This window comes from Phascolarctos cinereus, unplaced genomic scaffold (assembly GCF_003287225.1).
Source record: "Phascolarctos cinereus isolate Bilbo 61053 unplaced genomic scaffold, phaCin_HiC Scaffold_2;HRSCAF=192, whole genome shotgun sequence".
NCBI lineage: Eukaryota > Metazoa > Chordata > Mammalia > Diprotodontia > Phascolarctidae > Phascolarctos > Phascolarctos cinereus.
Window position 1 is genome coordinate 341,230,388 of NW_027555625.1, and position 288,358 is coordinate 341,518,745.

Genomic DNA, 288,358 nt, shown 5'->3' on the forward strand with positions numbered 1-288,358 from the left:
CAGCTCCTATGCAGAGACAGGAGACAACATATACCAAGCAAGTCAAACCACCTCCATCACCTCAACCACCATCTCCCCTCAGACCCCGATGGAGTCAGCCCACGGCCCTAAACCTGGGGAATGGCAATGCTTCCAGCCTGGTGTCTGTGGCCATCATTTCTGGGAAGCAGCGTTTGTAGAGATGCTGCCTGGCAATTACTCTTGCCACACTTCCCAAAGACCAGAGAAGTTCTTGCCACCAAAGTCCTTGGCACCATCAAGTGGTTCAACATTCTAAACTGATACAGTTTTATTAGTAAGTTATATTAAATAAGAGGCATCCCTATTTACTTTGCTATTGTGCTCTAAGGACCATGGGATATTTCCACCTGACCTACAGCTGAAACTTGCCACATGTGTTATCTCCTCCACTAGAACATGAGCTCCTTGAGAGCCCCCAGGGGCTGTCTGGCTTTTGAGTCCCCAGCATTTAATACAGTGATTTGCATATAGTGTGTCCTTAAAAAATATTTTATTAATTTACTTATTCAACATAGAATATATAAGGAGAGCAACATGAAATGTCTGTAAAGGAAGATTGCAAAGGGCTTTAAGTACCAAATCCTACTCCCTTATTTTACAAATACGAAACCTGAAGTGTGCAGAGGGGAAAGGACTTTTATAAGCTTATAAAGCTAATGAGTGTCAGAGCCAGGACTAGAACCCCAATCTTCTGACTCCCAGTTCAGGGCTCAGCAGCGCAGTGTTGCCTTTCATGTGTTTTTGGCCAGGTGACACCAAAGGCACTGACTTGGCCTAAGCTTGGGACCACATTTGTGCACCATGGCAGGTGCTAAAGCTTATTGCTAGATCAATAAGGGACCATCTGTTCCAAGGGGCCAAATCCAGGAGACTGAATCACCAGCAGTAGAAGCTAAAGGAAGTTTGGGATCTGGAAAATAAGAAGAGGAAAATGGAGATATCAGCTCTATTGCAGGACGAACCCAAGTATGGTGTGATCTCCCACACCTCAATACCACAAGCCCATGTGAGTGAGTGCTGAAGGAGCCTTTGCTGAAAAAAAAAAAGCCAAGAATTCCTCTCAGAACAGAGGTCAGGGAGATTTCTCTTGTGGTGGGAGGTGGTGGCATGGCTGGACCAGAATATTATGGTTCCTTTCCTGGAAGGTAGGACACAGACATGGCTCCTGCCCCATAAAGCTCAGTCTCAGACCACCACTCACAGAGTTTACATCTCAAATCATTTCAACCAACATTAAGTGTGATGGCATCAGCAAGAATAGGGGAATTAAATGTTCCTCAGTTTGGTTCTAGGATAGGGGAGTCATATGACTTAACTGGACTGCAAACTCCACAAAGGCAGGAACCACATTTGGCATAATGTTCACACAGCAGGGGCTTCATAAGTGTTTGCTGAATGAAATAAATAAATAAATAGTCTGTTTTGGCTAGAACGTGAAGAGTATTATAAGGTAAAGCTGGAAAAGTTGTTTAAAACCAGATAATGGAATATTACTCTAGATTCTTACTACCACCACTCCCTCCTTCTAGCAAAAGGACGTTTAGGGGGCTTAATAAGTAGGCAGTGTCAGGATTCTGTGTCTAAGGAACTACTCAAAACATCTTTGAAATCATCCAGGCAGGCTTCCTGGAAGAGTAGGATTTAGATGTTGAATGGGAGAAGAGAGGTGTCTTTGGTGGCTACAAGTTACCTAGCTGGAAGTCACTTCCTGATCTCCTAGGTCAGGGATGGTGAACCTGTGGCCTTCTAGGTCCTTGGATATAGCCTTTTGACTGAGTCCAAATTTTACAGAAATCCCCTTTTATTAGGAAATTTATTCTGTGAAGTTTGGATTCAATCAAAGGGCTGTAGTTGAGGACCTACAGGGCCAAATGTGGCCTCGAGGCTGCAGGTTCCCCACTCCTGTCCTAGGTGGCTCATGACTCCTTTGCCCCTTGGAGACCATTTAGTTCATCCCTCTGGCTCAATGCAGAATTTCTCACAGAATGGATGTACCCTGTGTATGGGGATTTAGAAGAGAAATAGATCATTCCTGGCTGAAGAGACATGAAAAGCCTTCATAGAGGAGGGAGCAGTTGAGTTGAACCTCAAAAAAAAAAGATGGGCAGAATTTAAAGGAGGAGAGAGGGGATGAACACATTCTGGTGTTAAGGAACACTTTTGAACAAACACAGGGATGTAAAACAGTGCAGAACACGTTCAGAGAATTCAGAGGTTATGGGGTTCTAGACAGAGGAATGGGGCATACTTGAATGCCAAGCTAAATTTATATTAGACAATGGGAAACCAATGAAGGTTTTTGAGCAAAATTTTCAGATCTGGCAGTAGGAAGATTACTTTGGCAGCTTTGTGAAGGATGGATTAGAGAGGGGAGAAAGAGAGGCAGACAGACAAGATTAGGACATGAGGGGTAATGAGGGCCTGAGTTAAGTGATGGCATTTGAAATAGAAAGAAGGGAATGATTCAAGAAGTTGTTGTGCATCCTTTGTTTGCGAAGAGGGCCAGTGCCATCACAGGGGAACGTCTTGACTCGTGTGTGAATTGGATTGAAGTAAAGCAGAGTTGCACAAAGTCATCAGCCTCACTTTCTCTTCCAGTCATTGAATTCCAGGGGCAAGACAAAAGTCAAGATGACTGGCAATGGCCTAGAATGAAGTTGATGACCTTGGTGTCTTTGAACTTTGATCATGCTCTAAGTGCTACTCAGAGCCTGCTTCAGCCACCTTCATGGCCATTAGAACAAATTGTTCTCATCTGCTTATTCCACCAGGAAAAGTCTTCATATGCTTGGAGTAGACATCCCCCTAACTCACCAATGGGTTGGTTAAGAAGTATTAGGGAAGAAGAATCACAGGACTTATCAAGTGATTTGATATGGAGGGGTGAAGAAGAGAAGGGTCAAAAATGACTCTGAGGCATCACACCTCCATGACCAGGAATGTTCTGGGACCATCAACAGAAAGAGGGGAACCAAATTTTGTGGTTGGGGTGGTAGTGGAGGCAGGAAGATGGGTTCAGTTTTAGGACATGTTGAGTCTACTTCTGGCAGGATATCCAAGTGGAAATATGGGCTGGAGATAATGATTTGAGAGTCAAAAGTCTAGTGGTGTTAATTGAAGACATATGAGTAGATGAGATGCCTAGAGGAAAGAGTATAGAGAAGATGAATACTGAAAATAAAGCCTTGGTGAATTATGTTTCTACCCAGGGCTGTGACCTTCTTAACTAAGGTCAGAGACTGAGTTAATTTCTCTCAGACAGGGAGCTCCAAAAAGATATGGCCCAGAACTATTTTTCCTCCATTGCTTCCCTACCCTGGGACACGTGATAAGTAAAAAAGCTTTTGGAAAATGCTAGTTTATTGGTTTATATTGAATTTTCCATTCATCCTCTTCTCTCTTCTCACATAGCCCCTACCCTACTTCCATCCTTCATCACTTCTTGCCTGGACTATTATAATAACCTCCAACTGGTCTCTCCCTGCCTCCAGTCTTTCCTTTTTCCAATCTGTATTCCACACTGGCACCAAAGTAATCTTGCTAAAGCACAAATCTGACCATGTTACTCCCTTACTCAATAAATTCCGGTGACTCTGTTACCTCTGGATTTCTAGAATTCACAAGATTTCTCCCGAGATTGGAGATGTCCACCATTGAGGATGATGTTTGATTACCTACTCAACAGAAAAGGCAGCCAGGAGCCCAAGTGTAAACTTGTCTGCTTAAGTCTATGCTACATATGGGAGCAGAAGAGGTAGGAGGTAAAAAAAGAACAATTCATCCCTCAGCTCTTTTATAGGGAATCTAGAGACTGACTGTACTGCTGTCTACATGGAAAAATCAGAGCAAAGAGACTGAGCTGTCTTTCACTTTAGGTGTACTAAGTCCTTGGTGCCTTCCTTTCAGCAGCCAATGAGGGGATCACTGTATCATTTCAAAGAAACCATGTCCATCAACGCAGATCCACTGCATGGCTTTAAACATCAAGGGAGTTAGTCATTTCTGACACACCCAAATTCTGAGTCACCCTGGAAGCTTCCAGGGAACACACTCCCTGGAACAGCCAATACAACTTCCTCTACACCAGTGTAGGAGACTGTTTGTACAAATGCACAGAGATGACAGATGTAACGTCCTGCATGGGGAAAAGTAAGTAAGATAGTCTGGCTAGAGCTTAGAGTGAGTGAAGAGAAGTTATTCTAGCCAGCCTAGCAAAGCAGACAGGAGCCAGGGAGGTTATATTTCATTTCAGAGGCAACGGGAAATCGTTGAAGCATCTTGAGGAGAGTGATATAGTCCTACCTTCATTTTAGGAATATCAATTTGGCAGCTGTATGGAGGATAGATGGGGGAGAGGGGAGTTGTATATAGAAATACCCCCCAAAAAAGGAGGAGACCAAGATGTAACAGTATGGCATAGTGGGAAAAGTTCTTGATCCAGAATCAAGAGAGACTTAGATTTGAAGCTCCAACTGTGGACATGTCATAGAACAAAGGATCATAGCTGCAAGGGACCTTACAGATCATCTAGTCCATCACCAAATTTTATAAATGAGGAAACTGAGGCCCAGAGAGACCGAATCACTTGCCCAGGGGCAGATAGGTACTGATAGAAGAACAGCAGTTTGAATTTAGGGACCCTAATTCAAAATCCAGTGCACTTCCCGGTATAGCACATTTGCTTCTGACTTGATTTCTCTGAGACTCAGTTTCCTCCTCTGTAAAATAGACATAATAATACCTGTAGGTTCTAGGAGTAAGGAGAGAAGGAAGAAGAGAATGAAAGAAAAGGCAAAATGGGAGGGAAGGGCACAGTGCAAAAGGCTGCTTGTTTAAATAACAAATCAGCTTTTCAGAAGAAGGCTGAGATGGTGTTATAAGTGTCTCTTAGACTTCAGGGATGTTACAGCCCTGAAGCACATGGCACGTCACTGAGCATTCAGTAAGACATGTATGCATATGTGAATGTGTGTGTATAAATGTTCATGTGTAAATATGGTGTTTTCATCAATAGAAATATATGTGTGTGTGTATAAGTATGTCTAAGTGTGTTTTGGTGCTTACATCTGTGTGCATGTTTAAAAAAATGTGTTCACCTCGATCAGCCTCTGAGTATTTATGCATCTTTCTACCTGTACTTCCCCAAGTCTGTGTCTGAGTGTGTCAGATTATATGTATCGGTTTGTATCATCATCTATGTGTGTCTGCAGCTGTGTCTGCCTAAGCCTATGTGCCTTGGTGTGTCTGCCTAAGTGTGTTTGTATCTTTATATTTATATATGCCTATATGTATGCAATATACATTTGCGCTCCCCTGTGTGTCTCTGTTTATCCATGTTTTCCTGTTTGTGTCCCAGTTGATGATATGTACTTGTGTGTTTTCACGTTCCTCTATATGCCTATGTCTGTCTGTCTTGTTGCACTGTGTGTGGTACATGGTGTGTGTCCATCCCTGTGTATGTGATCTGAACTTGGCTTGCCAGCAGAAGGCTGGCTTGTTTCCAGGTGGGGGGTGGGGGAGGGGGACTGCAGAATGTCTGTCTGTCAGACAGTTATGGTTATGGGGGCACTGGGGACTCAGGATCCATAAAGTTCCTAACCCTGCCCATATAAGGCCTTGGGGAGGGTTGACCCTGGCTTTAACATGTTCCAGTGAGGGGGGGGAGCTCCAGAACGGCTGAATCCTCTAAAACAAACAGCAGTGGTTTTGTTATATGATTCTTCTGGGGAGGAGAGGGAAGGGTGGGTTGGGCTGATGTCCTAAAGAGCTTTCATATGGGGCAACTGGAGGGCCCTTGGGGGCTGAGGACTGAGACCAAGACCAAGCTCTGCAGAAACCTTGCCTATTGTCATACCTTTGGTCTGTAGCCAAACTACTGCCAATCATAGCTGGCTCCTTCTTGCTCAGGCTTTATCTCCATTCAATTTGACAAGCACTTATTAAGAACTTACTATGTTCAGGAAACAGTGCTTGGTACTAAGAATATTGGATGAAAACATCACATAGTTCTTGGAATGGCAGGTAGGCAAATAAGCATATTAGAAAGAAAAGTGAAATAAAGTCAAAAAAGAGATGCAGGCAAAATTGTCTAGAAAAAATTAATAATGAAAAGACAAAACATGTGAATAATTAGCATAGGAGGGGTTATAAAAAGACTGGCATACTAATGCATTATTGGTGGAACTGTGAATTGGTCCAACCATCCTAGGTAGTGATCTGAAATTATGAGAAGAAAGTGACTAAAATATTCATACTTTTGGTCCAGAGATTCCTCTGCTAGGCATATGCTACAAGGAGGTCAACGTCAAGATGAAACTCTCACATACACCAACATGTTTCTCATAGCATGTTTTCTGGTAGCAAAGAATTGGAATCAAAGTATTTATTGAAATCACACTATTGACTGAGGAATGGCTAAATGAATTGCATAGGTATCATGGAAATATTACTGCGCTATAAGAAATTATGAATATGATAAATATAGAGAAACATGGGAACATTTATAAAAACTACTGCAAAGTGAAATAAGTAGAACTAAGAAAACAACACACACACACACACACACACACATACACACAGTGACTACAATAATGTAAATGAAAAGAACAACCACCAGACCATTGAAAACTGGATGTTGCAAATTCAGAATGACAATCTTGGCTCCAAGAAGAGTTTGAAAAACCAACTGCCCCTATTTCTTTGCAGAGGTGGAGGACCATGGGTTTGTAAGTACATATAATGTCAGACTTTTTTGATATGTCAGTTAGTTTTGCTGAACTTAATTTTTTTTCTTTATTACACTCCTTTTTTTTTTATTCTTTATTATAAGGAATGGCTCTCTGGGAAAGAGAGAGAAAGGAATACATTAGGAGCATGGGTGATAAAAAATAAAGCAAAATAGATTAATAACAAATTATTGACAGAAACAGAACAAGTTTGAAATCATAGAGCACAAGCCATCTTGATACGGCCTCACTCTATCCATGGGCATCTTACCATACATTGGCGTACAACTAAATAGCCCCAAGGGACATGGCCCATGGGGAATGGAACTGGCGCATGTCAGAGAACCAAAGACAGTCATGGCTCACCATTACCAGTTGTGGAATGTGTACCCTTGTGGCTATCATTGAACAAAAATGAAACCCAGGACAAGTATATTTGTGTTTTATTTGTAGTCTAAAACTGCTAGATCTAAAATTGGCTAACCCACTTGAAAAGTGTAAGAGAAACTGGGAACAGAGCTTGTTAATTTGCCCTGGTACAGAAAATCAAGTTCTTGCCACCTCAAAACACCTTGTAATTCGTGATAAAAAGGAGGAAAAAAACCTGGGAATAGTTAGATAGGTGCTTTAGATTTGAGGAGAGACGATTTTAAAGGGTTGAGGGGAAAGATAACTAATATCCCATGGAATAGAGTTCTATAGAAGTCAGCCCAGGAGGCATGGGAAGTTCTCAGTGAAATTTTGAACATAAAAAGGAAAACAATTCTGAAGGGGGTGTCGGGTGGGAAGGAAGCTGTCTAAACAGGCCAAGGCACAGCAACTCACCAAACAACTTCAGTTTTTTAAAGACATGTACAGAAAATGGAAGAGCAAGTGACTAAGACTCAATGCAAAAGCACAGCAGAGTCCTCTAAAAATAGTGTTGGGAGTACTAAAGCTCAGTCTAAACAAGCTTGAGTGAGGAAACTGAAGCATGACAAATGAAAGAAAAACTCAATACTTTGGCATAAGAGAATTGTCAGAAACAAACGTATTAATTATCTGAATCCAAGCATCTGCTTAGAGAGAAGTCCAAAGACACAGAGATATAGCTTGACCCAAGCTATTTTTCAAATATAACTTACAAGGCAAAATTACACAGTGAAAATGAAATAAGAGCTCAAAGTTTAGGTTAGAGCAGGGGTTCTTAATCTTTTTTGTTTCGTGAGCCCCTTTGGAATTCTGGTGAAATCAATGGACCAGAACAATGTTTTTAAATGCATTAAACAAAATACACAGCATTATAAAGGGAATCAGCATTAAATACAATTATCAATATTTTTAAAAGTTCACGGATCCCTATGAACTGTTTTAGAATTTTTGATTTACCAGACAGAATAATTGTAATTCAAATGTAGTGCACCCTTGAGAATCCTCTTCCTTAAGCCATTCAATCTGACCCAGAGCAGAAAGGAAGATGAACTGTTCTTAGGGGTATTAATCCAAGTGGCTCCTGCTGTTGTCTAGTCACCACCCTCATTCTGTCGTCAGGAAGACCAGAATTCCTCCTGGAGCTTTGACTTAGTTTCTTCTTAGAAAATGTTTTTGCCTTTGATAAGTTTGTTACAAAAATATTTCAGCCTAAGACATTGACATACTATCCTATCTTAACATTGTATGACACAGCAGTGCTCTGTGTGAAGATGCTTGCACATAGCCTTCCTTTGTGGGATCCCAGATTTATTTCAAGCACAGTCTGTGTCCACAAATTGCCAGATTTCTTTTGCGCTTGATTTTCCTGGGTTTTAGGGTACATGTGATCAGTAGCAAGACACATCACTCTGGTTAAGGTCATTGTAAATATGGTGCTCTCTGCATTTCATTTTAATATAGTAAATAAAACAAAATAAAAAGATAAAGAACTAGTCCACATGTAAAAACATTATATAAAATGTCATGACAGAGTTGGGTGTTGTCTTGACTATGTGGCAGGTTATATTGAGAGGGGTACACAAAGAGGCTGTGTGATAAGTAAAAATACAGGTATGTTTTCCCCAGTTGTACATATTCGGTAAAACATAAATTTGAATATCCAGTTTTTTAATCTCTTGGTTACCAACTGAAAGTTTATTAACTTCAGCAAATCAGTTTGGGATTGGTTGGTCTAATTAAAGTGTATTTTGAAATTAATGATAACATTTTTCAGGTCAGCTGGCCAGCAGATGGTAATTATAAAATGGATATCCTGAGTTTTAATATTTATTTCTTCAATATATCTATCATTGGGCTGAAATAATTTTCCTCCTAGTCAAGGTACTTTTTACTCTGAAGTCATTCCAACAAATCTTATCATGTATTACAAGTAGATCTCCCATTTCCAGTTTTTGTACACAGTTCAGCTGGGCTGTTTGTAAAGACCAGAAAGTCCATTGATTTCTCATTCCATACCAAATATCTGGTATTATTTCAGGAGAACTCACTATGAACTAACTGGGCTCCTCTTGGGGCTTGAGCACATATCATCACATCATGGTGAACAAATTTATCTCACATGCATCCATCCCAGTGTTTTGGCAACACCATGAAAGTTGGTGCCTAGACTTCCTCAACAGGACCATAGGTATGGAAGATATATTATAAGTTGCTATATTATCAGCCTGAGAACTTCCATGGATAACCATAGGTTAGTTGGGATTGCTGAAACATTGTTCAAACTATTAGACCATTATTGATGAGTAAGGCCAGTTGATCATTCAAAATATCCTGAATTTCAGAGCACACTCTGTCCCACTGAAGTGCCTTGGCCTCTTAGACAACTCACCCATTAAGGAGGACAGGAGTGTTCTCAAGTGGTTGCCTCATGAAGAAATGATGTGGAACTTTCCCAAGCCCACATAGAGTGGATTCAAAAAACCAGATTGTAGAGAGTAGCACAGTCCATCAGAAGCTTTTGTCATTGCCCCTATGGATGGCACCTATGAATGCTCTTAACACAGTTCATCCATGTCCAACCACAATTCACTATAACATTATCAGTCAAGTTAAGAGAAGAAGAAATAAGGGGACAGACTGCTAGAGTTCCCATGGATCTTTCCATGAGTTCTTCATATAGGTTAATGCTAGTTTTCCTATCTTTAAGGTAGATCTCAAGTTCATAATGGTCATTCAGATCAGTTTTTAGCACATATCTTCAATAGTTTATTTTTTAGGATGTGCCTCTACTAGAATATGCTATAAAAAACCATGTTTCTCTACTACTCATAATGACTGAGGATCATAAGGACAGTGGAATGCTATTGAATTTTAGGGCTTTACAAACCTCCTGTGAAATGAGTCCTTTGATCACTATTGATGGACAGTGGTAACAAATCACAGTACAAGGTCTCTCAACAATCTTCTTGAAACAGTCAAAGAATCTATTTTAACAGGATAAGTTTCAATTCATTGAGAAAAATATACACACAATAACAAGAACATATTCTTAATTATACCATTTAGCTATTTGAATAAAATCAATTTGAATGGTAATAAAAGGTCCCCGGGGAAGGGGCTATGCTGCTCTCCATGTTTGGACTGGCTGTTCAACATTATATTCCATGCACATAGGACACATATGGCAATACTGCTGGATTACTGAAGGCAAATTTGGAGCATACCAATCATCTTCAGCAGTAACAACCAATTTTTCTTTGCTCACACGTGCTACCCCATGGAACATGTGAGTAAGGTGAGGGAAATCCACCTTATGTGCAACCACATCACAGATAATCTGGATGCAAAAGGCCTCTTGTCAGCTTCCAGGTCTCTCTCTCTCTTTTTTTTTTTTCCAGTTCTGGGGCTAATGTTGCCCTTGCAAGATCTTGTAGGCTGCATAGTGTATGCTGGGAAGTAGTAAAGGGAGGTGACAACTGGGCAGCCTGAGGAGTCTGCCAGGGCATTTTCAGGAGTAACTTTATCACGGACACTTTAGTGAGCAGCACACTTAGCTGTACTAGGAAAAAGATGAGATTGAAAGGGATTGGACCCCTGCTCTGAGTGGATGAGATGATAATCATAGATACCAGAGAGAAAGTATATAGCTGTTCAACTTACTTTATGTTTTTCCTCTGTCAAGGATCTTTAGAATGCAGAAGACATAACAAAAATAGCTATTGGGAAATTGATACCCAAGATAAGTAAGGAGATAGTAAAACCATATCTAGTTTCCCTTGATGAGTTCAGGGCACTTGCCCCCCAATCATCTACATCTTTAGTTCCTAAAAGAATTTGTAGATGTGTTTGCTAAGTCATTGTCATTAATTTTTGTTGGGAGAGGCAATTGGGGTTAAATGACTTGCCCAGAGTCACACAGTTAGTGAGTGTTATGTGTCTGATGAAGGATTTGAATTCAGGTCTTCCTGACTCCAGGGCCAGTGCTCTATCCATTGTGCCACCTAGCTGCCCCAATTGTCATTAATTTTTAAACAATTGTGGAGAATGGGAAAGGTATTACGCTCAACAATTATTTATTAAGTGTCTATTACATTCAGACACTGCGCTGACACTGAGTCCTTAACTAAACTTGGAGAAATGAAAATGCTGTACCAATTTTCAAAAAAGGTAAGAGAATGGAGTTAGCAAGCTATTAGCCAGTGAATATGAGTTTGACTATTGGCAAAATTCTAGAATGTAAAGAGATATTTAGCAAACATATAGAAAAAGAAGCAGTGATTACAAAGAACCAGCATGGCTTCATCAAGAACAGGTCTTATAGGATTTACCTTACTTTCTTTTTCATCAGCATGGACTAAGGGAATACTGTGGTTATAATTTACTTTTGTAAACTATGTAGACTATATGTATAGTTTCTTAGTTGAATTATTCTTATGGGAAAAAAAAGATGTAAAGATACGGACTTCTGTTGTTGTTATGGTTTGTCCTTTGTTCTTGAAGAGGGCCATGACATCAGGGAGATGACAACATGACTCGCAACTGAATTTGATTTGAGTGAGGGAGGGCTATGCAAAGTCACCAGACTCACTTTCTCCTCCAGAGCCATCTGGGTCCAGTGGCCAGATATGGGCTAGATGATAACACAGTAAGGTAGATTCTGAACTGGCTGAATGACCTCACCCAAAAAGTAGTAGGGGGATGGAGAAGAACTAATCATTTATACAGCACCTTCTATGTGCCAGGTATTGTGCTTTAAAAAAAAAATTATCTCATTTGATCCTCATAACAATCCATCAAGGTGGGTTCTATTAATATCCACATAAGAATCTGAGTATCCTCTGAGTTACCAGCTGCCTCTTATAATGTGTGATGGTTCTGTCAGCTTAGAAGAAAGTCTCTATGGAGTGCCCTAGAGGTCTGACCTTGGCCCTGTGCTTTTTAATATTTTTAGCAATGACTTGGATAAGTCATAAATGGCATGTTTATCAAATTTATAGGCAACACAAATCTGAGAAGGATATCTAAGTGGATGATAGAGCTAGGATCCAAAAATGTCTTGACAGAGTAGCTTATGGGACTGAATTTAACAAAATGAAACTTAATATGGATAAACATTTTATACTTATTCTCAAAAATTCAGCATTGGAAGTACAAGATGGAAGAGGCTCGTCAGTAATTCATCTAAAAAAAGACCTTTCAGTCTAAAAAAGGTCTTGTTGTGGACTGCAAGCTCCATATAAGTCAACAGTGTAATATATTGACTGAGAAAGCTTCTTTAAGAGAAACAGCATCTAAAAACAAAGAGATGATGGGCCCAATGTACTGCGCTATGGTCAGCTCACATTGGTAGAATTGTGTTAATTCTATGTGCCAAATTTTAGAAAGGGCATTGACAAATTGGAAGGTACTTACAAGAAGGCACCAAGGATGGGACAGCATCTCAAATTGATGAGGGAACTGGAGATGGTTAGCCTAGAGAAGAGAAAGCTTGGAAGTGCATGATAGTTACTTTCAAGTATTTAAGAGGCTGCCATGTAAAAGAGGAATTATATAAACTTCTTCATATAAGTCCAGAGGAAAATAGCTAGAAATTGCAGAAAGGTAAATTTAGGACTAATTTCAGAAAAACCTTCCTAACAATTACAACTGATCCAAAATGGAATAGCCAGCTTAAGAACTAGTAGGTTCCTCCTGATTTTACCTTCAAAAGAAACCTAGCCATTTATTCAGAACGTTGTGCAATTCCCTTTTCCAGCTGGACTAAATGGCCTCGGAGGCCCCATCAGTTCTGAAATGTTATTATTGTGCTATTAGATGCTGGAGATCAATGCTGCTATAGTGCAGTGGAAAGAAGACCAGCTTGGGAGTCAGGGGATTTGTATTCCCATCTCTGATATGCTGCTAATTATCTGAGCGAGATTGGGCAAGCCCCATCCCTTTCCTGTACCTTTGAGTTCCTTTCTGTAAAATGGAGGAATGAGATCTGTGATGATCCCTCTAGCCCATTCCAACTCTGAAATTCTGTCATTTCTAAGGTCCTCTTCATTGTGACAGTCTAGTCTATTTTATTCCAAAGTCAGTTCTCAGAAGAATCCCCACATCCTCTCTGGGACCAGTAGCAGAGCCAGAGATGGAGAGGGCACAACTATCAATGGTTCCAGTCTCCAATGGCTGCAGTCTCTGAGGACCCTATTTCAGTGCTGTTTTCTTTCTAACAAATTATAACTTCATTACTAGTTGAGGAAACTGGGATACTGGGTAAGGGAACTTGGAACTAGAAGACCTTGCCTCTGCCTCTCCTTCCTGCCCAGTCAAGTCTCAGGCTGATATGAACATCAAAACTAAAGTGGTGATGACCAGTGCACGTGTGTTTTCAGGGGAGGGAGCAAGAGTTTTGATAAGCGATAAGATAAGCGAAAGCTGCACATAAACCCTATATTTGGGCTGACAACTTAAACATTCACTTAACTGCAATCTTTGCTTAGAATCACTGGCTAAAAATCATTAGTCTGGCATTCGAGGCCTGCCACAATCTGATCCCAAACTCGCACTACTATCCTCTACTCTATGCTTAGACCAAATTGTATAATCCATCCTTCCTTTTTGCTTACCCTATATAGATTGATATAATGGAAAGAGCATTGAATTAGGAGTCAGAAGGCCTTGGCTTGGATCCCAGATTTCATTTGCTAGGTTTTCATTTGCTACCTGTGTGACTCAAGTCACAAATTCTCTAGGGCTCAGCTCCTTGTCTGTAAAATAAGGGGGCTGAACTGAAAACTTTTAAGGTTCCTTCCAGCCATAAATCTATGATACTATGATCTCCATCCACTCACTTCTGTTCATAAAAATCCTCCCCCTCCATCCAGCAAGGCCTCCTGGGTCCTCCTGGGTCAAATTTTTCTGTGATTCTTGGAGTGTTGTGTTATCTATAAGGATTATCTAGGTCACAAAAAGAGGTACTTGACCCAATTCAACTAAATTCAACAAACATTTCTGGTCTCTACTGTGTAATGCCAACTTGCACATGACCCACGAGGAAAGGAAAAACATAATGAATAAAAGCAGGCTGCAGTATGTAATCAATAATACATACACGTAAAGACACCATTGAGAATGTGTACAACCAGAAAGGGAGGTGGGGGTATTCAGGCAGAGAGGAAAAGTAACAAATGGATAGCCTGAGTGCTACGTTGGCCAGATGTATTAAAATAACTAAAAGAAGACCACCAACACACTGGAGATACCTTATATGGAGGATTTATAGAAAGATGTGGACCACAACCACTTAGGGTGAAAGGATATGGATGAATTGCAATCTATACCAGCGGAGGGAAAACCCATACCTGTGAGAAAGCAAATTTATCAAAGTTTGTGTAAAGTTCTCTGTTGGATGCTGGCAGAGATGCAAAGAAAGATACATGTGATATATGTCCTTATAAAAGAATGGTGTTGGGAGGAGAAGGTCTTTCTCTTTCAAGGAATGATAATATACCTTGCATACCTGGGACTCTAATCAAGAAGGCTAATTTAAAAGAATAATTGTGATACAATAAAGTTGACCACAATCACCAACTGAGTCAGTAAAAAGGCCCAGACTAGAAACCAATTTTCTAACTCCCAGATAAGGTTTCTGCTTCCATGCTGACCATGTGCTCTGGTCAAAGGTTTGACTGAACAAAACTGCTGTTGGCATCTATGGTCCTTCCTCGGCTAGGCTTTATGCCCACAGGACATGAAAAAACTCCTTTAAAACTCTGCCATAAACATTGGCTTTATTATTTGGGGGTATTCAGAGAACGAGGATTTGGAATATGGGGCCCCAAATTCTGTGGTGTGGGAAAAGTTATCCCTGTACTATCAAATGGGAGACCTCAGTTCCAGCCCTGGCTCTGTTATTGACCGAATGAGTGACCCTACCTTTATTTGGGACTTAGTATCTCCAGCTATTAAATGAGGAAACTGGAGGCTCGGAAGGGCCTTTTTTTCCACTTGCTTAGCGGTAAGACTTTAAGCAAGACATTTCTTTCAGAGCCTTAGTTTCTTCTTCTGCACATAAAGGGCTAATCCATTTAGACTTTAACAAAGTTCAAGTTTGGAAGGGCAAAGATAGAGACACTGAAATGTAAAACAGAACCCCTTTTTTATATAAAGTGAAGGGATCTGAGGCTTGAAAAGCTCAAGTGCACATTAAAAAGCAAACAAAGACAATTAACTTGTCTTAAGGAACAAACTGCCCCTACACCTTTGTCTCCAGCATAAGACCCTAAAGATGTTGCATAAGACCCTAAAAGAAATCTGGAAAATGAAACAGGCTGGTCAACATAAGTAAAGATTGGGCCCTTCACTGACCATACTCATTCTGAACCAAAAATGATCCAATAAGAGAGGTTAGAATTGGTTTACTTTCTGCTTGGAGTTGACAAACCTCAGAATCAGAGTCAAAAAGGAGACCCTTCTGTAAAGCCTAGGTCAGGAGTATGGAATCTGCAGTCTCGAGTCCACATGTGGCCTTATACGTCCTTGGGTACAGCCCTTTGACTCAGTCCAAGTTTTATAGAACAAATCATTTTATTAAGGGGATTTGTTCTATGAAGTTTGGATTCAGTCAAAGGGCTGCACTTGAGGACCTAGAAGGCCACAGGTTCCTTACCCCTCACCTAAATTAAGCCTCACTGCCCTTACTGAAAAAGCACAGTAGGACTCCGGCAGAAAAGAACATTGTAATACTCTAGACAAGCAGAACAGTTCATACTTAGCCAAGTCAGAAGCTGGAGGTATTAAAGACCATAATTACTCTTCAAAGTGAGGACAGGCAGTCCAGCAGGTTGACCTATCTCACAAAGAAACAGTACCCTGTGAAGAGCCCAGGGCCTGAATGATCTGCCTGGCCCAGCCTGAGCAGCAGAAGTCCATCAGGAGAATGACTTTCCTGACTTAGTCCAATAGCAGCATCCCAGTGGCCAAGTAACATACTTGGCCTAGTTTGCAAGTAGCTGGATGGTACCGTGGATAAAATGCTAGTCCTGGAGTCAGGAAGATTCCTGAGCTCAAATCTGGCCTTAGACACTTACTAGCTTTGTGACTGTAGGAAAGTCACTTAACCCAGTTTGCCTTGGTTTTTTGACTGTAAAATGAGCTAGAAAAGGAAATGGTAAACCACTCCAGTATCTCTGCCAACAACACCCCAAATGGGGTCATGAAGAATTGGACATGACTGAAAAACAACTGAAACAGCAACAGCTGCCAGCAGCTAAGCCCAGTGAAGACCCAGCTCAAGGGTGGAGCAACTTGTTTATCCCGGCCCAATAACGGATCAATATCACTCCATGCAGTGGGCTGGGCCAGCCTCACCGTGGGGTGATTTCTTCTTCACTGATGCCAATATCCCACCTCACAATGAACTCCATAAGGCCTCTTCAAAGAAAGAAATGACCTTGAGGTCCTGCTGTCCCAGAGTTGCGAATTGCCTCAGCCCACGTGTATTCCCAGCACGTGTGTCTTGCTACCATTGTGCTTTACATCAGTGCCCTCCCCTTCCCCTACCAACTCCCACACCCAGATTCTGTCATTGTGGAAGAATGATGCAAAGTTTCTGGGAGAAACACTTTGTAACTACTGTATTTGCTGTGTCATTTGAGTAAATGCTTTTTCTAAAAGCCAGATTAGTTCACTGGCTGGTGGTTAAAGTGAAGCACACTGGTGGAAGCATGGGGGCTAAAATATTAGGAGTAGTTACCCTATATCCTGAGGTAGCAGTAGCACTTGTACAAATACCTCTTGCACTCAATGCAAATGCAAGTGTAAAGGAATAACTCGGAAGAAATGCCACATAGACAATAAGGAAGTTGGAGTAGAAATCAGGAATCAATTTGGATTCAGTCCAAGGGGCGCCCTTGAGCACCCAGATGGCCACATGTGGCCTCGAGGCCACAGGTTCCCCACCCCTGGACTAGATGATCTCTTAAATCCCTTAAGTTCCAGGGTTGACATTCTATGATTCTGGTTTTAACACTCTCGGGCCATCAGCTGCAGATCCCTTCCTCAGACTAGAATAACCTGAGGGTCATGAACTCAGCAGGATTGGGCTAAGTAGCTATGAAGCACAGTCATAGGATCATACAACACAAATTTAGAGCTGGAAGGGACCTACAAGGTCATCTAGCCCATCCCCTTTATTTTATAGATGAGGAAACTGAGACCCAGAGAGTTTAAGCAATTTGCCCAAGATCACACAAGTAAATAAGTATCAGAAGGAGAATTTGGATCTAGGCCCTAAGATGGAGGAAGCACTGCTCTTATTTAAGGATAATGGAGAAGGAAAGGAAGAAGAAAAAGATACCTGGACGTATGGCCAGTGTCACTGTCCAGAGTCAGTCAGAGCCTAATGGAAAAGGCATTGATTCATCTCCACTTACTGTAAGGGAGCAGGTGGGCTGAGGAGGGGAAAGTTGTAACCAGAAACTCACACAGGCTCAGGCTGGGCCCAGGCTATATTTAGATTCAGTCCAGACAACTGGTACTTGTCAGTGCCTTCCATGAGCCCCATGTGGTGATTCAGGAACTCTTTAGATAGCGTCAGCCGTGTTGTAAAGTGATCCACACCTATGTACAGAGCTGTACTTTGTTCAGTTCATCCATTCATTCTTACTGAGCCCTTCTGAGTACCCAGTTCTGTGCGCATTCATCTAATGGAGGAAATAAGGGGAATGTGAGGCTCTAGTCCTACCTTCTAGGAGCTCACAGTCTAGGAGAGACAGAGAAGAACCGAATCAGCCCCTTGTCCCGCCCCCCTCATCCCTGCAGTCGGGGAGGTCACAGTCACAGAGAGATGGGAGAAGCAGACCTGAGGTACCAGCTTCTCCTTGGAGCAGATCCAGAGAACGTCCGCTTTTGGTCACAAGACTTTTTCCTTTCACTATTTTTCTAAATTTCCCAGATCCCTGACACCCAATTCAAGGCCACAAGTACCTTGACCTTCTAGGTCCTAGCCTGTGTCCAGGGATGTTCCACATACAATTCCTAATTATGTTTGTCTCTATCCTGTCACACATTCCAGGCCACATTCCAGGCCACATTTTCAGAGTCCCATTTCCTAAGGTTTAATTATGAGGGACATAGAATATACAGATTTTGAAATAATACAGTAATATAATGAACTTAGAAGTTTGAATTAGAGAAAACCACCTAGTTTCAGATTGAGTGGGATATTTTTAGTTTCCTAGCTAGTCTCTCAATCCTTTAGTCCAAGGGTTATATTGAAATAAAGATTTTTTTTCTTCAGCCAAATTCAAGTTAAGAACCTCTGCACTCTCCCATGATGGCCTCCACATCTTCTGGGCTTCACAAGACATAGATTTTTCAATAAGACAAAATATCCAGAGGTCCCAGAAAGAACTGGGCATGGATGTTGTGATTGGAGCAGTATATGGTACCATGTAGGATGGGTTAGTTTCTTCTAAAGCCTTACCATATAGGCCAGGCCAAATTTTCCCTAAAAGTCAGAGAAGCTATACAAAAAAACAACAAAATTAAAATTAAAGTAAATTAAGTATAAATAAATAAATGAAATACAACAGAACATAGATAATGTTAATATGTGGTTTCCTAAGTCAATATGTAGTGCTGGGATCCTCATATATGATTTAGTGGCACTCATTTCTATTTGAGTTTAACACCACTGGGCCTAGAGTATTAAAAATCCAACTCATAAGGAATTCAGTGCTTTTCAGACTTAACAGATATTCCACTAGAATTTCTTACATGCCTACTATATACAAGATACTTTATACCCTGTGATAAAGAGAATACAAATACCATTACCCCTGCTTTTTTTGAACAGATGATGAAATGGAAACTCAGAGTTTAAGTGAGTTGCTCAAGATCACAGTATACCTGGCTTGAACTCAGGTCTTCTGAATGCAAGACCAATTCTTTGCCCTCAAAACTGAGCATCTCTCTTCACAGAGAGGGTTTCATCTATGAGAACTATCGAGGGAAAGGAAAAAAGGAAATTCTAGGAGCAGGGAATGCTATGAAAAGAGGCAGGAACATAGGAGCCAATAGCTTACATTTAGAGGAAAACAAGTTGTCTAGTTTCAGTTGTGATGTCAAATATGGGAGCACTAACTGAAGTCTGGAAACTGATGGAGCAGATAAATGCTACATGTATGTGACAGAGAATGGAGGTTTGGGTCTGTCCTGAAGACAGAGGCCAAAGAGCTTGTGCAGGAATGAGTGGCCAAGAAACTGGTGACCAGGGTGCAGTGGGAAGAGTCCCTGGTCTAGAGTCAGAAGACCTGAGTGGGAAGCCATCTACTTAACTTTCATTAAGAGTGAAATCGTGGCAGGTAGGTGGCACATTGGATATAGCACCAGCTCTAGAGTCAGGAGGACCTGAGTTCAAATGTAGCCTCAGACACTTCACACTTATTTAGCTGTGTGACCTTGGCAAGTCTCTTAACCCCAATTGCATCACACACACAAAAAAGAGTAAAATTAATATTAATTAAGTTTAATTAAGGATGAAATTGTTTCATTAAACTACAAAATCTTGATGGCCCCATTCAGCTTAAAGTCTGTGATCCATCTGTGACCTGCAGCAAATCCTTTCATTTCTCTGGGCCTCAGTGTTCTCTGCTATAAAAAGAGTAGGTTGTGCTAGATTATCTTTAAGACAATCCTGTTCTCCTAGTTATCCTGTGATCTACAGGGCAGTGAGATAGGGAGGAGGGGGTGTACAGATAATGGCCAGGGATGCAAGCTGGGTATTAAGTGGATAGGTGGAGATAGTAGGGGCCATGAATGGGGCTTCAAGCTGAGCTCAAACATTAGCCAGACACTGGGTCAGGCTCCATACTCATAAGCGACCTCCCAGCCTAATAAGGGAACCTGTGGCTGGTTGTTTAAAGACATACAGTTTATATTTTGCCTCAGAGGGTGGGGTTTCCTCTTTGCTACCTTTGTAGCAGCAAGCCTTACCCACTCAGCTGGCTCTGAAACAAGCTCAGTGGGGAGCAGCCAGCCTCCATCTCTGGCTTCAAAATGAGGCAAATTAAGGGGCAGTGCAGATCTAAAGAATATAAAGATAATGATAATAATAACTTTAATAAATATTTTAATAATATGGATAGATAATTACATAATTTAAATATATATAACTACAATGATTATATGTTTTAATTTATATGATAATATAATTAATATAATAAAATTATTAATAATAAAATAGCATTCATAGAGCACTTAGGTTTGAAAAGCATTTAGCATAGATTATCTCATTCAATTCTCACAAAAAAAGGCCTGGTGAAGAAAGTTCTATTATTTCCTTTTTAGAGATGAGGAAACTAAGGTGCGAGGCTCAGTAACTTGTCCAGTGCAACAAAGCTGATAGTGCCTGATGCAGGACAAGAACTTATTATGCCACCTAGCAGAAAGCCCATCACTGGACATCTGAGCTGCCCATTCCACAGGTGCACAACTGTCCTGGGTAGTCTAGGACCAGCTAAGAAGCAGGTGAAGAGTGTAGGGATAAAAAACTTCAGTGAGGAAGCAAAGGGGAAGGTTGCTCCCTGCCCTAGAGCCTTCTTCCATCTTCTCCTCGTCTACAGACCATCTAACCTAAACCCTCTCATTTGATTAATAGGAAAACAGTGGCCCAGAACAGAGAAGAGACTTAATTTTCATATATTCAAACATTTTTGCTCAAAACTGTAGCAAGGTTAAAGATAAAACAATTTACCCTGAGGAGTGTCAACAGGCAATCACAACTTCAAGAGACTTATGTGAAAACCAGGTTTATTTTAAGCAGGGTTTCATTGGTCTCCTGGACAAAACTCAATATGGTACCAGGGAAAAACATTTTCCCAAAGGAGAACATGATAATAAGCAGAATTTCAGGATCTGACCTGAGGTAGGAAGAAGGCCACTCATAAGGCTGAGATATACAGAGAGCTAGGAGGCTATCCATGTATGATATGCCTGGAGTTCATACTGTTCCATCAAAGGGCATATTCTTGTGATTACTTTTTGTTTTAGACTTATATTTTCATTGGTATAGGGAACTCCTGATGAGGAAATACACTCTACCAATGGAGATGAGTAATACTTCTGCTGCTTACAGCCTTAGAGGGTAGCCTGTGGCCAGTTAGAGACTAAGTAACTGGTCTAGGATTACATAGGACAGTATGGCTCAGAGATTAGATTTGAACCCAAGTGTGGTAGAAGTAACATCAAATAGGGTCTAATTATGTCTATGGGGTCTAATGACTCAAGTCATTAACTCAGCTTTTAGGTCACCCAAGATATAAATAGCCTATCCCAGGAGGAGTCAGAGCTCCTCAAGGGAGAGGGGAAAGGGAACAAGAATTTATTTAGCACCTACTATCTGGCAGGCTCTGTGCTAAGTACTTTACAAATATTATTTCATTTAATCTTTATAACAATCCTGTGAGGTAGGTGCTATTATTATTCCCATTTTACAGTTGAGGAAACTGAGGCAAACAGCATTTAAGTGACCTGCTAGGATCTCACAGCTATTAAGTATCTAAGGCTGGATTTGAATTCAGGTCTTCCTGACTCCAGGCACAGAGCTCTATCCACTGTACCACCAAGTTGTCTCAGATTTGATGGATAGCCCACAGCATATGTAGTCAACACACCCTTTTGACTAGACGTATAGATGAAGACGTCTGCCCTTATCAAACTAGTGTCATATCTTTGATGAACATCCTTTCTAAGTAATCTTTTTTTTGGTTTAAATTTAGGTAGTCTGCAAAAATGTCATTTAGTTCTATCCATTCCCTAGCCAGAATCACCAAACCAGCCTGAGTCAGGATTGGCCCACAATACCTGGAGTTAGTTGGCAGAATTGGATAATAATGACCTCACAACTGTACTTGAGGGGGAAAATGGAGCATTCTATAGTTAAATGGCTGGAAATGGCAATCTGCCTTCCTGTGGACACCTTGCATCTTTTCCATATGACAGAGTCCTCTCAATGAAGTAGGTTCTATTTGCTTGCACCATGAGATTAGCCCCCTAAGTACCTGAGGAGATTAATGTAGAGGATAAAGATGCCTCAAGAATGAATATTCCCTGCCTATTGTTAAGGATCCTAGAAAAACTGGAAAATTAAAGTAAAGATTTAACAATTAGAAATGAGAGTTCTTGGTTTTTAAAGATTATGCCCAGAAGGTAGACTTATCTACTGTTTTAGAGCATAAATTAAGGGGCCATGCTAACAGGTATGGGAACTGACAGGCAACAGTGGGGAAGTATGGTTTCTAACCCAGAGGTCTCACTGCAAAATATGTTGAATCCCCCTGATATCAGGGCTGAAAGTGAAGAGAAATAGGAGCCAGAGTAAGAATGAAAACTGGGAACATGCAGCAGTAGTAAGAGTCTCTAAGCTTTCCCTATTAAAACCATCCAGGCTGTGATTTCCTCCACAGAAATGTTGGAAAGTGAGCAGCTTTTCACCACCAGGAAGTTGGTAGGTTTAAACAACCTGAGGACGCACTGGAGCAACAGTCAATCAGGGTGTGATTCGACAGAAGCCCGTTCCAGCCTCAGAATTCTGCCAGCTTGGGTACATTATAGAAGACCTTCTTTTGCAAAGCCAATTAAACCAATTAGAGGCCCTATAGGGACTGTCTCATGTTCATTTTCAGATGGCTCAGAAGGGAAGTTGTACATACATAGTCCAATAAAAATAAAACTCTTCAGACAGTTACCCACTGGGAGACCACAAAGGACTTTGAACATAAACAGAAAAAACAATAGGGAAAACATTAATGGAAAAAAGGAAATATGGCTCCTAGATCTGGTATACCATTTATGAATAAATACTATAAAACAAAGGAAAAAAATGATCCAATGCTTGATGAGATAACCTTGTGAATTTTAAGGAGAACATGGAATGACAACATGCTGTTTCTGAGTGTTTGAACAAGAAATGAGGATTGTGAGAGCAGAATTTATGGCCTGCACAGCAGAAATAAATGGCAGAATAGAAAAATTTGAGGCAAGTCTCATGAAATAAATAAAAGAGAGGGCAACTGATTGGAAATGCAAATACATAGAAATGAAGGACAATCTGTAAGAAGAAAAGCAACACATGAAAAGAAAGCATTCTCCCTATTCAAGCAAAACATATTGATCTTAAAGACAGGATATATAGAGACATAAGGATTATAGCTCTCCCAGAAGAACATGTCAAGTCAAAAAACCTGAACAACATAAGGCAAGAAATAATATAAGAAAACTTCCCAGAACTTCTGAATATAGAAAACTAAATGCCAATTGAAAGAATCTATCTTTAACGATTCCATTGAGAAACAAATTCTGCAAGTAGCTAGGAGAAAGACCTTCAAATTCAAAGGAAAGGAAATTTGAATAGCACAAAACTATGTAATACTCACCAGGAAACACCAGACAAAATGGAATGTGTTCTGAAGAGCAATGGAACTCAAAATGCAGCCCAGGATGATCTACCCTGTAAATCTGACTTTAACCATAAATGAAAAAAGATGGACATTCAATAATAAAATGGTGTTTGGAACATTCTTGGAAAGAAAACCAAATGAGAAGAGATTACTTGCTTTTTGAACAACTCAGGCAACAGAAATTCAGGAGGAGTGAAAAAATGCAATAATAATGACAGTGACAGTAGAAAAATGAGTAAGAGACTTCTTATACTTGTATTTCATACACAGGGAAATGGGGTAAAGATGGAATTCAGGTGGAGGTGATGGTAGAGAGGCAGGCCTGGAGCATTATGGACAGAATTTCATAACATTATGCCTACAGGTAAATCAATGGTTGTTGGGGGGGAGGGGTTGTGAGACTAAATTACAAAATGGGAGAGTTTATGAAAGGAGCCAAGAGAAGATGAGAATAGAAGGGAATCAAATTGATGGCTAACAATGAGGGGAAGGTGACTCCTACAGTCTCTCAGGAGGAGGAGAAGAGCAAGTTAGGAGGCAGAAGCAAGGACTGATAAAAGGGGAGAAGGAGGGGCATTGTGGTGGTGGGAAGGAGGCCACTGACATTCTGTAAAGGGAGATGGGGACCTTGTGTGGGATATTGTCTGTGGGGATTTAGTGCTTGGAAAGACCACTGGAGTTTGGGTGGCATTGGAACTCTTGCTTGCTACTGGTGCCTGGGTTAGTATGATGGCATGAATCCAGGAAAGAGATTTTGAGTCAGATGGTAAAGAGTGGTATAAGTCAGTGGTGGTCTGTAAAATTGGGACTTGGGGGAGAAACTCCTGCCATGGGTCAGTGTCTTCTATGTCTCCTGCAGGAATTGGCTTTTTTCCCCCTAGGAGTTAGGCACAATAGAAGAAGGAGATCTGGAAGGCAAACTCTCTCAGTGGCAAAAACTAGTTAGAAAGTGAGAACTCACAGCGGATACCTCAGAAGTTTTGATTCCATGAGGAATACAGAGAATAAAGAAGGATTAGATGAGTATAGAAGCCACAAACCAGAGAATGCAGGTTCTGGGCACAAATGTAGATTGGATAGTGAAGAGAGTGAAAGAGCTCTTCTCTGAAAAAGGGCACAAAAAATAAAATCTGAAAAATTGATGAATGGGACTAGTAGAAGAGGAGGAAAGGAAGGGGGGCGGGAATCTATTTGACTAACTGACAGGGGGGAAAAGGAAGAATTAAATAACCAATTTAAGTAGAAAAGAAAAATTAGTGAGCAAAACTCAAAGAAAGGGATAAAAAATGGGAGGGGGCTCAAGGGTAAAGAGAAGTAGATCACTGCAAATAAGGTCACCTTTAAAACAATTAAGTTAAAATAATTGAAAAAATTTAGTGTATTTATATCAGAAGAGGGGGGAAATCATAACTTGAAAAAATCAATATTAGAGAAAATTGGAGAAAATACATAAACCTAACTCTTATAATTTTAAATGTAAACGGATTAAACAATCCAATTAAGAAAAGAAGAATGACAGATTGGCTAATACAACAAAACCCTGCAATTTGTTGCTTACAAGAAACACATTTATAAGCAAAAGGCATACACAGAATAAAACAGGGATGGAAAACAATTTATTAGTCACCAAGTGAATCCCCCCCCCAAAAAAAACCAGAAGCTGTAAGCATGCTACCTAACAAAGCAAAAATAAACATTCACAAAGTAAAAAGAGGTAAACAAAGAAATGACTTTATGCTAAAAGGAATAGACAACAAAGATTTTTTAAAAACTAATAAACTTATATTAAAGTTTAATTATGTAATTATGTATTTGGTTATATAAATTAATTTAATATATTATATAAATTATATAAATTTACCATATAAATCTATTCCTTATATATTATATATAATAAAATAATATATATATAATAAAATGGTATTTGAAACATTCTTTTTTTAAACATTCTAATTTTATTATATATACATAATATAAACATACATATTATGTAAATACATTCCCAGTGACCTACTTCTCTTTACCCTTGAGCTTCCTCCCATTTTCTACCCTGTTCTTTGAGTTCTGCTTATTCATTTTTCTTTTCTACTTATATCTGGTTATTTAATTCTTCCTTTTTCTTTTTTCCTCTCAGTTAGTCAAACAGATTCCCCCCCCTTTCCTTTCCTCTTCTTCTACTAGTCCCATTCATCAATTTTTCAAATTTTATATAATTTATATAACATATATGATATATAAATAAATTTAATTATATAAAGTAATAAACTTATATACTCCAAATACCTTAGCATTGAAATTTAAAAAAAGAAACATTACCTGAGCTACATGAATACATAGACTAACACATCAGTAATAGGAGAATTTGATGGCCCTCTCAGTTTTGGATAAATATGACAGAAAAACAAAAGGGAAAATATGGGACTGAACAAATTGCTGGAGAAACTAGAGCTAAAGTCTTATGGCTTCCTCTAAATGTGACAGCAAAAGAACATACATATTTTTAGTACCATATGGATCTTTTACAATAAGTGGTGATTTATTAGGGCACAAAGATATTATAAACAAATGTAAAAAGACAAAAATAGTAAGTATATCCTTTATAGACCATAAATTCATAAAAGTCGTTGGTTCAAGGACCACAAAGAAAAGACATGGACCCAATGAAGACTTATCAATAAAATTCTAAATAATGCATTGGTCAACATACAAATCATAGAAATAATTAATAACTATGTGGAATAAAATGATAATGAAGAAACAGCTAACAAAATTATGAATGTAGTTAAATCAGTTTTCAAGGTGAAAATTATATCAATCAAAAATATACATCAACAAAACAGGAAAAGAAAGGATTAATAAACTGAATATGCATTTAAAAGAATAGAAAGTCAACAAATAAATAAATCTAAAATAAGCACAAAAGGGGAGCTATTTAAAAAGTAGAGAAGAAATAAACTGGAAACAAAAAAACAGAAATGATAAATAAAACTAAATTCTGGTTCTTTGAAAAGACTAATAAAATTTATAAACCTTTAACTAATCTCCTTAAAAAGAGTCAGAACATCATATCAATAAAGTAGCAAATGAACAAAGTGAAATCACAACAAAACCAGAAGAAATAAAAGGACTAATCAGAATATATTATTTTTATATGCTAACAAAACTGGGAACACAAAAGAAATAGAGGAATACCTTCAAAAATACAAAATACCAAAAATTTCAGAAGACCAGATATCCTAAAGAACTCAATCTAAGAAAAAGAAATCGACTGAGCTATAAAGGAACTAACAAGAAAACAAAAACAAAAACAAAAAAACTCCTCCTGGTCCTGATGGGTTCACAGGATAATCCTATCAAATTTTCAAAGGACAATTAGTACCCATACTTTACAAACTATTCTCAAAAATTGAGAAAGAAAACACCCTATCAGAATCCATTTGTGAGATAAATATAGTCATAATTCCTCAACCCAGGAAAGAGAAGCACAGAAAGAAAATTATAGCTCAATAATATTAATGAATATTGACTCAAAAAATGTAAGCAAAATCTTGTCAGACTATAGCGATTTATTCAAAGAAACCATTCATTATGGCCAAGTTATATCAAGGATGCAATATAATTAGTGAAATTAATCATCTTAAAAATCAAAACATCCAAAACTACATGATTATTTTAATAGATGCAGAAAAAACTCACACATGCTAAAAACTACTAAGTATCAGCGTAGAGGGACTTTTTAAAAATATCACAAAAAGCATCTATCTAAAACCCAAAGAAAGCATCATATGCAATGGGAGCACACTAGAACCTTTCCCAATAAATATAGGAGTAAAGCAAGGGTGTCCACTCTTTATATTTATTATTTGATATAATTCTAGAAATGCTAGCAACAGCAATAAGATAAGAGAAAGAAATTAAAGGCATAAAGACAGGTAAAGAAGAAATAAAACTATGTATATTTGCTTATGATATGATTGTCTATTTGGAAAATCCTAAGGAATCAGCAAAGATACTGAGATAGTTAATAGCTTCAGCAAAGTTGCAGGGTACAAAAAGGCTCCCTCAAAAATCAACCACATTTTTATATAATAACAAAATCCAAGAAGCAATAATGGAAGGGAAATTTAATTCAAATAAGATGCTAAAATATCTGGAAATTGGTCTATTAAAGTACACAAAAGACTTGTATAGATTCAATTATAAAGTGATCCTTAAAGAACTAAAGAACAAGGTAAATAGCTAGAGTTTAGTGCTCCTGGCTGTGCTGTGCTGACATAATGAAAATGACAATACTATCAAATTTAATTTATATTTTAATGTTATATTAACCAAATTATTAGTTACCTATTAAACTTTATAGAACTTGATAATATAGTAACAAACTCATTTGGCAAAAAAAAAAATATCTAGAAGGTCAAGGGAAATAATGAAAAGAGGTAGGGACAAAATGGGAATTGCACATCCAGACCTCAAACTATATTATAGAGCAGCAGTCATCCAAACTATCTGTTCTCAGTTACAAAAGAAAGAGAGAGATCAATGCAATAGACTTGACAAGGGAGAATCAGAAATAAGGAAATTCAATAACCCAGTATCTGATAAAAATGGAAAAAAAAAAATAGATTACCTAAGGAAAAAGAATACCTTAAGAAAAAAAAAAACTATGGGCCAAGCACTTAACTCATCAAGAAAAGGAGGATGTTCTAGAGGTCAGTAAATAATAGCTACCAGAATCTGGATGATGGGATAAGTATGAATTGAATAAACTCAAGAGAGAAGTGGTTACTGAATGTTAGTAGTAGAGGGAAAGCCTAGAAGATGCATTAGGGTCAAGGAGTATTACAACTTTTCCATCTCAACTAGTGAGTCAAGGGTATGAGTGAAAGTGCTAAAACGGGTGTGCAGGAAGGTTGTGTTTTTCAGGGGCATCTGGGTCTCAGTGAGTGCAAGAGGATGGCAGGAGTGAGACAGGAAAAGGTTTACAATGAAAGCAAGTTTATTACTTCTGGAGTAGGTATTCCAGAGGGCATAATGAAAGAAGTTGGGGGCTGGATTAGAGAATGGCATTTGAATAATGACATTCAGGGGTTTGAATTACTGGGGAAGGTGTGATGGAATTGGAATTTACAAACCACTGAAGATCATTCAGGCAGACTATCATCATCCCTAGAGGTTTTGTTCCACGCTGTCGGGCAGCAGGGTGAATCCAGAAAAGGCGAGGGAAGGGAGACACAAGTGAGGCAATGGGTGAGGAGGTAGAATTTAGGAAACCCAAGAGGGCGCCTGCAGGGAATGGATGGAATGGCTGGCCCAAGGAGGGCAGGATGCTCCTTTCCTTCCCCAGCAGGCAAAGGCAGGGAGTTAGACTGTGAATGGAGATGAGACTGAGCAGGGATCCAGACCAAGGTGACAGGCATGATGCACTGAGAGTCAGTTCTTGTCCAGTTCACCACACAAGCCCTTCCCCTTTCTTCCTTCTGATCAGAACACAACGAGTCATCTCTATTGCTTACTGTCTCCCATGGTTAACGAAGCTGTGGGAAATCAGAAGTGGTCTTAGGTCTAAATTTCTGTGTCATTACTGAATTGTGTTTATGTGCTTGATACCTGGGTGCAGAATAGAATGATCAGGAAGGGAACTCCTAAAGTGGAAGAAGCTCCAGATTGTGGAGAGATTTTTGGTTTTTTGTTTTTTATTTTTGCCGGTAATCTGCAGCCTGGGGGGCTCAAAATTCAAAGACAGAGAAAGGGGGGCTTTGTTGGATTATTCTAATAGCATGTCAGAAGAGAGAGAATGCTATGATGCCTCTGAATTATTAAGTGGGGTGACCTAGCCACCATCATCTAGCCTACTCTTTTGTTACAGTGCTGTTTGAACAGAGACCTGCCTGGAGAGGAGCGGATAAGGGAAGGCAGGAAGGAGAATCACTTCCTGAGAGTGGAACAAATTTTGGGCAGAATCTACCTACAGAAATGAGGTGAGACCTGAGCCCAGCTCTGCTTCCCAAGCACCACCAAAATTTACTAGTGCTACATACATATTAGTATGTATAAATTCAAATTTGGCATTGCAAACTCTTCCCTATTTGGGCCTACCTTTCCAACCTTCTTACATATATATCCTTCCATACACTGTATGGTCCTGCTATACTGGCCTACTTGCCCTTTTTCACTTAGGGAACTCCATCTTCTGGGAAGAGGGGAAATCATATATGTATGTATGTATGTATGTATGTATGTATGTATGTATACATATGCCTACACAAAGCAACTGCTCATGATCCTCCAGTTTTCTCTGAATTTCTCAAACAGCAAGAATCAATCATGTGACATCAGAGTAATATAAAGTAGAATGCAAGATAACACGAAATTAAAATATGCAGCAGACATTCCTAGCACATATCCCCAAACTGGTTACCGCCTCCTATGCATCTTCTGGGAGCACTAGTCGACTCTCAGTTAAACATTCTTTTCCCCCAGTCAGCATCATGTACTGTATCAGCATGGCTCCTGTGCTGACTTAAAAAGAGGTTAGTCTCTACAAACAGTTGCACTGGATTATTTCCAGACTCACGCACTGATCTATTAAAGAAGTTAGCATTTAAAAATGCAACTGTTGGATCAGCTCCAGTCTCCAAGGTGATGAGCACTAATTGCCATAAAACAGTAGCCTCTGTCCTGGGCCCTGTAGAAGTGGTCAGCATGTTTACTGTAGTGCCACACCTTGCAGTTTAGGCTACATTGCCTAAACAGCTCACCTTTGTCTTGGCATAGCAGGTAGAGAATGCTATCTGCCTTGGATCAAATGCACTTGCTTGGCACTCTGTTGCTTATGCCCACATCCTAAGTATAGATTACATACTTCCACTATCCCTTCTGAGCTCTCCTATTTCCTGTTACTGTTCCCAGCTTTGCATGTAACTTGCCTTCTAAGTGTAACACTTATTAAAACCCATCATGGGCAGAGATCTCCACACTGCATATTCATGCGTAGCTTCCTTGGACATGTATACAATTCAGTACCTTCTTTTAATGAATAAGTCTATGGTTCCTAAGTGTTGTGGTGTCATGTCAGTCCTTTGAAGAATCATTATCCCAGCTTGAAAAAAAATGGAAGTCTTTGCAAATTATAATAGGTATATAAGTACAACTATAAATATACATTATAAACCTTCATCAGCTAGTAAATGTCACAAGGAATTGTCCTGAGCACACAGGAGATACGCAGGTACCTTGCCACATCGCTCATCTTAGAATTGTATTCAGCAAATTGGGAAACATAGCATACAGCATATATAGTAAATCAAAAGCAAATACAGCAGGTTTTATACAGTAGACCAAATACAAGGATTACACACAGAAACATGCATAACATCTATATCGAAGTCACATAAAAGATAAAAACGCCTAGATTATATCAAATACATTATGCTTGGATGATTATATATCAACTTTGTCACTAGATGGACAGTAGTGCCACTTCTACAATGACCTGTTGTCAGTTCAATTCCAAAACTCATGGCTAACATGCTGACATGTCCCAATGAGCTGAGCTCTCTACACATAGCCTCTGATAACTTTGACACTACTAGAGAAAGATATGGCTCCTAGATTTGAGTCTCATCTGTCTCAGTGGAGGTCTTCCTTGGGCCCAGGATGTTTAACTTTACTTAATCTCAGGTGGACACAAAAATTTCATCTTCACCTTTATATATGAGCTCAGGAACTTGGCTATGATATTCCTGGAAGTTTTCATTTTGGGATCTCTTTCAAGAGGTGTTTATGGTTTTTTTTTTTCAATTTCTATTTTACTCACTGGATCTAAGATATCAGGGCAATTTTCCTTGATAACTTTTTGAAATATGATGTCTAGGTTCTTTCTTTGATTATGACTTTCAGGTAATCCAATAGTTTTAAAATTATCTTTCCTCAATCTATTTCCAGATCTATTGTTTTTCTGATAAGATAATTCACATTTTCTTGTATTTTTTTACTCTTTTGACTTTGTCTTATTGTTTCTTGATGTCTTATGGAGGCATTAGCTTCTACTTGCCCAGTTCTAATTTTTTAAAGAATTATTTTCTTCAGTGAGCTTTTGTGGCTCATTTTTATTTGGCTAATTCTAGTTTTTAAGGAGTTCTTTTCTTCAGTGCATTTTTGTACCTCCTTTTCCATTTGGCTAATTTTGCTTTTTAAGGAGTTCTCTTCAGTGGATTTTTATGTCTCCTTTATCATTTGGCGAATTCTAGTTTATAACGTGGTATTTTCTTAAGTATTTTTGTGCTTCTTTTACCAAGCTACTAATTCTCTCTTCATAATTTTCTTGAATCTCTCTCATTTCTTTTCCCAATTTCTCTTCCACCATACTTATCTCTTTCTGTAACTCTTCTAGGAATTCTTGTTGGGTCCGGGTGCAATTAACTTTTTTCTTTAAAAATTTTTGTAGTTGTTTTCATATTGTTCTCTTCTGAGTTTGTCTTGCTCTTTTCTGCCACCATAGTAGTTTTTTATGGTCAAATTCTTTTTTTTTTTTTTTGCTGCTTTTTTTTTGCTCATTTTTCCAGTCTTTTTTTTTTTTTTTTACTTTGAACTTTATGTTAAAATCAGGCTCTGCTCACCTTGGGGGACTGTACCAAGCTTCAGGCTTTTTTGTGTTGCTGTTTTAAGAAATAGTTTGGCGGGAGAGGTTTGCAAGTTTTTGGTTGTGTGACCTTGGGAGATATATGGTCACTGCTGTCTTGGTCTGTGCTCTAGTCTTTACCCAAGAAGGGCCCCTAAAGCCACAACCACTAGTGCTCTTCTTTGCTTTGGAATTATGACATGGCCCCTGATCCCTTGTGCTCCTCTTTGCCCTGGGAGCACCAACAGTGCTCCTCTCTGCCCTGGAAGTGTGACCCAGAACAGTGTGTGAGCAATGGAGCTGCCAATCAGTGCCAGTTATATCCAGTGACAGTAAAGGGTCCCCTATAATCTCTTTCTGACCAACTGTCATACCCCTTTACCTCCTCTGAGTTAAGAGCTCCTGAAGCTGCTATTACTGTGGCTGCTGTTGCCAGGCCTCCAACTCCAGTGCCACAAACTTCTCCTGCCAACCTCTTAAGTTTTATTAGGCTGGAAAAATGTCTCCTTCTAACCTTTTTTTGGCTCTGCCACTCCAAAATTTTACTTGAGGCATTATTTTAAAGTTGTTTGGAGGGGAATATTGGGAAAGTTCAGTTGGGTGGCTTCTGTTAATCTGTCCTCTTGGCTTCACCTGCTTAGTCCAGTGATTCTTATATTATCTCTCCTTGATCTATTTTCCAGGTCAATTAATTTTGCTATGAGTTATCTTGATTTTCTTCTATTTTCTCAGCCTTTTGGACTTTGTTTTTAAAATTTCTCGAATTTATCAAGGATAGCTAGGTACTCACTTACTATTGCCTTGTATAGCTTGAATATCAGTTTTCTATTAACTATTTTTGTTGACTTTTCTAGTACAAAAGTCATTCTCCCTGACAAAGAAAACAAAAGCAAAATAAGTAAGTTAATATATGCTCTGGGGCATCCTCATCCCAATTTTCACTCTTCTAGATAAATCAGGTTTCCAAAGATAGGCTGGATCTATCTCTCCATCAGCAGGGAGAAGATGCAGGTGGTACAATAAGTCTCTTTGGTGGGCTTCTTGTAGAGAAACAAGTCTAGCCTGTTCTTGGCTCCTGATGATGCAGAAATCATTACCAGCTGATCCAGGGGTTCCACTTAGGACACTGATGGCAAAAAGGGAAAGCCCAACATGCTCTTGTCCATGGAGTCATTGGCTTCTATTTGGTCAATTCTAGTTTTCAGGGAATTTATTTTCTTACATGAGGTTTTATGCCTTTGTTCCAAGCTGTTATTTATCTTTTCCTATGTTTCCACCATAGCTTTCATTTATTTTCCCTTTTTTTTTCTTTACCATACACATTTATGGGGGTTTTTTTCATTCATTTATTCTTTAAGTGGAAGAGAATAGAACTGATCTTTCTCAGGATGTTGGAAAGTGGGAAAGTGGAAAAGTGTTATACAAATTACAAAGGAAAGGAAAAAGGATGGCAATATGATTAAAATTCTAAAACATATTTTAAACTCTTCCTGAAGAAGAAGGGATCTAGATGCTCTGAGGAGGAAAAGGAGTTTTTTCCTCCAAAGAATGGTATGGTAAAGCCACAGAAATTGTCAATTAAGAAATCATTCAGTAAGGAGAAGAGAAGAGTAGTTGGTAGCTGGTGATTTTCTCCTCAGAGGTACTAAAAAAGCTCATTGTCAACCTGATAGCTATAATCAGGAGATGTGCTGTCTTCCAAATGATGCTCAATTCACTTATCACCCCATAATGTCATTGGTTCTCTTCAAAAATAAAAGATGAATAACAACTACAACAACAAATAGCATGCTTATAAAATTGACAGAGGATAAGTCACTCACAGGTTTCCAGTTAAGATGGCAACGTCTTCCTCAAACTCTCTTATAAAGTCCTAAAATATATTAAAAAGAACAATGATAAAGAAAACCAATAGAGAAGACTATCAGAAGTCTGAGGACCTCTAGGTGGATATGAGATAAGGGTGGTGAAAGCTCAGAAGGTGTCCTCCTCAGCCACAGAGAAAACAGGACCAGTACATCTATTGAGGCAGTGTATCCACCTGGCCGGCCTCATAGAGCATTTGGATCAGCAAAATATCTCTGGATTTGAAAGACACAGAACACTAGCACTATTGACAATATCTAGGGGTCTGTCAGTGACACAGCAAGGAACTGACCCAAATCCTAGTTGGGGACTGTCTGAGGAAAACAAGACAAAGAAGGGGATAAGACTAAAACCTAATCAAGACTGAGACAGAAATCAAGAATTCCTGCAGGGGTAAGGGAGCAGTAAAGGAAAGGAAGATTAGGTACCATATCCAGAATGAAGAAGCAGTAGTATCCAGGCTATAGAAGGGGCATTATCAAGCAGAAACTAATCACTCTTTCCAAGGACATGAGAAAGAGTGGAATTAAAGTTGAGCACAAAGTCCCAGTCCAGAAACTGAGATTGCTTATATGATTAAATAGGAGAAAATGTGAAATAAATAAATATTATGGTTGAGAAGCCCATGAGGTAAACCCAGAAGAAAGGAGTAATTCTATAACAAGTTCAAACAGAGTTTAGGAGAAAAGAATGGCTTGGCCACAAGGACTCCAAGAGTACTTGGAAGAAATGAGGCAAGATATAAAAAATGGAATAAGAGCTTTGGAGCTCTTGAAAGAGAACAAAAACCACATAAAAGTAGCAGACACAAGAAAAACAGAATGAACCAGTCAAAACTCAATAACTCCATGAGAATAGAAGAAATATTAGAATAAAGTGAAAAGATTCAAAGGACAGAAGAAAAGATATCTACTATAAAAATAATTGGCATTGAAAACAGGTCAAAGAGAGATAATTTAAGAATCATCAAATTTAAGAGACTGTGGGAAGATGGGGGCAGGAAAAGACTCAGAAGGGCCCAGAACCCCTATAAACACCCCAGTAAAACTCTTTTTAAAAGTGCCAAAAGGAACAATGATAAAAATAATTATATGGTAACCAATGATAAAAAAGCTATAAACTCTTTTATACTGCCCAGTTCTGCATATTATTATTACTATTAAAAATTAAGTATCATGGAAAAGAGGAAAAGGGCAGAGTCCAGATGGCAGAGGGGAGCAGCATTTTTACCTAGCTCTCCCAACATACCTTTTCCATAACCTAGAAAATGCACCAGACTGAATTATAATCAGGAAAGCCGAGAAAAAGTGATAGATAATAATGTTCCAGTCCAAGTAGTTTAGGAAGACAGACAGATACGTCTGCAGACACTGGGCTGGGGTCCACCCAGGAGTGCACTGTGGATGTAGTGGCAGCAACTGCTGAGAGTCTGGAACAATCAGCAGGCAGAAAGAGTACTTAAGGGATCCCTGAACTAGTGCTCAGAGCAGGAATGGATGCCACATGGTAGCCCAATCACCCAAAAGACAAGTTACAAGACACAGATCCAGGGTGGAGAGGATTGACAAAGCACAGGACCCTGACTGAGTATTAAGCACAAAACAAATTCTTAGTTGTGTGGCTCTAAGCACAGGGGCAGCTGTGACTAAGCCTCTAGGTTTTACCCCTTCACATACTCCTATAAAAGAATGGCCAGGACAGGAGACCAACACCAAAGAGGAGCCAGTAGTTCAGTTGTTCTAAACCTGCAGAACTTCCCAGTGGGATAACAGTGACTAAGTCCAGCAATGGTCTACTGAAATTCAGCTATACACAAATCAACAGACCTAAACTGGGTCAGGGATTTGCAGGCCACAAACCAGGAGGTCAGTAAATAAACATTTCCCTGAATTTCATCACTTTGGAAGCACCGAAAACTTATAGGTCTCCATACTAACCTGTGAAAGCAGCAGAACATAAAAGAGAGAAGCACATGCTAGATATCCCCTGTGCCTCCCAGGTAAGCAGAACTCAATATAACAAAAAGTCCAAAGTCAAGAAGCAGGCTAGAAAAAAGAGCAAACGACAAAACAAACAAACAAACAAACAACAAAAAGCTATAATGGTGACACAGAAGTTCAAGTCACAAACACAGAAGAAGACAATGAGTTGAAAACACCCACAAGTGAAGCTTCAAAGGAAAAATGCACATTGGACACAAGCCCAACAAGAATTCCTAGAAGTATTAACTAAAAGATTTTTTTTAAATAGCAAAAAAAAAAAATTTTAAATAAAATAAGATTGGTAGAGGACAAATTAAGAAAATAAATGAGAGCAATTCAAGAAAATTATGAAAAGAATTAATAGCTTGGTAAAAGTTCTTTTAAAAAACTGAAGAAAATAACTTTAAAAACTAGAATTGGCCATATGGAAGCTAATCACTCAATGAGACATCAAAAAAAAAAAACACCAATAAAGCAAAGTCAAGAGACTAAAAAAATAGAAATGTGAAATATCTCCTAGAAAAACAACTGACGTGGAAAAAAATTTAACTAAATTAATTTATTTTTGTTACAAGTATTTATAATCTATGCCTCTCACTTCATACCCCCCAACTCAATCCAATTCAACAAATGAGAAATTTAATTCTCCTTAAGAAATTAATAGTTCACAGGCAGTTCTCAGATGAACAAATTAAAGCCATCTATAGTCATATGAGAAAATGCTCTAAATCATTATTGATTAGAGAAATGCAAATCAAAACAACTCTGAGGTACCACATCACACCTATCAGATTGGCCAACATGACAAAACAGGAAAATGATAAATCTTGGAGAGGATGTGGGAAAATTGGAATGCTAATACATTGTTGGTGGAGTTGTGAAATGATCCAACCATTTTGGAGAACAATTTGGAACTATGCCCAAAGGGCTACAAAAATGTGCATACCCTTTGATCCAGCAGTCGCACTTCTAGGGCTATATCCAAAAGAGATCAAACAAATGGGAAAAGGACCCACATGTACAAAAATATTCATAGCAGCTCTTTTTGTGGTGGCAAAGAACTGGAGATTGAGAGGATGCCCATCAATTGGGGAATGGCTGAGCAAGTTGTGGTATATGAATGTAATGGAATACTATTGTGCTATAAAGAAATGATGAACAGGCTGACTTCAGAAAAACCTGGGAAGACTTATATGGTCTGATGCTGAGTGAAGTGAGCAGAACCAAGAGGACTTTGTATACAATAGCAGCCACGTTATGCAATGACTAAGAATGTTAAACTGAACCCTTCTCAGCATTATGAGGATCTAAGACATCTCCAGAGGCCTCGGGATGGAAAATGCTGTCCACATCCAAAGAAAGAACTATGGAAGTCAAATCACTCTCACTTATTTTTACCTTCTGTTGAGTTTTGTTTCATCTTTCTGATAGTTCCTCCTATTGGGTTTAATTTTTACTTACAACTTCATGAATGTGAAAATATGTTTAATGGGTATGTAAATGTAAAGCTTATGTCAGATTGTGCGCCATCTTGGGGAGGGTGGGGGGGGAGAAAAAGGGAGAAAAACATTTTCAACTCAAAAGCATATGGAAAAAAAAATTTAAATTTAAATTTAAATTAAAAAAAAAGAAAGAAATTAATAGTTCACAAAACAAATTCCTCCACTGGCCATATCTAAAAAGTATGTCTCTTTCTTATTTTTTAAATTTAATTCCTCTTTTTGGTTACATTTCTAGCCCCAAACTATCTCTCTCCCTTCCTCCCCACCCCACACTAGAGAAGGCAACCATTTCACACACATACACACATACATATGTAAAACGATACCCTGATACTTCTATCTATCAGTTCTTTCTTTATACGTGAATAGCATCCTCCTTCATAGGTCCTTTGTAGTTGATTTGAGTATTTATAATACTCAAAATAACTTAGTCATTCACAGTTATCCTTTGAACAAAACTCATGTTACTATATTCAGCTTTCTCTTAGTTCTGCTCATTTCTCATTATATCATGCAAGACTTTCTATGTTTTTCCAAAATCAACATGCTCATCATTTTTTACAGCATAGTAGTATTTCATCACAATCATATGCCATAACTTATTCAGTCATTCCCCAATTGGTGAGAATTCACTCAATTTCCAGTTCTTGCCACCATAAAAAGAGCTGCTATAAATATTTTAGAACATATAATTCTTTTCCTTTTTCTCTGATCATCTTGGGAAACAGACCTAATAGTGGTATTGCTGACACAAATGGTAACACAATTTTGTAACACTTTGGGCATAATTCCAGATTGCTCTCCAAAATATATGAATCATTTCACAGTTCAATAGTGTATTAGTGTTCCACTTTTTCTACATCTCCTCACTCTAACATTTGTTATTTTCTCTTTCTATCATTTCAGCCAGTCTGATAGGTGTAAGATAATAGATTGCTTTAATTTTCGTTTTTCTAATCAACAATGATTTAGAGCATTTTTTCATATGACTATATATAATTTTGATTTCTTCATTGAAAAACTGCCCGTTCACATCCTTTGACCATTCATGAACTGGGAATGCTTGTATTCTTATAAATCTGACAAAGTTCTCCATGTATTTGATACGTGAATCCTTTATCTGAGAAACTGTCTATGAAAATTTTCCCCAGTTTTCTGCTTTCCTTCTAATTTTGGCTACATTGGCTTTATTTGTACAAAACATTTCAATTTAATGTAAATAAAATTACCCATTTTATATCTTACAATTCTATCTTTTGTTTATTCATAAATTCTTCTATCCATAAGTCTGATACATAATATGTTCCATGTTCTTCTAATTTTCTTATGATCTCTCCCTTCATATCTAGATCATGTATCCATTTTGACCTTATCTTAGTAAATAGTGTTAGGTCTACACCCAGTTTCTGCCAGACTGCTTTCCATCTTTCCCAGCAATTTTTACCAAATAGCGAATTCTTATCCCACAATCGTTAAATTTGTCAAACAGAAGGTTAATAATAATTGTATGTCTACTTTGTTTCACTGATCCACCTTTCTATTTCTTAGCCAGTACCAAATAGTTTTAATAATTACCACCTTATAATACAGTTTAAGATCTGATACTGCTAAATGTCCTTCTCTTACATTTTTTTCATTAATTGTTATTATTGACCTTTTGTTCTTCCAAATGAATTTTGTAATTGTTTTTTCTAGCTCAATAAAAGGTGGGGTTTTTTGTAATTTAATTAGGATGGCATTGAGTAAGTAGATTAGTTTAGGTAGAATCATCATTTTTATTTTATTGGCTCTGCCCATTCATGTATAATTACAATATCTCCAATTATTTAAATCTGACTTTATTTGTATAAAAAGTGTGTTATGATTATATTCATATAGTTTCTGGGTTTTCTTGGCAGATATACTCCCAGGTATTTTATGCTGTTTATGGTTATTTTAAGTGAAGTATCTTTTAATATCTCTTCTTGTAGGGTTTTGTTGGTGATACATAGAAATGCTGATGTTTTATGCGGGTTTATCTTATATGTTGCAGCTGTGCTAAAATTATTAATTGTTTTAACTAGCTTCTTATTTAGGATTTTCCAACCATATCATCATATTGTCTGCAAGAGAAATAGTTTTGTTACTTTGTTGCACATTGTAATTTCTTCAATTTTCTTTCCTTCTCTTATTGCTAGCATTTCTAATATTGAATAATATTGATGATGGGGGGAAATCCTTATTTCACTCTTGATCTCATTGGGAAGGCTTCTAGCTTATCCCCATTACTAATAATGCTTGCTGATAGCTTTAGGTAGATGCTTCTTATCATTTTAAGAAAAAAATTCATTTATACCTATGCTTTTAAGTGTGTTTTTTAAAAGGAATGAGTGTTGTATTTTGTTAAAAGCTTTTTCTGAATCTATTGGTGTATAAGCATATGCTTTTCTTGTTTTTGTTACTGATATAATCAATTATGTTAATAGTTTTTCTTATGTTAAAACATCTATGAATTCCTGGTATAAATCTTACTTGGTCACAATGTATAATCTTTGTGATATATTGTTGTAGACTCCTAGTTAGTATTTTATTTAGGATTTTTGCATTGATTAGTAAAATTGGTCTATAATTTTCTTTCTCTATTTTTGCTCTTCCTGGTTTAGATGTCAGCGCCATATTTACTTCATAAAAGGGGTTTGGTAGAACTCCTTTGCCTATTATTCCAAATAATTTATTTAGTATTGGAATTATTTGATTTTTAAATGTTTAGTAGAATTCACTTGTAAGTCCATTTGGTCTTGAGGCCTTTCTCTCAGGAAACTCATTTATGGCCTGCTAAATTTCTTTTTCCAAAATAGGTTTATTTAGATTTTCTATTTCCTCTTTTGTTAATCTAGACAGTTTATATCTTTGTAAGTATTCTTCCATTCCTCTTAAATTATTAAATTTATTGGGATGCTATTGGGCAAAATGACTCCTAATAATTGCTTTGATTTCATCCTCATTAGTGGTAAATTCACCCTATTCGTTTTTGATACTAGTGATTTGATTTACTTCTCTTTTTTTATCATGTTAACCAATGATTTATCTATCTTATTGTTTTTTTCATAAAACCAACTCTGAGCTTTATTTATTAATTCAATGGTTTTCTTACATTTAGTTTTATTAATCTCACCTTTGATTTTTAGGATTTCCAATTCAGTATTTATTTGGGAATTTATATTTATTCTTTTTCTAGTTTTTTTAATTGCATATCCAATTCATTGGTCTGCTCTTTTTATATCTTATTGATGTAAACATTTAAAGATATAGATTTCCTCTAATTACTGCTTTTGGTACACCCCATAGGTTTTGGTATGTTGTCTCCTTATCATCATTCTCTTTAACGAAATCATTTATTGCTTCTATGACTTGCTCTGTAACCTACCCATTCTTTAATATGAGGCTATTTAGTCTCAATTGATTTTTAATCTGTGTTTCCATGCTCCTTTATTAAATATAATTTTATTGGATTACCATCTGAAAAGGATGCATTTAATATCTATAATTTTCTGCATTTAACTATAAAGTTTTATGCCCTAATATATGGTCAATTGGTCCTTCAGTCTTTTAATGTAGAAGCTGCTAAATCTTGTGTTTATCCTGAGTATAGTTCCACAGTATTTAAAATTGTTTCTTTCTAGCTCTTTGTAGCAGTTTCTCGATCTAAGAGCTTCAAAATGTAGCTATAATATTCCTGTGAGTCCTGGCAATCTTTTTCAGGTGGTGATTGGTAGATATACACACACACAGTTAGGTACAGAAATTAATCTTACCATCCAGGGAAGTAGTATGGAAAGGGTTTAAGAGAAAGGTGGGAGTGGTGATGGAGATTAAAGGGATAGTAGATTAAAGAAAGTAATGATCAGAAGCAAAACAGACTTTTAAGGAGAGGACAAGGAAAAAAAAGATAGAGATAAGTATAAGATAATAAAATGAAGGAAAATAGCAATTATAACTATGAATGTAAATAGTATAAACTTACCCATAAATGGAAAAGGACAGCAAAATAGATTAGAAAACAGAATCTAATAATAAGTTGTTTACAAGAAACACCCTTGAAACAGAACAAAATATGCAGAATTAAAATACGGGGGTGGAACAGAATACATTATGCTTCTGTTGAAGTAAAAATAAAAGGCAGGGTAGCATTTGTGACCTCAGACAAGGCAAAGCAAAAACAGAGTTAATTAAAAGAGATAATCAGGGAAAATACATTTTGCTAAAAGTTAACATAGACAACGGAATATATCAATAGTGAACATGTAAGGACCAAGTGGCATAGCATCCAAATTCTTGAAGGAAAGGTTAAACCAGTTATAAGAAGATGTAGAGATAATACTGGGGAACCTCAATTTTTCCCTCTCAGAACTAGATAAATCTAACCAAGAAAGAAGTTAAGCAAATGAATATAATTTTTCAAAAGTTACATATGATAGATCTCTTCAAAACACTGAATAGGAATGGAAAGTACCACCACAGAAATCAGTCATATATTAGGGCATTAAAAGGCTCACAAACAACTGCAGAAAAGAAGAAATGTCAAATGCATCTTTTTTTCTGACCTTTATACAATGAAATTACATTCATTTGCCTTTAAAGCATAGATTAAAAATTCATTGGAAATTAAAAAAACCTAATTCTAAAGACTGAGTGAGTCAAAGAATAAACCATAGGAACAATCAATAATTTCATTAAAGATAATGATAACAATAAGACAATAAACCAAAATCAATAGGATGACACTAAAGCAGTATTTATAAAAAAATTTTATATTTCTAAATGCTTACATCAATACAAAAGAATTGGGCATGCAATTAAAAAAAACTAGAAAAAGAAAAAACCCCAATTAAACACCAAAATAAAAATCTGAAAATCAAAGGGGAAATTAATAAAATTGAAAGTAACAAAATACAAAACACTGAACCAAAACAAAAACTAGAAGCTGATTTTTTAAAGCAAAAAAAAAAAATAGATAAACCATTGGCTAATTTGATTTTTTAAATATTTTAAGGAGACAATCAAATTACCAGTATCAAAACTGAAAGGAGTAAATTCATAACCAATGAAATTAAAATTAAAGCAATTATTAAAAAATATTTTGCCCAATGACATACAATAATTATAATAAATAAAACTGACAATCTAAATGAAATGAATATCTATAAAAACATAAATTTCCCAGACAACAGAACAAGAAATACAATGCTTAAGTAATCGTGTGTTAGAAAAAGACACTGTATATGACATAAGTTATCTGCTTAAGAAAAAACCTAAAGACCAGATGGATTTACAAATGAATTCTACCAAACATTAAAGAACAACTAACTCCAATACTACATAAACTGTTGGAAAAAATAGGCGAAGAAGGAATCCTACCAAATTCCTTCCATGACATGAATATGGTCTTAATAGCCGAACCATTAAGAGCCAAAACAGAAGGGAAAAAAGTGGAAAGTAAAGCAACCTAGCAGTACCAGATCTCAAATTATACTACAAAGTTTTAATCATCAGAACAGTTTGTTACTGGGTAAGAGAGTTTTATCAATGGAATAGATTTGGTATGCAATATATAGAACTAAATTAACAGAGTAACCTAGTGTTTGATAAACCCAATGATTCCAGCTACTAGGGCAAGAACTAACTATTTGACAAAAATGGGTGGGAAAAGTGGAAAGCAGTCTGTCAGAAATTAGGCATAGAACAACATCTCATATCACATACCAAGGTAAGCTCAAAATTGGTATGTGATTTAAACATAAAGGATGATAGCATATGCAAATTAATGGAGTATAGAAGAAATTACCTGTCAGATCTCACAATAGACCAAACAAGAAATATAGAGGTTCACAAGAAGTAAAATAAAAATTTTAATTACATAAAATTAAAAAGCTTCTGCACAAATAAGACCAATAGAGCTAAAATTAAAAGAAAAACAGGAAACCAGGTTTAAAAAAATCTTTGCAGCAAATTTGTCTGATAAAGACCTCATTTCTCAAATATGTAGGGAACAGACAATGAGAATAAGAGCTATTATAAATGGTGAAGGGATATGAACAAGTAGTTTTCATAAGAAGAAATCAAAGCTATCAATAGTCACATGAAAAAATGCTCTATATGACTAATAATTAAAGAAATGCAAATCAAGATAACTCTGAAGTACCAACTCACATCTATCAGACTGACTAAGATAACAGAAAAGGAAAATGACAAATGCTAATAGCGAATACGTGAAAATAGGTATACTATCACCCTGTTGGTGGAGATTTGAATTAGTCCAACCATTCCGGAAAGCAGGAACTATGCCCCAAAAGCTGTTAAATTGTGCACACCCTTTGACTTAGCAATACTACTACTAGGTCTATACTCCAAAGAAATGAAAGGAAAAGGAAAAGGACTCATATGAACAAAAATATTTATAGTTCTCTTTTTATAGCAGCTCTTTTTTGTGGTATCAAAGAATTGGAAACTGAGGGGATGCCCATCAATTAGGGAAATGCTGAACAAATTATAGTATATGAATGTGCTGTAGTATATTATGCTATAAGAAATGATGAAGGAGTGGTTTCGAAAGAATACTTATGTGAACCGATGCAAAGTGAAGTATGCAGAACCTTGACAACAATGTACAAAGTAACAGCAATCTTATAAAGATAATGAACTGTGAAAGACTTAGTAACTCTGATTAATACAATGATCCACCACAATTCCAAAGGACTTATGATGAAAAATGCTATCCACCTTCAGAAAGAGAACTGATGGACTCAGAGAGCAGACAAGTATATTTTCTTTCTTTTTTTTTCTTTTTCAGAACATGGCTAATGTGGAATTTTGTTTTGCATGACTTCATATTTGTAATGGGTTTTGTGTTTCTTACTTTCTCAATGGGTAAGAGAAGTAATGGAGAAAGAAAGAGGATATGGAATTGAAAATGCAACTGATTTTTTAAAATAATTGGTAGGTCAAAGAACAAGTCATGAAACAACAGAAAAATTAATCAAAGAAAATAACAATGAGACAACACCTCAAAACTTTTGGAATACAACTAAAACAGCTTAGAGAGAGATTTATATCACTAAATGCATTCATCAATAAAAGAAATGAAGAGCAGGTCAACAAATTACAGATGCAATAATGACAATGACAAAAATTAGAAAAGTAACAAATCAAGAATCTCAACTAAACACTACAATAGAATCCTAAAAAATAAAAAAGGCATTAACAATACTTGAAGCCAAAAAGGAAAAAAAAAGTAACTATTGAATTGATAATTAAAAGTTGAAGCTGGTTTTTGGAAAGAAAGAAAAAAACCCTAATAGACTCTAAGTGAGTCAGATTTTTAAAAGAGAGAAAAAATAAAGTGTATTAATTTTTTTTAAGGAGAACAAGATCAATGACTAGATGGCTATCTCCAATCCTCATGACCTCTCAAACCTTTCTAAAATAGGGATTATACACAAGAGATAAGAAATTTCAGCTGTCTTCATGGCCTAAGGCACCAAGAATCCTACTGAGATAATAACTTGATAAACTAATCATAGAAAAGGTCAATCCCTAACTGTGCTCATTCAACACCCTCTGCTCCATTGACCTCTGCAATCATCCAGGGCTGCACAATCCAATTCAATTTTGTTCTCATCTCCCTGCAAACTTCAAAAGCCAGAAGCTTGTTCTAGCCAGGCCTGTAGCATGGCAGCACAGGGCATCACACTGTGACAGTGTTCAGCCAGATAACAGATGGACAGAGGGACTCTACTATGTGTGTGTGGCTCTACAAGCCTAATGAAAGGGGAACTGGTGTCCAGCTAAGGTCAATTCTGTCCCCCTAAAAGTCACTTGGAGCAGAGACATAGGCTGGTGAAATGTGAATTCCCCAGCATTAGGGAAAGCCAAGACAGATTTCAGGTACAGCCTCTGAGGAACCTGTCATCAACGGGAAAGGAATAAAAAAGTGAGTGATAGTGGAATATGAAGGGGGAAAGACCAATATTGCAAAATATCTCAGGAAGATGACAACTCAGTCAAAGAGGCTGAGCACAAGCAGATGAACTAACAGGGAAGATCTTAATACAAAAGAGAATGTGGCCTAAAGATCATGTAAACAAGTTCACATATATATGAATAAATATTTGAAGACAAAGGAAAATCAATTAATACACGACAAGGCAGGGGAATTTGTGTATTCACAAGAGAGCATGGAAAAATAGCAGGATGTTCCCAAATGGCTTATGAGAGAAATAAGAATCATGAAAGCAGAAACAATCAGCAGGACAGTGCTACAGTGGCAAATTGCACCAAAGCCTTCAGCGAATCTGATGGAAAAGAAGAGGAAAGAAAATAAAATGAATAAAATAGAAAATGAACAAGGTGAAATCTCAAGAAAACTAGGAGAAATAAAAAGAATCATTAGTACTTACTATGTAGCTATAGGGCAGCTAGGTGGCACGGTGGATAGACAGAAGAACCTGGAGTCAGGAAGACCTGAGTTCAAATCCAGCCTCAGATACTTACTAGCTATATGACCCTGGGCAAGTCACTTAATTCTGTTTGCCTCAGTTTCTTCATATGTATAATGAGCTGGAGAAGGAGATGGCAAACCACTCCAGTATCTTTGTCAAGAAAATTCCAAATAGGGTCATGAAGAATTGGACATGACTGACACAACTAAACAAAACATTAAAAAAAAACAGTTATATGTTAACATAATTGAGAAAACAAAAGAAATAGAAAAATACCACCAAAAATATAAAACACCCAGACTAACAGAAGACTAAACAGAAATACTGCATAATCAATCTGGGGTAAAGAAATACAGCCATAAAGGAACTACCAAAACACAAGCTCCTGCATTTCTGTATAATAACAAAACCAAAGAAGCAATAATAGAAAGGGAAATCTCATTACAAATAACTACAAAATATTTCAAGTAAGTGAAGATCAGTCCTCCAAAGTACACAAAATGCTTGTGCAGATTCAATTACAAAGTACTCCTTAAAGCAATAAAGAACAACTTAAATAGCTAGAGGAATATTAGTTGCTCATTCTGGGCAATGCTAAAATTATAAAAAGTATAATATCACCAAAGTGAATTTACAGTTTTAATGCTATACAAATCAAATTATTAAAGGGATATGTCATAAGAACTTTTAAAAATAATAACAAAATTCATTTAGGAAAATAAAAGATCTAGAATATCAAGCAAAATAATGAAAAGAGGTAGGGATAAAGGGAGATAACACTTCCAAATCTCAATCATATTATAAAGTAGCAGCTATCAAATAAAGATTAATTCACAAAATCAAAGATGAAATAAAAGAAATTGTCCAAAATATTTTTCTCTCTTATGTGCCAATAAAACTAATAACTTAAATGAAATTGGATTCTTACAAAAATAAAAATCTAGATTAAAATAACAAGTTTATTCTATATTATAATACATAATATTACTCTATGTTGTAATAGTTTAAAAGCCAATATCATACAAGAATTTGAACAAACCATAAATGAACTCCCAAAGGAAAAACTATGTCAGAACTAGTTTGAATTTACCAGTGGAATCTATCAAACATTCAAATAATTACTACCTGTATTATGTAAGTTGCAAAAAATATAGAAATCCAGGATTCCCCCTAAACTCTTTCTATGATCCAAATATAGCATTGATACCTGAAACAAAGCAGGAAAGACCAACAGCCCTATAGAACACTGAGGCAAAAATATTTAATAAAATATAAGCAAGAAGGCTAAAACAACATATTTAAAGGATTCTAGATTATGAACAGTTTGGTTTATACCAGCAATGCAGATGTAGTTCAATATAAGGAAAAACTATGTAGCATGGGATATCACATGTGGCTCTCTCCAGTAGCTCTTCACACAGCCCCACTTTTCAAAAAAGACAATTTGATTCCTGCCAGGAGGAGAAGCAAGAGATTGTGGCCAGAGGCTGGCTACTCTGCTCTCATCAGAGAGAAGGACTTCTGGGTTATAATTATATCTACCAGCTCCCTTAAATACCAGGGTAAGTAATTTTTAGGTTCAAGCTAAATTTCTGATTGCTATTTCTCAATGGGAAAAAGAGAGTCCAAAATTTTATATCTAACACAATTCCCCCTTCCTAACAGATGCCAGTTCTACAATGAATACACATAGCAAATAGCAAATAAATCCATTTATCCAAATTATTAGCAAAATAGAAATAAGAGAAAGTAGGAATATGAAAATACATACCAGACAATAGAGAATGAATGAGCTCTCCCGTTGTGAGTGAGATAACTCAGCTCAACCAAGAGACAGAGTCCCAGATCTTATCCAAGGGGAAATTTCCAAAGCCTCTAGTGTAGCAAGTTTGGGATAGGGATATGCCACCTCTTTTCACAGCTTCTTTCTCTTGCTTCAGCAACCTGAAGAGAGGTTGGCCTAGTGAATCATCATCATCATCATCATCATCATCATCATCATCATCATCATCATCGTCATCATCATCATCATCATCTCTGTCTGTATCTGTGTCTGTCTCTCTCCCTCTCTTTCTCCCTCATTCAACCCTCCCCTCCTGAAGACACTAGATCTCTTCTCTCTCATTCTCAACAACTTTGCCCATCACTCCCTATCTTGACCAATAAGGAAGGAGTCCCATACAAATGGCTCTTTCAGTCAGGGGTAATACCTATAAATATAATAGAACACATTAATACTTGTAATGTCCCCTTAGGGCTCACTCATCCAAATCTGTCAGTGGTGCTGGTAGGTTGGGTCCCAAAAGGGATGGCTGATACCATTTTTATTGTTCTAGGGACAATTCTATACATGGTTATCTTTTTAAACATTACCTAGTGAAACTCTAGCAATCTGTTTTCCCATAACAGTTAGCCTCAGTTAGCTCTTTAGCAAAGCCATTTATTCAAATAGCAAGAATAGCAACTATAAAACATTTTTCGTAAAAACCATGGATATACTCTCCCACAAATAAACCCAGAATGATGGTGAGGAGGATAGACATAAAGTGTGGTGGAAGTAAGGCACATGTATAGGGGATACACATGGCCAAGACAATTCAGAGCAGCTTTTTGTTGTCCTATTCAATCATTCAGTTGTGTCCAATTCTTCATGACCCCATAGACCACAGCAAGCCAGTACTGTCCATGGGTTCTTCTTGGCAAGGATACTGGAGTGGTTTTCCATTTTCCTCTCCAGTGGATTAAGAACAAGAGAGGTTAAGTGACTTGCCCAGGGTCACACAGCTAGTAAGAGACTGAAGCTGGATTTGAACTCAGGTCTTCCTGACTCCAGGCCCAGAACTCTATCTACTGAGCCATCTAGCTGCCTTCTCCAGAGCAGTAGGGTTTCTATATTTTTTCTTTTTCCAGACAATTATCAAAACATTTACTACTACAGGGTACAGTGTCCATGACAGAGGAGTCATGCTGCTGTTCAGCTGGGGTAGGTTTTGATAAATCATGGTGTCTTCATGGGACTGGAAGCTCAGATGGGCTTGTTCCTATTAGGCTGGTTGTCATCCTTCGTTTTTGAAGAGGACCAAAATGACATCGCTATGCTAGAGCCAAGTTTGAGTGTGTCCACCTGTGGCTGATCAGACCAGTACGAGCTCAGAATGCTCTGCCACAGGTAGAACAAATAGTCTGTGTGAACCTTTGGAGTGGATTCTCTTGAGCTGTTTCAATTCTACTTTGCTCATAGAGTGCAGCACCTTTTCTGATGTGGGCATGCCAAGCTGAGCGGTCCTGTGCCAGGGTCTCCCGTGTCACACAATCAATTCCAAAGCTCTTAAGGGAGACTTCGAGAGTGTCCTCATATCGCTTCTTCTGACCACCATGTGAACGCTTCCTTTGTGTGAGTTCGCCATAAAATAGGGAAGCATACGTTCTGCAGTTGAACAACATGGCCAGCCAATCAGAGTTGTGTTCTCTGAAGCAGAGTTTGAATGCTTGTCAGTTTAGTTCGAGAAAGGACCTCAGTGTCTGGTATCTTATCCTGCCAGGTGATCTTCAGAATCTTCCTAAGATGATTCAAATGGAAGTGATTCAATTTCTGGGCATGATGCTGGTATACTGTCTAGGTTTCACAGGCATACAACAGTGAAGTCAGCACAGTGCTCTGTAGACCTTCAGTTTGGTAGTCAGTCTAACACCTCTTCTCTCCTATACTTTCTTTTGGAGGCTTCTAAACACTGAACTAGTTCTGGCAATGAGTGTATCAATCTCCTTATCAATGTGTACATCCCTGGAAAGTAACTACCAAGATAAGTGAACTTATCCACAGCATTCAAAACTTCTCCATTTGCTGTAACCAATAGTTCCAAACGTGGATGGTGTGGTGGTGGCTGATGGAGCACGTGTATTTTCTTGGTGTTAACTGTTAGGCCAAAATTAGCACAAGCAGCAGAGAATTGATCCATACTTTGTTGTATCTAAGCTTCAGAGGCTTCATGAAGTGCACAATCATCAGCAAACAGAAAATCATGCATCAACGCCCCCTCCACTTTGGTCTTGGCTTGTAGTCTTTTCAAGTTGAAGAATTTACCATCACTGTGTTAGCTGACCATAATGCCATGATCATCCTCATTGAAAGCATTTGACAACATGGCTGAAAACATCATTCTAAAAAGCATGGGAGCAAGCACACAGCCTTGTTTTACCCCATTGGTGACTGGGAAAGCACGAGAGCATTGTACATCATCCAGAACCCAGGCAATGCATGCCGTCATGGAATTGATATGCAATGCTGATGAACTTCTCTGGACAACCAAATTGTGACATAATTTTCCATAAGCCCTCATGACTGACAGTATCAAAGGCCTTGGTCAGACCTACAAACATTGTGTACAGACCTCTGTTCTACTCCTGGCATTTCTCCTAGAGTTGTTGGGCAGCAAACACCATATCAACCGTTCCTTGGCCCTTTCTGAAGCCACACTGGTTCTCAGGTAGATGACCATCTTCCAGGTGAAGGATCAGCCTATTAAGGAAGATTCTTGCCAGCAATGACTAAGAGAAAGACCCCTCTGTGATTGTCACAGGACAATCTATTTCCTTTACCTTTATAGAGATGGACAATGGAGGCATCCTCAAACTCCTGGGGATAACCTTCTCTTGCCACATAACCTGGAAAATTTCAGTCAGCTTTTGTATGAGCAATGGACCCCCTACCTTGTAAATCTTGGATGGAACAGAATCAGCATCAGGTGCTTTGCCACACGAAAGAAGTCTAATGGCATTCAAAACCTCTTCTTCACTTGGAATTTCAGCTAGGGAAGGACTGACTTCAATCTGAGGTAAACAGTCAGTGGCTTCAGCATTGATTGATGATGGTCTATTGAGAACATTATGGAAGTGTTCAGCCCATCTCTCTAGGATCATGCCCTTATCACTAATCAATGTGGCTCCATCAGCATTGAGTAGTCGAAATGCACCGTAGGTCTTTGGCCCATAAATAGCCAAAGGGCATCATAAAAGTGCTTTGGATTGTTACTATCAGCATAAAACTGAATTTCACCTTCCTTCTTACTGAGCCAAGAATCCTGCATCTCTCTAAGCTTTGCTTGTACTTTACTTTTGATGGAATTAAAATGCTACCTTCTTAGAGATGGATGAACTATCTTTCTGGTAAACCCTGTGGAGTTCTCATTTATCGTTTATCAGCTTCTGAATTTCCCCATCATTTTCATCAAACTAGTCTTGATGTTTGTGAGTGTTCTGACCCAGATAAGCAAATGCAGCGCTACACTCCAAATCTCTAAAAGTTGCCCACTCCTTTTCTGCTCCACTGTTACCAACTGTGTGTTGGCTCAACTTTCCCTCCAAGTTAACAACAAACTGTTCCTGCTTGGAGAAGAGCTCTAATCCATTGACATTAATTCTTCTGGTAGTCATTTTGCCCTTGGGGATGCCACTTTTGTTGAATGTGAATATTTAGCTTGGAGAGGATAAAGTCTACGATCAGTCCAGCACTCTGCACCACACATTGCCTTTGTCACTCTCACATCCTGTCTCTTCTCCTTACAATCACATAGCCCATTAAATGCCAATGTTTGCTGTGAAGCGAAGTTTTATTGCATTTAGGTAAATGGAAGACAGTGTTGGTGATGAGAAGGTCATGAAATGCACAAGTCTTCAGAAGTAAGTGACCATTGCTGTTGCTATTCCCAACTCCATTGCTCCCTGCCAAGTCTGGTAGTCTGAGCCTACTCTAGCATTAAAGTCACCTAGAATTAGAAGCTTGTCCTCTTTCGACACATTAATGATAAGGGTCTCCAGGTCTTCGTAAAATTTGTCTTTAACCTCATCAGGGTTCATCATGGTGGGAGCATAGGTACTGATGATGGCAGCATGATGTTCTTCTGCAAGTGGCAACTGCATTGTCGTGAGTCTGTCATTCACTCCTTTTGGTAGGCATACAAGCTTGTTGACTAGATGAGTTTTGATTGCAAGACCTACACAAGCTTCACAGCACTCTTCTTCCCTTCAGCCACTCCAAGAAAACACATATCCAGCTCCAATTTCAGTAAGCTGACCTTCATTGCCAGCCTTGTTTCACTCACAGCCGCTATTTGGATGCAATACCTGCTGAGTTCTCTTGCACAAGAGCTGTTCATCTTGCAGATCTACTGGATAAGTGTGTGCACATTCCATGTGCTGATGGTGAGTGGAATCATCTTTGCAGATGTTTTTGTACATTTTTTTTTGTTTTGACCATAGAGTGGGATTCCCTGCCTGCCGCAGTAATCAGGCCAGGGTTGGGTAATCAGACAATTTTTAGGGCACCTTTTCTAGCCCCTTCCTCATACCAGGAGGTGAGCAGTATGATCCTTAAAAGGCCGTTCAGACACACAGGGAGCTGCCGAATCCCACTGCTACTTCCAGTGAGAAATGACCCTTTGGCCTGGGCTGCTTGTGTGCAGGATTGTGACTACAACTCCCAGTGTATCTGCATCTCCTGCTTCATTACTTGCCTGTTGCCACAAGACTTTAAGATACACAAAATGGTATGGGTGATGTCCCTTGATTTTTGTGTAAATTGGATTTAAGTGAGACAGAGTCGCACAAAGTCATTGGCCTCACTCTCTCCTCCAGAGAGCTCAGTGGCAGGACTGAGTCAAGATGACTGGTCAAGATGCAGTGGGTGACTTGCTGTCTTCAATGTCTAACCAAGCTCTAAGTGCTCCACAGTGTCCGCTTCAGCTCCCTAATGCCATTGGAACAAATTGTTCTCATCTGCCCATTTCACCAGGGGAAGTCTTCACATGCTTGGGGTAGACACCCCCCTAACTCACTGTCTGTTTGAGATCCCTTGGTTACCCTCGACCTGGCTTAGCCTGTCTGCCTAAATGGTTTACCGGGATGTGACTGCTGTGCATGCTATAGCTTCTTGGAGCCATAGGTAAGAAGAGTTAGGTGGAATAGGTAGACAGCATGGGTAAAAAGCAGCCCTGAAAAGGTCCATACACCCTGTTAGGCTACAGTGCACAGACTGGTGTGGTCTGCTGGACTGGACAAACTATAATGTCCCTGGACCAGGCACATTGCTTGGCTGCTAAGCACTTCTCAGAGCACAGTCTCTGCTGGACAGATCCATGAGCTGGCCTGGGTTTGCTCTTAAACAGGCAGCTGTAGTCTTTTCTAGCCAGCAAATGATTTATGATTACAGACTGAACTAAGAACAGTTTTTATATTTTAAAATGAAGTTTTGAATTTGGCCCAAGGGCTACAGTTTGTAGACCCCCTCACTCACTCCTTCAGCTAGCACAATGACACAAAGCAGGATCAGCACAAGCCTCTTACTTTTGACTCCCTCAGAGTCTGAAGCTGTCACACTTTGATGGCTCCCGGGTAGAAAAGGCAAGCCTCTCCTTTGGAAAAGTCCTTCTGGTTCAAAAGCCTGTTCTTCAGGCAGTCACTGAGGGAGCCTTAGAATGATCATTTTCAAGTCAGTCAGTTTCACTTCCCAGACTCCTTTTGGAAGCTTGTTAAAGAAGTGGTTAGGGCCAAAGGTATGAAGGCATTGTTTACCCTGAAGAAAAGTTGTCTTCTTGGATTGTTCACATGCAGTTGAACTACTCAAGCCCCAGACCGTTTCTTTTCTTTTTCCTTTTTTTTTTTTTAGGCAATTGGGGTTAAGTGACTTGCCCAGGGTCACATAGCTAGCCCCAGACCATTTCTAAGGTAGGAAATGTCTATTTTGTATCTGAAGGCTCTCCTCTTTACTCCCCTGTCCTCATTAACTGGTATAGACCTTTATCTTTTTTTCTGAAATTTCAGTAGAATGACTCCCTCTTACATAGCAAAAGTAATCAAAACTATATGATTATATCAATAGATGCTGAAAAAAGTTCTTGACAAAATCTAATACCAATTTATGCTTAAAATACTAAAAAATAAGAATGGACTTTCCTTAATATGGGTGGAATAGTGATGGATGGAATAAGCATTTATTAAGCATCTACTATGTGCCTGACACTGTGCTAAGCACTTTATAAATATTACCTCATTTGATAATATTATAAGTAATACAGTTAGCAGTATCTACCCAAAACAAAAAGCCAATATTATACGTAACTGGGAAAGACTCAAGGCCTTTTCAAAAAATAAAAGGTAAAGCAGGGATGTCCATTATCACCACTGTTACTTGATATGGTTTTAGAAATTCTAGAAAATCATGGTAAGAAAAAAGAAATCATGGAACTAAGCATGAGAAAATAAGGAGGAAACGATCACTTTTAGCAGATGACATGATGAATCCAAAAGAATAAACTAAAAATTAATTGAAAAAATAATTTCAGCAAAGTTTCAGGACATAATTCCATGTAAATCATTAGTATTTCTACATATTATCAATGAAACCTACATATGTATATACCTATACATATTCCATTGGAAATAATTATATAATATTTGGGAATCTCTCTTCCAAGACACATATAGGAACTATCTGAATACAACTACAAAACTCTATCAAAATAAAAGTAGGCCTAAATAACTAGAGAAACAGATGTGTGTATCTAGTTAGTACAAGAGGAGAGATTTGAATTCAGGTCTTCTTGACTTGAAGCCCAGTACTTCATCTAGTTGCCTCACCTAACTATTTTTAATCCAAACCATGGTTCTATAATAGCTACATTGGGGAAGGGGGTACGGGGAAGATAGACATCACACTGGTCTGTCACAGCTTTCTCAGAGACACGATACCAGAACAGCCAGATTCAAGGTACTTTCTCCTGTTCCCCTCATGGTAGGAACTGCACTTTCCTTTAGAAAGGGTATACAAGCCTCCATAGATACCTATCAATGCCTTCTATAAGTAGCACTTAGACAATTCAAATGAACATAATTAGCTGAAACAGGAAAAATATCTCATATTTATAAGAAGAGCAATTACTCAATAGTTAAATAATCTAAGTATATGGATGGTTGGTTGTAGTCTTTTGTTCTTGAAGAGGACCAAAATGACATCACTAAGCCAGAATCAAGTTTTATTGTGTGCAACTGTGACCGATCAGACCAGAGATCAGAATGCTCTACCACAGGTCAAGCACAAATAGCCCATGTGAACATTTGGGATGGTCTCTCTAAATTTGCACATCCTGCATTTCCTTTGAGCTGTTTCAATTCTGCTTTGCTCATAGAGCACAGCACTGTCTCTGATGAAGGCACATCATACAGGACAATCCTGTGCCAGCGTCACACAATCAATTCCAAAGTTCTTAAGACAGACCTTGAAAGTATCCTTGCATCACTTCTTCGGACCACAATGTGAACGCTTGACCTGTGTGAGTTCTCCATAAAATAGTCTTTTTGGCAAGCGTGCATTTTGTATTCGAAAGACGTGGCCTATATGGATAGTCATTTTTCAAAGGAAGAAATCCAATCTAGCAACAACCATATGAAAAAAGCTCCAAATCACTAGTAATTACAGAAATGCAAATTAAAACAACTCTGAGATTTTACCTCACATGTATCAGGTTAGCAAAGATGAGAAAAAACAAAAATAACAATTGTTAGAGGGGCTGTAGGAAGACAGGAACACTGATACAGTGTTGATGGATCTGTGAGGGGGTCTGACTATTCTGGAAAGCAACTTGAAACTATACCTCCCCCAAATCACTAAAATGTGTATATCCGTTAACTCCATGATAACCAATAGTCAGCCTAGACTCCAAAGACATAAAAGAATGAGGAAATGGGGGGGGGGGAGCCAAAATGGTAGAGTAAAAGCAGTGACTTGCTTGAGCTCTCCCCCAAACCCCTCCAAATACCTATAAAAAATGGTTCTAAAATTCTAAAGCAGCAGAACCCACAAAAAGACAGAGTGAAACAAATTTCCAGCCCAAGACAACCTGGATGGTTGATCAGAAAGGTATATCTCTCTGGGCTGGGAGAGGAATGCAGTTCAGTGTAGGCACACAGGCCACAGTGGACCTGGAGGACTGAATCAGGCAGCTGTGGTGGTTTCCAGACTTCTTAACCCATGAACCGCGAAAGATAACTTAGAGGGTCAGTAAGAAAAGTCTGTGTCTGTGGTGAGAGAGAAGCACAGTGGGGCTTCAGACCCATTCCCTCAGCTCAGCCCCGGCTTGGCGGCTGCCTCCTGATCTTCCTGCACACAGATTGAGGGGGAATCGAGTGGCTGATCAGAGAGGGATTTCTGGTGCAGGATTCTCTTGCTTTGCCCATGCTTGAATCTGGGTCACAGTTCTGGGTGGCAGTCCTGGAGCTAGGAGGAGTGCTGGTGTGGTGGAGCTTGTAGTGGCTGTGAAGAGAAAATCCTCACAGTTTCAAGACAGAAAAGAGTGCATGTGGTCACTCATAGACCAGAGTACAGGACAGGAAAGGAGTAAACACCTCACCCTTGATCACAGCACCTTGGAAGAACTGAAAATTTACAGGTCCCTAGAAGTATCTCTGAAAACAGCTGCACAAAACCCCTGAAGCTTGGGACAGTATATCCTCCACACTGGAAACAGACCCCTACTTTAACAAAGAGTTTATAACTCAAGTAACTGGCCAGGATTATGAGCAAGCAGCACAAAAAGAGTCAGACTATATTATCTTACTTTGGTGACAAAGAAGATCAAAACATACAACCAGAAGAAGACAATGAAGCCAAAACTCTTACAGCCAAAGCCTCCAAGAAAAATATGAACTGGTCCCAGGCCATGGAAGAGCTCAAAAAGGATTTTGAGATGCAAGTAAGAGAAGTAGAAGAAAAACTGAGAGTGATACTAAAGGAGACCCAAAAAAAACTGAAGAAAATAACACCTTAAAAATAGCCTAACCCAAATGGCAAAAGAGGTCAAAAAGCCAATGAGGAGAAGAATGCCCTAAAAAGCAAAATTGGCCAAATGGAAAAGTCCAAAAGCTTACTGAAGAAAATATTTTCCTTAAAAATTAGAATGGAGAAATTGGAAGCTAGTGACAATTTAAGAAATCAAGGCATTGTAACACTAATCCAAAAGAAAAAAAATAGAAGAGAATGTGAAATATCTCATTGGAAAAACAACTGACCTAGAAAATAGATCCAGGAGAGAGAACTTAAAAATTATTGGACCATCTGAAAGCCATGATCAAAAAAAAAAGAGTCTAGACATCATCTTCCAAGAAATTATCAAGGAAAACTGCCCTGATATTTTAGAACCAGAGGGCAAAATAGAAATTGAAAGAATCCACCGATCACCTCCTAAAAGAGATCCCCAAAGGAAAACTCCTAGGAATATTGTAGCCAAATTCCAGAATTCCCAGGTCAAGGAGAAAATATTGCAAGCAGCCAGAAAGAAACAATTCAAATATTGTGGAAACATAATTAGGACAGCACAAGATTTAGCAGCTTCTACATTAAGGGTACGGAGGGCATGGATTATGATATTCTGGAGGGCAAAGAAGATAGGACTACAACCAAGAATCACCTACCTAGCAAAACTGAGTATAATCCTTCAGGGTAAAAAATGGTCATTCAATGAAATAAGGGACTTTCAAGCATTCTTGAGGAAAAGACCAGAGCTGAATGTAAAATTTGACTTTCAAATACAAGACTCAAGTGAAACATGGAAGAGGTAAACAGGAAAGAGAAATCATAAGAGACTTATTAAGGTTGAACTGTTTATACATTCCTGCATGGAAAGATGATATTTGTAACTCATGAGTCCTTTGTCAGTATTAGGGTAGTGGGAGGGAAAAAATTGTATGTATGTATAGATAGATAGATAGAGGGCACAGGGTGAGTTGAAGATGAAGGTGTGATATCTGGAAAATAAAATCAAGGGGTGAGAGGATTATACTGGGAGAAGGAGAAAGGGAGAGGTAGAATGGGGTAAATTATCTCACATGAAACAGACAAGAAAAGGCTTTTACAGTGGAGGGGAAATGGGGAAAGGTGAGAGGGAATGAGTGAATCTTATCTCACAGGATTTGGCTTAAGGAGGGAATAACATACACAATGGGGTATAGAAATCTATCTTACCCTACAGGAAAATAAGGGGGGAAGGGTATAAGAGAGCAGGGGGATGATAGAGGGGAGGGCAGATTCGGGGAGGAGATATTCAAAAGCAAACACTTCTGAGGAAGGACAGGGTCAAAAGAGAGAATAGAATAAATCGGGGGTAGGATAGGATGAAAGGAAATATACTTAGTTTTTCACAACAGGATTACTATGGAAGTGTTTTGCATGACTACATATCTATAATTTGTATCAAGATGCTTGCCTTTTCAATGAGGGTGGGTGAGGAGTGGGGAAGGGAGAAAATTTGCAACCCAAAGTTTTAAAAGCACATATGGTGTGGGGGCTTGCTGAGCCCTTTTCAGGGACTGCTCATCCACCTTTGGTGCCCACCTTCACCCAATTCTCACCTGCGGCCCCCAAGAAGCTATAACATATGCAGTAGCAATACCTTGTTAAAACCATCTTTGCAGGTGGCCTAAACCAGGTTGAGGATAACTGACAGGCCTCAAACCCATTGGTGAGTTAAGACTATGTCTACACCAAGGATGTGAAGACTTCTCCCTGGTGGAATGAGTGGATGAGAACAATTTGTTCCAATGGCCACGAACAGTCAGACGTTAAAGACTCCAAGGTCACCCACTGTTTCTAGGCCCATTGCAGTCATCCTGACTTTTGTCCTACCACTGGACTCGGATGACTCTGGAAGACAGAATGAGGCTGATGCCTCAATTAATTCATCTGCCCTCAAGGAATTCACATTCTCCTGGGAATAACATACAAACAACTATATATAAACAAAATGCATACAGTACAAATGGAAGGTAATCTCAGGGAGAAGGCAGTAATAGTGGGAGAGGAGAGGCCTGGAAAAGGAAGCAGAAGGTAGGATTTTGGCTGAGTCTTGAAGGAGGTCAGGGAAGCCAGGAAGTGGATGTAAGAAGGGAGAGCATCCCATGCATAGGGAACAGACCCTGAAAAGAGAATATGGAGATAAAGTGGGACATGACACAAACATCAAGGAAGCAAGTGAAATTTAAGTCCAATTCACCCCATAATGTCACTGGTATTCTCTGAAACAAAGGACAAACAGCTATAGCAACACGACAAAAAACAGAAATTGAAGGAATAAGCTTAGCCAAAGAAGAAACAAAATTTCTATACTAAATGCTTTCATTTCCTCTCTTTTCACTCATATCTAAATCTTCTACAATCTGACTTTCAACTTTGTCATTCAGCTGAAATTTCTCTCGTCAATAATTTCTTAGTTGCAAAATAATGACCTTTTTTCAATTCTCATTCTTCATGACTTCTCCGTAACTTTCAACATTGAGGACCTTCTGGATGTTTTCTCCTGGTTATCCTACCTATCTTCCCCCTCTTTCTCAATCTCCTTTTCTGAATTTTTATGCAGTTCATAGCTACTCACTATGGGTATCACCCAAGTGTGTGTCCTGAGCCTTTTCCTGTTTTCCTGCCATACACTCTTGCTTGGTGATCTCAGTCCCATGGGTTCAATTTTCATCTCTATCCAGATGATTAAGAGATCTGTATATCCAGCCCTAACCACTCTCCTGAGCTCCAGTCTTAAATCACCATTTGCTTCTTAGACATCTGGAAATGGATGCCCAGTGGGCATCTTAAACTTAATATATCCAAAACCGAATTCACTATCTTTCACCCAACCCCTCTCCTCTTCTACACTTACTATTACTTCCTATTACTGTTAAGGGCACGACCATCCTCCCAGGTAACCAGGCTCACAACTTCATTGTTACAGTCAACTACTCATTCACATTAACCCCCACATAGCCAACCAGTGGCCAAGTCTTATACTATTCTACCTTCACAATATCTCTTATATATATGCCCTTCTCTCCACTCATATAGCCACTACCCTGGTGTAGGCCCTCCTCACTTCATGTTTGGGCTATTGCAATGGCCTTCTCATTGGTCTCCCTCCTTAAAATGTCTCCTTACTCTAATTTATGCTTCATTCAGCTGCCATTCATCTTCCTAAAATTTCACTCTCCTACTCCATAAACTCCAGTGGCTCCCTATTACCCCCAAGATCAAATAGAAAATGCTTTGTTAGGCATTTAAAGCCCTTCACAACCTGGCCCCTTCCTGCATTCAAGTCTTCTTAAACTTTATTTCCATCTACGTACTCTACAATACCATTTCACTTGCTTCCTTGATGTTTGTGTCATGACCCACTTTATCTCCATATTCTCTTTTCAGGGTCTGTTCCCTATGCATGGGATGCTCTCCCTTCTTACATCCACTTCCTGGCTTCCCTGACCTCCTTCAAGACTCAGCCAAAATCCTACCTTCTGCTTCCTTTTCCAGGCCTCTCCTCTCCCACTATTACTGCCTTCTCCCTGAGATTACCTTCCATTTGTACTGTATGCATTTTGTTTATATATAGTTGTTTGTATGTTATTCCCAGGAGAATGTGAATTCCTTGAGGGCAGATGAAGTGTTTTTGCCCTTTTTTTGTATCCCCAGGGCTTAGCAGAGTGCCTAGCACATAGCATATTTGCTGACTGACTTGACCAAAAACTTGAAAGGCTATTCACATGTGTAATCAAACCCCATCAAACTCCAAATGGTGCCAGAAGGTTCAGAAAAGATTGCCAAATCTCTCAACCATTAGTTTCCTGTTCTTATCAGTCTTATACCCATGAATGAAACTGTTGAGATCCTTAACAATGATAGCAAAGGGTTTTTTTGCTAATTTTTTATAGTAGCCAACAAAGTCCTTGAAATACTTTTAGTAGAACTCAAAGCAACAATTTTGTTACTTGTTTTCAGCAAGCAGAAAGAAAGGCACCTTCAAATTCACTTAAAACTCATGATGTGAAAATAATATGTAACAGGAGAGTTCTGCTGGCCTGAGCTATCCACACTATCCACTATTGAGCTAGGCAAGTGTGCTCTAAGGGTAAATGTCTGGTTTAGTGATAAAAGTACCTGAGCTTTGGAACAATACAGCAATCTCATGTGAACCTGTGTTTTGGAATGGCAAAGTTGATCCCAGGCAGCATAAATGGGGATGGACCCATGTTCCAACTCCTTGTTAAAAGACATTCATGGGTTGGTCCTTCACTCCTTGTGATTGAGGTTGAAGCTGTGTCAGAAGATTTTGTGGTTATTTGGATATTTCAGTCATGTCTAACTCTTCGTGACCCCATTTGGGGTTTTCTTGGCAAAGAGACTGGAGTGGTTTGCCATTTCCTTCTCCAGCTCATTTTACAGATGAGGAACTGAGGCAAACAGGGTCAAATGACTTGCCCAGGATCACACAGCTGGTAAGTGTCTGAGGCTGGATTTGAACTAAGGTCCTCCTGACACTGTGCCACCTAGCTGCCTAGAAGATTAGCAAGTGAGTAAAGAAAAGCTGCCCATTTATTCATATTTAAAAGGAGAGAAGAAAATATCTGCCTCTCTTTATTCTCTTCTTTTGAGAATATTGGAACTCTGCCAGTTCTCTCTTGGATTTCTAGTGATTGAGGGGAAGGAAACTTCCTTTCTCTTCCCCCTTCTTTAGCAGCAGCTAGAGCAACCACAAACACTTGGCAGAAAGCACATGTGCTTGTCAGAGACTGAATCTCAAATTTCTAGCTGACTCTTCTGCTTTATGTTTCTCTGTGCATAGGTGATTGAACAGAAATTTCGAGAGATGGATGTTTCCAGCTGTGGTAGCTACTTTATGTCCTTGAGTGATCTGGACTAACTTTGATGTATAGAAGAGCCGATCTCAGTGGAAAATGCTTATTTGCAACTATATCTCTCTCTGAGGAAATCACTACCAGTAGGATGATGAGTCATGTATGCCAAGCTGGTCAGAAAATATGGACTTTGGGCATGTTGCTGCCCAGGTAGCACAGAATAACATGATTTGTAGAACTGGCACCTTCAGATCAGATCCTCTAATCAGCCTCAACTTTAAGTTATTCTCTAGTCCATCCTCTACTTCAGCAGGAATATCCAGCCTTTAATTGAAATGGGGAAATTATTGCTTTTCAGGATAGCCCATTCTATCCTTGGAAAGTTTTAATTATTGGGCAGTTTTTCCTTATATTAAGGCTAAATCTGCTTCTTTGAAATGTCTTGATTGGGGAGGGTGGTCAGGCCGGTGCTTTCATAAGACTATTAAGCTCCGAACTTGAAGGCTGGATAGAAGATAAGGAGAGACCAGAAGTAGAGAGACCAATTCTAAGGCTATTGTAATAGTCCAGGTGAAAGGTGACTCTGACCTGTATACTAGGATGGTGGCTGTATGGGTGGAGCAAAGGGGAAAGACTTGGGAGATGTACACATAAAATCTATAACACTTGACGATTCAGTGTGGGGAGTAGATGAGAAGAAGGAGTCAAAGATGATTCTAAGGTTTTCAACTTCTGTTATTGAAAAGATGGTGGTACTCACAACACAATTTTAGATGTTTGGAGAAAGAGCAGGTTTAGGGAGTTCCTTTTTTGGAAATATCACTTTTGAGATACCAGCATAACATCCATGTGGAGGACATGTAGAATATTCAGCAGGCGGTTGGAGATGTGTGACTAGAGCTCAGGAGAGACGTTAGAGTTTGATATTCTAAAGTTTCCATTGCAGAGATGAGGAAATTGAGGTCCAGAAAGAGGGATTGATTCCAGGGTACCAGGAATTAATGTAAAAACTAGGATTCAAATCCAGTTTCTTGACTTCCCATTCAGGGCTCCTTCCACCATGCTGCTCAGCCTTAGTTATTGTTGATCCCATAGATAGACCTCTCCCAGTGCCGGCTCAGGAGTTGGATCTGATTACTAAGGAACATGAATCTGGAGGTTGGTTCTTCATTCTACAGGAAAAGAACTGGGGTCAAAAGCATGGTAATCCCAGGCCCTAGGCTTGAAACTCCAGCATCTTCTTTGATGTGTTCCTCTCTCTCTTCCCCAAATCCAACCAGTACCAAAATCCTCTTGACTAAGAAACACTATGATATAATAGACCACTGGATTTGAAGTCAGAGAACTAGCTCTGCTAGTATACCACTGAATCCCCTTTTAGACCATAGGCTTCCCCTCTGTAAAATGGACAAGATGGTTTCATCCATCCTCTCCATCTCTACAGCCCACGTCCTAGTTCAAGAGTTCATTACCTCTCACACCTGGACTGTTTTAGGAAGCTTCTAATTATCCTCTCTGTTACAAGTATCTCTCTTTTCCAAATAATTTTGCACACAGTTACAAAAGTTGTCTTCCTAATGTGCAAATTTCCTCAAAAACCTTTACTGCAGGGATTTTAAATTTGAGGTCCATGAACTTGTTTTAAAACTCTTTTGATACTTGTCTTTCTTTTTCTTTTTTTGGCTAGGCAATGAGATTAAGTGACTTGCCCAGGGTCACACAGCTAGTAAGTGTCAAGTGTAATACTTGTCTTTCAATATAATGTTTCCTTTGTAATTATTCTGAGAAAGGATGCAGACTGACAAAAGGATCCATGCCACAAAAAGGTTAAGAACTCCTGCTCTAAGGACTCCCCATTCAATTCAAATTTTTAAAAACCCATTTATTAGGCATCTACTACATTCAGATCCTGTGCTGGGTACTGAAAGGAAAGATAAAGGTTGATAAATGGAGTCCCTGAATTTATGAAACTCACAGTTTGTTAGGTGGATACGACACAAACACAAATACCTAGCGTACAGGATATTTAACTTCAACAAAGTTATCTACACTCCTCAGTCTAGCATTGAAGGACCAATATGGTCCCTCTTGACTTCTCTGTTCTTCCCTTTCATGTGTCATCATCCTCAACCAGCCAAGTTTCTTAACTTTCTTTAGAATCTTAACTTGTGGTTTTCAGCTACACTTGTACATTTCTGTCTTTGCTAGGAGTCCCTTCTCTCTACTTTCTGCTTCATCCATTCCTGCCTGTTCTTCTATCCTGGTGTAAGTGTATGATTTGAGTTGAGAAGGGGACAACATTAGAAACTGGAGTGAGCGTGGAGTTTTAGCTGAACCCTTTGAAACACACCTGCTGGGGACAAAGGTAGATAAGAGAAGGCTCAGGTTTGGCTCAGTCAGGTCCCCGAATATCCTCACCCCTAAACTCTGCTTTTCACCAAAGAAGTACCTTGCCAGCCTTGAAGACTCCAGAAGATGTTGGGCCTCAGTGTTCTAGTAACTGTACATCTTGGACAGCAGTGGCTTCATCTTCCCGTTGGTGTCCTAAACAATATCTCTAAATCAGCTGGTAGCAGGGTCTGCATCACTAGGAGCCTAGGACAGACTGGATTCAAGGCTCTACAAGGAGTTCTACCACATCATGTCTAAGGTGAAAGATCTTCTTGAGCACCCCAGGAATAGAAATGGATTTTCTTTTACTTGTTGTGTTCTATGAGTTTGAGCCTAGTGTGTATAAGACCTTGTGTGTACCGAAGAGAAAGTGTTATGGACTTGGAGGGATGTTTTATGCCAACTGTTCCTACACTAGCTTAGCAAATATCCCTTTCTTAAACAAACACAAGCATAAACACACAAGGCTAGCTAGCTAAACGATTCTCCACTGGCAGGGGATTAAAGCAATGGCTTTAGAGAATCATATCTGACCCCTAGAACTCTGAAGGGGAAATATAGCCAGCTTAGTTCTGGGAATCTGACTTATCAGTGGGAATGACATTACATCCTCAGAGCCTACATAGGCTTTACTGGTTCAGTTATTGACTAGCTGTGTGTCCCTTTGCCTAAGTATCAGTTTTCTTATTTATCATATAGGGATATTATTTTTACTATCTACCTCAAAGTATAATAGCCCCCTAACCTTAAACACTGACAAAACAGACCAAGTTAGATCTTGGGGACAAGATGGACCAAACTGAATCCTGGAGGTCTTTACCCAGTAATAATCTTGATGGCTACCCCTGCAATCTGGGACTCCCCTGGTAACATAAGAATCTAGCTTGTGTCTCTCAAAGGACCTTTAGCTCCCCTTCTAACATTAGACTAAAAAAGACCTTATCCCTACCACCTCCTGGATCAAACGCAAAATCTTGTGTTTGCTGTTCAAAGATCCTCATAACCTAGTGCCACCCCTCACCCCTTTCCAGTCTTCATAACTCCCATGTACCCTTTGATCCAATAACACCCGCCTCCTTGAGGTTTCCCAGACAAGATACTCCATCTCTTAGCATTAGGTATTTTCAGTGGTCGTGTCCCTAAGCTTGGAATGCTCTCCCTGTTCATGTCTGTCTACTTCAGTGCCTGGCACATAGTAGGTGCTTAATAAATACTTACTGACCGACTAAGAATGTGTTGATTTAAGACTTCAAAGAACAGAGGAACGACTCATATTTGAGCAAGAGACAGAGTGTTTAGGAAAATCTCTCCTTGAACAATTTCTATCCCCAGACTTTCAGCTCATAGTCCAAGTTAACTTGAAGCACCGATTAGTAAAGTCTTTTACTGGACTTGAGGCTGGTTGAAGCTTTTTTTTTTTTCTTCAAGGCAGTTGGGGTTAAGTGATTTGCTTAGAGTCACACAGCTAGTAAGGATCAAGTGTCTGAGGTCAAATTTGAACTCAGGTCTTCCTGACTCCAGAGCCGGTGCTCTATCCACTGCGCCACCTAGCTGCCCTTGGTTGAAGCATTCTTAACTGGTTTCTCTTCTCAGCCTTAGGTACATTTGTGTAACTAGTGTTTAGCATCAGTTTCCTCACTGTGGTGTCTGAGCATAGCAGCAAAATTTAGGTACGCCTTCTTTGCTCTACCCTGTTCTAGGTCTTAGTCCCACATTTCTTTGGTATAGCTCTGGGAATCTCTACCTAGTCCACGTCTTTCTTTCATTTTGAGCGCTTAGCCACTCATCTCTTTTCTGTACATGTTGCATGATGTAGGATGTAGGTTGTGAGATGTAAGACTAGGGCTGTGGTTCATGGATGATCAGAATCCGTGAGGCTGTGCACAGGTGAGGGACTCTAAGCCACTCCTATTCCTAGAAAAGTCAGAAGAATCACAGTTTAAAGTCAGAAGAAATCTTAGAGATCTAGTATATTAATTTCATAATAAAGTGAGGATGAACATTTGGTTTTTTCCCCCCAATGTCACAGAATTAATAAGTAGCAATAGAGGCACAGTGTCCATGACAAGAGAGATATTAGTCCTGCTACCTTTTGCCCTAGCCAGACCACATCGGGCACTCAAATATGGCACTGGAAACTCAGTTCAAGTGCTAGCCTCAACATGAGGACATTCCTAATCCTTCCAGTTTCTGTCTCCTATACTTTGACTTTGCACGTTCCATATTTACTCATACGCATATATGTTGTTTCCCTCCAGTGAAATATAAGCTCCTTAAGGACAAAAACTCTTTCTTTTGTATCCCTAGTACCTGAAGCATAGTAGGTGCTTAATAAATATTTATTGATTAATTAATTAAGGGTATTTGGGTTCCTGTTCTGTGAGGTCAAGAAGGACAACCACAGTCTCCACCAAACTGCTGTTTGGGGCCCATCTAAGCCAAGATCTTGGACTGGAATACCTGTGAGGAGTGACATGTGTGCGTGCTAATTCTTTTTAAAATAAAAATTGATTTAAAAAAAATCCTTGTGGAGAATCCTGATGGGGGAGCATTTATTTACCCAAAGAAGGGGGCCAACAGAATTAAACAAATAGCTGTCTCTGTCTGGACAGCCCTACTGACCTCCCAGGGCTGGCTACTGCCCCTACCCCAACTCACACTATCAATTGAACATTTCTAATGTTGAGGAAACAAGATTAAATATGACAAATCTATATTAAGTACACGAGGCAGCATGGCATAGTAAACAGAAAGCTAGCCTCAGAACCAGGAAAACCTAGGCTCAAGGCTGTGTAACCCTGAACAAGTAAATTATTTAACTTTTTATGGCTCTAGGCAATTCTCTATGACTACTGGTAAAGGGAATTTCCCCATGCAAGAGTTCCTCACCCCAGTAGAATCACAAGTCTAGTCTCTATCCTCTCTGGCAAAGCTTAGTTAAGACTGTAATAATCCTTACTGGAGCACACAGTCTAGTGGGGTTTGGGTAGGTAATCAACGTTACATTAGGGGTAATGGTACATTATAGGGTAAATGTATACTAATGTAGTCCTTGAAATAGGCAAGCACTCTTGGTGACGCTTATTGATGTTGGTGGAGGTAATGATAGGGATGATATTGAAATAATGATTATTACTATAGCAATGACAGGGGAGGGGGTGCTAGTGATGCCAGTGGCATTGATGGTGATGAAACTGATGGATTTGATGGGAGGCTGGGAATGATGATGATTATAGTGGTGGTGGTAGTAGTCGTGATTGGAAAGGTGATTATGAAATCGAGAATGGAGAGAATGGTTACATGATCTAAATCTGTGATGGTGATGACCAAGAACTCAAAAGGACTTCCTCAGTTTCCATTCTCTAATGCTTTGCAAAGTACTTTAAATATCTCCTTTTATCCTCGCAATAGTTAGGTACTGTTATTATACCCATTTTACAGATGAGGAAACTGAGGTGGCCAGGGGTTAAATGACTTGCCTAGGGTCACACAACCAGTTAAGTGTCCAGGGTTGGGTTTGAAATCAGGTCTTCTTGGCCTTGTACAACACTGTCCACTACGCTATCCTTTCCTTTCAAAGACTGGGAGAGGGTGGATCCGCTATAAAGTTTTGTTCGCATCCTAGCCCTGGGCTTGTCTTACCCCAACCGCCTTTCCCATCTCTCTCCTCCAAGACCCCTTCAACCCTACATAGTCTTCAACCAAGGCTCCAACAACCCACAGCCTGAAGACAGCTCAGGCTGGGCTGGGCTCGGCCTCAGCGCTGTGCAGCTGAGAAGACAGATCCGAGCAGCTCCTGGAACCTCTGCCATCTCATCCGAGGCTGCAGATAGGCTGTGCCGCTTTGCAGCTCTTTAAAGGGAAGCCTGGAGCCCCCCAGCCCAGCCCCTAGCTCACTCCCGCCCGCCCGCCCACCTGCTGCCCAAGCTTAAGGCCCCACCCTCTCATGAATATGCAGGTATCAGGCCGCTGCGTGGAATGGGTGAGCGAGCTGTCAGTCTGGGCTCCCGAACTTGTAGGGTGTCAGTGAAGGGGGAGTAAGGGCGCACAGGGAGAGGCTAGAAGCTATCTGCTGCAGCTAAGCAGCCAGTGTGCACCGGGAGCTAGAGCCTGAGCAGGGAACCAGAACAGCGACGGCGGCTAATGCTCCCTGCTGCGCTCGGGGAGGCGTCGGGCAGCGACCCGCACGGACCAGCACAGCGGGTTATAACGCCTAGAGCCCTGCCCACCGCCTGCTCGCTGCTGGGGAGCAGCAGCTGCAGTACAGAAGCAGAGGTTGCATGGCCCTGAGCTCCGCGCCTGCTCCCGATTGAAAGTGCGGCTCAGGTTCGGCGGGCGGCTCCTGTTCAGGCGGCAGCAGTGGCTGCGGCTGCAGTAGCAGCAGCAATAGCAACAGCCACAGCAACAGCAGAGAAGGCGGGCGCCCAGAGTGGCTGAGAAGGAGGAGGCTAAGGTGGCGGCTGCAATGCTGGAGCAAAGCCGGCGGATGGCGGCAACTCGCCTGGCGCTGCTTTTCCTCACCATTTGGGTTCAGGTGAGGGGCCCGGAGGACTTCTTGGGAGAAGGATCCCCCGCAGCCCCCTGCATTGCAGTGCAGCGGGAGGGGAGGGGGCAGGGGCGACTGCCAACCCCAGGGAACTGAGGCGTCTTCTCCCCTGCAGCCTTAAGCGTTTCCTGGCCCTTCACAGGGAGGGGCCCAAGGTGGGGGGGCACGAATGGGACGCGAAGTTAGGGGTCCCAGTGGAAGGGGCGCCTTTTGCACTTTACCTTTCTCCAGCCCCTGGGCAGGGGTGTGGGCGGTCAAGAATGACCAGGCTTTTTGCCTTGTTATTTTTCCCAGTGACTTCAAAAACAAAAACAGAACCACCCTTGCTATTTGTTTGCAAAGCCCTGGAGCGTGCGGGGCAGCCCGCCTGACGCCGTTTTGGGGCACCGGGGATGGCGGGCGCGGCTCCGCAGGGGCTCAGGGGCAACCTCACAGTTCGGTATTGCGGACTTGAAGTCTGGGCTGCGTCCCTGGCTTGTTTGCTCCGGGGCCGGTTACGCGCGCGTGTGCTCTCCCCAAATCAGGGCGCTGGTTTGCAGACTCCGGGGAGGGGGGGGGACCGAGCCCCGAACTGCGCGTTACCTCCTCCCGCAGCGGCGGCCGTGGCTTCCTCGGGCGGCTGCAGTCCCTCCCCCGCCGCGAGCCTGCTCTCCCCACTCCCGGCTTCTTTCACTACTCCCCCGCCCTAACGCCCCTCTCCTCGAAGGCCACCTGCAAAGGCCCGGCGCGGCGCAAGCTCCCCAGATGCCGCAAGGGCTGGGGCTGGGGCTGGGTGCTGCCCCTAGCGAACCTCGGACGCCCTCTGGCCCCAGCCCCCACCGTTTGGTCTCCCTTCTCCTCCCCTCTTTGTGTCTTATTTTTAGGCGTCGCAGCCCATGGGATATTTCGAGCTGCAGCTGAGCTCGGTGAAGAACGTGAACGGGGAGCTCCTGAACGGCGACTGCTGCGATAGCAACCGGACTGCACGGCCCACCGGGTCGAGCTGGAGCTGCGGCCGAGATGAGTGTGACACCTACGTTCGTGTCTGCCTCAAGGAATATCAGACCAAAGTAACCCCGACGGGGCCCTGCAGCTACGGCCAGGGAGCCACGCCCGTGCTCGGTGGGAATACTTTTTCCTTGGGCGGTGGTAGCAGCAGCGGCAGGAGCAGCCACCAGGGCCGGGGCAGCAGAGACAAGGGTCGGGTGGTTATCCCCTTCCAGTTTGCGTGGCCGGTAAGTGTCCTCTCTCTCGGTGGGAGACAGAAGCGAGCTCAGGCAGTCTCCCAGCCCTCTGGGGCTGCAGCAGGGCCAGCACCTATGGGAGGGGAGAACACTTGCATCTGGGTGGGGGCGCTGTGCTCTGCAAGAGGGAGGGCTCTGCCCGGGAAATAGCCGCTAAGGCATCCCCTTCCCTCGAACAGTTAGGAATGGAAGTGGCTTGTAGGTGGGGCCGCACTCAAGCGTGTGTGCTCGCCCGAAGTGGGGGGTGGAGAGAGAGTGCTTGCCTGTGTGTGCGTGTTCGAGTGTGTATGTATGGAGAGGGAAGGGGGGGTAGGTATATCCCTGGCACCCGGGCTCTTGTAGAGGTGGTATAGAGGGGTGGTGGTAATATAAGTCAATCCCACTTGGCTCCCAGGGCTGACTTAGGAATCTGTGCCAGGGCAGGAGGGCCAATTACTTTATAATCGTTGATGTAGCTTTTATGGCATGGTGGTAGAAACTGCTTTCCAGGCCCTGGCTAGTTCACTGCGTTCTTGGATGGTCTCTTACTTTATATAATCCTCAAAGCCAAGGCCTACCACGGAGTCCTACATACAGTAGGTGCTTAATAAATATTCAATAAAGTTTACAACTTATGTGTTTAATGAAGTGGCTTTAGGAAGAATGGCGTGGTACATTTTGGGGAAACCTCAAGAGGGGAGCAGAGATTGTGGTTCTGTTGTTTTTAGGCCCTGATAGGGAGGACACTAGAGAAATTCTATGGTTTTAGTCCAGACTAGAAAAATTCTATTCTTACCGGCCTACCCTGGCCTATTGTGTACCCAGATCAGATTTAGTATTTTATTTATAGGAGAAGGATAAGTGGGCTCACCTGGTCTGAAATTGAAGGAGCTTTTGATTTCCCTAAAGCTTCTCTCTCCTTCTACTCCTAGTGCCTATGAGATCACAGTTAAGGCTAATTAGCTTCATCCTCGGCCTTCAAGAGCAGGAAGGCATGGGGGCTGTCCTCATCCCAAGAGGCAACTGCAGTGTAGTGGAAAGAGCACCTAGATTTAGAGTCAAAGGACCTGGCCAGGTTTAAATCTAGGCTGTCTCCTTAAACCTATGTGACTTTGGGCACTAAGTCCATTTTATTCTTTGGACCTAATTTTCCTGTCTGTAAAATTAAGAGGATTGAACTGGATCTTTAAGATTCTCTTTCTCTAGATCTATGAAAGCAGTTTGCATATGTGCTAGCATAAGGGATATATCCATAAGGGGGCAGAACTGTGTGTGATAGGAAATATTTTTATGTTCCTGTGTGTATGTTCTGGGCTTTTAGTCATGGGAAGTCTAGGGATGAGCAGAGACTTGGATGGAGGGAATGGATGCTAAGTGATGTAGGGGGAAATACAACACACCAAGATTTAAGTTGGATACCAAGATACTTAATGGTAGTGGGACTTTTCAGAGGCTGGAACATGTTTTCAAGAGAAGCAGCATAGATGTTTAAGACCAGGTAGACCCCTTTGCCTGCTGTGTTCTGCCTAAAGGCAGAGGGATGACAAGCCTTATTGAATAAATCCAAGGCAATTTTTGTGAAATTCATTCAACATTTGAATAAGACATAACCCCTGCCTTTGAAGCACCTAAGGATTTAGTTATGGAAGTTGGGACTTGCAGGACTGAAACAGAGAATAAAGGACATGTCTTAAAGACTACGGGTGTTCTAGAAAAATGCAGGAGCTGCTCAGAGAAGGGAAAAGTCATTTTGGATGGGGTGGGAAGGAAAACTTTCCTAGCAGGTGGTCCCTTCCTTAAACTGGACCTTGAAAAAAATGGATAGGATTTGGGTACATAGTAAGAAAAAGAATGAATAACATGGGGAAATATGTAGAGAGGATGGAATGAAGGACTCTTTCTGGGGATAGCCAAGAGCACTGCCTGGCAGAAACAGAAATGGTATGTGTAGGCAAAGAAGCAGTTGGAGAAGGTGGGTAGCAGCCTGTCTGTGGAGAGCCTAGAATACCAGAGGAGTTTTTGGTCTTTAGCTTGGAGGCAATAAGAAGACATCACATTTCTGAAAAGGGAAATGATGTGGGGGGATGTGTTAAGGATAGTTTCTGTAGGGATAGATTGTTCATGTATGGGTTGGACTGGCTGATATCTGAGGTGTCTTATGATTCTTTGATTTTTCTTTTTTTGATGAAGACCTTTTGAGCCTCAATGCCAGTCATGAATCTGCTGTCTTGTACCTTCCATAAAGGAAAGCGGGTAGGCTAGGGTTTTGAAAGGTTCTGCCCTGACTTCAGGAGTCCTGAAGAGATTGAGGAGTGTGTATGGTGGAAGAAGAAGAGACAGGGACTTGTTTTTCCTTTTACCCCTTATAAATTCTTAGGAGGCCACAGACAGAAGGGGCTTCAGGAATAGCTTAGCTTGCATATTTGTTTGGCTCTGGATTCTCCCTAAGTTCAGTTTCACCTTTGGAGCCCAGAACATGTCCTTATAAAAAAAAAAAGCCAGCTCTGATCTGCCTGCTTGTGACTTTTCCTCTGATGTCCTCTAATCTCATAGGTAGGATGTGATTGCCTTTCAGATACTTGAAGGCATTTGTCATGGAGAAGACATATTCTGGTTTTGTCCCCAGATGGCAGAACCAGGAATAATGAGGGGAAATTCCAAAGAGGTAGATGTCAGCTCCGTGTTCTGAAACAAAGTGGGCTGCCTTGGGAAGTGATAATGAAAATCCTAATTTTCCATTCTTGTAGTGGTCTAAGTTTTATAAAGCATTTCCCCCAGGACAACCCTGTGTTTAGTGCAAAGATCATCAGCTCCATTTTGCAGATAAGGAAAATGAAGCTCTGAGATGTTAAATGCCTTGCCCAGGGTCATGTGATGAGTAGACTGTGGTTAGAACTTGGGTCTTCTGATGCCAATTTATTTTTGTGATACAGGATGGAATTGGAGGAGACTCAAAGATGATATACAAAAACCCCTTATTGGACGAACAGGATGCCTAAGGCCCAGAGAACTGAAGTTACATGGTTAAGGACAAAGACAGTCAGGATTTGAACCTAGGTCTTCTGATTCAGTACTTGTTTCAGGGCTCTATACTGTCCTCTGCTCCACCTTTTACCCTCACCAAAAAGAGAGGGCAAAAGAGTGAATCAGAATTTTCTTCTGATTCTGTTTTTCACTAGGATATTTCCCCTTTCCAGAACATTTGTTCCCTAGCTGGAGTGTATAATCTGAGAGAGAGAGAGAAAGAAAGAGAAAGAAAGAAAAAGAGTTAGTTTAGTTAAAGTTTAGCTCAGATCTCAGCCAAACCAGGTGCAAACAGCAACCCTTGTCCTCCCAGGTGTTCCTCAATCCCCAGCCCTCCTAGCACCTGCCTGCCTAGTTCAGGGACACAGATGGATTCTGTTCTACTTCCCAGCAGTGGGATGCCCTGCATTCAGAAATTCAGTGACTTGGGGCTGCAAAATAGAGGTTGCAATGGAAGCAGTTCTTGGCTCTCCACATAAGGGATTCTTGAGGAACACGAGTTACGACATGAGAAGGAGAACTGTAAGTTCCCTCCTGTCAGCAGAGACAGTCCAGGCGTGGGCCATACCATGCTGCTTCTGAGTGAAAAAGGAAGAAGGTGTAGATTCAGGGCAGAGCCTGCATAGTTTGTGTTTAGATGGCATGGGCAGGTTGGGTACATGTCCCCACTTCAATAGGGTACCCCCCATGCTGTAAGAGCCAAAGCTCTCCAAGGCCTACTGGTGATCGTGGCTCACACTGGAGTCCAGGCTGCTCCAAAGATTTGTGGTTTTTGTGACCCTCTACCGAGAAGGAAAACATTCTGTCCACATCTCTAATCCACATTCCAGAAAAATCATGAAGTCATGGTATCATAACATTTAGGAATGGAAAGAACCATGTGGCTGACCTAGTCCTCAGAGAAGGGAAATGACTGATCCACTGGCCCACAGCTAGGGAACAACACAGCCTGTATTTAGCCCTTCAGTCTCAAATCATGTAATTTCCATTTCACCAAGCTCCTGAGGGAGCTTGGTTAGTGGGTTAGGGACCTGCCCCCTCACTCCCCCTTAGGGAAAAGTAATGCCTTAGCAGTTGGGATGGGCTTTAGATGGATAACTTGAACTTTTCCCACTCTTTCCAAGTTAGAGTTTGGGGCAAAGCAGAGTGCTGCCCCAGGGAGAATTGCATCTCAGGAACTGAAGGACTTGAGAGCCACCTGTGAAATGAATGTTAGTAAGATGGGCACCTCCCCCACTTCAAAGATAGTTACCGTAAACAGGGCAGTTAAAAAAAAAACAAAACAAAATCCTTGCACTGAATATCCCAACAGGCCCGTTCAGACTTGCATTGTGAGCCTGTCATCTGTACTTGCATGATGCATTTGGGTTGAAGCCAAAAATGTTTTAAAATCACTACCTTAGGATGTGTTTTTTGCCTGAAGTTGGCAGAGGTGGAGGGAAGGGAGCAGCCAGAGGAATGTGGCTGGCGGACTTTTTTTTTTTTCTCCTCTGTTTCTCCCCACCCCCATGGACCTCACCCCATGGTTCTTCAGTGACCCCAGACCATGGGATTTACCTGGCAAGGAGCTGGTGTTTAAGTAGAAAGTTAATCAGGGTGTCTTGGCTCCCCATGGCTTCTGCCAGGTGAGATGGGCGGGCAGTAGAGAGTTGGACGGGTCATGAAATGCTGGTGGATGGAGCCCTAGCATCTTTGTATCATCTGAGAATTGAGTGAAGGGGGCTGTATATTTGGAGGGGAATGTCATAATTTTCGAAGCTGGTTAACATAAGACAGGAACATTGTATAGGGGAAAGAAACAAGATTTGGGATCAGAACATCTGGGTTGGATCCTATTTCTGATATTTGCTAGCTATGTAGCCTTGGTCAATCCCTTCCTTTTTCTAGGCCTCAGTTTTCTCTTCTGTAAAATTAGGTGGTTGACTAGACAAGTCTCTTCTATTTCCAAATTCTATGATCTTATAAAAATAATTTTTATGAAAAAAATAAAATTTGTTTAAAAATTTATATAAAATATATTTTTTAAAATATATTAAAAAATTTATAAAATTCTATGACCTTATAAATTTATTTTTATAATTGGTTTTAGGAAAAAAATTTTGCCAAATAGAGGGAATAGCCAGGTCCAGTCTAGGAGAGAGTAGAGGATGCTGGACCTGATAGGTATTGGCTTTTTTCTATCTGCTTCTTTGCACTTCAACAGAAGCTATAGGCCTTGAATGCCGCATTGATGAGACTGGGGACCTTTTATCCTCCTAAAATTTGTATGGGCAAATTGGGCCAAACTACTACTTTCTCAGTGTCATGCTGACTTTGGTTAGAAAACAAATCTAGTTTCAGGGTGTCTGTACTTTCCCAGTTCTGTTACACGCTAGTGGTTTGACCTGGAGCAAGTCTCTTTCCCTCTCATGGCCTGCATTCACCCATTTGTAAAGTAAGGAAGATGGACGAGGGTAATGTGAGTTCACTTAGCTTTCAGCCCATGGTAAGCCTTGGGTGTAACCCTCCTTCCTCAGCTTTCTGTGTTGGATACTTTTTAGTCTGTTTGGTATGTGTGGGTGGGCCTCAGGTATACCGTGTCACCCCTCTTCCCTCCTTCCCCTTCAGCAGTTCTCTCCCTCCCCCCAGCATAGTGAGTCTCTGTCTCTCCTAACTTATTAGCCAGGAGCATGATGATATTTGCCTCCTGTTGCCCTGACTTGCTCCCCAACCCCTCAGCATCTTGGAACTTGGGGCTGGAACTTAGAGCTTCAGGGCCTCAGCTCCTCCCTAGGAGCATTGCTTTTATTTCCATCTCTGAAAGTGCCCTGTTGGAGGTGAGATCAAGCATTTTTGCCTTTATTTTATAACACTTTTATAGCACTTCTTTATGGCTGCAACACAAGATAGAATGAAATTTGTGTGTGCATCTGATTTTCCCTACTCTGATAGATTAAAAGTTACCTAAAGCAAGGGACCATATCTAATTTCAGTATGCTGCAGAGGAGATGGGAGGAGGAAACTGATCCCATTCCTGCCCTTGAGGAGTTTAAAGAATGGGGTGAGGAACAGGGGACAGAAAAGAAGCGGGCCTAGTCCCAGTGATCAGGCATCTTGGGAGGCAAAAGAGAAGTGAGTCTTAAGGCATTCATAGGCTGGGGAGAAGTGATTCACGAAACATGATTAGAAGATGTCTCAGCTTGAGATTGAGGAGTGGATTAAGTGTAAAACACTTAAAAACCTATGTAGTGTGTATGTGTGTGTGTGTGTGTTTATATATATGTGTATATATATACATATATGTGTGTGTGTATATATATATGTGTGTGTGTATATATGTGTATATATATATGTGTGTGTGTGTATATATTTTTTTTTTCTAAAAGTCTCCTGGAGTTATACAAAGAAGAGGTCATTGTTGGCTGGATTTTATATAGGAAGCCTTCCTGGAGGAAGTAGACTTTATGAGCTGTAGCTTTTTGGTATAAAATGTTCCACAATGCAAGTATATTTTAGGGAAAAAGTCCTTTGCCTTCTGGCCCTAAAACCACACTGCCATTTAACTCTTAGTTTTCCAGGTTCTACTTGGACCCCTCCAGTACTACCAGACATACCTTTATTTTTGTGCCCTGGGATTCATTCCCTTTGCTACCCTTAAGCTCTGCCTTTCCTTTTTCCCCATCTTCCCTCTTTTTATGTGCATGGCTCCACCTGTCTTGTTCCTTGTGGCCCTGAAAACATGAGGCAGGAAGATGGAGCTCCGGTTTTTGTTGACAATTCCTGTCACTCCCTTCTGTGTTAAAATTGCTATTTATAACCTTTATATGTATCTGTTTAAGTGGGTAGAAGGGCTTTCTCTCTCCTCCTGGTGTCTGACTCTGCCCTGGCTGGGGTTAGTAGTTGTCTTCACAGAACTTTGCTGTTCGTTATCCTCTTCCTGACCCATGTATTTCCCCAAGGGTCCATTCTCAGACAGCTTCTTGGGTTTGTTTTTTTTTTACACTCTTTCCCTTGGTAATCTCATTTACTTCCATGAACTTAACTACCACTTCTACACAGATGAGCTCTAGCTCTGACTTCTCTTCTAGCTTTCATATGATACCTTCACCTTCCTCTAAGACGCTTCCATATGCACCTCAAACTTAGCTTATCATTCCCTTTAATTTTGTTCTTCCTTCTGCCCACTATTTCGTTTAGTGTTGCCGCCATTTTCCTGGTCTTCCATATTCTATGCAAAACTAGCAAGATGGGCTACTTACGCTTTTCATCTTGTGCTCTCCTTCGTTTGTACTTGTACTCACATGTTCCTTGGCCTGGAATACATTCCCTTTCTCTCTTTGCCTTTTGAATTGCTGCCCATCTTTTAAAGTCTAATTCAAATGCCACCTCCTTCAAGAAAGAGATTAAACATCCCCGTTTCTTTCAACAAAGCCTCAGATGGTCTCCTCTCCAGTTTTTCCTTAGTGTTGGAAATGATGACCCCCTCTGATCTCATAAAGCACTTACCTGGGACTTCTGTAAAGCACTTCGCTCATATTGTGTTTTGTCTGTGACCATTGACATCATAAGTGAAAGTACTGTGTCTTATCTAAACTTGGGTTCTCCCTAGCTCTGGACATAGTCCTCTGCATATGTTTAATACAGTCCTTATGAATATGCCTCCTGAATGAATGAAGAAGAGTGGGGCAGCCTCTGCTTAGAATAAGGGGTGGTGGTGTTAGAAATGAGAACAGACTGTTCTGTTTCATTCTGTAAACCCCTGGGCTAGGTCTGGAGGTCCTACTGAGGGACAGTATGTGTGTGTGTGTGTGTGTGTGTGTGTGTGTGTGTGTGTGAGTATACTAATATATGTAATATGTGGGAGGTAAAGGGGGGAGAAGGGAGACAACTGAGAATCTGTCTGGGAAGACTTCCTGGAGGAGGTGGAGTTGGGCTTTGAAGAATGGGGAAAATTTGGCTTGGAATGGGTGTCTCATTTAGGTTAACAGTCTGAGCAAAGTCATGGAGTTAAGAGCAGCTGGGGACAATTTGCCCCACAAGACTGTGTCCTGGCATGTAATGGCAAGCCCAGAATTGAGATCTGTTTGGAAATCTGCACAAAAGGCTACTTGTGACCTTGTGGCAAGGTGCTATGGCCTTGGAGCATGATCAGAGAAGCTGAAAACAAGTGTGGTGGAGTGAAAAGAGCAATTGATTTAGAGGATAGATGACTTGAATTTGAATACTGGCTGTGTATGACTTTGGACAAATACTTGCCCTGGGCTTTATTTTCTTCTTTAAAATGAATGAGTTGTTCTGTGTGGTCTCTGGGATCCTTCCCAGCAGAAATATTCTGTATGGACTTCTTGTAGAAATAGACTTTTCCTTGTGTACACACTGCCTTCCATGTCTAATCTCTCTCCCTGTCTCTCTCTCTCTCTGTCTGTCTGTCTCTCTCTGTCTCCCTCTCCTCTCCTCTTCTCTGTGTGTGTGTGTGTGTGTGTGTTGTGTGTGTGTTGTGTGTGTAGAGACCTGGAATACAGAGAGTAAATAGGATCACTTGGAGCATGCCCAAAGAAAGATAGTTAAGATAGAGATATTGAGATCAGGCAACCTAAGGATATGTTATTGGAGATGTTTTGACTGAGGAGGTAATGACTTGAGGAGTGAAGCACAATTGAGGAGAGCCTTCATTAAAAAAAAAAACTGTTTTGGGAGAACAATGATTAGACTTGTTCTGCTTGAACCTAGAAAGCAAAACTAGAAAAAATTGGGGGTGAGGGTGGGGTAGGGTTTATAGAGAAGCAGATTTTAGTTCCAGTAGATGAAAGAACTTTCTAACCCCAAGAGCTGTCCAATAACAGAGTGAGAATAGGTGTGTCCCCACACAGAAATATTCAGGCACTTGATTGAGGCCTCTTCCAGCTTTGAGAATTTATAATCTATGACCCTGTGTAGAGAAAGCTAAATTCTGAATTTCTGGATTCTGTGCATCATTCTTTTGGGGAGTCGTCTCATAATCGTCAGAAAAACAGTTCACTTATGGTTCACAAAATGCTCTTCTGAGTTTTGTCATTTGCTTTCAGTGACAGCCTGGTGGACAGGAGAGTGGGCTTTTTTTTCCTGCAGAGGTGTGGGCCCAGGCCCCATCACTGTGTTGGGTCAAGGTATAGTGTGGCTGATCAGACCAATCTGAGTTAGGAGGGCTGTACCATAGGTCAGGCACAAATAGTCCATATGAACATTTGGAGTGGAGGGGTCTCTAAATTCGGGCTTTTGAACTACTGCAATTCTGCTTTGCTCATAGAGCATATCTTTGATGGGGGCATGCCATGCTGGGCATTCCTATCCCAGTATCTTGCATGCCTCACAACTGATTGCAGAATTCTTCTGAGAGATCTTGAGAGTGTCCTTATATCACTTCTTCTGACCTTCAAGTGAGTGCTTGGCTAATGTGAATTCTCTGTAAAAATAGTCTTTTAGGCAAAAGTATGTTTAGCATTCAAATGTGGCCAGCCCATTGGAATTGTACTCTCTGCCGTAGAGTTTGAATGTTAGGCAGTTCAGCTCTAGAAAACCTCAGTGTCCAGTACCTCATCTTGCCAGGTGATTTTCGGAATCTTCCTAAGACAATTCAAGTGGAAGCAATTCAGTTTCTTGGCATGGCACTGGTACACTATCCAGGTTTCACAGGCATACAGTCATGAGGTCAGCACAACAGCTCTCCAGACCTTCAGATTAGTAGGCAGCTTAATACCTCTTCTCTCTCACGCTTTCCTTTGGAGCCACCCAAATACTGAGCTAACTCTAGCAATTTGTGCTTCGGCCATCTTGGAAAGTATACTGCCAAAGCAAGTGAACTTATCCATAGCAAAATCTCTCAATTTGCTGTAACTGATGGTTCCACATATGGCTGGTGTGGTGCTGGCTGGTGGAGAACTTGTGTTTTCTTGTTGTTAATTGTTAAGCCAAAATTAGCACATATGGTAGAGAATCTATCCATACTCTGCTGCATCTCAGCCTTAGAGGCTGCATTGAGTGTACTGAGAACAAAAAGTTGAGCACTAACTCTCCCTCCACTTTAGTCTTGGCTTGTAGCCTTTTCAAGTTAAATAATTTACTACCAGTGTGAGAGCTGACCTTGTTGCCATATTTGTCCTCATTGAAGGAGTCTAACAACATTGCTGAAAACATCATGCTGGAAATCATGGGAGCAAGCACACAGTTCTGTTTCACTCCATTGGTGACTGGGAAAGCGTTGAGAGCATCATCTGTTATCCAGAATCCATGCAAGTATGGCATTGTGGACCTCTGGTACAATACTGATGAACTTCTCCAGGCAATCAAATTTTGCCATGATCTTCCAAAGGGTCTCTAGTAGTAGGTTTGCCTTTTGCCTTGCAGGAACTATCCTGGCTGTAGTGTTTCACTCATTAGCTGCCAGGGGTGCGTTTGGAGTAGAGAGGCCTTGAAGGCAGGTTAGAGTGTTAAGTATGGATTTGACTTGGATTCCCTGGCAGCTTGGGGATTAGACCCTAAAGACAGGTTGTTTTGGCAACGCTCTGGGAAATCTTGTTTTTGAAACAATTCCCAGCTTCAGAATGGGGAAGGGGAAACTTCATCTTGACCTTTCCCTCCCCATCTCTCCATGATACTTAGTTGGCCCATCAGAGTTGGGCCAACTGAGTTGTAAGAACTGATAAATATACTGTACATTTTGAGAATTGAAAAAATTAAGAATTGAGGCCAGACTGTAAGGTCACAGAGATAGGAAGTGGAGTAAAATTCAAACCTAGGTCTTGTTTACTGGCTGTGAGTGTAAGGTAGGGTGAAAGATTGTGGTTGAGCTCTTCCACATCTTCCTAGCTAGACATTTCAGTGGCTTAGCCTTGGCATGAATCTCTGTGTGCAACCTTTGGATGATGGGTGTAACCTATAAGTCTTCTGGAAGTTGAATATAAGAACTGATAGAAATGGGGGAGGTGTTACGCAGGGCAAGTAGTGTGGGTTGTGGGTGAGAGGTTACTTCTTACTCACTGTGGGATGAGAGATGGTGTGGTGTGTTGGACAGAGTCTTATACTGGGGTACAGACCTGGGTACTGACTCATGCGCTGCCACTGACTTCCTTTGTAACCTTGGGTAAGTGAGGGCTCCTCTTTGAGCTTCCCATCTGAATAATGAAGTAGTTGGATTTAAATGGGCCCTTTTAACTCTGTGTGATTCTAGATTGTTTGAAGAATTCAAGCAATTCAGGTCACTGTGCATTTTGAGCCTGCCAGGTGACCAGTTCTGTCACTTCATTCTTGGCTTGCAGCCCTGGGCAGATTTCCCTTTGGAGTTAACTCAGACTTTGAGAGGTAATCTCAACAAACATTGAGAGACAGCATGCTGTGTGATAGTAAGTGGCTTGGAATCAGGAGACTGACCTGGGTTTGAATCCCAGGTTTTACCAGCTGTTTGATCCTGGCACAATCACTCTTCAGCTCACAGTCAGTCAATAAAGACTTATTAAGTGCCTACTATGTGCCAGTCACTGTGCTAAGCACTGAAAATACAAGAAGAGGTGCAAGGCAGTCCCTGGTCTTAAGAAGCTCACAATCAAACTAGCAAAATCAAAATACAAACAAGCTATATACGGGATAAATATGAAATAATTAAGAGATGGAAGGCACTAGAATTGAGGGTAGAAGATGACATTTTAGTTGGGACTGAAAGAAAACCAGGGGGCAGGATGAAGAAGAAGAATAATCTAGGTATTGGGAAACTGCCAGAGAAAATGCCCAGCCCTGAGAGATGTGTCTTGTTCGTGGAACAGCCAGGAGGCCACTGTTGCTGGACTGGAGAGTAAGGTATAAGAAGACTGAAAGGTAAGAGGGAAGTAGGCTATGGAGGATCTTGAATGCTAAACAGAGCATTTTATATTTGATCCTGGAGGCAATAGGGAGCCATTGGAGTTTATTGAGTAGAGGGGTGATATGATTGAACTTTCGCTTAATCACCTTAGCGGCTGGATGGAGGATGGATGGGCAGACCCATAAGCAGGCTATTGTAATAATCCAGGCTTAAGGTGATAAAGGACCTGCACCAGAGTGGTGGCAGTATCAGAGGAGGGAAAGGGAGTTTATAGAAGAGATGTTGGCAAAAGTGAAATTGACAAGCCTTGGCAACAGATTGGATGTGAGGGGTGAGAGAGGATGTTACTTCCTCATCTCTAAAATTCTAAAATGGTTCGTGCAATTCAGAGCTAGAAATGACATTAAGACATCAGCCTGTGTTCTTTATTTTTACAGATGAGGAATCTGAACCCTAAGAGTCAACACAATAAATAAAGTTCTGAAGCCAGCTACAGCCAAATAGGTGGTATCAGAGCATCACTTTTCTAGAAATGAACTGAATACAGGTCCAGGAAGAGATTCCAAGCTTAACTGGCTGTCTCAGTAAACGCAGACTCTGGGAGTTGCTCAAAGATTTCCGAGAGAATGACTTAGTAAGCTGGGCCTTCTGGGAATTCTCATTCTTTCTCGTGGTGTGCGTTTTTTGACTCCCTTACAGTAATCCACTATTTTCTGTATTCCTGGGAGAAAGGATTTCCTCTGCTGGGGTCTGACAGACAGCCTCTTCAACATTTTGACCATTCTAGAAGTTTTTCCTTTCTATCTGGGGTTCTTGACCTGGAGTCTATGAACTTGTTTTTTAAAAAATGTTTGGTAGTTATATTCAATAAAATTGCTTTCTTTTGTAGCCCTGTGTATTTTTTAATGTGTTAATTTAAAAACTTTATTCTGGGAAAATGTCCATAGACTTCACTAGAATGCCAAAGGGATCCCAACAAAAAAGGTTTAAGAACCCCTGCTTTATATTGATCCCACAGCTCCTTATCTGTAATGTCTACTCACTTGCCAAGAAAAACAGGTCTCGTCCTACTCTTATATTCTTATATTTTATATTCTTATATTCAAATACTGAAGTTAGCTATCATATTCCCCTTTCTTTCCTTCTCCAGTCTTAACATCCTATTTCTTTCAACTTATTCTGATATAATGTGTCTTCAGCCTGGTTAAACTCTTCTGAACGCCCTCCAAATTAAAAGTGCCTTCCCAGTGCCACCCTGGTCCTGCTTAGCTTATTAGCTTAGAATTACATTGACTTTTGGGCTGTTCTGTCACATTATTGAAGTTGAGGCTGTAGTCCTTCAAAGTTTTTCAGGTTTAAAAAAAAAATCTAAGCTGTCTTCTTAGTCCTACAATCTGATTTTTTCCTTACATTCTAGATTATTAAACTGGAAGTATAGAACTTGAAATTTAATTAGAATAAATCTTGCCATATGAGATTAGTTCCAGCATTTCTAGCCTGAAGAAATCTTCTGGGACCACAATTTGGTTATCTAATGTGTTACTACCACTTCTCTTAGCTTCATCTTCATAAATTTGATAATTATTTCATCATCTAAGTCATTGAGAAAAATGTTAAACAGCTGATCAGCAGAGGGCCAAGGACAGAACTCCCCCCACCCCCAATAATTCTCTCCATATTTTCTTCCAGATTGATATCAATCTGTTAATCTTTTCTGATTATTCAACTAGACCTTAATCAGAGGAAAGAAAACAGATTAAAAGTAGGCCACATTGTATATTTTTATTTGAATATAGTTTGAGCTAAGTGGTTGTTCAGGTCCCTTCCAGCTATTAAATTCTATAATTCCAGTAGTGCTATTGTCATAGTGTGTGTTTTTTATTTCCTTATAGGAATCCACTATTTTCTGTGTCCCTAGGAGAACCTGGAGTCCATCACAAATCTCTTCATTCCCCCTCCAAAAAAAAAAAATCATGAGGAACTTAATCAAATGTTTTCCTGAAATCTACCTACATACTGTCTACAACATTCTAAGCTATCATATCAGTCTAGTCATGTTGTCATCAAAGGAAAGGAGGTTAGGCTGACATGACTTGTTCTTAATGAAACCGCACTGACTCCTTGTGATCACCACTTTCCTTTCTCGGTGCTCATAAACCATCCCTTTAATAATATGGTCTAGAATTTTGTTGGAAACCAAATGTTCTTGGCCTAAGGGAAGAAGAATTCACTTTCTCCTTCTGAAAGTCAGGACATTTTCACATCTCTAGCTTAGAGAAGCTTTCTGTTTTCCATTGTTTTTGTTTTAAAGATCTCTGATAGCTAGCCAGAAATCACATCTATTGGGTCTTTTTCAGTACCCTGGCATGTAGTTTGTCTGGGGCTGATACCTCTCTGTGAGGTGCTATTGCCTTTTCACTTACTGGAGGCTTTACACCCTGTCAGTCAGTTTTGTCTTGGCCTTCCCAGAACCCAAGGTGACTTCCATGCCATGTCAAGATATTAAAGTAATAATAATAATAACAACATATAGTACACTAAGGTTTTGAAAAACAGTTTGCATACAACTCATTTGAGTTTACCAATGTGAGGAAACTGAGGCATAGAATAGTTTTTAGTGATTTGCCCAGGGTTGCATAGCTAGTAAATGTCTGAGGCAAGAGTTGAACTCAGGTCTTCCTAGATTCAAGTCCAGTGTCATATTTAGTGTGCCACCTAGCTGCTTCTGAGGTAAGAAGGCAATTAGAGGCCAGGGGGAACGGGATAGGCTCATTTGAAATGAAACTTAGGATTCTTTGAAGTGGAGGTAAAGAGACAGTATATTTTAGGAATGGGAAACAGCTTAAGCAAATGCAAGGAAATGGAAAAGGAAATGTCATGAACATATGAAGACCTGTTTGGTTTGGGCTATAGTGTATGTGAAGGGGAATAATATATAATGCTGGAAAAGTAGTCTGGGGTGAAGTTCTAAAGGCTTTACCTGCAGAAACTATATTTTATATTTAATTCTTGAAGCAGGAAGTCGCAGGAGTTTACTGAGCACCTGATCAGACTTATGCTTTAGGAAAATCACGCTGACACCTTTGAATGGGTGTCAGCTGTGTCAAGGACAGACTGGAGCTGAAAGACACCTGGGACAGGGAGGTTAATGAGGAGGCTATTGAAGTAGTCTGAGCAAGGATAAGATAAAGATTTGAGCTAGAGTAGTGACTATTTGAGCAAAGACGAGGGTCCAGTTATTGTGGAGGTACAACCAATGAGATTTGGCAAATGATTGGAATGAGGAGCCTAGGATGACATAGAGATTGTGAACCTGGAAGACTTGAAGAATGGTGTTGCTTTCAGCAGAAATAGGGAAGTTTGGAAGAGGGGTGAATTTTGGAGGAAAAAGCCTTTGTTTTAGCGATGTTGAGTTTGAGATTCTTGTAATAGTAATACTAGTAACAATACTACTGCTACTAATAATAATAATTAGCATTTATAGAATGTTTTAAGATTTGGCAAGTACTTTACATATATTATCTCATTTAATCCTGACAACAGATGTTGTGAGGTAGATGCCATTTTACAGATGAGGTAAAGCTGAGGGAATAACTTGCCTGTAGACATACAGGTGGAATTTGAACTCAAGTCCTCCTGACTTCATGTACAACACTTTTATCTACTGTGCACCTATAGCGATTTGGAAATGTCTAATAACCATTTTGTGGCATGGGATTTTGTGGCATTTTATGGCATGGGATTACAGCTCAGGATCCATAGATCTGAGGGTCATCAGAGAGATGATAATTAAACTCCTGGGAGCTGATGGGGCCAATGAGAAAGAAAGTATATATAGAGCAGAGATGAACAAGGATTTTACGTTGAACTAGGAATTTACCAAGGACTGATGTCAAGTGTCCTACAGTATCCTCTTGCTACATCCTTTTTGAAAATCGGTCCATTTGTCTGTAGCCCAATGGCATCTTTCTCATTCTCCATGATTTTTCACAAATGCATCCATAAATTCCTTCAGTACCCTGGGTATAGATTACTGGGAACTAGTCCAATAGCCGATAAGTGGACCTGCTGGAAGAGCTCAATTATATCATTCTTGACCTTCTTGCTACAAAGAAAACCAGGAGAAGGAAGTTACAGCTAAGTGAAAGGATGGCACACAGATATTCCTTGGAGAGACAAAGAAAAGTTGACAGAGTTGGTTGCATGCCCCAAAGCAATAACAACAGCTACAAAAGTCGTTAATGTTAGTTCATGGTACATTACCAATATGGCTGCTCTCCCATTTATAAAAAAAAAAAATCTTTGAGTCTTCTTTCTATACATGAAATGAGACCATTCTTGATGAGAAAAAAGATTTTGCTTTTTGTTTTTTTTTAAATTTATTTATTCTTAGTTTTCAACATTTACTTCCACAAGATTTTGAGTTTCAAATTTTCACCCCATCTCGCCCCTCCCCCCACCCCAAGGTGGCATGCATTCTGAATATCCTTTCCCCTAGTCTACCCTCCTTTCTCCCCCCCCTTCTCTTATCCCTTTCCCTTTCTACTTTCCTGTAGGGCAGGATAGACTTCTGTACCCCATTTCCTGTATTTCTTATTTCCCAGTTGCATGTGAAAACATTTTTTAAAACGTGTCTTTTAAAACTTTGGGTTCCAAATTGAGAAAAAAAGATTTTGATAAGTGATAACCGATAATAGATCATATCTTTACTGGTTTAAAAATTGACTGAAAGATGTGGAGACTATGTCTCAATCGAATGGACAACAGATAGGGTTTTCTTATCCATAGATATATCTGTAACAAACAATATGGATGGATACAAGTTGGGCCTAGAATTGAAAAAGAGCATTAGAAGAAATGAACTGGATGGACTTTGGAAAATTGCCAAGCTTTTTTAGTGATCCCCAAGTTTCCCATGAAAATAAAAGCCCATCTTTTCGATGCTGTCATTCTATTGGTGTTGCTAGATGGCAGTGAAAGAGGATGGAAAGTCTCTGAAGAATTAAAAATAAAAGTCACACAGAAGACAATGAAAAGACTGCAACAAATAAGTGAGGAATTTGGACAACAGGAGTAAAAGATGTCTTCAGGGAAATGTATAATAACAATAAAAGATGGCATGAGATGTCAGGTGGACAGCCAGAGTACTTGGCTGGTACCCTCTCACTGTCAGGAAAAATCAAGGAAGGTCTCCAGAATGTTGGATGGATTCCCTGTAGTGTAGGTAAATATGGAAGAACAAAAATGCATGGAATGGGCAGGCATGGGAGGGTTGCAGTATACATTGTTGAGGGAAACCATCAGATCAGTGAGATTCAAAGATCCATTTAAGTGTGGGAGTATTCATCTTCTATTAGCTGCCTTCTTTACACATCTTTTAAAAATTTCTATGTGCAGCGCTCTCTCTCTCTCTAATTTCTATGTGCAGCGCTCTCTCTCTCTCTCTCTCTCTCTCTGTTTGCTTATTGGAATTCTGTTTCTGTCTGCAGAATTTCCTTTCTGATAGCTTCCCTTCCTTCTTGGACTGACTGACATATTCTGTAGAATTTTAGGCTATGGGATCAGTCAGGAATATATTACATGCCTACCAATTACACTAGTGCTGGGAATACAAAGGTAAAAAGCAAATTGATTTTAAAGAGCTTTCTAATGAGAGAGAAAATATGCAAATCAAACACAATGTAATCTTGTAGGGGAAGGTCCAAGCATGGAGGGGGGAGGGGTTACTTACTTTTTGTAGTAGGTAGGACTTAAATTAAATCTTGGAGGAAACTGGGGATTCCTGGAGGCAAAAGTATACAGTGAGATCATTTTTGGCGTGACAGACAGCCAGTGCAAAGACATGTAGATAAGAAATGAAATGTCATGAGGGCTAACAGCAAGGAGGCCAGTATGGCTAGGATATAGAGTATATCATAAGAAGTAACTTGTAAGATCACTGAAAAGGTAGGAAGGGGCTGGGTTGTGATGAGATTTAAATGACAAAAGAAGGAACTTATATCTGATCCTGAAGACTAAGTTTAGGAGGAATAAGATTATGATTCACTAAAAGAACTGAGTACTTATGGGTAATGGCATGATGGAGGGTGTGACCATCCCTGTGTTTAGTGGCAGGTCCTCAGAGTTGAGGAGGTTGAAGAATTGGAAAAATGGTGTGTTTGAGGAACACCAGCATGTAGGTTGTAAAGTCTCCTAGTATGAGGGCAGGAGTTGTGGCAGTGAGGGAGATTGTGAGCCAAGCACTGAACTCCTTGAGGAAGGAGGAAGGATGTGTTGATATCAGTAGAAAACAGCCACCAGGATCTGGAAAATTTGGATAGTGTGAACTTAAGAAGAGGAGATGTTGCTGAGTAGTGGAGGTGGAGGTAGAGGTACAGTCTGGAAGCGGCAGTGGAGAAGACAGACCATTCTGACTTCCCTGTAGGACCACTGAGCTGGGGCTATGAGTGAAGGTTTGGAAAAAATAGGGATCCTTCAGCCTCTTATAGAGAGGGTCAAGGGAAACCAGGTCTGGGTGAGTGCCTATTTTTTTGATTAACTGTGAAATCTGCTTTCCTAAAATCTAGGATACATGTCAAATTCTGCCTGGTTTTCTTTTTTTCTTTATCATGAACTTACATTTTGCATGCAAGATTCCCTTTTTATTTAAACTTTTTAAAATTTTGAACTGTTTTTACACCAAAAAAAGAACATTTCTGTACATACAGCAGAACGTAAAAAGATTTTATGTGAAACCATGAATTAGCCTACTACTTGATTTTTAAAGTATATAATTGTGTACATAACTTTTAAAACCTTTTTTCTGTGCTTCCTTCTCAACTCCCTTCTACTCTCCTCTATGCATGTAAGAAATGTTTCAATAGCCCTCTTTTTTGATGACACCCCCCATTAAAAATGGAAAGAAGAAATTAAAAAAAATGAAAAATCTTGTAGCAAATGAGTAAGTCAAGAAAAATGAAACCATACAGCAGCCACGTCTAAATACATATGTCTTTTTTTGAACCTTGTATCCATTGCCTGTGTATCAGGATTTGCTTCGTCAGAAGTTCTCTGGTAACATGGTTGGTCATGGCATTGATCAGAATTCTTAAGTCGTACTTGCTAGCTGTGTGACCCTGGGTAAGTCACTTAACCTCAATTGCCTAAAAAGAAAAAAAGAATTCTTAAGTCTTTCAAAATTTTGTTGTTTTTTTTTTAACCAGTGTTGCCATCCCTATATAAATTGTTTACCTGGTTGTACTTACTTCTCTCTGGGTCTGTTCATACTACCCAGAATGCTCTAAAATTATCTTTTTTGAGATAGCTAGATGGTACAGTGGGTAGAATGCTGGGCCTGGAGTCAGGAAGACCTGAATTCAAACCTAGCCTCAGACATTTGCATGACCCTGGGTGAGCCACTTAACCTTTATCAACCTCAGTTTCCCCAGTTGTAAAATGGGGATAATAATTCTGTATACTTCCCAGGGTTGTTGTGAGGATCAAATGAGATTATACTTATAAAGCGCTTGGTACAGAATACATAGTAGGTGCTAAATATATGCTTATTTTCTTCCATTGCAATTTTTTTCAATGCAGTAATAGTCCATTAGATTCACATACGTGTTCAGCCATTCCCCATTTGGTGCTCATCTCATTAATTTCCTTCCATTTCTTTGTGGTTATCTGTTTTTCCTCTTTTAATCCCATCTTTAGGATAAGGAAATATGTTTTGCTTGGGACATCCTTCTTAGATGTTATCTTCCCACTTAAACACCTCAACCCTTCCAACCACTAGGTCTTCTGACTGACCTCTTGGGTAGTCCTGAGGTGGCAAAATTTACTTACTGTAGTTTCTCATTGGATTTATTGATCATTAGTTGCTGTGGTGAGAACTTTAGGGTTTTGCTAGCCTGAGTATGTAGAATTCTGGTTCAGGCAGCTATCTAGGGTGGAAGGGTTCTCTTCATTTCTTCTTGAGCAGCCAGGGCAAGGATTGGTGTCAGAAGTTTTTCCTTATGGCTTTTCCCTCATCTTGAAGGATGAAGTTACTATCAAGGTAAGCCAAGAAAGGAATAGCTATTCTGTTCTTGGTAGAGAGCTCCAGCAGATATTTGAATAATTGAAATTTCTCATCACTACTATGTTAGACCCAAGTGCCAGTCTTGTGATTCATTTCCTGGGAGGTCAGAATATTCCCACAGCAATAAAGCATGTGTTTATGCTTCCACTGATCTTCATTCAGATGTACTTCACCCTGTTTCCTTCCCCTGACTCTTGGATTTTTTCATAGGTATTCGTCGGCAATGTACGGTGTTATACATTCCCACCTCTGAAGCCTCCATTGCAGACTATGAATTACTAGATGTTTCTACCACCATTTTCCCAGGTTGCAGCTATTCTCCGGTATTGTGTGTGTGTGTGTGTGTGAGAGAGAGAGAGAGAGAGAGAGAGAGAGAGAGAGAGAGAGAGAGAGTGTTAGATGCTCAGTGAATAGATCAATGGGCCTGGAGTCAGGAAGACCTAAGTTCAAATTCAGCCTCAGACACTTAATTTGCTGTGTGACCCTGGCCAAGTCACTTAATCTCTGTTTGCCTTAATCCATTGGAGAAGGACATGGCAAACCTCTCCAGTATCTGTGCCGAGAAAATCCCATGGATGGTATTGGCAAGCTATGGTCCACAGGATCATGAAGAGTTGGACACAACTGAACAACAAAAGCATGTGTGTATTTGTGTCTGTTTGTGTGGCTTTTTATATGTGTATAACACAAACACACACATATAAAAATTTTTTAACTGGCCCTTGGTAGGTATATTTCTGGACAAGAGCCCATCATTGCTATATTCTAAATTGTGATTCGGCTCTTAACCAGCTCTTCCTTCTCAGATCTGGCTCTGTTCTTCCCATAAAGGTTTTGGTTTCTTATTAAAGATTTGTCATTTATCTTCATGTGTATCCTTAGACCTGGGTGATAGTCATCAGTTTGACAGGTCTTGGGAGAGTCCTTGTCCCATCTCAGGGAGGTGGAAGACCTCTCTGTTGTCAAGTTGACCTTGAAAATAATAATGCCTAAAAATCACATAGCACTGTAAGGTTTGCAAGCACAAGCCTCATTTGATGCTTACAACAGCACTGTGAAGTAGGTACCTTTATTATCACCTTTATTGTTACAGTTGAAACTCAAGGTGAGGAAGGTTAAGTGATTTTTTGGAGTGACACAGTTAGTAAGACTGAGGCAGCTGGGATTCAGAACTGGATCTTGCAGACTACAAGGCCAGTGCTCTCCATCTACTATACCAGGCTTCTTCCACAGCCCCTCCTTTAGGGCTACCTTCTCAGCAGGGAGTCCCAGCCATTGCTGCTCCTTTCTTCTTCATCTGACCCAGATAGAATGATCTCTCTCCTGGTGACAGAATGGAGTACCAGAAGCTGCTTCCTGCACAGAGGTTCCAGATCTCTTCTCTGTGGAAAGATTATGATGCCCATTTTTTAGCTCCAACCATCAGTGATCCTTTTTCCTTTTCTTCTCCCACATTCTTTTACCTTCCAACTTCACAAAGTAGATCAAGATTCCTTCTTCAGATCCTCTTTCTCTTTTGATTTTAAGTTGAGGGCCCCATACCTTTTTTTCAAGGAACATTGTTTTCTCCTGATAATTATAATATTTGTAATATATTATGGAGAGGCAGCCTTGAAGCCAGGAAGACCTGTATTCAACTCCCACCTCTGAGACCTACTTGCTCTATGATCCTGATCTAGTCATGTAACTCTCCCATGTTCCAAGTAACTTTCCAAGACTTATGTTGCAGAGGTCTGCACTGGTGGAAGCAATTTCCTCATCTGGTTCCTTAACTATTAAAATTGTGGGGATTTCATATCTCTTTCCCTATCCTTAAAAACTCATATTATGCTTTAATGTTTGCAAAATCCCTTCCTCACAACTCTCTGAGGTAGATATAGCAAATATCCATTTGACAGTTGAGAAAATTAAAACTTAGAGTTTGAGTGACTTGCCCATAATTGGGCAGCTAGTGAATGTCTGGGGCAGGATTTGAAATCAAGTCTCCTAACTGCAGGGCCGAGAGTCTTTCCACTACATCCTTTCCATCTTCTTTAGCTTCATTGAGATCACTAAACCCTTGACCCCATAATTCTTTTTCAGAGCTCTGTTCCTGACTTCCCTTTCCTCTCATTTCAGCCTAATAGCTATCTCTCAATACTAAGCTGTTCTCTTGAATCGCTCACTCATTTGTCCTCTTGCCACTTATCTCTTGCCAAACTTCAGCCTTGGGTTACTGCCTTCATCCTCCGTTGGAGCTGTAGGAAGTCACACAACTGTATTGACTGGGTACATTATAAATTCATGTTAATTCAGCTTCAACTGCAGCAAGCCAATCCTATTCGTCCTTCCTAATTGATTCCCTGTCTTACTCCCTATAAAACCTTTTTTCAGAATTTCTCCCAAATCTTCCACCCCACCCCTGTCTGTCTTTCTCAGCTGAGCATTTCACCTCATTTTACTGAGAAAATTGATGCCACTCTTCTCCTTAAGCTCCCTCTTCTCCCCTTTTCTTCATCTCAAAATCTCTTGGCGTGAGCACCCATTTTCTCCTCATTTACCCCAGTCTCTGACAGTCTGGTGGCCCTTCTTCTAGCCAAGCCCAATCTCTTCATCTGCCCTTGATCCCATCCCCTCCTGTTTTCCACTGCGATTTCAACCGCAGTCATCCTGTCTCTCTCTAATCTGAAGCCTCGTTCCATCTACTAGATTCTTCCTTACTCCCCTCAAACCTGCCAGTGTTGTCTCTGTCCTTAGACAGTCTTCACTAGACTCTACAGTACCCTCCAGCTGTTATCCCCTATCTTGCCTCTTTCTCAGACACACTCCTAGAAACAGCTATCAATACTTTCTCTCCTTTTAGTCACCTCTCAGCACCTTGTAATAGACTGTCAGACTCATCACACAGCGGAAACTCCTTTCTCCAAAGTTACTGATGATTTCTTAAACTTTATCATTTTGTCCTCATCTTTTTCTGTTTCTCTGTTGAATTTACCACTGTTGACTATTGTGATCTATCCTCTCTGGATTTTGATTCTCTTCCTATCTGTCTAACCACTCCTTAGTCTCTTTTGCTAGTTCATCCACCATGTACATATAGGATGACTTATGGTATCCTAGGCCCAAAGCTTGGTCCTGGGGCCCCTATTTTTTTTTCTTTTTGTATTCTTTCTCAGTGACCTCATCAGCTCCCATGAGTTAACTTGTTTCTATGCAGATGACTTGTGGATTTATTTATTTGGCCCCATTCTCTCTCCTGAGCCTCAGTTCTACATCATGAATTATTTCAAATTGAGCATCTTGGAGACATCTCAAACTCAAATGTCTAAAACTAAAACTCCCTTTTCTTTCATTCCCCAAAACCTCTTCCAAGCTAACTTCTTTCTAGGGAAAGCTCACCCTTTTTCAGCCTTCTAGGTTTGCAACCTGGAAATTGTTGACTCTTCACTTTCCCTTATCACACATACTCATTCAGTTGCCATATTTTACTATGTCTCCCTCCACACCAAGGCTTGCATCTGACCCTTTCTCTCCAGTCAAACAACTACCACCTTCATTCAGGACCTGTTCACCTCTTCATCGTTGCAACTGTCTCCTAATTGGACTCACCTCAAATCAGTCCATTCTCCGCTTTGCTACTAAAGTGATTTTCCTCACTCATAGATGTGACCATTTCATCCTATATCAGTAAACTGTAGTTTCTCTATTGTCTCTAAAATAAAATATCACATTTTGTGTTTCGCTTTTAAAACCCTTCACAGCCTGATGCCCAGTTTACCTCTGTACACTCTGCAGTCCAACCAAACCAGCCTTCTGTCTGTTCCTCACACAGAATACTCCATCTCTCATTTTGGGCCTTTGCATTGGCTGTCCCTGTGGCTGGAATGCAATGTTCTCTTGCTTCAAGGTAGCTCCAGTATCACCTTCTATACGAAACCTTTCCTGAACCTTTTGTCCAAGAATGCCCTCCTTTCCAAACTACGTTGTAGTTACAAAACTTTGTATTTATTTGTTCTCTCTGGGATTTACTTGGGATGTACTTGTTCCTGTAGATGTCTCCATCTTCAGAATATAAGCCCTTGTGTGTAGAGATTCTTCCATTCTCTGTATTCATATCTCCAATGCCCAGAACATGCTAGGTACTGATCTGAGCATGAAGTCTGTAGAATGGAGAAATATTCTTTGAAACCCTGTGCCTCCCCTTCTAGCAGGGAGACCTCGTACTTTGATGGAAGTTACTTGGCTTTTATAGACAAATATCTCACATTTTGTGCAGGTCCCTGCAAGATCCTTCTTGTTCTCCTTACTTGTTGGGCCCGGGGATAGTAATGCCTGCATGATATACTTCATAGACTTGTTGTAAAGAAGGTCCTTTAAGGCTTACAAAGCATGCTGTAAAGTGAGAATGTCATTATTAATTTTGTTTAACATAGATAATGATAGGGTGGTTAAAGTAGGGAATTGAAATATTTCTTTTTATAAAGCAGAGAGAAAGAATGCTTCTTCTGAATTATCCAGACTACTTGAGGCAGGCGTTTGTGTTACAGTTTGTAAGCTCATTGTAATGATGGAAGCCACAGCAAGGAATGATACTACATTGCCATGAGATCGAAAAAGTGCTACAACTGAAGGTAGATGACCTGGGTTCAGAGCTGAGCTCTGCCACTTCTGGTGTTGGGGAATGTCCTGTTGTCCTGGGTCCTTTAAAACAAATCTTTCAACTCTTTGACCCCATCCAATTACCATTCCATCTTTTTTTTTCTTTTCTTTGCCAAACTAGAAAAAGGTGGCTAAACTTCCTGCCTCCCACTTTTTCATTAACCCCTTTTTCCTCAGCTACTTATAGTTAGGCTTCTGTCCCCACAACTCCGATGGGGAGGGAGGCAGGTCTCCCTAGCTTTTTGGCCACTTCTCTAGCAACTACATCATACTGCCTCTCACTTGCTGGGTTATCGTCGGGAATATCGTAGTTGATATGAGTTACTCTAAGACTGTAAGTTCAGAATAGTTGCCCATCTGCTTTGGGTTTCCTCATTGACTGGTCTCTACACAAGTAAAATCACTGGTTTTGTCTGGACCAAAACAAAGAAGAATAGTAACTTGCATTTAGATAGCTCTGAGTGGTTTACAGTTTTTCTCCCAGTAGTCATGTGAAGTAGATAATGGTAGTATTTTTAATTCTGCATTTACCAAATAAAACAAAAGAAAAAGGAGTTTTCTAAGTGATTAAGTGAGTTGATGGCTATACAGCCAGAAATTGGTAGAACTGCATTTCAAACCCAAGTTTGCAAATCTAGTTAATACGATAATCTTTTTTTTTTGTAGAGTGAGTGGTGTGTGTGTGTATGTGTGTGTGTATATGTATGTATGTGTGTGTGTTTGTTGTTTGTGAGGAAGCCAGGTGGTGTGGCAGGGTGTATGTATAGGACAGTTGAAGTAGTTTTGGAGCCTCTGCTAGCATATGGAGAGCTCCTTGTAAAAGTTCCTGGAATTTCTGCATGAGGAATCACTAGGTTCTAGCTGATGGGGACCCCAAATCAATATCATTGCTTTCTCTTTGATTTCACAAACTGCATACAAGTTCAGTTGGCTGATAAGGTAGCCCTTCATGGAGGATAGAGGCAAAATAAACTAGAAGGACAACTGGCATTCCTTTCAGCCCCTCTGAGAACTCTGAGATTAGGACATGAGGATGGGAGGATGTTAGCAAGCAGTTGGATTAGTGGATAATATTTGGGGGTTGCCCTTTAATGGTCTCTCTTCATGTTACCCAAGAGCAGAGTCTGGGCCTGCCCCTCACCCTGGGGACCTGGAGAAGATGAGTAAATATGTGTGCAGGAGTAGCAACAAGATATGTACAGTGGCTGTGTGGTCAAACCTACAGTTTATGAAAATCATTTTGGCTGCTGCATGAAGAATGAACTAGATTGGGGAGAAATGGGAAGCAGAAGCACTAGTAGGAAAACATTTCAATAGGTGAAAGATGACAGGGGCTTTAACTAGGGTGATAGGTGAGTGGAGTGAAGGGGACATATGTAAGAGATTTTATAGGGACAAAAATGAAATTTAACAATCTATTGGACATGTGCAGTGAGAAAGAAGAGCCAAGAATGAAACTAAAGTTAAGAAATTGGGTAACGGTAAAGATGGTCAGCCCGTCAATAGTAATAAGTTTATTAAAAGCTTGAATTTGAGGTGGGGAGGGGAGACATAATGAGTACTGTTTGTACATGTTAAGCTTGAAATGTCTACAGGAGAGCTAATTCAAAATGCAAAATAAAGAACAGTTGATGCAGAAATTCAAAAGAAAAATTTGAGCATTTTCCAGTCAGGTTTGAGGACTTCATGTCTGTGACATCCATACCATGAACAGGAAGCTTGCTCTCTGGCACAGTATAAGGATCCATTAGGATTGTGTTGGAGAGCTAGGAATGGAAAACCATGTCTATCCATCTTCCTTTCCCCCACATCCTCTGGGATAACAACAGTGGAAGAAAGGCAGAGCCACCAGATTCTAGACTATCTCAGGTTTCAGGAAATCCATGAATGCATAGAACGTCTCCAGATTCACTCTGGGAGGGGAAGAGAAATTTGGGGAGGGTGGGGAAGCAAATTGAAGGGAGGGTCCTGTCACAAGGAACACAAGGAGATTGGTGTTATTTTTTTCCAGACTCTCTCCCAGTTCAATGAAGGAAATTCATGGATTAAAAACATAACAGGATGGCATTAATAGATGTCAGGCAGCAGTCCAAAGGAGAAATTCATCTGGCTCAAGATATACTCTGTGAAGGAAGTGACCTGTAGGCTCACTGAATGTCTGTAGTACAGCTAATGTCCTGTGGCAGCCAGGACATCAGTGATTATGTGTTTTCATGTGGTGCTTCCTGCTGTTATGATGACAGTCCTCTATTTATCTCACAAGGCTGTTGTGAAGAAAGCTCTTTGTAAATGTTGAAGAGTTATGAAATGTGCTTATTGGATTTTTGAATCTCTCTGTCTCTGACCCATGCTACTTTCAAACTACCTAAGGAAATGTACTAATTTGTGGCAGTGCTCACCTCACACCCACACCTGAATCTAACTCCCCATGTATTCCAAGCTCCTGCCCTGGGATGGAACATTTAGTGTCTTTGTCCTCTTAAAGAGGGATTGTTGTATAGGAGGCTACTGTTGCTACTTGGCAAGGAGCTTGGATTTGAAGATAAGGTACTGGTGACTTTTCTTATTCCCATACTCTGCCTGGGACTGGAATGTGAGGCCTGAGTGTCTGGGGTCTTCATTCCACATGAAATAGCCTGGGTGGGTGATGATGATGATGATAGCAACAACTAGCATTTATGTAGTGTTTTAAGGTTTGTAAAGCACTTTCCAAACATCTCAGGTTATCCTAACAATAACCGTAGAAGATGGGTGTAATTATTATTTCTGCTTTACAGATGAGGAAACTGAGACAAATAGGCTAACTGACTTGCCCAGGGTCATATAACTTAATAAGTATCTGAGCCCAGTATTTGAACTTGGTTCTTGACTCTAGACCCTGTACTCTGTCCAATGCCTCAGAGGTGTCAGACATGTGGTCCACAACACAAGTGTTGTGATTAACTAGATTCAAATGTAATTGGGAAATATTTAACAACATAAATAAAAATTCAGTGAAACATAGATAATAGTAATATGTGGTTTTTAAGTCGATGTGTAGCCCAAAGGGATCGTTTTTGTGGGTTAGTGGCCTTTGTTTCTATTTGAGGTTTTTTAAAAAGTTTTTATTGATATTTTCTGTTTATTACATCACCATAGTTATCCCTCTCCCTCCCAGAAATCTATCCCATATGGCAAATAATATTTTTTTAGAAAGGGAGGGGAAAGTCAGCATAACTGATCAGTACATCAAAAGAGTCCAAAAAACGTACAATGTGTAACACTTGTGGACCTCCCACCTCCATGGGGAAGGGAGGAAGGGGTTGTCTTTTCACAACTCTTCATTTGAGTCCCATTTAAATCTTTAGAATTTAGTTACATTTTCTTTTGATTTTTTTTTTGTGGTTACTGTGTATGTTGTTTTCTTGCCTCTGCTTACTTCAATCTGCATCAATTCATATAAATCATTTCATGCTTCTCTGTGCTCATTGCGCACATATTTCTCACAGCGCAGTAATATTCCATTACATTCATGTGCCACAATTGGTTTAGCTGTTCCCCAGTTGATAGGTATCTACTTAATTTCCAATTCTTAGCTATCACAAAAAGTGCTGCTATAAATATTTTGGAGTATACAAGGACTCCTTTATTTCTCATCAGTGTCTTCAGTGTGGTATAAGCCCAGTAATGGAGTCTCTGCTTCAAAGGATGTGGACATTTTAGTTACTTTATTTGTATATTCTGTATTATTTCCGAACTTCACCAACACTGTATTGGTGTGCCTTTCTTCCCACAAACATTCCAACATTGACTATTTCCATTTTTTTAAATTTTTTAGTAATTTGCAGGATGTGAGGTGAAACTTCAGGGTTATTTTTATTTGCATTTCTCATATTATTAGTGCTTTGGAACAATTTTTGTTGTGAATACTTTGCAGTTCTTTTGAAAACTGTTCGTTTAACCATTTATGTATTGGGGAATGGCTTTTAATCATATAATATATATAACATATATGTTATACGATGTAAATTTGCTGTCAGACACAGGAAAAGGAGGAAGGCAGGAAGGGGCTAGCACATAGTTTAAGGACACAAGACTAGGGACAGAGAAGCAGGGGCAGGAGAGGGACGTGTAAGGCTGGGGCCAGACATGGGAGCCTGACTGAACTGAGAAGAAGAACATAAAGGGGGCAGACATGCAGGTGAGTGAGAAGAGCAAGCAAAGATCTCCTCTGTCAGTATGGGAGGACTCAAGCCAAGACCCTCATCAGCATTGGTGTCTCTCAGGGCATCCATTCTTCTTTCACTTGAAGAGTTTTCTGTTGTTGTGGGGGTGGGAGGCTGTGGAGCTCAGAATAGAAGAGTGGGAGCAGAGAAAGTACAGAATTCTTTATGTAAAGCCAAATTTGCATAATACAGATGTACATCAAACAGTCTGTCTCTCCCTCCATATATATGTATATAAATTATATGTATATACATATAAATATGTTTATTGTTTTTATATTTTGGATACCAAACCCTTATCAGAGGAATTTGATACAAAGAATTTTTCCCTTTTGAACACTTTTCTTCTTATCCCTGCTGTTTTAATGTTATCTTGTGCAGAAGCTTTTCAGTTTCAAGTAATCAAAGCTCTCTATTTTATCTTTTGTAATTGCCTCTATGTTTTATTTGGTTAAGAATACACTTCCTGCCTATAACTGTGAAAAGTATTTCTCTTCAAATTTTCTTAGAAAAAAATTTTCCTTTCTCTGTTTTATTTTGTGTATGCCTCTGTGTTTTAAATATGTTTCTTGTAAACAACAGATTATAGAGTTTTGTTTTCTAATCCAGCCTGTCACTTTTTCATTTTATTGGCTTGTTTATTCCATTTACATTTAAAGTTATGAGTTAAGTTTATATTTTCCTCCATCTGTCTCTGAAATTGGGGTTTTTAAGTTACGATTTTTTCCCTTTTCTCCTGCGATCATATTATTGTGTTTCTTCAGTTTTTTTATTTAAGGAAGCCCTGTTCCCTAAGAGGAGGCTCTCTTTCCTCCATCCGTTTTTCAATCTCCTTTGTTACTTCTTTCTTTTTAGGGTTTTGTTTATACCTTTTGCTCTCTTGTTTTTATCTGGTTATATATTTCTTCCCCTTCTTTACTGTTATCAGTAGATTCCCTTCTTTGCCTCCCCCTTCAGCTAGTCATGTCCATGAGTTTTAAAAATTTCATTTTTTTGCTCCCCTTTCCAAAAAGTATTTCTCTCACTCTCCTCATTATCCATTCTCTCTGTCTACTCTAGACCCTGAATCTCTGATTTATGATCACTGTAATTATTTAATCTCTTTCCTCTCTATTCTTCATTTAGTCAAAGCTTCCAAGGTATCCATTCTGGGCTCTTTCATCTAGGCTCTTTCTGCCACTGCAGGGTAGAACTTGCCCTTTTTCCATTGTGCTTCACTCTCAGAACAATGCCAATTATTGCAGGTATCAGAGTTGACACTCACCCATACTAAGGCCCCTCCCCGACCAGGTATTCAATCATGCAGTCCACCACTTATCTGTACCCTCCCATTTACCTTTTTTTCTCCAGACATTTACCTGGAAGTCTCCCTGAATCCATTCTTTCCCACTTCTTGACCCCTGGGATTCCAATCCCACCCTACCTCGCTAGGTGTAGGGCAAGACTTTTTTTTTTATTTTAAGTAGGAAATCTCCTGGGCTTCATCCAATCTGAGGTCCTCATATGCCTTCACCGACCATCTCTCTTCACCCATAGGAGTATTCATCAGTGGTACCCCCTCCTACCTCCAAAGTAAAGCCTCCTTCCCCCTTTCTCCTTTTTCAATCTTTCCTGTTTCTCCTTATCCATTCCACTGTGGGCTTTTCTCTTTTTGAGACCACAGAGGTCACCTTCCCCTTACTGCTAGCCTTTGTATCACGCAGTATCTTCCTGCTCTCCTCTCTTCCCATCCTTTCATGTATCCTCTCACATTATAATGTAGTCCCACCCAAAAAAAGCATTGATTAACCTGTAGGTAGGGTGTCACCAGGCTCTGTCCGTAAAGCTTCTGTCTGGCTCTTCACTCTTACTTCTATCAGATTTCCACCTTTACCCATCTCCTTGTGTATGTTTAGAAAGAAGTCTCTTAGTGATCTCTCTGCTGTCACTTTACCTGCTGAATTTATTCACTGTTCCTATATTTCTCTTGTTTGGGACGTTAGAGAAGGAAATATTCTTTTCAGTTCTGGTTTTCTTTCTAAAAATGTTTCAAACTCTATTATTGAACATCTATTTTTTTCCCCTATGATTGTTAAAATTTGCAGAGTAGGTCACTTTGGGCTGCATCTTGAGCTCTATTGATCTTTGGAACACATTATTTCATTCCCTCCTACGTTTTCTAGTGGATGTAAAATAGTCTTGTATTATTTGAATACCCTTTGCTTTGTGTTTGAAGGTCTTTCTTCTGATGGCTTGCAGAACTTAAGTGTCTCTGAATTGAATTGTCAGATTTAATTATATTTTGTCTTGGAGCTTGCAACCTTATTTTATTTTATTTTATTTTCTGGAGGAGATCTGTGAATTCTTTCAACTGGAATTTTTTTCTGTGTTCAGAAGTTCTAGAAAGTTGTCTTCTATTATTTCCTGTATTATGGTGTTAAGGTTTTTTGTGCTGTTGTGTTCTTCTGGGAGACCTATGATCCTTAGGTTGTTTATCCACATCTGTTGTCAAGATCAGTGTGTTTTGTTTGCATAGTGAGCATATTTTCTATTAATTACTTTTTACTTCTCTTATTCTAAATTGTACTTTGCTTCTGTATATTTCCATTTCCATTCTATTGTGCTCTCTCTTTCGCTCTTTCTCTCTTTTTCTTTGGGGAGGCTGGTCATCGCAAATACCAGTTTTTCTGTACTACTCTTCATTTTTGTTGTTTAGGTCAAAAATTCTGCTCATGATTTTTGTTTCTCTTTGGAACAGATCAGATTCAATCTGTTGTGATTCCATGGGGTCCTCCATCTCATCAAATGTTGGATCATTTTCTTTTGTTTTACAGTATTTATTCATAAATGCCTGAACTTGTTTATTAGATCTAGAGACCTTATTTCCTTCTTTGTTACTGTTTTTCGTGTTGATTAATGTGTTTATGTGCAAGGTCTTTGAATTTTTATTCTTCCTGAAGGCTTTCATAATTTTAATCTTTTTTTCCTGTCTTATTTCCCCTACCACTCACTTTGTAACTCTCTTCCCTCTGGTAGTGGCTCCTTTGGGGAGTTGGATCTCAAAGCATCTTAGCTTCCTCCTGCTCTGGGCAATTCATGATTCACCAACCTAGGACTCTGCCCCAAGTGACTTTTGTTTGATTGGAACTGACCCCATCTGCATGCTCTGCTCTTTTCTTCATGCTTGGTAAAGTGCTACAAATCTATATTTCCTCTTCCCCCCCCCCCTTAAAAAGCTGTGTTCCATTCCCTCTATTCCTCAGTTCTCTGGCAGTCTGGAGCTTTGCAGCACTGTTTGCCCCAGTACTTGGCAGTCTAGAGCTTTGCCGTGCTCCCTAGCACCAACACTTTGGAGCTTTGCAATGTTGGTTCTGTAGGGTTGCAACTCCCTGGCAGGCTTTTGCTCTTTTAGGGCTGTGGTCAAGCTGGCTGTTGCAGGCAGTACAAACTTCCACAGCCTGGAGATGGAGTCTCCAAGGCACTGGAAAGAGGGAGGGGAGGTTAGGGTATACCAGTTGTAAGTCTGTGCCATGTCCTTGAGCCTGCTAATGCAGACTTATGGGGGCAGGGGGAAGGGTGCTACTAAGTAACAGTAAGTGTCAGCTCATGGGCTTTTGATTATAGTTCTTTTTAACCATCTTTTGGATTCTAGGTGTCATAGACATATAAGACAGTTAAAAGTTTTATCTTTGGTATATAACTTCTATTTTGGAGAGGTTTGAGAGGTTGTAAGGATCAGAGAAAAATGTCTAGTTCTCTGTCTTGTTGCTTATGTGACCTGGAATGTCCTCTGTTTGAGTTTGACACTACTGTACTTTACTATCCATCTTCCTCTAAAATGAAATGTGTCATAGAACACCAAATTTGAATCTCATCTCTTACCTATAACCTGTATGGCGCAGGTAAGTTTCTTTCCCATTCTAGATTTCAGTTTTCCTGTGGGTAAAATGAGGGAAGCTCTTCAAGCTGTAAATTAAATGATCCAAGAGGTTTTTTTTTTAATTATCTATGGGTATTAATTAAACAAGCTTTCACTAACTGTCTACCAGCCCCCTCCTCTGCTCCCAGCACACACATATTAATCTGTGTTGAGAAATCTTTAAATCTTTACCAGGTTAGAAATAGAGGAAAAACCACGGAGTATCCTAGGCTCTTTGCTGGCATTTGAATTTAGTGTAGTGGAAAGCCCTGACATCAGATATCTAAGTTGTGTTCCAGGTCTGATTCCTGCTATGTAACCTTGGGCAAATCACTTCCTCTGGCTAAGTCTGTTTCCTCATCTATTAAGTGAGGATAATATTTGCATTACATATCTGCCTTATAGGGATGTTGTGAACCAAGTGCCTTGTCCAGTCAGTAATCTTTTATGAAGCACCTACTATGTGCCAGGCATTTTGCTAAGTACTAGGAGTACAAAGAAAGTCAAATAACAGAACCTGCTCTCAAGTAGTTCACAGTCTAACGGGGGAGACAACATACAAACAATTATGTACAAAAAAGCTCTATACAAGATAAATTGGAGATAGTTTCAGAGGTATTGGGGGTATTAGGAAGATAGGATTTTAGCTAGAACTTGAAGGAAACCAGAGAAGCTGTGAGTAAAGGTGAGGAGGGAGAGAATTCCAGGCATAGAGGATAGCCAGTGTCCCACGTCCAGAGTGGAACGTACGGAGTATTGTGTATGAAGAATAGCTAGAGGAGCAGCTAGGTGGTGCAGTGGATAGAGCTCCGGTCTTGGAAGTCAGGAGAACCTGAGTTCAAATCCAGTCTCAGACACACAACACACAACATGTCCTAGCTGTATGACCCTGGGCAAGTCACTTAACCCCAATTGCCCAGCAAAAAGCAAAAAAACAAAACAAAAACAAACAAAAGAATAGCTAGAAGGCCAGTGTCACTGCATTGCAAAGTACATTGAGGAGGGTATCAGGTGTAACAAGATTGAAGAAGTAGGAAGAGGCTGGGGCGTGATGAGCTTTAAAAGCTGGAGGATTTTATATTTGATCCTGGAGGTAGTACGGAGTCACTGGAGTTTATTGATTAGGGGAGTGACATGATCAGGCCTGAACTTTAAGAAGATTTGTTTGACACCTGAGGGGAGGATGGCCTGGAATGAAGAGAGACGGGACTTGAGGGAGGGAAGCCAGCTTGCAGACTTGTGAACCCTAAAAAGCTATGTAAATGTGAGCCACTTCATACAGCAAGAATGTGGGATTCACTTGGGGCGGATCCTTCTTCCACTAATGTAGATTACAACCCTTTCTTTAACTTAGTAGGTGGTCTTTGGGAATAATTGGGGCCCAAAAATGTACCGCCCTGCAATCAACCTGCCAGTGAGCCTTTCTCAAGCGAGTTCAGGTAGGCTGCTATTTGAATGAACCGTTTTTCACAAGGCCCACACTCAAACTCTTTCCCACTTAGGCGGGACTTGAAGATACAGACGCCATTCGTTGGGGATATACAGGTCAGGGATGTCATGTGGATAGTCGAGAAAAAACCGAGAAGGCTATTTTCAGAGCAGGAAAGTTTGCGGGCACAGCTGAGTATTGTTTGTTGTTGTTGTTTCATCGTTTTTCGGTTATGTCCAACTTTTTGTGACCCCTTTTGGGGCTCTTTTGGTAAAGGTATTGGAGTAGCTTCGAGGCTTATAGGGTTAAATGACTTGCCCAGGGTCACACAGCTGTTAAGTGTCTGATTTGAACTCAGATCCTCCTGATTCCAGGCCTGGCACTATGCCACCTAGCTGCTGACAGAGCTGGATACCATATGTAAATATCGTGCAGATTACATGCAAATAACTTGCAAGACAGCAAATTAAATTGTAAATTATATCCCTATCACACGCAAACATGCAGCTTTACCATCTCCTCTTGGTATAGGAGAAGCTACCTGGAAGGAAAGGAGATCTGGGAAGCCTGCTAGGGAAACTTCCCTGGGGTTTTTGGTAGGGGAGTGTTACAGTGGAAAACCTTGGTGCTAGTCCTTGCTTTCTTGTTAATTCACAGCATGATTGTGGGCAAGGCTCTTGGCCTTCACTTTCCCTTCTGTAAAATGAGTGAGTTGCACAAGATGAACCCCAGGATTCCTTCAAGCTTTGACATCCTATATCCTATAGTCAGGTCAGTGGCCTGGCAGGGTGAGAGGGACGGCTGTTGGGGGGGCCATGGCCAAGACAGATTCAGGAGGGGTCACTTTGCTTTGACAGATTTAGATGTATGATCTGTTGGGAGTAGAGAAGAAAGATGCCTCTCCTCATGGGAGTCATTGTTGGGTCTGCCTCAATGACAGAGGAGACCTATGAATCATGCCCTTCAACCTTTCAGGAACACGTGCAGAAGACAGTGCTTGATCAGGAAGAAAGGTGCTTGATGGTAGAACTTCAGGCACCATAGCAGGCTGGCTGGAGAATTCTCTTTTGGTTGGGAAGCCCTTCCTGGTGTTTCTTAGATCATTCTATGTAGGTGATTATTTTTTTAGTGTGTGTTTCAGGGAGACTCCCATCTGTCAATGCCCCAGGAAAGTTAGAAGAGCTGAGTTTGCCTTATTGCCTGATTTCCACCTGTCTGACCGAGAGTTCTTTTCATCCTAGCATGGGCTGAGGGTGGGGTGGGGAGGGTAAGTACCATCTCTCTTCAGCCTGTACCCCTCCCCACCCTGTTTCTGTCTCTCATCTTAAAGGCTTGGACTGTTCTGGAACCATTGGGCATCTCTAACGAGTCTATAGGTAGAGAAGGCAATTCTCTTTCAGAAGGCTGCAATAATAATGCCCTAGAATCTTCATAGAATCAGAGATGTAGAACTAGAAGATGTCTTAGTGGTTATCTAGTCTTCACTTCATGGATTTGGAAACTGAGGCCTAGAAAAGGGAAAGATCTGACCCAAGGTTACACAGGTAGTGATAGAGGCGACATTTGAACCCAGGTCCTCTAACTCTGAATCCTGTGCTCTTTTTTTATTGTAACAAGATTGCCAGGGACCCATGCAAGGTCATGCCAGACACATTCAGAGTGTATGCAGCATAAAAGTGTCACTTTTCTCAGGAGCCTGCCAAGCGGATGAGTGCTATCTGATACTGGTGGGAGTTGGGAGGGAGAGAGCAGCCTGTAAGCTGGAGCTGGGAGAAGGAGGGAGGGGGGAACAGGGAGGGAAACACCTGCCTCTTCCTAAGTTCCTTGTCTGTTTAGTTTTGAACTAGCCGAGAAATGCCCCATACGGCAGAGTTTTCACTTAGTTTGGGGAAATTTTGAACCTTTCTATGACCAACCTCTTGCTTTAGTGGCAATCTCATCAGACCATATAAGTAGGACTTACTTTGACATCTGTTCATCAATTCAAGAAATCAACAAATTCATCCCCTTCTGTCACCATACAAGGCAGTGGGACACAGGCACTCCCTGGAAAATTAGGAGTGACCTAGATACCAGTCCCTCCTTGTCTGGCCTTCCTTTCTCTGATTAAAGATAGACCAAAGGAACAGAGAGCCATCCTGCAAAAGACTCACAGGGGACATGAGGGCACTCCTTAAGCATCTGAAGGATTGTCATCCAAATTTTATTTGTTTCGCTTTGTTTTTAGCTTGACTCCAGAGAGTGTATCTAGTAGCAATGAATACAAGTTGCAGAGACAGATTTCTGCTTGAGGGAAGACTTCCTAATAGAACTGTCAAAAAGTAGAATGAGCTGCCCCAGAAAGTGTTGTTTTTCTTCTTTCTGGAAGTCTTAAAACAGCCTGTATGATCATTTGTCAGTGATGATATAGAGGCAGATTAGGATACAGGAAGCAGCATGGAGTTAGCAGATAACCTCAAATCCTGACTCTGCCATTTACTACCTGCATGATCTAGGGCAGGATTCTTTTCCCTCTCTGGGCTTCAGTTTCCTTAAGTGTAAAATGAAGGGATTGATTAGGTCTCAGCTTCAAATTGGTGATCTTGTGATCCTCTGAATAATGTCTCTCACACAGCAGGAAATGTTGAGCATCCTGTGAACTTCACCTAGATATGTTTGAGGGGGGACAAGTTTGAAGAGGGATGTTTATTACTTTGAAAAATTTGAGAACTTTGATCAGGTCAGGGACCAACTATGATTCTAGAGAATTGATGAGGAAGAATGTAACATCCCCCCCCCCCCATAGGTGATAGACTCAAATTGCAGAATAAGAGATTTTCAGACACGGCAAATGTGGGCATTTGTTTTGTTGGGTTATGATTTTTTTAAACCTTTGCTTTTTTCTTTTTTTTTCTTTTCTAGGTGTGGGGAAGAGAGGAATAGGGTGACAAGAAAGAAAAGAGGATTGTTGAGATTTCTTTTTTTTAAATTAAGGGAAAAGAACAGAAGGATAGCCAGAAAAAAAACTACAGACAAAGAAAAGCAACCTGTACGTAATTGAGATCTAAAGTTTCATGGACAACTTTCTGTTATGTATATGGAAATGCTCATTTTATTTACTGTTTAATTTTTTAAAAATAATTTTTTTAAAGAGAGATGTGGCTTTCCAGCTGGGGGATATATAGTTTTGTAGAGTTTAGAGCCCTTGATTGTCAGAATTGGAAAGGACATCAGGCAGTATTGAAGCCGGCTCTGTTATTTTAGAGGTGAAGAAAGGAAGGCCAAGAGGGGAAGGGTCTCACAACTGTCATTAAAAGTGCTAGAAATAGAGTCCAAGTCTCCCAGTTTTCCATCCAAGGTCCCTTCTCTGCCTACTATACTAGGTGATTTTTCACTGGAGCCAAAAATGACTTTCTGGAGTGCTTTTATCTTCTTAAATGTATTAATTGTTATCATTCTTTTTCTGCTTGCTCTCTTCCATTAGATCTTCTTTCTTCTGATTTTGAGTAGCAGTATAGCCAGGGCCAGATGCCATCCCAGTGTCTGCTTAGCTGTTAGAGCAGAAGGGCTAATCAAATATTAACATGTAACTTCATCTTAGTCACAAAACTTGCAGTAATTGAGAGTATTTTGTTTTTGTCTGCTCTCCCCCACCCCATACGCCTTCACGCCCCAGCATAGAACTCACTCTGACTTTGTGCAGGTTGTTAGGACCCAGTTACTACTTCAAGGGGCAAAGTGAGAGCATACATACCACTTGCTGCTCAGCCTGTGTTGGCCTGGATAGAGAAGATGTTTTAAGTGTGGCTGGGAATGTTGAACAGAGAATAAGTCAGGACAGCATGTGATCCAGATCTGGTATATGTGGTTTGAAATGTAGCCTGTGCTTTTCTTCTTCCCCACCCTCAGCCCCCTCAACCTGTCTGGGTGCTTGGGGATACAAGGGCAAAAATCACAGTCCTCAGTGACATGAATGCATGGGCTGACCTTTGCAGGTTTATGTGGCCTACAAAATGATCATTACCTTGACTCCAGGGAGCCAGCCTGGTGACAATACAAATGGTTGCCAGATGCTGAGATGTTGGCAGTCAGAGGTGAAATACGCTGGGGGCTGTGGAGTCAGAGTAGCGCTAGGGATATTTGCTGGTCTCTCTTGACAAGCCTGAGAGATTGCTATTCACAGCCAGCCTTTTCCATGTGTAAAAAGGGTGCCTGCCTGCCTATTGCATTTGGTTCAGAGGGTGCTGGGAAAGTCTTCCTGCCCAGTAAATACCACTCTCGTCAACCTATTGTGGTGCTTCAGTCTGCAGTGGAGGCTAGATGGCAGATATTGGATTTAGCTTAGTGGCCTCTCGGTTTGCCCAGGAATAAATGGGAGTCCCCTGGGCATCACCTACTCAGGCAGTGAGTAAGAAGCTGTGCCTGACCCTCTATAGATGTTTAAACCTCACTTTCACAGAACACCCTCTACCCCCAGGAGCTCCTTGATGGTTCTTAACTGGTAGTTGCCTTTGCTTCGGGAGCTGCTTCTTAGCTTGGTATTTGAGGCCCTCCACGTTCTAATTCTACCCTGTTCTTCCTTCCCAGTCTTATATTCTTACATCCCTCTTTTCTGCCTGTAGCCTCTGTTCTCCCACGGTCAGTTCCTTCTCTGTCCCCTACACATTATCACATTTATTCTCATCTTCCTACCTTTCCTCAGACAGTTCTGTCAGCAGGAATTTCTTCTCTCCTTTGTACTTGCTGGAATCTACTCTGTCCTTCGAGTTTCTGACAAAGTTCAATCTCTTTGAGGAATCCATCCCAGATGACTTCAGCCATATTGGTCCTATCACATAACCCTTACCATCTATACCACATCTTGCTCACTCAATTAACATTAATTTTTAGCATTTTGTTGTCTATTTTCTAGCATTCTTTGACTGTCTCATGTGGGTAAATCATGCTTCTCTAGCCATTTTGGTAGTAGTCTCTAGAGGATAAGCCCAGTTCTCCTTGAGAAGGCTATTACTCATAAACCTGTTAGAGCAAAAAGTAGCATTAGATACCCTCCTCCAACAAAGGGCTTGCCACATACGTTAAAACAGCATAAAATTCTTCGATGCAAACATAGAATTAACTTTGTTCAAACGTCTTCTGATTATCAAAATCAAGTGAAGTGTGAAACAGGGAGATGCTTACCAAAGGCGTTTGTTGCTGTCATGGAGAAAAAGCCAAGTATAAAGTTCAGCTGGAAGAGAAACTCTTTATAGATGGTCACATTCTCCATATGTGCCTTTTTTGTGGATGACATACTGATTTCATGATGCCCACAGGGCCTGTTCAATGAAATCCACAGATACTGGTCTGACAGTCTACACTGAAAATACATAAAGAGTGCCTATTGTCCAGATTATTAACATGGAGTTAGTATTTACTATTTAGTAAAGAGTAAATATTTTAGTAAATATTTACCAATTAGTAAATATGTCTTGGAGAGGGCGCTGAGTTGTGTCAGATTTAAACAGAAAGAAGAGCCTAGGCTAATTTATATTTGGGAAAAAATGCAGCACTCTTCCCTTACACACACACATACACACACACACACACTATCTTTTCAACATCATTATTCTTCTGGTGATGCCATGTGGCTGTGAATTATGGAGTACCACAATTTCCAAAGGCTTGAAATTGTAAATGAAGTAAAGGACAGTTGAGGATATTCATAGTGGTCATGAATTGGTTGTAGCTGTTAGCAGTGTTGACCTATAAGTAAGAAGTGGTATTAATTTCATCCAGTAAATGTATGATAGGAAAAGTAGGTGCTCTGGTCATGTAGTACAGTTGAGGGCTAGTAAATGGACAGCCTAAATGCTAACACTAAAACCAACAGAATTTTAGGTCATCTAGAGGAAGGCTTTCTCAGAAAGGAATAATACAAGAAGAAAAGGCATGATTTTTTTTATATTTAATTTAATTTTTTCAGTAAGCAAGCATTTGTTTGCTCTCCCCCCCCCATTGGGAGAAGGAGGAAGAAAAAATATCCCATGTAATAAATATACATAGTCAAGCAAAAAAAAAATTGGCTGTCACATCTGTCTCTCTCTGTCTGTCTTTCTATCAGTCTTATGTATCACCACTGTCAGAAGGCGGATATTGTGTGTAATTGTGGGTGATCTGGAACCCTTGTTGGTCTATGTGTTGATTAGAGTCTTGAGCTTTTCAAAATTTTTTTCTTTACCATGTTATTATCATTGTATGTGTCATTTTTCTGGTTCTCCTGACTGTATTCCACATCAGTTCATATAAATCTTCCCAGATTTCTTGGAAACATAGCACAATAGTATTCCATTACACTCATATACCATAGTTTATTGAGCCATTCTCAAATTGATGAGTACTCCCTTCACTTCTAGTTTTTTGCCACCATAAAAAGTACTACCATAAATTTTTTTTGTACACATGTGGTCTTTTCTTTCATCTCTTTGGGGTATAGGCATAGATATCCTTTTAGCTGGGTCAAAAAGTATGCACAGTTTAGTGATTTTTTGGACATAGTCCTAAGTTGCTTTCTAGAAATGACCAGACCAGTCACAGCTCCAGCCATGGTGCATTAATGTGCCTGTTTTCCTACGATGCTTTTGTGTTATGTTGTCTTTACCAATATGACTAGTGTGAAGTGAAACTTTAGAGTTGTATAATTTGCATTTCTTTAATTATTAGTGATTTGGAACATTTTTTCATGTCTGTTGATAGCTGGGATTTCTTCCTGTGAAAACTGCCTATTTGTAGCCTTTGACCACCTGTCAATTGAGGAATGTCTTTTATTCTTATAAATTTTAATCAGTTTCTCATTTACTTTAGAATTGAGATTCTTATTAGAGAAATTTGTTGCAAAGACTTTTCCCCAGTTATATTTCTGATAATTTTAGCTGTTTTGGTTTTGTTTGTGCAAAAACTTTTTAATTTTATATAATCAAAATTGCCCATTTTATGTTGTGGAATCTTTTCATATACCCTGTTTGGTCATGAATTCTTCCCTTATCCATAAAAGAAAGGTAATTTCCTCCTTGCTCATCTAATGTGTTTATATCACTCTTTGTGTCTAAGTCATGTATCTCTTCAGAGCTTATCTTGGTATTCAGTATGACTTGGTCTTTACCTTGTTTCTGTCAGTTTCAAATTTTAATAAGCAGATTTTGTTGAATTTTGAGTGCTTGCCCCAAGAACTGGGATCTTTGGGGTTTATTAAACACTATGCTACTATGTTCATTTGCTTCTTATATATTCCTCCTTCCTCTGACTGACCTTTCTTTTTAAACCGGTATCAAATCTTTTTGATAATTATTGCTTTGTAGTACAATTCGAGGTAACTGGGTGGTTCAGTGGATAGAGCACTGGGCCTGGAGTCAGGAAGACCTGAGTTTAAATCCAGCTCTAGACACTTACTAGCTTTGTGACCCTGGGCAAGTCATTTAACCTCTTCCTTAATCCACTGGAGAAGGAAATGGCAAACTACTTGTCTTTGCCAAGAAAACCCTATGGACAGTTTTGGCATGCTATGGTCTATGGAGTCATGAAGAGTTGGAAATGATTCAACAGCAAAAGTATCCTCTTCCTTCATACTTTTTTCCCCCATTATTTCCCTTGATATTCTCAACCTTTTGATCTTCATATTAATTTCATTATTTATTCTAGCTCTATTAAACATTCTTTTAGTAATTTGGTATATTACTGAATAAATAAATTAATTTAGGTAGTAGTGGGGGGTTTTTTTGGGGGGGTGTTTTTAGCATTGGCACAACCTACTCATTAGTCTTTAATATTTATCCAGCTCCTTAGATCTGTCTGTATTTTTACTGAGTGTTTTACAATGGATTCATGAATTTCCTGGGCATATTTAAGTATATAAACTCCCAAATATTTTATAATGTCTGTAATTATTTTGAATGAATTTCTCTGTCTAGCTTTTCCTGTTAACTTTAGTTGGTAACATAAAGGAATACTAGTGATTTATGTTGATTTATATACTGCAATTTTGCTGATTTTATTGTTTCAGTTAATTTTTGTTTGATTCTTTAGTATTGTATAAGAAAATATATCATCTGCAGATTTTTTTTTCCTGTTTGCCTATGCGTATTTCCCTCAATTTCTTTTACTTATTGCTATAGCTAGCATTTCTAATATTATGTTAAATAATAGTAGTGATAATATGCATTATAACCTTACTCTTGATCTTATTAAAAAGACCTCTGACTTTCTCCTTTACATGTAATGTTTGCTCTTCTATTTAGATGTTGCTTACTATATTAAGGAGGTCCAGCCTTATGATCTCTGTGGTTTTTAAAAGAAATCAATTGGACTTTGTCAAAAGCCTTTTTTGCAACTTTTGCTAAGTTATATGGTTTTTATTTTTTATATTGTTAACATTTGCAGTCTTCCTTATGTTGAATGAACCCTGTGTGCTGAGAGAAACTCAAAATAGTCTGCGTATAATCTTTCTAATATATATTTTGTGGCTTACTTGCTAATATTTTATTTGTAATTTTTGCATCGTTGTTCATTAGGGGCATTGGTCCCTACTGTACCATAGTTGGGGTTTTTTTTCCCTCTGCTTTTGTCTCTCACTGGTTTAGGTATCAAAATTATATTTGTATCATAGAAGGGTAATGAAAGGGTATCTTCTCTTATTTTTGTAAACAGTATATAGTATTGGACTAATTGCTTTTTGAATGTTTGATAGAATCCACTTGTGAATTCATCTAGTTCTAGAGTTTTTTTCCCTTTGGCAGTTCACTTCTCCAATTTATTTTTCTGATATTGGATTGTTTAAGTATTCTGTTTCTTGGTTAATGTATTTGCTTGTATTGGTTTGTATATTTTAATCATTTTCTCTAATTTATCAATTTTGTTCACATATAATTGGGCCAAATAGTTTCTGATCATTTCTTTTAATTCTTCACTTGTTTTTTTTTATTTCATTTTATATACTAACAACTGGGGGGCATTTGAAATATCTAACTCTCAGTTTTATTTATCAATTAAATTATCTTTTTTCAAAAAATGTATTTTTTACTAATTTCTTCATTAATTTTCAGTGTTTACTATGATGCTGATTTGGGTGTTTATTATAGTTGCATGTCCAATTCGTTGATTTGTTCCTTGTCTCTTTTCTTGATGAAAGCATTTGGAGGTATAGATTTTACCCTCAGAGAACTGATTTAGTTATAAATTTTAATTTATTTTCTCATTCTTGTAATTTTCTTTGAAATTCTCTTTTTGGGGGGGGGGCTTAATGTGGTTAAGTGACTTGCCCAGGGTCACAGAGCTAGTAAGTATCAAGTGTCTGAGGCAGGATTTGAACTCAGGTCCTCCTGACTCCAGGGCTGGTGCTTTATCCACTGTGCCACCTAGCTGCCCCTTTTCCCCTCTTTTTTTGTTGTTGTTTTTGAAACTTCTATTGCTTCTAAAATTTGTTCTTTGACTCAGTGGTTTTTTAGAATTATGTCATTTAGTTTACAATTACTTTTTGATTCTTTAGGGATTCTTTATCAGTAAATAATGTATTATTTCTTTTCTACATTTTTGAAGAGGTCTTTATGTCCCAATACGTGGACAATTTTTCTAAAGGTGCCATGTAAAGCTTAAAAGTATGTTAATTGCCTTCTGTTCCCATTTAGCAATCACCAGAGAAGAATTTCTGTTTTTGAAGTTCATTATTTTTAACATTCATTTTTCAAAAATTTTGAGTTCCAAATCTCTTCCTCTTTCCTGCCCCTTCCCCCATCCATTGAGAAGCTAAGCAATATGAGATCAATAATGTGTGTGTGTGTGTGTGTGTGTGTGTGTGTGTGTGAAATCATTTAAAAGTTATTTCCATGTTAGCAATGGTACATAAAAAAGGTAAGAAAAATAAAATGGAAAAAATTTATACTTCAGTCTGTCTGCACTCAAGAGTTCATCGGTTCTCTCTCTGGAGGTGCATAGCATTTTTCATTGTTAACTCTTTTGGAATTGTCTTGGATCATTATATTGATCAGAGTAGCTAGGACCTTTATAATTAATCATTGTTACAGTATTGGTGTTACTGTGTATAGTGTTATTCTCCTCCTGCTCACTTCATTTTGCATCAGTTCACATAAGTTTTGCCAGGTTTTTCTGAAACCATCCTGCTCATTATTTCTTTCTATGCTGTATTATAGCACAGTATTCCATCTCAGTCATATATATACCACAGCTTGTTTAGCCATTCCCCAATCAATGGGCATCCCCTCAATCTCCAATTCTTTGCCACCACAAAGAGAGCTGCTGTAAATATCTTTGTGTATATATAGGTCATTTTCCTTTTTCTTTGATGGTATCTGTTATTTCTGATTTTCCTAAAGTTCCAGTCAAGTCCTTAACTTCTGTCGTATTTCTCTTTTGGTTAAATTTGTTGAGGTCCCATCACTACACATTTTTATCACCAGTTTGATTAATTTGTTTGGTATTTGGAAGGTTTTTTTGGTTTGCTCATTTCAGAACCCTCAGTACCTAAGTGGAGGTGCCTGTGCATGGGCCAAACTCTGAAGCTGAGTGGTGTTGGCAGCACCTGCTCAGACATACATATGGTCGCCAAAGATTAGGGCACTACTTCCAGGGATTCTAGAAATGCTCTGGTGCCAGGCTCTGCCTGAAGACTCCTTCTTGTTGTAGGAGTGTAGGATTCTCCCTCTGTGTTGGCTCTCTGCGTGTAGTCCTTCCCTCCTGTTGCTAAACCCTTGTTTCTCTGGTTCTGGGCTCCCAACAAGCACTTTGGAGATGTCCCAGACCAACCATTTCTCTGTCATCTGCACTTTGGTGGCCAGTGCCACTCTGGACTCTTAACCTGGAGCTTTCCTATGGACCCTGTCTGGAGCTCCCTGTGTCTTCCTTTTGGACTGGGCTCCTATTGCCAAAAACATCAGGGTCTTTCTCACCTCTAGCTAAAGCTACTGTTTTTGTGCTGGGCCAACCTAAGCTTCCTGGGGCTACCTTGTTCTCTGTTTTTTACTTATCCTGGTTTGTCTGTCTCAGTTCTTTGGATGATCCCATGGAGTCATTCAGTGGGTTCCAGGACTGGGAGAGGAGTCCCCAAATAATTATTTCTTTTTAGATTGCTGCATTTCTAAGCCCAGCAGGGGTATTTGTGAGTGATTCCCTCTACATCCTAACATGCCATTATCTTCCCATAATCCACTCTTTAATTTTTAAAATAGGGGTAAAAGATGAATCCTGGAAACTACAGACTGATAAGTTTAATATTATTCCCTGGCAAAATTCTGGAATGGGCTGTTTTAAAAGAAATTTTGTGAAGTGGTTACCAGGAATAAGAATGGCTTCACTTATTTAAAAAAAAAAACAACCCAAAAACATATGTCGGGCTGGCTACCTTATGGAAAGGATGTTCAGTAATATGTCCAGCAGGCAATTCAAGACTAGAAATTTGCGAGTTAGAGGGTAGGATTGACTCAGGCCAGTCTGATGATTCAAGTTCAGGTTTGGAACAAAGTGGGACAATCACAGAATGTTCAACACTAAACAAAAATAACTTGACTTAACAGTAGTATGGAAGGGATACTAAGCAAGGCTAAGATATTGGTTCATATTGATGAAGATTCTGTTCATCTTTCTACAGAACTGCTTCTGGTCAGTACAACGAGGTGAGTCAAACGGGGGTGATGGCTCACATAGCAGTGGGACATCTATGAAGTCTTGAGGGGGCACAGACTACTAATCATTTTTCATGCTGTAGGTGACCAGAAAGCACTTCAACTGCTTAAGCCTTAGCCCTTGGGATCAGTCAAGCTTCATGGATAGTTTCCTTGCTCAGCTTGTGTGGTAGGGACTTAGACAATCAAGAAGCCATATCAGAGCTCAAGCCTTAGCCTCTGTACTAATGAGATCTCAGGAACAGGTTTTTTTGCTTTTTTAGGTAAAAATAACAAGCCTAACTTACATGAGAAGGACTGTAATAGACATTGTGCCTATCACCTCTTGGTGACAAGATCCTAAAGGTTTTCTAGAGGACCACTTAGGTGAGGCCCTCTTAGGGCCTTTACTGGACAACATGACCAGGAAGGCAAGAAGCCTGGCATAGGCAATCTTGAAGGAGGAGCTTAGAGCAAGTTTAACAAAAACAGGAACAAAGCAAACCATGGGGCGGTCCCTTGAAGGAGTGCAGTATCATGGCGACAGAATATAGAAGGAAACAAAAGACCGGAAACTGCAGGCTTCGCATCCCCCCTTTAGAAGGACCGAGGCACATGTGTTATGTGTGGGTGATGTTGGTAGCAGTTCATGGTGGCTACCTCCATTTAAAGCCATGTAGGTGAATAGGAGCAAGACTAGGGACACTTAGGGCACGGTCATTGGTCCTTATTACAGGTCAAAGTCTTTGGTAGTAAAGTAGCTGAGAGGTTGTTACCCTTTTACGTATACCCTGTCCCACTGCCATGATTAATACTGTGAACTGCCCTCTACTACCACCTATTCAGTATTCCCTAGCCTACCAGCCAGAATATTCCTTTCCTTGGGTGCCCCATCATGGGAGTAACACCAGATCTTTGTCACTTTAGAGCCTTCTGCTGAGTTGCTGTCTCTGTCTTGTGGAGCTGATTAAGGACTCTCACTTTCATCCAGGTACTTAGGATTAGCCACTAAGTCAGCTAGTGAATCTCCTCTTTTCCCCCCTAATTCACCATAGTTATACAGAAACAGTGACACCTCTTTCATATAATTAGAGTGCAAGACACCTCCTAAAAATACCACCTCTTGGCCTCCTAACCCTTTCTGGGAAGAAGTTGTCTAAACCATTCCAGGGGAAAGGATATCTACTAGTTGAGGGGGACCCAGATTGTTTCCCTGTGGAACATGGAAGTCTCTGAAAGGGCCAAGAATCTTAAGACTTGGGTCACTCTGGGTTTGGACAGTCAGCCAAAGCTATGTCGAAAGGCAGTCCTATAGGGTAAAACTTACTAGAGGCTGGATCCGAGAAACTGCTGAACCAAAGATCCCTCCCTTTCCTTGTCAAAGTGGTTAAAACCCAAGAGATCTAAGCAAGTATGATTTTGCATGTACTATTTACATTTAATAAGAATTCTTATTACCATACCCATCATGTTAGAAGGACTACCTCACACATCTAATATAAGACAAATCTGCACTGAAACTTTCTTTCTAAAAGTCTTTCTTAAATTTTCCCTTAATGATTAACAAATTCCCTTCCCTGGTGATACCACCCTCTTCCTCTATCATGTCCCACTCCACCCACCCTTTCCACTGTGCCCCCTGGAATGCCTGAACCAGAGACAATAAATCTGCTTTGATATTAAATCTTTCCCTTTCCCACTCCTTCCATCTTCTGGCAATCACTGAAACCTAGTCCCTTCCTGATGACCCAACTTCCTTGGCTACCACTTCCAGCAATAACTGCATTTTTACTTGTTCTCCCCCAACTTTCTGATCAAGGTAGGGGAGTTAGAATGTTTCTTACTAGAATGTCACTCCTAGGTTCTTCCATGCCACCATTACTCAGTAATCTTTCCTCCTCTTATGTTCATGCAATCCATATTTACTACTCAATGAACATCCTGTTAGCTGTTGTCTGCAAATCTCCAAGATACTCTCCATCCTTCCCTGATGAGTTCAGTACTTGGTCTTCTTTCTCCTCCTCAAATCCTGTCCTCATACTAGGAGAGTGATTGATACTCCGTCAGATACTTTAACCTCCCAGTTCCTCAGTTTACTCATTTCCTATGTCCTACTTCTCCACCCCACCTCAGTTGTACACAAAGATAGTTATATGCTTGATCTTACCACAGATGCAACGCTTCCACATTCACGTATTCTGAATTCTCTCATCTGAGCGTCTCTGTGCCTTCCAAGCCCAAACCCTGTTCTTCATCCTCGCCATGACCTCCAGTCTTTGAACTCTCCCAGGCTGACACCACTCCACTGGTTATACTGTTCTCTTTTCCTTGTCTTGATCTGTGGATGGGCTCAACTCTGCGCTCTCTTCTCTTGAGTACCTTCAGTGCCCCCAGATTTTGTGACCCAAGGGGAGATTAGTTCACTCTCTTCCTCATCTGAGTTCTGCAGATTCCTGACCCAGGTTTGGGTTTATTGGTTTGTCCCTGGTTGGCAGTTTCAGTTGACAGCTGCTGGACTCAGCCACTGTTGGCTTGCTGGTAAGTGCCTGGACTGCCGGTTTCCCTTTGGTCTAGGTCATTGTGCTTGGCATCTGGCCTTGATACTTTCTTTCTTACAACTTGTTTTGTGCTCAGTACCCGGCTAGGGCCCACGCTTATATCTGCTCCTCTCTGCCCTGGAACTGGAAAGTGGGCAACAGAGCTGCCAGGTGGCATCCATTCCTGCACCCTGATCCCCTAGGATCTCCTCCTGTCCAGTGCCTCCTGCTCTCATGCTTGATCTTGGCCTTCTCTTAGTTCCTGGGTGCTTAAATGCTCCCTACTTCCACGTGCTCCTGGCCAGCCCTGTCCCCAGTGTCTGCAGACCTCTCCCTCTGTCTCTGAGTCACCTTAGGCTGAAAAAAAATGACTCGCTTTGACTTCTTGGCTTTCTTGATCAGAGTTTAGTCTGATGCTTTCTTTTTTGAAAGAAGTATAAAGGGCAAGCTGTATTCTAATGCTTCTTCTCATTCTACCATCTTGGCTCTGCATCCTCGCCTCTTTCCAAAGGCTACCTGGTCTCCAACACTATGCTGCTTCCCTTTTGTTTATCTCCAAGAAAAAGTCTTTACTTACACCTGTAGATGGACAGTATAATCTGAGTGTAACATACAGACATAGAATTATATTCACAAATATCTGTATCACAAGTCGGGAGCAGAAAGATGATAGTGATTTGGGAATACTTAAATTAAGATTATGTATGCTGGAGCCCTTTCCCTCCATCTCTTTCTCTCTCCCTCCCCCCCAAAGTAGAGTACCTAATGCATCCTTGTCTTGCCTTAATGAAAATTTTGTTTTTCAAAAAGTAGATAGAGTGATGAAGGGAACTGTGATTTTGGACTTCATATTCACCCGAAAGAGGCATTCATTGCTGAAGTAGAAATGATGGGAACTATGGGGATGGGGGAAGAATGACCACTTCATCATAAAAGGACAGGAAAGCCAGACAGAGTCTTCTGTGTGTGTGATATATATAAAATACACTTGTACACCAACTTAAATTTTTAAAAGATAAACATGGAAGGTTGGAATCAAGGACAAATAACAGGACGTACCCAAAAGAAGTGACATGGTTCTGTAAAAACAGCAGTCAGGACTACTGAAGCTCATAATGAGCCTAGGCTGTAATGGGGTGGAGGTGGAGAGATATCAAGGAAGAAGAAGAGAAGGCAGAACTACTGTATTCTTTACTTCTGTTTTATCTGCCAATGAGAATAATATTTGGGCTGGAAAGAGTAGGGGGAGAAGTGGCTGACAGATTGGAAATCCATTTCTTTATCTCATGAATTCATGTTGCTGTGCCTGGATGAACTATATTTTGGAGTACCAAAGTTGGCATATCACTTCTTAGGTATAAGAAGAGAGTAAAAAGAGAGAGTATTTCCAGAAGGGAAAGCTTGAATTAGATAGGAATGAGATAGGTAGCATTAGTAGGGGAAAGGGTCCTTTGAAGATAGTCATTTTGACAACTAGGTGATACAGTGGATAGAGCACCAGGCCTGGAGTCAGGAAGACCTAAGTTTAAATCTGGCCTCACACACTTACTGGCTGTATGACTCTGGGAAGTCACTTAACTCTGTTTGCCTCAGTTTCCTCATCTGTAAAATGAACTGGAGAAGGGAATGGCAAACCATTCCAGTATCTTTGCCAAGAAATCCCGAAATAGGGTTATGAAGAGTCAGATACAACTGAACAACAATAATCATTTTGAATCCTGGTTATTAGGGGAAGAGAAAGGTGGAAAATGTATTAGTATGCCCACTCTTCAAGGTGCCGTGCTTTCTTCAGATACCAAGGGATATGGAATAGGGTCAGTTTGGAAGGAGCTGGGGTAGTGGTGCCTGACTGAACTCATGCTCTGGACTGTTCTTTGTTCCAGCCCAAGATGGGATGCCACCTTCCCAGAGGGCACCCTGCATGTGGGATGTGCATTTGGCTCTTGACCAGGCGTAGCGTCTGAGGCCTAGAGTATAGGTTTATGATATCTTTATGATTATGGAGGATTAAGGTTATGGGGTTTTTTTTACATGGTTTGGTGAGATACCTTTACCTATGACAGTAGGCCAACCAGATCTCCAAATCTAGTCGCGGAGAGAGGCTTGGGTTGGAATCACACTTAACCTGAGTCAAGTAATGTTGAGGGAGTAGGGTCTGGGGCAGTGAACTAGGTGTGAGCAGTGACCCGTGCCTCACTTCCATGGTTAAGGACGGTTGTGTTTTGTTTTCGCAGGCAGTAATGACATAGGGCAGAGGGCATTTTGCTTCTACATGTAGATGTTTGCTTCCATCTGCTTGGTTACGGTGGGCTGGGACATTTTTTCACGTGACTCAGGGCTGCAGGTTGGATTTGATACTATTCAGTTCCATATATCCAATAGGTTCAACAAAGCTTGGAAAAATGCTTTCCTTAATAGAGTGAGTGTTCTGTTCTCAATTTCATTCCTTGCTCTTGGGCACGTGACTGGCCACTTCCAAGTACCACCATATACCATAATGTCCAGAAGATTCTGATTTCTGTGATATCATCATCATTAGTAATCATTACATTAATTAAACTTTAGGGCCTGAAAAGATTTCCCAGTGCTCCTGGAGAAGTTTGACTATAATTTCACTATGATGTTTCTACCTGTTTAATATTAGAGTTGACTCAAGAAAATGAAAAAAACCTGAATTACCTGTAGAATAATGGAATATTAGAATTGGAAGGCAGCTTACATCTAGTCCAGACCCCTCAATATATCGAGAAGGAATCAGAGGGTTAGGGAACGGAAGGGACTTGCCAAGGGTCTCACATGATGAATGAATAGCTTTGTACTCACATCTCAGACTGTTGAAATCCATGCTTTCAAGGCCCAGCTCAGGTGCTATTTCCTAAACTGAGAGTGATCTCTTCTCTTCAGATTTCTTGTAGTACTTCTGTCTGGATCTCCCCTTTGCCCCGATCACATTCTGCCTTGAATCCATCATTTGTATATGTGTATGTGTAACCCTCCTTTTAGAATGTTAGAGTGTTCCTTAAGGACAAGGGACTGTTGTGGCCTGCTCTATCTCCAGTGCAGGGTACAGACTTCTGGATGTGGTAAACACTTACTAAATGTTTGTTGAATTTATCTGACCCTAAAATATAAGACTCCTGTCTCCTAGTCCAGAAATCTTTCCAGTGCCCTAGGATCCCTTCAAAGGGAACTTGCCTGTGGTGTCCTCTTCTGTAATGATTACTCTGTTTTTATTTTGTAAACTGATATTTCTATATGACACCCATATATCCATTTAGAACAGGTAGACTAGGTTTAGTCTATGGCTTATGTTTTACTCCCATGTAGGTAAATTTTAGAAAATCCTAATTTGACACATTTCTACACACATCTTAATTTGACACATACCTACAAGCAAATAAGGTTTCTAGTAAATGTTTAAACATAAGAATATTTATTCAGAACATTAATGAAAAGAGAAGGGGCTTATATCTCAGCCCCCTTAGCAATTAGGAAATAGTTATTGCCTCCCTTCCTTGGGATTATAGTTTATCTTAGCCCCTTTCCTAATAATTTCCTACCATTACCATATCTAGTATCTGCATATTGAATTTTCTTAAAATGGGATTTGCCCTCACTTAGGTGAGAAGTGTTTCTTCTGTAAATGTAGGGTTAGGTACTTAGTGAAGTACTAAGTGTGTGTTGGCAAGGTGAGGAAAGGCTTCATGAAGTGCTTGAGCTGAATCTTGAAGCAGATGAGGGGGGATGGGCAGTGCAAAGTCACAGAGATGGGAAACTGAAATATCATAAGGGAGAAGCAGCAAATAGGCGAGTTGCCTTCAGTTTTTGAATATGGTAAAAGAGAAGTAGTATAATGAGGTTGGAAAGGCAGGTTGGGGCCAAGTTGTGATTATTGCAGAGGCAATAGAAGTCACTGGAGTTTGAATAGAGGCAGGATTTGAATCCACGTCCTCTGATTTCAGAATCAGTGCTCTTTCCACTATACTCTAACCCTGTTCAGCGGCATATAGGTAAGGTCGGAGGAGGTATGTCATGGGAGTAATCCAGCACTGGAATTGGCCAAGGAATTAGTGGCAGTAAGACAGTAAGGCAGTAAGCAAGGGATTTGAGAGTATGGAGTGAACTGAACTCTAGAATTGGTGTTGGAAAGGGATAGAAGTGGCCTGAGCAAGTCTTAGGGGTGGAGGAACCAGAAATTGCTATGAGAAAGAAAGGTAGAAAAGGAGAAATAAAGCATAGGGAGAGTTGAAATGATAGGCAGATATGGTGAGGTGAATTTCAGAGTTTTTGTCATGGGAAGTGAGACCACCCATGGGTGTCGCATGGGTGGTGTTAGAGGAGTAAGTAATAGAGTTTGAAGAGAAGGGAATATCAGTGCTGAAGTCTTATAATGTGTATGGGAAGGAATAAAAAAGCGATACATTTGATCTTTACAACAACTCTATGAGGTAGGTACTCTTATTAATGCCCATTTCTGCAGATGCGGTCAATTGAGGCTGAATCACATTGGAAGTGTGTTGCGTAGGGTCGCACAGCTGGTAAGTGTCTGAGGTGAGACTCAAACTCAGGTCTTCCTGACTCTCAAGGCCAGAGCTTTACTCTACTGTGCCTGGCTATGTGATAGGTCCTAGATTTTCCAACCCCTTTCTGGGCATCTAAGTGTGCAGGTTCAGAAGGAAGAGCTTGAGGAAGCAGAAAGGGTCGTTCCTCAGCAACCAGGAGTACCTCCTGTTAGCCTGATGTATGCTCTGGCAGACCTGGCCCATCATAAGTTCCTAGAACATAATACGCACTTAATAAATACTGTTGACTGGCCTCTTTTTAAGCTTGCTTGCGCTGAGTTAATGTTGAGGCACTTTGTTGCAGCTGCAGATATCTTCGGTGTCTCCTGCTGGAGCTGGCGCAGGATTATCCAGCTCCTTCTCCTGACCTCTGGCTGGAGTCACTTTGGTAGCCGCCTCAAGTTATTTCTTTCCTGCCCTTTGATCTCAGACCCGGGACCCCACCTATGGAAGTTCCTGTTTGCTTTGTGATCCACTGGTCTGACCATGCCAGGCTTTGGTCTTCATCTCATTAGATTCTGTTATTCCCCAACCTTCGCTAGCCCAGACTGACTCCTTTCTCCAGGGCCAAGCTCTGGCTTCTGTACCTGGGCTTTAAACTGCTCCTGTTATACTGCAGGGAAGAAGTACCCAGCCTGAACTCTACTTACTTTGGGAAAGATGGGCACGTTTTTGTGCTGTGTGAAGAATTTCTAGGCTGTGTAGCAGATCTTACTGATGGGTACCCTACTACTTGATAACAGTTTCTGAATTTGGACATTAGTTATGGTAATTACAGAAATAATAATAGTAACTCACCTTTCTATAGTACTTTTCTCAGAGCAGCTCTGTCAAGTAAGCAGGACAAGTATGATTATTCTGATTTTACAGAGGAGAAAATAGAGCTAGAGGACCCTAGATCTCTATCTGGAAGGGACCTTAGAGGTCATCCAATACAACCTCCTTAATTACTACTTAAGGAGTAAAACTCAGAGAACTTAAGTGACTTGCACACATGTGTGTCAGAAAGGGAAGTCAGGGCCTGAGCTGCTGAGTCAAATCCCATGCAAGGATAGTTACTGCACTGCACCATCCTGTTCAACAATACTGTACTGTCCCTAAAGTTAGTGAACGGCTGTGTCTGTTTCCTGATGTGTAGAATGGGGATAATACTGTTTGTTGGTCAGGGGCTGAGGGCAAAAAGAGCTTTGGGACAGTGAAATCCTAGACACTTATCCCCCAGGTTTTTTGAGCCAGCCCTCCCGGGAAAACCTGTCCTGTGCCAATCCTGAAGCTAGCTCTCTGCATATCCTCTTGGTCTCCAAATCAAGGAGTCCTGTATCTAAGCATGAACGCAGAGAACCTGGCAGTAGTCCATAGGGTGGGGAAGGAAGAATTGCTGCCTCCAGGGCCCTTGAACACATCCATTTCTTTTCAGAGCTTTTGTCTTCTCCTCTTGAAAATGGTTAATCTTTATGACTCTAGTTCCACTGTCTCATCCATTCCCCTTTTCTGCCTTTTGACGGTGACCATACCCTCCTACTAGAATTCAGATACCACCACCCTCATGGTTTTCATCCTACCTTGGAACACTTCCTTCTCTGTCTCTTTTGCCAGTTGTTATGGCTTTCTAACCCCTTAAATGAAGTATTCCCCAGAGATCTGTCCTAGGTCTCTTTCTATCTGTATTCTCTTCCTTAGCATTTTTATTCACTCTCGTTGTTTTAACCATCTGTCTTATGCGGGTGACTCTCCAATTTCTATTCTAGTACTGAGTAGACTTCTGAGCACATTTTGAGCTGTTACCTCAAATTCAGCATTCTCAAAACTGAGATGCTTCTTTATCTCAAACCTGTTATTTCTGTGTCACTAACATTCTGTTCAGAATCACTGAGTTCTCTTTTACCTGTCTCCTCTTTATTCTCATTGCTATCACCCTAGTTCAGATCCTCATCACCAGTCATTTGGATAATTGTTATCAGCTTCCTCACATATCTTCCCAATCCTCTATCCCTTCTAAGTATTTTTCTGACCATGTTTCTCCTGTGCACAAAATATTCCTTGACTGCTTGTTGACAAATAGAGTTTGCTTAGTCTCCTTTGCCTGACATTGAAGATCCTTTACAATCTGACTTTTCCAGTCATTTTTACTCTCCTGCACAGGCTCTAGATTCCAGCCCTACTGGACTGCATGCACCGCTTCCCTCTGTGCTTCCACAAACACAGCTCATGAAGCCTTTCTTGAACATTTGTGTTAATAGTAACCTTCCTTTGCCATTCATTCTCTCTGCAGTCATACTTTGCACCTGACACCCTTAATTCTTTAAAATGTGACTTACAATTATCTGCATTTGTATTAATGTAGTTCTTGTGTACATTGTCTTTATAACTGGATTCTTTGATATTTTATACATTCTGTAGTTATTTTGAATGAAATTTCTTTTTCCATCTTGGATACTGAAAAGCTGTTTTTTGTGGGTTATTTTTCGTTCTGCCACTTTGCTGAAATTAATTGTTATTCTTAATTTTTTATTTGAAACTCTAAGCTTCCTTAGTAAACCATCTGCAAAAAAAAAATGATAGTTTTGTTGCTTTGCCTGTCTTCCCTTAACTTTTTTCTTGTCTTATTCTTCAGTTATTTCTAGAACCATATTAGATAGTAATTGTAATAATGTACATCTCTGCTTTTTCCCTGATCTTATTGGAATGGCCTTTAGCATTTCTCCATAAACTCTTGGTTTAAAATAGATACTGTTACCATATTAAGGAATGATTCATTTATTCCCATGCTTTGTGGCAGTCCTTCGTGCCTAGAAAACTCTCCTCCCTTTTCTCTGGCTTTCTTAAAGTCTCTCAGCTAAAATCCTACCTTCTGTAAGGGCTTTGCTCAGTTTCTCTTAGCACTAGTGCCTTCCTTTTGAGATTACCTCCAGATTATTTTACATATGTCTTGTTTGAACGTAGTTGGTTGCATGTTGTTGCCAGGTACGTTGTGAACTCCTTGAAGGCAGCGACTGTTTTTGCCTTTGTATCTGTAGCATTTAGCAGTGTCTGGCACGTAATAAATGGCTTGAAAAATCCTTGTTGACTTGACTTTCTAGTGCTTTCGACACATAAAGGGATATTTTTATCAAAACTTTTTTTTCTTGATATAATTTTGTGATTTTTATTGATTTTGTTATTAATTTGTTTTGTTTATAATTTTCTTAATATCAAATTAGCCCTGAATTCCTGGTATGAATCTGGTCTGGTCATATAATTTTTAAAAATATATTGCATTAGTGGCTTTTTTTTTTTTTGGTGTGGCGATTGGGGTTATGTGACTTGCCCAGGTTCACATGGGTAGTAAGTGTCAGGTGTCTGAGGCTGGATTTGAACTCAGATCCTCCTAACTCCCAGGCCAGTGCTCTCTCTATCCACTGTTTCACCTAGCTGCCCCACTTTAGCTTCTTTGTTAACATTTTCTTTGGTGTTTTTACAGCAATAACCCTCAGAAATATTGGTCGGTGATTTTCATTCTCTCACTTATCTCTCCTTGATTTAGGTATTTGGACCTTATTTTTCCTAGTAGAAAGAGTTTGGCAGGATGCCATCATTCCATATTCCTGCTAACAATTTATGTAAAATTGGAGTTAATTGTTCTTTAAATGTTTGATAGAAATCACCTATAAATTTTTCTGACCCTAGATTGGTGGGGGAATTTTCTTTATGGCCTGTTCAGTTTCTTTTTCTAAGATTCAGTTATTTAAACTGTCTTTATTTTTCTGATAACCTACAATTATATATTTCTATTTTGTAAATATGCATACAGATAATTTTGTTTGTTTTCTAGGCCTATACTTGGGTAAAATAGTATGTAAATAATTTGTTTTATTTTTTGACACCTCTTTTATTGACCACAACACAGTATGTACAGTGAATAAAGTAATGAACTTGGAGTCAGGAAAATCTGAGTTCAGCTCCAGCCTCAGCACTTATTAGCTGTGAGATCTTGGGCAGGTCACTTAACCTATGCTTGTCTCAAAATGGAAATAATAATAGCACTCATTGCCAAGGGTTGCTGTAAAGAGAAAATGAAAAAATTTTTCAAATCTTTACAAATCTTAAAGCACTGTTAAATGGTAACTGTTATCATTTTGAGTTAGCAATTTGATTTTCCTCTCTATGGTCAAATTAGCTAATTTTCATTTGTTTTATGAGATTTTAAAAGAACTGTTCCTGCTTTTATATGTCAATTCAGTGTGTTTTTTGTTTTCAGTTTTATTTCTTTAATTTCAAAAATTTCTATTTTTGCATTGTTTGGGGTTTTTAATATGGTGCTTTTTCGGGGGGGGTCCTTTTTTTTTTTTAGTTGTATGCTCAATTCATTGATTTGGTCTTTCTCTTTTTTATTTTTGAAAATGTTTAGAAATATTTTTATTCCCTAACATTTGCTTTGTCTGCTTTCCCAAAGTTTCAGTATATTGTCTCATTGATTTTACTTTCTTGGGTGAAATTATGTTGTTTCTGTGATTTGTTCTTTGTTCAGTAATTTCTTTAGAACTAAATTATTTTTATCTCCATTTAAATTTGAAGACTTTCTTCACAGCCTTTTTTTTTTTTTTGGCTAGGCAATGGGGTTAAGTGACTTGCCCAGAGTCACACAGCTAGTAAGTGTTATGTATCTGAGGCCAGATTTGAACTCAGGTCCTCCTGAATCCAGGGCCAGTGCTCTGTCCACTATGCCGCCTAGCTGCCTCCACAGCCCTTTTAATTATAATTTTTATTGTATAGACCAGTAAAAGAGGTGAAATGCTTTTCTTTTCTACATTTATTTATAAATTTTGTTACGCCTTTGCATATGATCAATGTCCAATTCAGTAAATCCAATCCAATAAACATTTATTAACTGCCTGCTATGTGCAAGGCATTGTTTTAAGCACTGGGGATACAATTAATAAAATTAAAAACAGTGTACCCTCAAGGAGCTTACAGTCTAAAGGGGAAAACAGCACAGAAGGAGGCAGGAAAGTTGGGGGTGGAGTACCAGGGAATACCCAGCTGAGGCCATCGTGTTCTATGAAGTTATAACCAGGTAGACTACCAGGTAGATGCAAAGTGGGAAAAAATATTTGTAGAGGTATCATGTATAGCTGAGAATGTATAAATTCCTTTCTTCTCCCATTTAAAAAGAGATTTCTCATATTTAACTTTTCCAAAATTCCCCATACATTGTTAATTTCTTTAGATTGGAAAGGGAATACTTTGAGGTATACAACTCATATTTTTTATTGTCCATTACTCCCTATAATACCATCCATTTTTCCTTTAAGTACGTGGCTACAGTGACATTTCTTACATATATATTAAGCATTAGTATTATTTCATAGTCTGTGGGGCCATTTAAGCACAGTATAGTGTCTCTGTTTTTCTCATAACCATGCCTATTTTTGTTATTACATTGTCTGGTATCCTGATTGCTCTCTCTGCTGTTTTGAACATTGGATTGAAGCATAATAAATTCTGCTCTAGGTCCTCATTTTAACTCCATGTGAATCTTTGTTTCAGCTATACATACATACACATACACATACACACACACACACATACACACATATGTATATAATAAACAACATGTATTCTGCTTTCTAATCCATCTGCTACCTTGCTTGATTTTATGGCCAACTCCATCCTATTCACAATCATGGTTCTCATTTTAATTATATTTTCCTTTAACCATATCTTCTTACATTTTTCCTCTTCTTCCAAACCTGGCCATACTATGATGGAGAAGTTGATAAGTGTGGGATTGTGATCAACACTAGTAATTTATAATTGAAGTAGTCTGATATCCTTTCTCTTCCCCTGGTGTGGACCCTTATCACAGGTTCTCACCATTTCTGTCTCTTCCTTTTGACACTCTTTCCTTTCTTATCTGCCCTCTGAAGTTAAAGTTTAATCTGCTTGTGATTGTTTCCTCTCCAGCTCTACCCTTGTTCCTTCTCCTAGTCCTTGCCTGTCAGTTACCCTGCTGAATTTAGTATATTTCTACACCAAACTATTTGTGCTTGTGTGTTCAACCCTTGCTTGCCCAGTTCATCTGTTAGTGAAGCTCGTGACCTGCCCTTTGCACTTACCTTCTCCTTCCATGCTTGTATATTCTTCTTCTTGGGCCTGTTTCAGTTATGAGAAGAATGGACAGGAATAAAGTAGGGAGGAAACAGGAGGAAAATGCCATTTCAGTTATGAGTAATAGCTTTCTCCCCCCCACTTCATCTTCAGTTTATTCCCCCCTTTCTTTCCTCTCTTTAAAAACAAAAATATGGAACTAAAACACCCCCAATTCCTTTGTCTTTATTCCCTCTGTGACCCTAGAAGCTATTGAGATTCTGAAAAGATACTTGTTTCTTCTCTCCCCATTAGAAAATAAACACTCTTTCATCATTCATTCCTTTCTTATTGCCCAAATGCATTTACCTTTCTAGGATTCTCTGGTATTTGCAGTTTCAGAAGTTCCACTCAACTCTGTCTTTTTCATCAGGAATACTTGAAAGTCCTCTATTTTTTTAAAGTCCAATTTTCGTCCCTGTAAGCTTGTACTCAGCTTTGCAGGGTAAGTTGTTTTTATTTGTATACCTTTTGCTTTTTGATGACCAAATTCTAGTATTTTCTTCCCTTTTTATTTTCACGAGCCTAGTCTTGTGTGATCTTGATGGGGCTCCTTGCCACGTGAATTCATTCTTGAAACTGCATGAGATATTTTATGTTGATCTGATCAAAGCCCTGGATTGACATTCAATTTGAGATTTCTGCAGGAGGTAACCAGTGGATTTTTTTTCTTTTTTCATTTTGATTTCTTTAAATATAGTGTCCAGGTTTTATATTTTATCATGTTTTTTAGGGAGTCTGTTGCTGTTGCTGTTCTGTCGTGCCCAATTCTTTCGTGACCCCATGGACCAGAGCATGCCAGGCCTTTCTATCCTCCACTATTTCTCAAAGTCTGTCCAACTTCACATTTGTTTTAGGAAGCCTGATATTTCTTAAATTTTATCTCTCTATCCTGTTTTCCAGGTCAGTTATTTTTGATATTTTCTTCTGCTTTTTAGAAATCTCTTCACTTTGTAAATATTTCTTGTCTCATGATATGACTGAATTTGGATTATTCCATTCTGGGTTTTTTTGTTTTTGTTTTTTTTTTAGTTTAATTCCTTAAAAACACTTATTAAATGCCTACTATGTGTCAGACACTGTGCTACGCACTGGGGACATAAGTAAGAAAAAGAGACAGTTCTTACCTTTAAGGAGCTTACAATCTAATGGGGGAACACGGCATACATAAGGAAGCTGAAAAGCAAGGTGGTGGGGTTGGGGGGGAGTGTGAAGGGAAAAGGAGACCAGGGGGTACCCAGCAGGGTCATAGCCATGGAGAACCGTTGATGGAGAATAGAGTTTTCAGGATATATGCTGCTTTTGCAAGGTTTTCTGCCTTCTGTTAACACTAAGCTTATTTATTCTTATACTTTATTCCATTCAAGAGCTCTTATTTCATTTTTTTATGTTTGGCTTCATTTCTTCCAGGCATTTTTCTTACTTATTACCTAGTCCTTTGTTTCTCAGGACTTTACTTAAATTTATTGTGGAGTTATTTTCTTCCTCTGGGTTTACCGTTTGGACTTTTCTTAATCCATAGTATTTATTGTATTTGCTGTTTTCTTATTTATTTTTTTATATCCTCAGTTTCAGGATTGGAACATTGTGCTTGGACCAAACTCTGCTCTTTGCAAACGCCGAGATATCGTCTTAGGCTCTGTTTGATGTAATGTTCTCTGTACCCTAGGTGCCACTGCCTCTGCTGTCCTAGATGTAGTGGCTAAGACTCAGCCCCATTTTCGGCTGGAATTCTGAACTTCTGGCTCAGGCTTTTGCTGGCCATATTTATGTTTTGACCTCATTTCCTTCTCCATCTCTTTCTCCTTCCAGTCCCAAACCATAAATTGGCCTTAACCCTTGCTGTGTATCTGACAGTCCTCCACTTGGTGTTAATTTTACTGGTAGTGGCTTCTTGCAAAACCTCTGGTGTCTTGTGACCCAAGCACTGCATTTAACTCTGTGTCTTGCTGTGTTTCCAACATGAGATGCCTGAGCGTTGAGCTGCTGGGCTCTGCTGTGTCTCTGGGGAGGTTTCCTGGACAATGTACTGCCTGGGCCCTGTACTGACCCTATTTCCTGCTGTAGCTCTGGCATGGACTCTCTGAATGCTCTGGCATCTGCCTCCCTTACCTTTGTCTCTACTCAAAGGCTCTGTAGGCTTCTGGCAATATAGCCTTGTATTGCTCTGGGACTATAAGGAGTTGCTTCTAGCAGTTTCCTCTTTGGTTTTCTTTACCGTTGTTAATTCTGGTACATTTCTAGAACTTCACTAGAGTGCTTGTGGAAATCTGGCTCTTCTAGGTCCCATCATGTGCCGCTTTAACTGGAAGTCTGTTATGGTTTCTCATTACTTGTCTCCTTACCACCAGACTTTACATTCTATAGGCACTGAGTCATCCTCCTACTTTGCATGTCATTTCCCTACTTAGATATTTACCCTACCTCTTGTGTACTTGTGGGAAGCTAGGTGGTGCAGTGGATAGAGTACCAGCCCTGGAATCAGGGGGACCTGGGTTCAAATTTGGCCTCAGATGCTTACTAACCGTGTGACCCTGGGCAAATCACTTACCCTTGCTTGCCTCAGTTCCTCATCTATAAAATGAGCTGGAGAAGGATATAGCAAACCACTCCAGTATCTTTGCCAAGAAAACACCCACTGGGGTCGTGGAGAGACGGACACAACTGAAATGAGTCAACAACAAAGGCCTTTGTTCATATCTTTTCCCTGGTCTATTTTTAAAGTAGGTATTAAATAGAACATGATGGTACCAAAACTGCTGTGCTTTTCTTATGTCCTCTTTTGAACTTCCTTCTGTTCTTCTTTGGGTATGTTGTAAATGGGTCATTGATGTTCTTTTCTTTCTTGTCTTGTCTTTATTTTTATATCAGTATTGCTAGCCATTCGTTTGCCCAGTAACTCTCTGCATCTTCCCCTCACCCCCAAAAGGCATCCTCTGTAACACGTCAGTATAGTCAAACAAAAGCGTATTTACATCATTCCTTCCAGGAAGAGGAAGCATGTTTCATCATCAGTCTTCTGGAATCATGATTGATCATTGCATTAATCAGAATCTTGAAGTCTTTCAAAGTTTATTTCCTTAATGTTATTGTTGTCATTGTATAAATTGTTATCCCGGTTCTATTCCTGTTACTCTGCATCATTTCAGAACAAGTCTTTTTAGATTGTTCTGAATCCATCCCGTTTTTATGGTGTAATAATATTCCTTTACATTCGAAGAGCATATTTGCTCAGCAGTCCCCCATTTTGGTTCAGGGTTTTTTTCCTTCAATAAAAGCTGCTGCTATAAGTATTGTTTTCTCTACATAGCCCCTTTTCCTCTGGTTTAGACCTCTGTGGGGTTGAGTCTATGCCTGTTAGAGGTATCCCGGAGTTAAAGAGGATGTTCATTTTAGTGACTTTTTAGGTACAGTTCAAAATTATTTTCCAGAATGTTTAGACCAGTTCACTGCCTTCACCAGTGATGTGTAACAAATTGTGTAACTTTTCCTTTTTCCCATCTTTTATTATCTTTGCCAGTTTGCTGAGTCTGAGGTTTAAATCTCAGAGTGGTTTTGATATCCATTTCTCTTATTATTAATGCTTTGGAGCATTATTTCATATGGTTATTCATAGTTTGTTTTCTGAGAACCGTTCATATCCTTTTATCACTTCTCCATTGGGGGAATGACTCTTGCCTTTATATATTTGTGTTAATTTACCATGTGAATTGGGTATTAGACCTTTATTGGTTGGTTGGTTGGTTGGTTGGTTGTGGTCCTTCATTCTCAAAGAGGACCAACGTGACATCGCTGTGTTAGAGTCAAGTTTCTAGTGTGTCCAGCTGTGGCTGATCAGACTAATAAGATCTTGGAATACTCTACCACAGGTTGGGCACAAATAGTCCATGTGACGTTTGGGGTGAATTTTCTAAATTTGCACGTCTCACATTTCTTTTGAGCTACTTCAGTTCTGCTTTGCTCATAGAGCACAGAACCTTCTTTGATGAGGGCATGCCATGCTGGGCGGTCCTATGCCAGAGTCTCCCATGTCATGGAATCAGTTCCAGAGTTCTTCAGAGAGACCCTGATAGTGTCCTTTTATTGCTTCTTATGATCACCTGGCAGGTGCTTGCTTTGTGTGAGTTCTCCATAAAGTAGTCTTTTAGGGCAGCATACGTTTGGCATTTGAACAATGTGGCCAGCCCGTCGGAGTTATACTCTTTGCAATAGAGTTTGAATGCTTGGCAGTTCAGTTCGAGAAAGGACCTCACTGTCTGGTACCTTATCCTGCCAGGTGGTCTTCAGAATCTTCCTAAGACAATTGAAGTGGAAACGATTCCGTTTCCTGGCATGGTGCTAGTATACTGTCCAGGTTTCACAGGCATACAACAATGGCAAACCATTCCAGTATCTTTGCCAAGAAAACCCTAAATGATGTCGTGAAAAGTCAGACACAATTGAACAACAACAAAATTACCTACATGGAGTTACCAAAGGGACCCATACAGATCAGTGTCTAACTCCTAACACCTCATAGGATTCCTTCTCTCTAAGGAGTACACTTTGGTTGATCCATATGGGGCAGAAGCTTATGGGGATGTCTTAGACTTGCGTGGAGCTGAAGGGTCTCTACCGCTCTGGTGCTGGACTTGGAGACACAGTTTTACTAGCCCTGCCATAATCTAGCCATAGATAGTTTTCTTTTCAACCCTGTATTTCAGGCTGGTTCTGTGCCTTGTCCCCTCATTTTTAGACTGCCGATTTACATTGAAATTAATATATTCCTAAGTCACAGCTATTCCTATCTCCTGCTCAAATTTCTCCAGTTATTAGTCCACACCTATATAGATTGCCCGGGGTGGGGTGCGAGGTGGAGGAGTGGATTCAGAAGGGAATTGTCTATAGCCAAAATCTAAAATCACTGAAACAGGGTTCTACCCAGAGAGCAGGATCTGGTTGTGGTAAGCCTTGTGAAGACCATCTAGGTCCAATTTATCAGACCTTTTTCCTTTAGGAACTTAATGTCATTCCCAGTAGACCTCCACTGGGGAATAGGTTGCAATGTCAATTTATTTTTATGGGGTTAGGTATGCCTTAGCCACCTAAAACAGGACAAAGGATAGTCTCCACATGAAGACTATTCTTTCACCTGGCCTAAGCCCTCTGAGAGCTCCCTAAACCCATAGACCTCAGCTGCAGGGAAGGTCTCTGTGTTGGCTCCATTAGACCACTCCTTCATCAAGCCATTGTTGCAGTGACTTATCAGGTTACTATTTGAATTTCTCTTGCAGTCTCACCGATTCCTTGGGTGAAAACTGTTCACCCTTGCTCCCTCTGGGAAAGAAATTCCTCTCCATTGGGGATCGACAAAAGGATGATAAGCCTGGGGTTTCCTTATGATGGATTTCCAAGTCTCCTCCTCACTTATGCTTTCATTCTCCTTTCCTGTACCTCTGAGATCAGTTCAATGCAGGGAAGCCTTTGAGTTGGAGCCTGTACTTCCTGCCGAAGGTAGTTCCTGTCTTCGGCCTGTCGGCCCACACCATCATCAGCAAAGCTCCCTTTATTCCTTTGTTACCAGTTTCATTAGCTGTCCCTCAGCCTTTATCATACAGTTATTAAATGCTGAGGACACTGACTAGTCTCTGAATGTGCTGGGCAAATTTATGTTCAATAGATCCTGGCAATTTAACTTCTTCAGGATGTTCACCATCCAGTAAGGAATATACTTGACCTGACACTTTCTCTACCCTCCCTGGCAGCCTTGCCTGGTATCCACTGAGCCAGTCATCAGTGGGAGCCTGCTGTCTTCCGTTGAGAGAATTCTCTATACTTCACCAGAAGGGCCCTTGCCACAGGGTTCTGTACCTAGCCATTTGATCACCTCTACAAGATGTAATACTATATGTTTGTGGCACCCATTGTGACAGTGGGAACAAGGCCATCCTATCCCAGTAACTGACTGCCAAATGTTAGGAGTGGGCATGACTTAGTCTGGGATCTGTTCAGCTTCAGTGCTAGAATAAAACGAAACACTTTTGTAGGTTGTATAAAGTTTACTTAACTATAGCATAGAAAGGATATTCAAAAAAGATACTCCAGTACTTAGCTTGGGTAGATGCCCCATCTTTACCTTCTCCTTTCATATGGAAATGCCAAATTTGAAGAACCCAACTCTATGTGGCTATACCTTTGTACCAGGAAACCAAGTCACTATGGCCAAAAGCCACCTTTTGAAGCTCACTATACCCCCACCGAAGTGATTTTTCCCAGCCTTTGCATCCCTCCTCAAATTTTCCCCCACTCACTCTGCTGAGAACCTTGCTTTTCAATGAAAAAGAAAGAAGCCATTTGCCAAGAGTTTCCACTCTTCATCTGATATTGCTCCGATGCTTTTTGCCACTATCACCTCCTTCACCACTGGCTCACATGAAGAGATGAGCTTTTTCTTTGCTTTCTGTGTGTGCAAGTGAGAATAAATACAGGGCAGTTTGAGAAGGAGGACAGTAGTAGTTGAGACGATCAAGAGTGACTTCTCATAAAAGGTAGTACTTGAGCTGCATCTTAAAGGAAGAGATACTCTGTGAGGTGGACGTGAAGACAGAATCGATACCAGACATGAGAGACAGTTGATGCAGAGGCTGTAAAATGGGGACACTAATACCAGAACTCTTGTGAGGAAAGCATTTTGTAAGACTTTGAGCTGTAGAAGACCATGTCAGTCTTCTGCTTATAAATCTTCAGTGGCTGTCCTCTCTCTATAGAATCCTGTGATGCTCTCCACAATCTTGACTCACATCACTGATCTCATCTCCTATTACATTCTGGCTCAGCCAGACTGGATCGCTTGTTACCCTTGCATCCATCCTGTTTCCTTCTGGTTTCATACCCTGTACATACTGTTTCCTCTGCCTAAAATTGCTCCATTCCCCATCTGTCAAAGTCCTAACCATCTTCCAAAGTATATCTCAAAAGCCATCTTTTCCATGAAAACATCTTTGATTATTCCCTTCCATAGTTACAAGTGATTATGGAGCATTCTTTCATGTCTTTTCTCGCACTCTGCCTTATAATTGTCTTTTTCTCTTCCTAGATTATGAGCTCTCAGAATAATGAGAACTAGTTTTCATAATAGTAATTATGTAAGATAATTATATAAGTAGTAAGTGATTCAGTAAGGTTTCAAAAGTACTTTCTTCACAGCAGTCTTATGAGATAAGTAGTACAAGTATTCCCATTTTACAGAGATGGAAACTAAGGCCCAGAGAGAGAAAGTGATTTGTGTTAGGTCACACTCCATGGAAGATCTATGATTCCAATGCAGGTCTCTTGAATCCAAATCCTGGGCACTTTTCATAAATCTTGTGGAACCCCCATGTTCCCCAGCTGAGGTCCCTTCCCACAGCACAGGGTCAGAAATCAGTTGTTTGGATAAAATGGAGTGGAAATTAAAGAGTTATCAGTCTTTGGGGTCTAAGCCAAACCATCCACACTTAACTAGTGCTCTCTCTTTGTTTCTAGCGATCATTCACCCTGATAGTGGAGGCCTGGGACTGGGATAACGGCACTCAGAATGGTGAGTATATCTCCAGTAGGAAATTCTCTTGATAGGGTGATTTGTGGGAACTCAGGGTTTGTGAGTAGGGAGATAGGACTGGGATTGGACCCTGGAACTAGGATTTGGGAAGAGATGAGGGCGAGTTTGGTCTTCAGTGAGTAATGGAGTGAGGGTTTAGCTCTCTCTTTCCCAAGATAGATGAGAAGTGGATTGCCTACTGTCTCCCAACAACTCAGCAGAATCAAAGGCTACGGGCCACGAAGTTATTGAGGGCTGTGTCTTGTGCAGACTGAGGGGGACATGAGGGCTCAAAAGGTTCCTATAGTTTAATTATTCTTTGGAAATATTGTATAGAGTATAGTGAGGGAAGTTGATAAGGAGATCCATGATTAATTAACTTCAACAGCCTACCAGATAAAATCACCGTGTGTAATTGGAGAACGTTAAGGTGCCCTACTGTTGGCACAGAGACCAAAAGGAATTTTCACAGAAAACAGTTTGATTTTTCACCAGTTCTATGAAATATAGTTCTTCACTTGGGGTACATTCTATGAAAATATCTATGTGAAGTAATGCATTCAATGACAAAACTACTTGACAATGACAAAACCAATGACAGAACAGCTTGAGGTTGCCTAGGGCATTAGGGAGTGACTTCCAATCAACTTCAGTTCTCCTATTGCTTTTGAGAGCTCTGTTGGGACAAGGCTTTTGTGAGGGAAACAAAATGTTTTTTTGGCCTTGCTCAAATTTTTTTTAAGTTAAGGGAACAGCTTACAAACAATAGGTGATGACTACCATTGGTTGAATTGTATAACTATGTATTTGGGAGGGTGGGAAGGAGGTGAGTATAATCTCCAGACCCATCGTCTGTGACAAGCCTAGGTCCTCATGGAGTCATAGAAGGCTATTAATTTTCATTTGCTTGAGAACTGTGCCACATGGGCTTAACAGAAACTCTGTTAGGAGACACTTGAAAGGACAATGCTTTAACTTCCCTTAGTTAATAGAGAACAATCCAGAATTGGGACTATAAATACATATGCCGAAAGCACCTCTGTTGATTTGTTGCGTATAGCATATATTTAAGTGAGGTGAGAAGAGTATAGTAGAGGATTATTCAGGACGCCTCTGATCAATTAAATTCGTATCATCCCAACTGATTAAATCACAGAATGTAAGGGGGCAGGTTGCAGAGCTGTTAAAATCTTGACTGTAACATGGAGAAGTCGTTCACTGAAGCCTAATGGAATTAGAGGACAGTTTTTATTACCCTTTTTAGTGGTTTGACTAAATTCCTTAGGCAGACTTGATGGAATTAGAAGACATGTGCCAACATCCTAGACTCTAATGGCCCTTTAAAAATCTAGATACAATTTTCAGTGGAAGCAGAAAGTTGAAGCAGGAAGCAGCTTTGAGGTGATAATCCTGACATCAAAGACCTAAAAGGAAGAATTCAGCTTTTGAGAGGAGAATCACCCATTGCTATCCACTGCTCTCTGGCAGAGGTGTGGGGGAAGGCAGGATTGTACTCTCGTCTACCCATACTACTCCCCCATCCCCACCCCACTTGGCCACAGTACTTTACAGTGGAGCTACTCCTCCGGTAGGAGCTACTGCACGAGCTGGCTTAAGGAAAACTGAGGCAAGTGAGGAGTAGAACCTCTGGCAGCAGGGAAGAGAGCCAAGTGTGAAAGAAGAGACAGCTAGCTAGCTTTGGAAGTTAGAAATTGAGCTGTGGACAGTCAACCTGAGGATCTGTCCAGTTACAGATGCTGAGTCCAAGGGTGAGTAGTGTGATGACACCACTGATAGAGAAAGGACTTTGGGATCCAATAGTCCTGGAGATGTAGGTTGCCTCGACCACGTGTATTTCCTACCTGTATGCCTCTTCACCAGGGTACTCTGTGTGTATGCTCATTCTTCCTACTGAGCTGTGTATGTTGATGGAGGAGTATCCCAGTTTTATGGGGGCAATATTTTATAGCTACTGTTCTTATGCCATATCAGAAGATGTTTTTGTGTTGAACTAATTGTCTGTTGGTTAACTATTAAAGGGGCTCGTGAGCTGTTGTTTTAGTCACATGGACTCATATGAATTCAGGGCAGTTGCCTCTCACAGAGACCCAGCCTTTGAGCATGCGTTTGGGGTAGCTCTGGAGGGAATGCCACAAATGGAAACAGCAGTGGGTTTTGTGTTGAAAGACCTAGGTTGGAATCCTAACTCCAGCATTTGCTTAGCTATCTGACCTTGGGGAAATCACACAAACTCTCTGTGACTCAGTTTTATTATTTGTAAAATGGGGGTAATAATACTTTTACTACCTACCCCCCACAAGGTTATTGGGAGGAAAATGCAAACTTTAAAGTGCTCTATGAATGTGAGCTGATATTAATTTGTACAAACAAGCTATATGCCAGATAAATATGAAATAATTAACAGAGGGAAGGCAATAGAATTAGTGAGGTTGGGAAAGGCTTTCTGTTGAAGATGAGATTTTAGCTGGGACTTGAAGGAAGCTGGGGAGGTTAAAGTGGAGTGGAAAAGGAAGGGCATTACAGGCATGGTAGACAGCTAGAGAAAATGCCCAGAGTCGAGAGATGGAATGGAGTGCCTTGTTTATGAAACAGCAAGGAGACCTGTGTCACTAGATCAAAGAGTACATGGAAGGTAGTAAGATAGAGTGGACCTCAGTGTCACAAAGACTTGAGTTTAAGGTTGGTCTCTGATAGACTTGTTTTGTAACTGTAGGCGAATCACTTAACCTGTCAGTTCTTCAGGGAACTTTCTAGAACTATAAACTACAGAGCAGTTGCTGATCTGTTTTAGTAGAGGGAGTTTCCTCATTGGGTATTCCATATCCTCATAAAAGTACAATTCTGTCCTTCCCTTCCACCCCAACATGTATTGTGTTTTTAAGTTTGCAGAGTACTTTATATGCCTTATCTGATTTCAACCTCATAGCAGTCTTATGATGTAGTTACTATAAACATAGTATTATCCCCATCAAAGGTAGGATTTGAACTAAGACCTTACTTAGTCCAATAGTCTACCATAATCTGCTATGCCATGTTGTCTCATCAAAGTATGGTATTACAAAATCCAAGGTGTGGACACCTCTAATTTAGTTTACTAAGTGGATGGCCATTAGTGCATGGTCAGAAAATCACTTTATTTACTGGGAGAATCAGTCCTTCATAACTAAAACAAGGTCACGTATATCAGGCATCAGAAAGTCACGGAACACTAGAGCTAGAAGGGCATCTATGCAGTGTTAAAGGTCACAGGATAATAGGTCAAACTCATTTGTCTTACAGATGAGGAAATAAAATTAAAGAAATTATATTAGTTAAAATTGAATTAAACAGATGAAAAATTAAAAATATATTTTCCTGGGAGCTAACAAGTGGTACACATCTTTTGATATATTACATATGTACACACACACACAAATCAACTTTACAATTTGAAATATTAAACTAAATGGAGGGTTACTTTCTTCTCAAGTTGAACATGCAGAAATGGAAATGAGTAATAAAGGAAATATTGTTAGTATGTCAAACCCTTACCCCCCACCACCACTATCACAAGATTCAAGATCTTTATATTTCAGAAAAACCAACCAGTGAGAGCTGCAAAGGAACAGGAAACATAGAGACAAAAATGATGACACATTCTTAAAGAATTATAAATAAATAATTTACCTATTTCAAAGATAAATATTTTCAAAAATAGGTTCATACCTCTGAAGACCATGATCAGTTATCCAACATCTACAGTAGGAAACACAATTATTTGTTTACTTGCAGACCCCAGGGAGAATGCAGCTAAATGCAGAGAGAAGGTTTCATATCTGTTTATATAGTGCTGGTGTTTACTGGATGTAGGAACTTGAAAGGAAATTTTCCTTTCAGCACAGATTCAACTATTTTTGATAGCTTCTTCATAGCTAGTAGGGGGCCAGCTGGAGGCCAAAGGGTGCTCCCTGTGTTTTGAAGGTTATATTGCTGTCTGTTAAGTATCTGTTAGATTTATAAACACACTTGTCTGTTGATGATTCAGGAGTGAAGATTCACAGCGGGCTTTCCAGACTCTCAATGTTAAAGCAAAGGGTGAATGATTTGCAATAGATAGTTAAACTAGTTATTGGAGATATTTGAGCAAACCAATTAATGAAAGAGCAGTGCTTAGAAGTTACAGAAAGACATATTTTTGTTCGAAATAAGGAAGAATTTCTTAAGAGAGCTGCCCCAAAATGGAACCGGCTGCGCGGAAAGGTGGCTTTCTAAAAGTGAAAGCTAGGTGGTCATTTTACTGGAGGGGATTCCTGCTCAGGTGTGGGTAGGGGTAGCCATGATTCACAAAACCTAGTAGGCACTTACTAAATGTTTGGAAAGAATTTGTTATGTGGAGACCTTTCAGATTGAGGGACAAGAGAGAAAGTACATAAATCATTTGCCCAAGCAAGACTTTGGTGATGACATGCTGTAACCCTCTTCTGTTGGTTTGGGGTTAAGAGGGAAGGGGTCTGGATTTCATTGCTATTTGAGTGACTCATTTTAGTATTGGATTCTTTCTGTAAGAAGGTGACCTGACAATGAGGCTCTGATTTAGAAAGAGTCTTAATCAGAGCCTATAACTTCCTGGCTGTGACAGAGAAGGGGTAAAATTTATCTTGCCTTTTACACCTCAAGGACTAGACACATTCTTTGAATTAAAAGGAACTTCAGAAAGTCATTTAATCTAAACTGAGATCATATGAATTGTTCAGGGTTGAATGTCAAGTTAGTAGTGGAGTTGGAACTGGAACCAGGATTTCTCGATTCCCAGCCTCATTTTACAGAAGCAGAAATCAAGGTCAAGAAACTTCCCAGAGATCACCTAGCCTGTTAGTGGCTAGTAATACAACTTCCTCATATCACTGCAAGAGTGGGGCTCTATTGATTATTCTACCCACTAGAAGCAGTAACTTTAGGTAAGAACACGTTTTGACTGAATTAAACAATCAGAACTGAGTGTGAACATGGCTAATTCACCTCTTGGAATCAATCAAAGCCATTGCATAAAAGACTGGGTCATGCCTTAAGCAATTTGTGTAAAAGGAAGAAGCTATTTCAGCAACAAGAGGTTATAATATAAGGACCTGAATTTGAAGAGATTGAAGCAAGCGTGGCATTTCAGCACACCTTTGAGGAGAAAAGGAAGTCCTGAGCTGTGGCAGAGAAGGGAGATATTAAGGGCAGTCACTGGCTCTGCAGGCATCCAAGGTCAGCTCTCTACCTAGCTTCTTTGCTGAACCCCCCCCCCATCCTCCATGCCTATTTATCTACAGAAACTGTAATGTAATCTGCTGTTTTATTACCCAAAGATTTCTAGTAAACCTAATTTTGTCTCAACTGCAAAAAGACCAGGAGTTAACTAGAAATAGATATAAATGTGAAGTCAGTCAGAGAGCCTAACATCTGCCTAAATGTTAGGAATTTTCCTAATTAGAGTTTTAGAGTAATTGTGGCTGACTTGAGAACTTTTCATTGAAAATAAGCCAGAGAGAAGGGAACAAGTAGATGTTAGAGGGGATACTATTGCTCTTAGGTTTAAAATAAGCTAATTACCATAATAGAATGTTGCTGTATTACAGATAGGGAAACTGAGGCCCAAAGAAAGGCAGTAACCGTTTTTACACAGTTATTTCTAGAACCCATATCTGTGTAGGGTGTTTCTCCTTTAACACTAGAAAGAGGTACATTTAGAATAAATTGAAGATTTTCTAACCTCTATGCAAAGGCAGCAAATTCATGGAATTCTTCACACTGTGCAGAGGTAGCAGGCTGGGAATATGAAAAAGCTTAGAAAAAGATTTTTTTTCTGCTCTCATTTTGTATTTAAGTGTAAAATTTAAAACAAAATTATCCCCAAACAAAAAAATTTTTTAAATAAAGTGAACACAAAGTAAAAAAATAAAATAAAGTGTGCAGACAAGAAAGTTTTTGTAGGTGACACATTTATATCATGTTGGGTAACAAAATGACATAATGATGAAAACATTTCCAGACATCTGTTTTCAAAATGCTCTTTCTATATTTGATAAACAATAAAGAATTTGTTCATAGCATTAAAAAAAAGTTTAGAGAAAATCCTAAAGTATGTCTATATAAGGGGATCACTGACTTGTGGGAGAACTAGGGGTACCCCTACCTACCATCAAGCCTTCTCTTGTATCCCTTAAAAGACTTCCAGCTCTGCTATTTCCTACCTTTGTGACTTTGGGTAAATCCCAGTCACTCCTGGCTGCCTTCTCCTCACCAGAAAAATGAAGTTATTGGATTAGGTATTTTCTAAAGTTCTGTCCAACTCAAAGTCCTATGAACATTTAGCTTATGCTGCATACTAAATTAGGGGTATGGTGGTGATTCGTACTTCCTCAAAAGTGAATTTTGCTCAAGTACAAGTGGGCCCTAATGTACTAGGTTGAGTAAATGAAAATTCTAAGTTAATTAAATTTGTAATCTAAACTGAGCATTTCCAACAATAACAAAATTGCATAGTGCAGGGGGAAGGAAAAGGAAAGGAAATCTATCTAGGATAGGAAATGCTTGGAACTGCATAAATACTCATGGATGGACACACACACACACACACACACACACACTCTCTCTCTCTCTCTCTCTCTCTCTCTCTCTCAGATTCCAATAAATGAAAAGCTAACCAGTCAGTCAGGTACATCTGTTTAGAAAACATCCAGATCATTAACTGGTACGTCATTTGTGTTTTCATTGATTCAGCTAAAACAAACATTTTTTGAACAGTAACCATGTTCAGGGTCCTCTGCTTGGCTCTAGAATACTAAAATAGAGAGAACATACCTTCTCCTCTGAAGGGCTGTACTGGGCAGAAGGTCAAATACATGCACAGAAATTGATTCTGACAACTTTTCAGAGTTTGGGGGGCAAACTGCCACAAATGTGCATACACTTACACATATATAGTCACAGTTATCTGTTGGGTTTTTTTTCTTCTCATCTTGCTGCCAGTCTCAAATTGGCTCTGAATAAATTAGGTTTTGAAAGTGAAAGGAAAAAAAAAAGAGTGGAAGGCATCAAGAGTTATATTTACCAGTTGATAAAGTAGTCAAAGGATGTAAGCAGACAGTTCTCAAAAGAAGAATGTAAACAAAAAAACCATCATGTGAAGGATTGCTCCAAATCACTAGTAAGAGAAATGCAAACAAAACAATTCTGAAAATTAAAACTTCATACCTAGTAAATTTACAAAGCTATCAAAAAATGGGAATACTCAATGTTGGAAGGGCTGAGGAAGGACAACTACACTAATACAGTGTTGGTAAAGCAGCACTTTTTATAGTATAAGAGAACTGGAAATGAAGTAGTTAGTCATTGATTTAGGAATGGCTAATCCAGTTGTGGCACGAGAATGTAGTGGAATCATAAGCAAAGTAATATGTTGAACACAGAGCATGGGAAAATTTATATGAATCGATACAAAGTGAAAGCAGAAACAGGGAATAAATAGACACAATGACTACAGCAACCCAGATGGAAGGAACAACAATGAGAAAAAGAAAACTAAATGCTGTATAATTATATTGGTCAAATCTGGCCCCCCAAAAGAGATAACATTTATCTCCATCTCATTACAGAGGTGGGATTGTTACATATACTGTGAAACTCAGTTGAGGTTCATTTTAATGAACTGCTTTGTCCCCCTCCCTCTTTCTTTTTTATTCTTTGTTATATGAAGGGTGGCTTTCTGGATAGGAGAGGGAAGAATGTTATTTTTGGAAATGAAAGTGATGGGAAAACAAGATGAATAAAAACTTAGCAAGAAGAAAATAGAGAGAAGCGGGTGAATTTGACAATGTGGGCATAGTAGGATTCCATCCTTTTGGGGGGGGGGGAGCCACTTCCTCCTGACTGTGGTCCAGTTCCATAATATTTCCTCTGGGTTGCCCTCAGCCTGGTTTCCTGCCCCGCCTGTTGCCAAACACTAGACAACAAAGCCTTCCTCTGGCGCAGAAAACCCTGGACCTCCGGAGGAAGCGTCCACTTAGGCACCAGGCTTTATAGCTTTCTAAAAGGAGGCGAAATAAAAGGGCTTCATGCTTATTCTCCCACTCCAATCTGCCCTTCATGTTTCTACCAGAATAATTTTTATTTTTTTATAATTTGTATAAAATTTTTATTTTATAAACAATTTTTGTGTAATTTAGATTTTATGTATAATATAACATATTCTACTAGTATATATTTTATTATGTATTAATGTAATATATTATAAAATAATAATATAATGTAATTTATATACTTTTATATAATTTTTGTAGAATTTTATAATGTATCTCATATCATTATTCCAGTATAAATCTTTGGTGATCCCTAATAGCACGCTACGAAAAGTTTAGTACTTTGCCTGGCATTCAGGACCCCACCTTTCTTCCCTTATTCATTTTTCTCATTTCCACGCATTTATACATCAATCATGTTGGACAGCTTCTCTTGTCTTTTGAACTTACCACACATGTGCTCACTTGTGTGCCTCATCTCCAACTGTTTCTTCGGCTTGGAATGCTCTCCCCCAGTCTCTGTCCATTGAATGTTCTTTCTTTAAAATCCTACTTTTATGCTGTCTCTTCCAGGAAAACCACTCTGATCTTCATTCAGTAATGGTTTCTTACCCTAGCTTGATGTACATTGGCACTTCTCTAACGTACATACTCTAGTAGAGTACTTGTCATGTACTACTCTGTATTAGGGCTATTCACGTCCATGTCTCCCTTCTAGATTGTGAGCTCCATGACAGCAAGGGACTATGTCCTCTCTAGCTTTGTGTCTCTTCCATCAGCAAGGACAGGGTTCTAGATAGAGGCACTTAATAGAGCTTTGTTCACACAATAGGCATTTATTCAGCACATAATATTCTTGAGGCAGCTAAGTGGTACAGTGGCTAGAGCTCCAGATCTGGAGTCAGAAAGATTTGAGTTAAAATCTAGCCTTATCACTAGCAATATGACTGTGGCTAAGTCACTTAACCTTTATCTGCTTCAGTTTCCTCATCTGTAAAATGAGGATAACAGTAGATCTTTCCCCCAGGGTTGTTAGAATAAGATGAGATATTTGTAAAGAGGTTTGCAGACCTTAAAGCTCTACATTAGCAGTTATTATTCTAGGTGCTAGGGGTACAGAGACAAAAATGAGTTGCCTCTGCCCTCAAAGAGCTTACATTTTATTAGAGGAGTTGACGTGTACATATCAATTGTTGAGTTGAGTTCGTGATCACATTGGAAAGGAGAGGAGGATTGGATTTGTGAAGGATTTCTCATGTGTATTCCTCAAGATGATCAGTTCTACCTTTCTCCTTCCTTCTCCATCCCTTTCCCCACTCTCTTTGTCCGGCAGATGGGCTTCTGATCGAAAGAGTGTCCCATGCAGGAATGATCAACCCTGAGGACCGCTGGAAGAACTTACACTTCAGTGGCCACGTGGCCCACCTGGAGGTGAAGATTCGTGTGCAGTGTGATGAGAACTACTACAGCAGCACCTGTAACAAGTTCTGCAGGCCAAGGGACGATTTTGTGGGCCACTACACCTGTGACCAGTACGGCAATAAGGCCTGCATGGAAGGCTGGATGGGCCCTGAGTGTAAGCAAGGTAACCATAACCATCACATTCAAGTGGGAGACAAAGAAACAGAATGAACATGGGGACTTACAATTCCACCCTTATTCCCTATATTAATATCCATTTTAGGTTGTTTTCTGCCTCAGATCACATCTGGAGTTTATATTTAGGTCTGGGTACCACATTTTAGGACAATCATATATATATGAAATGAAGTATGTCTTAAGGAGGATGACAGGAAGGTTGGGGGAATTGGAAGCTGCAGTGAGAGCCATGCATGTACACCCAGAGCTTTACGCCTCTAAAGGTCTTTCACCTTTGTTTTCTCATCTGCTTTCAGAACAGCCCTGTGAGGGAGGTAGGGCATGAGCCACAGGCTTTAGGGCTGGAAAAGACCTTAGAATTATCTCATCCAAAGCTTCACTGGTCTTTTTTACTACAAATCTAGCTCTTTCTCCACTGTACCGTGTTCTCTATCATACAAAGATAAGGTGAGGGCAGACATGCTTATTGTCTCAAGTATTTAAATGGCTATCCTATTAAAAGGGGATTTGACTTCTTCTTGGTCTCAGGAGACTGAACTTGGAGGAAATAGTAAGTCGCAGAGGTTTAGATTTTGGCTTAGCATGAAAGTAGATTTCCCAATAATTATAACTTTCCCATAATTGAGCTATTTTGAAAGGTAATAAATTCCCCATCATTGGGTGTGTTTGATTAACCTTCTGTTAGGGAGGCTGTGGGAAGGAGTGAGATTAGACCAGAGCCTTCGTAGGCCCCTGATGGGTTTAAGAGTCTGTGATTCAGTGGTTCTTGTTGAGTAGGAGCCGCTGGTTATCCGAATGTCCTTTTGTATGTAGAAGGGTCACTCTGGCTCAGTGGGAGAAAGGGAGGGCCCTTCTAGTTCTGGGGAAGCTCTTTGACCTCATACTAAATACTAAATAGTTCTCAAACCTGGGTGATGGCCCTTCAAGAGGCATGTAGGCAACTCATCAGAATTTCCTGTAAAGGACTCTCTAGTCAAACCCAAACCCAAGCAGGAATCTCTTTCACAATATCCCCAGCAGGTGCTCATCTGCAGCCTCTATTTGAGAAGTCTCTCTAGTGATGGGGAACTCATTGCCTTGTGAGGTAGTCCATTCCATCTTGTGAAAGTTCTAACAGTTAATTAAATTCAGCACATATTTGCAGTGTGCATGTCAGGTGGCTGAGGGATACAACGTTGAGCAACCATACAGAAGTTAGTACATAAAATGTTGGACTTTGGGTTAAACAGACCTGGATTCAAATTCTACTTCTACTATTTACCAGTTGCATGACCATGAACAAGTCACTTCACCTTTCTGTGCCTCAATTTTTTTTCATCTATAAAATGAATATAATAATGCCTGTCATGCAGTATTACTCTGGGCGAGTCACTTAACCCCAATTGTCTCACCAAAAAGAAAAAAAAAAATAATGCCTGTCATGTGTACCTCATAGGATTGTTTTGGAGTACCAGTGAGTTAACGTATAAAGTACTCTGCCAAAGTTAGTGCTATATAAAATTAGTTACTATCATTGTTATGTGGTTCCTCTTATAAAGGAATTTATGGTCTATAGAATAGAATGTGACTGAGTGAAAGGAGGTATCCAAACAGAATGCTATGGGAAATTTTGATGATGAAGAGATAACTTACTGTTAAGGCATTTTAAAATTCCTTTGTCTGAAATTTCTCTGTAACTTCTTCCTGTTAGCTCTAGTTTTTGCCCTGTAGGGACAAGGAGATACCAAGTCATAATCCCTCTCCTTTGTGATAGCTCTTCAAATACTTACAGACACTTGTCACGTTCACCCAAAGTCTTAGCTAGCCTATATATCCCCAATTCCTTCAACCAGTTAAACCTGTGGAATTCTCTCCAGGCTTTTTATGTGCCTTTGGACTCCTGTTAGCTTCTCCTTAAATGTGGTCTGGACCCAGATTACTCTAGGTGGGGTTTGACCAGGGCAAAGGCAGCAGGGCTGTCCTCAGCTCCCTCATTCTGGTCAAAGGAACTGCCGTTAATGCAGCTGATAACCATTTGACTCAAGAGCAATAGCACATGTATGGTGCTTTGCAAATTTAAGGTGCTATGCAAAGTCCAGCTGTTACTAAAACTCCATAATCTTAACTGTTGGTACTGTCCCTCTGCAGTAGGTATCTTTGGAGACAGATTTTAGTTTGTTCCTAATATTAGCAACTTTGATTCTCAGGTAGCCATGTGTATTTGGCCAGATATGTATCTGTCTGTTGGCCAGATGTTCATGGGGCAGCAGTTCCTAGTTCTAGATACCAGATCTGCCATCCTAGCTGGTATCTTGTTCCATGGTTAAGTTACCACATGTCTCTTCCATCACTCCAGTTGAGATGAAATGTTGGACTTGTGTTAGATCATGAAGTATAGCTTGATTTAGTGGAAAGAGCCTTGATTGGGAGGACTGGGGGAGGGGAAGGAAGGGGAATGTTGCAAAGAAATGTGGGTCCTGACCTCTTTACTAACACTGATTTGTTGGCAGACACCCTCTCTGGCCATCAGTTTCCCTATTTCGTAAAATGAAAAGGGCTGGATTCAGTATTCTCTAAGGTTCTTTTTAGCTCTGGCATTCTATCATGCTGTGAAACTGGGAACAGATGATCTGCTAGTAGGTAAAATATAGATAGCTTGGTTCCATGCAGCTCTGATTTTCTCTAACGTGATTACGTTTATAAGATAGGAATGCAGCCGAGGGTTGCCAGCTGATGGCTCTGACTGGCTTGGGGCTGGCATTACTGAGGGCCTCTGTTAGCTGCTGCTTCAACCCTGTGTCTCTGTGTTCACAGCTGTATGTAAACAAGGATGTAATTTACTCCACGGGGGATGCAGCATGCCTGGGGAGTGCAGGTAAGTGTGTGCTGGGGCCCTTTTCCTCTCTCTTTTTCTTGGTGGGAGGATTGACTTCATTGATCTGCAAGTTCCTCTTCTTAATAATGTCTTCTGCTTGATTCAACAATTGAACTCATTGAGCCTGGTTGTTGGAGCCAGTGACTAGGCGAAGTGTCCAAGAATTCAGAAGTGATGAGGAAATTAGTCATAATTTTTGGTCTTTTTTTGGAATGTCCTGAGTATGAAATTTAAGCATAATCCGTTTAAGTGGTTTAACTGCCTCTCTAGATAAAGGCTGTACCCATCCAGATGTTTGCAGAGGAGAAATGGAACTTCTTCCAGTGAGAATTTTGATTAAAAACATTGTGTGGGGTCCTAGGGTCAGAGGATCTGGATTAGAATCCATGTGACGTGGTCAATCCTATGCTTTAGGAATTCATTTTGGCAGCTGTGTAAAGTGTGGATCAGAATGGGGAAAGACTAAGGGAGAAAAACTTGGGAAGCTATTGCAGTGACTTCAGGTGAGAGGTGTTGAGGGGATAAACTAGGTTGGGAGCTGTGAGAGTATAGATAAGGGGACATATAGGAGAAATGTTGGGAAGAAAGAAATGACTAGATGTGTCCTGTGTTGGGACTGAAAACTTGAATAAGAGGATCTTGCCCATGCCAAATAGATGTCCAACTTGAGAATCCTGTCACAGTGGTAGTTGAAATCCTATAGCAGTTTGGTGTCCAGAGAATTCTCTGAAGGGATTGTGTATATTATTTTTTCACATTACAGTACTTTAAAGTTTAGAAAGCTCTTTCTTCACAATCCTTAAAGGTCAATGCAAGTATTATTCCTGTTGTATAGGAAGAGAAACTGAAGCTTCACAGAGAGATGACTTGTCGAAGATGACTAAAATGTAGGTCTCCTGACTCCAGGCAGGAGGTGGAGAGAAGGAACAGCCCACAGGCCAGTGTCACTGGACCACAGAATGGAAGGATGTAAAATACTTTTTAAAAAAAGATAGGAAGGAGTTAGGTTATGATGGGCTTTAAAAGCTAGACAGAGGAATTTATATCTGATTCTGAAGAGCCACTGGAGTTTACTGACTAGGAAAGTGATATGTATTTTAGGAAGATATATTTGATAGCCAAATGGAAGATGGATTGGAATGAGGAGAAACTTGAGGCAAGGAGTCCAGCATTTTCCCCACTGTACCATAGTTCCCTTTTCTTATTGAGATTAGATAACTTACTGAGGCTCCTTTTAATGAGATGACTCATTTACATCAGGGTCATCATCATCAGGCCACATGTGGCTTCTAGGCTGCAGGTTCCCCACCCCTGCTTTATAGTATACTCTGCTTTTAAAAAAAATTTTATGTATTTATTTGTTTTTAGTTTTCAACATTCACTTCTATAAGATTTTGAGTTCTAAATTTTCTCCCCCTCCTTCCACTCTTCCCTCCCCAAGATGGCATGCAATCTGATATAGGCTATACATGTATAATTATATTAAACATATTTCCACATCAGTTATGTTGTAAAGAAGAATTAGAACCAAAGGGAAAAACCACAAGAAAGAAGAAACAAAAAAAAAAGAGAGAGTAAATAATATACTTTTTTCTGCATTCAGACTCCATGGTTCTTTTTCTGAATGTGGATAGCATTTTCCATCATGAGTCTTGGAATTGTCTTAGATCCTTGTATTGCTGAGAAGAGTTAAGTTCATCAGAGTTGGTCATTACACAGTGTTGCTGTTACTGTGTACGTTATTCTCCTGCTTCTGACCACTTCACTTGGCATCGTTCATACAAGTCTTTCCAGGTTTTGCCAAAGTCCGCCTGCCAATCATTTCTTATAACACAGTAGTATTCCACTACACTCCGACAACACAACTTGTTCAGCCATTCCCCAATTTTGGGGCATTCCCTCAATTTCCAATTCTTGGCTGCCGCAAAAAAAGAGCCTCAATAAATATTTTTGTGTATGTGTATACCCTGCTTCTTGTTGGTCCTCTGATTTAGCCATGTTTATTAATGTTTGTGACAATTCCTTTAGGGAACTAATCAGCAAGCATTTATTAAGTGCATACTATGTGCCAAGTACTGCCCTAGGTGTTAGAATTGTAGGATTTAGAACAGGACGGGACTTCAGAGATCATCTAGCCTGGGATTCTGAAACTATCCTGGTACTGTTGGGGTGGTAGTACCTGGATCTCTAAAAGCCCCTGAACTTTCCTACACTGGCAGTTTGGTCCATTGCAGTCTACCTAGATACTCAGTAGTCCTTTCACTGTGGCCCTCTGTTCCAGTCTAGATCATTTAACTTCTTTCATTGTCTGCACCTGGACCACCCCAGGCTATTTACCACTACTTAATCCCATCCAAATCTTCTCCTAGTCTTTTTTTGGTATATAAGTATCAGTCCCAACCTCATCAAATTCTACAGACTCACTGGTAACTCTGCCCATTCCTGTTGGGGATGCAATAGCAAATTCCCTAAGAATCTCACCCATTTCTATTGCTGACACAATAGCAGATTTACTAGGATTGTTGCCCTCACTGGTGTTATAAAAAACTTCGCTACTCTGACTGAAAGAAGGCTTGAGTGGTTGAATTCTTTTGAGGCAGACCCACTATACCCTTGCATTTTGGGGTTCCCAGCACCCCAAACCCCAACAGTACAGGCCCTCGTTATCTAACACAGGGACTATTCTAGTAGTTTTCTAGTTGATCTCCTTGCCTCATGTTTCTCCTCACTCCAATCCATCTTCTACTTGGCTATCAAATAGATCTTCCTAAAACACATATCACCTCCCTATTCAGTAAACTCCAGTGGCTCTCTCTATTACTTCCAGAATCAAATATAAATTCCTGCCTGGCTTAAAGCCCTTTGCAATTTAACCCCTTCCTATCTTTCCAATTTTCCTATACTTTACATCCTTCCATATCCTATGTGGTCCAGTGACCCTGGCCTCCTTTGGTGTTCCTTCTCTCCTTCCCCTACACCTCCTGGCTTCCTGGCTTCCTTCACGTCTCATCCCTGGCTTCTTTCAAGTCTCATCTAACATCCCTCCTTCTTCAGGAAGCCTTTCCTAGTCTTCCTTAATCTTAGTGTCTTCCCTGAGACTACCCTAATTTAGAGTGTGTGTGTGTCTTGTTTGTATAGTTGTCTCCTCTGTTATACCATGAGCTCCTTGACAGCAGGATTTTTTTTTTCCCCTTTTTTGATAGGCACATAGTGGGCACTTAAAAATGCTCATTGACTGATGGGCTATCTCAATATAATTATTTTTCTTTCTTTCATCCTACCAAAGGGGTGCCTGACAAAATAGTTAAGAATGGTTAAGAAACCCTGATTTTAGATTAACCCAATCATTTTAAAGATGAGAAAACCTCATTAAGTGATTTCCCCAGGGCCACACATGTGGTTAAGGAGAGGAACCAGGATTCAAACACAGGTTATCTGACTCCATATTCATTGCTTTCTGTACTGTAATGGGTTTGCCAGAAAGAGCAACTGAATTAAGTTGTGAAATGAAACCTCTTTTTGTCTGGGATTCAGGAGGTGGGGGAAATGTACCCCTTCACTGTTGAGTTGTTTTGTACTGTGCTGTGTTGAGAGATTTGAGTTAAATCTTCTGGACGATCTAAGAGAACAATCCCAGTCTCAATTCCAGGTTGCTAGAGTATCTCCACCTTTCCCTTCATAGGTAAAAACAATAGCCACTTTCTGAGTCAATAATAGAAATGAAAAATGGGAGGAAAGACTGGGTGTGAGAGGGAGACTTTTCCTGGTGCTCACAATCTGGGAGTTCTGGGATGCAGGTCATTGTATGAACAACAGCAGAGACCATTAATTTGGTGTTGTAGTCTACAAATGAGTTTAAAAGGCCCATTTCCTCTACTTAGAGCTAAGGCATTAAATTGGATTATAATGCCTCATGGCCTAAATCCGGGAATAAGCTCTTCAATTTGGACATCAAGTAATTCCACTTGGATTCCAGCAGTTAAGTGCTGGGGTGGAGGCTGCTCTTTGAGGCTTAATAGCAAGATGAAGCCACTTAGCCATCAAATAATGGGAAATTCTCTCCCAGGTGTCTGGACTTTCTCATTCTCTCTGGCTTTATGGCATAAATCCTTTAGTACCTCACATTCATAAAGGACCACAGAGTTACATGCTGGAAGCAATCATTTATTTGAAGTCCCTTATTCCGTATATGAAGGAATAAGTCCAGGTAATGGGAAGTACAGGATGGTACAACAAACAAGTGTTAGTCCCTTCCTTTATGCAGGGAAGATGCTGGGTGATGTCAGGGTGGGGAGGAAGGGATGCAGTATTTAGATAATGTTTAGATGTTCTCAATCTCCATTGAGTTTACAGATTGGTAGGGAGATCAGGTACTACCAGGGCCACTTAGTTTAATCCTTGAAAGGCGTATGATTTCACTGCTCTGTTTCTTTGGTCCAATGACACTGATTGTGGTTCTAATATAAAACAAACCTTAAATTGAAAAGTCAAGGAGAGGGAGAAAATTGTCTACATTTAACAAACTGGACACCATAGAAAATGCCAGAGCTACCCTGAAAATCATACAAGACCAAACTCAAGAAAGGATCCAGTAATAAAACATGGGTCAAGATAAATGCATGTAGACATATTAGCCTCTGTTTTATTGTGAACAAAGTGTAGATAGTAAATACAGTGAACGATAGTAATGCAGAGAAGCAAATGGAACTACATAGGTATCACTAAGCCTTGGTGGAATTGATTCTAGACTATATCTGTGGATGGGTATAATGTATTGAAAAGCAACAGGACAGATGAAGGGAGAGATGTGGGGTGTTGGCACCAGAATAGCATTATATATTAAGAAGATATGTTTATGTGAGCCAATCCAGAAACCAGAAAGAAAGGAACAGGGTAAGCCCTTCATTTGTGTGAAGATAGAAAGAGGCAAAATTGTTATTGGACAGATGACCTGGATAGAAAAAGGAACAAGATGAGAATGGAAAACAGTCCCAACGGAGGAATCACAGCATAATGATGGGGGACCTCAGTTATGTGTATATTTGTTAATTTCTTAACTTTCTATAATGATAACTTCAACCTTCAAAAAGTAGGGGAAGTGTTTCTGGTTAAGATGGTAATATGAAATATTGTAGAGGAGCACATCTCTCCCCTGTGTTCTCTATCAGTGTTCTCAAAAGGGTACCATGTTGGATAATGGTAAAGAAATTTCAAGATTATACAAAAAGACAGCCAGAAGCCATAGGCAGTGGAAGAAGAAAGCATGCTTAAGCTCAAGTGAACAGCCTGAAAAACCCTCAGCAATGCCCTGATGTGGGAAGAACCAAGGGGACTAGAAGGCAACAGCCATAGGCTGACCAGGATTCTCCAGAGAGGCTGGAAGCCCTCAGCAGCCAGGGAATGTCCTACTGCAGAGCTTGATTAGGGATGCTGAAATATGCCAGTGCTGTGAGTGCAGACACACCAGGAAGGATAGAAGCCAATGTCAGGTGCTCAGAGGGGGCATTGCACCCCTAACCCCTGTGATGTGGAAGGGATAACTGTATAATGAGTACAAGGAAGGTTGCACAGGGAGAACGTTTGCCACAAATATTACAAAATACTTGGAAGAAATGAAGCAAGAAATTAAAAATGGAATTAAGTTCTATCAGAAAAAAAATTTAGTGCTTAGCATGGTGCCTGGAGTGTAGTAGGTGCTTAACAAATGTTTCTTAATTGATTGGAGGGAGAATAAATTTGGTGATGTAAAAAAAAAAATTTAAAACCACATGGCAAATTTTTTTTAAAAAAGCTAAGGGCAATGGGAAAAGGACCCACATGTACAAAAATATTCATAGCAGCTCTTTTTTGTGGTGGCAAAGAATTGGAAATTGAGAGGATGCCCATCCACTGGGGAATGGCTGAGCAAGTTGTGGTGTGTGAATGTAATGGAATACTACTGTGCTATAAGAAATGATGAATAGGCTGACTTCAGAAAAACCTGGTAAGACTTGTATGGTCTGATGCTGAGTGAAGTGAGCAGAACCAAGAGGAATTCGTACACAGTAACAGCCACATTATGCAATGACTAATATTGCTAAACTGAACTCTTCTCAGCATTACGAGGATCTAAGACATCTCCAGAGGCCTCAGGACAGAAAATGTTGTCCACATCCAAAGAAAGAACTATGGAAGTCGAATTGCTATCACTTATTTTTACCTTCTGTTGAGTTTTATTTCATCTTTCTGATGGTTCCTCCTATTGGTTTTAATTTTTACTTAGAACTTCACTAATGTTTAATGGGTATGTAAATGTAAAGCCTATATCAGATTGTGCACCGTCTTGGGGAGGGGGAGGGGGAGGAAGGGGGAGAAAAATTTTCAACTCAAAGCATATGGAAGTAATTGTTAATAAATCAAAATAAATTTTAAAAAAATTAAAATAAAAATTAATAAAAAGAAGATTTGTTATGGGAAAAAAAAAGCTAAGGGCAAGGATTTTTAAAAGTTACATGATGAAAAGAGGAGAACCAGAGAAAGGAATAGGACCACTGCTTGGGTGGATGTAGTGATGGTAACTGACAAGGGACTGAAACAGAGCTACTCCATTCTTATACTTCTTCGAACCCTTCCCCGCTCCATTCTTGCCAAAAAAGAATGATCTTTGAACTGGAAAGCACAGAGCAAAAACGACTAATGAGGAAGTTTGATACTCAAGATAAATAGGAGTTTGTAATGGAGCACCTTGACAAATTCATTTTACTGGCAGGTGTGATTGCTGAACCACTCTCAGTGATCTTTGAAAGGCTATGGAAAATGGGAGAGGTGCTGAAAGAGTGGAGAAAAGCAAACATTTTGACTTTCAATCTACAAAATAAAGGCTAATGAGCTTGACTTTGATTCTTGGCAAAATTCTTGAGTGTGTTATAAAGGAAATGTGAACATCTAGAAAATGAATCGGGGGGGGGACAGCTAGGTGGCACAGTGGATAGAGCACTGGCCTTGGAGTTAGGAGGACCTGACTTCAAATCTAGCCTCAGACACTTACTAGCTTTGTGACCCTGGGCAAGTCACTTAACCCTGATTGCCTCCAAAGAAAGAAAGAAAGAAAGAAAGAAAATGAATTGGTGATCACAAAGAGCCAGCATGACTGTATCATCTCAGACCAATCTCATTTCCATTTGAGGAAGAGAGCATTACTAGACTGGTAGGTCAGGGAGATGCTATAGATACAGTTTATGCCTTTCATGATATTCTCATGGAAAGATAAAGACATATTCTAAATGTTAATCAATGTTTGCTGACTGATAAAGCTAGGGCAATAGCACAGTTAGGCAGATTCAGAACTGATAGGATGGCTGACTCCAAGAGTATTATTCATGGTTTAGTATCAATGTTGATATAGAAGAAGATCTCCAATATACTACCAAAGGGACCTATGCAGTTTAACATTTGAATCACTACCTTGGATAAAGTTACAAATGACACGCTAATCATGTTTCCAGAGAACAAAGTGGAAGGGATAACTAGCCCATAAGATATCAGAATTGGAATCCAAAAGGATCTTGCAGTTCCCAAACTATACATCACAGCCCCCTAAGGCACCATAGTGAATTCAAAGAGTACTGTGAGGTATTTTAATTTTTTAAAGGATTTTTGTATAATTTTAATGAAAATACTAGGATTATCAATATTCTTCTATACAAGATTTACTAGTCAGGTCTATAGGTATTTATTGTCTTTCAGTGCCCAGGATGTCCTCTAAATTTGGTATCTTTGTAATTGTCTTTCATAATTTTTCTTTTTAAGATCTAATTTTATTTTATTTTCCAGTCCGCATTCTCTTATTTCCACTTCCCCAGCTCCCATTTAAAAAAGCAAGAAAAACAAAAGCTGCTATAAACACGTACAGATAAGCAAAACAAATTCTAACTTTGACCATGTCCAAATACATATGGACATACGTATGTATGTATGTATGTGGTATCTTAAATTTTTCAGGGGAGCACAGTCTAACACGGATGTTAGATCATCTTTGCAACACTGAGTGATCTACTAGCTCAAGGTAGTTCAGGGTTTCAGTATGATATTATTCTCCATTTCTTTGAGTGACATTCTGAAATGTTTGAGATATATTTTTGTTTACTTGTACCTTTGACTACATTGGAACTTCTCAGTTTGTAATATCATATCTCTATGAAGATGGATTTTTGGCAATTGCTGTGATAAAATTTCAGTGCTGTACAAAAGTCAATGTAATTAGGGTAGTAGGTTCCAGATGCCAACATTTGAGGAGTTATGAAGTGGTACCAAAAGATACACACATCCTATTAGTTGTTATTTAACACCTCAATAATTTTTTTCAGACAAACAGAACTTGTAAGGTATTTCATTTGGTCAAGAGGCACCATGAAAAAATTATTTTGAAACAAGGGGGTACCATGAACTGAGAAAGTTTGAGAACACTGGACTAAATTAATAAGACAGAATTTAATAGGAAAAAAAGCAACGTCTTGGACTTGAGTTCAAAAAATCAGCCTCACATATATAAGACGAGTTCCGTTCATCTGAAAAACGTCTTGGAATTTTAGTGAACTGCAAAATCAATATGGGGAAACAGTGTGATATAACAGCATGAAGAGCTCAGTTGATATTAGACTGCATGAAGATAGAGTTCTGGGCGGCAGATTTTAGGGAAGACATTGATAACCTAGAGATTTTCTAGAGGGGGGGTGACAAGAGTATTGAAGGATCTTGAGATCATACCACATGAGGATGAATTGCAGGAATTGGGGAAGAAAACACTTAGGGAGGACATGGTAGCTGTCTTTGAGTATTTGGAGTGTTATCCTCTGGAAGATAGATTACAGTTAGACTAATGCTTCATCCCAGAGGGCAGTCCTAGGAGCAGTGGGAAGATGCAGATTTCAGTTCAACTTCAGAAAGAAAAAAAAAAACTTCCTAGCAATTTAAAGCTATCCAAAAGAAGAATGGACTTCTCAGGAAGTTTGGGCTCCCCTTCTCCAAAGTCTCTAGGTGAAGGCTAGCTGTGACCATTTGCCTGGTTTAGAGTTGATGCTCTATATATGCCTTATGATTCTGAGCTTCTGTGATGCTCTAGCTGTAACAGAACCTGGCCCTTTGACTCCTCGAGGTTTCAGTCAAACTTCTCTCCTCTTCATCGCTCCCCATCCCCATTTCAGGGGAAAGGGATTAGAGGAATCTGAAATCTCCAGCAGCTCAAACATGTCTGCCATGCAAAGAGAGACGTGAGCAGGAAGTGTTCCTGTATGGTGAGATTATCTCCAAATTGGTGAATTTGACTTTGTAGGAGAACTACAGTGGATAGGCAGAATATGATCCTTGGCCCTTTATATGATGTTTTACAAAATAAATATCCTAAAGGGTACTTTAAGACTTAAAAAGCTTTTATTTTACAGTAGTTTTAAGGGGTACTTAGTGCAGATATCCCCATTTTATAGCTGAGGAATCCAAGGCTCCAACAGAGAAAGTGACTTGCTTGCCACTTGTCACACACTGTGTTGGCACTGGGATTTGAACCCAGGTATCTTGAATCTCAGGCTAGCACTCCTTCATATGGGGAAGAGTGGGATAAGGAGGCCCCAGTTGAGTCCTATAAGGAGAGAACAGATGGGGTCCATGTCAAGAAGGGCAGATTTGTTTCTTCTTGCCCTGCTTATTTTCAGGTGCTGCCTGTGCCTCCCTCCTTCTCTCTTTCCTGATTGTTAAGAAGTATTTTCTTATATTGTGCTGAAACCTGTCTCTCTGCAACTTCAGGGGTCATCATCTGGTACCATAGTTCCAAAAAGTGCCATCAACCACTCCATGCATTGTTTCCCAGACTTGTCTTTCCATATGCTTTGTACAAGGGACACTAGTGGTGATTGATACAGGCAGTTAATTCTGGTACCCTGGGTTTCTGACAGTCCTCCCCAACACATCTTAGTTACCAGCCTACTCTCATTGGTAGAGTAGATTGCAACGAAGAACTGTCTTCACTCTTTTTACCCTGTAGGATTGATTCCTTCTAGGGAAAGGGACTTTTTCATTCATTTGTACATTCAATAAACATTTATTAAGTGATTACTATTTGCCAGGCACTGTGCTAGGTGATGGAGATACAAAGACTAAAAACAGTTCTTCCTGCTTCGAGAAAAAGATTACTTTCTTTTGTTTCCTGGGACTGAATCCCTTATTTGGACACCATATAAGAAATCCTGAATGAGGAAATAGGAGCCCTAGCTTCTAGCTTCAGCTGCAAAATTATCTCTGTCACTTCTTTCCAAGCTTCAAGTTTACCCATCCATACAATGAGGAAGTGATCTATGATTACTAAGATCCTTTGTAGCACCGTCATTCTAAAATCTGTAATTAGAAAATATTTAAGGATAAAAGACAGCATTTTATCAAGCAAATATACCACTTGCTAGACTTATATGTGCTTTTGAACTTGAATCAGGTGTTTGTTTTTTTTAAAAAGGAGGGGGGAGGGGACTTCCATATAAGTTTATATTGAGTGTTAAAGAGTAATGTAGTAGTAACAATCTTCGAGTTTTGTAATTCAAGGCCCAGAGTCTGAGTCCCATTTCTGCTCCTTATTTCCTCTGTGACCATAGATAAGTCCCTCCCCCTTGCTAGGCCTTAGTTTTCTCATTTCTACCATGAAGAGATTGCCCTAGAAGATCTAAGCCTATAGTTCCATGTGTGTTCCCTCTGGAAAAAAAAATGCGTCTGCACTGGCTCTGGGTTGTCTTATGGATGTGTGTGTGTGCGTGTGTAGGGGAGTAGGGAAATGGTGAAGAGTGATAGGAAATAGCATTTCCCAGGGTGCATTGAGGTGTTTGACACCTCCTAGGGCCTGCGCTATGTTCAGAACACAGACATTTCAACAGTGGACACTCCAGGCCTAGGCACTGGCTCGAAATCATTCTCTGATTCTACTTTAGTGTACCTTTTTATTTGTAAAGAAAAAACAGTTCCAGACTAATCCAACCTTGTTTGGCATTTTAAGCCAATAACCTTAAACCCAGTTATTGTTGTCTTGGCCAGCCCCACACCATCCTGTGCATGTCACTGCAGCGTTGAATCATTTTTCCATTCATTTGGGCTATTTTTTTTTACCATCCTTCCTGCCCCTCACCCTCCTTGGGCAAGTGATGCTCTGGCTGTCCTGGAGTGCCTTTAGCAGCCAAGCTTAAAGAGAGAACTGTGAACTGAACAAAGACATTATTTGCTTCTTTAGGATTATAGACTTAGACCTGGAAGGGATCTTAGAGGACATCTGTTCCTCCACTATATAGATGAATAAACTGAGTCCTAGAGAGATTGCACAACTTGACCAGGGTCTCAGTGGTAATACATAGCTTTTCCTGGTCAAGAAGGCACTACTTTTTCCTTATGCACATATAAAGGGAGAAACTGAAGGCATTGCCCTATGTTGGCACCTTGTCCAAGCTGAATTTCTGATATAGTGGGAGAAAGTCATGGATTTGGGCTCAGAGGATCTAGGTTCAAATATTTGGTTACTCCCCTAGTGACCTAGTTAAGCCACTTCCCATTTTCTGAATCCTACTTTTCTCTCTGTATAATGAGGACAGGGAATTAGATTAAGTACCTTGCCAACTCCAAACCTTATTCAAGGACTAAAACAATTCAAAGCAAAGAGTGGTGGGCAAGAAGGGCGAGCATATATGTAGATAATAGCCTTGATCTATCACATGATAAACACAGTCCAAGATAACATGGGTTGGAATACAAGATAATTCATCTAGGAGTCCCAAACCTTCTCCTCCAGATACAAATGGGGAAAGAATAGCAGATAAAATATAAACATGGCAAAAAATGATCCAAAGGTCAGAATTGAATACTAATGGAAACTAAATGGGGGGGGGAGAGATCAGGGGGCAGGACAGGGAGGGACAGAGGGAGATGATGACTAACGTGAAAGAGGATAGACAAAGTCATGTGTTATCTTTCTGCTAGAAGAATGAGTGGGAGTTGCAGTGAGACAAATTTAAGTTTGATATAAGTAAAAACTTCCTAATAATCAAAAACTAGAATGAGTGTCCTGAGGATATTATGGGTTATGAAAGACAGAACTGGGATTCAGGAAAAGGCTGGAGTACCACTTACTGGGTATGCTGTAGTCAGTATTCCTTTTGAGGTAGAGGTTGGACTGAAGATCTGCTGAGGTCTCTTCCACCTTTCAGTTTGGGTGGATATTCCTGAGCTCCTGTGTGCCCAGCATATCTTTTCTGGGAAAAGATAGAGGAATAAAATCAGGCCGTGTCTTTAAGGATCTCAGAAGACAATGGGCCTCAGAAGACAACTGAAACCATTCCTGGCCTCAGAAAGTCTGGTTTGCAGGAGATAGACGAAAAATAGACCCTGGGTTTATCCTCTGGGATCTCACAGTCTGGGGCACTAAGAGGAAGGTAGGCCTGGCACTTAAGGAGCCCACAGTGTGGTTGGAATGGAGGGACCACTTTTAAAGACAAAGGATAGCGTTTGTTCAGGGGATAGATAATGTAATCAAGCACTAGAAATAGATGGTTACAGATAGTGCTTTCTGTGATTAGGAAGGGAAGAGATTAGTGAGGGTTAATCTGGGTTGACTTCTTGGGAGGCAGTAACACATGAGTTGGACCTCAAAGGTTTCTTGTTGTTGAGCCTTTTGAGAAAACATTAGAAAGTATCTCTGGAAAGAATTGAATCACTGTGAGGAATATTCAGAGGAACAAAGTAAAGGATTTCTTTAGGGCCATTTTGTGTCTCTTGGAATTAGCCTCAGAATTGCCTCATACAGCAACGGACTATGACCATCAAATATGATGTCATAGTGGCATGGGCCTATCACTAATAAGAACCTCGCACTAACCCTGACATTGACCTTGTCTTACAAGTATGAGCTTTGAATTCTCTAAAAGCCTGGAAGATTGGGGCAGCTAGGTGGCACAGTGGGTAGAGCTTAGAGTCAGGAGGACCTGACTTCAAATCCAGCCTCAGATACTAGCTGTGTGATTCTGGGCAAGTCACTTATGTCTGGGACATGACAGGAAGACCTACAGGATGTTTAATCCATCTCTCTTCCTCCATAGTCCATTCTCTTGTCTCCTGTTAAGTGGAGTCTAACTTAAGAACAATGGGATGAACTAAAAATCTTCAATGGTGCTTTTCACCACGGTGATGTGATAGTTATGAGAACATCATGGGCAGCTTGCCACTTCAGAGATGGGTACGTGTATAACTGGAAAAGATGCTCCAGTCCTGTAATGATGGTGAGGGATAAGAGGTAGATAGGCTTAGTGCTCTCATAATTGATTCGTTTAAAAATTTTTCATAAGCCACAATTGCTTCGTATTTTCAATTAAAAATTGTTAGAAACCTAAACATCAACAGGAACATTTCAGTGTACGAAGAGAAGATAAGGGTTATAAACGGAGCTGTGTAGTTTCTAAGTGGATATTGAATTTAACCCAGTGGTAACAAAATTGTCTTGCGCTTATGTCCCTTTCTAAACTTCTTTCTGCTTGTTTCTGTGAATTTTTAAAATATGTTTTGATATTTTTCTTTTTACATCACTGTCACTATCCACCAACATTCCCTCCCCTTCCAGTAGAATCCTTCCCTTGTAACAAATAAGTATAATTAAATAAAACAAATGCACGTATTGGCTTTATTTGAAAACGTAGATTTCATTCTGCATATATAGTCTGTCTATCTCTTTGCCATGCTTCATCAGTCTTCTGGAGTCATAGTGGGTCATTGCGTTTTCTTTCAAAGTTGTTTTCCTTTACATTATTGTAGTTATATAAATTGCTCTTTGATGCTGCCCACTTCACTCTGATCAGTTCATACAAGTCTTCCCAGGTTGCTCTAAACCTATTCTTTTCATCATTTCTTACAGTGCAATATCATATTACATTCAGATGCTGTAATTTGCACAGGCATTCCTCAGTTGATGAGCAACCACTTTGCAGGTGTTTGCTACAATAAATTCTGCAATAAATGTTTATGTAATATATTTCCCTCTTTCTTTGGCCTCTTGTGGTATATGTGAGTAGTAGTTGTATCACTGCTTCAAAGGGTAGGTATAGTCAGTAAACTTTATTAAGTGTTTACTATGTGCTAGGCACTGTGCTAAGTGCTAAGGATACATATGTGAAAAAGAAAGACAATTCCTTATACCTCGAGGGGCTTATAATCCTATGGGAAGAAGACCATGCACGAAACCTGGCACGGAGGCTTAATAGAGAATTCCAAAGGAGTGCTGCCAGGTGGGATATGAAAAGACAGCTGGCCTGGGGCTCTCCTTAAATGGAGGTTTTAGAGCTCATTTCTCTACCCTGCAATCAGAGGGTATTGTCCAAATTGCTTTCCAGAACAGCTGGACCAATTCATTGTTCCACCAATAATGCATTAGTGTGCCTAGCCTCTCATGGCCCCTCCAATAACTGTCATTTTCCTCTTTTGTCCTCTTTTGATTTGACATTTGACAGTCTGATGAGTGTGAGATGAAACCTCAAAATTGTTTTAATTTGTTTTTTCCCTGATTATTGGTTATTTGGAGTATTTTTTTTCCCTGCATGATTGCTGATAGCTTTCTTCTCTTCTTTTGAAAGTTGTATGTTCATGTTCTTACCATTCATCTATAAGGATTGGCTCTCTTTGTCCTATATATACATATATATATACATATATATATATATATATATATATATATAAATAAATTTTCTCTGTATCATAGATAAAGGATCTTTATCAGAGAAATATTCTGCAAGGAATTTTTCCCCATTTCACTGCCTCTCTAATTCCCATCTACCTTGATTTTATTTGGGGGCAAGGAAGCCTTTCAATTTTATCTACTTAAAATTATCCACTTTGTCTTTTATGATCCCCGTTATGCTTTAAGTATTCTCCTGTGCACAGTTAGGAAAGCTATCTCCTTTCTTTTCTGTTTAATATGAAAAGACCTAGAGGACAATGTCTAGCATATTGACTAGATGCTATCCTTTTGGAAAGATTTGGTCAAAAATTGCACGAGAACATTCATCTTTTTTTTATTATTGTGTTACAGAAATGCTTGTTTTAGTCCATAACTTAAAATTTTACAATAATAAGAAGGCTGGGATGGGTAGTGATCCATACTGTTAAGAAGAAACTCTGTGGGGGCAGCTAGGTGGCACAGTGGATAGAGCACCAGCCCTGAAGTCAGGAGTTCAAATCTGACCTCAGACGAAACACTACACTTACTAGATGTGTGACCCTGGGCAAGTCACTTAATCCCAATTATAGAAGGAGGAGAAGAAGAAGAAGAAGACCTTTCAAAAGATCAAAGTAGAAAAAAAATTTTTTTAAATCAGAGTACAAATGACTTTCTCCTAGCTAACTAGATTGTAATGGGTAAGGGTATGATTAGAACCTCACAAACTGTCTCCATCTCTCTGTCTTACACAGGAATTAGATTGGCTTGATTTGGTTTCTCCAAACCAACTGAGGATTTGAGGAGAAATTGAGTTATTTAATGATTTCGGTGGTATAGGGAATTCCCAGTGAGGAAGCATCTCTCACAATGCAAATTGCAACCTCTTCTGTGACTTAGAGTCTTAGAGCATGCTGAGTACCCCTGACTTGCCCAAAGTCATGGAGTTCTTCACACTCCTTCTCTATACATTGTGTTGCCTGAATAATTAAATCTCTTATTTCCTGGCAGCACAAACCAAATCCTAAGTTCCTTCTCCTTGGACAAGGAGACCAACTTTGGGGGGGCAGGGGAGAAAGACTTTATTATTAATATTTAAACAAAAAATGGCTCTGAGTGGAATCCTGACACGCTGCCCAGTCCATAGACTCCCCCCTCCCCCACCTTCCCTCAGGAGGATGTATTTATGAGTATAGAAAGTAGTCATATTTTCCCTTAGTTTCTCATCTTCTCCTTTTTGGGTCTTTCCTATGCCTTACTTTACTAAGTAAGGACACCAGTGCCTGTCCTTCCAGATACTTTGTGGACAGAGTAGACTTGCTCCTAAAATAACTCTTAGGAAACTGACAAGACAGCTGTCCCTCTGACCCTCTCCCTTTAGCCCTTCCCCCCACCCTCAAAATAGCCAGAGCCTGGCTATCCCATAGCTGCGGGGGCCAAGCTGTGACCACTGCTTCCTGCCGGGCCTCTCGGATTCCACTCCCACAGCCTCTACTCCAGCCCAGGCCTTCATCTACTCTCACCTGGACTATAATAATAGACTCCTGACTAATTGGTCTCCTGATCTCCAGCTCCTTTCCCTCTAATTCATCCCACCTCCACTCTGCCTAAAACACAGGTCTGATCATGTTACTCCTTTACTTAAAAAAATTCAGTGGCTCCCTATTGCCTACAGGATAAACACTTGTCCTGATTTTTAAAGCTCCACTTCACCAGCTGCTTTACACTACTCCTCTTCCCTGTGCCCTGTACCAGAGGTGTCAAACTAGAGGCAGTTTGTGGTTTTCTCAGTCAGTTTGCAGACACAGGGATTAGTTGCTATTTGAGTGTGACACCATCCCTCTACGCTTAGCCAGACTAGACCCATTTTGTCTCATTCTCTTCCTGCCTTCTTTCATTACCTGGTCTTTACTCACACCACCCTCCGAAAGGAGAATTGATTCCTTACCCCTGTCTCCATCTGTTGAGGTTTTCCCCTTTCTTCAGGATCTTCATTGAGCCATCTCTATTTCCACCGTCTTTTGTCCCTCCCTCCCTACACACACATTCTCACACACACACTCACTCTCATTCTCTCTCTCACACACGCACACACTCTGCTCATCTCATATTTCTCATACCCCTTTGTCTCCACCTCACATTTTTACTTATCACATTCTTCCTTGTATCAGAATGGTGTGTGTACATGTCTTTGTCCTCATGGCAATGTTAACTCTTTCAGTGTGTGGCCTACTTCATAGGTGTCTTTGTAGAGATGTAGCAGAACCAGCGTGGTGTCATAAGAAGAACTTGGAAGCTCTAAGTTCAAACCTTGACTCTAATACTTCCCTGCTACACGTCCCATAAGCAAAGTATTTTATGTGTTTTGAGATTTGGTTACCTGTAAAACAGGGACAATAATATTTGTTCTGCTTTCATCACAGAAGTAGTACGAGCAAAGTGATTTGTGAAGTTTAACTTGCAAAATAAAAGTGTGCGGCATCATTATCATGTTCAGTGCCTAGCCTAGTGACTTGCACATCGTAGGATGTGTGGCCTATCGACCATCCATTGTAAAGATGAGAAAAGTCTGGCAGATAGCGTCCCTGTTCCTTGTGTTCTCCCTTCATCCTCCTGGCTGCTCTCAAGGAGTGAACATGAGTACTCTTTACACATAGTTGTACTAGAGCGTATGTTTGAGCCAAGTCCCAAAGGAGTGTTTAGCACCTAGTTCAAGATGTATTTGTGTTGAATTGCGTGTAACCGCCTTTGGCAGCTCTATGCCTCCTGACTGTTCTTTCCCTCCTGTTGTAGGTGTCATTATGGCTGGCAGGGAAGGTTCTGCGATGAGTGTGTCACTTATCCTGGCTGTCTGCATGGGAGCTGTACAGAGCCTTGGAAATGTAACTGTGAGACCAACTGGGGAGGACTTCTTTGTGACAAAGGTACTCGCTGTTCGGTTCCAGCCTTGGCGCGGAAGGAGGAGAGGAACTGCTCTCTATGCACTGTGTGGAAGGGAAGGATAAAAGCAAATTAGATCTCAGTGGACTCCAGTGGACCTTGGCCATAGTGACTAGTAGAAACCAAAATGGAAAACAGGATCTGATAAAAAGGAGACTATTGATGTGAGGAAAACTTTGCCAACATTTAGTGCTGCCTAAAAATGGAATTGGCTGCCTCAGTGGGTAATGAGCCTTCTCATCCCTAGAGGTCTTCGGGCACAGGCTAGATGACCCAGGGTTGCACAGTGTCTGAGGCCGGATTTTGAACTCAGGTCCTGCTCTATCTACTGCACCACCTAGCTGCCCCGAGTACTGGAATTTGAGGAAGGGAGACTATTCTGGCCCAAAGTCTGATAACATATAGGAGCTGTAACTTTGGAGACTGTGGGATGTAAGCCTATCTCTCTATGTTCCTAGACCTAAACTACTGTGGAAACCACCATCCATGTACCAATGGAGGAACATGTATGAATGCAGAGCCAGACCAGTATCAATGTGCCTGCCCTGACGGCTACTCGGGAAAGAACTGTGAGATCGGTATGAATGCTGGTGCCAAGGTGCCTTGGCTCCTTCCTGGCATCGTTACCGTGGGGCCTCAAGGGACTCCTTCTTGGTTGCTTCTTTTTTCCCTGCTGAGAAACTATTATCAGTGTGGCTCAGTAGAAAGATCTGAGCAGGTACTCAGGAAACCTGGGATCCAGTCCCTATTTTGCCACCATATGAAAGTCACTGTACTTTCCCAGGCTTTAATTTCCTAATCTGTAAAATGGGCATGGTAACCTCTATCCTGCCTCCTTCCTAGGGCAGTTGGAAGGGTATAATAAGAAATGAAAACAATTGGTCCTTTTCCTGTAGAAACACATGCCCTGACCTCAACCATAGTAACTGGGAATGTGGTTAGGGTGAGGTAAAGGGAGGCATTAATTGGAGAATGCTGTCTTTTTCTCCTCTGTTGGCTTGGCACGTTACCACAGAGAGTGGCTTACAGGAATTTTGTTTTTTCCCCAGTGGAACATGCATGTGTGTCTAATCCCTGTGCCAATGGTGGCTCCTGCCACGAAGTCTCCTCGAGTTTTGAGTGCCACTGTCCCCCAGGGTGGAGTGGGCCCACCTGTGCCATTGGTAGGTACTTCACAGCTTATACATGGGGCCTTTTTCCCCCCCAGGAATGGGTACAGGTAGTAGAAAGAGTATCTAAGCAAATAGACTGTAATCCTCAACACTCAAAAGTGTTGATTGCTTGCCAGTACGAACAAGGGATACGCAGTCAGCTCACATTCGTTCATTCATGCATTTGTTTGTTCAGCAGTCACTTTAATAAGCTCTGACCTTTGTGCCAGACTGTGCCATGGGATGAAATGCTTAAGACAGTTCCCTACCCTCAGGAAACTCACAATTTATGTGAGAATGCAAGCCATATAATGAACAATATAAGGAAATATGGAAAATGCCCACATTTGCTGTAATAGGAAGGAGTTTGATGAGAAAAAGAGTTGATGGGAAAAAAATATATACTTGTTCCAGGAGATGGAAGTCATTCTTGGTCTTCCCAGCTCTCTGAGATTAGCTTCCCTCTATTCTTTATATTTATTGAGTATACCTGTGTGTCCCTCTTATCAGAATATGAGCTCTTCGAAGAGAGGAGCAAATGCTGTTTTTATTTGCATCCCAGCATTTAGCACAGTGCCTGGCATATGGTTAAATGCTTAACATATAAATTATTGTTCACTATTTAGCACTACCAGGCTAAAGAGATTGAACTTCATAAGTCACTAAAGGCGTAATATAACCAAACCTGTAAGCCAGATCTGGCAGAATGTGAATGAAGGATTGGAGGAAGGCAAGAGTAGGTGGGTGGTAAGAGAGGGGAACCCCCTAAGGGGCTAGAGCAACAGAGTAGTCTAAATTGGTGTTAAGGGAGGGCGATCATCAGCACATGGTAACTGATTGGATATGTGAGGTGAAGGGGAGGGAAGAGTTAAAAAGGGGTTTCAAACATGGAGAAAGTAGTGGCGAGAATTGAAATAGTTAAGTTAGAAGAACAGGCTTCAGGGGAGAGACTTGAATATGTTATGTATTAGATGGCAGTAGAACATTAAGGTGAAGATGTCATGGAGGCCATTGGAAACATGGGTCTAGAGCTCAGAGTCTAGGTCAGGGCTGCATATCCAGACCTGGGAGGCTTCTGCATATGAAGGTAGCTGAAGCAGTGGGAGTAAATTAGATTGTCGTGGGAGTGATTGTAGAGAAAGAAGAGAATAGACCAAGGACGGGACCTTGGGAAATACCAATGTCTAATGGATCTTCCTGGTATGGCTCTATGTATAGCTGCTCTAGAGAGAAAACCAAAGTCCTTCCCTTTAGGGAGCTGTTTAGCTCTCTTAGGAAGCTAAGACCAGGGCAGGGGTTCCACTGTGCTTGGTTTTGTGAGGGAAAAGAAGGGAAAGCATGTAGATTCTCAAACCTTCATCTTTGTCTATTCTCAGCAGTGCTCTTTTTCTGGAGGGAGGTTCCTAAACAGGTGGGGAATTCATCTCTTCCCTTCAGCACTTGCCACTAGCACTGGGCCTTGGACTAGCAATGGGTCCTCAAATAGTATCTCTGACTAATGGTCAAGATCTCTGCATATTCCCCGATTTCTGAATTTTTCCTCTTACATGAATATTCTTTGCAGATATTGATGAGTGTGCATCCAACCCTTGTGCCCGCGGAGGCACCTGCATTGACCAGGTGAATGGCTTTGAGTGCATCTGCCCCCAGCAGTGGGTGGGCACGACGTGCCAGCTGGGTAAGAAGATGTTCTTGGGGTCTTGGGAAGTATGCTCAACCCCAGGGACACAGACCCGTGGCTGCTTCCCCCTGCCTTACTCTCCAGGCAGACTCACCTATTCACTTGACTCACAATACTCTCTGCCTGAGTCTCATCAGACCAAGGCTTTAGGTTTTGTGTGATGTATCCTGTGATGTCCCTGTTCTATCTTTTTGGAGCTTCAGCTTCCCTTCTGACTCTCACCAGGGTTGGGGGTAGTATTTAATTTTCCTGTGTTCAGTACAAGGATCTTAGGTGGTAGTGAGGGGATTGGCATGTGGGTGCCAGGCTGTCAAGTAGCCAGGCACAAGAGGCAGAGCTGGAGCTAAGACTAACCAGTCCACGTGTTCCCTATCCCACTTTCCCCTCATCTGTCTCTTGTCCTGTCACCTTGTTGTTCCCTTAGGCTCTGGTAGTTTTACTAGACTAATTATCCTGTGTCCTAATGTCAGTGTCTCCTGTTTCTCATCCCTCTTTTCTCCTTTGCTCTTGCTTGCTGGGCATGGGGGCTCTGGTGGGTGTGCGGGAGCTGGCATCTTGCTTTGGTAGATGTGCAGGAGTCTGTGTCTGGCGGTATGAGCTTTATTCTCTTCTCTGTCTTTTTTCACAGACGCTAATGAATGTGAGGGGAAGCCCTGTCTTAATGCTTTTTCTTGCAAAAATCTGATTGGTGGATATTACTGTGACTGCATCCCAGGATGGAAAGGAGTGAATTGTCACATCAGTTAGTATTGCCTCTGAGGGGTCTGGGGGAGGAGTGGTCTCATTTCTTCAGAGGGCAAATGCCCTGTGGGTAAATGTCAGGACTGCGAGACATGGGACAACCTAGGTTTGAATCCCCCTGATCTGCCACACGTATCCTTACGACCTTGAACACTTCCTCCCTCCACCCTTCCTCTGACTTCTATTCCCCCATCCTGTAAAATGAGGGAATTGAAGTAGATGAAATTCTTTGATTCTGTAAGTTGCTCAGCGAAATGAATGGAGAGGAAGCCCTTCAGGTTCTCCTTGACCCTCTGGAGGCTCCTGGGAAGGAAGCATTAGCACTTCATTTGCAGGAATGGGCCCGGATTGGTGAATAAACTGTACAATATTCATTTTCCTTAAGCCCTTCTGCTCTGACCTCAAGAAAGTCATCCATACCCTTTTTGACCCTTTTGATAGTGTCAGCCTGATTGTTCCCCTGAAATATAAAGTATGTGGTCTTTTCTGGGCCCTTACAAGTCCCTTTTTCATGTTCCTCCTGAAAAGTCCCTAGTTCTTCAATAGATTTATGAGGTATCTATGTCTATCCCCTCATCTTCTTGGTGACTTTCTAGACTGAGGGTACTCCAGATTTTTCTTTCCCTAATGATATCTTGAGCCAAAAGTTCAAGTGAGTTAATAGTCTTAACATGGCTGATCCAGTGCCTGCTGGAAGTCAGTAGAGATGCTTTTTATAATAGGGTGACTGATTTAGAAGTCACCTAAGCATTCTGGGTCTAAGTTTCCTCATCTGCAGATGAATCAGTAATGGTATTTTCACTTCCAACCTCACACGATTGATGTGAGGAGAAAGTAAACCTTAAAGTCCTATGAAAATCATACAAGTTATTATTTTCATGAGATGCACCATGGCTCAGTAGATAGAGAATTGGCCTTAAGGTAGAACAGATATGGGTTCAAGTCCCGCCACTAATATTTTATTGGCTGTGGAGTAAGACCCTTAGCCTCTTTTTCTTTGCCCTAGGCAACACTTTAAGACCCAGTTGTATTGTTAGAAAGAGTTTCCTTTTACCAATGAGGTCACAGGTCCACCAAAAATATATACACATATGTAACCGTTATTTACACTAGACCTGCACCTCTTCCCTGGATGCTTGCTCAGTATTCATGGATTTCTGAATCTCTCACCAGTAGAGGAGGAGTTTGACCTAAATGCATATGTTCTTTGGTTTGAAAAAAACCCTCATCTGTCTGTCCATCTGTCCCTCCCTTCCCCTTTCCCTCTCCTCCCTTCCCCTGTGCGCTCTCTCTCTCTCTCTTTCTCTTTCTCCCTCCCTCCCTCCTGCCCCTCCCCTCCCCCTTTCCTTCTTCCTCTTTCTCTTCTCCCTCTCTACCCCTCCTTATCTCTCTTCCCTTTCCCCCTCCTATCCTCTGTGTTTGGGAATAGATAGTAAAATTTGTGTTCTGTTTCCTAGATATCAATGACTGCCGGGGGCAGTGTCAGAATGGAGGCACATGCAAGGTAACAATCTCTTTATTTCAGTTCAGTAAGCACTTATTAAGTGCCTACTATGTGCCAGGCATGTTAATCCAAAGTGTCAGCCTTTCTGTGTCTAGTAGATGCCAACATATCTCAGAATGCAAGCCCTAGACGTTAGGCAGAAAGGAAGATGTGATTCAGAGTTGGCTTAGGGCATGCTTTGGTTGGTTTTTTTTAAACAAACAAACTTTATTTGACATTAACTATATTCACACCCCAATCTCCTTGCCCCTTTCCATAACACCCTTCTTTTTAACAAATAGGTATAGTCACATAAAACAAATTCTTACATTGGTTGTATCTGGAAATGCATGGCTAATTCTGTACCTCTAATCCATAACGTTTCTGTCAAGAGGTGAGCAGCATACTTTGTCATCAGTCCTCTGTAGTTATGGTTAGTTATTGGATTAATTATAGTGCTCCAAGGTTGTTTTTCCTTACAGTGTTACAGTCATTGTATAAATTGTTGTCTTGGTTTTGCTCACTTCAATTCTGCTTTAGTTCATACAAGTCTTCACAAATTTCTCTGAATCTATCCCTTTCATCATTTTACACAATAATATTTCATTATTTATATCTTCATATACCATAATTTGTTCAGCCAGTCCCCAAATAGTGGGCACCCCCATAGTTTACAACATCAGAAAGTACTGCTATAAATATTTTTGTGTAAGTGGGTGCTTTACCTCTTATCCTTTATTTTTTGGGGTTATATACCTAGTAATGGTAATGCTAGGTCAAAGGGTAGGCACAGTTTAATGAGTTTTCAGGTATAGCTCCAAATTACTTTCCAGAATGTGTAAACAACTCATACCTCTAACAGTGCATTAGTGTGTTTATCTTCCCATGGTGCCTCCAACAATTGTCATTTTCCTTGTTCGTCATATTTGCCAACATGAGGTATGTGAGTAGAACCTTGAGATGTTTTAATTTTCATTTTTTATTAGTTATTTGAAGTATTTTTTTCACAGGGTTGTTGATAACTTGAGTTTCTTCCCTTGAGAACTACCTACTCATATTCTTTGACCATTTATCTGTTGGGGAATAGCTCTTGTTCTTACATATAGGGAAATAGTTCCCTAATATAACTTTATCAGAGAAACATGCTGCAAGGATTTTTTCCCCCAGGTAACTGTTTCTCTTCTAATTCTGACTATTTATTTTGCTTGTGCAAAAGCTTTTCAATTTTATAATCAGAATTTTCCATTAAACTTTTAATCCATTCATTTTGCTCCTTTAGAGCCATTGACTTCAACCATAAGTTTTGAAGCCTCAGAGCTGATATAAAGTTTTTCTGTGATCCACAAGGCCCATATTCTTCAGCCAAATGGTCAATATTTACTGATTGATGGCTGTCAGACTAGCCCTGTGCTTCACACTCTGGAGGTCAGAGAGGTGAAAAGATGGATGGGAAATATTCTTTGCTTTCCTTCATGAGTTCACCTTCCTAGGAATCATTCACCTTTCCTGATTATTGAATTTATTCAGAGAAATTGGTTTCGAATCATGGCCTTGCCAGCTGCGTCTGTAACCTTGAACAAGTTACTTTGAATATCTGGACCTCAGTTTCCTCCTCTGTAAAATGATGGGGTTGGACTTGATCAAATCCTTTCTAGCACTAAATCCTGCGACCTAGGTTCTAGCCCTGATTCTTTAACACTTATTAGTTATGTGACCTATAGTAAATCATACTGCTGAGGCCCAGTTTTTTTTCTCATCTACAAAATGTCAAACAAGAATAATAATATTAAAAATAACATCATGTGGCACTGCCTACTTCACATAGTTGATATAAGGGTTGCACTTTGCAAATCTAATGGGAGTGATGATGATGATGATGATGATGATTTCAGTCCTGTTCTCTGCCCTGTGTTAACCAGGATGAGGTGAATGGCTATCAGTGCCTTTGTCCCCGGGGCTTTATGGGCAAGCACTGTGAGCTGGAGAAGAATGAATGTGCCAGCAACCCCTGTCAGAACAGGGGGCTCTGTGAGGACTTAGTGGATGGCTTCCGCTGCCACTGCGTGAAGGGTTTCTCTGGTGTCTTCTGTGAGGTAAGTGAATGGCTTTCTCTTTCCCCAGGGAATGCTGATGGTATCCATATGGGCTTATGGGACCATGGCAGGGAAGCCTAGAATAAAAAGGGTCATCTCAAAAGTCCAAGGACCCCAGAGTACTCCAGAAAAAAACAATGTTGGTTCTATGAGGTCTTTCTGTGAAGAAGTCCCTGGGAGGTGTGACCTGGGTATGTTGTTACAGGTCTGTCTTCTCTATTTTATTTAGGAATCAGTGGATGCAGGTCTCCTTTCTATGTGAGCGCATCTTATTACTTTGCTGAGGCCTAGTGTTTGGCAAGATAGAATTCTAAATTCTAACATGTTTCTAATTCTAAATGAATCCATTTTGGCCTGCAGACTGTGAGGTGTTTGTTTCTAAATAAAAAGTGTTGTTCGTGATCCAACTTCCCTTCCCTTCTCAAGAGGCATCAGGGCCTTTTTTACCCCGTAATGGGAATACACAAAAGTACCAAGGCCCCCATCTGGCTCCCTATCTGGCTTCATGGGAGGTAGTAAGTGATAAAAAGTCTCCTTGTGTTGTTTAACTTATTGTTTCTCTTATCGTGGTCCCCAGGGTTTGTTTTGATTTTTAAAAAGAATCTTCTAGCTGTTTTGCTTTGGGCATGTTAGTCTGGGAGAGAATGAGGCATATTTCAGCTCAATTTAAGGAAAAACTTCCTAACCATCAGAACAGTGTAAAACTGATTGCTGTGGTAAGGTAATAAGTTCCCCATCACTGGAAATCTTCCAAGCACTTGCTGGAAGTGTCATAGAGGGGATTCTTTTTCAGGTATTGAGTTGGACTTGATAGGTGGCTTCTGCTCAGATTCCAGCTTTGAGATTATGTGATCTTAAATTACAAAAGGCATGTGTCACCTCAATATGAAGAATAACTTCTTAACAATTAGAGCTTTCCAGAAGTGGACTGGACTGCCTCAGAACATTAGCAAGCTCCCCTGTCACTAAATGTCTAAGAGCACAATCTTAATGTGATGAATGTCATAGAGGAGATTGCTGTTCAGATAAATATTGAGCTTGGGGCCCTTGGAGGCCCTTTCCAGATCTGGAATTCCATGACTCTCAGTATAGGCTGTTGACCATGGGTGAGGGGTCGTGAAGACTGGGGACTGGGCTGAAATTAAATAGGCTGAACTGGCTGGCTGTTTTCCTTGTAACAGGAAGTCTTCCCCCCTCTACCCCCACCCTCCTTCATCAGTGCCCGGCGCCGAGTGGAAATTGGAAAGGGAAACTCCGACTGTTGGAAGGAAATGAGTGGAGGTGTCTGATAGGAGAGATCTGAGAGCTTGCTTCATTCTCATAATGCTTCCCTTAGGGTCAGCAGTACCCCCTAGAAAACACAGGGAAACATCCCAGCTAAGCTGTGTGGTTTCCTGCACTGCTTCTTAGGACGCTTTGTGGTAATTGTGACAAGAACATTGGATTTGGAGCCCAAGGCCTGGATTTGAATTCCAGTTCGGACGCTTAACCTTTGTGAGCTTTATCAAATCCCTTAATCTTGCTGTGCCTGTTTCATCATTTATAAAATGAAAGCACTGGGCTGGATGATTTTCTAAGATCCCTTCCTGCTCTGAAACCCCATGTTAATGATTAAAGTGTCTGGTTTGCAAACAGAGAACAATACTTGGAATCTATTATTGGCAACATCTAAATGTTACCTATCATTTCTTTGGAGATCATGTACACTGAGGGAGGGATGGTGGGGACAGCGAGTAGAAAGAATACTTACAGAGAGGCACATGGTCATCTTTCTTCTCTGAAGATGTTGACAGATAGAATGGGGGTGTTCTGAGTTCTATGGGGCTTCCTTGGAGGGAGGCCCAGATGTATATCTCCTTTGGCCCCTGGTGTTGCTTGCTGGAACATGATGGTAAATTCTGCATAGAAATAGGATAAGCCTGTTTCTGAGAAGATGAATGACTTTGTTACAAGGACCCCTTGGCATTGGAGTTTGAATTTTGTTTAAATTTGAATTTCAAAAATGGTGGCTGATGCTTAGGAGAAAAATAAGAGTTTCAGTTTTGAAAGAGACATTTCAGACAAGCTTTTGAAGCCAGCACAGCCTCGAGTGGCCTGAAGGGCTTTCCTGTCGTGAATGAAAAGTCCACATGTTGTCTGGATGCCTTCCCAGTCCCCTCCCCACCCCCTGTCCTCTGTATGCAGGCAGAGGAAACACCACACCATCCCTGTGAAGGTCAGGGAGTGCACCTCTGCATGATTCAGTCACTTTGGCTGGGAAGCTTTGGGGCTGGGCCTCCCACAGACATGTTTGGAGAAACACAGATGTTTCCTTCTAAGATATTCTGGCATGACCTGTGAGAGCCACTGCCTTCCACTAGGCTGCACTGATGATCTAGTATCAAGACTGAGAGAGATAATGGTCTCCCTGTCCTCTGCCCTGGTCAGACCACATCAGATGTGTTCATTTCTGGACACCAAATTGTAATAAGTCTATTGACAAGATGGAGAGCAGTCGGGATGTTGAGAGGATTGGAAACTGACGAATCAGGACTAGTTGAAGGAACTGGAGATTTTTGACCTGAAGGAGGAGAAGCTAAGGGTTTGGATATGGAGAGATAATCACTATGTTAAAACATGCAAAGGTCTGTCACTTGGAAGGACAGAACTGATTTTGACTTAAGTGGCCTTCGAAGGCAAAACTAGAACCTGCAACTTTGTTAGCAAAATGCAGACCAGCTCAAAATGAAGATTCGTTTTCAAGATGGCAGAGCTATCCAAGAATGGAAGAGGTTGCCTTGAGTGGGACTGAAGCCTCCTCTTGCTGGAAGTGTTCAGTCAGGGGTTGGATGGCTGGAATGCAGTTATACAAGAGATTTTCATTCAAGTGTGGTTTGGGCTAGGTGTTCTCTGACATCTCTTCTAATGCTGAGATTCTAAGATTCTGTAATTGAATGAAAAAGATCAGTAGTCACCTTCAAAAAACTCTTTTTCTGAGTTACTATTCTTTAAACAGTGGTCCCCTAAGTCAGAGCTGTCGGACATGGGGCTGACAACATTCCTGAGTGCTGCTGAATCAGATTAAACGTAATTGAAAAATATTTAACAAAATAAATGAAAATATAGTAAAACATAATGCTAATATATGGTTTTCTAAGTCAATGTATAGCCCACAGGGATCCTTACATATAGCTTAGTGGCCTCTGTTTTTATTTGACACCACTGCCCCAAGTTAATCAAGGATAAGTCTTTTTTCAGATGGAGGATATTGCAAGTTCTGGGATGAGGAAAAGAATCTCATGGTGTTCATCACCACACATATCCACAGCCCAGCTATTAACATGATCCCTTGTAGGGCCACATTGTAGAGGTAGGGTCATGGGTAAATGAGAACTGCTCAGCTCCCTCAGTGACTTCACAGTCTAGCACAGTGTTAGGTGACTAGGCAGGATGCTATGAGACATGCAGAAGAGGAGAAAAGGAACAATGAGAATGGAGGGAGGGGTATGTGGAATGTATTAAAACCTAACAAATAATTCAGACTCTATCTGTCTGAGTACCTCCTACACCCAGAGTCTTGGACTTGGCATTCCAATACATTATAGCTTCATCATGTTATGGGTGGGAATCCTAGTACACCATATCCATGCCTTAGCAGACTCTTCTTGTGAGCAGTTGTAACTAAGAAAATTTACCTCTGTGCTAATATATTGGTGATGAATTTGACCACACTCCACTGAACCTAGTCCTTGGATGACAGATGTACAGCCCGTCACCAACGTCCTCCTTGAAGGCTTTTCAGCTTCTTGAGATCTGCCAACACTTGTGCTTCCCTGGCATGGTCTTTGAGAACCAGGGTCTTCTCCCTGGCATTGGGAGAAGGCATAATAATTCACTAAAGTTAAATGAACTTTTTTGAGGCTTGACTTAGATTTTCCTGAAGTAATTCTGGGTTTGTCTAGGAAGGTATAGAACTGCCCCTCGACCCAGTTGATCCCTTTTTACTCAGATGTAGCCATGCCCCACCATTCCCCACCCCTCATTGTGTTACCCACCTATGACTCCCTAAGATGAGGAGGAAGATTCAGCTGTTTCAAATGTGCCTTCTCTGTTTCATACCTGTGGCCTTCCCACTTCTCAGGACTAGTTGAAAGAATTGACCTGGAGAAGAAAGGGCATAGGGTTTGAGTGTAACATTGCTATGTTAAAATATCCCAAGGTTAGTAGGACATGGCCCTGTTTCCTGTGGTAGGCCTGGGAACCCCCAATCTCCCCAGGGGAAGCTATAGCTCATATCTGGCATTTGTCCTTCCAGGTGGACATTGATTTCTGTGAGCCTTACCCCTGCCAGAATGGAGCCCGCTGCTACAGTCTGGAAGGAGATTATTACTGTGCCTGTCCTGAAGACTATGATGGAAAGAATTGCTCCTACCCTAAAGACCACTGCAGGAATGGTTCTTGCAAAGGTGTTTGATTCCCCCCAACCCCACAGGACACAAGCCTTTTGACACAGCATGGCGGGCAGGGTTGCTGACAAGGAGTGGGAGCATGTATGGATAGGAGAGAGATGATACTTTTCAGCCCAGGGCACAGGGTTGAGGTCTAATGCTATTGGATAAATGAGCAAAGAGGCAGGAGACCTGGGTCTGCATCTGTTCTGACACTTAACTGGCTGTATGACTATGGGCAAGTCACTTCTCTTATCTGGGCTTCAGTTTTCTTATTTGTAAAGTCAGGATGATAGTCCTTATACAACCTAACATTACAGGATTTGAGGGGGAAAGTACCTCATTAACTGTAAAGTGCTATAGAAAAGGGGAATAATTGTTTCTTTGATACTTGAGTGGATCTGCGAGCTCATTCATGTAGTTGCTCCTTTCATGGATGCAGATTACAATTTAATAATTGAAGGAAGGCAGCACCCGGTAGAGTCAGTGGTGTGAGGTAGGCTCTGATTCAAGAGAACTGGGTTCTAATCCCTGCTCTGCCCTTGCTTGCTACTTATAAACTAAAGAGGTTAGAGTACAGAGCTAAAGCCCCGTCCAGCTCTAACACTGAGTCTGCTAGGCCCTCTTGTCACCTGCTCAGGGCACTGATGAGCCATCCATTACTGAGGGTCTAATCCTAACTCTGACCCTTGGTTACTGAAGGGCTCTGGGCAAGTCACTGTCCCTCTTTGGATATCCGTTTTCTTCATATGGCAAAGTGGTAGGAGTCCCCCTCCTTCCCAACATGTGCAGAGATTAAAAGGAATAACTAAATGAAAGGTGGGAGAGGCATCTTGTTGAAGATGTTATAATAGGATCCTTCTCAGTTTAGGGTTTGGAAATCCCACCCTAGTGTTGCTCCTCAAAGCTGGACTGTGGTTCCACCTGAATGAAATGGGATTCTGCTTAATATGACTGTTAGAGTAAACGTCCCGTGTATCTCCAGCTCCAAGATTCTGTGAAGGTATTGAAAATGATTAGGAAAAAAATGATGCTTTATCGTCCCCAGTAAGTAGTATTAGCATTAACTTTGACCTTCATTGTCAAACTGTGGCATTTTAAAAACTGCCCTCAAATCTCTATAGGTTTTCACATTTTTCAAAAAGCTTTCAAATCCATTTTCTCCTATAACAGTAAAAATAGTGCACAGTTCTCTTGCGCTTTGAGGCTTATAAACCACTCCCTTCACAACAACCCTGGGAAGCACATAGTGTGAGGACATTTATCTCTAATTTACAAATGAGGAAACAAACGAGGCTCAGAGAGGTCAGAGTGATTTGTCTAGTGCACATAGCTAATAAATGCCAGTGCTTTTCATAGTATACATGAGGTTAGCTTGCCTCTCTTGATTTTTATGTAACCTTGTAAAAGAGGGCTATTGTCCCCATTTTACAAGTAGGGAAACTGGCATAGATACAATAAGTCTATCAAGGTCACTCTGAATCAGTGGCAGAACCAGGATTAGAACCCATACCTCTTGATTTCTAGGCCAGAGCTTTGTCCACTTCAGTCCCAGGGGAAGCGAGATGACCAGGAATAAATAAGAAGATGGAGTATTCATGCCCTAGGGCGTACTTACCCTTTTCATCAAATGGCAGGCTTGAACTCTGTTCTGCCTCTGATTTGGGGATAAAGTGTACAAAAATGATGGAGTGGTGTGACAGACAGGAACCTGGACAACTCAGAGCCACATATCCACTGTTCCTCCCCTTCTCTTCCTCCTTTTCTCATGTCCAGTAATAGACAGCTGTGAAATTGAAGTCTTCACCAACACTACAAGATTCATCTCTTCCAATGTGTGCGGGCCCCATGGACGATGCATCAGCCAGCCTGGGGGTAATTTCACGTGTACCTGTGAGAGTGGCTTCACTGGCACCTACTGCCATGAGAGTGAGTCTGAGGTCCCTCTCCATTTTTTCCTCCCTTATTGGCCCTAGGAAAAAAAAAAAAGCTTGAAGCTCCTGTGTATTCATTTAGAACGTTAATCAGTGAAACCGATGAGGCTTTTGCATTTGGCTGACATCTATATCCTATTCTTCCTCTTATCTCCTCTCCAAAAACTCTCCTTAAAGTCTGGGTTCTATGTCAGCCAGCTGTGATTGGGATCTCTATCTGGGTTATTTTTGAGGGTCCCTTCTGACTACCTCATAAGGTTGGTACTGCTACCAAGAAGTGGATTACTGGAACTACCCACACACATCATTTCCATCCTCATCCCCACTTTGGTGGGAAAGAATACATAGTCTCAGTAGGACTTCTTGGGTGGTTTGGGGGTGGGAGGAGAGCAGGAAGAATGTCTTCTTTCCTTCTCTGTCCTATTCCAGTGACTCAACTCCAGCTTCTCTTCCCTCCACAGACATTAATGACTGCCTGGGGATGCCGTGCCAGAATGGAGGCACTTGTATTGATGAGATCGACTCCTTCCAGTGCTTCTGCCCTAGTGGCTGGGAGGGCGAGCTGTGTGACACCAGTAAGTAAAGCCTGGGCCGGTTGAGATGTGGCCTTGGGACCCCCTCCCTCCCTGCCTCTGCACACACCTGCTTTCAGGCAGCCTCTAATCTTCCCAGATTGTGAGGGTCTAATGCCAATCGGCCTAATTAAATTGTCCCTCCCCTTACTAGCTGTATGACCTCGGGCAAGTCACTTCATTTCTTTGGGTCTGCATCTGTAAAATTGGGATAAGCTTGTATTAGCCCTGAAGCTTTTAACCTTCCAAGGCCTATACATCAAAATTGGAGATTTGAGGGAGATGCATACTGTTCCCCAAGTAGCTTTCTCCAGTCATTTCTTCATCTTTGATATTAATAACAGGTAGTATCAATATAGGGCATATACAAGAGAATATTTTCATTACCTCATTTACCATAATCTGAAGCAGAAGCCTTTCTGTCCCCAGAAAGAGCGTCTCAGAATTCAGGCACTGGGCTGTCAGCAGAGAGGTAATTTAGATTCAGGATAAAATTTCATCTTAAAATCAAATGAACCTCCCTATGCCTGTAGATGTTAAACTCTTAACTGGCTTCAGTGGGTTACTCTAGGTATAGATTACACTTGGGGTATAGTAGTAGAAGGAGGCTAAACTCCATTTTTCCTTCTGTCACACTTCATTCACTTTGAATATTACCTTGTTACAAAGCCCTTTCCCTCTGTTGGGGGAAACAACTCATGCATCTCCTTATAAATTGTTGATTAGGAAGGAAGCTTCAAAGCCCTGTGTCCTGGATGAAGGTTTTGCGTAGCTGTCTGTGACCAGCCACACAGTCAGTATTTGCTAAGCTATCTGCTGAAACCTGTGCTCAGTGTTCTGGGGGCATGGGCCAGGAAATAAGGGGAGGTTCAGAGAAGCATGAGGAGCCAGATATGAGAAATCACTGTACCTTCCCCATAGAGGACAAACATACAAATTCTGGCTGTGCTATTTTCTTACCTGTGTGACCTTGGAGAGCCTCTCTGGAGTTCGCTTTCTTCCTCTGTAAAATGAGAAGGGGGTAGGCTGTATAATTAGTATAAATCCCTTCTAGCTTTTCCCTAAGCTTATTCTTGAGCTCACTAATTTTGTATTGATGTTAAAATGAATGTGACAGCATTAAAGCTAGAAGGGATTTAGAATCAGCATAGAATATTGGAAAATACTAGATTTGAAGTTATGCACCATGCTCATTTCCATAGCTACGCTTTTGTTTATTCTGTTCTCTCTTGCCTAGAGTCTTCTCTCCATTTTTTCTCTATTTGTTAAAATCTTATCATTTCAGACCCAGCTCAAGCCCCATCTCTTCCAGGAAGTCTTGCTTAATGTCCTCTGCCCACACTGATCCCTTGTTGAGCTGCTGTATTTCTTATTGTTTGTACCACATAATTGAATCATGACCTGTCTTGTTTATTGCTCGACATGTGCAAGTCATGTCCGTCGCCAAGACTAGGAGGTCCCCAGAGCAGTGAATGAGTGTCCTTGTCTTTCTCCACAGAATAGCCTGCACAGAGGGTCTAAGGAAGATTTAAATTTAGAATGTACTTCTTTTGTAGAGTGGAAGAAATCTTAGAGATGATTGGGAAACTAAAATCCCCAGAGGAAAAGAGATACATGCCTAGGGTCACACAGTGGCAGAAGCTCAGCTAGAACCTAGGTTTTTTAGCTCAGAGCCTAAAACTCATTCCCCTATACCATAGATTAGTGACTTCAGTGGAATTGTGATCAAGAATCATATTTAACAGGACAGTGGTAGAGGACTTAAAGATGACATATGAAAGACAGTAAAGAAGCTCAGCTCTTCCACTTAAACCCCAGAAAACAAGAACTCCATAAATACTAGTGATAAGAATCAGAAGGTCTACATTGGATAACGCAGAACTTTACCAAAAGATGTGTCCATCAGGAGTGGGTTCAGGTATCTTACCAGGAAAGTCAGCACACATTCAGGCAATAATGGAATCCAGTGAAGGGGGGTTAAGGAGTAATGCCAGAGAAGCCAGCTTAAATTTATATAATGCAATCAGAGGCCAGTGGAGCTGGGGACTAGTGCCATACCAGAGACATCCATGTGAGTACAGGTAAATGGGCCAGACGCAGGTGGAGGTTAGGAGAGAGGTTATACCACGCAAACCAGCACAAGTTTCCGCAAGTGGGTGTGAAACCAACCATTTCTCTGAGTGGAATGAAGGTCAAGCTCTAATAATCAAGACCTATAGCCACATTCTGGCCCTAGCTAGTTAGAACATGATCAAGGATGGAACTAACTCCATTAGATAATTATGAAGGGAGATGGGCCCTGTCCATGTATTCCTGGGAGCCAATAGAATACAGAGCCAATTTGACACCAAGGCACTGGCACCAGGGGGACTGTGCAGGAAGCCCTAAACCAGGCCTGCACGACATATGGCCCATGAGTGGTATGTTGTGTAAGGCCTGCTTTATGCAAATCCCTCAGCAAAACTGACTATGCAAAGTTCCCTTAGGGCAAGCCCCTGTACATAATACCGCTCTAGACCCACCAAAGGATCTCAGTAGGCCCGCAAAAAATGTAGAGGATATAAAACAGGCCTGCACAACACATTGCCTGCAGGCCATATGTTGTGCAAGCCTGCCCTAAACCAGTGTAATATCCAACATCTCAACAGACCCTCTCAGTGCCATAGCAGAAATGGAAAAAGACTGAGTTCATCCAGGGCCAGAATCTGACATAGACCACCAGAAGATGAAGACAGAATCTCGGGATTAAGGCAGTGGGTGGGACCTAATGCTGCCACTGCATCTGAATTGGCAGTAATAATGACATCCAGCAGAGGGGACAGGACCAAACAAGGTCTATTCAATCCATCTAAGAGTGTTACAGGCTTCTGTACAAAATTGCAGTGTGAGAACTGATGCTGAAATATGAGTAAACAGGAGACCAAATACCATGTAGAAAAATTGAGTGATCTTAAGAAAAAGCCAGAATAAGAGTGTAATTCCACAATGTCCTCAGACTACCGGGACTACTAGAATGGATGAAATAAATAAAATAAGAAATAAAAAATTAAATTAGAATTTGGAAGGAGAAAATTTAAAAGAGAATAAATAGCTTAGAACAAAAGGTGGAAAGCCTTACCCAAGTAATGGACAGCTTGAAAAATAGAATGGAGTAAGCAGAACATCATGAAGCATCAAGAAATAGTAAAAATGTTGGGAATACTGAAAAATATAGAAAAAGATTAGGAAAAAATAAAAATAAAAGATATATGCTTTCAAAAATAGCTAATCTGAAAAAAGAGGACAAGGAGTGAGAAAAGAATCATCAGACTTTCTGAAAAACATGGTTAGGGGGAAGGAAAAAACATGACTACTAAAATTCACAAAATCCTAAGTGAGGACTCCCCAGATCTTTTAGAACCAGAGAACTAAGTGATGCCATTGGCCACCTTCAAAAAAGAAACTCCAAACTGAAAACATCCTGGAATATCATAGACAAAATGCAGAGCTTCCAAGTCAATAAAGATTGGGAGTAGTGAGAAAAAATTCAAGTACCAAAGAATCAATCACAGGATCATACAAGACTTGGCAGCAACTACTTTAAAGGACAGAAAATCTTGGAAAATGAACTTTTTAAAAGACAAATTATAAAGGTTTACAACTAAGAATAGCTTTTACCCTGGAAAACTGAGTATTAACCCTAAAAGAGGTTGGGGTAGGATAGAATGGGAATGGATCTTTAATAGAATAGAGAATTTTCAAGCATTACTTTAAAATTTTTAATTAGAATCTTGCAAATGAAACCCTGGAGAGGAAAGAAACATAGAAAGGTTAAATGCATTTGAGCAATTAGAAGAGTATAAATAATGATGAAATATATAAAGTTTTTGTTTAATGGGGAAGACTATAAGTAAATAACATCATTTATGAATATGAATAGATGTAAGGTACTAAATCTGGGAGATAAAGTACCTGAGGAACCATGGACAGAGTTTGCGATGTTGTACAGAAGCCAGCAAAAAAAAAAAAAAAATTCCAAAGAAAGAGAAGAGCAAGAGAGCAAAATGGCTGTCTAATGAGACTTTATGAATAGCTGAGGAAAGAAGAAAAGTAAACAGGAAAGATATACCCAACTGAATACAAAATTCCAGAGAACAGCAAGGAAAGATAAGGTTTTCTTAAATGAGCAATGCAAGGAAGTAGAAGGAAACAGTAGAAGGAGAAAGACGAGATGTCTTCAACAAAATTATAGATATCAAGGGAAAGTTCCTGCAAAAATGGGTATGATAAAAGGCTAAAGTGGTAAGGATTTAAGAAAAGCAAAAGAGATTAAGAAGAGGTAGCAAGAATATACAAAAGAACTCTACAAGAAAGATCTTAACATCACCGATAACCATGATGGTGTGGGTGCTGATCTAGAGCCAGACATCCTGGAAAATGAAGTCAAGTAGGCCTTAGGAAGCATTGCTAACAGTAGGGCTAGGGGAGATGATAGAATTCCAGTTGAGCTATTTAAAACACTAAAAGATGATGCTATTATAGTGTATTAAAGTATTCAATATGGCAGTAAATTTGGAAAAACACAACGGTGGCCATTGAATTGGAAGATATCAGTTTGTGTCCCACTCCTAGAGAAGGGCAGCACCACAGAATGTTCAAATTAGCAAACATTTGTGCTCATTTCACACACCAGTGAGGTTATGCTTAAGATTCTGCAAGCTAGGCTTCAGCAACATGTGAACCAAGAATTACTGAAAGAGTAGGATGGTTTTTGAAGAGGCAGAGTAACTAGAGACCAAATTGCCAACATTCGCTGGATTATGGAGAAAGCAAGGGAGTTAAAGAAAAACATCTACTTCTGCTTCATTGACTACACTATAGCCTTTGACTGTGTAGATTATGACAAAATGTGGTAAGTCCTCAAAGAGATGGGAGTATCTGATCATCTTACTTGTCTCATGAGGCACTTGTATATGGGCTAAGAAGCAACAGTCAGAACTGAACATGGAACAGCTGATTGGTTTAAGATTGGAAGAGGAGAAGAACAAGGCTGTATGTTGTCACCGTATTTATTTAACGTATGTGTAAAGCGCATCATGCAAAATGCCAGAATTAAAGTTTCCAGGAGAAATATCTACAATCTCAGATATGCAGATGATACCACTTAATAAGCTTCTTGATGAGGGTGAAAAAGGAAAGAGTAAAAGTTGGCTCGAAACATAACATAAAAACACAAAGATCTTGGCAACTGATCTCATCACTTCCTGGCAAATAAAGGGAAAAGAAATCGAAGCAGTATCAGATTTTATGTTTTTGGACTCAAAGATCACTGCAGACATGAAATTAAAAGGTGCTAGGGGCAGCTAGGTGCTATAGTGGATAGAGCACTGGCCCTGAAGTCAGGAGAGCCTAAGTTCAAATCCAGCCTCAGACCAAACACTTGACACTTACTAGCTGTGTGACCCTGGGCAGGTCACTTAACCCCAATCGCCTAAAAGTTAAAAAAAAAAAATTGAAAAGAAAGAAAGAAATTAAAAGATGCTTGCTCCCTTAAAGGAAAGCCAAGGCAAATCTGGACAGCATACTAAAAAAGCAGAGACCTCACCTTGTTGACAGAGGTCCATAAAGTCACCGATACGGTTTTTCCAGAACAATTTATGACTGTGAGAGTTGAATTGTAAAGAAAGCTGAGCACCGTAAAATTGATGCTTTTGAATTGTGGTGCTGGAGAAGACTTTTGAGAGTCCCTTGGACAACAAAGAGGTCAAATCAGTCAGTACTTAAGACGTTAATTCAGGCTATTCACTGGAAGGTCAAATACTAAAGATGAAGCTTAAATAGTTTGGCTACATAATGAGAAGATGGGACTCACTGGAAAAGACCTTGGTGTGCTGGGAAAGATTGAAGGCAGAAAGGAAGAGGGGATGGCAGAGGATGAGATGGATAGATACCATGGAAACAATGGACATGCACTTGGGCAGACTTCAAGAGATAGTGGAGGATGGAAGGGCCTGGCATGCTGTGGTCCATGGGGTCATAAAAAGTCAGACACAATTGAACAACTAAACAACATCAGTCATCTCAAACAAAACAACAGTAAAAATAGATTAAAAAATAAACAGAGAAACTTAAAGATACCATAGCTGACAAAATAACTACATTTAATATATGTGTGCCAAATGTCAGAGTTTTTAAGTACTTGAAGGAAAAGTAAAACTATAAGGAGAAATAGATAGCAAAACTCTAATATTTGATGACATTATTTTGCCCCTTTCAGACTTCTAGACAAAACTGACAAAGATACATAAGAAAAAAATGTTAAGTACATGAATAGAATTTTAGGAAAATTAAATATGATAGATCTCAGATAATGATAGAAAGGGAATATTAACCATGTTTAAAGACATAAAAACCCCACTAAAATGCAAAAAATCATAAATGTGAAATGAGAGATTTTTTAAAATTTATATATAATAAAACTAGGTTAAAAAACAACTAATAAACTTTTAACTAATCTGATTTTTAAAAAGCAAACCAAATTGCTGGTATTAAAAATGGAAAGAATTGGGGCAGCTAGGTGGCGCAGTGGATAGAGCACCAGCCCTGAAGTCAGGAGTACCTGAGTTCAAATCCGGCCTCAGACCAAACACTTGCACTTACTAGCGGTGTGACCCTGGGCAAGTCACCTAACCCCAACTGCCTAAAAAAAAAAATGGAAAGAATTCACAACAAATGAGAAAATAAAGGAAATTATTAGGAATTATGTTAATCTCATATGCCAGTAAAATTGATAAATGAAATAAAGGTAAACATTCATAAAAATATGAAAATGCCCACATTAACAGAAAATATAAATAAAAATGCCCACATTAACAGAAAAAGGAATATAGAATTTAAATAACCCATCCTCAGATAAAGAAATTGAACATGCTATAAAGGAATGCCCAAAAAACCAGGATCTGTTAAATTTGAGTGAATGCTGTCAACCATTCAGTGAATCAGTTCCAATATTATACAAAATGTTTACAGAAATAGGCAAGGTAGGGACCCTACCAAATTCCTTATGTTAGATAAATATGGCCCTATTACTTTATCCTGGAAGACACAGAGGGAAAAATAAAAGTTTAGACCACTATTCCTAATAAACATTGGTGCAAAAATATTGAATATAATACTAGTGAAGGGATTACAAAAACATATTATACACTTTGACCAAGTTAGGTTTTACACAAGGAATACAGGGTTGGTTCGATGTTAGGGAAATTGTAAACATTATAGACCATATACGACACACAAAACCTATAATACTCCCTTATTTTAATACAATTTTAAAAATAAGAGCAAATGGAATATTCCTCAATATAGATTAGTGGGAAAGCATAGATTAAGTATTTACTTTGTGTGAGGAATATAAATAGAAAATCAAGACAGTTTCTGATTTTAAGGAGCTCACATTGTCATAGAGGGAGATAATACATAGTTCAGCTTCAGGGCAAATGGAAGGGCCAAGTCTTTAGATGCTGTGGCAAAAGAGATCGTAATGCAGCTACTTTAGTGTCATTTCCATTGATAAAAATGTCTTTATCTGATTTGAACCTTTGATGATGTCAAGGACTTTGATAGGGAGAACTTTGATTTCTGGGTTTTCTGTAGCTGTGGCTTCTGAGGAGGTGGGAGCTTCAGAGCACAGCTGCAGAGTCAGTTGCAGCTCATATCTCTACAAGGATTTCTTTCTCCCTTGGTCATTGATTACAGGAGACAGGCTAAAAGCAAGGCCAATAATCCAGGTTGCTGCCGTTCCCATGGCCCTTGGTCTTATCTGCCTGTTGATGGCAGTCACTCAACTGTCGGTGATGGTGGAGATGGCAAGCCCCTTCTCCACAAGGGTTGCCCCTCTCCATGATGGCTGTAAGGGACTGGGCAGGAGCTGAGGGAGCCTGATTTGGCTCCACTGGGGTGTAAGGAGAGTTGGTGGTCAAAATTGCAGCTGTGGTTTGATGAGTCTGCCACATAGTCCCTCCTGTCTCTTCCTGCACCTACCACATGCAGGGTTTGACATGAAGCATGTTTGCATTCCTACCACTTCACCAGGGAGAGATTAGCACCTGCTGTACCCAGTATCAGATCACCCACTCTCTACCTGCTCCTGGTTCACTCCCTCCCCAGGCTTCCCCTCTGCTTGCCAGCCCTAGCTGCGACTTCACCTTCTAAACGTCTGTCCCCAGGTACCTCATCAGCATGAGGCTGGACATCATGCTTATTTGTCACCCTCTCTCTCATCCCCCATCATCTCTGCAGACTTGAATGACTGCTTCCCTGACCCGTGTCACAATGGAGGCCACTGCATTGACCTGGTGAATGATTTCTACTGTGAATGCAAAGACGGTTGGAAGGGCAAGACTTGCCACTCACGTAAGTTTAGTTTTCTTAATCTTCTGCCTTCCCCATTCTTCATTCTCCCTCCTTGGTCACCTGCTAAATTCCATAGTTCGGAAAATGAACTTTGAAAAGAATGTGTAACTGAGATCATTCCAGAAGTGTAGTGATGGTTATATCTGGAACACTGGGCTGTGATATGGCCCTTCCAGAGCCAGGGGTCTAGGCCAGAGCTATAGAAGTAAATGGAAATTGGGGTAAAAACTGGCTTCTAGTCAACCTTTCTTGGGAGTTCTGCATGGATACCTAGAGATAGACAGATGATGCTTCATTCCCTTTGCCTCTAGAGAAGGTAAGATAGCTGAAAAGTGGCTCTCTTAACTGCTAAGACCAGAGAAAACCTGGTTTACTGCCAGTTGCTTGTCTGTGCTGTGGCCAGACTGTCTCCTTAAAATTCCCCGAAGTGATGTGGATATCAATCACAGAAAACACTTATCTCTAAATTTGCTGACTCATCTGTTCTCATGTTAGGCCTTCCTCCTTCAAGTTCTACCTCTGGTCCCTGACCTAAGTCTCAGGGCAGCATGGTCCTTAATCTTCTTAGAGCAGACCTGAAAATTTCTCTCTTCCATTAACCATCTTTAACTACTCTGTAATCATCTTCTGTTTCTGTGTAGCCTGCCCTCACTCTTAAGACATTAGTATAAAATTAAGACACATCACATCCCAAGCTCTATCAAATGTTTTTGTTTTTGTTTTTTTTTACTGGTAAGCCATTCTGTTCTCCATGGTGTGTGGTAAGCTTTCCTTACTCAGGGATTCATTTTACCCTGGGCATAGTAAACCCCATGGTTAAGACATGCGATGCCCTGTCCTCAGGGAACAGGAGAGAGGAAATCTGGGCCCAGTGGCAACGAGGGATGCCTGATTCCATGAGACTTTAGTGGCCTAAAAAAATTACCTGAACCTCCAACACAATTGTAACTACAAGGCTAGACATTTCATCTCACCTTTTTAGCCACCTTTGAGATTTTCTTTGGTCTTAAGGGAAACTATGTGAGAAGATGTGGATGTCTCAGTGCAGCCTGAATCCTATTTGAACAATCAAGTATAGAGTAGGAGAACCTCCCACTAATCCAGAGAATAGCAGTCTACACTCTGGGATTGCCATAGAGGTTATAGACCAGATTGACAGCCTTCTGGTGGCATGCCAGTGCTAAGCATCTAATGTTTGTTCCCAGGTGAATACCAGTGTGATGCCAACACATGCAGCAACGGCGGCACCTGCTATGACAATGGAGACACTTTCCACTGCATATGTCCCCCAGAATGGAAGGGCAGCACTTGTAATACAGGTACCCGGGTGGGATGGGGTAGGCAAGTCTTGGTGGGGAGCTTGGCTTTGAGGCCTTATTCATTAGATAATAGAAATTAGAACTAGTATGGATTGTAGAGATCAAATCCAATTATTTTATTTTGTAGAAGAGGAAACTGAGGCCCAGGACCCAGAGAAGGAAAGAGGCTTACCCAAAACCAGAACTGAAATCCACATCTCTCACCTCCATATCCATTGTTCTTTCTTTTTATTTCTGATTGAGGGCCCTGACCTGTGATTTCATTGATGTGAGGAGCGTTTTCAACTGATGCAGACTGACAAATTTTCTGTGCCTTAGAATCTAAGAATTATCTTAAGCACTGAGAGGTTAAATTACCTGGCCAGTGACATGGCTAATATGTGTCTGAGACAAGACTTGGACCCAGGTCTTGATGCCAGAGTTGCTCTGTACCATAACCACATTGCCTCTTCTACTTCCATAACACCATATTGTTTTTCCCCTCATCATCCTCACTATCTGTCCATCACTGTTGTGTATCTTTGGGAAGACCTTTGGCCTTCTCAGAGTCTTATGTAATTCATTTGACACCATAGGGGCCTATGTTAGGCAATTAAATTCAGTCAGTATTCTGATGTGCCTCCTCCTTCTCTGCCTTTCTAAACCTAGTACTTCTTTCAGAACCCTGCTCAAATGCAACCTGCTTTAAGAAGCCTTCCTTGGAGGAAGCTAGGTGGCACAGTGAATAGAACACCGGCCCTGGAGTCAGGAGGACCTGAGTTCCAATCTGGCCTCAGACACATAACACTCACTAACTGTATGACTCTGGGCAAGTCACTTAACCCCAATTGCCTCACCAAAAAAAAAAAAAAGGAACCCTTCCTTGATCACTCTGGATTGTACTGGTCTCTCCTTTATAAGCTTCTGAAAATAATTCTAAACCATAAAGTCATGGTCTGAACTGCTGATAATTCAGCACTTAATGATGTCCTGCATTTTTTTCCTTGTTTGTTTTGTGACTTGGTCCTAGAAGTAACAGACTTTGAGAGCTAAAAGGGACTGAAGAATCCTAGCTAACATTGGAACTGTCATTTCTCTCCTGGACGTTGTAATATTAATGGAGCCTGCTTCTGGGTCTCCCTGTCCCTCTCCTTAAATTGAGGCTCCACTTCTCTAGGATAATAACTGCCCAGTTTCTAAATGTTCTCATGACAGGATTTGCCTAGCTAAAACATGCGCCCAAGACACAGGTAGTTCTTGAGCCAGCATACTATGGTGGACGGAGCCCTGGTGTTGAAGTCAGAAGACTTAGATCCCATCTCAGACACTTCTCAGTTGGGTGACTACTCAGCTTAGTTGGACCCCATGGGCCTGGTACTTAACCTATCAAAATTTGTTTCCTCCTCCATAAAGCGGGAAGAATAATGTTTGTACCACATGTCTCAGGGTAGTTGTGAGAAAGCTGTTGGCAAATCTTAAATTGCTATATAAAGTGGTGGTCGTGTTATTCCTTCTTTGACTTTCCACCCGTGCATAGCTAATCAAGGGCCTGGCACATAGGGAGGCTGAAATTGAAGAATTTAAAAAAGAGGGAAAAAAGATAGTTATATGATAATTTTGTTATATATTTAAAAGGAATAGTAAGTTATACATAATAGATTTGCAGTTTCAAGTGCAATCATCTTTTTTTATTCTACCATATTATGGAAATGCTTGTTTTATTTCATAATTTAAGAATAAAATAAATTTTTAAAAAATTATCAAGTCCAAACCCTTGATTTTTACAGATGAGTAAATTGAAAGCAAGCCATTAGTAACCAAAGTTTTGGGGTAGAGTCTATGACTGACTCCTCATTCCTTTTCCAGATGTATATGTCAAAGCATCACAAAGTCTTCTGTCCATATCTCATTAATTCTCCATCCCAAGAGGATGCATAGGCCTCTGAAGTGGTAATGTCTAGTTTCTGTGGCTCCAAATGTGGCAAGGTAGAAAGAACAATGGATTTAGAGCGAGGACCTGGTTTGGAATCCTGTTTCTGCCATTATAATATGTATGATTAAAACAAGTCTCTTGACTCTTCGGATGTGATCTCTAAGTTCCCTTTCAGCTCCAGATCCCTTGGCCCTATCTGTGATCTGGAATAAAATGTGACGGGGCTGGGCAAATCAGATCAGGTGGCTGTGAGGACTCTGTGGCCTTCTTCTTTTCAGGAAACTGAAATGTTTCTTCCCTCATAGCCAGGAATAGCAGCTGTCTCCTGAACCCATGCATGAATGGTGGCACATGTGTGGGCAGTGGTGATTCCTTTTCCTGTATCTGCAAAGATGGCTGGGAAGGCCGCACATGCACCCAAAGTAAGTCTAGACCTTTTTCTGTTCCTCTTTCCTATATCAGCTCCCTCCATCTCATTGTACCACTTTGGTCCCTATGCTGAATAGGGGAGGGGGACAGACAATACATTTAAGGAAAAAGCCTCCTAACCTTGGATTAAACTTTGATTTTTTCCACCCTCACCCCTTGGTAGTCTCATTACGAAGAATACACTTTAGAATCTGGTTGCATGAGGTCCAGGAAGGCTGTCAATACCATCCCAATCTTCTTCCCAGAGAGGGCTACCATGGATGTTGTCCTTGCTATTGAGAGGCTTTACAGAATCCTCAAATCCTAACCCTATTCCCCAAAACATACTGTAATCCTAGCTGAAAATCCGTAGAATCTGACATCATTCTTGGTAAAGTGCCCTCTAGCTGTCTTACCAAATCCTAACTTGGAATCATCTGTGGCTTTTAGACTACCTATTATCCTTTCCTTCCTCATGGTGATGGCGGCAGTGAATTGGTAGAGTAAAATAAACAGTGGTCCAATAAAGGCATATCTATTCAGGAGGGCAGAGAGATACAGATAACAAAAATGATAACTTTGTTTTATTGTGGCTGTGGTTCAGTCATTTTCAATCATATCTGACTCTCCATGACCCCTTTTGGGGTTTTCTTAGCAAAGATACTAGAGTAGTTTGCCATTTCCTTCTCCAGGTCTTTTTACAGATGAGGAAACTGAGACAAACAGGGTTAAAAGATCTGTGCCTTTCCTCAGTTTGAAGGCAGAAAGGTGATGCCTCTGGGGGTGTGGTCTGAGGTCTGACTCATCCATCTGGATTTAGTTTTTCCTTCACCATCACGCTAACCCCTGGCAGCTCAAGTCAAGAAGAAGCCACTTCATTCTAGATTTATGCTGATCCCACTCCCCTACTTTCTCACAACCAAAAGCCCACCCCCACCCCTCCACCCCACCCATTGGAGGTTCACTCTACTTCTTTGCTTGGGTTATTCTTTGGTTTAGGTGCTAGACACTAATGTAATATTCCTGGAATGCAATTCCCAGCACCACGAGCAATGAGAATCCATCCTAAGGCCTGGCACAGATTGCTTCCAGTTAATGGAAGGAACCACAGAGGGGGCTTAGTCTAATCTTGTCTGTGCCTGAACAAGAATCCCTTCTACTGTATGCTCTACACACTCAACAAATGTTCCTCCAGCATCTACCTGAAGATCTCAACTAAGGAGAATCTCATTTCTGCCCCAGGCATTCCATCCCACTTCTAGATAGTCCTGATTATCAGAAAGTTTTTCCTCGTACTCACTGAGTACCCGAGTAGTGTACCAGGGTATTCCCTGCTTCCCAAGGAAGGCTTTAGGACCCTTGGCAAAGATTCTTAGGTCCTTGAGGGTAGGAACTTCCACCTTTTTAGGTTTCCACTGCTGAGCACAGATCATGGTTTGTAGGAAGAGCTCAGTCATTATTTGGTGACTGTTCTGTCCCATAGATTGAGCGCCCTCACCACTAAAAAATCAGTCTCTCACACTTCTCTCACCATTATCTTTTCTCTCTCTCTTTCTTTGTCAGATACAAATGACTGCAATCCTCACCCATGGTGAGTATCCCTGGGTTAGCCTATGGGGAGGTGGATCTTTGGGGAAAGCCTCTAACAGGTGGGGGGATTAACCCAGAGTCATTAGTCAAGAGTCCTCCTTGAGCAAAGGTTTCCCCAGAAGAGCAGAACTAGGGTCCTCTGCTCACAGGGGGAGGTATGTGACTTAATTAACCCAGGCTTAATTAGAAAGAATGCTAACATAGTGGCTTATTATGAAGAGAAGTATCCAAGAATGAACACTATTGGATGAACAGTGAATGGAGACTAGAAATTTGCAAATGAAGAAAGTGTTGTTGGGAGGAAGGACTAGCTTGTGGTTCCTGCAGCCTCAGGATTGGTCTGATGGTCATGGGGTTGGGGGGGTGCTGTGTTTTACAGCTACAATGGAGGCATCTGTGTTGATGGAGTGAATTGGTTTCGTTGTAATTGTGCCCCAGGGTTTGCTGGTCCTGACTGCCGAATCAGTGAGTACAAGGGCATAAACAGGGTGTGGGGTTGTTGGCCTATGGGGAGCCAGAGGGATGATATGTCTGGGTCAGGGGTGACAGGCAGGAAGATGCCCTGCCTGATTGCACTATGCCTTCCTCTCTCTGGGCTTTAACTTCTTTTTCCAGGTAATTTTAACATCCCCTTCAGCTCTGTAATTTGCATCATAGGGTATTTGACAGGTCCAGTCTCCTCACCCCCAATCTTTGCAAAGTGGCAAAAATGTCAGTGTTAGAAGTACTAGGGGCCTAGGCTCCAGACCCAGTTTTGCAACCTAACTAGGAATTTCACTTCTTTTCTGGATCTCATTTTATTCCTCTGAAAAAGAATGAGATTGTACTGAGTGATCTCTAAATATTCTAGCAGCACGATGCCTCTATGGTTGTTTCCCTTAATAGTACCTGCCCACAGTAGGGCTCAGGGAGTATTTATATAATCAGCCTTCCCATTGTGCCTTGTTTTAAGGTTGACAAAGCAGTTTCATTGGATCCACACATCAACCCCAATAGAGTGGTGGTCCCAGACTCTCACTTAGGGAATTATAGCATGCTTGAATTAGAAGGGACTGCAGAGCTAATTTGATCCAGTCCCTTTATTTTACACACAAGGAAGGGCCATGTCCCAGGTTACAAAGTAAATTAATTGAAGACTAGGCCTGGAGTTCTGGTGATATAGCAGCAGGAACACAGGATTTGGACTCCAGAGACCTGGGTTAGAATCCTGACTCTCCCATAATATCCATAAGCTGTGTGACCTTAGGCAAGTAGTTTCCTGTCCTCTGGGCCTGTATCTTTCTCTCTTAAATGAGGGGGTTGCATTAGGTGATCTCTGAGTGGAACTGGCCTCCTTCTGTTCCTGTACATGGTACTCCGTCTCACATCTCTGGGCAGTTTCACTGGCCATCCCCCATGCCCTGAATGCGCTCCCTCCTTATTTGTTTCCTGGCCTGCCTGGTATCCTTCCTGTTCTACCTAAAATGCCACCTTCAGGAAATCTTTGTTCATCCCCCTAGTTTTAGTGCCTCCCCTCTTGTAGCTGTTTTCCAGCTTTCCTGTCTATATCTTGCTTCTAGTTGCTTTCATCTTGTCTCCTCTGTTAGACTCTGAGCTCCTGGAGAACAGGGATGATCTTTTGCCTTTCTTTGCATCCCATTTTTAGCAGTGTGCCTGGCACATAGCAGAAGCGTGATGTTTTTTTGGTGAGGCAGTTGGTGTTAAGTGACTTGCCCAGAGTCACACAGCTAGTAAATGATATGTGTCTGAGGCCAGATTTGCATTCAGGTCCTCTTGAATCCAGGACCTGAATCCACTATTCACTGCACCACCTAGCTGCCCCTTAATAAATGTTTATTGACTTACTATTAACTCAGTTAATTAACTAGGCTTACATCTTGTGATCCTGATTCCCAGTTGTCTTAAATAATCTTGGTGGATGTGATTGAGAATGGTTGTTCAGCACAAAGGTAGCAGGCCCCTAGAGAAGGCTGTGTGTCCTAGGAGCTGTGGTCTGGTTCCCATATGCACACAGGCCTCCACCTGACACATCATTTGCAGTGAGCTCCCCCTTCTTCCTTCCTTGGGTTGGTGCAGCAGCCATGCACGTGTCCTTCTCAGGACTGGTTGGCCTTGGCCAAGGGCTGGACTCAGTGTCCTTGGGGCTGAAGATCCTGATTCCCCTGGTGAGCGTGGAGAGTACAAGGCCAGATGGGAAAGGGAAGGGTGAAGGCTCAGATAGGCAGGTCCTGCATTATTAAAATGAGGGGCTAAGTTACACGAGCAAGGCCTGTCAGCTGTGTGTTTTCAAAACCTTTCTCTCACTGCATCCAGAAAACCTGAGAGGTGAAGTCTCCTTAGATGTAATCTAACTCTTGTTCACTCATTGAACCCCATGGCAGAGCCAGGGCTTCTGAGAGCTGGAGGCTCTCCACTGTGAGGGAGTATGAGAACAGAAGACCTATGGCCTCAGGCCCCATCCTCCCACATTAATCCCCACCCTTTTCCCTGGGAAGTGGCCAGGCCATGTGTGACTGCCCATAGGGTCTGACTTCCCTTCATGATAACCTTCACTCTATCTGTCTCTGCCTCAGTTTATACAGTTGTTCCCATGGGTAAGTCATTCTGTCCCTTTCACCCTCAGTTACACCTGTGAAATGAGCATCATACTTCTACTACTTAAGCCTCTCCCCCTGCCCTCCAGGATTGTTTTGAGAAAAGTGCTGTTAAACTTCTCTAAAAATGAGAATTGTTCTGTTTGTCATGCAGACATTGATGAATGCCAGTCCTCCCCATGTGCATATGGGGCCACATGTGTGGACGAAATAAATGGGTACCAGTGCATCTGTCCTCCCGGGAGAGCTGGGCAGAGATGCCAGGAAGGTAAGTACAAAACTAGCCCTAGAGACACAGGTCCAGGAGACAGTGAGGTTTGAGGCTGAGACGGGCGGCCTTCCTTTACCATAGGCCTTCTTGTCCTGTGATTTTGCTGGCCTCTGACCAGAATTTCAATGAAGGGACAGGTCTGGTCTTGTGTCTTGTGTTTGCTTTTCAGTGACATTTTTTTAACAGACATTTTGGTTGAACATAAATGTTTAACATTTGTTTTCCTCCCTTCTCAGTGATTGGTTTCGGGAAGTCCTGCTGGTCGCAGGGCATGCCATTCCCACACGGCAGCAAGTGGACCGAGGAATGCAACACATGCCACTGCATGGATGGTCGCACCGACTGCAGCACAGTGAGGAGGGGCCCTGGATGGGAACCGGCACCCACACCTCTGTCCCTGTGTTATAGGATCATAGACTTAGAAAATGGGTTTGAGATCACATATTCCATCCCTTTCTTTTTTACAGCTAAGGAAACTGAGGCACAGAGTTTGTTACTTGTCCAAGGTTAAACCAGTAATTTAGTGGTGGGGCTGGAACTGGAGCCTAGGCCTCCTTCTACTTCTAGGCTCTTTTTGCCATTCCTCACTAGGTTCTGAAGCAAGTGGGCTCATGAAACACTCACGGACGACAGATTACATACAGAAATGGAGGCTTCCTTAGAAATCATCTAGGGCTAGGCTCATCCTCTCACTTTATCACTAGAGAGAAAGAGATGCAGAGAAGGGAAGGTGCTTGTAAGTAACAGAACCAGGACTCAAAACCAAATGCCCTGACTTGAAATCCAGAACACCCTCTCTAGTACTACATGGGGATGAGTGGAAAGAAGAGGAGGTTGGAGGAAGGGCAGGTCTCTTAGGTTGCTGGATAAATAAAGTTCTTAACTCAGCTAGTAACTATGGTCACAGACTCCTCTCTCTACCTAGGGCTCAAAGACTTTTCCATGAAGTGAATGTAAAGTCAGAGTAGTTTGGCCAGAATCTTGTCAAGGGCACAGTATTCACCATAATGTTTGAATGAGGACTGTTATCATAAACATGATACTGGTACTATTACTACTACTACCACCACCACCACCACCACTACCACCACCACTATTAGCTAGCCTCTACAGAGAGCTTCAAGATGCTTTCCAAATGTTACTTCATTCAACTCTCACAATAACCCTGTGAGGGAAATACCAGGCCTTTAAAAAAAAAAATCCAAGGGCAGCTAGGTGGCATAGTGGATAGAGCTCCAACCTTGAAGTCAGGAGGACCTGAGTTCAAATCTGGCCTCAGACACATAACACTTACTAGCTGTGTGACCCTGGGCAAGTCACTTAACCCTATTGCCTAGCCAAAACAAAAAAAAAAAAACCAGGGGCAGCTAGGTGGATAAAGCATTGGCCCTGGATTTAGGAGGACCTGAGTTTAAATCCGGCCTCAGACACATAATACTTACTAGCTACATGACCCTGGGCAAGTCACTTTACCTGAAATGCCCAACCAAAAAAAAAAATCCATCCTCACATGGAATCCAGCAGGTTTGAACTATTGTTCTTATATTGCCTGTTAGGATAGCTTTGAGCCCCTAGAAAAGTATCTCTCAGAAACCCTTCAAGACTTAATCTCTCTAGGCCTTAGTATCACCATCAGTAAAATGAGGTTAGACTAGTGGTCTTTGAGGCCCCTTCTAGTTCTAAGTCCAATTATAATTATTCCTAAGCTGTAGCCACTTAATTTAAACATCTTCATTCCATTAGATCTCACTGACACAAAAGAAGTAGAGGTAATCTCCTGAAAAGGACCTGGAAGTTATTTTAATCATGGGTGAAGACACCAATACTGATGTGTTTGTGTGTCTGTGTTTCTCCCTTCAGGTGTGGTGTGGAAGAAAGCCCTGTCTGTTACCCAGACATCCAGACTACACGGAGGATCAGTGTCCACGAGGCCAGGACTGCCTGGAGAGAGCCTACCCCAAATGCCTTCAGCCTCCTTGTGCAGCTTGGGGAGAGTGCAGCCCAGTGGAGCCCCTTGTCCCAAGCACCCCCATGTCAGCCTAATTCTGGACACCTGGGGAATAACTGTGCCAAGATCACCCTCATCTTTAACCGAGACAAGGTACCCCAGGTAAGGATACCCTACCCACCTAGAATTGATCCAGTTTTGAGCAGCCCTTGGGAGTAGGCAGCTAGAGTCTGTTTCAGTCTCATAGAATCACAGCCTTCCTGACTGAGATACTTCCAGTAACAGAGAGTTCATTATCTTAGGCAGGAGTGCTTTCCATTTTAGACAGACTGACAAGTTATTAAGGAGTTTTTCCTGACATCAAGCTGAAATCTGCTTCTCTATACCACCCATTGCTTCTAATTCTGTCCTCTGAGCTCAAACAGAACAAACTTAATCATTCTTTCTTTGGAAGGTCCTTCTGAGATCTAAAGAAAGGATCAATTACCCTAACCTCCTTCTCCCTGGACACAGGTTGGATGATATAACTTATTTCAGAGTTCTGCTTTTCTGTTGGAGTCAGTTGTGAATAGGTAGGCATACATGGGTTACTATTTACCTTTTAACTTTTTCCAGTGGCTTTTACTGGTAGTGCCCTCAGAATATGTGAGATCTTTAGCAAGAGAAAAGACTGGCTTTATTTTCACCCTCTAGTATTTTATTTATCATATGACTTGCATTTTCATTGTCCCTGTCTCTTCATATGTGTATCACTAATACATTTGTGTGGTACTTCATAGTTACAAAGTTCTTTCATGGCCAGTGTCACATAGAATCCTCACGATAAAGGGGGAAAATTTGGGAGAAGGGTGGTAATGATTTTGAAGATGAGGAACACAGAATCTTCATTAATTACATTGGATTTCCCTAATATATAGCTTGGGACCATGAGCCCTGATACTGAGCTGATGTCACCCTTTGTTCTCTGTGGAACAAGGATTTGTTGGACCCATTAGAGTATAAACAAGATTGTAATAGAAATGTTTTACAAACTTCTTCCTGGCATCTTAGCAGTGATTCGTGTCATCTCACAGAGAGTGATTACTTGGGAGCAGAAGTCAGTATTGCTTATGGCTGTTATAAAATTTGCGATGATTCATTTATATCTCTTCATTAAAGCAGGACCTCTGTTGGATAGCACTGTGTTAGGTCACTGACTTCCTTATTTAGCACAGGGCTGAGACCTTTATTAGAAAACAGTCTGTCATTCAGACTGTTCATATTGCTAAAACATCTCCTGATTAGCCTAAAGTAATGAGATTTTGCTAAATGTGGAAGTGTGCATGTGAAAACATCCCTGTTTATCCCCAAAAGGACAAGATTGAAAAAAGCATTAAGGTGCCAATCAGATGCTCTAAGGATTTTAGCTCTGCTTATGAACATCAAACTACTGCCCATAGTAACTAATTGAACTGCTATTCCCAGAGCTGGAAGGTACCTTCCAGAGGCTACTTCTGAGGTAGCTACTATCATATCTAGACTCAGTATAAAATGAGGACAATCTCATTTAAGGCCTCCAGAGTTAGGGAACCTCTTAAGGCAGCAGGAAGACAATGGTTCTGGAATCAGAGGACCAAGGTTCAAATTCTATTTCTGATTGTCTCTTACGTGTGTGACCTTGGGCAAGTCACTCAACCCCAGGGCCTCAGTTTCCTCATTTGTAGAATGAAGGAGTTGCACTAAATAACTCTAGAGCTATGATCTTCCATTGTTAGTAAACTGTTCTTTGTATTGAATGAAAATCTGCTTTCCTATAATTTCTCTGCCTATAAGAAAGAAAGTCATTGGACTTTCTTTCCACATGGGTGAAGGCTGTGTGCTATGGCAGATCCCCACTTTTCTCCCCTCCCTACCTGACATGTCACTTTTCACTCTTAATGAGTACCTTCTTTGTCCAGTGCCTGCCAAGAAATGGACCATTCAGTGGGTGATTAATGTTTGTTGGATGAAATGAGGACCCAGTGAAAGAAACAGGCCTATATTCCTTGTCCTCTGGTAGCTCCTAGCCTAGAGAAGAACACAGGACAGATGCTTGTTGTACCAGCATATGTGGCTTACAGATATGCTTAAATTGTACACAGTGGCTATGCTTCTGAAAAGTTGTATGTAAACCATATTATTTTGGAAATCAAGTCATTTTATCCATCTTGCATACTCATGTTGGAGCCACTTTATTCCAGGTAAGCAGTAGAATAATGGATTTTAGAGCTGGAAGAAATGTTAGAGGTCTTCAGGTACACCCTTCATTTTATAGAAGAGGAAGGGAACCCTCCTCCTTGCCTCCCCTTTCCCCCCAGATAAGGGAAGTAACAAGTTGTTACAAACAGAAACAACAGAATGTACCTCTGTGTCTCTGTTCCTGCCTCTCCCAGCCTTATTGTTGAGTAGCTTATGGTCAATAACAAATCCTCAGAGGTACCTGGGAGCTACCATTTATGCTAGATTCCCAACAGAGAGTTTAGATTCTACATCCTCTCCATCCTATGCTTTGCGTGGTCATAGATGGGAAAAGGCGCACATGTGGCTGTGGATGCCTGGGGACTGTTCTACAGTCTAGTCTGTTAGACTCTCTCTCTTGTCCTGACTCTCACTCTCATCTTTCTGACCCCAGGGCACGACAGTGGGAGCCATCTGCTCAGGGATCCGCTACCTGCCAGCCACACGGGCAGCAGCACGGGAGGGCCTGCTGGTTCTGCTGTGTGACCTGTCGGCCTCCACAGAGAATGCTGTGGAAGTTGCTATTGTGAGTTCCCTAGGACCTGGAGGGAGGGGAGAATTGCAAAAACAGCTGGAGCTGACATCGAGGACACCTATCCCTCCCAAATTTGACTTACTTGACTTTGGAGTTTTCCATTCTTCTGGATCATAGCATCCTGAAGCAGCCTAGGGTCTGTCGGCCTGGGGTTCAGTAAGGGGTCAGGGAATATGGGGTGAGAAGATGAGATCAGTGGTCTTAACAGATTTGAAGCTTATGCATTTATTCAACAAATATTTAAGTACTGACTTTGTATTCTGCTTGATGTTGTAGGAGGTACAAAATTTTGATAGACGTGTTGCTTCCCAGGGAGTTTATAGTCTAGTAGGGGAATAAGATGTATATACATTAGTATGTTAGTGAAGTATGAAGTGCAGTATGAGGTCAGAGAAAAGTCATTACCAGTGGGGATCAGGAAAGGCCTACTAGAGAAGGCAGCATTTGAGTATGGCTTTAAAAGATGGTTAGGAATTCAAGAGATGAATATTAAACATAGTATATAGAACAGCTTGAGCATAGAGGTGGGAAAATGCAGGTTGTTTTTAGGGAGCTAAGAATAGACTATTTTGGCTTAAGTATAAGGTATATAGGTCATCTGATATAATGTCATTTTATAGACGAGAAATCTGTGGCCCATAGAGATTAAGTGACTTGTGTAAGGTCCCTCATTGTTAAGTGGAAGAGCTAAAATTTCAACCCAGATCCTTTGACTCTACATCTAGTGACTTTCTGCTGTATTGTGCTGGCTCCTCAAAAAGAGAGGATAAAAGTAAAACAAAAGCAGGTTTAAAAGGCAGGGTAATCCTAGTACAATGCTGTGAATGCCTTGTAAAGGAATATGAAGTTTACTCAATAGATCATTGGGAGCCACTAAAGATTTTATATCAGAAGACTGATGTGAGCAGATCTTTGTAGAAGAAAGATTGGTCTGACGGTGGTAATGAATTTGAGGTCAGAAAGTGAAGTTAAGAGGTCCTGTTAGGAAGCTATTGCAGTAATCTAGGTGGATAGTAACAGGGGTCTGTACAAGGCCAGGAACAATAGGAATAAAAAGCCAGCCATGGATATGAGAGATTTTCTGGAGGTGAAATTCAAGTAGCTGAGCATGAGAGATGAGGGAGAGGGAAGAATCAGAGATAAAGATTTTTAGCACAGGAGACCATGCAGAAAGTGGTGCCACAGAACAGCAGTGACATCAAAACAACACTGAGCTGGGACTGGTGTAAATGCCTGGTTCTGCCAGCTTTGGCCATTCCTACTCTCCTGGCCAGGACTAAGTCAGCCCTGAGAGTGAAGACTTCAGGCACCCTGTGAAACAGCTGTTTTATGTCTGGCAACTAACTAGCCTTCCCAAAAGGTATGGGACAGATCAGTCATGGTGGTGGCCTCTGGTGAGTCTCCTTTTCTAGGGGGAAAAAAAGGTACCAGATCTCAAAGAAAACATTTGGAGGACAGGTGGATTTAGATTTATAATAATTGCCTCAGGCTCCTGCAGGGATGACCCAAAGCTTTGTTAATAGCCAGCAAGCCACACTGGGTATCTACCATTTCCAGAGTTTTATACGAGACTTTCTGATGCAATGATAAAAAGTTATAAAACATTTAGTTATTAAAAAAATTATCTGGAAGCAAGTCCTTCTATACATCTAGTCCTGTGTTTTGATCGTTGGTGAGTAAGATAAGAAAAAACCCAGACCTTGCTTTGGGGCAATAAAGATAATAGATTTTATTAAGCCTGGTGATGGTAGAGATTTTTTTGTGGCTTGAATGAGCCACCAGACTCATGTTCTTGGTGTTAGAAGTTTGAATGACATCCGCACTACGTCCCACAGTCCTTCAGCCCACCCCGGGATGAACCAGACAACACCCTCATTCAGAATGCTGCAAATACCATCGTCAGCGCCATAACCAAGCCAGAGAATAGCACAGTGCTACTCGCCGTTACTGAGGTTAAAGTGGAAACTGTTGTGATGGGGAACTCCTCCACAGGTGAGTCTGGACACGGATGCACCAAGTCCTTCTGGACACTTTCTTCAGACATTCCGTAAGCTGTCCCACATGGGAGTAGTTCTTTGGGTGCCTGGGAGATAATGTGACCTTTAGGTGACCCCACAATAAATCTCAGGTTCACCATGAAAGATCTTTCACGTTGAAGGGCATTTCTGGGACCTTTTGAGTCCCGCATAGAAGTGGAATCACAGAATTTTGAAGTTCGAAGGGATGCGAGACAATCCCTTCCAGTGACAGGTCTTTTCTTGTTTGAAAACCTTGAGTTAAAAGAGAACCCACTACATCCCTATTCAATACATTTTAATTTTGGATAGCTTTACCTGTTAGGAAGTTTTTCTTTGCACCAAGCCTAAGTATGCTGCTCTTCAACTCTGTTGCTTCTGATTTGATTGCTTCTGGGGCCAACTCTAGTTTCTTCTCTACATGAAAGCCCTTCAAGTGTCTGAAGATAACTATCATCTAACACACATCTTCTCTTGTCCATGGTGTAAACGTCTGTCTCTTTCAAATAGTTTTCATATGGTATGATTGATCTTCAGATCATTACCATCCTGGTCATCCCTTTCTGGAGTTTATCCAACTTCTCAATGTCTTTCCTAAAATGTGGCACCTAGAACTGAAAAAAAAAATGTTCCATATATGGTCTGTATCCATATATGAATATAGTGGGACTATCATCTTCTTCATTCTGGTCATCATTCTCTCTTAGGAATGCATTCTAAGGAGACTATTAATTTTTTTGACTTCCATGACATTCTTAACTCATATTGAACTTATGGTCCAATAAAGCCCCCAAATCCTTTCCAAATAAACTGCTGGGGAGAACTACCGGTTATTTTCCCATGTTACATTTCTGAGATTGATCTGAATCCAAATGTGTGATTTTACATTTATCTTTACTGTATTTCATCTTATGGATTTGGCCCAGTGTTTTTAAGACTGTTGAAGTATTTCTGTATCCTGACCCTGTCAACTAGCAGAAACTAGCAGGTTAGCTATCACACCCATTAATATCATCTGTAAATTTGATAAGCATACCTTCTGTGAAGTATAAGTTAAACTCTGCCTGTAGCATTCCTGTAGTCTACCAACCCTGTCAGAAGAAGAAGTGAAGTTAGCGTGGTGTGATAAAATGAATTTTATCAGCAGTGGCTAGATCCCATTGTGTCTATACTTAACCTTGGATTTCACCTTTCTATTAGCCATTTTCACTCCTTCCACTGCCAAAAGCATGCCCTGGTACCAAAGACAAACACCAAATAAGAGTTGAGTTCTTCTGTGTTCACTGTACCATCTGTTAATATTCATCACATCCACCCAAGTAATGGTGCTTTTCTGATCCTGTTCCCAGCACAGCTTATGGGTAGGGAGAGTGGTGAGGAGAAGAGAGAGCCCTGTTTTTTGTCCTCAGCATTCATCTGGACTTTAGCATTCCTGACACTGTTCTTATGAGACCATGTCATGCATCTTCTTTTTATTCTGTTAACCTGTCCTTGCTTCCATTTCTTTTTCCAGTCCAGGTGGTTTGATGAGTTCCCTGTGTGGCCACATTGTTCTCTTTAGACAATTCCCTCTTTTCTTCTTCACTGGAATTGTTTTGGTTTGTTTTGGGGTCTTTTTTTTTTTTAAAGAATTCCATTCCATAGAATTGTAAGCTATGACATCCTTTTCCTTTCCTTTAACTCTTTGAAATCTCTTCTCTTAAAATCTAGGGTACATTGCCAGCTTCCTCTTCTTCTTCAAAGCAAATTCTAAGATTGTCTCTTCCTCCCCACCTACCTCAAGGCTCTAAGCCTTTCTACTTCAACATTTGGTTCCTCAAGATTGGTGAGAATAGGGGGCAGAGCCAAGATGGCAGAGTGAAAGCAGTGACTTGCTTGAGCTCTCCCCCAAACCCTCCAAATACCCATAAAATAAATGGCTCTAAACAAATTCTAAAGCAGCAGAACCCACAAAAAGACAGAGTAAAACAAATTTCTAGCCCAAGACAGCCTGGATGATTGATCAGAAAGGCATATCTCACCAGGTGGGGAGAAGAGCACAGTTGGGTTTCGGCGCACAGGCTGCAGCAAACCTAGAGCAGGCCTCAGAGGACTGAATCATAGGCAGCTGTGGCAGCTTCCAGACTCCTCAATCCATGAACATCAAAGACAGCTTAGAAGGTCAGGTGGGAAAAGTCTGTTTTTGCAGTGAGAGAAGAGCTAGGTCAGAGCCAGTTTCAGAGCGTGGGTGCCGGGGCGGTGGCTGTGTCCTGAGCTTCCGGCCCACAGACTGAGGGGGAATCAAGTAGCTGATCAGAGGGGGACTGCAGGGATCTCTTTGCTGGTGCTGAGGCAGGAATCTCTTGCTTTGCCCGTGCTTGGATCTGGGTCACAGTTCTGGGTGTCGTTTCTGGGGTGAGGAGGAGCACTGGCGTGGTGGAGCTTGTAGTGGCTGTGGAGAGGAAACCCTCCTCACAGTTCCAAGAGAGAAAAGACTGCTTGTGGCCAGTCACTCAAAGACCAGAGCTTAGGCCAGGAAAAGAGTAAACACCTTGACCCTTATCATACCACCTTGGAAGAACTGAAAATTTACAGGCCCCTACAAGCATCTCTGAAAACAGCTGTATAAACCCCTGAAGCTTGGGACAGTACATTCTCCACATTGGAAGCAGACTCTTACCTTAACAAAGAGTTTAAAACTCAGGTAGTTGGCTGGGATCATGAGCAAACCTCGCAAAAAGAGTCAGACTATATTATCTTATTTGGTGACAAAGATCAAAACATACAACCAGAAGAAGACAACAAAGTCAAAGCTCCGACATCCAAAGCCTCCAAGAAAAATATGAATCTGACCCAGGCCTTAGAAGAGCTCAAAAGGGATTTTGAGAAGCAAGTAAGAGAAGTAGAGGAAAAACTGGGAAGAGAAATGAAAGTGATGCAAGAAAATCATGAAAAACAAGTCAACAGCTTGCTAAAGGAGACCCAAAAAAATACTGAAGAAAATAACACCTTAAAAAATAGCTTAACCCAAATGGCAAAAGAGGTCCAAAAAGCCAATGAGCAGCAGAAGAATGCCCTAAAAAGCAAAATTGACCGGATGGAAAAGGCAGTCCAAAAGCTTACTGAAGAAAATACTTCCTTAAAAATTAGAATAGAGCAATTGGAAGATAGTGACTTTATGAGAAATCACGATGCAGTAGAACAAATCCAAAAGAATGAAAAATTAGAAAACAATGTGAAATATCTCATTGGAAAAACAACTGACCTGGAAAATAGATCCAGGAGAGAGAATTTAAAAATTATTGGACTATCTGAAAGCCATGATCAAAAAAAGAGCCTAGATAAGTTTGGTAAGAATAAGGTCCAGAAGAACAGTTCCTGTTAATACTTGCCCCACCCTCCTGCATCACTACCTTATTGTGGCAGAAGGACTTTGCCTAGCTCGATGAAACTATGAGCTGTGTCATGCAGGGTTACCCAAAATGGACAAGTCATAGTGGAGAGTTCTGACAAAAGGGCATCCACTGAAGAAGGATCTTTGCCAAGGAAACCCTGTGGACAAAAAGATGCATGAGGTCACAGAGAGTCAGACACAGCTGAGTGACTTAAAGAACAACCACCATCGCCACCTTCTGAACTATGAATTTTTCACCAAGACAAACCAAGAATTTACTAACTGCTCTGTTTACATAATATAACATATTATATATTATTATATATTATGTTGTATGTTATTATATTATAATATATATAATATATTATTATATTATATCAGGCCAAACTCCTTGTCTGTTTCCTACTGATGTCTGAGTGAACTGTATTATACTCTTATAACAATGTTTCTTCTGTTTCTTCCTCAGTTTATCTTCACCAAGATGTTCTCCAGCAGGCTTCTTCTGTTTAGTTTCTGGATTTCCTCACATAAATATATCTTCCTAATGTACAGTACAGCTTCATCCCCTTCCCTTTCACCTGTCCTGTATCTTTTGAATAAGATACACCCTTCCAGAACCACATTGAGGTTATGAATTTTATCTCACCAAGTCTGAAAGATGTCTGTGTGGCTGAATTTGCTTCCTTAAAGGAATTCCCTAAAGGCTTCTTTTCACATTACTTATTGCCTGTACTTTGTACTGGTTATTTGTGTTTGTGTGCATAGATACCTGAGGCCCTGAATTTTACCACTGACTCCTTTCTTGGATTTTGGCCCCTGTGCATTACTGGTCTTCTCTACTAATACTCTTCCTGTGTCATAGTTCTTTTTTATGGTATCTAATATGGTAGATATGTAGATAATTTTTTCTTCTTCTCTCTCTCAATAGTTTAAAGTCCTTTTGATTAGATTTGCAAGACACCAAACAAACATTTTTTCCCACCAAGCTTTATTGGGTGCATCCTTTCTCTGACTTAAAAAAAAAAATCAATCCTGTATTTTATGCCATGGTCTAGAAATATCCTCTTCTCACACACCATCTTTTTAACCAATAGTTCACTTCCCAAATCAGCCTTTATTCTGCTAAATTCCCTGTCTTAAAAGAGGTAATCTTAAGATCTTGAAACATTACCTCTTCCTCCTAAGTTCTTTAGGTTTTATTTAAGTCTTCATAATTCCTAGTAATGTTTTCTCTAAATTTCTTCTGGAAATAACATGTTTCCCATGTGACTCACCAGAAGTAGGTATGACAGAATCTTGGGGAATTCTCCATCATATCTTTTTAAGTACTTACTGAAGGAAAACATCAGATCCTTTTATTTTTAATATCCTGTCTAAAAACAGACCCCTTGATAACCTTCATCAGGGAGTCTCATCTCTTCACAGTCCAGACCTCACTGTATGGTCTTTCTTTTGAGTTCCTTCCAGAGAGGACCCAACTCCACCCCCCCACCTTTTTTTTTTTTGGACAGTCTCAACTTGTTTTTTTAGCTCCAAATGTTCTTCTCCATGCTGTATTCCCCCACCTTGCAACTTCCTGATGGTAGGCAGCATGCCCTTCTGCTTTTTCATCAATTTTTTTCTTTGTTTTTACCTTAAAACCTAGAGTCAGCTAGGTTGTGCAATGGATGGAATGCTAGACCTAGAGTCAGGAAGACTGAAGTTCAAATCCAGCCTCAGATGCTTAGTAACTGTGTGACCCTGAGCAAGTAACTTGGCCCCTGCCTGCTTCAATTTCCTCATCTGTAAAATGAGGATAATAACAGCAGCTACCTCCCAGGATTATTGTGAGGATAAAATGAAATAATATGTGTAAGACATTTTCCTAGCCTTAAAGTTCTACATAAATGCTAAGTGTTATTATTACTTAAAGTCCTTCTTCCATTTTTTTGAAGAAACACTTCATTCACTCTGTTAGCCTGGAAAGTGGTGAGGACGTTTTTCAATCCTGTTATCTCCTCTCAAACTTTGAACAAAATAGCACTTACTTGGCTATTGCAAAAACAAACAGCATCACCTTCACAGTTTGCCACAAGATTCTTGCTTTTGGCCCTTCTCTTTTCATCCCACTATGTTCATTGTTTCTGGCACTGTGGGTCACGTGCATAGAATGAGACTTTGAATATGATTGTGCCTTCCCAGACAGGCTGGCATCATTAGAGTTAGTGGAGATAGTATAGTGCTATAAAAAAGGGGTGTTGGGAGCTAATTTGTGGGGAGACTGGGCCAAGTGATGGGGAGGGCATTGAAGGGCTTGCTCAGTGCTAATTCTCAGGCCCTAACAGAGTTATTAGTTACTTCAGGTTTGTAGCCTGTTGCCACAAATCCTGGCTCTGACTGGTTTTTTCTTCCCTTTGTTGCCTAGATTACCTAGTTCCCATCCTCTGTGGGGTCTTCAGCATCATGTGGCTGACATGTATCGTCATCTGCGTGTGGTGGACTCGAAAGAGAAGAAAAGAGAGGGAGAGAAGCCGACTTCCCAGGGAGGAGAGTGTGAACAATCAGTGGGCTTCCCTGAACCCCATCAGGAACCCTATAGACAAACCGTACAGTAACAAAGACATTTATTATGAATGCAAAAACTTCATTTCTCCTCCTAAGAGAACTCGTGATGAGGTGGAGGAGTATGTAGAGTATGAGGAAGAGGAGGAGGAAGAGGAAGAGGAGGAGGAAGAGAGAGAGGTCATTGAGGCAGAGAAGTTCCTTTCTCAAAAACTCCAAAAGCCTTCACTCACCAAAGGACCAGGGGACCTCAAGGAGAGCCCCCTCGGAAAGTGGGCACACGCAGGGGCAAGCCACAAAGTAGACAACAGATCTCTCAAGAATGTGAATGACTATGAAGATGGAAAAGATTAGCCCCGAGATGCTCGGGAGCTGAAGTCCCCTCCACTTCCTGGCTTGGCAGGGGCAAGGCAGGAGGAGAAAGGGGAACTCTTCATTCTGCCTCAAGAACCGGCCTATCTGGAGTTAAGTGTAATGTTTATAGTTTCTTTATTTTGTGTAAAAAAAAAAAGTTTATTTTCTATGTTTCTTTAGTCTTGTATAAATTATTCAATGACCGTCAGGTGAAAAACAATTGAGTATTCTTTAATAGTTGCTATTTTTGTAAAGTTATAAAACACTCACTGTGTGGCAGAGGAGAAACAAAACGGTATCTGTATTTTCGCTATTTTGTGTAAAGTTTATTATAAGAGATTGTACACTGTTTACAGAATCTTTCTTTTTTTATTCCTTGATCTGATTGAATGGTGGCTCCCAAGCCCCCTGCCCGAGGACCCCATGGGACCCGTTTGCCAATGCCCCGAGCCTGGCGGCTCCTGGCGGGCTCGAGGACTGCACTTGCGACGGCGCCGGCTGCTTCCCCAATCCTGCAGATCTGCCTTACGCTTCATAGCTGGAACAAAGCTATAGAGGTCTTTCAACTGTGGTTCAAAATGTGGCCTTTCTGTCTCTTCCTCCTCTTTTTGCTCTCCAGTCCTTTAGGATCGCAGTATTGAAGCATGGGACAAGTGCCTTGAGATAAACTTTTCTATAGCAGCTGTCAGAAACTGCCATCTCTTCGTCCACCCACCTGGCAAGCTCAGGCCAGGCCCAGCCCTACCTGCTCCTTTTCTGCTCTGATTGTGAACATGTGCGTCTGTACATATGTACATATTAAATGAATCACTCTGTATATTTGATTTAATAACTTAAAATATTTCAGTCTCCCTTTTTTAAAAAAAATTGACATGTCATTCCTTAATTTATGCTGCAGGCAGGGAGATGCTGTTTACAGGAATTTTCCACATTCCAGGACAAGGGAAGCTAGAGAGGGTGGAGTGAGCAGGGCAGGATGTTAAGACTAGGACAGGACTGCCTCCTTAGACCTTGTTGGGTTAAGGTGACCCAGCAGTGATGTGTAAATAGATCCAGCAATGATTGTTTGCCCCACTTTTAATGACCTGAGGCTCCCAAAAACATACAGGACACCCTGTCTGCAGATGGTATGTATACGTATGTGTGTGTGAGAGAGAGAGAATGTCTGTGTGTATATGTGTCGGCATGTGAGAAAGACAGAGGTATGGCTTCCTTTGTAAATGTTAATTACACATGGTATTAATGTACTTTTTTGGCATTTTAAAAACAGACCTGATGAAGGGAACAATGACATTTTCTCCTCTGTTCACAGCTTAGTTAATGGTGGAACCCCATGACACAGCAGTGGTAATCAGAGCTACCAAGGTGTGGGAATACCATTAGAAAGCCTTCGTGATTTGGTTTGGTTTGGTTAGGACTTCATTTCCACTTCAATTTATTGCTGTTAGATGAGCAGGCTACATAAAGTTTTCCTTTTTCATTACTAGGAAGATATTGTGCTCTTTTGCCATTAGTTGGGGTAAGCAGTGGATGGGGGGAAGGGAGGTGGCTATCCAAATAGTGAGCACCCCAGCCAGTGAGCAGTGTAAACATGGTCGTTTGGAAACTCTAATTACTGTATACGTTAAATCCAGGAGTGGTGTGCAGGATCCTCTGTTCAGTACATTTTGTTTGCTTCTTAAACAACTTTCAGAAAAAAACTATTTATTAAAACATTTTGTAACAATGTCTGGGATTCTTTACTTGAATGTCTTGTCTTTCTTGCCAGCACAGCATTTGAAAAAAGAGCTATGTGTGTGGCTTTGGGACTAGACTCTAGTGCTGATTGCAGTCTCTACTGCTGCATTACACCTATTATGCCTTCAACAGGAGAGTGAGATGACTTAGGTGGACAGTACCATTGACACGCACAGCCTTCTTCCTGTCCCTCTGAACTGTGGTCCAGGAAGGGGTGTGAAGTCTGCCTATGGCCTTAAATACCCCTGCTTTATGTGTTAATAACCAGCCTCATAGAGGATGCAATATAAAGAGAAGACATCTGGACTTGGAGATGGGACATCTGAGTTCCAGTCACGGCTTTGACACTACCTGTCTGCCCTTGGATAATTCACTTCCCTTACCTGGGCCTTTATCTCTCTTTGTCAAATAGGGTTGGACAAAGATTAATCATCCAATCAACAAGAATTCAATAAATATACCTACTATATACAGGGTACTCTTTGAGGCCCAGGGAATACAAAGATAAAATAGAAACAGCCACTTTGCTCAAGAAGCTTACATTGTATCAAGAGATACAACTTATACATAAATATATACAAAAAACAAAATGGGGGGGGGCCTAGTAGCTGGGGGATCAGGAAAGACTATGGAAGGTGCCACTTGAGTATGGTTTTGAGGAAAAGGTATTCTCAGGGTTGAGGTGAGGTAAGAGTATATGGGGGATGGCGGGGTTGGGAGCCAAGGCAAAGAGGTGACAAGGGACACTGTCCAATGTCAGAATCGGCAAGAAGGTCAGTTAGTCCAGACCACAAAGAATAGGGAGGAGAATGTCACAATAAGAATGGAAAAATTAGATTGAGGTCCAATTCTGCAGGTCTTTAAAAGCCAAAGGGAGCTTATGCTTAATCTTAGGTGCAATAGGGTACAACTGGAATTTATTGAGTAGGGGAGTGACATGGTCAGACCTGTACTTTGGGGAAGATTAATTTGAATCATTGGAGTTTACTAAGTGGGGGGTGGGGGAGGGTAACATGATCAGACTTGTGGTTTGGCACTTGGGTGGAAGATGAATTGAAGAAGGGAGAGAGGAGGTGGGGTGCCTGAATCTAGGATAGTAACCTTGTTAGCAGGAAGAAGGGGAAGGGATTGTGGCAGTTACAATGACAAGATTAAGCAACTACTTAAACATATAGGATGGGGCCAGCTAGGTAGCACAGTGGATAGAGCATCGGCCTTGGAGTCAGGAGGACCTGAGTTCAAACCCAGCCTCCAGACATTTCCTAGCTGTGTGATCTGGGCAAGTCACTTAACCCTGATTGCCTCATCAAAAAAAGAAAAAAAGGAGAAGAAAAAAAGAAATGAACATATAGGGTGAAGGAGAGTAGAGAACTGATGCCAAAGTTACGAACCCAGATGACCAGAAAGATGGTATTATTCTCGATGGAAATAATGTAAGTTTAGAGAGAGGCAGACTTTTAGAAGAGAAGAGTTCAATCCTGGATATGATGCGTATGGGACATCCAGTTTGAAATAGGCCATAGATAGTGATACACAACTGAAGTGTAAGAGAAAGAGGACTCGGGACAGATTCTTGAGGTACACCCAGAAGACGTATGATGTGGATGATGAGACGGGAAAGAAAAAAGGGGGGGGGAAATACATTCAGAGGAACTGAGAGAAGTGTCTTGAAAACCAAGAGAATATCCAGAAGGAGGAGGTGGTTAACAGTATCAGTAGCCGCAGAGAAGTAGAGAAAATGAGAATTGAGGGAAAGGGCATATGATTTGGCTATTGGAGAGTAATTTCATTTGAATGAAAAGGTCAGAAGGCAGGTTGCAAAGGTTGAGAAATAAATGAGAGGAGAGGGAAGGATAGGTCAGTATAGGTGTGCTTTTTTTTATTTGGCTGTGGGAGGGAGGAGAGATAGAGGATGGTAGCTCAAGGGGATGGTAGCCTCTAGGAGGGCTTTTTCAGCATGTTGGGGGAGGGGGACTGGGGAGGTGGGAATGGATGTTTTTAAAGACAGCAGAAAAGAAACCAGTACTAAGGAAGAGATTTGAAGAGGCAGGATGATTTCTGGAGTAATCTGGAATGGAAAGGAGAGGCTAGGAACAAGGGGTACACATAAAAGGATTGGCCTTGGCAAAGAGAAGCTCTTCATCAGAGACCTAAATAAAGGAAAGAATAAAGATGAAGGGCGTTTTGAGATAGAAGACAAGAAGGAAATAACTTGCCCTAGGATTTCAAGGGAACAAGCCAGAGATCTTATTTGACTTCCAGAGAGTAATTCCCCTGGACACGATGCCTGGTTCTTTCTAAGTGAAGTTCTTAATAAATGTTGCTAAAGTAAAAGAAAGCCACTTGGTTGGACTTCATGCTTTAAAGAGCGCTGGTACTGGAAACCAAAGACCCTGATTCAAATCTCACCTCCAATGAGAACTATATGATTATCATATCACTTTCTGGGCCTGTTTTCTGATCTGTAAAATAAAGAAGGACCATATGACCCCTGAGGTCCTTTCAAGCCTTAGAGTCTGTAATATTTTGAGTCTTCACTATCTGATCTTACCTACCAGGGATTAATCCAACATATGGACTGCTGGTATGCTTAAACATTTACCCTCCACTGTCAGAGGAAGACATAATTTAATCATCTCTGGTAGAAGGATATGTGATACAGTGTTTGAGTTAGAATATCTGAGTTCGAATCCCAACTCTGTGACCTATTAGCTATGTGATCATAGGCAAGTAACAACCATTTTAAGCCTCAGTTTACCTGTTCATAAAACAGAGATAATAGCACTTGAACTATTTACCTCTCAGCCTTGTTAAGAAATCACTTTATAAATTTTAAAGTGGACTAGATGTTAACTAGTATTATTTGATAAGGATTGGCAGTATGGTATGATGAAAAGATCTCTGAGCTTGATATCATAGTAACTGGGTTCAAATCATGACATGTTTGACCTTAAACCTAAGTGTTTAATCAGTAAAATGCTATTTGCCCTGCCCTCACAGGTGGATTTGGAAACTTTGAATTATAAAATGCAAAGGATCGTTATTAATGACCTCATATCCATGTGGAGGATAGTATTTAATATGAGACCCATGGATCCATCCTATATATGGACCTAGTGTTAGTTTCCCACCCCCCCAAGACCAACACTAAGAAGTTTGTATAATTTTTCCTCAAGTCAAAGAACCTATAATGCCACTGAGTTGGGAAGGGAACTTGTCCCTTGGCTATTTGACATTTTCATGAATGAGTTGAGTGAAGGTCTAAATGTGTGTAAGTTGTGGATGATAAACAGCTGGAAGGATAGGTAATATGTAGCTAGACAACTGTAAAAAAGATTTTATAACAATTCAATTACAGTATGAGTAATGATTTCCCCAAAAGGTAGTACAATCCTGGCTTCATTGATAGAGCCATAATGTCCAGAATGAAGGGAAGAAAAAATAGATTATTAGATTGTAAGTACCTTGAAGGCAAAGATTATGAGTTGTTTTGTTGTTGGGTTGTTTGGGGGTGGTTTTTTTTGGGGGGAGGGGGTCTCTTTATTTCCAGCACCTCGTATATGGCCTTACGTACAATAAGCAACTCCTGTCCTCTGCCCTGATTGATCACTATCTGGAATACTGGGTTGATTTTATGACCTTAACAAGCTGGGGCACATCTTGAGGAGAGTGACCAGGAAGGGGAAGGTCCGGAAACTTACATATGAGGATTGATTAAAGGAATTGCAGATTCTTAGCTTGAAAAACATAACCTAGGGTGGACACAGTAAATGACTTTAAGTATCTAAAAGGGCTATCATGGATGAAAACAATTTGACTGGTTGGTTCTACTTGTCCCCAAAAGGCAGGACAGTAGTAGATGGAAGCTGCAGACAGATTTTGATTCAATGAAAAGAAAAACTTCCTAACAATCACCTATCCAAAGTTAGAATGGACTGCCCTTGAAGGCTCATACCTTAGAAGGTTCATCTTTCTTCAGGAGTCCTTCAAGTAGTGCCTGGTTGTCTGCTTGTTGGTGATGCTGTAGAAAGGATTCCATTTCAGCCATCAGTTGAACTAAAGGCCTCCTAGTCCCAGCTCTAAGATTCTTATATTCCAGCTGCCTGGTTTGTGGTCCTGAGGCCCATGATTCCTTGCTTCTCTAACAAAACAAGACTATGCATCAGAACCTAAGCAAAGAGCCAGGGTGGGAGGCATGGGGTGCCTGTGGCCACTGCTTGCACTGTCCCAGTGAAACCTGCTCAAACCCTGTAGCCCAGTGCTCTCCTTGCTGGGGACTGGCTGGCTGTTTTTGTTGTCTGCCAGGCAGAGTAGATAATTAATCCTCTGAGAGGCCTATACTCTCAGGAAGTTGAATGAGATCAAAACACTGCAAAGCTACTTGAGGCCTGTGGTTTAATCCATGGCTCTGTCTAGGGGTATTGCAGTAAAAATTATCCAGCTGATTGCACTAATCTCTGATTTATTTTTTAATTTTCTTTTTTATTATAAACTTAATCATCAGTGCAGACATTTCAGGATACAAAAAGCAATAGAAAAGGGGGGTTATAAGGAAACAACTTGTTACAGTTTTTAAAGATGGATAAGAGATATATAAAGTTTAACAAGATAGTAACAAAATTACTGTTTGTGTCCACGTCTGCCCTCAGTATTTCATTAAACAGTTAATAGAAAGGTGATTTACTTAGCCATAGCAAAAATTATGTTCACCCAGAATAAATATTCAACAACCTGTATCTATGCCCCCTCTCCCCAAGGAGGAGCAGGAGTATCTGTATCTGAAAACTCTGGCTGAATCCAGACTCATGCCAATTAGGTCCACCCTCACACCCACTGACCACCCCCCCCCTTCCACCACCCACCCAGGTGAAGGCTTCATCCAGTTCCCTCTGCAACACTCCTTGGAGATGGAGTTTCTCCTCTCATCTGCTACCCCGAATTATGCCTACGGCTTCTCTTTGTCTAGCCCTTGAGAAAAACACTGTCCTAAACTCCTTATTCCTGTTCTCACATCCATATTCTCAACTCTGTCCCACCCATGTCCCATTCCAACCCTACCCATCCCTTGCACTATGCTCTCTGAAATCCTTTGTAATATTGAACAAATTCCCCTTCATCCTAAACTTCTTTGTCTCACACTTCTGCCATCAATTAGCCCTGGCTAAGACCTGGCTCCCCTCTTATGATACTGTATTCCTATCTTTCCATTTTTCCACTACCACCAACCCTTCCCCCCAGTCCCCACCTGCTGGTCCTAATAGGGGAACTGGAATGCTCTTTGTATGCCACTTCTCTTTTCAGCAACCTTTCCTCCTTTGAAGTCCACTCAAATCCAGATTATGGTATTGTGAGTTTACTGGCAGTAAACTCAGCTTATTTTCCCTCCTTTTGTAAGGACTTAAGCATCTGGTTCACCCCTTCCTCTTTAATCTCCTTGTAGTTATTCATTCAAACTCACTGTACTCCCATTTCTTCAGCCTCTTTAAATCCCATGACCACACTTAGGAATGGTCACATACTAGATCTTGCCAGGGCTCACAAATATTCCACTTCCCTAATTAGTAACTGACATTCCCCAACCTATGACTTCCTAGGATTCTACCTCATCCTGTGCTTTACCCATCCTAAACCTGTTCTTAACCCTCCGGGTGACCTCCAACCCTCCATCCCTCAGCACTTTCTTAAGCTTCTAGTCCAACTCTGGCTTCATTTTCTTGTCTTTCCAACCTCAGCCCAATAGCTAGCTATTTCAACTCTAGAGCTGTACTTGAATCCTTTGCCACATGATCCTGTCATGGCTCTTCTCTTGCCAGAACTGAGCCCTGAATGACTCCCATTATCCTCCTCTTCTGCTCCTGCTCAGAAGCAAATGAACAAAGATGGAGGGCATCTCACAACCTTCTTGATTGGTTACGTAACAGATTCCTGTGATCCAAGCTCAACTGAGCCCTTTTATTCCTCCATAATTGATTCCCTCTCTTTCTCAGAGAAGCTATCCCAAACCTCTTCTTTCTTCCTCAAGCCCCCCTTAGCTGAGAAATTTGCCTCTTTATTAAGAAAGTTAAGACCATTCAACATGAACACCCTCTTCTCACATTCTCTTCAACTCAGGACAGCTATACCATTTTCACCTTTTCCCCAGATTCTTACAAAGAGGTGGCCTTTCTTGCCAAGGCCAGCCCCTCTGCATGGACACTTGATTCCATCCCTCCTGCCTTCTCCAGTGTATTGCATTTTCAGCCATCACCCCTCCTCTAGAATCTTCAACATCTTCCTATCAGTTGGTTCCTTCCTTACAACTTTCAAACATACACACGACTCCCCTTTCCTTAAAAAACTTTTACTAGAATCTTCCATCCTCTTAAGCTATATAGTTCTATACCTTTCTTCCCTTTCTCAACCACACACTTCTTGAAAAAGTTGTCTAGAGGGGCAGCGAGGTGGCGTAATGGATAGAGCACCAGTCCTGAAGTCAGGAGGACCTGAGTTCAAATCCAGCCTCAGACCAAACACTTGACATTTACTAGCTGTGGGACCCTGGGCCAGTAACTTAACCTCAATTGCCAAAAAAAGAAAAAGTTTTCTAGCGAATGAACCAAGATGCCGAAGTTGGAGGAACTATAGCCCAAAGTAGCCCAACTCCCCCCAAAATTATTTAAACAGCAATCTAAGAACACCACAGGGGTTAGTGATCAGCAAATGGAAGGATGAACTACAGTGAGTCATCTGTCCAATCCAAGATCACAAATTCAACCTATAAGTAAGTGACCGGCAGGGCACCTATAAAAAAGGGAGAGTTGGTGTCATAGACTCTGCCCAAAGCTCCAAGCTAGGCAAGTAGCAAAGGATGCCCAGAGGTGATCACAGGCTCTTCCCAAGGCCAGCAGCAAAGAATCTACCAGAGACAGGTTCCAAGATGGGTTGGCAGCAAGAGGACTTGAGCAAATTACAGACTGAGATCTAGACCTTAGTCAACAGTAAGAGGTCCCCCAGAGGAGCCAGGAGCACATACTCAATGCCCAGAGCTCTAAATAGGCCATTGTGGAGGCGCATGCCTACAGTTAATCTCAGACAGCTTCCCCCCAACCTCCTGCCAGACCAACTGCGTGGAGGGGTTAGGGGTCTTCATGAGGGTTTCAGATTAAGCCCCTAGGGTTCTAGTAGTCCATGAAAGTGGAATTGCCCAAAGCAGACTGCTAGAAGAATGACTAAACAACAAAAGAGAAAATGGTATTGTGAGGCAAGGGTTGCCAAAGATGTAGGTCCAAAATATCTGTAAGCAAAGCCTCAAAGAAAAATATAGCTTACCCCAAGATCAATTAGAATTCCTAGAAGAAATAATACAAATCAAAAATGAGTTAAGAAATGGTATCATAAATAAAAAGTGAACAATGGAGGGAAAATGGAAAATAAATGAGAACTGTGGAGAAGCAACCTGGAAAGAGAATTTACAGCTAAGTGTGAAATACCTTACCCAAGTAACAGATATTTGGAAAATGAGAATGGATCAATCAGAAGTTAATGATTCCATAAGACAACAAAAAAAGTTTTTTAAAAAGTCAAAAGATTGACAAAAGAAAAGAAAATACAAGGTCTCAAAATCAACTAAACTGAATAATAGAGTAAAGGCAAATACTGTAAGAACCATTAGATCAGGGACCAGCCAAGGTGGCCAAATAGCAGGAAGAAGTATAGATGAGCTCTCCCCCACAACCATTCCAACACAATACAGAAAACAAGCCAGGCTGAGTCCTGGATAGGAAATCCAAGAGGAAACTGCGAGTCATTTCTCTAGCCCAGGTTAGCATTAGTAGACAGAGAGTCTACAGTCATAAGTCATGGGCTCCATCTAGGAGCGTACTGAGCAAAGCCTTTCTGCACAGGGATAGAAAAAGGGCCTTTCCACAGCTGGCACAGATGGGCTTGACCTTGTGCAGAGGGCAAGAACAGATGACAGCTCTGTAGCTCACTATCTAATGTTGGTTTTTAGATCCACTGCAGACTGAGGAAGGGAGCTGCAGGGGCGGTTGTCCAGGGCAAGGAGTTTTCATGGACCTCAGGATGTAAAGTATGCATACGGAACAAGGAGTGAGTACAGAAGAAAGCAATAGCTATGTGTCTCTGACCCTGGGAGCAGAGCAGAATGTACAAAGTATTTGGGAATCTACCTACTAAGACACACAACTTCAAAATGCTTCATACAAATAAAAACAGATCTAAATAATTGGAGAAATATTAATTGCTCGTGGATAGGCTGAGGCAATAAAACAAAATGAAAATACTACCTAAACTAATTTACTTATTTGGTGCCATAAAAATCAAACTACCAAAGAATTACTTTATGGACCTAGAAAAAAAATAATTACTATAAAGATAACATCTGGAAGAATAAAAGGTCAAGAGTTTCAAGGAAAATTTATTTTTTAAAAAGTGGGAAGGAAGGGGACCTAGCAATACAAGATCTCAATCTATACAATGAAGCAATAATCATCAAAACTGTTTAAGAAAAAGAGACTGATTAGTGGAACAAATTAAGTAAAAAATATACAGAAGCAAAGGAAGACTAGTGCTTGATAAACCCCAAAGACTCTAAGTACTGGGTTAAGAACTCACTACTTGACAAAAATTGTTTGGAAAACTGGAAAGCTGTCTGGCAGAAACAAGCAATGGGCCAACATCTCACATTATATACCAAGATAAGCTCCAAATGGGTACGTGACTTAAACATAAAAGATAGAATCATTTAAAAAAAAAAAGAAATTATCTGTCACAAAAACGTACAATTTTGATTATGTAAAATTTAAAAGCTTTTGCACAGACAAAGCCAAAGCAGCTAAAATTAGAAGAGAAACTGGTTGGGGAGATGAGAAACATTTGAACAAGTTTCTCTAATAAAGTTCTCATTTCTAAGATACAAGGGGAACAAATTCAAATTTATAAGAATAAGAGCTATTCCCCAAAGGTCAAAGGAATATGAAACGGCAGTTTTCAAAGGAAGAAATCCAAGCTATTGATAGCCACAGGGGAGGAAAATGTTCCAAAGCACTAATAATTAGAGAAAAGCAAGTGAAAACAGTTCTGAGGTTCTACCTCACATCCCACTAGATTGGCAAACCTTAACCAGAAAAAAAAAAAAGGAAAATAACGAATACTGGAAAGACTGTGGGAAATCAGGTCCATTAATGCATTGTTGTTGTACCTGTAGCCACTCTTGAAATCAATTTGGAACTTTACCCCAAAAGTTATTAACTGTGCAAATCCTTTGATGCAATGATACATCATCATCATAGTTTAATGAATATAAAATGCTTTAGGGTTTGCTGAGCGCTTTACACATATTATCTCATTTTATCCTCAGAAGAACTCAGGATGGCAGGTACTGTTTATCTCCATTTTACAAAATGAGAAAACTAGGTCTCAGAGTGGATAAGTTACTCACCTAGGATTATACAACTAGTAATTTCTCAAGCCAAATTTGAGCTCAGATCTTCTTGACTCCTGTTGCAGTGTCCTACCCATAAAAAGATTTATAACATCTGGGTTTTTTAAGTATGGGACTACAATCAAAAACATCTTAAATAACCCAGAAAAAAAGTGAATAAAATACTATAGGGGGGAAATGAATCTTTGATGAAATAGAAGACTTTCATGAACTCTTAATGAAAAGACCATAAAAACTTTGAAATATACACATAGAAGTCAAGAGAAATTTGAAAAGGTAAACATGAGCAAGCAACCGCAAGAGACTAATATGTCTTCTCAGAACCTTACTACCATTAAAGGCAGTTAGGTGGTATAGAGGATAGAGGACTGGATCAAGAATTAGGAAAATGGGAGCTCAAAGCTTAGCTCAGAAATATAGATTTTATAATCAGGGATCACAGAGGGAGGCTACTAGAACAGATAACCTGGGAGTGGTTTTATTCCATTTCAGTGATCTTAAAAGAGGAATAGGAAGGAAAGGGAAAAGGAATACACTACAAGTGGTGAAGGGAGAGGAAGGATGGGAAAAATTATCTCTCATAATTGGGGTGCAAGAGGGGAAGACTATACAAACAAGGAGGAAGGAGCTGGGTAAATTAACAATAATACCTCAATCTCACTCTCATCTAAACCCATCAAAGAAGAGAAGAATGTGTTCCTGCACACACACAAAGTTATTCACAAAAATACATTTCACTGAACAGGGGAAAAAAAGAAAGAAAAAAGAATGATGAGGGAATTAAGAAAGAGAGAGAGTAGATAAAGGGAGGGATTAGCCCTAAGCAAAATAGACTCTAAAAAGATTGGATCAAAGGGGCAGCTAGGTGGCACAGTGGATAGAGCACCAGCCCTGAAGTCAGGAGGACCTGAGTTCAAATCCGGCCTCAGACCAAACACTTGACATTTCCTAGCTGTGCGACCCTGGGCAAGTCACTTAACCCCAATTGCCTAAAAGCAAAAAAAAAAAAAAAAAGATTGGATCAAAAAGAGGGATTTAACAGAAAAGATAGGAAGAGAACCTATGATTGGGCTCTGGATAAAGGAAAGAAAACAGGGATAAGAACAGAAGCCAATTTCATTAAACCTAAGAGCAGTGGTGCTGAGCATAGCCCTCTCTCACCACCCTTTTCTTTATAAAAATGGAATGGAAAACAGTGAGAGAAAAAATAAATGTGTGTGTGTGTGTGTGTGTGTGTGTGTATGCATATACGTATATGTGTGTGTGTGAGACTAGGATGAAGTTGCGCAATTAATGATCATAACTGTGAATGTGAATGGGGTGAATTTACCCAGAAAATGGAAGAGTTTAGCAGAATGGATTAGAAAGCACTATCCAACTATATGTCATTTTCAGAAAGCATGCTGGAAACAAAGATTCACACCAAGTTCAAGTAAGAAGCTGGGGATAATTTGTTATAGTTCAGCTGAAGTAAAAAAGACAGGGGTAGAAGAGGTGGAATCAAGGTTGTGTGACAGCAGGAAGCAGTATAGCAAGGCTTCACTGCCCACCCCCCAAAAAAAACCTCCAAACATCTAGAAAGTCCCCCAGACTTCACAAATGCAGAAAACAGAAGTATTAAACACATTTTTACAAACCACAATGCAATAAAAAATTACACTTATAAAAGGACTACTGAAGAAACAATTAAAAATTTATTGGAGACTAAAGAACTTAATTCTAAAGATTTAGTGAGTCAAAAAACAAATCATAGAAATAATAACAACATATGTCATTAAAGATCATCATTACAATAATGAGACAACTTATCAAAATTTTGAGGGTGTAGTCAAAGCAGTCCTTGGGAAAATTTTATGTTTCTAAATACTTTCATTGGTAAAATAGATCAATAAATTGAACACACAACAAAAAAAGCTACATGTCTAAATGCAAAAAGAAAAAAATGAACTTTTCTTAACTAATCAACAGCATTTAGGGATATAAACAATATATTTCTCACATTAGACTCAATATCAATATCATCTCAGACATCTCACATTTAAGAATCTCTGATTATTAAAAGAATATAATAATTATTATTTTATAAGAAGCTCCATTATGTAGTCCCCAAGCACTGCTTTGGCTGTATCCTCAAACTTTTGTTATGTTGTCTCATTATAATATCATGATCTCTGGCTATTAAATCCCACTAATATTTTCTGAAGAATACAATTTTTTCACTAAAATTTTTCACTTGATTCCTTGTAAATAAATTTAGGTTTCACATCATTGCTTATTTCCCAACTCTGGTTCCATGGGCATCTGCTTCCTCCTAACCAAATGACAGTTCTCTCCTTGAGGATACTTATGATCAGCTAATCCACTGTCATAACTGAATATAGGGGGTTTTTTCCCCTGATGCTTTCTTAGTGGTAGAATTTTTGTGTCTACTTGTGGTGAAAATTAGTTAAGTCATTTTTACTACGTGTATGAACTGAGAACCAACCTTCCAACCCTGTCTATCCAGCCAGTTATAACAAAAGACACTTCCTCTGCTACTTCAGGAGGTAATCTTTCATCATCTTCCTAAACTATTTTTAGCAGTGAGAAAAGTACTCTCTTTGGCGACAGAATATTGAAGTTCATTTCCTGCTTCTTGCAGCTTACCACCTATTATGACATTGAGCAAATCACTTTACCTCCTTTGGTTTCAATTTCCTTCTTTAAAATGAGAGATTTAGATTGAATGTCCTCTAAGATCTCTTCCACATCTAAATCTAGGATCCTATGATCCTCAGTTGCCTTGATAATACCTTATAATGTATTCTGTGGCAACATAATCTACATGATAAGCCTTAAGTATATGACATGCCCCTTTGATTTATCTACCCCAAAATTCCTTCCCATCTCAAAATACAGAAAGCATGGTGCAGGATTAAGAACATCATAAAGATACTACTTTGTTAAGAATTCCTCTATAAAGTCTTTTCTTATTCCTCATAATAGCATGGAGTAGACCCCACATTCTGAAAGGTTTTGTTTGCATAGAATAAGCTAAGATAGGCCCTATTATATTAGGGAGACTCTAAGTACCATCCCGGACACAGACCTCGTATGCTTTCTGTGGACCAGTTTCAGTAACTACAGAGGGGCTTATCACCAGTACAGGGCAGCTAAGTGATGCAATGGATAGAGTGTCAGCCCTAGCATCAGAAAGACCTGAATTCAAATTTACCCTCAGACACTATCTGTCCCTGGGCAAATCACTTAACCCTGTCTGCGTCCATTTCCTCATCTTTAAAATGAGCTGGAGAAGGAAATGGCAAACCACTGCAGTCTCTTTGCTAAGAAAACCCCAAATGGGGTCATAAAGAGTCAGACATGACCAATTGACTTAAAAACATCACCAGCACACTGCTGCTGGTTGATGAAGTCCTTGGCTAAGGAAACCCATGGGGAAAAATTAAAGGAAAAAAAAAGAAAAATCTTAAGTGACCTTCAGTACTGGATGGTACTTCATTTCTTCAACAGTGATAGGAGCAGAATGTTGGAAAAGTGGGCAGGGGTGTGTGTGTGTGTGTGTGTGTGTGTGTGTGTGTGTGTGTGTGTGTGTATAAGACAGAGAGAGAGAGAGAGAGAGAGAGAGGCACTATGCTAAGTGCTGGGGATACAAAGAGAGACAGAAAACAGTCCCTGCTCTCAAGTAGCTTACAGTCTATTGGGGGAGATAACACACAAATATGTGGTATGGTTGTTGTCCTTTGTGCTCGAAGAGGACCAAAATGATATCACTACATTGGGATCAAGGTACAGTATGTCTAACTGTGGCAGATCAGAACTCATAGAGTTCCTTCTGAGCTCTACCATAGGTTGGACACAAACAGTCCATGTGAACATTTGGAGATGTCTCTAAATTTGCACATCTCATGTTTCTTCTGAGCTACTGCAATTCTGCTTTGCTCATAGGGCACAGTGCTTTCTTTGCTGCGGGCACACTATGCTGTGCCAGTGTCTCATGTCAGTGTCATGTCTCACAATTCCAAAGTTCTTCAGAGAGACCTTGAGAGTGTCCTTGTATTGATTCTTCTGACCACTATGTAAGCACTTGCCTTGTGTGAGTTCTGTGTAAAATAGTCTTTTAGGCAAACATACATTTAACATTCACACAACGTAGCCAGTCCATCATAGTTGCACTCTCTGCAGTAGAGTTTGAATGCTTGGCAGTTCAGCTTGAGAAAGGACCATAATTTCCAGTACCTTATCCTGCCAGGTGATCGTCAGAATTTTCCTAAGACAATCCAAATGGAAGCAATTCAGTTTCCTGGCATGGTACTGGCATACTGTCCAGGTTGCACAGGCATGCAACAATGAAATCTGTACAATGGCTCTGAATATCTTCAGTTTGGTGGGCAGCCTACCTCTTCTCTCCCACAGTGTCCCAAACACTCCCAAACACTAGTTCTGGCAATGCATGTATATCAATGTCATGACCTATGTATACATCCCTGGAAAGTACACTGCCAAGGTAAGTGAGTTTATCCACAGCATTCAAAATCTCCATTTGCTGTAACTGATGGTTCACATATGGATAGTGTGGTGCTTGTGGGTGGAGAACCTCTGTTTTCTTGGTATTAATTGTTTGGCCAAAATTAGCACAAGTGGAAGACAATTGATCCATACTCTGTTGCATCTCAGCTTCAAAGTCTTCATTGAATGTGCAATCATCTGCAAACAAAAAGTTGAGCACCAACTCTCCCTCTACTTTTAGTCTTGGCTTGTATCCTTTTCTGGTTAAATAAATAGCCATTAGTGCTATAGGGCCAGTGCAGGAAAGTGCCATGCCAACCACCATCAGTGTGTAATTCTCCCATCATGACAAACCCTGATGATATCAAAGAAAAATTTTGTGAAGACCTGGAGACCATCATCTCCAAATTTGTGCCAAAAGAGAACAAGCTTCTATTTCTGGGTGACTTTAATACCAGAGTAGGCACAGACTATCAGACATAACAGAGAGTCCTTGGAAGGAATGGAATCAGAAACAGCAGCAGCAATGCTCACTTACTGCTGAAGACTTGTGCATCTCGTGACCTTCTCATCACCAATGCTGTCTCCCATTTACCTAAATGCAATAAAACTTTGTGGATGCAGCCTTGCAGCAACCATTGGCATTCAACAGACTATGTCATTGTAAGTAGAAGAGACAGACGAGATGTGAAAGTGACAAAGGTTATGTGTGGCACAGAGTGCTGGGCCAATCATAGACTTATCCTCTCCAAGTTAAACATTCATATTCAACAAAAACAGCAGAGCTGAAGCAAGATGACTACCAAAAGACTTCATGTCAACAGATAACAGCACTTCTTTGAGTATGAACAGTTTGTTGCTAACTAGGAAAGAAGGCTGGGCAACAGTGTAGCAGAAAAGGAGTGGGCAGCTTTCAGAGATTTGGGCATTTACTCATCTGGCCCAGAACACTCACAAATATCAAGAATGAAGCCACTGACCACATACTGATGAGGACACTTGCATCTAGGAGTAACCTTCCTGAGTAGGGACGCCCTAATTCACGTGCTGAGAAAGGAGCGGATTCAGAAGCAAACAGTGGTGTGACTCTGAAACTTGCTGAAGAATAACCAAGGTAGGAATCACAAACCCAAAGGGAGCTTGCAGTTCTGTTCCTCAGAACCAGAGTTTCCCAGCTGTCTGATAGGAGCTGAGACCATTAGCAGTCTACTGTTTCTTAGACCCAAACCCAGGTCAGGAACTTTCAGAGCTCAGACCAAGGGGACAGCAATCAGACTTTGCCCTAAGTCAGATCACTTTTGATGCACTAAAAACTTGGAAGTCCACAATCTGTCCCTGAAAATCCTAAAGTAACAGACTACTCGAACATCTCAAGAAAGCAGCAATAAGACCAGCCCAGTCCTTCTTTCAAGAAGTATGGCAGAACCAAGCCTTAACATCAAGTCTCAAGTTAGAAAGCAGGCTAGAAAATGAGCAAACAAAAAAGAAACGTACATTAAAAGCAAGTGACAGGAATGCTCAAGGCACAAATGTAGAATAGTACTCTAAAATATCCACAAGAAAAGCCTCAAAGAAAAACGGCACTTGGCACAAATTCAACTGTAATTCTGGAAGAGATGCAATGAGAGTTAAAAAAAAAAAAAAGAATTAGGGGCAGCTAGGTGGTGCAGTGGATAGAGCACCAGCCCTAGATTCAGGAGGACCTGAGTTCAAATCTGGCCTCAGACACATAACACTTACTAGCTGTGTGACCCTGGGCAAGTCATTTAACCCCATTGCCTAGCCAAAATAAATAAAATTTTAGAAAGAATTGAAACTGTTTTGTCAATGCAATGAAAGTTCTAGACAAAAAAGTTGGAAAAAGAAACTAGAACTGTGGAAGAAAGAGTTGGAAATGGAATTAACAGTTTAGCACAAGAGGTACGCAACCTTGTCCAAGCAAAAAAAAACTCCCTGAAAATTAGAATGGGTCAAATAGAAGCTAATGACTCCTTGAGACAACAAGATATATTAAAAACAAAATACAATGATAAAAAATAGAAGAAAATGTAATGTATCTCATAGAAAAAAATAACCAACCTGGATAACAGATCAAGGGGGAAAAATTAAGAATCATTGGACTATCTGAAGACCATGACCAAAGAAGAGCTGAGACATCATATTTTAAGAAATCTTAAAAGAAAACTTCCCAGATCTTTAAGAAACAGAGGACAAAGTAGAAATAGAAAGAATCTACCAATTGCCTTCTGAAAGAAACCTAAAAATAAAAACTCCCAGGAACATTATAACTAAAATCCAAAGTTTCCAGGTCAAAGAAAAAAATACTACAAGCAGCCAGAAAGAATTCAAGTACTGAGGAGCTACAGTCAGGATCATGAATAATTTCGCAGCCTCCTTTATCAAGAAGCAAAACGCTTGGAATACTATATTCCAGAAAGCAAAGGATATAGCCTTACAGCTAAGAATAACTTACCCATCAAAACTGAGGATAATCTTCAAGGGAGTGGGGAGCAGATGGACCTTTAATGAAATAGAGAAGCATTCCTTGATGAAAGGACAGAGCTGCATAGAAACTTTGAAGTTCAAACACAGGAGTTGAGAAATATAAAAAGGTAAACAAAAGAACAATGGTAAAGAACTACATAAGGATAAACTGCTTACATCTTAATATGGGGAGATGATATGTATCCCCACCGAACCCTCTCATCATCAGGGATGAGGGAGTCTAATTAGACAGAAGGCCAAGAAGTGGTTCTGTTATGTCTTGATGATCTTAAGATCATCACACAGGGCAGGGATGAGGGAGACAGGGAAAGGAAGGTTAAGTGAAAGGATCCCACATAAGGTGCACAAGTAGATGTCTATACAAACAAGGAGGAGAGTTGGGGGAGCAACTGCTATTTGACCTCACTGTCACCTGAACTGGTCAAAGGAGGGGAAAATATATAAACATAGTTGGGTACAGAAATATATCTCACTCAACAGGGAAATGGGAAAAGAGTGAAGAGGGAATTTCAATACAATAAAACAAGCATTTATTAACTGCCTACTATGTCTCAAGGACTGTGCTAAGTTCTAGGCATACCAAAAAAAAAAAAAAAAGACTGTACCTGCCCTTAAGAAGATTACAATCTAATTGGGGCGGGGGGGGGGGGGGGGGGGGGGGGGAGAGATAATACACAAAAGGAAACTGAAAATTCTGAGTTTGGAGGAGAGAGAAGGTATCTGGCACAGGGCATAATGTTAGTGGAGTAATGAAATTGGTGGGAAATAAAGAGTTGGCTGGGTTTCTGAAGCCTCCTTAAATGGGGGCTTTGAGGAGAGGTTTTTTTTTTTGTTGTTTCACCTTCTAGTCCTCCAAGCCAAGGGACAGAGGCAGCTGATGCAATCTCCCTGAAGATATTTCCTGATGATGAGCTTTTCCTGAGGCAGCATTATAATGGTGAAGAAGAATCCAAGCAATACAGCTGAACTAGTGAAAGGGTAGATTAAGGGAGCAATTAGTCTTAAGCAAAACAAACTCTAAGGATGTGCAAAAACATTTATGGTTCTTTTTGAGGTAGCAAAGAATAGGTATCTGAGCCGATGCTTGTCAACTTGGGAATGGCTAAACAAGTTGTGGTATGTAAATGTGATGGAATATTATTGTGCTGTAAGAAATTTAATAAAGGAGATGGTTTCAGTGAAACTTGGAAAGAATTATGTGAACTGGTGCAGAGCAAAGTGAACAGAACCAGGGGAACAATGTATATAGTGACAGCAATATGGTAAAGACAAACAACTTTAAAAGAATTAGGAATTCTGATCAATGTAATCTCCAACCACAATTCCAGAGGGCTAATGATGAAACATGCTACCTATCTCCAGAGAGAGAGGTGAAGGACTCAGAGTACAGAACAAGGCATGATTTTTTTTTTGGACATGCCCAATATAGAAATATGTTTTGCCTGACCTTAGCTTTGCAACAGCCTTTTTGTTTTTCTTTCATTCTCAGTTGGGGAAGAGGGAGCTTGGGGGTTGGGGGAGATTGGAGGGAGAGAGATTTTTGCTGATTTTTTAAAAAGTAAAATATAATTTTAAAAAATGGATTCGAAGACACATCCCAATACAATGTCAGAAATTTTGCTGGTTTCTGGCCTCAGGCCCATGCAAGGTCCACTGGATTAATATGTCTGGGTATCAAGTTGGTCCTGTCTCCTCCTGAGACCCTACAAGAAATGAGTATCAGGAAGGCATCTGGTACTGCCCTGGCCCTTTTTGCATCTGTGTGTCTGAGTGCCCTGTGGTAGTTACTGTCCGACTTGTCTCCTTGTCCAGTGACCTACAGGGAGCTGACTCTGCCCCTCCTCCTCCCCTGCTACTCTAGTAAGCCTGGCCCAAGGTCTTTCTGGATTCTACTTCCAGCTATAGGAGTTCATACTGGCTCCAGTCTCCTGCAGAGTTTTTCTTCTCTGAGTGCCTGCTTATGGCCAGCTATCTTCCTGTGCAGACCTGGAGTTTATTCATGCTTCTCTTTGGTCTTCTGGATCATTTTTCCAGGGGTTACCCTTTAAATCTTCGATGATGTGTTTGGGGGCAAGGTGGATTCTTCCAATACCTTTCAAATGACCATCTAACTCAGAAGACCCTCGTTCTCCTCTTTACAATGTGAAGATTGAGAAGAAGTGAAATTTCCCACCATTTGTTCTAAATAGATGATTCTCTCTTTTCCTTTTTTATTCTTTTGGGGGGGGAGAATTCTAATTTCAATACTAATTTCTATCTTTTTCTCTCTCTCTCTCTTTAGTTCTTTCAATGAGCTCATAAGCCATTCCAGTGTTTCTCATAGTTGTTCCATTCTCATTTGGGGGGGGGGTCTAGTTGTTGTCATAGTATTAATCCTCAAGTTTGGCCTTGCTTTTGCTGTTGTTGTTGTGTCATTTCAGTAATGTCTGATCTTCATGACCCCATTTGGGGTTTGGTTTTTTTTAGCAAAGATATTGGAGTAATTTGATATTTCCTTCTCCAGCTCATTTTATACATGAGGAAGCAGGAAAACAGGGTGAAGTGACTTGCCCAGGGTCACACAGTTAGAATGTGTCTGAGGCCATATTTGAACTCAGGAAGATGTGACCTCCTGACTTCAGGCTCAGCCCTCTACTTACTGTACCACCTACTGCTTTCTTTTACTCTATAATATTTATTCATTGCATCATAGCCACATTGTGTATGTGTGAGTTTACTCATTTTTCCATCTCTATTGGTTTTTGTACGAGGTTTTCTTTTTGAAGAATCCTTCTTTTCCCCTTTTTCTTTATTTTTGTTCTTTTACTTTATCTGGCTCATTCTTGTTTTGAGATAAGGTAGAAAAGTTGGGCTCAGACACTCAGTAATTGTACCAGAAGTCTTCCAAACCATTTTTGTATTGCATTTTGTTATCCTTGAGGTCCCTTGCCATTTTGGTTATCCAGTCATTAACACTATAGAGCTCCATATATTTTCATTAATATGTTTCCTCCCTCCATTATCACAGATTACAGTTTCTTTGTGCTTTAGTGGGTGGTCTCACCAGATGGTGACTTTCCATCTCAGTAGGACTGCCAAGAGGAGACTAAAGCTGAGAACCATTGGCCACCTCTCTCCTTGCCACAGAGAGGTAACAGAGAAGATCTGTGGAAGAATTGGAAGCTAAACTGCACTTCAAGGAGCATAGAGGATAGCAGAGTTACCTCTGTCCTCCGTCCTGGGCAAGCCACATCTGGAGTGGTATCCTCAAATCCTGGCATAATAATTTAGAGGCAATTTGGATAAGCTGAAATAGAGTATGAGAAGTGGAGAACTGGAGAAATATTTGAATTAAATGAGGATATTTAGCTTCCAAGAGGGAAGATTTAGGAGGAACATGATAGGGATACATTGAGATGGATCTCTGAGGGTAGACTTTCTTCATTACAGGGGAGGAAATTGAGGCGAAGGGAGGTTATATAACTAGCCCAAAGTCATACAAGTAATAAAGGTAGGATCTGAATATAGTTCCCCCAATTAGCTTTAAATATTAGAAGGAGTTTCATGTGAAGTGGAATTAAACATTTTCTGTTTGGTCCCAGAGGACAGAACTTAAGAGCAATAAGTCAACATCACCTCATCAAGGCTGTATTAGACTGGATAGCGTCTAGGGTCCCTTCTGTCCCTGATATTCTGTGATTCTGTGAAGCATCTGAAGGACTGCCACAAGGAAGAGAAATTAGACTTATTCTTGTTGGCCTGAGAGAAACTGCACTTGATTTAATATAAGGAACATGGTTTCAACTACCAGAGCTGCTTCCAAATGGAATGAGTTGTCTTGTGAAGTGATGAGTTCCCCATCTGTGAGGGTATTGAAATAGAGGCTCCCTACGAGGAACAATATAGGTTGGTATTTCTGCATCAGGAGGTGGGATGAGATTGGATTAGAGACGTCTGAACTCTCTTATATCTCCGGAAGCCTGGGATTCTGCTCATTGCTGCTTGTGAAGGCAAATCTTTCATCACTGGGCACCAGGTGTCAATGCTCCGCCCTACACATACTCCACCTTCACCAAAACAGAGTTGGAAATACTATGATGATAACACTGGGGCTGGTAGTGGAGAAAATCATGGGCATTTCCAGAACTGAGGGCAAAGGGTTCCAGCACCATCTTCGCACAGATCTGTGGGGCCAGGGCCTTTGTGCCAGCTGACAATTTAGAATCAAGGAGGTAGGGCTCATTCATGGCTGGGGCCCAGCTCAGATTTCCGTATTCAATCCCCAGCTGCCTCAGCTTTATAATTGCTGAAATGAAGTCATCCAACAGCCAGGATAAATTTACAGCTGTCCCCTCTACCCCACCCCCTATCTACTCCCCCCGCCCCCCCCCCAGGCCTTTCCCTGCCTTATGCCTAGCTCTTCAGGTTTGAACTCTATTGGAGGGTGTGATATATCTCTCATTCTGAGCTGGGGTGGGGAGAGGTCAGCACACAGCTAGAGGAAGGAATATCAACCACTCTCATCTGTCTGTGGGGAATCCTCTCTGGATGTCTACACGCACTCTTTCATTCTAGGCCAACTTCACTGACCCTTCTCCAAAAATTGCCCCAGTCCTTTCTGAGCTACTCCTTCTTTGATCTACCAAAACCTCAGCCTCTAGCCTTCATTCTGGACTCTAATTATCCAAAGTACAGAGGCTTTGCCTAACTGTCTCCTGTGTGTGAATTCTCTTTGCCCTCACTTTCCTCTCTCTCCCCACTTAGATTCTTGATGAGAGAGGGCCCTGGACTATTTCTGTTACCCAGTGGAACCCAGCACAGGGATAGACACACGAGAGGACTCAGGAAGGGTGTGTTAAATTAAGTTAAGCCATGTTGAGGAAGAGAGATTAGGCTTGTTTTTCTTGGCTCCAAAGGGCTGACCTAGGATCAATAGTAGGAAGTTACAGAGAGTTGGATTTGAGCTCTATATAGGGGGAAATAAATGCCTAACAATTGGAGCCGTCCAATGATAGTATAATAGACCAACCTGGCTCTGGCTGGGCTTGATAGCTCAGATTTAAAAATGGGATCAAATGAAACACTTGTAGGTCAGTCAACAGTTAACAAAGAGTGGTTTACTTAGCCATAGCATAGAAAGGATATTCGATAAGGATACAACATTTAGCTTGGGTAGACCAAATCCCTCTGGTTGTCAGGGCACAGTGTGATGACTCCTCTGGCTGTGGGATATCCACCAAATCTGAAGGGCATTGAATCCACCAGGCAAGACCTCTTTTATACTTTTGGGTGACAGAGAAGTCTTATCAAGGGTGATAAGACTTGAGGTGAACAGGAATTCATATCAATAATAATATAACTTGAACCTTAACTTCTTGGGTCTATCAAATCAGCTTCCTTTACCTTTTAGGGAACAAACTAATTTAGGCTTCATGGTAAAGTATCCTGGTAGACATTGATCCTACCATACCGTACATGTAAGGCAAAATTCTAAAGGTCTTCTATAGCAAAAGTTCTTTCTTTTTCGTGTCATGGACCCCTTTGGCAGTCTGTTAAAGCCTATGGAATAATGTTTTTAAATGCAAGTAATAAAATACATAGAATTACAAAGGAAACCAATTATAATGAAATAAAATTACATATATGTATATATGTAATTGTATTTGTATACATGTTGAATTGTACAAATGAAATGGCTTCAATGACCTTAGAGACATTACTGGACAACCCTGATCTTGGGAACATGAAAAATCTGACATGGGCAGTACTGGAGAGGGGAAAAAAATAGCCCAATCAGAAAGATAGCAACAAAAAAGATAAAGAAAGAAAACAAAGAAAAAATTAACCACTTTCTGAAGGAGTGACTAAATCTGGAGAAGACCAGAAATCCCAACAGACCTTCATCCCCTCTCCTCTTCTCCCCCCAACTCTTTAGAAGACCTGGGTTCAAGATTTCAATGCTCTAGTCCATGTAGTGGGGGATGCTTAATCTTTGCAGCTCACAGTAGGGTCTCCCAGCATGTATATGTGCTGACATTGAGCAGGAGCAGCACCAGAAATACAAAGGCTTCAGCTCAGATAATGACACTTTTGGTACAAGCACCACATCTTTATCATTAGTCTAGGACATCTGTATTAAAATAGCTAAAAGGTCTTAAGTCTCTTCCAGGCAAGCTGCCCTGGGATCCAAGTTGGTGCTGAGGCCTGCCCCACACCACCTTCCACTCAGAGGTTCTGGCCCATCAGCTAAAACCTCTCCCTCTCCAAGAGCCCTATCAGAGTAATGATACCATATCTTTACCCTTTCAGGCTTTCTGCTGAGAGGCCATCCTCTTCTGGTGGGCTCGGGTGAGGACTCTCCCTCACCTTCCTCCAGGGACTCAGGATTGCCATCAAGTCAGCTAAAGGATCCATCCCTTTTCTTACCTGTAAATTCGTGAGCACCATAGTTTTGCTGAAACAGTTTTACTTCCCTTGCATTATTAGAAAACCAGGTAGGTCTTGGCAATTTCACTCTGTAGTCCCTCAGATTCTTTCTCAGAAGTCCAAATGATCCTGGAGGAAAGGAGACTTGTCAACTTAAGGGAACCTGAGCCATTTCTCCAAAGGGAAATTCCCCTGAGTAGACAAGCAATAGTCTCTATGCCTCATTACAAGACAGAGAATAGCTACTGACAGGCCCCAAGATTCTGTCACCCTGGCATTTAAGGTCTCATCCTTTGGTTCCCCGTACATATTTCCAGGTCCTCTGCTTCTCTCTATATGTTCCCTGTGCTCCAAACAGACTTTTTTCCATCAGCAAACCCCAATTTCCCTGCCTAGAACATCTGTTCAAGCTTTGCTCAGCTTCCAAGACCCAGGTTAAGTCCCGCATCCTTCAAGAAGTCTTTACTAACTGCACCTGTCCTCTTTTCTTTGAGTTCTGTAAAGATCAGATCAGCAGTATATTAAAGGGTGGGAAGAGGAAGGAGTTAACATACATTACTATAAATAATTTAATTTAATGAGCACCCAGGCCAGAGACAGGTGGCTTAGTAAGTGGGGTACTACACCTAGTAAATTTTAGAAGGAACAAAGTATTATAGGAAAATCACTAGTCAGGAGTCCTGATACTGATACATTGCCTATGTGACCATGAGGAAATCACTTTTCTTCCTTAAGCCTCAGTTTCTTTATCTGTAAAATAAGAACAGAGTTATTAGGTGGAAAGTGCTTTATAAACCTCAAAATAGTGTAGAAAAAGGAGCTGTTATTATTAGTCTCCCCTTGCTTTTCCTACAGGTCATTAAATTTACTATGGGATCTTGAGTAAGTTAAATGGGTTTAGAACTACTTGACTACTCATAGAATTGTCATTGATGGTCCCATGCCAACTTTGGAAGAGGGCTCCAGTAGAGTGATCTTTATGTGGCACTATGCTATTTAACATTTTTTTTTGGTCTGGAATAAATATGTTGATGGCAGCATCTTTAGTAAATATGATGATACAGAGCTAGGAGACTTAGCTGCAGTGGATGGCAGTCTTAATCTAAAAGGATCTTGACAGGCTAGAACAAAGGGCTAAATCTAATAAGATGAAATTCAATAGGGACAAATGTAAAGTCCTACCATTGAGTTACTAGGTTAATGGGTTTGTTTGTTTGTTTTTTCACTTTCACTTGTATTACTCTCTCCTTTGATTTTCAGGATTTCTATTTTGGTGTTTAATTGGAGATTTTTAATTTGTTCTTTTTCTAGTAATTTTTTTAAGCTGCATGACTAGTTCACTGATCTGCTCTTTTTCTCTTTTATTGATGTAAGCATTTAGAGATATAAATTTCCCCCTAAGTAGTACTTTGCCTGCAACCCACAAATTTTGGTATATTGTCTCATTCTTATCATTACCTTTAAACAAATTGTTGACTGTTTCTATGATTTGTCCTTTGACACACTGATTCTTTAGGATTAGATTGTTTAGTTTCTAGTTAATTTTGAATCTATCCTGTTAAGTCCCTTTATTGAATGTAATTTTTATTGCACTATGATCTGAAAAGATTACATTTAATATTTCTGCTTTTCTGCATTTGGTCATGAAGTTTTAATGCCTTAATGGTCAGTTTTTGTGAAGGTGCTATATACAGCTGAGTAAAAAATATATTCCTTTCTATTCCTATTTAATATTCTCAAGATCTATTATATCTAACTTTTCTAAAATTATATTCACCTCCTTAACGTCTTATTTATTTTATGGTTAGATTTATTGAGATTCCCCTCTAGTATACATTTACTGTCTATTTCCTCCTATAATTCATTTAACTTTTCCTTCAAGAACCTGGATACTATGCCATTTGGTGCATATATGTTTAGTATGGATAGCAATTCACTGTCAATGGTACATTTTATGTATTATTATGTAGGACATAACATAGTGCAATATATAATTTCCCTGATTATTTCTTTTAATTAGGCCTATTTTTGCCAATTACTAACTCTGCTTTTTTACTTCAACTGAAGCATGGTAGATTCAATTCCAACTCCTTATTTTAACTCTGTGTGCATGTGAGTGTGTGTGTGTCTTTCTGTTCCAAGTGCGTCTCTTGTAAATAACATATTGTTAGATTCTGGTTTCTAATCTGTTTTGCTATCCTTTTCCATTTATGAGTGAGTTCAATCCATTCACATTCACAGTTAATGTTTCTCCATCTTATTTTCTTCTATTTTTCCTCTTTTGTTCTACCCTGTCCCCTCCTGAAAAGTCTGTTTTGCTTCTGACCATGGTTTCCTTTAAATCTACCCTCAATATTATCACACACACACCCCTTTGTCTTACTCCCTTCTCCCCCTACTTCCCTGTTGGGTAAGGTAAATTTCTTTACCCAACTGTGTATAATATATCCTTCCCTCTTTGAACCAGTTTAGATGAGAATGAAAATCAAGCATTGCCCACTCCCCTCCCACGTTTCCCCCTCCATTGTAAAAACTCTTCCTTCCACACTTCTTTTATGTGAGATAAATTTCCCCATTCATCCTCTCCCTTCCCCCTTCTCCCAGTACATCCATTTTTCCCAGTCTTCCATTTTTATTTTAAAATCATCCCAACATAATACACTCATACATGTTCTCTGTTTAAGTAGATTCCTTCTAATTGCCTTAATAATAATAAAATACTTTTGTATGTATCATCTTCCCATCTGAGAATGTAAACAGTTTAGCCTTATTAAGTTCCTCATGATTTCTCACTCATGTTTATCTTTTTATGCCTCTCTTAAGTCTGGTCTTTTCATCAGGAATGCTTGAAAGTCCTCTATTTCATTCAGTATCCATTTTTCCCTGATAGTACTATATTCAGTTTTATTAGCTAAGTTATTCTTGATTGTAATGCTAGTTCTTTTGCCCTCCAGAATATCATATTCCAAGTCTTCCTCTCCTTTATAATGGTAAATGTTAACTCTTGTGTGATCTTGACTGTGGCTCCACTTTTTGAATTATTTCTTTCTGGCTGATTGCAGTATTTTCTCCAAATGGAGAGCTCTGGAATCTGGCTATAATATTTCTTGGAGTTTTTTATTTTGGGATCATTTTCAGGAGGTGGTCAGTGGGCTTCTTCTATTTCTATTCTACCTGCTAGTTCTTAGCTATCTGGGCAGTTTCCCTTTATAATTTCTTGAAATAATGATGTCTGGGCTCTCTTTTTATCATGACTTTCAAGTAGTTCAATAATTCTTAAATTATCTCTCCTCAACAGATTTTCCAGGTCACTTGTTTTTCCTATAAGATATTTCACATTTTCACCTATTTTTTTATTCTTTTGACTTTGTTTTATTGTTTCTTGATGTTTTATGGAGTCATTAGCTTCTATTTGACCAATTCTAATTTTTAAGGAGATATTTTCTTCAATGAGGTTTTGTACCTTTTTTTAAAAAAAACCATTTGGCCAATTCTTATTTTAAGAATTTTATTTAAGAATTCATCATTTGGACAATTTTTTATTTAAGAATTCATCATTTGGTCAACTTTGATTTTTAAGGAATTATTTTCTTCAGTATTTTTTTTGCCTGTTCTTCCAAGTTGCTAATTTTCTTTTCGTAACTTTCTTGCATTCTCATTTCTGTCCCCAATTTTTCCTTTAATCCTCTGATTTGATCTTTAAAAATTTTTTTTTGCTGTTTTAAAAAATCTTTCTTTGGCTCTTCTGGAATCTCTTGTTGGATTATGCCCAATCTACATTTTTCTTTGAAGCTTTGGTTGTAGGTGCTTTTGAGCTATTGTCTTCTTCTGAATTTATATCTTGAGCTTTCCGGTCACCATGGTAGCTTTTCATGATTAGGTTCATTTTTGTTGTAATTGTTAGCTCATTTTGTCAGACTTTCTTGATTTTGGACTTTATGTTAGAGTTGGGCTTTGCTTACCTCTGGAAGGGGGTGGGGAGTCTGTAGTGGGCATAAATCTTCCTCCCTGTCCCAAGACTCAGGCTTTTATATTCTCCTGTTTTCACAGCTAAGTCTGGAAGCCTGTAAGTTTTTGGTGCTTCCAAGGGGGTGTCATTTTGGAAGAGGTTTGGTCAATGTCCTCTTGGTCTATGCTCTGGTCCTCACCCAAGTAGGGTCCCTGTTCCCTTGTGACCATGACTTTTCTCCACTCTGGAGCTACGACTAGGTAGACTATTTGATCCTTTGAACTGCAAACACTACTCTCTACCATGGAACTGTGACCCAGAACTGGGTAATGGGCTAAATGATGTTACCAAATGATGCCTAGCCCTGTACCCAGTGATAGCATGAAAGCTCCTTGTAATATCTTTCTGACCAGATATTCAATCCCTTTATGATCCCTGGGTGCCGAGTGAACCTGGTAATGCTGCTGCCATTGCTACTGCTGCTGCCTCCAAGACCCATACCTGGTATCCCTTTGACTGTGTCACACTCCCAGACAATCCCAATTTCAATGTCTGAAGACCTCTCTTTCTGTCTTCCTAAGCTGTCCAGGGGCTAGAAAAATGACTCACTGTGATTTTTTCGTTGATTATCCCACTTAGAATTTGATGTGACATGCTTTTTAAAGTTGTTTATAGGGGAATGTTGGGAAAGCTCAGCAAAAAAATGTTCACTTTACTCCATTATCTTGGCCCTGCCCTCCCTATGTAGTAATTTTAAATGGAATTTCTCTTTCTCTTCCTACTAACCATATTGATTTAATTTGTGTGGATTTTATATCCTGCAAGTATTTTAGAGTTATTAATTATTTCAATTAGTTTTTAATTTAGTCTTTATATTCTTTAAGTACACCATCATATCACTTAAAAATGATAATTTTGTTTATTCTTTACTTATAGTTATTACCACAATTTCTTGTTATTGTCATTGCTATAGTGAACCTATCTAGTAGTATGTCAAATAGAAGTAATAATAATGGACAGCCTTGTTTAACCCTTGAATTTATTGTTCTACTATGTCTGAGCAATTAAAAAGTATTTCTGGAAATATGATCCCCAAATTATTGAATCTTTTTTGGGCCATGGATTTCAGGCAATCCTGATTACTAAGTTACCTTTCCCTGATCTTGATCTTTTTTCTAAATCAATAGTTTTTTATATGATAAAGCTTACATTTTCCTAACTTTTTTCTTTATTTTAAGAATTTTTTTGTCTCTTGGAGTCATTAATTTCATTTAGTCCATTCAGATTTTTAGGGAGTTTGTTACTAGGGCAAGGTTTTGTTCCTCTTCTGTTAAGCTGTTGATCCTTTTTCCTAATTATCTTCTCCATTCCTTTTATATATCTTTTTTTTAAAACAGACTCATATTATTTCTTAGAATAAGTCTAATTGTTCTTGTGGGCAAGCTGTTTTTTACTTTGAGGTTTTAATTATAGATGTTGGTGAGTTATTCTCCTCTTTTAGGTCTGTGCCTTGGTTATTATCCTGACACTATGCAAATCTTAATTTTTTAGTTTGCTTTTTTATTTTTGTTGCTAAAGTTTCAGGAGTTTGAATTCTAGGCTTTACCTACTGTGAGTATCAAATCGAGTATCTTTCCTTTGCCCAGTAGTCTTTCTTTAGGCCTCTTCCTTTACCGTATACATCAAAATTCTTCTCTTCTGTGATCAACCTTATTTGAGATAGGAAAGTCCTATTCTTTAATTCTCAGTTAAATCTTTGGATGTCTGCCTGTGATGGGAGAGATCTACTTGAGGTCTTTTCCTTGAAAAGAAGGAGAAAATAATAATAATATTAGCTAACATTTATATAGCACTTATGTGCTAGGCACTGTGCTAAGCATTTAACAGTTATGCTCTTATTTGATCCTCACAACAATAGGAGGGAGGTGCTATTATTATCCCTACTTTACAGATGAGGAAACTGAGGCAACAGTGACTTGCCCAGGGTTACATGGCTAGTAAGTGTCTGAGGCCAGATTTGAACACAGGTTTTACTGACTCTAGCTCTGGTGCTCTATCCACTGCAGAAACTTTTCTTCCACAACCTTTTTCAAATATAAACTATTAGCTTAAGAGGAGGCTTTTTTTCTTCAAACTGAATTTTTTTTCATAGTGTTCAGAAATTTGTTTATTTTTTTTCCTTATTCTTTGAAGTCTGTCAGTTTCATTTTAGTACATTGAGGGATTTCTTCCTTTTGAGGCAGCTGAATATTTTTTAACCAACTTTCAGTCTGAGCTGAGGTTTTGCTTTTTTTTTTTCTTCACACTTAGTTATCTTTTTTCTCTCAGTGCAAATGTTTCTCTTTTTACCTTAGCTCCAAAGTCTGTCAGCTTCCCTCTAGTCTTTCAGGGGATTCCCTCCTGCAGAGGCAGTTGAAACTTTCAAGGTGAAATCCTTTACTATTGCTTTTACTTTACCTGATGAGATCTGAACCTTTTCACTTTCATTCCTAAGGGGATCTGGGTTCATATTTACTGCTCATCTAAGGGATGAGTTGTTTAGTAATCAGGTTGTTTAATAGTAGGATACAGCTGAGCTATTCTGTTCCTTCTACACCAGGCAGCTAGGTGGCACAGCACATAGAAGACTACACCTAGATTCAGGAATACCTAAATTCATGCCTGCTTCATATCCCAAAAGTATTTTTAAAGACAAAAAAATAAAATAAACATAAATGATTACTATATCAAAAAAGTATAAATATATATGCAATGTGCAATACTTATACAACATCCACATTTGCAAAGAAGTGGGGTGGGAATATCTTCTCATCTCTTCTTTCGACCATACTTATTAATTGTAATTTTGCAACATTTCATTTCCAAGTTACATTGTTGCAGTCATTGTATGTATTGTTTTCTCAGTACTACTCACATCACTCTATATCAGTTCATTTAGATCTTTACATGTGTCTCTGTATTCATCACACTTGTCATTTCTTATAGCACAGTAATATTCTATTATATGCATATACTACAATTTGTTTAGTTATTTCAAAATCCATTTTTCCCAATTATAGATGTCATAAAAAGTGTTGGTATAAATATCTTGGTACACATAAGGACTTTCTACTTAATAATGGCCTCCTTGGAGAACAAGCCTAGCAATGGAACCTCTTGGTTCTTGGACATTTTAGTCACTTTATTTGCCTAATTCCAAATTGCTTTCCAAAACAGTTGTGCATTCACAGCTCTACCAATAGTGTACCAGTATGCTTATCTTCTCACAAACACTCTACCATTGACATTTCCATTTTTTTTTCATCTTTGCCAATTTTCAGGATGTGAGGTGAAACTTCAGGAATGTTTTGATTTGCAGTTCTCTTATTATTAGTGCTATGGAGCATTGTTTCATGTTATTGTTAATAGATTTCAATTCTCCCCTTGAGAACCATTTGTTCATATCTTTTGACAACTTATGTACTAGAGAATAGCTATATAGTTTATAATGCTATGATATGTACAAGATTATATATGCATATTTGTACAAAATTACTAATATGGAAATGTTTTATATTAAAAAATAATTTGTTGGTTTTATAGGGATTCTTTTTTAGTGGAAAGCCCAATTCATTGACTTGCTCTTTCTCTCTTTTACTGATGTAAAAAATTAAAGATATTAATTTTCCCCTAAGTACTGCTTCCCTGCATTCCACAAATTTTGGTATGTTATCTCATTGTTGTCATTACCTTTAATGAAATTATTGATTACTTCTATGATTTGTTATTTGACACACCTCTTATTTAGGAATAGATTATTTAGCTTCCAGTTAATTTTTAATCTATGTATGCATTTAATAGTTATGTTTTTCTAAATTTGTTTGCAAGATTTTTATGCCCTAATAAATGCTCAATTTTTGTGAATGTGCTATACAGCTGAGTAAAAGATAAACTTTGTATTCTGTTCAATATTCTCCAGAGATCAACTTTTTAAAAATTCTATTCATCTCCTTTCTTATGTATTTTATGGTTAGATTTATCTAGGTCGGGGGGGGGTGTATAATGAGGTCCTCCACTAATTTAGTTTTACTGCCTGTTTCTTCCTGTAACTCATTTAAATTCTCCTTTAGGAATTTGGTTGCTGTGCCATTTGGCGCAAATTTTAGTACTGACTTTAATTATCTATGATACCTTTTACTAAAATGTAGTTTCCCTGTTCATCTCTTTTAATTAGGACTATTTTTTATGTTGTTTTGTCAGAGATCATGATTGCCATCTCTGCTTTTATTGCTTAAGCTAAAACATAATAGATTCTGCTCCCACACCTTATTTTAATTTTGTGTATATCTTACCATTAAAAGTGTGTTTCTTGTAACACTATGTTGTTGGAATCTGATTTCTAATCCATTCTGCTATCTTTTTCTCTTTTGTGGGTAAGTTCATCCCATTTACATTCACAATTATAAATACTGTCTGGATCCTCCAGCCTATTCTCTTATATTTAACTTTCTCTTTTTGACTCTCTTCCTTTTTCAAGAGTCTGTTTTGCTTCTGACTACTGCTTCCCTTAATATATTCTCCCTCATATCATCCCTCTTTCTCTTAATCCCTTTCCCTCCTACTTCCCTGTAGGGTAAGAAGACTTTCTGTACCCAACTGTGTATGCGTATGTCCTTCCTTTCTTGAATCAGGTAAGATAAAATTGAGGCTAAAAGTGTTTCCTGCTCCCTCCACCTCTCTGATCTTTCCATTGTATAAACTTTTCCTTGCACACCCTACTTATATGAGGTAATTTTTGCCATTCTTCTTCTCCTTTCCCCTTCTTCTAATACATTCCTCTTCCTTACCCCTTTATTCTTCTTTTGCAATTACTTCAATAGAAACACACTCAGGCCCTCTGTCTAATTAAACTCCCTCTAAGAACCCTAGTGATGACACATAATGAATGTAAACAGTTTAATCTTGTTTAATCCCTCATGATTTCTCATTTTTGTTTACTTTTTTATGCTTTACATGAATCCTGTGTTGTCAGTTTCTCTATTCAGCTATGACCTTTTCATCAAGAATGCTTGTAAGTCTTCTATTTCATTAGATATCCATTTTTATCCTATAAAATTATACTCAGTTTTCCTGGATAGTTTATAATAGGTTGTAATCCCAGACCTTTTGACTACCATAGTATTATATTCCAAGCCTTCCTTTCCTTTAAGTGCTGGCTGCTAAATCTTGTGTGATCCTGACTATGGTTCCATGACACTTAACTTTGTTCTTTTTTTGCTTCTTTGATCTGGGCGTTATGGATTTGGCTATAATATTCCTAGGAGTTTTCATTTTGAGATTTCTTTCAGGAGATGACCAAAGGATTCTGTTAGTTTCTTCTTTGCCTTCTGGTCCTAAAACATCTGGGCAGTTTTCCTTATTGAATTTATTGAACTAAGATGTCTAGGTTCTTTTTTGTTCATGGCTTTCAATTATTCTTAAATTTTTTAAATCTATTTTCCAGATCAGTTGTTTTTTCTCGAGATATTTCATATTTTCTTCTATTTTTTTTCTGTCTTTTGATTTTGTTCTACTATTTTCTGATGTCTCATTGGGTCATTAACTCCATTTGGCCAATTCCAACTCCTAAGAAGTTATTTTCTTTCATAATATTTTGTACCTCTTTTTACAAAGCTGTACAAAACTTTCACAAAGTTATCTTTTCATAACTTTTTTGCATAGCTCTCATTTCTTTTCCATTTTTTCCTCTATTCCTCTTATTTGTTTTTTTTTATTATTACTTTTTTGCTCTTTTTTTTTTTTTTGGCTAGGCAATAGGGTTAAGTTACTTGCCCAGGGTCACACAGCTATTTTAAGTGTTATATGTCTGAGGCCACATTTGAACTCAGCCACCTAGCTGTCCCCCCCTCTTTTTAGCTCTTTTTAAAAATCTCTTTCTTTAACTCTCCTAAGAATTCATGTTGGGTTTGTATCCAATCTGCATTTTTTTTTTGAGGCTCTGCTTGTAGATGTTTTCAGGTCATGTTCTTCAACTGTGTTTGTGTTTTAAACTTCTCAATAACCACAATAGCTCTTTATAATCAGGTTCTTCTTTTGTTTGCCCATTCTTCCAGCCTCCTTCTTGACTTTCTTAGTGTTTTTGTTGTGTTGGGATCTACTCACATCTGGTCAGGGAGTGGGGAAAAGAATGTCTGGTCTGAACTTCTGTCTTTTTATGTACTTCTGCTTTTTAAGCTCAGTCTGGGGGCCTGCAAGTTTTTGGTGCTTCCAAAGTGTTGTGAGCTGGGGAAATGTCTGTTCATTGCCCTCCTGGTATGAGCTCTGTAAGTTCCTGACCCAGGTTTGGCTCTGTTGGATTGTCTATGCTGGAGTCAGTAGACTACTACTAGACTCAATTATTTTTAGACCCCTGGGAAGTTCTGCATGTTCAAAGCAACTGATTTGTGTGACTCCCTTTGGTCTTGTTTCCTGCCCCTGTTATTCCACTGCAAGCTTAAATACAGGGCTAAAGGCTAAAACTGAGTTCCCTTCCCTGCCATTGGGCTCAGAGCCACAAAGCTAAGTATTTAGAACTTGTTCCCTGCTCTGTACACAGGTAGAACTTCTCTCATTTTCAACTATTCTTCTCTGCCCCAGAACTGTGACCCCCAACTGGGTTATAAGTAACAGAACTACCAGCTGACACCTGTTCCTATTCCCAGCAGTGATTTAGGGGTCCCCTAGTATCTCTTTCTGCCCAGCTCTTTAATCTTAGCCCCCTAACTGTCCCTGAGTGTTGTAATGGGACCTAACAGTACCTCCACTGCCACTATGCTGCTCTCATGGCCATCCCCACCCCAGTGTTCATAGACCTCTCTTTGTATCCTCCTAACCTGTTCTGGGCTGGAAAATTACTCACTGTGATTTTTATTGGCTTTTCTGATCAGAATTTGGCCTCACACATTTACTAGATCATCGTAAGGGAGGGCTGAATGAGTTGGGAAAAAAAAAATGCTGATTCCCATTCCAACATTCTACCTCCACAGTATCTTTCTAATTGGTCTTCCTGATTCAAATCCCTCTTCAGATTCATCCTCCTCTCAGCTGCTAATGTGATCTTTCTGAAGTACAAGTTTGACTATGTCATCTTGAGAAACTCCAAGGATTCTCTATTACCTCTTTGGAATGTATACCCAATAGTGAGATGTCCAGATCGAAGGGTGTAAATATTTTAGTCATTTTTTTAGCATATTCCAAAATTGCTTTCCAGGTTAGCTGGACTAATCATAGCTCCCCTAACCATGCTGCAACAGCATGTTTGTATGTGTTAGTCTTTTCATATACCCTCCATTTTCTTTTCCTTTATTTTTGTCATATTAGTCAATTTGCTGCATGTGAGGTAAAATGTCAAAATTGTTTTGATTTGTATTTCTCTTATTAGCAGTAGTTTGGAGCAATATTTCATAGGGTTGTTAATAGATTTCAATTCTTCTTTTGAGAACTATTTATCATATCTTGTGACCACACATCTATTGAGGAATAGCCTTTGGACTAATATATTTGTGCGAGTTGGTATACTTTTATCAGAAATAGCCAATGAAAAGATTTTTTCCCAACTGACTACTTCTTTTATTTGCATTACTTTTGCCTGTGCAAAAGCTTTCTCTATTTCATGGATTCAGAATTACCTATTTTATCTTTCTTTTGTGATCACGGTTATCACTTGTTTGGTTCAAATTCACTCCCAAGCCATAGAAGTAAAAGGTATCTGATTTGCTTGTCTTCTATATTTTTGGGGTTTTTTTATTTCTAGTTTTATTTAAATTTATTTTTGTTACTTTTTAAGTTTTGAATTTTCTCCCTCCTTCCCTCCCTCCTCACCCCACACTAGAAAAGGCCACCATTTGATACAGATGTGTGTGTGTGTGTGTGTGTGTGTGTGTGTGTATAAAACCATGCTATGCATACTTCTATTTATCAGTTCTTTCTCTGGAGTTGGATAGCGTCTTCCTTCATAGGTCCTTTGTAGTTGATTTGAGTATTTATAATACTCAGGATAACTTAGTTGTTCACAGTTATTCTTCAAATAGAATTGCTGTTACTGTATATAATATTCTGTTGGTTCTGCTCATTTCACCCTTTATTATTTCATGCAAGTCTTTCCATCTTATTTCTAAAATCAATCTGCTCATCATTTCTTACAGTACAGTAGTATTCCATCCCAAGCACATACCACAACTTTTACAGCCATTCCCCAATTTCTAGTTCTTTGCCACCATAAAAATTTGCTATAAATATTTTAGAACATATAGGTTCTTTTCCTTTTTCTCTGATCACCTTGGGAAACAGACCTAATAGTGGCATTGCTGAATCAAAAGATAACATGGTTTTATAACTCTTTGGGCATAATTCCACATTGCTGTCCAAAATGGATGGATCAGTTCACAGTTCTACCATCAGTGTATTAGTGTCCCAATTTTTCCACATCCCCTCCAACATTTGTCGTTTTCCCCTTCTATCATTTTAGCCAATCTGATAGGTGTGAGATGACATCTCAAAGTTGTTTTAATTTGCATTTCTCCAATCAATAATGATTTAGAGCATTTTTATACGACTATGTATAGCTTTGATTTCTTCATCAAAAAACTGTCTGTTCATATCCTTTGACCATTAATCAAGTGAGAAATGGCTCATATTCTTATAAATGTGACAAAGTTCTCTTCTAATTTTTTAAGTATGATATTTAATATTCAGTTCAATTATCATTTTGCTTATTGAACAATATTGTGTGTAACTCCAGTCCTAAAGCCCATTGGTATGGGACTTTCTCCTCATTGGTAGAGATCACTGCCCCATACCTATGTGAGAGGCAATGCAAAGTTAGCAAGAGTGAGAGGAGAGTTCTTCAGTTTTCTTCAAGTCACTGAATCGCTTCAGACTCTCTTTAAGACTCTCTTCAGCCTCTGGACTTTCTAAAAGTTGTTTGAGTCTCTTCAGGCTCTGCAGTCATTACTGACTCCAAGCTCTGAGACAGAAGATGCCAACCCCACTCCAGGTTGTTGAAGTAAAAGACCAGGGAAAAAGCTAACACGAAAGGAGTTGGCAGTCTCCATCATGTCCCTATCCCCAGTTTGCTACACTAGAGACTTTGGGAGACTTCCCCTTGAGAGAGATCTAGGACTCTCTCTTTCTCTTGGTTGAAAGTTGAGATGGAGTTGGGATTCAAAACTAGATTTTCAAATTCAGTTCAAAACTGAATTATCTCAGTCCCAATCCAAGAGCTCCTTTACTCTGTATTATCTGGTATTTATCCTCCTATGCATTTTGTTGTTGTTGTTCAGTTTTTTTTCAGTCATTTCCAACTCTTTGTGAGTCCTTTTGGGATTTTCTTGGCAAAGATACTGAAGTGATTTGCTATTTCCTTCTCCAACTCATTTTACAGATGAAGAAACTGAGGCAAAGGGAGTTAAATGACTTGCCCAGGGTCACACAGCTAGTAAGTGTCTGAGGCCAGATATGAACTCAGGAAGATGAGTCTTCCTGACTCCAGGCCTGGCACTCTATCTACTGTGACATCTAGTTGCCCATAGGAGCTATCCTCTTATGCATACTTTCTCTGATTTCTGTTTTTGTCCTTGACTATGGACAAATGGGTTTCTTTGCAAATTGTGTATTCGTTATGGAACGTTATTTGATGGGAAGGGAGTCAAGCCTTGGATATGAAGCTTGGCCTTTTTTCCTTATTAAATGAATAGTGATCAGAATGTAGTTTGAACCTGAACACTATATTCCCTAGAATGGCAATATTTAAGGGAGCAGATACATATAATTCTAATCTGGTACCCCCGCTCCCAAAGAAAGCAGAGTGGTACTCCTTCTGGCCCTAATCCTGACTTTATCATTGCAGTGAACCAACCAGTGACGTACTGGACTTGGAGCTCAGACTATCCCCAAGGGGCAGGGTGGTGGGAGGGGTAACGCCTGGCCTAGCACAGGGAATATGTGGATGGGGACGGGGTGTTGTTGATAGATCCCAGCATTGGGGAGCAAAGAGCAGACTTCATGGCAGCACCATACGCCGCCCCTGCTCAGGGCAGGGGGTAGGAGGCAGTGACAGAACCCAAGGCTGCCACAGGGAGTCAAAGTCCAGCCCCAGAAATTGCAGGATCTGCTTCACTGTGCCAGCCCCTTGAGTGAAGAGTGCAGTGAGGCTTCCAGACTCGGGAGGCAGGCACATTCAGACCCTAGCAATGACAGCACCTTTGGCTGAGCTTCTGCCCTAGCAAAGGAAAGCAGTGACAAGTAAAGCACATTGCTGGGCCCCCGCACAAGGTGGCCACAGGCAATAATGCTGGCTTCAGCGATAGTGGAAGTATATGCCATCGGTACAGACCCCAAGTGGCAGCATAAATTAGAGTACGCACGGGCATAGACATAGACTGTAGCTCTTCGCTTACTATAACCTAGAATTGATTGGTGCCTCCATATTGCTGTCAGTACAGCATCACTGGTTGTTGGATAACTCTTTTCTGGGGATGCTTAGAGGACCAAGGTTTACTGTTAGGACATGACAAGCAGACCTTGAAACTATCCACCTAACCATCACAAAAGCAGGCCACAGTGGCAGCATAGTGGGCAGAAGCACAGGCTCTCACATAGGAGGTACAGCAGACCCAGGGGCAAAGGCAAACCTTGAGTAACCATTTTGATTGTAAAAATAAACATGGACCTCATCAAGCCCCTCCACATTCCTACCTGTACCCAGTGGTAATTGGACAATAACTCCCCAAAGTCCAAAAATTCCCTAGTACTAATAAAGAATTTTACCATGTCAGTGTTCTGTCAGTCTTTTTTCCTGTGGATTTGGCCATAATTACATCCAGTACATAATTCCTTGGAGGAGGGGGTGAATTGTAGAGTTGAAGTGGTTTGAAGAAAGTTACTAATCCAAACCTTGTTGGTTATGTCCCGGCTATTATCCTTAATAAGAATGTAAGCCTCTTCAATGCCTCAAAGGCTTGCGGCTGTTCACACAACAGAGGCAGAAATTTGGAAGGAAATTTTGAGGTGGAGAGTATGTGACTGCATTCAGATTCACTTGGGAGATTTTGTTCCTTGTCATTTTTTCTCCCTTTCAGTTGCATAAGAACCCAAAGGAATTTGGAGATTGAGAAATCAGAGGGCAGTCCCTGATTCTGAAGGGGATGAATGTTGACAATCAGAAATTTTATGGGATTTACAATAATTTTCTAACCCTAAATCAAATAAAGACTTCGGACAAGCAAGGGCATCCTCCTAATAGGGGGAAGTAAGGTTCAAAAATAGATTAAATGAATATAGTCACTCCTTAGCTGACTGTCTGTTTTTTGTTTCAAAAGATCTTCAGCCCTGGAAAGGAAGACTCCTGTTTCTGGAAAGAAAAGTGTTCTGGGAACTGACAGATTTCCTTCTCTTAGGAGAATTTTTTCCTAGACCAATACTGGGTGTATGAAGGGCCTGACTTCCTAAAGGAACTAACACTTCATCCCCTGGGTTTTAAGAGAGGTGGTAGCTTCTATTCTCACTTTATGGAAAAAATAAAGAATCTCTGCTCAGGACTTTTGCTAAAGTGAAGAACTGGAAACAGAGGGGGAACTCCACAATCATATACACAAGGAAGCCATTCCTGGTAGAGCCCATGGAACCAGGCAAACACCAGCAGTGACCTCAAGTTTAGCAAAACACCAGCCAACAGATTATATGCCTTGTGAAACCAGAGAGGGGAACAGGCTTAGCAAGAGCAAGAAAATTCATCATCATAAGACCCTGGCAGCCTGTGGTGTGGGAGTGACCCTCAGTGCATGAATTCTGGCCACACATTCTCCGTGTCTCTATGTGTGCATCCAGGCCTCTCACTGAATGTGTACCTATTTGCGGGAGACTCTACCACTGATTTTGGGATAAATGTTCAATTACTACTTTTTCTACTAGATAATTTCATGAAATGCCTTTGATTTGAACTGTGTCCACTGCATGGCTTTTGAGAACTCAGATCCCCTCTATAACACTAAGCATCAAAGACGGATGTCAAAGCAGAATCAATTATAATTATTATTGATAAAAGTATTGGTATTAACATTACTATTAGAATAGCATTCATAATCATTAAAATGATGGTTATGGTGGTAGTGATGATTGTATATAGTAAGAGAAGATACTATAGACACTAGGAGAACAGTCTGGGGAAAAACCACAGACCTCAGGAGGGAATAGGCTCAGGAAACTTGGACCTCTGAGGAATTGCTCAAGAGTTGGATGAACTTCTGAATGGCAGCTTCTCATAGGGCTGAGAAGCAAGGTTCAGAGATATGGGTTCTCTCTAGACATGGCAAAGATGAGACACTTGTTTAAAGGAACAGGGACTGGTCTCACACTGGCCCAGAGGTATTTTCTCTCCCAGAGCCCTCAATAAGGAGGTGGAGGCAGAAGATGCCTGATCCTATATACTCATATCAGGGCCTTGGCCTCCCCTGCGTGGGATTACAGCCCCTGAGGAACTCAACAAATGGAAAAACAGGTTCTTCTTATCTCTGGCTCTGTTTCTCTCCCCTCCCTTCTTCTTTTCCTTTTCCCCTCTCTCTTTCCGTCCTCACTCTGAGCTCCTGTCCAAATCTATATGTACATGTCTCTATTTCTCTCTACCTCATGTATGTGCATGCATACCCAGTCCTCACCAGAAGCCTCCCAGGACATGGAAGACTGGAATTTAGACCTATTTCCCAGATAAAATGAAAGGCTTACACTAGTTTATCTCTACAGTTTCAGCTCTGTTATGGTCTGGGCTTCTAAAGTCTCTTACATCTCTGACTTTCTACTTTTTACATTTGTGAAGAGGGCAAGGAGTAAGTGGCAAAATTCATTCGGTGCCCACAGACCATCTCAGCCCTGAAGCCTCTCAGCCTTTGGCCAAGGAACCTCTAATTTCTCTGCTTGAAAGACTTCAAGTCTTCTGTTTCCTTGATAATTGCAGGGCTAAATACCTGTTGAGGGGCAGCTGTGTCTTTACATGCCTGGAATGTGACACCAGACTTGGCCCAGCCCTCCAAGACTTGGAAGGGCCCCACCTGCAGACAGAACCCGGGGGCTCTGATCCCCTGGGCCCAGCCCCCACCATCCTCTCTACCCCCAGCCACAGCATACACCCTCCCCTCCAGGATTGGAATTTCAGCTTTGCCAGGAGCAGGACAGCAGAGCCTCAGAGAAAACAGGACAAGAGAATTCTGGGGGAGGGCTACTAGCAAAGGGTGCCCACGGGGTAAGGAACAGAAAGATAGATAGATGGAAAGCTTCAAAATTCCCACCTGCTCTCCTTCTGGTTTGGAATCCCTCCAATTCTGACAGTTGTGATGTGGTGAGACACATACTGGTTTTAAAACCAGAGCGCTTAGTTTTGAATCCCAACTCCATGCAGAAAGTACCTGTATGACCTTGAACAAATCTGAATCCAATTTTTCCTGAGTCCTTCATGCACATCCTAATGTGGTCACACTGGAAAGAAAAAGAGAAGGAGACTGGAGATCTGGTTTCAGGACACTGAAAGTCTATGAAAGACAGAGAAGCAGGAGGCCCAAAGCCTGTGCTGAGGTGGCTCACACTCACGAGGAGTTTCAGAAATATGAGGCAGATAACAATATGAAATAGTGCATAAACCAAAGCTAGAATGTGTGATTCAGACTTCAAAATCTGGCCTCAAAGGAGGCCACAGTTGGTAGAAAAGTACTGCAAAGAAGTGGAACTTGAGATAGGCTTCATCTCTCTAAGGGCAGGATTGATGGTCATGACCATTTTTGTGTCTCTAGGGCTCAGCATATAGCAGAGATTTAACAGATGTGATCAATTGAAAGGAAGAGAATTGAAAAGGAAGTAAGATTTAGGATGGAGAAGCAGAGGGAGCAGCACATTCCCAGCAGCAGCAATAGTATAAGCAAAGGTGAGCTTGGATGAAGAAGAGGAGCTGGGCATGGTACCTATTAGCGATGCCAGTTGGAAGGCAGGGAGTTGGGCATAGGACGGTAAGGTTGAAGGAGTGGGAAGATTGCTGAAATCAGGTCTACCTCTGCCACCAACTTGCTGTGTGGCCTTAGACAAGTTATCTCCCCTCTCCGGGCCTTGGGTTTTTTTTTTCCTCCAGAGCTCTGATATCTCCTCCTCTACCCTACAGAGTATAGATCCCCATCATTTCATTATCCAGACCCCTGTTCTCTTCTCTCCACTACCCAACACCCAGGTATCTTCTTGTCTCCTGCCCCAACCCTGTCTATGGGGTAGGAAGGGACCAAGGGAGGAGGTTTCAAAACAAAAACCTCTGGGTCAGTACCACTGCTTGCCATCAACTTTGGCAAAAGATCAGGGCAGGGCAGAGACTTTAACTTTTACCTTTGCAACTTTTACCTCAGGCCTCTCAGGTGACCTGTACATTTTAGTTTTCTACCTTCTCAGAATCCTGTCAAGGGATGTTATTGGTAGGCAATAAAACACTGGATTTTACAGATGGAAGCAATCGTAACAATCATTTTGTTGAATCTTCTTTTCATAAATGAGAGTAACCAAAATTTTTTTAAAAGCCACCTAAGAAAGCAGCGACCAAGGCTAGGATTTGGAATGTTGTTTTCTGATTTCAAATCTAGTGCTTTTCCCACTAAATTTTGCATGCCCTCTGTTCTGGGACATTAGCAGCCTGAGCTTGGCATGTGTGGCCCACGCTTACATCCATCTACACTTTGACCTCTAAGGATGGCAATCTTTCTTTTCTTTTCATTCCCCCCACCTCCACCTCTTCACACACACACAGAATGATTAAAGTCCCTGAGTCACTCATCCACCTAGTAAAATATCTTCCCCCTGAGAAAGTAGATTCCTGCGTAATAAAACAAGTTCCCACCCAGCCAAGGAGAAGTCTGGGTTGGGACATGTCTCCCATTCCAAACAACTTAGATTAAAAAACAGATGTAAAGGAAGGGGGCAGAGACAGTGAGGGAAAGGGAGAGAAGGGTGGAAGGGAGTGTTTATCTTTTACTTCTCTAAAGTACCAGTCAGATCAGCACATCTTTGAATGCCCTTGGAAGGATGGAGTTGGGATGCTACTTGGAAACAGGGTGACCCTGGTTACTGAAACTGAAATCCTGACTGTCAGTGACCCAGGGGCAAAGATTGTGTGACCTAGACCCAGCTTTGAAAGAAAAAAAAATAATAGGACCTTTGTCTTTGTGTTTCTTCCTGTGGAGCATGTTGCAGCTGGTACAACATCTACCTTAAGCCACAGTTATTATTCCTGGATAGTTCTCCTGCCAATTCCCCTCCCACCCCACCCCACAACCCTTTGCCCCTGGCTCTGGGCCCCAGGTCTTGGCCTGGACGGGTCCTAGGCCTCCTTTCTTTTTTTCAGTACTTGGCTGGAACAGTGGAGGGCTCACATTTTTGTTGTGACTGCTTGCAAACATGGTTTAGGTTGGTGTGAGGAGGGGCCTAGCCCTATTCCTTCTCCCCCTCCCCCCCCAAAAAATCTGGAAATTCAGGCTTTAGCTGCCTTCCTCCAGTAATGGAAAGACCAAGAAAAGGGTAGGACATGAGCAGAACCAGAATCCCAGAATAGAGGTGCCATGGGTTTAGCCCAGATTCTGTGCTCTGGGAAAGAACCTTTAAAAATAAGCCCCAGAAACTGTTGTGTGGTTTCCTTCTAAGGAAGATTCCTCAGGAAACTAGTCCTTTCTCTGTAGAGAAAATCTCCCTCTCCTACAAGGACTCAGAATCACCTCATCCCTGACTCCTGTGAAGCGTGAGAAATCTCTCTAGACAGGCTGTGATGTCCCAAAGAAGAGGCAGTGCTAATCCTAGGGGAAGCTTAGTGCGCCATGTAAGGAATGGGATACCCTGTGGCAGGGGAACCTGGAGGGTTTCTCATGGCACAACGATTAGTCTTGACCATGGGGAGAGTGAAAGAATTAGAAACGTGGCAAGGGGAACTTTTGTTTGCAGATGATGGAGAGGTAGCCCGTAGTGCCATGGTTCTGACACTTGCTAAATGTATGATCTCAGGGAAGTCAGCCCCTTTCTCTGGGCCTTAGCTTACAGAGTTGAGTAGTTCTGTCTGCTTTGAAATAGACAATATCACCACCTCCACTACATCAAACAGTGATTTTTGCCTCTTTTTCGGTCTTCCCCAACATAGCTTAAAATTTTTTCTTTTTAAAAAACACTTTTGTTGGTTTCAGCCTTTATAGACTGCCTCATCCTGCAGTTTAGCATTCCTGAACCAGGACACTCATTCACACTCCAATACTTGCCCTTATTTTTATCTTTTAAATATAAGATTATTGGGATTAAAAGCCAGTTTTTTAACAAAACTCCAAGTCCATTACTCTTTCCCATATGTCCTCTAAAATCTAAATTTGAACCTCTTCACCTACTACCTCAAAACAATAAGAAGCATATCAAATAAAGTAATTAAAAGAACAGCCAGAAAAAAAAGAAGTACTTCTCTGGAGGGTAAAGCCTTCTGAAATAACAACAGAAGGTTAACTACACTCACCACCCCCCTCCAGACACAGTGACCTGATAAGGCCTATATTTCATTTTTTGGCTGTGGAGGTTTCTATCTTTTCCCTTTCAAAAATGGCTAAGTCTGATCCTTCACACTCAGTAATAGAGGAAGACCATCAAAGTCACTGGGACTCAAAATGTTCAAAGTGGGCAATTAAGAGTGAGAGGAAACAGCAAGGGAGGCAAATATGTCCAGAAGGAAAAGAAATTAGCTGATGGGAAAGGAAAGCTATCAACCTAGCTGCAGTTATCTCACTGAGAGGCTTCCACATAACAGAGATCCAGATATACCTCCATGGCCTTAATTCAAGGAAGTCATTGAAAGCTCCTAGCCTTTGTGATCTGGACAAGAGAAAATAAGATGCAATATATAAGAGAGAGATTAATTATAAGAGAGTCTAATACAAAGTCATCTGAAACAGATGAAAATGAGTGGAAGGTAAGAAGGCCAAGAGAGAAAGGTCAAATGTAAGACCAGCCCCAAAATACAAAAACCTGCCATGAAATTCATGAAGAGAGAAAGAAAAATGAGCAAATAATCTATATAGAAATGCAACCCAACATTTGAATATTATTCAGTGACGGATAGTAACCTCCAAAGCCCCAATGAAAAAGATAGAAAAACAATTTCCGCAGTTCTTCAGAACCCATCTCAGCCCCTGTCCCCAGAAATAAGGGAACAACAGTAAGAAACTACAGAATGGCTCAGTAAATGAATACATTATCTAAAAAAAGAAATACAGACAGAAACGAGAGCAGGATTCAGAGTTCTAAAAGATGAAACGCATACAACAACAAAAAAGAGTAAACAATTTAGAACAGCTGAAAGGCAATCTCTCAAAAATAGCAGGGACTCTAAAAAAGAGAATCGAGTATTTGGAAAGCAAAAATATCAAGGTAGAAGAAAATTTGACAAAATGAGATCATAAGACAAGGATATTAGAAGAACACATATGTTCTAGACAAGCCAAAGCAATAGACCTTGAAGATTAGATGTTTAGATAATTACAAGATAACTGGAGAATCATAGGTCTCCCAGGGAAAGAAAAAAAAGAATTAAAAAGCCTGAATACCATAGTTCAAGGAAAAGAAAAAGAAACTGACCAAAAATATTTGACATAGAGGGCAAAATAAAAGTAAAGAGTGGCAAAATCCAGTGTGTCAACAAACTGCAATAAAAACTTCAAGTGTAAATCAGTACAAAGTTAAGTGGTTAAACGTCAGAATTTCAACAACTAAGCTTAAACTTCAGCTTTAGGAAGCTAAAAGAAAGGTCTTCAGCTATTATGGAAAATATATATGAATAACCCAGGCTTACTTATGATCGCTGAGAAATAAAACGAAAGACTTGATTTGAGATTCAAAAAAGCAAAGAGATCAAGTTGCATCCATAGTTAAAACATTCTTCAGAGTTGAACTTTTTAACATCAGTGGGAAAAGATCAATTTTTTTTAACAAAAGGGAAAAAATTAATTATTTCTTCAAAATAAACAAGATATTTGCAGGATATTCAACACAGAGATATTTCTATTACAAAATAGTAAAACATTTTCATACACATAAAATCAATGAATATAGAAAAAAGGAGAGAAAACACAGAAATACAGATATTTGGATAGGGAACCGACATAAACATAACCCATTCCCCAACAGATAATATAGTCAAAGGATATTAATAAACAGTTCTCAAAATGAGAATTATGATCACTGTTAATGATCACATAAAACATGCTACAAACCACTAATATTAAAATAATCATAAATTAAAAGAACTCTGAGGTTTCACCTCAAACTTTGAAGATTAGCAAAGATAGTGAAAAATGAGAAGTCAGTGTTGGAGGACCTATAGAAAAATAGGAACATTTCAGGTAGGAAGATGGAAGAAAAGGATGTCTTAAGCCCACCTTCCCCTAAACTCCATGTGTACTAATAGGAAAGTGTGTACAGGCTTTTTTTTTTGGGGGGGGGAAGGGGTACTTTTTTTAATCAATTGTTCTTACTGAAACACCTTAGTAAATATTTCCATTCTAAACACTACTTATGGCTGGTTAAATAAAATTATTCTCAACTAGTAACATTTGGAGGAAGCACACATGTGAGGGCTTTAGCAAATATAATTAGAGAATCATCCCCTTCTGTTCTCAGAGGTATCCCTAGAACAATGAGGGGCATAGCCTGGCCCTGTGACCTGAGACTTATCTGTGAAAGACAGAGTTTGGTTAAGGATCCTCAGGGCTTTATATGGGATATACTGGTTCCTCTAATTTGTTTGTGATATGACCTTTTATTTCTAACTTACATATCTATTCGGATTACCTTTACCCAATTTCTGCCAGACTGATTTCCAGGCTTCCCAAAAGTTTCTGTCAAATAGTAAGTCCTCACCCCAGCAGCTAGAACCTTTGAATGTATACTAGACTATCTTCATTCACCTTTATATATTATATACCTAATCTATTGTACTAATTGACCCAAATTTTTAACCAGCACCGAACCATAATGATGATTACTACTTTGTAATATAGTTCGAGATCTGGTACAGCTGGATTCCTGAACTTTTCACTTTTTTTTCTTTATTTCCCTTAAAATTCTTAATTTTTTGTCCCTTTGCATAATTTTCTTTATTTTTCTAGTTCTTTAAAATAACCTTTTCAGGAGCCGGTAGGCGACCTTTCTCACTCCTCTTCCTTCTCCTCCTCGGGGGTCCCGGCCCCTCCCCCACCTCTCCGGCCGTGCCCCGCGCCCAGGGCAAAACTTAGTCAACATGGAGGCGGCAGAGGTGGATAGCCCCCCGAATCTGAGTTGTTAAGATCATGACTTTCAGACTTTCTATGGATGAATTTAGAGAGTTCAACAAATATTTAGCATATATGGAGTCTAAAGGAGCTCATAGAGCAGGACTTGCTAAGGTGATCCCTCCAAAGCAATGGAAGCCAAGACAACGTTATGATGACATAGATAATTTGGTCATTCCAGCTCCTATTCAGCAGATGGTCACTGGACAATGTGGACTCTACTCAATATAACATCCAGAAAAAACCAATGACTGTGAAAGAATTCAGGCAACTGGCTAACAGTGATAAGTAGGTATATTTGATTTCCACTTGTATGTAATTTTGTTGTTTCGTATAATACTTGCAACCCTTTGCTCCTACCAAGTTTTAAGTATAGTAATTTTTGGTAGTGTGTTAGATACAAAAGTAAGTCAAAATAAGGGAAATAATTTGTATGTTGAATGCAAAATATAATGCTGATAGATAATTTTAAAACAGCTATCCTAGATGGAAAGTAGTTTGTAACACTGCCCACAAATTTATCAAATTGTGGATACTCTTTGACTCACTGATATCACTACTGTACCTAGATTCCAAAAATACCAAAGAAAGGGGGGAAAGTTCCTAGGTATGCATAAATATGTATAATAGTTTTGGGTTTTTTTAACTGGGAAAGAAGTGGAAACTGCATGCTCATCAAATGAACAGTGGATTAACAAATTATGCTAAGTGAATGTATATTTTAATAGTATACTTTAAGTTAAGCATTTAATGTGTAAGCATGAATGAGATTAGAGGAATGATAGGCGCATGCAGAACATTATATTATTTAGCACAATCTTCTGTAATAGAAATCTTTTAATTGATATGAAATGCTACAGTTGGAAATAGAACAGGTCTAAATAATGATTTGCTTATCATGAATTTGGATTTCTTTGTTTGTAAAAGAAACTTTATTTTAAAGAAACCAAAAAATATTCATGCCTATTATGTGGCCAGGTCATCTTGAAAATAATTCCTCTTAGTAGCAACTCTTAGTGTTTAATTTCTTATGGTCAGAATTTAATATTATCACAACTTAGAAGTTCTTTCAAGTTCTTACAGCTGTTATGGCTCTTTTATGTAAAATTTAAAAATGTTTTTATTTTATTAAACATTTCCCATTTACATTAAAAAAATAACCTTTTCATAGTTTAATTGGTATACCAATGAATAAGTAAATTGATTTAGATAGCATTGTCATGTTTATTATATTTTCTTAAAAGATTAACATTTCTGCAATTATACATGTCCATGTTTATTTCCTTTAAAATAGTTTTGTGGTTACATATCTTACTAAGAAGACTCCCAAATATATTTCATATATTCTGTAGTTATTTTAGATGGAAGTTCTCACTATCTTTTCTTGTTTGGCTTTGTTGATAAGTACAGAAATGTTGGTAATTTGTGGAGATTTATTTTTTATCTTGCAACTTTGCCAAAATTAATGTTTTAATTAATTTTAATTACCACTCTAGTGTTCTCTAAGTAAACCAACATATCATCTGCAAAAATGATAGTTTTGTTTTCTTTTTTACCTATGCTTATTCCCTCACTTTATTTTCTTGTCTAATTGCCATAACTACGATTCTCTCACTATATCATAGTGGTGATAAAGGGCATATCTTTGCCTTACCCCTGATGTTACTGGAAAGGTCTCTAGTTTATCCTCACTATGTATAATGCTGGCTCTTACAAGTTTAGATAATTATTTATCATATTAACAAAAGGCATATTTATTCCTAAATTTGCTGTATTAATGAGTATTGTGCTTTGTCAAAAAAAATTTTTTTGCACCTATTTCTCCAGGCCAGTTTTTTTTTAATTATATGAGATACATTATATTTTCTTCTTTTTTCAGGTTTTTTATTTTATCTTAATATTTGTCATAGTGTCATGGAGCCATTAATTTCTGTTTGGTCCATTCTAATTTTTAAGAAGTTTGTTATTTGAGAAAGATTTTGCACCTTTTATACTCGGTTGTTATTCTTTTTCCAAGTTTTCATAAAATCTCCATTTCACCCCCCTATTCTTTCCTCTAAAGTTCTTATTTCACTTTTAATGTCATTGTTAAAAATACTTGCTTCATTTTTTTTTAGGAATTCTAATTGACTTTTTGACTGTGTTTTTTCTTGAGGCTTTGCATAAATGTTGCATCATTATTCTCTTCTTGTTTTGATTCTTGAGAGTCCCTGGTTCCAAAAATAGCTGTTTATCATTACTGCCTTTTTTTTTTTTCCTCACTCATTCATCCACCTGTATCTCCTGAATTAGGACTTTGTGTTCAATCCAGGTTCTGTGCAGCTCTGGAGGGAATGTTGGGACCTTGTGTAGTACTGATTTTTCTTGTCATCTTTCCACTATTTTATCCAGATATTGACCGCTTTTTTCCCCCAAGGGTCTTAGGGATCAGTCCAGATAGCTGCAAACTTTCAGCACACCCTAACACAGTGTGATTGCAAAACAGCACTTATATGTGAAATTTATACTACAGGAAAGTCAATTTGATGATAATTATTATCATGTGAATCACAAGTAATGTCAATCTGCTTTATATAGTTCCTGTGCTGTTGAAAGCTAAAACAAGAAGCTAGATTTCCATTCTCACACAAATTTGCAGTGGATATTTTTGCCAAGCTCAAACTACAGTTCCAGCAGCTTTTTTTGAACCTTGATGCAACTGCAAAAGAAATTTCCATAATTCAAAATCCGCTTAACTGTGCAATTGAAGCACTTCCAACTAACTTTCAAAATGGATGTGAATAATCTACAATGTAATGACATTCTAAAAGGTAAATATCAAGAGAAAATTTCGATAGAATTCTATAAATGTCTTTCACGTGATAAATACGCTCAATAAAACCATATGCTCATAGATCGATATGAGTATTTGGCAGTACCTATATGTATGAAAAGACATTTTCAAAGATGAAATACATAAAACTTCAATACAGATCAGCATTAATAGATGAACATTTACAATTGATTTTGACAGTAGAAAATATTAACTTTGAACCCCAATTAGATGAAATGTTGTACCAAAATTTTAAAATTCTATTTCTCAATCATTACTATTATTATATTTTAAATTTCATCAATAAAACAACTGTGGAAACTTGTTTTTACTCTTACTATGTAAGACTATACCTACATAATATTTTTAATTTTGCCTCTTGGTCCACAAAGCTGAAAATATTTACTATCTGACCCTCTACAGAAAAAAAATTTGCTGACCCCTAGTATGAATAAACCTAAAAGAATGGGTCTTTCTTAGAATTTAAGACTAGAGCTTTCAGGGGTCACCCAATACAATCATGGAGTGATTTGGGTTAAAAATTCTACTTAAGTATCCAAATTCAGAAAACAATGTACTGCTCTTGAGACAAAATACTGCAGAAACTTACAAAAACAGCATACAAAAATGCCTAAGGTTTCACTGGAGGAAAAAAATAAGAGGTGAATTTGCAATTGCTTAGAAAAGCAGGCAACCAGACATTACAGCTATATTTCTGCAGCTGGAATCTCACATTTAAATTGTGTGGTGATATACTGTGTGCTGTCCATGTAGGTCATGTGTGTCTGCCTTAATATGACTCTCAGGTAAGCAAGAATAGCTATCTCTAAAGTTTCTTCTTCCCACCTTTCTCCAAGGGAAACTTTTATTCCTGCTAGGAGGGGAAGCAGGAGGTTGAGAAAGAAGGTATATTAGGCCTGAATTATATCTATTTTCTCCCTTAAATATTGTTAGTTTAATAGAAATAATTTTTAGATTCAAGCTGTGCTCCTGATTAACGGGAAAAGAATATCCCAAGCTATATATCCAAGGTTATATATCCAAACTATCTATCCACCAAATGCCAATTCCACAATGAACACACATAACAAATAGTGAATCTTTATTTATTTATCCATTTATTCAAGTCAATAACAAAACAGAAATCAGAGAAAGTACACATAGGGAATAAACCAGACAATACAAAGTGAATGAGCTCTTGAGATAATTCAGCTCAACCGAGACAGAGAGAGACAAGAGACAGAGAAAGACAGATGCAGAGGTGACAGAGACAAAGAGACAGACATTCAGAGAATCTCAAATCTCACCCAAGGGGAAATCCTCAAAGTCTCTAGTTTGGTAGGTTAAGAATAGGGACATGATTAAGGTGCCAGCTTTTCCACATGTTGGCTTCTTCCTAGATTCTTTCTCTCCCTTCAGGGACCTAAAGAAAATCTGGAACTCATGTCTTCTTTCTTGAAGCAGAAAGCCTGAAGACAAGGACACTTCTTCTCCCAAACTTTCACCAATTCCTTTCCTCATACAGGCATGGAGTACTGAGTAATAAATCTCCACCACTGAGAAAAGTCTTACGTAAATGACCTTTGGCTTTTGTGAAAACACATCACAGACCATCCATATTATTACTGATCCTTTCTTAAAGAATTTTGTACCTTCCTCACTACCTTAACTCTTCCCCAATTCCTGTCCTTTTCCTAGAGGACTTCCATATTCACATTGATGCCACCTCTAATACATATAATACATATAAATATACATATATATATACATATAAAAGGTTAATTCTTATTCCTTGGCCTCCTTAAATCTCATAACCTAATCTTTCACCCCATTTCAGCTACACATTGGGATGGTCACACACTAGATTTCCTACCCACAAGTGTTCTACTTCCTTGGTTGAGAAACTGACATTCCTCTGTCTGACTATAACCTACAATCATTCCATTTCCCCCTATGCCTTAACCCTCCTAAATCTATTTTTTTTTACTTTATCAAGGCCTCCAATCCCTCCAACTCTCAGTACTTTCCCAGGCTCTGACTTTAATTTCCTGTCTTTCTAATCTCTATCCTATTGTTAGCCATTTCAACTCTACACTGTTTCCTGTTCTCAAACCCTTTGCCCCTTTGTCCATTCATCTTTTGCCAAACCTCAGCCCTAAATTACTCCCACCATCCACTTCCCCCATTCACTAGAGGCAGATGGCAGAGTGGATGGAGTGCTATGGCTGGACACAGCTAGACCTGAGTTCAAATCCAACCTCAGACACTTATTAGCCACGTGACGCTGGGCAAGTCACAAAACCTCTATTTGCCCCAGTTTTTTCAACTGTAAAATAAGAATAATAATAGCACTTACTTTGAATGAAATAATATTTGTAAAAAGCACTTAGCACAATGCCTAGCATAGAGTAGGTGTTGTATAAATGCTTATTCTCTTTCCCTTCCACTCCTACTCACATACTGGTGGAGGAAGTCTCACAACTGTGCTAACATTAAAAATTCACGTTACACACCTTCAACTTGGCCCTCACTGCAACATGGCAGTCCTTTCATTCCTTCCTAATTGATTTCCTATCTCACTCCCCACAGAAGCAATTCCAAAACTCCTTTCTCCTCAAGTTTTCTATGACCACTTCCTACCCCCTCTCTCTTAGCTGAGGACCTTACTTTTTTCTTTACTGCAAAACTTGATGCTATTCAGTGTGAGTTTTCTTTCCCTTTCTCTTCATCATAAAACCTTTGACATCATCACTCACTCAAAAAAGTAACAACTCTATTTTCCAAACGCCAACCTCTTTGTTTAAGAGTTTAATCTCATTTCCAGTCTTCTCTAGCAGATTGCAATCTCACTCATCCCCTATCTCTCTCAAATATTCAACCTCTCCTATCAAAAGGTTGGTTGTCTCCTACCTTCAAACATGACCATCTCCTTCACACTTACATAATCCACATAGATTCTATAGATACTCTCCCAAACCCTACTCGTACTGGCAGAGCTAATTCCCCTGAGTCAGACTCTTCAGAGTCTAAGGGTTACCCTAAGGAGTGAGCGGATTTTTTTTTAGTAATAAAGCTTATTACACACTTTATGATTATCAGTTGATATCAATTAGCCAGATTTAATTAGCTTTTAGAAAGGAGTATTTCCTAAAGTACCATAGTAAGAACAGTTGGTACAAAGCATTCCCTGAAAAAGGCTGTAACAGTCTCCCACAAATATATATAAATTCTAGGGGCAAGTAGGCTCATAAAGAGACAATGAAGCAAAGAGGTCACTTATGGCTCCTCGGAAGTCCTTTTGCTAGAATCCTCAAGATATTACCTTTAAGTTTATAGCTTTTCTTCTGGGCTCTTTGTAGAGTCTTTGTTTTCATCACCTCATCCAGTTCATCCTTGGCTCCTGGTTTAGATTGTAGGGTTATTAATTAGCCTAATTAATTAGGGTTATTAATTGGCCTACTTCAATATTGTTGTATCTGTGGAATAGGGAGGCCCAAGAAGAGGGAGAGAGATGGGGAATGGCCCATCAGTGGAGCAGTAAGAACATGATGTCTTGTACGGGCACAGTTCTTGATGCTCCAAAACAATTACAATAGCCATATCAAAGATCACAGATCACCAAAACAGATATAATAATAATGAAAAAGTTTGAAATATTATGAGAATTACTAAAATGTGACACAGAGACATGATGTGAGCACATGCTATTGGAAAAATGGTGCCTATAGACTAGTTCAAGGCAGGGTTGCCACAAACCTTCAATTTGTAAAAAACAATATCTGCAAAATGCAATAAAGGGAAGCACAATAAAATGAGGCATACCTGTAACGGGTATCATATTGCTGCCTTCTCAATGGGGCTGGAGAGAATTTAGAACTAAAATAAATATTAAAAATAAAATCTTTTGGGGGCAGCTAGGTGGTGCAGTAGATAGAGCAGCAGCACTGAAGTCAGGAGGACCTGAGTTTAAATCCAACCTCAGACCAAACACTTGACACTTACTAACTGTGTGACCCTGGGCAAGTCACTTAACCCCAATTGCCCTTTTAAAACAATCTTTTTTTAAAAGAAAAGAAAATAGGAGCACCTATGTGGCACGATGGATAGAGCACTAGCCCTGAAGTCAGGAGAACCTGGGTTCAAATCTGGCCTCAGACACTTGCTAGCTGTGTGTCCCTGGACAAGTCATTTAACTCCATTGTCTCCTGCCCCCCCTCCAAAAAAAAGAAAGAAAGGAAAAGTCTGCTAGGTAGCTTCTGACATCCACTTGTCATCACAGAAAAATTCAGCAAATGTGGGGCACATATTTTTGTAAAAGAAAAATGTATAGTATTTTTAAGTTTTGTAATTCTTTAAAGTACTTTTCTAGGATATACCTAGCAAATGTCTAAGTGAAGCAAATCTTAGCATATGTAATCTTTTGGAGATAAAGCCATTTGGGTTTGGGTTTGTTACTGACTTACTTTGGTAGCACTTGCCAAATAAATGCTTTATAGTGAAAAAAAATGTGAATTGTTGAAAAGAAAAAGTTCCTAATAATTAGAGATATCCACATTTTGGAAGTGCTGCATTATCTCTCCGAAGTCTTCCAAAAAGACTTATGACCACTTATTGGACATATTGTGAGGCAATTCTTTTCTTCTGTTATATACTGCATTCGAAGGCCATTGCGTTCCCTTCTAATTTAGAAATGCTTTGGTTCCATGTTTCTTCATTCCTCTCTGGGCTCTACTCCTGGCTTCAGACTTTCTCCAGACCACAGCAGCCTTCTCACCCTGGAAGTTTACTCCACTCCTCCCCCTTTCCCAGGAACCCTTCCTCTGGTCATTTCCTCTCAGAACCTCCATTTTAAGTAAGGTATGTCCGGGCCAACTATGTCTTCATTTCTCTCCAGGCCTCATTCCTGACCCTCCAGACTTCCCCCACTCTGCCACAGCAGCTTTCTCACCTTGAAAGTTCACTCTGCCTCTCTGGCCCCTTCTTCTCATTGCCTGGTTTCTCCATCTTAAGGAACGTTTCCAAGCCAGTCAATGTTTTCATTCTTTTCCAGGTTCAAGTTCTGACTCTCCAGACTTTCTCCACTATGACCCTATTCTCTACCCCATTTTCAACTTCCTTTTATTTCTTGTCTTTAACCCATTAGAATATAAGCTTCTTGAGAGCAGCAGTGTCTGACATACAGTAAATACTTAATAAATACTTGTTTTTGATCCGTTGACCATGATCTGGGCTTTTAGTGGACTGTAAGCCCAATATAAGCCAATAATGTGGCATGGCAGCCAAAACAGCTGGTATTAGCCTGCCTTAATTTGGCCACAGTCAAAGCATATCTGTAATATTCTGTTCATAACTAAGCCCCATATTTTAGGAGTGAGTGTGTCCAGAATGGTGAGGTGACTTCAGAGCATTCTAAACAAAAAAATCACTCAAAGGAACTGGAAATGTTGAGCCTGGAGAAGAGAAGACCTATGGCTATGAAAGACGTCTTCAAGTATGAGAACTAGCACCCAGAACACGGATTTTCCTTGGCCCCAAAGGTCTAAACATTTTTGCAAAGCACTATTGAGTAGATCCTACAAAGTAGCAAATTTGGGCTTAAGATAAAAACAAAACAAAACAAAACACAAAACTGCCTTAACTAAAGGCCTTAACTCTCTTCATTAAAGCCACACAGATCAGATTCTGAGGTCCTTCCAACTCTAGAATGAATTGACTGTGTTGACCTTTCAAGAAAGAGTGAACTTGCTATTCAGTGCGCATGCAATGGATCAGAGGAGGGAGGAGTGTGGGAGAAGAGAATGAGATGGACAAAGCGGCTGGGGCACATATCCTCTTGGCCTTGTTTGTGTTTTTTTGTGTCAACATCATGGCATGTGTATGTGCCAGCATGCATGCAGTGTTGGTATCAGTCTGCCTCGTACCCAATTTACATCTGTGCATGCACTATCAGGATGTGCAAGTGACGATGAAGCTGTGAATTTACTCACTTTAGCAATGATGGTCTTAATAGTACCAACAACTAAACTTGTTCCTGGTTTCCAAGTTTTCACTTTTACAAAAGTGTCCTGACGGTAGAACTGGGCTTACACGATAACAGGAATTTTCTCTCTTTCCTTACATTTTTAGTTTGAAGGGATTTTTAAACTCTTCTCAAGTCTCAGAAAGGGACAAAGGTCATGAGCAGGAAAAGGGCTGGCAGAGGAGGGATGGGATTAGAACCATGACTCCTACCCTTCCCCCCACCACCTATATTTAGCTGGGCATCTGTGCTGACAGTCAGTCTCTCATCCAGCCCCTCAGAAATGCTTCTTGGCTGGAAACAGCTTGTTGCAATTATTTTAGGATCCCCAGCCTGACTCTCTCCCTTTCTCCTCTCCCGCCTCCTTCATACACACATAACCCTGGTGCTTATCAGCACTTACTCCAGTTCTTTGCTTCAACTCTAGGACTGCTGGCTTCTGGTTCACTTGGTGCAGGGGGTATCATTATGACCCACAGGGACAGGAGCTATTGGGCAACCCCAGGCCTCCTGGCCTGGGACCCAAAAGTATAAAGTTTGAGCCTTTGTGAAATAACTAGGCCTTCAGCCAAGAGGGCCCATCCCCAACCCTCAGGCTGGAAGGAACTGTTCAAGTGGAATTTACCTTTGCTCCCTCTCCCCACCCCCAAATCATACCAATCCTACAAGGCCCAAATCCAAGCTCACTTCCTCCAGAGAACAGAACAGCAAAACATGAATGAATAAAAGGAAAGAACCCTTTCTTTTGGGAAGTTTGGGAGTCAGAAGAGTTCCAACTCTGCCAGAATTTGCTATGTGACGTAGGGCAAGCCCCTTCCCCTCTATGAGCCTGAAGGGGCAGAGGTTTCTCTGTTTCACAGGGAAGAATGATTTCAGGATATACTGTTTTACTGGCTAGCAGCCTGACCTCTAACAGGGCTAAACAGAACCTGGCCTGGTCAGGGTCCAGAGCCATGCCAAGAGATACTCTGGACTTCCCCCTCCTGTGTGTAGCCCTGAATAAGCTGGGTATCAGAATCATCACTGGAAGAAGTAGAGGTATGCTGGGGGTGGAAAGGAGCCACCCCCCTCCCCAAAAGGGCAACCATTTAATGTCCTGGGGGCTTCTCTACTACTGTTCCCACAACCCTCACCTAGAGCTGTCTGGCTCTCAAATTACCCAAGCCCCAATACTGGTTCTGGAGTTTATTGAGGTCTCAAATTCTAGACAAGGTTTCAACATCAGGAACATCTGTCTTACAACCCATTCACAGGCCTTTGTGAGCTGAAGTCCCCAAAGGCCCTGCTGCCTCCACAGATCTCTTTTCCTTTTATTATTTCAATTATATCAATTCTCTGCTCCCAGAAGGTAGGTTGGATGCAGGCTTTCTTAGTTATTGTAATAAAAGCTGTCATTTACATAGCCCTTTACGATTTACAAAGCACTTTCCTACCCAACAACCTAGTAGGGTAGGCAGGTATGTCTACTGTATTGTCGAATTTCAGAGAAGGGAAGTAAGTATCTAGCCTATAGTTTCTCAGCTAATGTCAGAGCTAGGATTCAAATGCAGGACAGTTCTCCCTCAAAACCTAGTCCTCTTTCTAGTACACCACAGTATCTTTGGTAACTTTGATGCCCTGGGGCCTCCTCACTGCTATTTCAGCCCTCACATAAGGCTGCCTTCCTGACTCTCAAATTACCAGAGCCCCGGTACTGGTTCCAGAAGGCAACTTGGAACCGGGAATCAAGAAAGGTTCTGGACTCCAGCCTGAGGCTCATGAGCATGGGACCTGGGGCAAACTAATGGGGGGAAGGGGATGATAATCTAATCCAATGCTTGCCTTGGGCTCATTGGGCTGATGTGAAGAACGAATGATGATGAAATGATAATGAATGTGCTTTGGATTCATCCCAGACCAGATGTTGTATTGTAGATGAGCCCGTGAAAACAGAGTGTCCTTCCGTTCAACAAACATTGATCAAGGACCTCCATTTATAGAACATTGTGCTAGATGCAGGGAAGAGGAACACAATTTAGCTAACGCACAGATTCTGCCCTTATAAAACTCACAGTCTGGTAGAGTGACAAAATTTAGACACATCATTATAATACATTATGATAATCATATTAAAGCTACAAACAAAATGCTACGTCAGGTAAAAGAGAAAGATGGTTACTTATCGGGTAAGGAATAGAAGACGAGGACCTTTCGGGCCTGGGAGGGGGCAACATCCCATTGGAGCTCAAGGAGGGAAAAGAAGTACTGTGCAGACTATAGTACCCTGAGATGCTCCCACACTTCTGGGAATTGGTGAGATTTTGAGTCCTTTTCCCCCTTTGCACCTCTTTTCCCCTCATCCATAATATGAAGGTATTAGATGGCCCTTTCAGCTAAGACAGTTTATTTAGAAGGAGCCAGATATAGTGGAGAACAGATGCCTCATCCCAGAGGGAACAGTCTGAAATGGACAGTTAGCCTTCTCTCACCTTGACAAGCCCTATACCATAATGTTTCACTTAACTATTTTATGCACTTATTGGGGGTAGGGGGAGAGACATACATTTTCATTAGCTTTGAAAACCTGAAGATGCTCTCTGCACATTCACGTCTTTGGTATGCTCTTGGCTGGATGACAGACTTTATGCTTTCCCTCTGGCCTCAGGCAGCAGGGTTAGCGGGGAGGGAGAGGCAGGGAGGAAAAGAGCCAGGGGTCTGCCCTTCTGGGCCTGTGGTGCGTCCATCCGTTACCAAGGAGTTACCACCTGCCTTCACCCCCCAGACCAACCCCCAGGCCTTGGGGCAAGGGGCAGGTACCCAGCCTCCACGTTTGGCAGGGAGCTGTGCCAATGAGTCGTTAGTTTCCTCAAGGAGGCCCTGGAATGTGGTGGAAGGAGGTGGAGGGGGTGGAAGGTAGGAGACTGGAATGTGCTGCAAGTTGAGTCTTTTCCTGGCAAAGGCCTCTAGCCCATCAAGAAAGAAGCCACGGCCTGTGAGCTCAGGGCCCCCTGGTGGCTGCTTCCCACCTACCAGTCCTGCGCTCCCCTTCCTGCTCTAGACAGAAATCCTCCAGTAGGTGACACAGGGAGGTTCTGACTGGGAGCTTACCAACACAACTGGACTGAGGGAAGGTGGTGCCATGGGCTGAGCAAGGTCTATAGAAGAGTGAACTGCCAGCAGGCAGCCTCCGAAGTGTGCATACCTCATCTATTCCAGGAGGTTTTTGCCTCACAATCCCCACAGAATTTGTTCTCCTTTAGCCTGTACATAATTCCTTTTCTCCTTTGTTTTGTCTCCTCTCTCAGTAGAAGGGAAATATATTTTCTTCTGTTTCTATTCAATGAAGTTCAATCACATTCAACAAAATGTACGAAGCTCCAAATATTGGGGCAACATTCAATATTTTCTTATCGCTTCATGAATACGATTTAGATTCCTCAACCCCTTATTCAAGGTACTCTGCAACTGAACATAACCCTACATTTCTAGCATTAGTTTTATCTGGGATTAATCCTTTTCATATATTCTTTGGAAAAATTGTCCTGCCTTCAATGCCCTAAAAATAATCTGTGTGTTCCAGTCTCTGTTGTCCAATTGAAAAACCATCTCTTCCTAGAAGCCATTCATCAATGCCTTTACTCCAACACACACACACACACACACACACACACACACAAAACCCTTCCCCTTGGACCTCACAAAACACTTTGTCATCAACCCTCTTTTGGTTTTATTTATTAAAACTCTTTGTGTTTATAATATCCCCACTTTCATCTCCACTAGACTTAAAACTCCCTGATAGCGGGGGGCTATATCTTTTTGAAAGAACTCAAGTACTGTATGCTGCACACAACAGGTGTGTCTATTAAATGTTGGCTGTATAACTTTTGTTTAAGTTGATTTTTCTTTTCCTCTGCATTTTCTTACCATTTCTAGGAGCCAGAGAAAAGAATAAGAAGGAAAAAGCTTAATTTCCAGGAGAAGTTAATGTAGCGAGGGTGGGGTGGCATGGTAAGTTCTTCTAGACCTTTTCATCCTGCTTCAAACCCCTCATGGCTCCCACTCTTTCAGCAGAGAATTTTGCCTCATATTTTAGAGAAAAAATTGAGGCCATTTACCATGAACTGCCTCTTTCCTTCTCTTTATCGTCTCCTATCACTCAGATGTCTTCTGCCACTATCTCTTCCTTCATCTCTGTCCCACATGATGAAGTGGCCTCACTCTTTACCCAGGCTAACCCTCTACTTGTTCAAGTTATCCTATGCCATCCTGTCTCCTCCAACAGATTGTGCCCCCTCTGATGTCCCCAATATATCATTTCTTTTAAATCTCTCCCTGTTCACTGGCTCATTTCCTACAGCCTACAAACATGCCCATGTCTCCCTTATCCTGAATAAAAACCTCACTTGATCCTCCTATCCCTGCTGTCATTCTGCCTTTTGCAGCTAAACTCCTTGAAAAAGGCTATCTATAATAGGTATTTCCACTTTCTTTCCTCTCACTCTCTTCTTTATACTCTCTCCAAAATTATTAATTATCTTAGTTGCCAAATGCAATGGCAACTTGACTTCTCTGCAGCCTTGACACTGTTATCACTCTCTCTTCCTTGATACACTCTTCTCTCTAGGATTTCTGGACACCACTCCTTCCTGGTTCTCTTCCTACCTATCTGACACTGCTCCTCAGTCTCCTTTGCTGGATCCTCATCCAGATCACTCCCTCAAGCCATAGTGCCCCTCAGGGTTCTGTCCTAAATCCTCTTCTCTTCTCTCTTTATACAACTTCACTTGGTCATCCCATCAGCTTTTATAATTTTAATTGCCATCTCTATGCTAATGATTATCAAATCAGCCTCTCTGCTGACCTAACCTCTCTGCTGACCTCCAATATCTCAATTCCAGCTTCCTTTCATATATCCTAAACTGGATGTCCATCCAATAGACCTCTTAAACTATTCAGTTTGTCCAAAACTGAACTGATTATCTTTTCCCCAAACTCTACTCCCCTCCTACCTTCCCTATTACCATAGAAAGCAACACTATCCTCCCAAGTCCCTCAAGCTAGAACCTTAAATGTCAACCTCAACTCCTACATATCTCTCACCACTCCACCCCACCACCACCACCATATATCCAATCTCTTGCCATGCTCTGCCAATTTCACCTTTGCAACATCTCTTCTCTGACACTGCCATCACTCTCCTGTAAGCCCTTTTCACCTTGTGCCTGCACTGTTGAAATAGCCTGCTGTTTGATCTGCCTACATCAAATCTTTCCCCACTCCAGTCCACCTTCCCATTCAGCTAAGTGATACTAAGTGAAGGTATGAATATGTCACTCCCTTACTCTTAATTGCCAAATCCAGTAGCCAGTCCAGTGATTCCCTATCACCTCCAGGATCAAATATAAACTCTCCTGGATTTTAAAGTCCTTTACAACCCTTCCTACCTTTCCAGTTTTCTTGTACCTTACTCCCCACCACTTCAATCCAGTGACACTGGCCTCCTGGCTGTTCCACAAATAAAACATTCCCTTACTCATCACCTGGCATTTTCTCTGGCTGTTCCCCCATGCCTATAATTTTCTTGCCTCCTCATCTCTACCTACTGGCTTCTCTGGCTTCCTTTAAGTCCCAACTAAAATCTCATCTTCTACAGAAAGCCTTTCCCAACTCCTTTAGACTCTAATGCCTTCCCTCTCTTAATGCTGTTTTTAGCATTTTTGTACATAGCTTTTTACTTCTTGACTCACCCATCAGATTGTGAGTTCCTTGAAGGAAGAGGCTGTCTCTTCTTTTTGTATCCCCAGTGTTTAGCATAGTGCCTGGTCCATAGTAGGTCACTAATAAATATTTACTGGTTGACTGGCAGTGCTGCTCAACCACTCCTATTTGTCCTTTCACCTACAATTTACTCATTGCTTACATAGGTTTCCTGGTATAAACACTCCTTAGCTCTGAGGAGTTTTACCAAGGGATCGATAATTCTCTTTTTTAGCTCAAAAGACTCCAGCCAGAGACAGTACTGAGGCAAAGTACTTCATAGCTAGATCTATCCCTTTCACTCATGTGAATAAGCTTCTTATTCCCTTCCTTTTCAGTTGCATCCTCTCAACTATATTTCCAATAAGCACAAACGAAGTAACAAAAGCCCGTAGTTACTGCTATTTATAAAGACAATCTCAGTGCCTAAAACAAAGAAAAGTAAACAAAGAGACTTTCAGGTTTTTCTAGGAGAACCCAATGGGACAAAGGAGACCTAGGATTCTACCTTATAATCTATAAAGGGTTTATAAAGCAATACCACATCTGCCCCAGCATCCCTTGTGCCCTAATTTGACCATGGACTCCTGGCCTTTTTCTTTGTAGTGACTAGCTTTTACTCTTATTTCTGTTCTCCCATCTCCGTGTGACTTCCTTATCTCCAGCTCTGTGTATCTTTCATGGTTCTCATCAGCTGCTGAGTTCCTCTCCCAGTCTCACAGTTGGACTCATTGAACTGACTTTAAGTAGACATGGCTTGTAATTTTTTATCCTTTGTTGGTTGTATCATCTATTTTCTTATTTATGCCTTGAAAAGGGATTACCTGACATGGTGACATTTTTACATCTAGGTTATCCAGACCTTTTTCTGTGATTCGATTAGTAAACAACCCTCATATTAACATTAAATCTCTGGGAGAGAGAAAAGGAAGAGATACAGACAGAAATTTAGGCAATATAAAAACATAAGATATAAAAAAATTATTTTTAAAAAACATTAAAGCAGCTACTAAGATCATTCTTATGTCCCACTATGAGGACATTTGAAAAGAGTCACAAAGAAGATACTGGAAAGACAGAGGAAAGAGGGGAGGGGGATTAGAAAGGAATGAGGGTTTATTTAATTTTGATTAAAGAACCTCCCACCCCACCCCACCCCATACCTCATCCCCTTGAGAGAAGATACCAGAGTTGGCACCTGCCTTCCAGCAATTAGCCTGCTGAAGCACCTGACTTGTGGACCAGAAAGTCATGAGACTTTTTCTCCTTTCCCTCTTGGGGGAAACACTTTAAAAGTGGTGAGCTAGAGAACACTTCCCTAAAAAGACATTCTGATAAACCTGGGAAACAGAAGAATGTGTGGGGGAAAGTTGAAATTTTAGAAAGAAGTCACAGTAGTAGCAGTGGTGGTGATGGTGGTGGTAAGGTAATAGTAGTAGCGTGGCACTCCTAATTAGGCATTTTAAAATCGACACTGTTCGTCTCCATTTTTCTGCAGTAAAGAAACCAAGGGAGTTGAGATTTTGTATTCTGTCCAAGATTGGCCCAGCTCCGGAATTCTAACCACTCATTCCCTTCTTATTCATGCCTTATTCCCTTCCTTCTCAGGGAGGGAATTTTGTTCATTTCTGCTCCTCAACACCTAGCACAGTGCCTGACACATACAAGATGCTGAATAACTGCTTACTGATTGATTGCTTTAGTAAATTGTACTTCAATCTATATCATGCATGGGTAAGGTAGAATGGGAATGCAAAATTGGAAAGGATATTAGAATTTCAATGAGTTAAAGGTGAATGTATGCTAAATAAATTATGAATAATTATTGGAAATGGACTCATACTCTCAGACAACAAAACTCTGACTGAGGAACCAAGAAGGAAAAAATAGAATCTGTCCACACATCTGCAAAGGGGCAAAAAGAAAGACCTGGGATCAAATCCTATCCTTCTTTAACAGTAATTGTGTGGTCAATGGCAAGTCATCCAATCTCTTTAAACCTCAGTTTCCACATCTGTAAAAAGGGAGTACTAATACCAACTTCATCGGGTTATTTTGAGGTTCACATAAGACAATGTAAATAAAGTGCTCTGTAAACTTTAAGGTGTGATTGTGTCACTATCAATTATGATTGCTGTTATGAAGAAAGATATTACAGAAGTTTCTTTAAAAGGGGAGCAGGGTAGAGGGCAGCTAGGTGGCAGCTAGGTGGCGCAGTGGATAAAGCACTGGCCCTGAAGTCAGGAGGACCTGAGTTCAAATCTGGCCTCAAACCAAACACTTGACACTTACTAGCTGTGTGCCCCTGGGCAAGTCACTTAACCCCAGTTGCCTAAAAATAAAAATAAATAAATAAAAAAGGGGAGCAGCTACTCTTCTCCTTTAAACAGTAAGGACCAGGCAAATAAGTTTATGGCAACTCAATTCAACATTTATTAAATGCCTACTATAAGTTGAGTTTTGTACTTGATGTTGCTGATACAAAGATGAGAATGACAAAGTCCCTGTCTTTAAGGAGCCTACAATCAGTCACCGAGAACTGCACACAATGCTCCTGATGTGGTCTGGTTAGAGAAGAAGAGAACTTCCTTGTTCTAGATATTAGACCCCTTTTGATATAGTTTAAGATTCCAATTGGCTACAATTTCATATGCTTGTCAGATTTAGTTCATAGTCCATTCAGACCTCTGGATCTGTTTCACACCAACTTGTCCAGCTGCCTCTCCATCCTGTACTTGTGCAGTTGGTTGGTTTGTTTGTTTTGTTTTAAACACAGATATGGAATATTCTATTTATCCCTATTCCTTGTCAAGATATGGAATATTTTATTTATCCCTATTCCTTGTCAAGAACTTTTGGGATACTGACACTGTAATACAATATGTTTTCTATCCCCTCCCAGTGAGTTATTTTGGTCATCTACAATTTTAATAAATATACCATCTTTTTTTTTATCTTTCATTGATGCAAATGTTTACAGCACAAGGCCAAGGACAGGTCCCTGGAGCAGCCTATTAGAAACTTGCTCCAAGTTGATAATAACCCATTTATAACTATTCTTTTGGATCTAATCATTCAATCACTACCAGAACTATATGTAGGGAACCTACCTGACCTGCCAGGCTAATAATCCTCTCAAAAAGTCAAATTAAGTAATTCTAACATGAAACCATGAAGCCTTTTAATGATCATCACCTCCCTTTCCAAGCACTCAGAAACCATCCATTTACTATTATGCTCTGGAATTTTCCCAGTGAGTAAAATTAGACATTCTTGCAAAATTAGGTGTAGTTTTCATATTGCATCCTTTTTCCTTTTATTTTTTTGAAAATCATATCAACAATCGATCTTTTCCACTTCCATGACACCTCAGATATTCTCCATGATTTTTGTAAAATCTCAGAGAATGGGGGGGGGAGGTGGAGCCAAGATGGCAGAGTAAAAGCAGTGACTTGCTTGACCTCTCCCTCAAATCTCTCCAAATACCTGTAAAAAATGGCTCTAAACAAATTCTAGAGCAGCAGAACCCACTAAAAGACAGAGTGAAACAAATTTCTAGCCCAAGACAACCTGGATGGTTGATTAGAAAGATCTGTTGCACCAGGCTGGGAGAGGAGCATAGTTTAGCATGGGTGCGCAGACAAAGACTGGGTCCCAGAAAACCTAGGGCATGCCTCAGGGCACTGAATCACAGGCAGCTGCGGCGGTTTCCAGACTTCTTAATAAATGCCAAAGACAACTTAGAAGGTCAGTAGGAAAGGTCTGTCAGACCTGGGTGAGAGAGGAAGGCAGTCTGGTCCCAGTCCAGGCGCAGCCCCAGGGCAGCAGCTGCTTCCTGAGCTCTCAGCCCAGATCAAAAGGCTGATCAGAGGGGAATTACAGAGATCTCTTTGCTGGTGCTGAAACAGGATTCTCTTGCTTTGCCCATACTTGGATCTGGGTGTCAGTCCTGGGTGGTGGTCCTGGGGCTAGGAGGAGTGCTGGCTTGGTGGAGCTTGTAGTGGTGGTGAAGAGGGAATCTTCCTCACAGTTCCAAGGCAGAAAAGAGTACTTGTGGTCACTCATAGACCAGAGCACAGGCCAGGAAAGGAGTAAACACCTCACCTTTAGTCATACCACCTTGAAAGAAATGAAAATTTACAGGTCCCTATAGAAGTATCTCTGAAAACAACTTCAGACAGTACATTCTCCACACTGGAAGCAGACCCCTACCTTAACAAAGAGTTTATAACTCAAGTAATTGGCTGGGAACACAAGCAAACAGCACAAAAAAATTAGACCATAGAATCTTTCTTTGGTGACAAAGAAGATCAAAACATACAATCAGAAGAAGACAACAAAGTCAAAGCTCCCACATCCAAAGCCTCCAAGAAAAATATGAATCAGTCCCAGGTCATGGAAGAGCTCAAGAAGGATTTTGAGAAGCAAGTAAGAGAAGTAGAGTAAAAACTGGGACAAGAAATGAGAGTGATACAAGAAAATAATGAAAAACATGTCAACAGCTTGTTAAAGGAGGCCTCCAAAAAAAAAATACTGAAGAAAATAACACCTTAAAAAATAGACTAAGGGGCAGCTGGGTGGCACAGTGGATAGAGCACTGGCCCTCGATTCAGGAGGATCTGAGTTCAAATCCGGCCTCAAACACATAATACTTACTAGCTGTGTGACCCCGGGCAAGTCACTTAACCCCATTGCCTAGCCAAAAAAAATAGACTAATCCAAATGGCAAAAGAGGTCCAAAAAGCTGGAAAAGGAAGTCTAAAAGCTCATTGAAGAAAATATTCCTTAAAAATTAGAATGGAGCAAATGGAAACTAATAGCTCTATGAGAAATGAAGAAATTATAAGACAGAACCAAAAGAATGAAAAAATTGAAGACAACATGAAATATCTCATTGGAAAAACAACTAACTTGGTAAATAGATACAGGAGAGATAATTAAAAATTATTTGACTACCTGAAAGCCATGATAAAAAAAGAGCCTAGATATCATTTTTCTAGAAATTATCAAGGAAAACTGCCCTGATATTCTAAAACCAGAGGGTACAATAAATTGAAAGAATCTACCAATCACCTGCTGAAAGAGAGCCCCAAAGGAAAACTCCCAGGAATATTATAGCCAAATTCCAGAGTTTTCAGGTCAAGGAGAAAATATTGCAAGTAGCCAGAAAGAAACAATTCAAATATTGTGGAAACATAATCAGGATAACACAAGATTTAGCAGCTTTACATTAATGGATTGGAGGGCTTAGAATATGATATTCTGGAGGTCAAAGGAGCTAGGATTAAAACCAAGAATCATCTACCCAGCAAAATTGAGTTTAATCCTTCAGGGAGAAAAACAGACATTCAGTGAATAGAGGACTTTCAAGCATTCTTGATGAAAAGACCAGAGCTGAACAGAAAATTTGACTTTCAAATAGAAGACTCAGGAGAAGCATGAAATGATAAACAGGAAAGAGAAATCATAAGGGACTTATTAAAGTTAAACCATCTGCATTCCTACATGGAAAGATGATATTTGTAACTCACGAGACCTTTCTCAGTATTAGGGTAGTTGGAGGGAATATATATATAGAGAGAGAGTCAGAGGGTACAGGGTGAGTTGAATATGAAGGGATGAAACCTAAAAATAAAATTAAGGGGTGAGAGAGGATTGTACTGAGAGGAGAAAGGGAGAGGTAGAATGGGGTAAATTATTTCACATAAAAGAGGGAAGAAAAAGCTTTTACTGTGAAGGGGAACAGGGGGAGGTGAGAGGGAATGAGTGAATCTTACTCTCATTGGATTTAGCTTGAGGAGGGAATAATATACACGCTTAGTTGTGTGTGGAAATCTATCTTACCCTACAGGAAATAGCAGGGAAGGGGATAAGGGCACAGGAACGGGAATGAAAGATTGGGAGAGGGGGTAATCAGAAGCAAAGACGTTTAAGGAGGCACAGGGTCAAAGGAAAGAATAGAATAAATGAAGGGTGGGATACGATGAAGGGAAATATAGTTAGTTCTTCACAACATAGCTATTACAGAAGTGTTTTGCATCACTATGCATGTATAACCTATATTAAGTTGCTTGCCTTCTCAATGACGATAGGGAGGGAGGAAGGGAGGGAGAGAATTTGGAACCCAAAGTTTTAAAACAAATTTTAAAAAAATTTTTTACATGCAACTGGGAAATAAGATATACAGGCAATGGGATATAAAAATCTATCCTGCCCTAGAGGAAAATAGAAGGGGATAAAAGAAGGGGGGTGGTGACAGAAGGAAGGGCAGATCAAGGGAAGGGGTATGCATGCTGTCTTGGAGTGAGGAGAGGGACAAGATGGGGAGAAAATTTGGAGCTCAAAATCTTGTGGAAATGAATGTTGAAAACTAAAAATAAATAAATTTTTTAAAAAAGATCTTACAGAATGATAAATCAATAAAATTAATTAATGCTTTAAGTACCCAGCATTGGCCCTTATTTCAGAAAGATAAATAGGAATTCTCATGTCTGGGAAAATTCAGTTGTGGAGGGTGGCTTGAGGAGAAACCTTGGGAAGAACCCAGGACACTGGACCACGTAGGAGGATACAGATGCCTCAGAATGGCTCACATAAGTAGACACCCTGGGACAGCTCTGTTAAGGAGTCTAGTAGGAGAGGGAACAAGGTGGAATGGTCCAGGGGTTGGGGAAACCCTTGTAGTCCCACTTCGCAGCCCATTCCAACTTTAACCAAGTCCACTGAACTCAGGTGTCTTCTGTGAAAGATATGCCTTGTGTATTTGTAAGATAGAATGGATAAATCTAGGACACAAACATAAAAGAGCGCATATGTGAAGAACTAATGTGAGGAACTGATTCATGCATTTGGAAGAGCACCTCATGCTTTCTACACTGCAAGGTGTCTAATGTCTTCTGGTGATGTCATTGCACTGCTCCTGCTGGCTCTACTCCCCAGTAGTCTCAGAGCCAATGCTCCATTGGCCTTACGTTTGCCAGTAGGCGCTGCTTCACTGGGCATGTGATTTCTGTGAGGTATTGTTCACTAGGTAGATAGTTGCTGAGCTTCCTCTGCTACCAGGTTCTGGCATCAGCCACAGTTCTCAGTTGAGGACTCAGTTGCATCTTCATACTCTCATAAGAAGAGGTAGGGGCTCTACCATTTATCTTTTAGCTTAGAGCCTGTAGACTTATAATTCAGCTTTTTTAATGAAGGAAGGACATTTAATGAATGTTAGCTAGAGAGGGAAAACCCCCTTTTTCTCTCTAAGCAGAGGAATCTGTTCATTCACAGAGTCATACCTAAATGTTGCCTCACCGGTTCAACATTTTTGGAACACAAAATAGTTAGCTTGCTAAGATATGTTAGGAAATATTTATTTTATATAGGCTAGGGTGGTTTCCCTAGCAAAGAAGAAAGGATGCTGTCTTTGAGATTTGGTTAGTCTGAATAACTAGAGGTATAAAAAACCCATATGATGGAGAGTTGGTGTTCCCAGAGTTTATTAGACTTCCCAATATTTTTATCACCCAGCATTTCTGCCCCAGAGAATACAGAAGTAAACACTTCCGGATAATGTGGCTGCTTGAATGAAGAAAGATTACCCAGCTCCTTCACACCTCCAGGAGTAAAAGCTTGAACTTTGTACCAGCCCTAAGAATGATTAAGAAATTCAATGAGAAATTATAGTAAATTATTTCTTCCATCCCAGAACTACACAAACAGCCAATCATCCATCTCCAAGCAATGGGAAAGAGGACCACCAGCAAAACCAGCATCAACATAAGCAACAAGCTGGCAGATTGCTTTCAGAACCAGAAGATGCTTAGAAGTATGAGTAGACTTCAGGGTTCTAGACTGTAGGGTTCTCTATCCCAAGGCAGCAAGAGTGGGGGGGGGCTAAGAAGAGAGCCTCAGGTTATTTGTAAATCCACAGTGAGACCCTTGGAAGGCTTTGGAAGCAGCCTCCCAAGGTATGTGTGTGGCAACAACTATTATAAGGGTAGTTCCAATCTCAGACCAGCACACCCCAGGGCCTCCAAATCCCTGGCATTCTATCATGAGGGCTTTTAAGATCCAATACCCTGAGCTTCCATGATCCAGGGACACCTAACTTCAAGAGCTGCATCTCAGCACAGGAACTCAGAGAATCAGGGCTAGACCAAGCATGGCTGACTAGGGCCAACCTTCCCAACCCAAAAGTTCAGTAGGGGACAAAGCCTGATCCTGGAACAAAACCTCAATTGAGCAACAATTAGACCTACCACCATAACATTCATTGGGTTTTCCATCTCCCATATAATTCTCAGGCAACTAATATTATTGAATTTTGGAATGGACTTTTGAACTAGCAGCTCTGTCATCATATTCCTGATTATAAGTTCAGGTGTTCCACCTCCCAGAAAATCTACCTGCAACAAATCAGACAGGGAAGACCCAGCTTCAAGCCCCACCTCTGACACTTCCTGGCTGTGAGACGCTGGCATGTCAATCTCACAGGGCACTAGGCAACTCTCTAAGACTATAAGTTGCAGAGAAAGATTTGGAGTTTCTTCACTTAGGAATTCCCTATACAAATGAAATCACAGGCACAGGCCTTATCCCTTATTACTTTTATTAAGCTCCTCCCCCATCCCTTGCTGCTTGGCTTCTTCCCAATATTTGAATTATTTTAAAGTCTTTTCAGGAAGGTCCCCTGGAGGATTTGGGGAACCATAAGAAAATGAAAGTAGATATTATAGGAGCCACATTTATTTTATGAAGGCTGGGATAGTTTCTCTTTAAAGAAGTAAGGAAGCCATCCTTGGGATTTGGTAGGTCTAGAGGACAAAAAGCCTAGCCAATGGGGATATTGTGTTTCTGAGGTTTGGCAGAGTTCCCAATGTCCTGCAAGCTATCATACCTGCTCTACCAAATGGGGAATAGGAAAAGAACATTGTCTTTTTTGTGGGGAGAGGGAGAGAAGTAAATATATCCTTTCAATACTTTGTTGTAAGTTGTCATGTTTATAATAGACTAGCAAATGGAATCTCAACCTTTATGGGCATGAAAATCCTGGTTGGATTTATTTGGTCCCCCACGCAGACTTCAGAGCATGCATGAATATTCTATGACTGCTTCCAGTTTGCTTACTATGTGGTGATGAAAAGCTTTTTGATTGGCTCAGAACCAGACCTAAGCATGCAAACAAGACTCCCTAATGACTCACCTTTGGTCTCTTTTCCTGCATGGAAATATTTGAGTAAAGAAGCAATAGCTGCTTTAAGCACCCATGTAGAGAGAGTTCCAATGGATAATTCTCCCCAATTAGGCCAACCTGAAGCCATGAAGCACATGACTTTGCTGTTGCTTCTCTGCTGTTGTATCTATTCTCTCCTGCCTTAGGTAATGGAATATTGGAGATGGAATGAATTAAGCTGTGATCTTGTGAGCTTCAAAAGGTCAGAAGAGCACCTGGGATCCAGGTGTGAGCCTGTACCAGAGTTTTCAGGCAGCTAAGCCTAGTGAGGAGTTAAGTGCCATACAAACCTTCTTGAATCGAAATGATAATCGATCGATATTAAGAAACTAGTTCATGTAATCAAGGGAGTGACTTCATCTATTGTCTATGCCACATTTAGAAGAGCACTTGGTTGGGACGAATGCTTTGTAGCAATCACCTAAGTTTGAGCCCTCTCTCCCCAGGGACTGAGGTAATTTAGAAGAGGGTGTACCCCTGGTTGGTTGGTTTGTTTGTTTGTTTGTTTATTTGTTTTTCAGAGAGGAGGAAGGAGTGGTTGTATTTATACTTCTGGTGACATGATAAGGGGGCTAGAGATTCAAGAGAAGAAGACAGTATAGAGCTGAATTAGTTCAACAAGGGTCAAGATGGGGAGAAGAGGAGAGAGTGGCTAATGCAGGGGAGATGGCTTGGGAGAGAATTGAGGGGTCAAGGGATTAGATGTCACAGTGGAGATGAAGAGTAGGGTTTTGTAAGGGAAGGCAGAGGATGAGATGAAAACCAATAGATTATGGTCAGATAAGGGGATTTCAGAATTCTTGAACACAGAGATGGTACATTTGAGGACGATGGTAATATCAAGGATATGTCCATCTTTTTGTGTAGCTATGTTGGGATGGAAGAGTAGGTCATGAGAAGTAAGTAGGTTGAGGAATTGGGTGGTTAGGGAATTTGAGGGAGATGCAACATATATGTTGAAGTCCCCTAGTGTGAGGGCAGGTATTGACGGAGGGAGAAAAATTGTGAGCTAGGGATCTGACAATCTCAGGAGTGATGGATATGAAGATTTGGGAGATATCTGCATAAAAATGAGTTAAATTTGTGTGAATTTATGAGATTACTGACAGCATGTGTAGTTAGAGAAGAGAAAGTGACCAAGACAGAGCCCTGGGCATATCCATGCATTAAAGGGACATGTAGGAAGAATTGTCAAAGAAGATCAAGCAGGATAGATCGTACAGGTAGGGAAAGAATCATGACAGAAGCAATATCATAACAATGTACAGAGCAAATATTACCCAGAAGAAGAAAGTGGTTAACAATGTCAAACGCTGCAGAAAAATCTAACAAGATGAAGGGCAAAACAAAAAACAAACAAAAAACCCATTGGATTTGACAATAAAGAAATCACTGGTAACTGTGGGAAAGGTTGTTGTTCAGTCATTCAATCATGTTTGACTCATGACCCTATGGGCCATAGCACACCAGGCCCTTCTATCCTCCACTATCTCTCCAAGTCTGTCCAAGTTCATGTTGGTTGTTTCCATGAAGTTATCTATCCATCTCATCCTCTGCCATCTCCTTTTCCTTTTGCCTTCAATCTTTCCCAACATCAGGATCTTTGCTAATGAGTCTCATCTTTTCCATATTGCCACTTTTTTTTGTGATCCACACAGGCAAAGACTTTATCATAAACAATGAAGCAGAAGTAGATGTTTTTCAGAAACTTGCTTGCTTTCTCCATAATCCAGAGAATGTTAGCAATTTGGTCTCTAGTTCCTCTGCTTCTTTGAAAACCAGCCTGCTCTTTTGGTAATTCTCTGTTCACATCCTGCTAAAGCCTACCCTGTAGAATCTTAAGCATAACCTTGCTGGCATGTGAAATGAGTGCAAATATTTGGTAATTTGAACATTATTTGGCATTGCCAACAAGAGAGAAGAGGAGACATGAGAGAAGAGGAAAAGAGAAGAAAGGAGAAGAGAGGAGTTTTGGAATAGTCACTGTGGTAGAGAATTGATGTGGAAAAAAGTAGAAGAATTAACATGCAGAATGTTATCTCAGATAGCTATCTTATTGGGAGTTGGAAGTTCTTTGTTACTCTTGCTCAATTTATACCAAAACAAAAAATTAAAAATTCTTGCTCAATTTATTACTGGAATCTTTTACCCTAATAAATTGATTTCAAGATTGTGGGGCAAGTTCTATCTAAAGAAACCTCACAAGTGATATGTAGGTCTGAGGCCCCACAGTTTTTCCTCAAACTGTGAGCATGTGGCACAGCAGCTTTTCTGTCCCTGTTTTGTTTATTTTTCCTGCTTTTAGATGAATGAGTATTGGAGATGGAATAGATTGGTCTATGACCTCGTGAGCTTCAAAATATTAGAAAAGCAAGTCCAGGAGCTAATGCCCATACTAGAGTTTTATGGCAACCAAGCCCACCGGGGAGTACTATCCTGAAGAGTGACCTCCACAGCCCAGCAGTGGACGGGCCCAGCAAAGAGATGTCATGTCTTATAGGGAAGAGAGCATATTATTGAGTGGCTATTACATACCCAAAAGTGAACTAGGTAGGGTGAATGTTGAATAGTAACCATAGTAAGTTTGGGCCTACTATCCTAAGGTACCAAGATGGTTTGATGTTTTTGTACTTCTGCTATTGCTATATCTTCAATAAATATTCCATTTTAAAAGCTATTTGATGAGGACTAATATTGATATGGGGGGGGGAATAAACAGGATTTTTGCTCAAGCTGACAGTTGGAAAAAAACTCCAAACCATCAGCAGTCTCCCTAGAAACCTGAGGTAGAGAAGTAGCTTTCCTCTACGTTCTCATTTGACCTTGCAAGTGAGAGTTGAGGTAAAGACCCCTAGCAGAATCTATAAGAGTTACAGCTGGTTTTGCTGAACTGCTTCTTCTTCTTTTTTATCCTTTATTATAAGGAATGGCTCTCTAGAGGATGTGTGAGTAGAGGATGGGATATGGGAAATGTGACATAAAAACAAAACATATCAAAAAAAGATATTAAAAACAGTCAAGATTATTGTAAAGCAGACTGGGCTGCCTTGGAAAGGCATCTCATCTCACCTTTGGAGGTCTTTAAACAGAATTTGGATGATTCCTGGACAGGTATGTTGAAGGAGGGGTCCTCTTTCAGGTACTGGTAGAGTTAGGTGATCTCTGAAGTCCCTTTCAACTCTGAAATTCTTTGATTCTATGATTCCTCTTTTTTGGTCAGAATCAGCACCAGAGCTAGTCCCTTTGTTGCTTCATCTTTTTTGAAGAACAAATTATCTTTAAGTTACATTTTAAAATATGCCAGCTGTTCTGCTATTGACAAAGAGGTCCCAGTATCACTTCTGTGGTCTGTTATCTAAACTATCAATTTCTCCTTTTGTCCAACTTCACTCCCTTCTACTGAACAATCGCTTCTAGTTTTTCTTCCATTGATCCTTATCCAAAACCTCTCCCTGATGCTTCCCTGCAATTCCTAAACTTCCATGCCTGAGTGTTTGGGTGGTTTTGGTGGGGGTTTTTTTGTTTTTGTGAGGCAATAAGGGTTAAGTGACTTGCCCAGGGTCACACAGCCAGGCCATATTTGAACTCGGGTCCTCCTGATTCCAGGGCTGGTAAGCTATCCACTGTGCCACTTAGCTGCCCCCATACCTGAGCGTTTTTGAAATATTCCACTATCCACTATCTCCTTCAGCTATTCTGTTACTTTTAAATAACATATATTCAACTGTAGCCCTATTCTATTTATTAATCTCACCCTAACCAAATCTCAATGATAGGAGCATTAAAGGAGTACACATTCAAAACTGAAAGGAAATTAGCAACAATTTAATTCAAATTCCTCCTTTTACAAATGAATTTGCTGAGATCCAAAGAAGTAAGTGACTAGTCCAAGGTCATACACACAGGCAGAACTAAGAGAGTTAACATTTGAACCCAAATCCTATGACTACCAGTACTTTTGTTATACAATTAAGTTCCCTATTAGCTCTAGAAGCAAAATAAAATACTCCCTATGATGTTTAATCCTTCACAACCTGACCCCAACCCTCCTTTCCAGAGATCACACACTACTGTGCACATCCTTTCACCCAGTTAAGCTGGTAAGCTTACTTTTCCCTGCCTGCGACACTCCGTTTCTAGTCTCTGTGTTTTTGCACGTTTTTCTGCATGCCTGGGATATTCTGCTCACCTCCACCTGAATTTTATTACTGCCTTCTTTGGGAGACTGTCTTCTATGAATTAGTAGCCTTCTCACTTCTAATCTTATAATATTATACTTATAACGATGGGAAATGGCTTGGAAAGATATAAGTTGATTTTTCCCTCCCATCTATACCTTTTCAGTTTTAAAGCCCTGTTGATAAGACAAGACTACAGGCAAGTATATTTTTACCAGGCTTCACTACGTATGCTCCATCTCAGGCCAAGAAATAAATTCCTGTATTTTAAGTTATGATTCAGAAATGTAAATCATTCTTAGTCTTCTTAAGAAACTTTTTATTTCCTAAATCTGTCTTTTTCTTCTGAAGCATTTGCCTTCAACTGACAATAGGAATGAAAGAGCTGTCTGTGTCCCTAATGTCATCAGATTTTTTTGGCCAGGACTCCATGATTTCTAGCGATAATTTCTAGATTATTTCTAGGAGTATAATTTGTTCCCACTTGCATAATTAGGGGAAGGTAATGGCTGCCATATTTAACAAGTCACAGGGGGCTCGTATCAGCTACATGCCCCCAGAAAATAACAGACTTCTCTATAGTTTATGTCAAGTTAGAGTCACAGACTCTCAAAGCTAGATGACACCTCAGAGGTCTTATATTTCAATGGATTCCTAAACAGATATCCCCTTTACATCATCCTGATGAGTGCCTGACTGCTAGTGGTCTTGGTACACTTCAGTGGGAAGTCAGTAACCGACATTCATCTCTTCTTCCTCTGACCATTACTGGATGATTTTTTTTTTAATTTTTAATTTTTTTTTTTTGGCAATTGGGGTTAAGTGACTTGCCCAGGGTCATACAGCTAGTAAGTGTCAAGTGTTTGGTCTGAGGTTGGATTTGAACTCAGGTGCTCCTGACTTCAGGGCCCTGTGCTCTACCCACTGTGCCACCTAGCTGCCCCCCATGTATATCTTTTTAAAGTTTAAACTCATTGGTAGATTCCCTGTGCATCCATATTGGTCTGATTAAACAATCTTTTTCTCTTTCTCATTAGAATTATTTCTCTTCGAGCCTTCAGAATTTCCTTCTTGAGAGCATTACATATGTCCTTGGCTGACTTCCCAGTAGAAATTTAATTCATGGTATCCTACCTAGCCTTATCCTGAGTCCTTCAAAATCAATTTCTCCCCAAAAATAAGACATATGTTCAACCATACCTGGAGTCATCACTTCTCTCACTTGCACCCAATCAACCAGGCCCTCACTGCCAGTGAGAACAGATCCTTTGATTGGTTCGTTTGCCTTTTGAAAGATAAAATTATCATTAGAGTTAATTAATAAATTTTTACCTTCTCTATATTGGACAGAAAGAGCTCCAGAAAATGCCTGGATAATCAACATCTCTGAAACTGAAAATAAAAATAAAATTTAAAAAAAAAATAATCACTGTCCTCCATCACTACTATATAACATGTCTCTGTACCAGATTTGCAATCTGCTTTCTAGCCCCCTCATTTGTTTTCTCTTTTGTACAGGTAGTCTATTGTATTCTGATTATAACACTTCTGTTTTTGCCTCTATTGATCTTCATTTTCTTCCCCAGTTTTCTGGATTTCCTCATATAAGTGAGAAACAAAACTACTCCCATCTTTTCTTATCTCGTTTGATTTCAATTAAGATACCCTTCCAGAGCCCTATTATAATAATTACAGGATGTTATTATAATAATTAGCTTATTTTAAGCCTAAGGACAATATAATGGCCCTGTAGGTCCATGTGATAATCTCCTCTTTGGCCTTAAGAAGTTTTTTTGACCAAAAAAAAAATAGGAGTACAATCACAATCACTCTGAACCCCCCATTAGGAAAATTCCTAACATTTAGGAAGAAGTTTGGCCCTCTGATTTAATTTAAATTTATATGTATCTCTAGTTAACCCCTGGCTTCAACCCCTGTGGTTGAGGCAAAATTCAGGTTGCTGGAAATGTTGCTTCTGAGCATGCCCATTCTAACATGGAGCCCATTGCAATCCCTGCCTTGTGGGAAGAACATCTTTGATTGGCTGCCAACATCTTTAAAACTGGCAAGACAGAGCTTGTCACTCTTTTCCTCCATCTTTTGGCTAGGCTCTTTCTGATGGCTCCTATCTACTGTGCCCAGAATGGATGCCACTTCCTCTCTTTTACTCCGATTCTTAGAAAAAGAGTTTGGAAGTACTTATTTCCACCGGTGTTATTTGTTCCAATTTTCAGGTGCTAGAGCTGATCCCAATGAGACTCACGAGTTTGAATCATATTGACCATGGAGCCAGAATTCTAGGAAGAAATGGTGAAACAAGCCAGCCTGGCAGATAAGCCTGGAGAAACCAGAGTGCCTAGAGCCAGGGGAAGGTTTTGGACTTGGAATTTATACTGTGCACTATGGGAACCAAGCCTAACTGTGAACCTAATCCCTTTCCTCTCCC

General features: G+C 40.4%; 1 protein-coding gene and 3 long non-coding RNA genes across 4 annotated transcripts; 1 reads left to right on the forward strand and 3 right to left on the reverse strand.

Annotated features, from left to right (window-relative positions):
* The first annotated feature begins 68,089 nt into the window (after positions 1 to 68,089).
* Positions 68,090 to 211,795, forward strand: JAG2 (jagged canonical Notch ligand 2). Its single transcript, XM_020991252.2, is given in 27 exon segments — positions 68,090 to 68,634; positions 69,510 to 69,860; positions 136,269 to 136,323; positions 145,720 to 145,971; positions 148,779 to 148,839; positions 166,334 to 166,464; positions 166,939 to 167,058; positions 167,530 to 167,643; positions 169,196 to 169,309; positions 169,941 to 170,054; positions 171,511 to 171,557; positions 173,456 to 173,629; positions 177,924 to 178,074; positions 179,833 to 179,985; positions 180,452 to 180,565; positions 188,840 to 188,953; positions 190,159 to 190,272; positions 192,490 to 192,606; positions 194,156 to 194,183; positions 194,562 to 194,647; positions 196,931 to 197,044; positions 197,284 to 197,399; positions 198,908 to 199,075; positions 199,077 to 199,157; positions 201,646 to 201,777; positions 203,622 to 203,778; positions 209,579 to 211,795. Coding segments are annotated over 27 exon segments (3,738 nt in total). The 5' UTR covers positions 68,090 to 68,565; the 3' UTR covers positions 210,070 to 211,795.
* Positions 163,874 to 179,837, reverse strand: LOC110211754 (uncharacterized). The gene is made up of 5 exons (XR_002325489.2): positions 179,675 to 179,837; positions 177,664 to 177,769; positions 177,304 to 177,474; positions 175,380 to 176,552; positions 163,874 to 166,524 (listed from the first exon to the last, which is right to left on the reverse strand). It is a non-coding gene; the product is annotated as an uncharacterized LOC110211754 (long non-coding RNA).
* On the reverse strand, positions 201,993 to 208,611 carry LOC144455943 (uncharacterized). The gene is made up of 2 exons (XR_013484825.1): positions 204,838 to 208,611; positions 201,993 to 204,415 (listed from the first exon to the last, which is right to left on the reverse strand). It is a non-coding gene; the product is annotated as an uncharacterized LOC144455943 (long non-coding RNA).
* Positions 211,796 to 228,917: 17,122 nt separating the features above from the next.
* LOC110211753 (uncharacterized) lies at positions 228,918 to 252,094 on the reverse strand. The gene is made up of 3 exons (XR_013484826.1): positions 251,912 to 252,094; positions 234,665 to 234,793; positions 228,918 to 229,226 (listed from the first exon to the last, which is right to left on the reverse strand). It is a non-coding gene; the product is annotated as an uncharacterized LOC110211753 (long non-coding RNA).
* Between the last annotated feature and the right edge of the window lie 36,264 nt (positions 252,095 to 288,358).